Below are 288,358 nucleotides of genomic sequence, written 5' to 3'. Positions count from 1 at the left end.
CTCAGCTACAATAAGGTACCCAAGTCCTGCTGAAACTATCTGTATCACCAACGCCCCTGTAAACTTACTTTATTCAAGGAAGCCTGGTAATCTACTAGTCAGATCTAGACAACAGAAATCTAATCTCCATTTCGTTATGAGTTTATCTATGGTTAGACAATACAAACTCAATTTATATATTTTTCTTTTGAGATCTCAGAAAAGGATTTTGCATGGAAGCACTGATATATTTAATCATAATCATTATCTTTCCCATGGTAACGAAATCTTGATTCGAAATTTTAACTATCACTTTGTAGTTACTCAATTCCACTCAACAGCAACCACAAGGAACTTGATTTCTATCTGCGACAGGTCAACCATTCTGTAGATTTCTAGGATATAGTAGTGTTTGTGTTAATACTTGTACTGTACTCATAAAGCTATACTTGTACTGCACAATGAAAACCACGCTTCATGTTCATCTAGTTTTGCTCCATCTCTCTGGACACACAAGGATATCTCACACGGGTTTCTGTACCAAGCCCTACAGTCATTTGGCAGAGTCTCACTGACAACTGCTATTCTGTGCATCTGTCTGCTTTTTTTTTTTTTTTTAAAGATTTTTATTTTTTCCTTTTTCTCCCCAAAGCCCCAGGTACATAATTGTATATTCTTCGTTGTGGGTTCTTCTAGTTGTGGTATGTGGGACGCTGCCTCAGCGTGGTTTGATGAGCAGTGCCATGTCCGCACCCAGGATTCGAACCAACGAAACACTGGGCCGCCTGCAGCGGAGCGCGCGAACTCAACCGCTCGGCCACGGGGCCAGCCCCTGCATCTGTCTGCTTTTGCTAACATGATTACAAAAGAAAAAAAGAGAATAAAGTACAGGTGCCCAGGATATAGATTGCTTTTCCATGCTCTGCCCCACTGCTTCTTCTCCTCTCTTCTGGAGTTCGACCCACTCACATTCTCAGATTTTGTCACTAGCTCGTGTATTAGTTACATTATATGTAAGCTGCTTACCATAGAGACTCCCAAACACAACATAGAAGACATTTCCCCTCTCCCATAACAGCCTGAGGTGACAGACCATCCTCAGGATTGGTAACTCTGCTCTATGAGATCATCCAGGGATCCACATTCCTTCTATATTCTTGTCCCACTGTCTCCAGGGGTGTTGCCTGTGAAAATCCCAATTTTCAGAGTTGGCTAACCACACCACAGTTGGCAAGAAGGAGAGGGAGAAAGTAGAATATCACATGTCACTTCTATTCACATCCCATTGGCCAGAGATTAAGAAGTGTAGTCCTTACCTGGGCAGCCATGTGTCCAATGAAATTGGTAGTCGGGGGACAGGGGTTCTTTAACCGAAGGAAGAAGAACTGAAGGAGAGAACGGACATGGGGAGACAATTAGCAGTCTGTGCCACATCTAGTTCAGGTTTAGGCTTACAGGATGCCGGGTTCACCCAGCCTGGGCACGAAGACTATAGAATTTCTCACACTGGATCCTCGAGAGGCCTCTGCGATTGATGCAGTGCTAATGCTGCCAACTGGGACCTTTCTAAGTCTCAATCATTAGGTATTCTGGGTGCACAGAACACTTTGACCACATTTTACTGGCTTACTACTGCTGTGTTATAGTGACATCTTTACAAATTTTCTCTTCTTCTAGCTTTTAAAGTTATAGCATACAGAAATATTGTACTTTTATTTATATCCCTGGAGTCTAGCACACTGCCTAGAAAAGAGTAGCTATGCTATAAAAGTATAATAAGTAAATACGTCAAAAAACAAGTCAATGAATTAATCAGTTATTAGGTTCTATACAATTTTCTTATAATTCAAGAGATATGGGTTTAACATACATTATGTATTTTTATATGAAAGTGTCTAAAGATAATTGATGAGAAATACCTTCTTTTTTTACCTTTTGTAAATTATTTTATTGAGGTCATATTGGTTTATAATGCATAATTTCAGGTGTACATTATTATTATATATCCGTTTCTGTGTAGACTGCATCATGCTTACCACCAATAGACTAGTTTTTATCCATCACCATACATATGTGACTTTTTACCCTTTTTGCTCACCCCCCACCACCTCCTTCCCCTCTGGTAACCACTAATCTGTTCTCTTTCTCCATATGTTTGTTTATCTTTCACCTATGAGTGAAATCATGCAGTGTTTGTCTTTCTCTGTCTGGCTTATTTCACTTAACGTAATACCCTCAATGTCCATCCATGTTGTTGCAAATGGGATGGTTTTGTCTTTCTTATGGCTGAGTAGCATTCCACTGTATATGTATGCATATACATATTTCACACCTTCTTTATCCAGTCATCCATAGAAGGGCACTTGGGTTGCTTCCACATCTTGGCTATTGTGAATAATGCTGCAATGAACATAAGGGTGCATAAGTCTCTTTGTATTGTTGATTTCATGTTCTTTGGATAAATTCCCAGTAGTGAGATAGCTGGATCTTATGGTAGAGAAATAGCTTCTTTGCTTTATTGGATGAATCTCAAAATCTTAGTGAAAGAAAAAAAAGAAAAGTAGAAAAACGTGCTGACCTAGGCATTAAGTATGCAACTATTTATTTTCTTATAAAAATGTCGGTTTATTACAAGAGCTAGTCAGTTGAAGATACAAACCCCCCCACACACACACACACGACATCACCACCTGACTTCAAAAATAAACGCAGGGGCTGGCCCAATGGCGCAGCAGTTAAGTTCGCATGTTGCGCTTTAGCAGCCCAAGATTTGCTGGTTCGCACCGCACCACTTGTCAAGCCATGTTGTGGCAGGCATCCCATATATAAAGTGGAGGAAGACGAGCATGGATGTTAACTGAGGGCCAGTCTTCCTCAGCAAAAAGAGGAGGATTGGCAACAGATGTTAGCTCAGAGCTAATCTTCCTCAAATAAATAAATAAATAAATACATCCATCCACAAGTAAGCACTGAGTTATTCTGTGCCTTCATTGGTTTCAACTAAAAAGGACTTGCATTCCCAAAAAAAATCACGTGAATGCAATTGTTCTCAAAATGTCCTGTTTCAACTCATTACATTTCTCACGACAATGCCAGCCATCCACAGTTGCTGAGACTCTTTCACCACCAACAATGGCCGGGTATCAAGTGTAATAGGACCAGACGCAGCAAACAAATTAAAATGTGTGTCTTTGTCGAACGACACTGTTTCGAGGAATGTAAGTGACATGGCAATTAATGTCTGTGAACAGCTGGTTTTAAAGATTAAAGAAAGTGATTATTTTGCCCTGCCAATGGACGGATCCACCTAAATGTGCTGAGATGTTGGCATTTGAAGACACATTTCCGTTACATACTACAGATAAGACATGCTGTTTAGAAAATTTTAACCCTCTCCTACAACAGCAGAGGACCATTTTGAAGTATTTCAAGAGACAACTCAGAATTGCAATATACGAACCAAGAATTGTATATTGCTGTTTATATGGTCAGAGCCGAATCATGGACTTCTTAAAGCAGGGAATGATTTGATTACAAAGAGTGATTCAGATTCTTTCTGGATATGCTGCAGCTTTTATTTCCATAATAGCGGTCTTTAAGGAAGAGAGAAAGAGAGAGAGAGCGAGATTGTCAGAAAGATGTTGAAAGAGAGAGAGAAACATGTTTCCATGTATTTGGAGGACTATTATCAGTTTAACAGGAGTGTTCCCCAAAATGGCTGTGTGATCAGAAAATTTCTAGGCCCTGGGTACAAAGTATGTCCAAAGCCCAAGTATCAACTTCTTTTTAAGCCATAATGTCTTCACTAGCAAATTGGTGTGGCGAGCACTGGTGATCAAACCCATCACAGCAGAGCCTGGACGTCCCTAAGGGATGTGTCCTGTGACCTTCCAGATGGTAAAAACTTTCAAAAAGAGTAGCAGTGACTAGCAACAGACTGTGTTTTGAAGGATACTTTCACAAAGTAACGACACTCTGATCACTCCAAGAGACTTACTCCTTGGGAAATGAGGCCAGTTCACTCAGGTAGCAAGCATTTACTGAGGCCTCCCTTTCATAGCTCAGACACTCACCTCCAAATTATAGGTTCACAATGTCCTTGACTCCCATTCACACTTCAGCAAATCTGTGAGTTGGGAAATTATTTCCACATAGTCTACAAAAAATTTTAAATCTGCCAATGCAAATACTATACTTTACACAACATTTATAGAAGATTTTTTTTTAAGAAGTGATGACACACTCTAAACTTTCCTGAATTTTATTCCTTATTTGAGAAAATATGACAGATATATTGCCCTGGGGTTAATCAAGACCTAATTTCAAACAGCACATCTGACCTTAAACAACTCCCTTTCTTACCAGGACAGCTCTATTTTTAATTTTTTTAAAAAACAAATAACCTTTGCTTCTCCTCTTTATAGAGATATGTTTATCCTAGCATCTCAGGAGCCCAATAATAAGTCCAAAAGCTCTCTTTACCACATGCCCTAGGAGACTTAGGCCCCTTATGGAAATGTTTTCTGTATCCACAATGTTCTCTCAGATTTTTTTAATGTAAACTTGCCAATTCAGCCCCACTCATGACCCCTTGTTGCATAAGAAATAGCTTAAAAAAACAAAAAAAAATGCAAGTAAGCAATAAGCCATGTAAGTGTTATGGCCTATTAAAAAAAAAGGACGTATGTCCCATCTACAATTGCATCAAAAAGAATAAAATACCTAGGAACAAATTTAACCAAGGAGGTGAAAGATCTATATTCTGAAAACTATAAGACATTGATGAAAGAAACTGCAGACAACACAAATAAATGGAAAGATACTCTGTGCTCATAGATTGAAAGAATTAATATTATTAAAATGTCCATACTACCCAAAGCCATCTGCAGATTCAGTGCAATTCCTATCAAAATACCTATGACATATTTCACAGAACTAGAACAAACAATTCTGAAATTTGTATGAAACTACAAAAGACCCCAAATAGCCAAAGCAATCTTGAGAAAGAAGAACAAAGCTGGAGGTATCATACTTCCAGATTTCAAGTTATATATAGTAATCAAAACAGTAAGGTACTGGTACAAAAATAGACACATAAATCAATGGAACAGAACGAAGAGTCCAGGAATAAATCCACACTTATATGGTCAATTAATTTATAACAAAGGAGGCAAGAATATACAGTGGGGAAAAGGAAGTCACTTCAATAAATGATGTTGGGAAAATTGGACAGCTACATGCAAAAGAATGAAACTGGACCACTATCTTATACCATATATAAAAATGAACTCAAAATGGGTTAAAGACTTAAATGTAAGATCTGAAACCATAAAACTCCTAGAAGAAAACATAAGCAAGTAAACTCTTTAACATCGGTTTTAGGGTATTGTTCTGGATCTGTGTCCTCAGGCAACAGCAACAAATGAAAAACTAAACAAATGAGACTCTATCAAACTAAAAAGCTTTCGTACAATGAAGGAAGTCATCAACAAAACAAAAAGACAACCTACTAAATGGAAGAAGCTATGTACAAATGATATATCTGATAAGGGGTTAATATCCAAAATATATAAACAACTCATACAACTCAATACCAAAAACAAAAATCCAATTTAAAAATGGGTAGAAGATCTGAATAGACATTTTTCCAAAGAAGACATACAGATGGCCAACAGACACATGAAGAGATGCTCAACATCACTAATCATCAGAGAAATGCAAATCAAAACCACAATGAAATATCACCTCACATCTATCAGAATGGTTATCATCAAAAAGACAACAAATAACAAGTGTTGGAGAGGATGTGGAGAAAAGGGAACCCTTGTGCAGTGTTGGTGGGAATGTAAATTAGTGCAGTCATTATGGAAAACAGTAGGGAGGTTCCTCAAAAAATTAAAAATAGAACTACCATACAATCCAGCAATCCTACTTCTGGGTATTTACCCAAAGAAAACAAAAACGCTAATTCAAAAAGATACATGCACCCTTATGTTCATTGCAGCATTATTTACAATATCTAAGATATGGAAACAACCTGTGTCCATGAATAGACAAGTGAATAAAGACAATGTGGTAGGGACTGGCCCCATGGCCTAGTGGTTAAGTTTGTGCGTTCTGCTTCAGCAGCCCGGGGTTCCACCGGTTTGGATTCTGGGCATGGACGTGGCACAGCTCATCAAGCCATCCTGAGGCAGTGGCCTACATAGTGGAACTAGAAGGACCTACAACTAGAATATGCAACTATGTACGGGGGGGCTTTGGTAAGAAGAAGAAAAAAAATGATGTGGTATATATATGCAATTACTCAGCCAAAAAAAAAAAGAATGAAATCTTGCCATTTGCAAAAACATGGATGGATTGAGAGGGTATTGTACCAAGTGAAATAATTCAGAGAAAGACAAATACCATATGATTTCACTTATATGTGGAATGTGAAAAACAAAAAACAGAAACAGACTCATAGATACAGAGAACAAACTGGTGGCTGCCAGAGGGGAAGAGGTTAGGAGTTTGGGGAAAAAAAAAAAATGGACATACATGAAGTGGATTAGTTACAAATTGGGTCTTTGAGACAAACTCTTGACCTTGATCATGAGGAAAATGTTTCAATACTTTGAACAAAGTTGGGAACAAGGACCTCTTTATTGTAAGGCTTGCCTGGATAAATGAGTAGAGAGAGAAGATAAGATGGCTCATGTTCCTTAATTTTAATCAAAGGAATTCAGATTTGATCAGGAAGGTAAAATCTTAAGTAGGAGAATAGCAGACTAATAAATTTCTGAGAAAATCTGTCCTATTAAAACTGGAAGAAAATGAATCAGAAAGAAACTGAACTACAATGTTGCGTTAATCATTTGAACACAAAGTGATGAAGGACAGAATGATTTCTGTAGTTGTAGAAAAAAGGAGAAAGAACCCAATCCACAAGACACTGTAAACAGTGAATTGTTAGGACCTGGAGATTGGCCAGATAGGAACTTGAAGCAGGGGCTAGCATCAAAAGAACTCAAAAATCTTGAGCCGAGAGCACACTTCGAATTAGGCACAAAAGGAGGTTGAACCAGATAATCTCTAAGGTCCATTCAAACTCTTACTGTTATGATTCCAAAAAAGATAGATCAGGACCTTCACTTTACAAAAATGTGTAAGTCATCAAACATTGTTCATTATAAATGCGCTTATTGGGCATGAACTATGCACCAGGCATAGCCAAAGCCCTGAAAACACAAAGGTGAACAAGACAGGTCCTTGTCTGATGGAGCCTGTATTCTAAAGGGGGTACACGCAAAAAAGTCACCGAGGGGATTAAACAGAAATTGATCCGATGCAACTTACATTTTAAGAAGGTCACTTTGCTGTCCTGTAGGGAATGAGTTGAAGGGGATCGAAGGCTAAAGAGAGAAGATTCCTTCAAAGGAGGATGAAAGTGATCACATTGGAGATGTAAAGAGGTAGAAGTGAAGATATCTGAAGATAGCGCTCCTGATTAAAACAGATATGTGGGTGAGGATGATAGTGGAATCATGGATAACTGCTATATTTCTGGCTTAAACAATCAGAGGTGTGTGATGCCTTTTACTGTGAAACAGAAAATCTGGGTTGGGAGGGATAGAAATTTAAGGGGAAAACAAGGCTCTTAAGGAAAATCTTCTTATTAAGGTATTAGTGACTGGAAAGGTAAGTAAGAAAAGGTATGTCGAGCGTCAAGTATTAGAGCTGCACCAGTTTCCAGATGTATAGGACTCACCACCAGGGTGGATATGAACACGTAGGGCTTGATCTATTGGCTTTTTGAGCATCCAAGTGCAAGTATTAGGGGTTTGAGTGGGCAGGGAGAGAGTGAAGCTTGCAGATTGAAGCTGAGTAGACTCTTTGATATGCAAGTCAGAAAAACATTACAAAATATTTACCCAGCATCAGGTTGCTTATTAGCACTGTCACACCACATACCGCTGACAGTGAAGAATCTAGGCAGGGATGTTCTTTACCATCTTAGTGCCACAGGCAAGACTCAAAGGCAAACAGAAATGCTGTGAGGAAAAAATAAAATGACTTCTCTGTAATATGTGAGGCTGAATGGGAAAGTCAACATCCTGTCCCGTAATAATTGTTACATAATCCCTTGTGTAATAGAAAATCTTTATTTATAATGTTGGTCTCTGTTATCATCGCATTACTTAGTATCTAAAAGTCACCATCTCTATCTTAACTTAATTAGAAACATCCAGTTGTGAAATATATTGATGGTCCCCAGAAGCAGCTAATAACAGTGCAGGGATTCTTTCTGACATGAAAAATCAGAACTTGGCAGATAAATGGACTTCTCTTGGCTCTCAAATCAATAGGTCAATTGGTTCTGGCTCCAAGTATTCAATATATGTTTAACCTAAAAGTAATAGACTCTTTTGACCCAGTTCTATGAATCTCTCTTTGTTAGTAAGCTATGTCTATAAGTTATTGGGAAAAGACTAAAAAGTAATTGACAGGATAATTCAGTAGTGAAAAGGCAGGAAATCACTTTCATACAGGATCTTAGAGGCATCTCTAGTTTGTTTTTTCTCTAAGTCTTATAGACTCTACCTCTATAATAGCTCAGAGCTTTCCCCTCCTCGCTTGTTTCCCATACCCACTCTCGTTATCTCACCTGCTAATGCAACAGTCTCCAGACTCTCCAATGCTCTTTAATTCATTCATTCAACATACGTTAATTGAGCAGCTATTGATGCAGTGGGCACTCTTCTAGGTACTTGGGAACCAAGGAGACAAAATTCCCTGTCCTTAAGGAGTGTACATTCTACTGGAGAAAACATACAAACAAGAAACACAAGAAATAACTAAATTATACACTATGGTAGCAGGTCATAAGTGCCATGAAAAAACAAAAACAGAAGGTAAAGTAAGGTGAGGAGTTTCGACATGGAATTAATGTGAGGATATGTTGCAGTATTAGATAATCTGGTGGTCTTCATGAGAAGGCAAAATCTGAGCAGGAACTCAGTGGAGGGGGAGGAGCAAGCTCAGCAGGCATCTGAAGAAAGCCTTCCAGGCAGAGCGAACAGCCAGAGCAAAAGCCCAAAGCCAGGAACGCAAGGAGGCCCTGGTTGGCTCCCGTGGGTGAGTGGGGGTTAGAATGGTAGAAGTGAGGTTGAGTTCTTTTCTTTTCCTGCAGGAGCACTCAAATCAGAAATGTAGGAGTTATCAGATTTCCCCTCTCCCACTGTCACTCACTCTATCGATATATCGTGTTGATTTTACCCCACAAATAGCCTTCTAATGTCTTTTCCGACTTATTCTATATTCTCATCATTCCTTATAGAGATTGCTGACATAAATCTTATCTACCTTACAATACACTTGTTTTCAAGCTGTGTTCCTGTGAATTCCAGAAATTCCTCAGAAGTGACTCAGGGATTGGTTACTTCAGGCATTCGAAGGGGACTCACTTATCACTCTGATGATAAAGATACATCAAAGAATGTTTTCCAAAATGTTAACTGGGGTTGTCTCTGGCTAATAGGATTTCAGATGATCTTTACTTTTTTTACAACTTTTTGTATTGCTTACTTTTTCCTTGGAAAAGTATATACTGCATTGATAATAAAAGTATGATAAATTTTATAATAAAAATATTAACAATAAGCTCTTTCAGTTGGGGGAGCCTTACCCTACTTATTTATTGACGTAGAAATACATTACATTGTTGAGTAAAAAGCAACCTATAAAATGATACTGAGTCTCTGTCTTTGTAGAAGAGACTGAAAGATTCACGCCAACTTGTCAGTGACGGTTTTCTCTGCACACTGCCATGGTGGGTAACTTTCCCTTTGTGTTTTTCTATACTGTTACATGTTTTATGCATTGAATATATATTACTTTTACAGTTTTTTAAAAACAGCAATGTTTTTTTCATATGTTCCATACATTTTAGAAAAACTAGCACTGAAAAACTTAGCAGTATCTCATATTTACATTAAAACTAACTCTGTGAATGCTAATCAAGTCTCCTACCCATTCTCACTTCTTGATATGTTCTCCTGCCCTACTGACTTAACCGGCCACATCTAGAAACCCACGAAAAGGAGACGACATTCATGCAATAGTATCTTTTTTGTGCAGCCCTAAGATAAGGGAAAATGACTGAAGAAGTGACATTGGAAAGACTGCACAGGAAAGGCCTGCCATTCTTCTCAACATAGCCTTATACAGACAAGGGCAGGGACTATACTCCTCAACTTGGGAATTCTGATCACACTTTTGTCCAGATTCCCAATGACAATAATATTGTCTATTTGTCTCAGCCATTTAGTACCTGTCCTTTAATTTCTATTTCTCAGACCTAGAAGCCTATTTTTCCTCATATTGAAATAAGCGCAGTATCATTTCATTCTCCTCTCTTTGGAATTGCATTCTCCTGCTCACATTCTAATCATAAAGGGTTAACTTGTGAAGCTTACCTTACACTTCTTCCTAGAAATCCTGACCGGAAAAGCTCTCCTCAGTGAGCCCTCAGCGTCTTTATTTTATATCTAAGCCATCTTCCCAGTCAATGAACCTCCCTAAAAGATTAATGTAGTTTGAACTTTTATAGAGGAATATCATTTGTGCGCTGTCATATTTAGCACAAATGGTGCTTCAGTCACAGCTCAGTAATATTCCAGCATATTATTTCCAAGGCATTTGAGAATTTAAAGAATTATTGAAGGGCACGCTGTACTCATTTGGTAATAAGGCAGAGAGCACTGCTGTCTACATATGATTTCAACAAATGGAATCACCGCTAATTTCATTGCACGTAGCAAAATAGTTGTGATAATAACCCAGGTAAAATATCCCACTGGAGGGAATAGATGAGATAGTGTCTTTTATAAGACCTCCAAGAAGTATTGAAGAGGAAATCCCAGGAGTTGAGGGCAAGATGCTGAGAAATCGACTTCCACAGTGAATACATACCTTTGACACTGTGGTTTTGTCAGCCCCGGGTGTGAGGCCATAGCCCTCACTTGGCCATTATTTGTCCGCAGAAGCTGTCGAGCTGCACAGGCAACATGGAGCATGATGGGGACGTTAGCGCCACAGAAGAGGAAAGGAGTTGATGTCATTTAGGGGGAACTCATAACCGCAGCAGAGCTCAGGTATTTGGCGAGAAAATTCCCTGATTATTACAGCTTTGTAAAGGGCATAGGTGAAACTAGTTTGACCTTTTTTTTTAACATTTGAATTGACAAATGTGTTTTAGAGGAAGGAAAGGTCTTGCTCACTGTCAGCTGTCACCAAATAGTAGTTTAAGGTTTCTGGAGGTACACTAATTCAGAAAGACAGAAACCTACTGTCATGAAAGGTCCTTTTCATGTATATCGCTCCAATTCTATTTCAGATATTGACATTTTCTTAGTTGAATTATCCATTCTAAGCAATGATAATATTTAAGTCTCCAAGTTACGAGAATTCTGAGAGCAGAGAAGGATCTCATCTTCCATTTCTAGACCAAGAAAGCCATAATTTTGCCATTTGGGGAACCAGATTATTCAAAACACATTACAGTTTCTTCTACTTATTAAAAGTTATTCTCTGCTATTAGAATTAACTTAGTGAGACATTTCGAGAATACTGTTATTTGTGTTAGTTTGAAAAAATCCAACCCTTAATTTTGACAAAAACGGCTCCACTCTAGTCTTCTCCCGTCACTTCCCAACAATTTCAAGCCCCTCCACTCCACCGGCTATGTCTTTGCTTATAGTGACCAAAGGAATGTCAACCTGTCAGGAGAATGTTCCTGAAATACTTTGTGGGCAGTATCTACATGTTACTTGTTAAAGGGATGTGAAATTATTTCAGCAATATTTTGGTATCTCCCAACCCTTAGAAAAAAAAATAGTAAAATGTACAGGTAGCATACAACACTCCCTAAAATTTTAGACTAGATGAAAACCATAAAAAGTATACAAATGCCAATAAATGGTTCATCCGAATACAGCTGAAGTGACTGGCTGCCAAAATACTTAAAAGTACAAAAAAGATGGTTTTCACAGATTTCCTTAAAATACGGAGATTGTCTTCTATAGTATGTGATATCTCATATATAATAATAGGATTTGTTTTCAGTTATCTTAGTCCTCCCAGGTATCCTGGGTTGACTTCAACCCACCAACGCGTTCTGTTTCCCTGGCTATGTCATTGTTCATGGGTGGTATCGGCCTTAACAACATCCAGAGCACATGAAATTCAGAATATTGGTTCAGACGTGCTCTCCCTCCCACTAGACATAAATGATGATAGCACCCTGCACTGCGAGTTATTGCAAGTTACCTTGCAACCACTAGGGGGCATCAAACTTGGGATAAAGTTGGCATCTTAGAAGGCAAGGAAAGCAGAGAGAAGGAAAAAACTGGTCCTTAATAACATAATTGAGTTCTAAATCAAGCCTCAAAGCCTGACTTAGTTTTCTGTTTTTCAGTGACATAAACTCATCAACCTCTATTAGTTTTAAGGTAGTTTGAAAGAGGTTTCCAGTTATTTGCAACAACAAAAAAATACTGACACATAGATCCAGAAAAAAATTAATTACATCTATTAAAAATCTAAATCAAGAAGTACTGTGTCAGAGACTAAATAAAGCATTTTAGGCTTGTAATTTTATGCAGTGCTCATCACCAGGACACCAGGCACTGTGACAAATGAGCAAGTGTGAGAAGTTAGAACAAGACACCGTACCATTTCTCAGGTTCTGCGTGCAAAAGACCTCCTTTACTTTTTTATTTTTTTAATTTTTTGTCTCTGAACAAAACTGGAACTGAGGATGAGATACAATTTTCTCCTTCATTCAAGGTCCAGATGGCAGACTGCAAAATCTTAATTTCTGGTCTCTTGGTGGAAATTTGAGGACTGTCTTAAGATTTTAAGTAATTGAGTCAAGTCACTGTAGACACTATATGCCTGGGGATTGCGTTTCTTCAGTTTTTTGGGGTTTTTTTCTTTTTGTCTCTAATAATTGTAACATATCTTAATATTCATAGACTGTCCTCAGAGAAAATCAGCAGGGTACCCCCCAGCGTCTCACAACATGGATTGTTTACAGGCCAAGGATCCCCGAGGATCGAGCTTTGAGCAGCTGGAGCTTCTGCAGACTGTGATGGAGCTCAGAGAGCATTCAAGAGTATTTGGAAATTGTGCCGTGAGGTGGCCTTGATGAGTTCACAGATTGAATTCATCACAGTTTTAGGGAGGGGAGAGGCACAGTGCAGGCAGGACTCTAAGACGGCCCCCAAGATGTCCTGCCTTCTCCCTCCACCCCGTACATCCTCCCATACACACCCTGCATAATCCTCAGTTCCATGAATTTGATGGCTTTTTCTCCTTTGATTAGATTATCTTATATGGCACAGGTGACTTTAAGAAAGGAAGATTATCAAGATGTACATAACCGAGTGGCATGAAACTTTTAAAAGCTGGGAGTTTCCTCTGGTTGGTAGCAGAAGAGGAAATCAGAGATTTGGAGCATGAGAAGGATTCAACTCACCAGTGCTGGCCTGAGGATGGAGGGGGCCACACGGCAAGGAATGCGAGTAGGATCTGGTTGCCGAGAACATGTCCCAGCTGACAACCAGCCATGAGATGGAAATCTTAGTCCTGCAACTGCAAAGAACTGCATTCTGCCAACAACAAGCATGAGCTTAGAAGTCAATTTTTTCCCAGAATCTCTAGACAAGAACTCAGTCCAGCTGACACCTTGATTTTGGCCTTGAGTTCTTCCTGAACAGAGGACCCATACATGCTGTGCCAGACTTCTGACCTACCAAACTGTGGGCTAATAAATGGGTGCTGTTTACAGCCTCTAAATGTGTGGTAATTTGTTACACAGAAATAGATAACAAACACATTTGTCAAATCAAAACAGTAAACTGAGAAAATTATTTTGGCAGGAACCATGAAGAAAGAATGTTAAGGAGGTAGAGCTGAATGGAGGAATCCTACTGAAGAAAAGCTTATTCATGTATAAAGAGCAAGTGGCAAACAGTAACATAGTTCAGACTTACATACCTTTTTTTCTTTTTTTTTTTTTTTGAGGAAGATTAGCCCTGAGCTAACTACTGCCAGTCCTCCTCTTTTTTTGCTGAGGATGCCTGGCCCTGAGCTAACATCCGTGCCGATCTTCCTCTGCTTTATATGTGGGACGCCTACCACAGCATGGCGTGCCAATCGGTGCCATGTCCGCACCTGGGATCCGAACCAGCGAACCCCAGGCCACCGAGAAGCAGAACGTGCGAACTTAACCGCTGCACCACCGGGCGGCCCCAGACTTACATATCTTGATGCGAATTACTTACTGAGTTTTGGATGAGACAGATTGTCAACACAGAAGATATCAGAAAGTCACATAAGAATGGGCATAGTCTTCATAACTTCCAAATCTCAGTCCTTCTGGAACACTGGGAGCAATGTTTGGGAATGAATAACAATAATTTGTAATTACATTTATAACTCAGCTAATTGAGTATGAATTTATTAGCAATGTATAATGTGTGATTATGATAGAGATTTAGTAATGATGGTACAAATATGTAAGAAGAGCCTTATGATTTACTGCAAGAGCCTAGCAGATTCCTAGCTCAACAAACAGTCTAACACATGTGGGTTAAGAAATCTGAGGTGATGGGATAAGCTAATCTTAATGTTCTTTCATTTTCACATTAACCCCTAAACCAATGTTTTTCAGTTTCATTGAGTTATTTTGAATTATTTATACCAACTAGAGACTGACCAATTGAATGACAGACAAATAGACAGAGGTAGATTTGTCATTTACTAAGAGTTGTATCTGGTCTATGTACAACTTTATACATGTGAATCTTGAAGTCCTTATTTTAAAGAACAATGTGAAGCTATCACTCACAGAAGGAGGTTTTTTAATAGACTTTAGTTTTTAAAGCAGTTTTAGGTTCACAACAAAGTTGAGTAGGAGGTACAGAGACGTCCCATATACTCCCTTCCCCCACACATGCATAGTCTCTCCTACTGTCAACATCCCCCATCAGAGTGGTACATTTGGTATACTTGATGAACCTCCATTGACGCATTATTATCACCCAAAATCCATAGTTTACATTAGGGTTCACTCCTAGTGTTGTACACTCTAACATATCTATGTTAGATATTATTACATATTAGACAAACGTAAACAGACTAGTTTCACTGCGCTAAAAATTCTCTCTTCTCTGTTTATTCTTCCCTCCTCCCCCAGTCCCTGGCAATTGTTTTCTCTTTCTCAGAATGTCATATTGTTGGGATCATACAGTATGTAGCCTTATAACATTGGCTTCTTTCACTTACTAATATGCATTTAAGTTTCCGCTATGTCTTTTCATGGCTTGATGGCTCATTTCTATTTAGCACTGAATAAAAGTCCATTGTCTGGATGTACCACAGTTTATTTATCTATTTACCTACTGAAGAATATCTTGGTTGCTTCCAAGTTTTGACAATTATGTATAAAGCTGCTATAAAAATCCATGTTCAGGTTTTTGTGTGAACATAAGTTTTCAATTCCTTTGGGTAAATACCAAGGAGCATATTGTTGGATCATATGATAAGAGTATGTTTAATTTTGTAAGAAATCTTCAAACTGTCTTCCAAAGTGGCTGCACCATTTTGAGTTCTGACCAGTAATGAATGAGAGTTCCTGTTGCTCCACATCCTTGTCAGCATTTAGTGTTGTCAGTGTTCTGGATTTTGGCCATTCTCATAGGTGTGTAATGGTATCTCATTGTTGTGTTAATTTGTATTTCCCTGATGACATATGACGTGAAGCATCTTTTCATAAGCTTATTTGTCATCTGTACATCTTATTTAGTGAGGTGTCTATTAAGGTGTTTGGACAATTTTTTAATTGGGTTGTTTGTTTTCTTATTGTTGAGTCTTAAGAGCTCTTTGTATATTTTGGAAAACAGTCCTTTATCAGATGTGTCTTTTGCAAATATTTTCTACCAGTCTGTGGCTTGTATTTTCATACTCTTGACACTGTCTGTGAAGAGCAGAAATTTTTAATTTTAATGAAGTCCAGCTTACCAATGCTTTCATTTATGGATAATGCTTTTGATGCTGTATCCAAAAAGTCATCGTCAAACCCAAGGTACTCTAGATTTTTCTCCTATGTCATCTTCTAAGAGTTTTATAGTTTTGCATCTTACGTTTAGGCCAATGCTCTACTTTGAGTTAATTTTTGTAAAAGGTGTAAGGTCTGTGTCTAGATTTATTTTTTCATATGTGGATGGATGTCCTGTTGTTTCAGCACCATTTATTGAAACACAAAGTTTTTTATTTCCACGTCAACTTTTGTTAAAAAGTGCCTGCTCCTATGTTAATGTACACTTGTTTCTAACAATAATAATAAATCTCCCTAAAAACTTAGGATGCAGGAATTTCATATAAAAACCCAGCAATAGTGTTGCTTTTACTCATTTCTCTCACAAATGTTCTGTGAGCTGGATTAGTGGTGTGACCTCATTTTACAAATAGAAAAGCTGACAGAGAGAGAGAGGAGAAAAGCTGTCTGGCTCCCCCCACAAAGCCCACAGCAGAGTGAGAATACACATTTACTGTCTAACTGTGGCCTGCTCACAACAGTGCCTAATGCGTGAGGGTCACCCGTTTTTACTCTGTCATTTATAAAGTAATGAAGAAAATGCACGCTGGATTCTCTTGGTCCTGCATTAAGGAAACACCTAAGGATTCCATTTTTCAAATGCGATCTTTCTCTCATATTATAAGACCAATGTGAGGAGAAACCCTGAGTTATCCAATCGCAAGGAGTACAAAAACCACTTCCTATCAAGAAAGGAGGCATCTCATGTTTCAGTCCTTGTACTACAAGAGCAAAACTACAACCCTCAGCCCTTTCCTCTTCTTGGCAGGGATGCTAACAAAAAGCAACGATTCTAAATTATGAGGCTGAACTGGGAGTGAAGGAAAACTTGAGGTGCAACCTGAAAATGTTATGCTCATTTTCTGCAAATGCTTCTTCAGAAAAGCTATAACACAAAATAATTCTTAGGGGGCAGCCTGGTGGCATAGTTGTTAAATTTGCAAGCTCTGCTTCAGCAGCCCAGGATTCACCAGTTTGGATCCTAGGTGCAGACCTATGCACAGCTTATAGAGCCAATGCTGTGGCAGGCATCCCACATATAAAGTAGAGGGGGATGGGCACGGATGTTAGCTCAGGGCCAATCTTCCTTAGCAAAAAGAGAAGAATTGGTGGTGGATGTTAGCTCAGGGCTAATCTTCCTCAAAAAAGAATAAAAATAAAAATAATAATTCTGAGAAGTTGGTAGGTCTTTGGAATAGAACACACACAAATAATCTCAGAAGCAGAAAGAAGATGCTTATATCAAACTCCAGCAGTCCCAACTTAAACACTATCCTTCCTAATTGAATACAATGCTACTGATTTTTACGATTACTTTGTGCATGACTTGGAAAAAAAAAGTTATATGACAAATTCATTGATTCCTCAACAGAATGTTCTAGGACTCATGGGAGTGTGTACAGACCTTTTTTAACTTTGCAGTCTAACCTTCCTGTTGACTTGCTTCATTTGCCCGCTGCTCCAATTGCCCTGAATCAGTGCTGCTGTTGCACAGAAGTTCCCATACAGCCACGTTGTCTTGACACTGTGCTTCCAGACAGCTGTCCATGTGGACAGAGCACATGGTTCAAACTTGCGTTGTTTTACCAGTTGTTTATATGTTGACTCTAACAACTACATTTGAGGAACTATGACTCGGAAAGAGGAACCTTCAAAAAAGGCACTGGTTTATCCATCAATATTTTTAACAGAAAGGTTTTGATTAAAATACAGCTAACTGAATCTCCTGACTTAATTCATTTTGTAAGTGTGGTATCACTTTTCTCTTTGTTCCTGAGGATGACTCAGCTTCTGATATCTCTATCAAAGTTCTCAGTTCTTCTCCTTACTGGTGGCATCCACTCCTATTAAGACTTCAACTTCTTTTCCTCAATCACACATTTTGTCTCTGTACTAACCTATCAGTTTCACATTACGTCGACATCGACCTCCTTAGTTACAGCCTAAGAAGATGAAAGGGGTGCCTGAGAGAGAGAAAGATACCATGTTGCACTGGGGAGGACATGGTCCATGGAGACAGTCTTAGATTTGTCACATATGAGCTGAGGGACTTTAGACAAATTCACTCGCAATAATCCGTATACTGTAGGTTTCGAGGGAGGATTAAACGAGACACTGTGTAAAACACACCGTGCTGTGTGAACACATGTGGAACTGATAAGTGTTCGAGTTCAGACAAGCCGTTTAACTTCTTTGTCTCAGCTTTTTCATCTTTAAAAGGGTAGTGATGATTCGTGGAGTAGCTATAAAAACGGAAGTAGGACAAAGCGTGTAGAGTATGTGAGAAACTGTGAGCAGTCAGTGAGCTTCAACCTTCCCACCCATGATCAATATGGAAATGAACACCTGGTTCGAAGTTTTATGATTCTGTGGCTGTTAAAATGTACACTTTCCATGGATTCTCTGGGTTAGAAAATACTGTGACCTTTGTTTTTCCTGTGAATTGACGCATCACATGTGTGTTGATGATAATTGCAGAAATCTCCGCTCAGTGAATGCTATCCTGTAAATAAGGCTAAAGCCGTCACTACCTCCAGGTTTCTAGATCAGTGTTTTCTCAAGTGTGCCATGAAAAGCATCCATTGCACAGCGTATTTATTTAGTGTTACATGATGAGGCAGTTCAATGGTCAAAGAAGTCTGAAGAATATGGATTAAGCGGGGTTAAACAGATTCTTTTAATCTAGGATATTTTAGGGCTTTTCATGTGCAAATGTCTATCATGAACCTGCAAAAAGGTAATGTACTATAGATCGTTTTCCAAAGTTTGCAAACCTGCCATTGGTATACCACCCTAGAAGACACATATTCTTAACAATACACCCTGGGAAATGCCGCTTGCAGTATGATCACTAGCAGAGCACGTTGCCAATTTAGGACTAGTAGTCTTAATTACCAACACATAAGCCATGTTTGACACTTTGGTGCACCGCCGACCCAAGGCTCTTTAAAACATAGATTCCCAAGCTCTGTTCCAGACCTACAGAGTCAGAATCTCCAAGGGTGAGGCACTGGCATCTGTATTCTTAAAAAGCTCCACCAAATGGAGCTGATACCTTGTCAATGGTGAGAACAACTAGTGTGGAAAGTTTGCATGGATCCTGAGGACACCATCCAATCTGGATTTTGACATATAAATTCCCACTTTACAATAAATAGAGTCATAATCAGTCCTCCCTGAGGCCCTACACACTTACTAGTCCATAGGTGACCAAAAGATACAAGCCCCACCACAACCACAGGAAATTGCCACTGGGATCCCTGTGAGGTCTGCCCCGGGGGCCACAGGCCCAGCATCTAGCGCGATGCCTAGCATTCACTGACATCCAGTGTAAGTTTTTTGAATGAATGGCATCTTTAGACTTAGTAGATTAGTTATAGATAACTCTATACCCATCGTACATATTATGGGAATTCTGACTGCAACTACGTTATAATTAACAAGATAACCTCTAGGCTTCCTTCCCACTTCATCCTTTTGTACCACTAGAAGTAGCATTTGTGGAATCTAGCCAACAAATAGCTCTGATTGGACTTGAGCTTAACAACTCTGCTAAGTGGTCTTTGAAACTTACTAAAATGAGTTACCCGATCGTGTTAGTTTCCTATTGCTATCATAGCAAATTACCACAAACTAAGCTGCTTAAAACAACAAAAATTTCAGCTCTGGAGGGCAGGAGTCTAAAATCAAGGTGTCGAAAGCGTTACATTCCTCCTGGAGACTTCAGGGGAAAATGTATTTCCTTGACTCTTTCAGCTTGTAGAGACTCCCTCATTTCTCTTCTTCTCGTCACTCCAACGTCTTCCTTCCATCATCATATCTCCTACGACTGCCTGTGATTCTCCTGCTTCCCTCTTACAAAGACCCTTGAGATTACCTTGGCCCACCTGGATAATCCAGGATAATCTCCCCATCTCAAAATTCTTAATCACATCTTCAAAGCGCCTTTTACTATGTAAGATGATATAGCCACAAGTTCCAAGAACTAGGACCTAGATGTCTTTGCGACAACCACTATTCAGCCTACCACATCAGTGATTTCTCAATTCATCTAAAATATGTATTGACATATTCACTGTCTAAAATGTACAGGGCATACCTTAGTGATCTTAAGGAATTCATGATCTAATATGGAAAATAAGATAAATTCATAACTGATTTTCAGTTCAAAGATTCACATAAGCAAGCAAAAGAGACAGAACAATATGCTCTCTCAGAGCCAAACATGGGAAATTAAGTAGGACACTAAATTCAGAAAGTGCCAAAACTTAAGGTTGTCATGGCAACATGAACTCAGCAAAACCTGTTCTTCAAAAGTATACACTTAACAGCTTTGCACAGTTATGATCTGCTGAAAGAGCAGCTTTCATTCAATGATCCAGAACACGTTACAACTATGGATTAGCTCTTGTTCCGTGGCTGTTAAGACAAGAAATGGTTTTCTTCACCAAATTCAATTTCACAAATATTCAGATGTGTAAGATGTATAAGACATGAAGCGAAGGTCTGAGGGGATACAAATATGAATAAGACATAATTCCTGAGCCCAAGGAACTTTTCATCCAGGGCTAAGTATGCAAATGATGACAGAGAAAGTTCACAGAGCAGAAAGAGTGCTAATGGAGGTCAAAGAGAGAGGACTGGGGATGCCAAAGGTCTCCTGGATCAGGTGGCGTTTGAAATGGATGGGATATTTTCAAGAAGGTACTAAGGTGGGAACACTCCCAGTGAAAGCTCAGAAGCTGGAAAGAACAGAGTATGTAGGGGAACAGTAACAGTCTGGCATAAATAAGGATTACACGAAATGGTCTTATAGAATCAGGGCCCTGAATGATAGGCAATAATGTAATTATCAGACATCAGTGTTTTCAATAAGGATATTACACAAATTTAAAAGGTCAGTCGTCTCTTTCCTATCTCTACCTTACCTGATTCCCCTGCTATAAAAACTTCCTTCCAGAAAAGACCTTCTCTGATTTTCTCTAACTTCTTGCTGTCCCTGCCGTTCCATGGCCACAGGCTTTGGCACATGTTGTTCCCCTGTACCTGAAACACAAGGCAGAAATGATTGTATCAGTCTTCTAGATAAGGAGGTAGAGAATCAGAGAGAAATTTCCCAGAGGTACACAGGGGTTTAAATATTGTCTGTCTGACGACAAAGCTCAAGAGATTTTCTTACTTTGATTATTGAATGTACAGGATGTATTGCAATTACTTGCTTGATGTCTCTCTCCACAATTAAACTCAAGTTATCTCATGGATAAGGTTCATACCTTACTCACTTTTGTATCCTCAGAATCTAGCTCCATGACAGACACACAGCAGGACCTAAGTAATTTATGTTGAATGAATGAATAAATGAATTTTAGGCAAGCAGTTACTGAAAGCAACTTGTCCCTGTGAAGGTAAAACCTTTTTCCATATGGCAGTGATGTCAATTGTATGCCTTGTTACAGAAAACACTTAGTGGGTTTTATTCATCACCTAGCTATATATAATAATAAAAAACATAGATATGAACTTCGTGGACGCCCCCTTCCATCATCTTAGTTTATCCTTGCACCTTTCCTTTCTGTTCTGCCCAATGCCCAGGAATGTTGAAAAACAAAATCTCCAATCATGCTGGCATCCTTGGAGGGTAAGATAACACCCTTGCATCCTTGCCAATTGGGTTTTAACCTCCCAAGGCCCAGAGACGTCGCCTAAAATCTCAACAGAACTTGCGATATCGCAGGGCACTCCTGACTCCTCACCATCCTGTCTGAACTGGCTTCCAGGAGGCCTTTGGCTTGCTTCTCTCCCTCCTCTTGCAGAAGCTCTTTATCATCTAAGGGCACTGCGAGGACCTTTTCCTTTTTCTAGTTACAATCAGAGAAGATCGTCTGCTCTTTGAAGCAATATATTTCACCCGACCTCAGCAAACCCCTCCATCTGCTTTGACCCTGAGTCTTCATCTTCTGAGCGTCTACACTCTGCCTGGTACTCCTTCTACCAGATCTGTTACATTAAATGTTTCTCAAGAGACACACCAGTTACTCTTCGGGCACGAACCTTCTCTGGTTCTAATTTCCAAAGTTACGCTTTGCTGTCTTAGATTTTAATTTCTACCGTTTGCACAAAATGTCTATTTTCCATCATACAGAATAAATAAGAGTTTCCAAGTATTGAAAAGACTGCCAGCATCTTTTCAAAACCACAAACTAGAAACTGGAGCAGTGTTGAATTCATCTTCTATCCCATATTCAGGATGCTAAATTGGTTGCCAAATTCTGCCAGTCTTCCATACCAAATTTGCCATAACTGTCCCTTCCTTTCTATCTTTCACTCACTATAGGTTTGCTAAGTTTATTATATTTTCCCAACACTCTTTGCCTTTACACTATCCATGTTACTACTGGTGAGGGTATTTTCTGTGTGTTCTGCTCTAAATGGGGCAATTTCAGTCTTTAAACCATAATGGAATCTCATAGGCCTTTTGATCACGTCAAAAGTCTTCACTGTGCACTTCAACAAGATGCTACTAATTACCTGGATTCTTTAGCTTTCTTCCATGTTCCGAAATCTCTCTTGTCAAGTTTGTCTCCTTACGGATCTCATCCCACTCTGCACCTTAAGCTGCTTCTCCTTCTGCTTCTCTATTCAATTAGATCATTTCAGAAATTCTCCCCTTTCTTAGCGCCTTATTAGGTAGATCCCATACTGTTGGGAAATCCTGTCAGTACAACCCTCAAAATAGATGCGGAATCTTCGTATCCACTGCTGCTACCTGGAGGGACACCATCCCCTCTTTCCAAGATTGCAAACTCGCTTCCGGGCCTCCCTGCCTGCCCCATTACACTCTTCTCATATCAACTCTACTGATCCTTTTAAAAATCAAATTAAGTCACTTCCTTCCTTTGCTTAAAATCCTAAAAAGCTCCCCAAGTCACTTGTGGTAAAGGAGAGTCCTCCAGGGCCTCCAAGTTCCCATGAAGTCCCATCTCTTCCCTCTCTTACCTCATGTCAGACTCACTCCCGTTGTTCAATGAACCTCAACCACACACGTGCAGGGCAGGCCACTGTTGGAGGCTTGGCATTTGCTATCCCTTCTATTTGGTGCACTCTTCCCTCTTTTATCCACTCAAGCATTCTTCTAATGTCATCTTATTCATCCCATCAGTAAGGCCTACTCTGACAGCCCCACTTAAAAACGCAACTCATCCCCTTTCCCAGTTTGCTATCCCTCCCTGGCACTGATCACCATCTAAGACACTAACATGGGTTTATTTGCTTATTGTCTGTCTCTACCCACTGAAAATTTAGTACCTTGAGAGCAGGAATTTTTGTCAATTTTGTTCACAAAACAGTGACAAGAATAGTGACAGGCACAATGCAAACTCGTTGAATGAATGAAATCAAAGCATTAATGCACTGCAAGTTTTGTATTTTGCCCTCGTTACTATTAAAACGTCATAGAGACACAGAACATATAAAACACAGCCTCCACAGGGCAGAAGTGTCCATTCAATGGTTTGACCTTTTTATATCTTTTATTCATCAGGAGCAGAGCCACGCTATTTCGATTGTAAAATCACAGACAATGATGTCTTCTGTGCATTCAGGACGTAAAAAGGGCTTGTGAGACAACAGACACACCGTTAGGAGTCCAGATCGCAAAACTAGACACAATTCAAAAGCGGAACAAGACAAGAAGTTATTGTGCAAGAATAATGAGAAGATGGCTGCCTTACACGCAAAGAGAAGTTGTGTCTAGAGGTCTTACTTGCAAATCTTAGGACCTTATAAAGCGTCAGGATCTTTTTCCCCAGTTTATACAATGCCAGAGACATATCCAAAAAAAAAAAGATGCTAGATCCTCAGCTTATATAACCAGTGAGATATAATGTTCAATAAATAATAAAATAACCATAGGGCTTGAAAAATAGTTCTGAATTTGAAATGTTACACTTTGTTGTCTTAGATTTTAATTTCTACCATTTGTATAAAATGTTTATCATCTGTCATATGGAATAAGTAAGAGTCTGAATCCCTTGGCTGAGAAGCCTTATTATAAAACAATTCTTTGCCAGCATTAGCCCCTCCATGTGAAGTGGCAAAGATGATGAGACGAAGCTGCTGCTACCCGGGCTCGTGGGTGAGGGGAGCCGCCATAAGGCGACGACTCAGAAACGCGCTTGGGTAAACAGATGGGTCTTCCGCTGTGCCCTGAAGGCAAACAGACCCGGCTCTGCTGGACCTCGGGAGGGAGTGTCTTCCGGGGTCCTGTTTCTCTCCTTAAGAATACCCTGCTCCTGGGTTACCAGACTTCAAGTCTTCAGTTCTTTGATCTCCGGCACCATGGCGAAATGGGCAGAAAGGAGGGTCCCTGGGGAAAACACGTGCATTTCAGTTCTGCCTAGGTGTCTAGATAAAAGCAGCGCCTGCACCTGCTGGGCCAGGTACACCAGGAGCCTGCACTATAGGGGTGGCCCGGGAGTAAAGACGTTCCAGGGCAAGGGGAGGGATTTCACAAATATCACTGCTATATGGTACCTTCGAAAACTTGAGAAAGCCTGTCTTCTGTGCTTTGCTGCCACGGTTCAAGCGCAGGCTTCACCGAATACTTTAGAAAGAAAAGGAGAGTTTATCAACATGTTCCTATGCTTAATGGACAAGTACTGCCCACTCTGGCTACAATGTAATTGTAGGACTTTATTACCAATTTCAACAGTGGTGTTCTAGTTTCAAAAATGTTATTTGGTCAAAAGTTTACATTTTAAGCACACAAAGGTAAACATACAAAATTGTTTAGTGCAGCATTGTTGTTATAGCAACAAAAAATACGCAGAAAACAATAACTACCAATAAGCGTAATTTAAGAAATTGTGTCACAAACATACAATGGAATAATATATAGCTTGTAAAAATTAAACATGGGAAGATGTCCATGGTAGAGTAAATGTAAAACGTAAGTTACAAAACAGTATCAGTGTTGTATGAACTCGTTTCCTTAAAAATGTAAATGTTTGCTTTTACATACAGACAAACCTAGGAGGATACCAACAAACTGTCTCAAGGGATTATGGGACACCTCATTTTCTATTTCACATATTCCTATAGGATTTAAAGATTTGCAACAAGCATCTATTATTTCTAGGGACAAAAACACATTCAAACGTCTGTGTGTGTGTGTGTAAGTTCTCCAAGCTTCAGGCATAATGCCATCCAAAGCAATAAAATGGTACAGAGTCATAGAAACTGAGGTCATTCACAGGAAAACGATTTCTTTTCTTCTGAATTGAAAGCACCTGCAACTGTCTATTAACTCCAATTAACCACTTGAACAAACATGTGAAAACAAAGCCAATAATGTAAAGATAATATAAATTCAGGTGAAAACTGTTGTCTATATGGAAGTAGCCTTTCTACCCACGCTCTCCCCCTCCCCTTGCTCTCCCCCACCACAAATGCCCCCAGATAAGCTCAGGCCTCGAGACCTGAAAACCAGTTTCTTTCGCTTTCGTGCTTGTTCCTAAGTGATGGTGGGAGCAGGTTGTAAATCACCACAAAGAGCACACTTAATAAGATTTCAAAGTTTATTGTTCCCCGATTTTCTAAGATGACTTATGAGAATGTTCACTGCGACAGAAACACGTAGACGGACGTGCACACGGCATCCCATTTAGACCTGGCTCTCTGCAAGACGAGGTAAGCAAGGAAAACAAATTTAAGATAAATAAAATAAATAAAATCCTCATTATCTCTCTCGTAAAAGACCTGCGAAATCATTTGAAAGCGGTCACTGGCTGCTCTATGTTTAGAAAGGGCCAAATTACAAAGGTAGCCTATTTATTGTTGAAGTGCACTTATAGCCACCTCTCTGTGGATAATTTAAATGAACATTTCTCTGCTGCCATCTCGTGGATTATTTAGGTAATGCAGTCAAAGCTCACGAGCCGGCAAACCTAAAGCCCTGGCCCCAAAATTATGCCAGATAGGAAAAGACTTACTGCTTACCTAAGCTACTTATTTGGCAGAATAAAATGTAACTTCATGTATATGGCATACTACTTCTAACATATTAAACCTCTTCACAAGAACCATGCTTATTTTTAAGATTAAGATCTTTTCATTTTTAAATATTACCTTGATAGAGAAACAAAATACTTTTGCCACAGCTTAGGCAATAATTACTATAAAAGACATTATAAATATCCTATGTTAAGGCAATGATCACTAAAAAAGCAGTTTTTAAAAATGCCCTGTTGGCATTCTCTCTACCACCTAATACTAAAATTTAGAAAAGACAGTTAAAATCCCGTGTCTAAAAGATAATGTGTAAGACATTTCAGCCTAACTCCAGGCCCAGTCCCTCTAAACCCACATGCCATTGGGAAATGACTCCAAGATACACAGGAAGAATTAATTTGCGGTGTTAGACAGTGGGGGTCCTGTGAAAGATTGCCACCACCGCCCCTCCATGGCCTGAGCTCTCTGTCCCAGCGCCCTTCCCCAACGTCTAACACCTGCCATCTCCAAGCAAAGGGACTGAACCCTCTGAACACATGAGCTCACCTGGTGATAGGCAGTGGGCATAGGAGCACCCACAGGAAACGTCACCAGCCTGATTTCTACCAGGTGAACAAGGAGCATGACTCTGTTACCACACAAAATTCGGGCGTCTGCTCCATGCGCATAAACAAGCCAATTACAGCATCAGCCTTTGGGAAAAGACGTCAGCTTTATTTTGCACGATCTATATGCAGAAAGACAGGGGGAGTGTGCCCTCAGATCTGTCTCCCCAATTCAGGATTTGGGGTGAAATTTAAGAGGTTAGGGAGAACAGGTTGGAACACGGAAATGCTAGTGGGACACGTTTTGATTGGTGGACTTCAAGCATTTATGGTGAGGTTTTAAACATTTACGACAGGGTTCTAAACATTTTGATGAGGTGGAGAAGGAATTTTAACACCAGATCTTCCTGAATGAGGGACCCCTTGCTTCTGACAAGAGACCAACTTTCAAGCTCTGGTCTTGTGGGGGTCCTTGGGTTCCGTGGAAAGGAGGATCTTTGGTTCTGTGGTCATTTCAGGTCACGATTTCTTGTTTTGCACATGTTCTGCCTATGTGACTTTGCGGACTTCCTGAAAGGCGCCTACATATTCAAAACTTTCCAATTTTTCTAAATTATATGATTGCAGAAAATATTTACGTTTTATGCCTAGAACTCCTCCTCCGTGTGGTTACCCCATTTTGTCTGTTGAGCCCCATCCTGCTACACTCAGCCCTCACATAACGAATGCAGTTGAGTCCACTCCACAACCTAGGCCTGAACTCCATGGTCAGATAGACTCTTCCCCAATGGGAGAAAGACGGCTATGCTGCCCAAGTGTAAAACTGCCAGAGTCCGTTCCTGTGACCAATGGAACTTGTTTAGGAACGCGCCCAGTCAGAACCAGTGAGATACAATGAGACTCCTGCTGGGAGCTCCAGGAAAGGCCCTCACTCATTCTCATGGAACTTTAACCTGTGGAGGGTGAAGTTGCTGCTGTCTCTTGCTCCTATGAGGGGAGAGTGTGAGAATGGAGCTAGAATAAACAGAGATAAGGTGAAGAAAGGTAGAAACCAGGTGCTGGTGATATGTAAGCTCCCATATCATTTTTCAACAGGGTACCTAAATTATATAAGACAATATCTTAAAAATTTGGAGGAAAAAATGATATGGATCTACAATTCAATACCACACAGTACCGGACATCCTGATCAATGCAATAAGATAAGAAAAAGATAAGAATGGAAGGAAAAAGACAAAAATGATTATTTGCAGATGATTTGATCTTCAAATCAGTCAATTGTTAGAAATAAGAGAGTTGAACAAAGTCCTCAGATAAAAGATCAACTTATGAATAGTGTTATTCTAGACTCACCAATTAGAAAATACAATTGAAAGTAAGATACCATTCAGAGCAGCAACAAAATCAAGTGTGAGGAAAAAATGAAAAGCTGTGTAGATATGCAAAGGACTCCTTTGACACCCTTCTGGAAAATATTACACAGACTCTGAAAACAATGAGACTAACCTGGAGAGTACAATGAAAAGAAATCCACAATGACAGCTATGTGGCTAGAATAAGACATTGGAAGGCGTAAATAAAATGTCTTCAAAAAGAATGTTGGGATGGATTTCATTCAGCAAATCATAAAATTAAGAGGCTGAAAGAACTTAGTGATATGGCAAAGAAGCATGTTTTTTTCTCTCGACAAGAATTTGGAGACTCAACAAACTGTGGAGACTTTGAGAAAAATTTTAGAAACTTGCCAAAAAATCATAAACCCAATAGGAAGTAATCTCCTTCAAGAGGCAAAGCTTGCTGAGGCAGGAGGACTTTTCCTTCTCTTTTGGTCCAATCCTACTGCCTCCATGTTAATATTACAGGTAACACTCACAAAAATTAACTTGAAATGGATTAAAGACTTACATGTAAGATCTGAAACCATAAAACTCGTAGAAGATCACATAGAGAAAAAGCTCCTTGACATTGGTCTTGGTAATGATTTTTTGGATATACAAAAGCAAGAGTAGCAAAAGCAAAAATAAACAAGTAAAACTACATCAAACTAAAAGGCTTCTGCACAGCAAAAGAAACAATCAACAAAATGAAAAGGCAACCTACACAATGGGAGAGAATATTTACAAACCATATATTTGATAAGGGGTTAATATCCAAAGTATATAAGGAACTCATACAACTCAATGACAAAAAACAAACAATCCAAATTAAAAATGGGCAAAGGATATGAATAGATATTTTTCCAAAGTAGATACACAAATGGCCAACAGGTACATGAAAAGATGCTCAACATCACTAATCATCAGGGAAATATAAATCAAACCCACAATGAGATATCACCTCACACCTGTCAAGATGTCTGTTATCAAAAAGACAAGCAATAATAAGTGCTGGCGAGGATATGGAGAAAGGGAACCCTTGTGCACTGTTGGTGGGAATGTAAATTGGTGCAGCCGCTATGGAAAACAGTACGGAGTTTCCTTAAAAATTAAAAATATAACTACCATATGATCCAGCAATGCCACTTCTGGGTAAATATCCAAAGGAAATTATATCATTGTCTCAAAGAGATATCTGCACCTCAATGTTCACTGCAGCATTATTTACAGTAGCCAAAACATGGAAACAATCTAAGGGTCCACTGATGGATAAATGGATAAGAAAATGTGCGGTGTATATATATACAATGGAATGTTAGTCAGCCATTTAAAAAGAAGGAAATCCTGCCATTTGCAACAACATGGATGAACCTTGAAGGTATTAAGTTAAGTGAAATAAGTCAGACATGGAAAGAAAAACAGTGTGATCTCACTTATATGTGGAATCTAGAAAAACCAAACTCATCGAAACAGAGAGTAGATTGATGTTTGCCAGGGTCAGAGGGTAGTGGGGGAAACGGGTGAAGGTGGTACAAGGGCACAAACTTCCGTTATAAGATGAGTAAATCCTGGGGATGTGTGGTACATCATGGTGACTACAGTTAACAATGTTGTATTATATGCTTGAAAGTTGCTGAGAGTAAATTCTAAAAGTTTTCACTATAAAAAATACATATATATGGTAACTATGTGAGGTGATGGATGTGTTAACTAAGCTTATTGTGGTACTCATTTCACTATATATATATATATATATATATGTATACACTATATACATATATATATGTATATATAGGCACACACACATCAAATCACCATGTTGTACACCTTAAACTTACACAATGTTACATGTCAATTACACCTCAATAAAGCTGGAAAATAAAATAAAATAAGTTAGGAAAAATTAATATCACATGTTTTATAATAAGATTATATATTTAGGGGGCCGGCCTCATGGCAGAGTGGTTAAGTTCACGTGCTCTGCTTCGGCGGCCTGGGGTTTCTCCAGTTCGGATCTGGGGCACAGACATGGCACGGCTCATCAGGCCATGCTGAGGTGGCATCTCACATGCCACAATTAGAAGCACCCACAACTAAAAATATGCAACTATGTACCTGGGGCTTTGGGGAGAAAAAGGAAAAATAAAATCTTTTTAAAAAAAAGAACGATTATATATTTACATTTCATAATTATGACTTAAATGCTATTTTTATTTCTAACTTTAGAATCAGCGTTTAAATAAAGCATGGATGGTTATATTTTGTAATTATAGCTAAAAAGCAGAACACAGTGTCATAAACTATGTAAGGAATTAAGACAAAAGTAATGAAATAGGTGACAGAAATTAGAAGAGAAGCAAAGGGCTTAGGAAAAGAGGTGTAGATTACTCTGGAGAGGAAAATGACATCATCTTACCTAGAAGGTATGTATCAGTTATCTATTGCTGCATAAGATATATCCCCCCCCCCCAAAAAAAACTTGGTGATCTAAAAAGACCAATAAACATTTCTTATGATACAGAATTCCTGTGGATCAGGAAGTCGGGAGCAAACTAGTTGAGTGGTTCTGACTCAAGGTTTCTCGTGAGTTTGCTGTCAAGAAGTTGGATTGAAGCTGCAGTCATCTGAAGGTTTGACTGCGGCTGGATGGTCTGCTTCCAAGATCACTCATTCACATGGCTGGCAAATTTGGTGCTGGCTATTGGCAGCAAGTCTCAGTTCTTTGCCACATGGACTTCTGCTTAGGGTTACTGTTACAGGCTCTTAACATCAGCCCTGATATCAGTTCCCCATATTGAACCCAGTGTATATGGGGTTTAAACTAAAACCCACCACCCCCTTTCCTGCTTCTCTAGCTCCACTCATATGTAAATACCTGTTTCTTTAAACTTGGACTCTTTGAGCTTTACAACTAGATGGGAGTTACAAATTGTTAAAAGCCCAGGTGGCCTGGAGTTGGAGGCACACTAAAGTTTAGCTAATCATGTGGCCTTGAGTTTGCCAGGAAAGCCGCTGTCTCAAGAATATCAAGGAGCGGAGGCTTCCCAGACCTCAACTCCTCGACTCCCGGCGCTCGAACCAGCCTCAAACAAGAAGACTAGACAACAGCAAAGGACGCCCACCTGCCATCCTCCTATCTCACCCTCACCAACCCCCCACCCCCCCCACCCCACCTCCCACCCCACCCCGCCTGTGCCTTGCTGCAAGCAGCCTCTCAAGGCCAAATGCAGGCTGGTGGGAAAGCACCGAGCTGCACAAGCTACATGTTCCCCCCTCCCCTACCCAACACCCCAAATAAAAATCCCTACCCATTCCCCATCGGGGAGCTAGCAATTTTTGAGGCATGAGCCCTTGCTTTGCTCCCTATGCCTGGCATAGTAAAAACCTTTCCTCTTCCACTCAAGACTCTGTTCTCGTTATTTGGATTGGTGACGGGTTCAGAGACTGAACTTTCGGTTACACTACCAGCATGTCCTCATGACAGGGCAACTGACTGCCCTCAAAGTAAATGATCCAAGAGAGAGCAAGGCAGAAGCCACAACATCTTTTATGACCTAAGCTTGGAAGTTACATACCACCATTTCTGCAAAGTCCTATTGATTACACAGGTCAACCCTATTCAGTGTAAGAGGGCCCATGAATAGAAGAAGGCAAGGATCACTGGGAGCAAAAAGAAGGCTGGTTCCATAGGGTGTTAATAGATACTTTCTGGCTAAGGTTAATAAAATAAAGAACAGATCTTTAAGTACATTACTTAAAGTTCTAAAAGTTACCAACTCCAAAAGAACACAAAATAATAGCATAACTAACAAACTCAAAGGAAGAGGCAGGAACGAAAGGTGGGAGTCATCTTTCATATTAGGCGATTGACTAATGTAGTCTAAAGTTACATCAAGAAACAGAGAAATAGGAATATTATTTATTCTGGTAGTAGCCATCTTTAGAATTAAAAACAAAACAGTTAAGAAGTGACTACCTCTAGAGAGTGGCACTGAAAATAAACTGGAAGATTTTTTACTTCTTATTTAAAATCATTTTACATAAGTTGATTTGTTTAACTCTGCTTATGTATTATTTTAATAATAATAAGTACAATTTTTATAATTTTTATAAATTTTATAGTAAGTACAATTAAAAAGTACAATTTTATCTTCAGGACATAAATATGTTTTTCTATATTGCATATGCTGAGGTTAATGCAGGAACAATATACTGAAGTCCAAAAGTCTGTTAAAATACCTTCAGTGCCTCATTGCTTAAATAGTCACCTAGTAACACTCACATATGCTTATCACAGCTTTAATGGCTTAAAACAAACCATTGTTCAAACGGTAAACTTGGCTACACTTTTTTATGTTTTAGTTAGTAGAACTCTTAAAGGATTTGTTTCAGACTTAAGAATTTGTTTACCTTCCACAAATTCACACTCTCTTTAGGAATTGTTCTTTTTCATGTTTCGTAAATCATAAAACGTGATTGAAAATAAAAACTTTTTAGTGAAAGATTATATTCCTAAATTTGTGGTGCTGGGGGCTATTGACCATTTCAAGATCTTAGTAAGAAGCTTCCAGAAATAGAAACTAGTTTATTGCAGAAAAACCAATGAAAATATGTCATCCAATAGACATTTTCTTGTCAAACACGTCTTTAACTAAAATCAGCCAGGAGAGGAGATGACTTGGGTGGGAGTAGAGTAGACAGGGGCGTAGAGAGCAGCCTGCTTGCTGTGCCTTGTCCCGGAGAGAAGAGACTAGCGCTGACACGTAGGTGCAACAGCAGAGCAGACGCCAACTCAACACGGACACTTTCTAATAATCAGAGCTGTCTGAAAACCAAAAGGGCAGCCTAGAAGGGCCTAAATTGTTGGATAGTAAACCAGTTGGGTGACAAAGTGGAATTAAGTTACTACCACTCCATTCAACTCTGAGATTTTTATAAATAAGATGTTGCACACTGGGTGGATGTTGCCTCCAAAATTTATGCTGGGAAAGTAGAGACTTGGGAAATATTTTTGATGCAATATTTGACCCAATACGGACAGTGAAAATTACCCAAGCTGCCACGCAGTGTCAGACAAAACAGAAGAAACTGAGTTAGCCCAGCAAGTCTTTTAGGGCCCTAGGGTCCATGTGGCATTAAGTCCCAAATCAGGTTAACCATCTAGAGAATGGTTGCTGCTACTAAGGCTTCTTTATGGATTATAAGCCTGTCACATTTCACTTGTTTCATGAGCATCATCTACAAGCCACACTAAAAATTAATTAGCGAAACAGAATCATCACTGTTATTATAGGACACAGACTAGAATCAGGATTGTAATGTTTGTCATAGAACTATGTGGCTAGGCCAGAAAGACAGGAGGAGTGCCTGATCATAAAAGGATGATTAATCAAAGTTCCCCTAAGCAACTAGTCCATGGAAAGCCCACAGTAAAAGAGGAAGTGCTGCAAGGCATAGCTATAGGAAAGCACAACTCCAAACAACACGATAAAACTGTGGCAACAAGGGTAGAGAGGCCAGTCTGATACATCAATCGGAGACAGAGCAGCAAATTTTCAACACATGAAAATTTTATTGGCTGAGAGCTTCAATTGCAGACATTGACAGGGCCTAAAAATCCCACATGTTATTCCGTAACTAAAAGACACCGAGGTAAACACAAACTGGGGCAGTTGCCAATGATCACCCAGGGCCACACATCTGTGCAACCGCTCTTCACTGCCCTCTGGTAACAGAGCTTGCCTCTCCCCAGCCCCAGAGATGGCATGTGCCTGGGTTAATCACATAGTACTTCTCCCACTCTGGCCATGATGCCATGACGCAGACTCATTGCCTCTTGGATTGCCAGCGAGGATTCTGGAACGGCCTGAACCATGTTTCCTGTTAGCACTGTTGAGTTGATTCCAACTCCTCGCAACCCTGTGGACAGCAGAGCGGAACCCCACTTGGTCTTTTTGTTCCATCCTCTCACCTTCCCGGCACTGTATCAGGCAATGCTCCATTGCTATTCACTGTTTTCATGGCCAATTTTTTGGAATGGGGTGGCTAGGTCCTTCTTCCTAGTCTTTATTGGTCTGGAAGCACCACTGAAACCTGTCTACCAGGGGCAACCTGCTGGTATTTGAAATACTGGTGGCATAGCTTTCACCATCACAGCAACACGCAGCCACCACAGTATGACAACCGACAGACAGGTGGTGAGAAGAGCTTCCTACCACTTGGGAAAAGCCATCCCGTAGTAGCTTGCAGAGGCAAAAACGAAGCCAATGTGTGCACAAGTTCCAAGGGCATCCAAATGTGTAGATCCTGTGGGCTGATTCACGCCTGCCCTTTCTGCACTTTGTTTATATGAACCAATGCCTTCTGTTGGCTTTAATTAAAGTTGGGTTTCTGTCACTTGAAAGTGGCCTAATGTCTATCACATGTGTGATCAGTTTATTGGAGAGAGACAGCTCGTTGGGGGAATAAATACAAAATAATTTTTTTTAGTTGTTGCCTGGAGCTGTACTACATTGAATCTCCTTCTTTCATCGTTTAAAGATACACGCAAATTAAATGCCTTTCAATTTTTATGGGGATCAGCAAACTTTTGCTGTGAAGAACCCGATAGTAAATATTTCAGGCTTTGTGGGTCACATGTTTTCTCTGTTTCATATTCTTGTTTATTTTGCAATCCTTTAAAAAACCATGGGCTAGGGATTTGGTCCGTGGATTATTAAAATAGTTCAGTTTTGAGCTTCAGTCTCTTTTCAGGAGAGGCACGCTGGGCGCTGAGTGTCCCGGCAGCATGTTCCTGCTGAGTGTGCTAGACTGCCAGATGCACGTGTCCTCTGACACTGAGAAAATTCTGTAGCTGGTCACATAGACAAGTAAGTGAATCAAGGTGATTAGCTGGTAGTCCAGCATGGCTACCAGAGCCAGGATTAGGGTGAGGCAAGAAGGTGCTCAGGCACAAAATTTAAGGAGGCTCTCATGCTTAGGGGCCAATCCTGCATTTGCACAAACCTAAGGCTGAGTGCTTCCCTAAATATTGCACTGTGGGTGCCATCCCTTGCCTCCTCCTTCTCCCAGCCCAGCTGACCACCATCTAGCTGCTCACTCTCAAGAGGAGGGGAACTGGCTGGCTTGCTCTTTGCTGTAATGTTTGCTGCTTGCTCAAAAAGCACTGGGCTCTTGTCCTTGGCTTCTTCTCCTGGAACATAATCCACTGCATGTATTCATATTATCTCAGCCCATGAAATCACCCCCATAGGACTTGGGGGCAAGGGAAATGAACACGAATATGCTGAGGCTCATGCTTTTATTGTGCAGTGAGTAATAAAAGCCATTTGTCTCTGACCCAGGAGTCTGATGCCTTCTGCCAGCAGACATGAAATGTATCAGGCTAACTTGTCGGCTTGCGAGGTAAAATCAGACCCTGCACAGTTCTCGTCACTCGTATCTGAAACAAAACTCCTTGCCCATTCCTATTCCTGTGTCCATCGCGATCACGGGCTGGATGGCAACTCCAGGACTTGTAACAGTATTGTCTGTCTTTGCGATACCTTCTCTCTTTCCTTCTTTAAGACTGGAGCTAGGGGCAGGGAGGAAGGATTAGCGAGGTAGAAATCTGTAACTGCCTGCCTGGTGGTGGTGCTGGTGGTGATGGTAGGAAGGGTCCTTCATTTCTACTGATTGGACTTGGTTCTGTCTGATGCTGGTGGATTCCAAACAGGCTTCTTCTTGGGCTAGTGTCACCTTCACCCCAGTTCCTTCAGTTGCTGAGGAGCCCCTCGGGGAGGAGGAACTGAGTCCCTTTCACCCATACGTGGTAAATGCCCTCAAGCTCCTCCTGAGGTGAGTTGTCTCCTCGCTTGACCTAGGTAACTGAACAGTTCCTACCCTTCCTTTAGCCTCCAAGTTCCTTCCCAAGGAGCCCAAAGAACCTCCAAATAACTCTTCCTAGCCTCTGAGAGTGTGGAAACCCAGAACAGGTTGGCAGTTACCACCCTCCTCTATCGAGGCACCATGTCAAGGTCCCTTCAAACTGGGCTACTCTTGTAGGTTTCTCACCTTCCGAAACCTCCCAATAGAAACAGATATTTGTTTCCATGTACACATACTGCCCCAAAGTCTATGCATATATTTCATGCTCTCTTTAGGCTCTGTCTATTCTCCACTCAAGTGACAATACAAGAAGGACCCGTAAGCACTTCTGGTTTCAGATTGATTCCCTTAAAGCTACCCACCCCACTCCCTGGGCCTGGGAGAAATGACCCTCTTTTCTTTCCCCCAGCAGGAGGAGAAGGAGTGGCTGCCTGCTACAAACTCTGTTTCCCCTTAAGGTCTAGGTTTCACTTCCCCTCCTCAAGCCTCTCCTTACACAAACCTGCAGGTGAAGGAAGTGGTTGATAAAATAAATCCAAAACTTGGCAATGTTGAACAGTAGAATATGGGAGAATTTAGTACCCTTTTTTCTCAGCTTCAGGCCTTGCTAGCAATTCCATAATAGGAAAGTTCCTAGCAAAGATTCTGACAGAGGTATTTGTAAGACGCAGGTCTTTTAAAACCACACTAGAAATGATCATAGGCAATAACTTTGCATCATTCTTAGGGTTTCACTCTAAACTGAATCCCACAACAGGAAACTCTGTACTATTTTCATAGGTTTTAATATATATGGTGATAGCACAAATGAAAACCGGTCTTGAATCAAGGGAAAATTTTTTTCAGAGAAATTTGGAATGCATTCAAACATATTAAACAAAAAAGACAGCTTCAAAAATAAATATTTCCTTGCTAGAAGTATAAAACTATTTTCTGACTCAATAGAGTGCTTACAGTTATTTCAATGTTCAGATTACTTTACTGTCTTGTGTACCAATGGTAACACCACCAAAACTATATTCTTATGTAGTTTTAGGGTTGGCATTAAGGGGTCTAGATCTTTAGAGCAGTGGCTCTTAAATTTCAGCATGCATGTATTGGAATCCTCTGGAGCTTGTTAAAACTCTAAGTGCTCCCAGACTCAGCAGCTACTGTTGGGTGGGCTCTGACAATTTCCATTGCTAACAGTGATGTCAGCGCTGCTAGTCTGGGAATCAAACTTGAGGAACCACTGCCTAGGGCATCATTTTCTAGCTCGGAGCAGCTGCTGGGCCCAGTCAAACCTGTCATTTCTTTATATAAATAGTTCTATTGTAACACAGCCACGCTCGTTTGTTTACGTATCGTCTATGTACCAAGAAAGGTACAATTGCAGAGTTGAGTAGTTGCAACCGACTTTATGGCCTGCAAAACATTTTTCGGTCCTTTACAGAATATTTATGATTTGGTCCTTTATAGAAAAAAATTGCTGATCTCTGATCTAGGACATCATCTTCTGGACTACAGCCAACCCTGTCACACAGCCTCCTGGACCGGACAGAGGATGATTACAGAGGATAACCATATAAGGCTGCTGCCATAACCAGGGCTTATTTCACTTAATATAGAATTTAATAAAATTTTATAATAGCCTTGATTTTGTCATTTGTAGCTATATATAAACTTTAAAAATATTTGTTCAGGGGCGGGCTCGGTGGCATAGCAGTTAAGTTCACGTGCTCTGCTTCAGTGGCCCAGGGTTTGCAGGTTTGGATCCTAGGCATGGATCTACAGGCTGCTCGTCAAACCATGCTGTAGCAGTGTCCCACATATAAAATTGAGGAAGATTAGCACAGATGTTAGCTCAGGTCCAACCTCCATCACCAAAAGAAAACCAAACTATTTGTTCAAAGCTTTGCTGGATATTCAGGTCATTACTTTAATTCCTTTAATGAAAAGATTTTTTAAAAACGTCTCCATATACTATTGCAAATATCTGTGTTATCTAGTAACAAAGGAGAATTGGAAGGATAATATAATAGATATTATGGCAGAGTTGCATCTCATACAGAGATGTACACACAAGAAAAAAAATCTCATGGAGTCAAAATTATGCTTGGAAATCTAAGTCACCTTTAAAATACAGTATACAACATTTACAGACCATGTTGGAGGCAGACTCTCAATATGTCCAACACAGCCAATTTTTCCTTCAGTGTTCAAACAGATGGCTCATTCTCTGGGTGAGCACCAGATGAAGTAGTTGGCTTGCATTTGAGGCCATCTTGTATAAAAAAGACTTATCTTTAAACACTAGAATCACACTCCGCACAGTGAGAAGCTCATACCACAAGGCACAAAGAATCTATGACCAACTGAGGGAGCTGTAGATCAATGTCTCGCTTTTAACACTTAGTCTGGGGAATACTAGAGAGAAACGGTAGGCAGAAGGGACTGCATGACTTAAATTCGCAAGCGCTCTCTCTCTCACTCTCTCTCTCTCTCTCTCTCTCTCTCTCGCTGGCCAAACACATATAGTTGGACTCATAAAAATTGAACGTGCCTCTGATGGGACTCCCCTATGTTCATGAAGATACTAATAACAAAATAAAGGTCTTAAAATGGTAGTTCATATCCCACTCCCGGTACCAATTTCATCAATATCCCCCATCTCTGATCCCTGAAGAGTTACAGCCATGACTGAATCGACACTACGGCAAAATACAAGCACTCCTGTTCCTCACAGACAGAGCTGTCTTGGGCTACTTTCCTCTGATGAAGGCAACTTAACAGGCTATCTCTTTACAGCCACATCTTTATTTAGTACAAATAGCAAATACCAAGCCCTTCCCAATGATCACAAAGACTGTTTTAAGCCATATTTATTCTTCATGGTAAGTTCACATGAAATTACGTTTTTAGAAAGATAACATCTGGTTAAAAAAATCTTTGTTTCAAGATTAAGTCCAACTTTACCTTCATTTCAAATGAAATTAAACTGTTGCCTAAAGTGAACCTCACACAAACCCTGGGAAGATGAGAATAACCTTACTCTGCATGTGAGAAAGTGAAGAGTGCATAAGTCACATAGCATTTAGGCTGGAGCTGGACCCTAAACCCAGATCCCTTCTGATTCTGAGAAGTCAAATTAGCAGGTTTCTTGATCAGTAAATCAATAGCTAACTTTGGCATACTCATTATGGGAACATAAAAAAATGTAGAATAGTTACCATATAATTATTTCAATTGTTGAATGCATAAGTCTAAAATAGGATGAGGTAAGACAGTCTGTGCCCCAGGAAGAAGCCTGGGAAATGCAAATTTTACAGTTTTAGCAATGTGTGTTACAGGGCTAGGGAAAACTAAGAATGCCACCTATACCTATCTTGCTGAAATAGGATAACAAAAGTTTAAGAGGTTCTTGTTTCTAGCAAAACTGCCTTTCCTGTAACATATTACTTATCTAACTAAAGCGAAAAGATCAGGTCAACAACCTGAATTTTACCTTTTTCCTGCTTTTGCATAAAAAAGTAAGAAATATAGTTGTAAGGAAACTTAGATTCATTAGAAAAATGGATAGTTTAAAATTTTCAAAATTAAGGTAAGGAATCCAGTATGTTTACTTATAAATCATTATTTGTGTGACTCCGTCTAATAAACTGTAATTGTTTCTTACATTTAGTGCTTATGAGTGAAGACTTTTTAGATTGATCAACCCCTCTTGCATTAGAGCATCCGTGAATGATTACATTAAAGAACCATCTCCCCATTAGTAATTCAGGACTTCATGATTTCCTAGTGATTTCCTTTGAGATTTAATGAAGATGTAACACAAAAAATCTTGTGTCACTGGGCCAGCCCTGTCATGTAGTGGTTAAGTCCAGCGCACTCTGCTTTGGTAGCCCAGGTTTCCAGCTTCAGATCCTGGGCACAGACCTATACCACTTGTCATGCCATGCTGTGCCAGCGACCCACATACAAAGTGAAGGAAGATTGGCGTGGATGTTAGCTCAGGGTGAATCTTCCTCACCAAAAAAATAAAATAAGACTCTTCTGTCATTATTGTTTTAAAATCTGAGCCTACTACTGATTTGTCCCCAGATAAAATGTAAAATATCTGATGTAAATTTACATAATATTAATCAGTAAACTTATAGCATTATTACTTGTATGCACTCAATATATTTATTACTGGTGTTTCTCTACTTGCATTTTGGACAGGATAGTCCTCAACATTTGGGACTTTCCTGAGCACTGGAGGATGTGTAGCATCCCTGGCCTCAGCACACAAAGTGCCAATCATTCATTCCATTACTATGACCATAGCAATATGTGGACACAAACTGTGAACATGTTCCCAGACATTGTGAAAACCCTACCACCCTCCTCATCCGCTTCAAGAACCACAGTGATGGACACGATAGTAGACCTGGACAAAGTTGGCAAAGATAGCCAGTTCCTTTGAACAGGTTTTTAGGAGACTAGATACATTCAGTGTAAGATTTAGATGGGAAATTTTTCTATAAAGCTCATAATTTGACTTGTTGACTTCTTTATTATTGAACTGGGTTTAATTTTAGAGTAATACATCCATATGATATTGACTAGGAATAACGAACATTGTTTATTCTAGTAGGTAATTGTGTTCATTTAAGTTAAAAAAGGGTTCTGAGTGAGAACTCTAAACTCAGGAATTGTACTTTTCTCTCTCCCTACCACGTCCTCCACTCCACCCCCAAGCACCACACAGGACTTGGACCTCTTTTTAATTGAAAGTATAAAATATAATGGAAAATCAAGGTATCTCTATTTATAAATTTCACATATTGTGCAAGATTTTTCTTTAAAGCAATTCAGATTTATTACTATTAATGATTTTATAGAGCAGACTTATATATTAGTTTTAGACTTACTTTTGGAAAATTGTCTATACATATCACAAAGATATTACATTGGAGAGCCCTTGCACAATTGTATATACAAACTACAAACCAGAAAGCCTTAACTGACTAAGATTGCATGAAGGCAACTACTAAAATGCATGTGAATCTGAATTCTAAAAAGTAGGTACAGAATCAATCTGCTTTCATACTTTTTCTTCAATAGCTCATCTGCAAAAAAGTGGGGAGAGGTAAATTTTCATAAAAGCCTTTCAGATCTTCATTTGAAATTGACACCACTCCTTAGAGAGTGCACAAACACAGAATCTTTGTTTTATAAAAGCTTGCATTGAAAATAAACCAAAATATCCATTACAATTGTGTATTTGATAATTAAAAATTCTAATGTACATTATAGATCCCTGCATCTACGTATGCACATAAACTGGCTATATTTTCTTTAATAATGAGATCGCCTCTGTAGAGTAAATGATACAATAAATGTTCAACTATTTTGAATGGTTGCTATTTCTATTTTATGGTCAGTGATACGTCTTCATTGTTTTGAAAATGTAGACAACTGAAATTAAACAGTCAATACCATTCCTCTGCAGTAAGCACTAATAGGTATGTTACATGAACACAAACACTTATAAAAGCATTCTATATATGCCTTTGAAACAGGAAAATAACAGCCATAACTTGCTAAAAAGTCATATAAAACAGCTGCCTTTCTACTGATGACATTTTTCCTTCTAGTTTTAAATTATTTCTAACTTATAGAATTTATAAATATACAGGAAATGGTGACACCCATTAACCAAGACTCACAGACCAACATAATTCCATGTTTACGTAAAATAGAAGCTGTAATTTATAACCCATACCAAATAACAATGCAAGCTTATTACAACTATCAAAGGCTTCTTCATTCTAAAACATTTATGCTTTTTGAATAGTTGCCAGCTCTAAAATTTTTATATCCAGTTTATGTATTCAATTGCTTAAATTTAAGCTTTCTGCCTAGCAGTGCCTTGAGAAATTTTTCAACTGTATGCTTGCCTTTTAAATATCTTTTTACTTTGATCATGGTCTAGATTCTGGGTATCTGGAGAATCCAAACATTCTGGGGTATATGTGTTGTTGAAATATTTTAGAATAGGTAATACTATTTGGGGCTAAAATAAAGGAAAATTTCAAGGCTAAGAAACTCCAAATATATAAAGAATATCTGCCATCAAATATGTTGCACCATGCTAAATGCCATTTAGGGAAGACAGGGTACCCTGACATTCATAACAGGAACCACATCAGATAGAAGCAGAAGGGCAATGTGAGCACACTAAACACCATAAAAGGTGAGTAGCTAATAACATAGCAAAGATCTTCAACTAACAATTAAAGGGTTTGCACATAAGCTGTTGCTCTAAATTTCAATTTGTGCAGCTTCTGAAACCTGCTGGTTGGAGGAAGGAGGCTTTTCTGAACCAAGAAAAAGCTTAAGCTCTCACAAGATCTTTAGATCTTAGAAGTGCAAGAACGAAGTCATGGTTCTCAGCCCTGGCTTCATATTAGCATCACCTCAAAGCTGTTAAAAAACACCCATGGCCTTGCCCCTTGCCCAGAGACTCTGGTTTAAGTGTCCGGAGTGGGGACACAAATGATGCTATTTATTAAAAGCATGCAGGTAATCCTAATGTGCAGACAGGATTCAGACCCACTGCACTGGATGCAAGGATCAAATGAAAGGATCAGAGAAAGCAGATGGTAATTTAGGAGTCTGACAATCTTTCATGGAAATAAACTCATCCATGCTAATATAAAAAATATGAGTGACGAGATTATTAAGACTGAACACATTCTCATTCTGGTTAATTTTAAATAGCCTTAAGATAAAACTAATTCAACTTGCCTTCTTAGTCCACTAGGAATTTAAGAACAGTAATATAAGAAACTTCCTAATGGATCAATCCAGCAAGTCTTCGTCCGGCCTTAGAGAAAGACCCAGAGGAGTCCATCTATCAAAGGCCAGTCCCTCTAACCCCTCCTCTGGATTCCACCTGCTTCTGAACCTCATTCTACATTAAACATTTTCTTTTCTATATCCTCTCGCTTTCTTGGATCCACGAACATTTAAACATTCCAGTCTCTCCTGTCTTAAAACTTGCTTCCCTGGGTCCCTCATCTGCATCCTTGCCCACAATTCTATTCTTCCAGTGGCTCCCAGCTCAAGGTCCAAGTCCATCAGTGCAGCTGCTAAGAATCCTGGGAACCTCCCCTCACAACAAATTACCCAGTTTTTCTGTGATACTGCCTACACCTACTTACCCGAGTCCAAGCCACCATTGCTCCTGTATTGCAAGCATGGTAATAGCCTTATAACCTGGTATCCTCAGATCCACTTTTCTCCTCGCAGGTCCATCTTCACATTGTAATCTAAGTAATCTCACCTTGGGCAAATTACTAAACCCATGCTTCAGTTTTTTCACATGTTCAGTCCACTTTTTTAACAGACCTCATAGGATTGTTGTGAAGATCAAATGAATACTAGATAAAAGCAATTAGCAACTGCAAAGCATAATAAATGGCAGCTATTATTATTGATGTACAAATACATAACAGTAATTCAACTACGGACATTAGGAGAGGAAATAATATAATATTCAGGGACTAAATCAAAGGATCCACAAAGTCTTGCTTCATCTGGCCTCCACCAACATTCCAGTCTCATCTTAGACTCAACACACCAGCCTCATTCTTACTTACGAGCCTTCGCAAAATTGTTTCCTTTGCCTGGAATGTTCTCCTTGTTCCACCTGGCCAACGAACTCCTGCTCATCAATAAAGTTCTGGCTTAAATTTTAATTTCTCCAAGAAGTCTACCCTGACTCATCCACGTGCCCTTCCTCACCGACATCAGGACTCCCAATCCTCCTACACTACTTCCTGGTACATCAGGTTTGTAATGATCTGCTCCATTATCTTTCTTCCCACCAGACTGTGAGCCCCATGAGGATTGTGTCTCTAATTCCACCAATCAGCACCATTACTGGGACGATATAGGTTTTCAAACATTTAGTAACTGACTTTAATGACATACTGAAAAATACCCTTAAATGTTATGCCAGTAGAAGCCTGTGACTCCCTTCAGCAGGAGTTGGTTAATTGCTAGCATTTCTCTATCACGTAGTCTCCTTAAGCTTCACCAACCAGAAACGCTATATCATGAAGAGTAAGGAAAGTACCTTCATTTTTTATTTCTAATGTAACTTTTCTAAATAAAAGTTCTATTCCTGACATAGCTTTTGTGGAAGTGACTAAACATCTGATTGGCCTATTTTGCTATTACAATACTAGGAAATCATATTCATAAGGAAAAAGGCTGATCTGCTTTCCTGGCCCGGATTATAACTAATAGCTCAGTGATCAGGATCTGAATTTAGAATACGTTTTCTTTAACTCATTACCTTATACCAACCGACACTTGCTACTTACTATCCAATCACAGGGTGAGAAAAGATTCCCAGAGATAGTCATCTCTAAGAGTTTTACTACATACTCTTCCATGAAGTCAAATAAAAGACTAGTAGTTCTTATATCAAGCACTGTAAATATCTTCACTCAGAAGTGTCTTTATACCTTGTTTATTGTCCTTAGCTAGTTTTCTACTGAATTTAAACTATGAGACCAGAAATACTTGGTTTTGTTCCCACTAGGTACATCTTGCATTTCCCTAAGTGTCACATGAATCTAATTTTTACATCAACAGACCATATATTGCCTGGAGGAACTTGATACATTAAAAAAAAATAAAATAAAAACTAAATGTATAAAAGCCCATGTAAATATAGTTTGTTTTATAAAGCTCTATTTTTACACATTTTCTTAAAGCAGTATCCTTTTGTCTGAGTTTCGGCATTGAGAAGTAACAATTCCCTTTCCCCTTAAAGTTTATCTCCTAAACTGAGTCCTGACCTCTGGCTCAACTCTTTCAGTCTGCCTTAGAGTTTTCACCTACATTTGCTTTAACTCTATTTTTTCATTCATTGGTAAGGTCGGTATGGCTGATTTTCTATTTCCTCTTTTTCCATCTTCTTTCATTCCCTACTATCATTGTGATTTCATTCTATGCCACTTTCTTATCAGTCTTCTGACTCATTTAAGCTAAAATTTCCCTTTTTCTACCAATCACAAAATTACTCTTCCTCTGAAACTATATTTTCCACTACCCAATTCTCTCCCAGTAGATAAGTGGAATATTTGTTTGCACAGACTACACATTGAGTACTATTTTTAATGTGTCCTAGTAAACTATCCTCCCACCTGAAACATTTAAACATGAGAAAATGGGCACTTACACAACTTAGATTTTCACATTAAACTCATCATAAAATAGGTGAGAAAAGGAATTCAATAAGGGCTGGAAAGAACCTCAGAAACCGGGCTAATCCTGAAGCCACCAGTAACGAGGAGGCTTGGAGTTAGGCTTCAGTTTGGGCTTCACAAGGAAGGGGGCAGTCCAAAGAGGACGCACGAGCTTTGAACGTGATCTCTGCTGAAGAGACAGATGACACAACTAAGGGGTCAAAGGTGCAGCGGACCATTTAAGTGCAGAGTTTAAAGGACAGGGAGTTAGACTGGAAAGGGCCAAAATGGCTGGGGAAGGCTCCACAGACTAGCCAGCTATTCAAGGACAGAATGTGGTCATTTGAGAAGAGAATGCATTCCAGATGAGTACAAGTGTTTAATGCATTTACTGCAGACCCCTTGGTCTGTCAAATTAATTAAAAATAAGAGTGTCAGGTCAATTAGTAGGAAAATAGGACAGGTTACAGAGAATCTTGAAAACGTAAGAATAATTTAGATCTGAACAATAAAAGCTACAAAATGTTTATAGCCAGGAAACAGAAAATACAAATACAGAATAATTATTTCAGCAACTATTTGGTCACTAAGAAGGACCTCTGAGATTTAAATCCCAACCATGACACTTAGTTGTATTTGACTCCTGTTACTTTATTTCCAAGCATCAGTTCCCTGTGTAAAATGAGTAGGAAAACCCCCAGCTCACTGGACCATTATGATGATTAAAGGAGATTACACAAGTCAAGGACGCAGCACAGAGCTCGGAACATAGCAAGAGCTCAAGTCATGTGAAATGTTATCAGGAAGCCAGTGGCAGTGATCCAGATGTGCAGTAATTAAGATCCAGACAACAGAACCAAATACCAAACAATACCAAATAATTACCCCTCAAAAAAGAAATACTACTATAAATGTTGCAGTACCGTAACTTATTCATAAACACCCCCCAAACACTCAGCACACACAGTACTATACTCCCTAGTGTGACAAACACTAAGAAAACAAGAGAAACACTCCCTCCCCTTAAGCATCTTGATCTCAATAAGAAGAAATACACTTATAGAAAGTAACGAACCATAAATGACAGGTCCCAAACAAAAGTAAGAACCATAGCAGTTAAGAGGAAGAAGAAATCATGAGGTGAAAATGATCACAGGAGTATAAGGGATCTGTATAAGCAGCAGTGGGAAATACCATTGTAAAACATGAGTTGTAAATATTTTTATTAAAGAAATGGGCATATTTCTTTAGTATGTTAAAGAACTTCCATAAATCAGGAAAGAAAAATCAAATCCCTCTCCCCACTGCCAAAAAATGAAAAAAGAACAGAGTTCACAGAAAAAATACTCAAATAGCTCTTAAATATATAAAAAGCTCACTCTCATTCATAAGAAAGCCGTATTTTTAGACTGCAAAGGGCTACATATCGGATAACACAGTCGGAGGGGCTGAAGGGAAGCAGGCACTCTCACATGTTGCTGGTGAGAGAGGCAACTGGAATCATCTGTAAGGAGGAACTATCAAAGTTAAAAGCACTCACAGGGGCCGGCCCCGTGGCCGTGGTTGGGTTTGTGTGTTCCGCTGTGGCAGCCTAGGGTTTTGCCGGTTCGGATCCTGGGCACGGACATGGCACCGCTCATCAAGCTATGTTGAGGCGGCGTCCCACATGCCACAACTAGAAGGACCCACAACTAAGAATATACAACTATGTACTGGGGGGCTTTGGGGAGAAAAAGGAAAAAATAAAATCTTTAAAAGCATTCACAGCCTTTGACACAATTCTACATCTAGGAATCTATCCTATAGGTACACTTACATAGCACTATTTGTAAGAGCAAAGAATTACAATAAAAAAAACTGGTTAAATAAATGGTATAACATTAATATGACATAATACTGTGAAGCTGTGAAAGAACAAAGCTGCTTTATACAAGGGTATAGAGTAACTTCTAAGATACACTTTAAGTGAAAAAAGTAAGGTGCAGGGCATTATATTACCACTTGTGTGGGAAAAAAATATGAAAAAGTCGGTAAATTTACAGACTATCCCTGATGGGCACACAAAATTAGTAACAATACCAGTCCCTGGTGAGGGGAACCAGGTGACTAAGGGAGAGTCACTCTTCACTGGATACCTATTTTGAACTTGAAAATTTAAAGTATATACTTCTTACCAATTAAAAAACCTAAATGAGAACAAACAAAGCAAAATGTTCAGTTATGGATACTATGTGATAGGATGACAGGTTACTTGTGTTTCCTTTATGCATTTCTGTAATATACTGAGCTTATTTTTGTAATAAAATATTTAAAGGAGATGAGAAAGGATAAAAGGAAGAAATTCCAGATAGGAAAGAATATGAGCAAAGATCTAGAGGAGAGGATGAACACAGAATATTTAGGTTATAATAGACAAGCCAAAATGAAGCAGACTGTTTTTGTAAAGAGACATCCAACTGGCCTCACACACAGAAAAGTCTGTGATAATGTAGAGAATTATGAAAGACTAGGTTGGGGGCTGAACTCTCAGGGCAATTTTGGTGCTAGACAAAACAGTCCAAACAAATCCATGGGCCTTAATAGACATTCAAGCAGAAAACGGCAAAAATACTGTTAGGATTAATCTAATAGGTTAGAACGCGGCAACTCTAGAAGTAAAAGTAGCCAATTTCTGCCCCACAGACATGTTTGACGTGGCTCAGGTTGTGTTTTAAGGGTCTGGAACAGCCATGAAGCCCAGAAGCTCTGCACTGTTAAAAGCCCACAATACACACGAGGAAAATGTGGTTTCCCTCTGCAGACAGGCCAGGTGCTCTCCATGTGTTCTCGTATGTTGTGGCCTGACTTCTTTCATGTACCTAACTTTTCTGGTCTCCAGAGTTTTCGACTGCTAATAGACCCCTGAGTTAAGTCACGTGACACAAAGCAGGCAGCAGGGTGCGGACGGGAACTGGAAAGGCACAGCTGCGGTACCCAAGATGCAGGCTGTCTTGCGAGAGTGTAGACACTCTTGAGCCAGACGGCCAAGACTTGAGTCCTGGCTTCACCACTTGCCAAGCTCTGAGACCTGGGACTAACAAGTTACTTCATTTCTCTCCATCCCACTTTTTCCCATCTATAAAATGGAGATATAACAGTACCTCATCATTGTTAAGGATTAAAAGAGTAAATATTGGTAAAACACTTAGCAGTGCATGGCACAGAATTAGTTTTTGTTCAATTTATTGCATGCCTACCATGAGCTTGGTGCTAAGAGAAATAAAAATTCACAGACTCCACACTTGATAGGTACAGCAAAGGAAAGGGGAGCTATCAAAGATGACAGTACAATGGAGATTTAGAAGTTATCCACACAAAGGTAACTGAAACCCTGACAACAGATGAACTCTCCAAGGGACATTTAGATAAAAATCAAATAGCTAAAGACTAAGCCTCAAAAAAAGATCTATCTGAACAGATACAGAAAGACGAGTAGTCAGATAAAGTACAATCAAAAAGGTATAGTGTCTCACTTGAGAATCAAGGACAAGAAAATTGCGTCAAAAATCCAGTAACAATTGCATCTGACATGTAAATTTTTAGTTTTCAAATTACTCATGACACTCTCACTGGATTCTAATAATCACGTAGAAGAATTATAATGAAGAAAAGCCTCAGGGATTAAATTATTACCGAAGATTACATAGCTGGTAAGTGATAAAATAGGAAATCAAAATCACTACCATATATATATAATATTCTCTATAACAACTCTATAAGAATCAGGATAAGTTAATCTTAACTTCTTTCAATGGAGCAAGTATTATGGGCCCATCTCACTTTTTTTAAAAATAAAAACCAAAAGACACAATAAATGAAGGAATTTGCTAAATATTTACCAATAAATCAAAAACAAACATGCCCCCCAAAATAATACAACCTAACATTTTTCCTATTTACTCAAGTTAATTAGTATCTTCTATTTATTTTTACTGATTTTTAAAAAGTTCTTTGTTCACTGTCCTAAAAAAATATTTGAGCACTTACTACTCCCCAGGTACAGCTACAGAATCTCTCTCAGTTCTCAAAGAGCTAAGTAGGAGAGAGCCAGTGGTAAATACAATTCGAATCTAATGTGATAAACGCTAGAATGCATATAGGTACAGAGGAAGCTGATCCAAACCTGGGGAAGGGCAGGTGTGGTGCTGGGAAGGAGACCGTGGAGGATGCATGGGAATTAGCTGGGTAACGCACCTGCAGGGAGCTGGGAGAAGGTGCCAGGCAGTGTGGATACAAACAGGCTTAAGAGTGATCAATAATGCTTATCCCACAAAAATGCAATATCTGTTCAATTTTAATGTTACCTTTTATTATTTTACAATATATTTCAAAAAATGCCATTACAGTTGCCTTACTGCTCTGTAAGACCTGGAATAAAAGAACACTTAGCATCAGAACACACAAACAACAAGCTGTCCTACCTACTTTTACTGAACCATTACTACCAAAGGGATGTAGTTTTTTAAATAAGCAGATGTGCGGCAATGCAAAATAAAATACAAACTTGTTAGAACAGTAAACTTTGTTTTAATGGCTATAGAAAGGAGGCGGTTTTGTTTGCGTTTTTCAACACATCTGGTCTGGCAGCAAACTGTATTATGCAGTTAAAGCAAGACATGCCCTGAAAGCTTATAGTTTCAATTGTGCGTGTCACCGGAATCAGAGCCCAGACACCCCTCCCTCCCTCCAGAAGGTCACAATGTTCGTGAACTCAAGATTCTCGTTGGTGAAATATTTTACAATAATTTTCTCCAGTAACACTGGATGCTTTTAATTTTCTCTAAAAGAGAAGCAATGGAAATGCAAGGAAACCCTCCAGGGTCCAATTTTCACTTCCCATTCTCCAAGCAGTAAAACAGCAGCTCTACATGTTGGTGAAAAAGACTTTCAATTTCTTCCTATTAGTTTTTAATCCTATTAGCATTAAAATTTATCTGGATTTAGTTGGATGTCCAAATGGGAAATTTTAGTTGCCAAATATTTCAGAAATTTAATAAAGCATTACACATATGTAATTAGTTCTTATCTATCAAAAAATATATATGTATTTATATTTATACTTATTTATTTACGTTCACTGAAGGTTTTTTCTGGTTGGATAAGAGAAACAAGATTATGTAGACCAATGCTGGCTTTATTTCTTCATAAGCAATAATTTGAGTCTTTTTCATTCAATATGATTGCAGGTTCATAATAAATTTACAAAAGGCAATACAGGGAAATACCTACTTAATAGGCATCTGCCAAGCGATTCACATTTTAAGGTTAGACTCTACCAAATGGCACTATGGCATTATAGGCATTCGATTTTTGGGTTTTTTTCAAGTTTGTCAGTTCTTTACTACTATTATGCTTTTTCTAGCAGGGGATAGTGCGTAATCACCAAGTAAGCCCTAGAGACCCTTTACAGTTGCTCCCAATAGTATGGTGGACCTAACTCTCAAGAGCTGCTATAGATCAAACTGAACAGCAGTCAACTGGAACCACATTTGGTCACATTCAAATAGTCTCCAATAGCACTTTGCTGATACACGTTTCCTTCTTCTCAACTGATTTTGTGCTAATCTTATTAAAATTATAACAAATAAGATTACAAAGTTTGTGTAGAGTGGTATTTTTAGGGGACTGTTACGTTCAAATGAATATATTTTAATTCACGAAATGTCATTAGTAATGTCCCTTCTACAAACATGGTTGGCAAAACAAAAAAGGCACAAAAGGGAAACAATGAGAAATGTTTTTAACTTTCAGTGAAGAGTACCGAAGCAAGTATCTTTCATGAAGAAATGCAGAGAAAAATGTTCAGTAATTCATGCACAACTTGAGCTAAAAAACACTTCTCTTCAGATAGGTCCTGAGGCTTGAGGAGAAAATGAGTTTTCCTAATCACGTGCTTCATGTAAAGTAAAACGTAAAGCTGCACATATATATGTTTGGTGTAACAGTGGACCCATGTATTTTAAAAAGTGAGGCAATTAAACAGAGAAAAACAAAACCAAGATACCTTCAGAAACAAAGCAACTCCACCTGTAGCCTCTGTCTCTTTTACCACTTAGTGGGGTAAAACGTCCAATAATGTGTAAAATGCAGCATACGCAATCATGTAATCTAAAAACTTTTCATGATAACTTATTGCAAATTGCACTTGACAGTTCACCACAACAATGGAAAACTGGCCCCTGTTGGTTCACACAGTCCTTGAGACCCGAACTGAAGTCACCAGTAAAATGATCTGGATAAAAAGTTTGCAGCTGTGCTCAGCCAGCTAGCTCCACCCTCTGGGTGTGAGCCAACCCGGGACACTGCTTTGTCCTGCTCCTTTGTGGGACTCTCATCCTCAGGCAGGTAGTCAGGCAGCTCTGTGTTCTGTTCTACTTCCACGGGCGTATCTTGAAATGGGACCAGCATCTAATACAAAGAACATGTTAAGAGTTATTACAAGATCAACCTAATTGACATAGCTTTATGTCATAAGTTAAAGGTCAACTTTACTCCTCATTCTAATCACCGTATCTATTCTCAGGGGCTATATTCCTTTAAAAGTTTTCCTCTTACAAGAAGGTAGGCCCAATTGCTGAGCACTACAGAAGCACAGAAGGGCAGAACTACACATGGAAACTCAGCAGCCTTTCTCCTGAGGCTCCAGGAATAAATGGGCAACCTGTCTGTTCAAAGATAACAAAAGCAAGTACCTGGCTACTGTGGGCCCCTGGAGGGCCATCGCACCTCCTTTCTATGGGAACACAAATGAGCTAAAGGCATACAGATTCATTTTTCCTATCACAAAACTAGTGGAAAAAGCAGCAAGAGGCAAACATTTTCACTATACTTGTTTGCACAATGGTGGGATTGACCTTTATTTTTTGGATTGGCAAAACTAATTAAGGTCAGAAAGAATTTAAAAACCAATGCAAGGAAACCATATATCCTTTATTTCCATATAAAATCAGCAAGATGTCTCCACTGAGATAAAGAACAGACTTTGAAATCCAAAATATATAGGATATAAGAACAGACCCTGAAATTCACAAAGGATCTCTCTATATTTCTAAATGAGTTAACTGTTAACCAAGAAACATTAAGATAACCTGACCCAACCACATTCCTATATTATTGGCAACTAATGGTCTAGAAATACTGGCAATCTGCTGGCCATAAAGAATAACCAAGAGTCAGAGTTACGTATAGAGAAAACTAAATAAAAACTTTTACCTCTTCTCCACTTTCACTTTTCACCACTTGCTGAGCCTTCATAACCTTGGTTGATGCTATCGCTGATGCCAAAGCCTAGGCCAAGATAAAAAGGAACGATTTTGAACAGATTTGTTTACCCGTAACCTCAAGCATATTCAGCCATTTAAAATACTAACCTCTGCTTTCAAATCTGAACGGATTCGCACCACACATCTTTGAACAGCCATTTGAAAAGTAAAGCTAATAACACCTTTAATCTTTAACAAAGCTTCTTCACACAGATTTCTCCGAGACTAAAAAGGTAAAAGCAAACTGTTATTAAAACTGGCAAAACAGGACAAGGGAATAATTCAACTCATATCACACAGAACTAGTCATCATATTTGCGCACGGCGGCAGAGGGTAAATGTCCCTATTTCAGTTTTACCATCTCAAATTTGAGGGCGTGGAGGGGTGGTGCTTAGTCAAGTTTAATAAGTTTTATAAGGTCAACAGAATAATAAGTCCTGCTAGTTTTTTCCTCAAGCTTCATTACTAATATTTAGTTTTAATAATTTTTGTCAGAAGTTAGCCAATGTTAATTTAAACCTTAAAACCATGAAAAATAATACAGAAAAAATGCTGAAAAGCTGAAATTCCTCTAGTTCAAGGGTAAGCAAACTACAGTCCACCAGCTGTTTTTGTAAATAAAGTTTTACTAGAACACAGCCATGCCCATTTATTTACATACTGAGGATAGTCTCAGGCTATAGCATAGTTCTTCATTGTAACAGGGACCATATGGTCTGCAAAACCTAAAATATTTACTATCTGGCCCTTTGAAAAAAAGGTTTGATGATCCCTGCTCTAGCTTAAAAAGCTCTAGAGATAAATTCTAATAGACTTAAGTTCGAATTATTGAGCATTCAGTATTTGAGTCTTTTTTTTTTTTTTTAAAGATTGGCACTTGAGCTGACATCTGTTGCCAATCATCTTCTTTTTCTTCTTCTCCCCAAAGGCCCCCAGTACATAGTTGTATATCATAGCTGTAGGTCCTTCCAGCTTTGCTATGGGGGATGCCACCTCAGCATGGCTTAACGAGCAGTGCTAGGTCTGCACCCCGGATCTGAACCAGCAAAACCCTGGGCTGCCAAAGCAGAGCGCACAAACTTAACCACTTGGCCACAGGGCTGGCTCGAGTCACTATTCTTTTTTTTTAAAAGAAGCTTTTATTTATTTTATTTTTTTTTTTTGAAGATTATCCCTGAGCTAACATCTGCCACCAAGCCTCCTCTTTTTGCTGAGGAAGACTGGCCCTAAGCTAACGTCCATGCCCATCTTCCTCTATTTATATGTGGGATGCCTGCCACAGCATAGCTTGAAAAGCAGTGCATAGGTCCACAGCCAGGATCCAAACCTGTAAAGCCTGGGCCACCGAAGCAGAACATGCAAACTTACCTGCTGTGCCACCACGCTGGCCCCGAGTCACTATTCTTTAAAGCATTTGATATTTATAAATATCACTCCATCCTTCATTTAGGACACTCAATGGTTATCATTGCATTCTCAAGGGTTATCAATAGTTCTTTTTGGTTCTCATTTTCCTCTGACAACACAATATAACAGACACCCTTCAAAGCTTCTTTGACTCCTAATATTACAATACCCTGGTCTTCTACTTCCACCACTGATTAGTCCATCTCTGTCTCATCTTACCTCCAAGGTCCAGTGCCTAAAATTAAGTGAGTTTTCCTTCTACTTCATCCCTCAGTAGACTATTCTCATCACTTTAGCCATCACTACCATGCAGAAGCATGGATGTAAACCTCCAATATGACTTTCTTATCTTCATTTGTCTATCATACACACCCACTTGGATATCAAGTGGTCATCTCAAACACAAAATCCAAAGAGAAAATGGATTAAAAATAGTCATGTGCTACATAACGATGTTTCAGTCAAAGATGGACCACATATATGACGGCAGTCCCATGAGATTAATACCATACAGCCTAGGTGTGTAGGAGGCTACACCATCTAGGTTTGTGTAAGTACACTCTATGATGTCTGTGCAATGACGAAACTGCCTAATGACGCATTTCTCAGAACACATCCCCATCGTTAAGCAATGCATGACTGTTAACTGCAGTCTCTCCTCATCTCTCCCTCCACCTCCAGCCCACACACCAAAACAGCATCTCTAAATTTTCCTGTTTCTGTACTGAGACCAGGTTCTGATTCAGTACTTCAGAGAGGACAGGAACCTGCAACTGACTCCAAGTCTCTGGAGCACACCCTAAGAAGCACCACCTCAAATTACTCAATTCATTCTTCTCTTCTCTTGAATAAAATGTCTTCAAACTTATTCCCACAGTCCTCAAAATAACTCACATCATTGCTTATCTCCCTACTTAAAACACTTTTTCACTTCTGTATTTCAACACTCCTCAGGCAAGGATCTGGGATTCAGTGGTGTGTGGCAGAGCACAGACCCACAGAGCCCAGGTTCTGGAAAGCCCCTTTAGGCGACTGGCACCAAACTGGTCCATGTTTATCTCTTCCACATATTCAACACCAAGTAAACTTAACAGAAAAGTCTGCATAGCATATACAACATGAAAGTAAGGATATTACTAGTCTAATTTGATTCCTTATTGTAAATGTGAGAAAAGCAACAAATAAACTTACGCAACTTGCCTAGTTTATCACAAGTAAATTCCTACTACATGTGACAGTGAGAAACCAGATTCATGTGGCCAATTCATCTTTATCTTGACACAAATTAAACATAGCAAAAGGCAAAGTTGGGGGGGTGGAAAATTCAATTGCAATATTTGATCTCAGGGATAAGCTATTTCTGGGTAAATATGAGATATTCAACAGAGCAAACAGGACCAAGAATTAGCCACGAAGGATGAATAACCTCTTGACTGGGATACAGGGTCAAGATTAGGTTGAGAGAATCATAAGTAGATGAAATTAGGAATTTGGCAAGGAGGTAGACAAGTCAAGGTTAACTGCCTGGCAATGGGTAGGAGAAAAAAAGAGAAAAAGAGAGAGAGAGAGAGAATTAATGGAGTATCAACAAAAGAACATAGATACCAGTCTCTCTCCAATTTCTAAAGACTCCAGATTAACATGATTTGAAGTTGAGGAAATAAAGCAAAGGGAAAAATGCCTGTGAAAATCCAAAATCAGGAATAACTTTCTGAAAGCCCTCATATAGACCCTGAAATAACATACACTGCTCTCATCACCAGTGAGAGTAAACATGTTTCCATGTGTATCTGTCCAAAGTAGGGGTTAAGAGTACGGTTCTGAAGCTAGACCCACACCGCCTAGGCTGGGAGGCTATTCAAACTTTGTGTGCTTCAGTCTCCGTATCTACAAACTGGAGCTATAAACAGATCTCCTTATAGGGTTATGAGAAATAAATAAGTTAACAGATCAGGAAGGTACCTGTAAGTACTGCAATAAATATTAGCTGATATTATTTATTGGAAATTATCTCTCTTTAGGGAATTTCAGGCCCTTTGCTCATTTTAACTATTAAATTTTATTCTGTTGATTTTTTGAGGCCACTAACCTGATGACTTGTTCCTACTTGTTTTTTTACCTTTTAAGAATATTATATTTGACAAAACAAAAACTTTATTGTCAAACTAGAGATCTTTCCTAAAGCAATTTCTTCCACTGTCTTTATGCTTTAAAAAGTCCTTAAATCAGTTAACTATTCATTTAGATTTCTTTAATTTTATAGTTTAAATTTTTACATTTGACATTATTAGTACATTTTGAATTTTAGTACCTGATAAGACTCCCTTTTCCCCTCTATTACCCTCGCTGCAAAACTGTCAGTTTTCTGGCACCATTTATCGAACAATCTCTCCATTTCCCACTGGTGTCTGATGCCTTCTTTATCATAGGGTAAGTGCTAATATACACTAGGGACTGCTTCAGGACTTTCATTTCTTTCAATTTTTCTGTCAAGATCACATTGTTTTAATTATGGAAATTTAACAGTACATTTTAATATCTGGTAGGACACATCCTTTTATCACTCTTAGGTATATTCTTAGCTGTTAATGTGTCAAGCCTTGGCCCTTACAGCCCCCTCTCCTGGAACATGCACTCTTCCACAGATGCCCATTGGCTCACTCCCTCTAAATCTTTGCAGAAATGCTGGTTTCCCCAGGAGGTTTTTCTGAACCATCCTATTTAAAACTATAACCCCACCATTCATCCCATCCCTCAGAAGTCCCTATTGTTTTTCTATTTTTTTACTTTTCTCCACAGAAGTTACCACCTATAATATATATACTACATAACTTGCCTCATTGTCTGTCTCCTCTAACTATACTACTAGTTTAACGAGAGTGAACATAAGATTTCTAAGAGCCTTTGCTTGTTTTGGTCACTGCTGTATCCCTGGTGCCTAAACCAGTGCCTGGTATACACTAGATGCCAGGCTATGCCACCAAAAAATGTTAACTAACATTATAAATACAGTGCTAGAGTTAACTTGCCAATATTTTATTTGGGATTTTAGTAATCACATTCTTTACAATATACTGGCCTATATTTTTGTGCGTGCCTTGCTGGGTTTTATTATTTCATTTGTGCTAGCTTTAACAATGAACTGTATTACTCTTATTCGTTAAAATCAAACAGACGCTATTGGTAATATTTAATACATCTTAATAGATTTCATTTAATCAATTTACATTTATAGAACTGGCTCTCTGGAAACTTTTGAGGATCTTGTGGCCCCAGTTTCAATAAGATAATTAGTAACTTAATTGTCAATGTCATGGATAATATACATATGAAAAGCTACCCCCCCCCACCCCATTATTTACTGAAACCTAAATCCTGAGGCCTAAACACCCCAACACCACAACTAGAAAAAGCTGTGGATAATCTAATGTAACTACCTGACATACTTAAGGAGATGAGTGATAATCCACCAGTTGCCACCTCTATATATGCAAAGTTATATAACTTATCATTGCTCAAGATAATCTCAGAGAGACTTCCAATTCCAGTCAAGATGGAGTAACAGGGACCAGATTCACCCTCCAGGCTTAAACTGAAAATACAGACACAATAGAATGAATTAAAAAACAATGATTTACAGACACTGGAAGACAAACATCCCTGGGAGAAGGAAAATAAATGAAGTGAGCTCCACAAGTACACCAATATATCGCCTAGAAAGTTCCCAGGCTGCAACTCAGGAAGGGGGAGCCAAGGAAGAATCAGCAGTCTCCCTTAGTTGAGGACACAACACTGAAAATCTAGGCAGGTCGGGCAACTGCAATGCACAGGACAGAGCACAGTCGCGGGCAGAGCTGCACGGAGTGGGCCACACAGAAAGGAACCACGTGCTAGGGGATCTGTAGTGAGTTCCCCTCAGGTTTTCAGCTGAGTGATGATCAGTGCACACATATGAGGAAACAACATGAGGCTGGGTATGAACTGGACTGGAAAGTTCGTTCTATTAGGAACAATTTCGTGGGCTCACAAAGGGCCAGGAATACTTCGTGTCCCCATGAGCCAGAGTGGAAAAAACTTTGATATACATGGGGCATGGACAGAGAACCCAGAAGAGCACTGCCTCAGTAATGTAGCAAACCTGTCCCCAGGTTAAAGGGTACTATGATCCTGCCTAACCAAGCCTAAAAGCAAGCCTCAAAAACATTCAACTGCTTGCAAGTAACTTAACTGTGATCCAGAACAAAGCTTAAGAATATTTAAAGGCTTTGCATACAAATACATGCTGTACCCAACAATATAAAATTCGCAATGTTTGGCATCCAATCAAAAATTACCAGCATGCAAAGAAGAAAATACAACCTATGATTAGAAAAATCAATCTACAGAAGCACACTCAGAAATAACACAGATGACTGAATTAGTAGACAAGGATATTAAACAGTTATTCTAACTATATTCTATATGGTCAAGCAGATAGAGAAACGCGTACACGTGTTAAGGCAATATAAAAAAGATTCAAATCAAACTTCTAGAGATACAATAAAATAATCTCTATGGTGAAAAATACACCAGATGAGAATAAGTGTAAATCAAACACTCACAGAAGAAAACTTTAGCCAATACAGCCAAAGAAACTAACCAAAATGAAACAGAGAGAAAAAAAGATTGAAAAAAATTAACAGAATATCAGTGAGCTGTGGGACAACTTCACGTGGTTGAACATATATGTAATAGGAATCCCTGAAAGACTGATGGGAAAGGGGGACAGAAAAAAATATTTGAAGAAATAACGAAAAAACCGTCCAAATTTGCTGCAAACTATAAACCCAGAGAAGCAAGAAACTGAAAAATCATTAAGAAAATTACACCATGGCACATCATAAGAAAGTGATCAAAAGCAGTGATAAAAGAGAAACTCTTAAAAGTAGGCAGAAGGGGAAAAATAAGATACATACAAAAGAACAAAAATAAGAATGATAGAATTCTGAATAGAAACAATGTAAGGGAGAAGAGGGGAACAATACCTTCAAGTATGGTAAGAAAAAAAATCTGTCACCTAGACTTCCACAATGCTCAAAAATAGCTTTCAAAAAGAAAATAAGGATTTTTCCAGACATGCAAAAACTAAAAGAGTTAGAGACTTCAATATCTGACTTTCAAAAATGGATAAAACAGGAAGATCAGCAAGGAAAAAGAAAACGAATGACACTATAAACCAACTATCCTAACAGACACTTCTAGAACACTTCAACCAACAGTACACATTTCAAGTGCACATGGAACATTCTAAGGATAGAATATATGTCAGCCATGAAACAAGTCTCAATAAATTTAAAAGGATTGAAATCATACAACACTGTCTAATCACATGAAATAAAATTAGAAATCAGTAACAGGATAAAATTTGGAAAATACAGAAATAAATGTAAATTAACACACCTAAATAACCAATAGGTCAAAGAAGAAATCATGAGGGCAATTAGAAAATACTTTGAAATGACTGAAATGAAAACTATACGATTATTATAGTATAATAATTAATTATACTACATTAACATTAAAGAAAATCTCAAATCAATAACTTAACTTTCCAGCCTAAGAAACAAGAAAAAGAAGATCAAACTAAACCCACAGCAAGAAGAAGGAAGGAAGGAATAAAGATTAGACGCAGGGGGAAAAGAGAAATAGAGAACAGGGGGAAAAAATACAAAAATTGATGAAATCAAAAATGGGTTATTTGAAAAGATCAACAAAACTGATAAACCTTTAGCTAGAAAAAGAGAGAAAGAAGATTCAAATTACAAAAATCAGGAATAAAAGAGGGGACATTATGACTGACCTTTCAGAAACTGAAGGATTATAAGCAAATGCCATAAACAACTGCATGCAACACATTGAGATAACCTCAAAGAAATAGAAAAATTCCTAGAAAGACATAAACTACCGAAACTGGCTCAAGAAAGAAAGAAAATATGAATAGACCTGTAACAAGTAGAGACTGAATTCATAATCAGAAAACTTGCCACAAAGAAAAGCCCAAAACCAAATGGCTTCACCAGTGAATTCTACCAAATGTTTAAAGAAGCATTAACACCAATCCTTCACAAACTCATCCAGACACTTCCCAACTTATATTATAAAGCCAGTATTACGCTGATACCAAAAGCAGAAAGGAAAAAGAACTACAAACGTACATCCTGTATGAATATAGATGCAAAATGCCTCAACAAAATACCAGCAAACTGAATCCAGCAGCATATTAAAAAGATTATACACCAAGACCAATTGGGATTTATCCTAAGAATGAAAGGCTGGTTCAATATATGAAACTCAATCAACATGATATATGATATTATTAGAATTCAACTCAATAAAAAGACAAATAATAAGCAATTATAAAATGTACAAAGAATGAATAGACATTTCTCCAAAGAAAGAATCTGTGATAAAGATGTATACAATAAACTCTGAATCGACCACTAAAAAATGGCCAATAAGCACATGAAAAGATACTTAACATCTTTAGTCATTAGAGATACAAATCAAAACCACAATAAGATACCAGTTCACACCCACTAGCATAGCTATGAAAAACAAACAAACAAATAGAAAGTAACAAATGTTGACAAGGATGTGGAGCAACTGGATTCCCCTCATACGCTGCTGATGGGACTGTAAAATGGTGCAGGCAGCGTGGAAAACAGTGGCAGTTACTAAAAAGCTAAACAAAGAGTGAGTATACCATATGACCCAGCAATTCTACCCCTAGGAATATACCCAGAAGAACTGAGAAACGTCCACACAAAAACTCGCACACAAATGTTCATAGCAGAATTATTCATAATAGCCAAAAATTAGAAACAAATGTCCATCAAGTGATAAATGGCTAAATAAAATATGGTATTATCCATAACATGGAACATTATAAAAAGGAATAATGTACTCATACATGCTAAAACATGGATGAACTTGAAAACCATTACACTAAGTGAAAGCTAGACATAAAAGGGCACATATTATATGATTTCATTTATATGAAATGTCCAGAACAGGCAAATCCATAGAGAGAGCAAGTAGATTAGTGGTTGCCAGGGGCAAGGGGGACTAACTGCTAATGGGCACAATTAATGGAGTGCTAGTGATTCCTTTTGGGGTGATGAAAAATTCTGGAATTAGATAATGGTGATGGTCGCACAACCCTGTGAATGTACTAAAACCACTGAGTTGTACACTTTAAAACAGTGAATTCTATAGTATGTGAGCTCTATTTCAATTAAAACAACCTAGAAGAATTCATCCCCAACAGATCTGTACTACAAGAAATAGAAGTCCTTTAGACAGAAGGAAAATGATAGCAAATGAAAACCTAGATTAACACAAAGGAATAAATACCCCCAGAAATGGTAAATACGTGGGTAGACAGAAAAGACTTTTCCTTATTTTTATTTTTTAATTAAGATATAATTGACATATAACATTGTTAGCAGTTTTAGGTGTACAACAATGATTTGATATTCATATATATTGTGAAATGATTATCACAATAAATTTAGTTAACAACCATCACCACAGTTACAAATCATATTTTCTTGTGATGAGAACTTTGAAGATCTACTCTCTTAGCAACTTTCAAATACACAATACAGTATTGTTAACTATAGTCACCATGCTGTATATTACATCCCCAGGATTTATATTACAGCTAAAATTCTGTACCTTTTGACCACTTTCACCCATTACACCCACCCAGTACCGCCTGCCTCTGGCAACCACCAATCTGTTCTCTGTGTCTACAAGTTTCTTTGTTCATTTTTAAGATTCTACATATACGTGAAATCCTACAGTATTTGTCCTTCTCTGTCTGACTTATTTCACTTAGCATAATGCCCTCAAGGTCCATCAATGTCACAAATGGTAGGATTTCCTTCTTTTTTATAGTTGAATAATATTCCTCTGTGTGTGTGTGTGTGTGTGTGTGTGTGTGTGTATTTTCTTTATCCATTCATCCACAGACGGACATTTAGGTTGTTTCCATGTCTTGACTACTGTAAATAATGCTGCAATGAACATGGAGTACAGATATCTTTTTGAGATAGTGGTTTTGTTTCCTTCAGATATTATTTTTATATATATATTTTTATATGTATAAAAATATATACTATACATACAATTGTTTTTAATGCCTTTAAAAGAGACTGACTTTTTAAAACCATAGAGACAGAAAGTAGAATAGTGGTTGCTGGGGAAGGAAGAACAGGGAATTACTGCTTAATGAGTAAAGAGTTTCCATTTTACAAGATGAAAAGTTATGGAAATATATGGTGGTGATGGTTACACAACATTATGAATGTATTTAACACCAGTGAACTGTATACTTAAAAGTGGTTAAGATGGTAAATTTTATGCCACGTGTGTTTTAACACAATAGAGACTATTTCAAGTAATAACAATGTATTTTGGAGTTTACAATATACGCAGAAGTAAAATATATAACAATAGCACAAAGGCAGAGGTAAAAGAAATGGAAGTATACTGTTAAAAGTGTCTTATACTATGCCTGGAGTGATATAATATTAATTGAAGCTAGACTGTGATAAGTTAAAGATATATAAAACAAACCCTAAATCAAACGAAAGAAAGAAGAAAGAGAATTGTAGCTAATTAGCCAACAGAGGAGATAAAATGGAATCACAACAAACATTTACTTAGTCCAAAAGGCAGAAAAAGAGGAAAAGGGAACAAAGAACAGATGGGACAAACAAAAAGCAATTAGCAAGATGGTGCTTTAAACTTAAACACCATCAATATCATATTATAGGTAAATGACCCCAACATTCCAGTTAAAAGGCATAAATTTTCAGACCGGATAAAAAACCAAGGTCCAACTATATGGTGCCTGTAAGAAATCACTTGAAATATGGACACAATTAGAAGATACACACTACTGAAAAGAAAGCTAATATCAAAAAGAAGGAGTAGTTAATATCAAAAAGAAAGCAGAATGAGTTCAGAAGAAACTACATTAAAGTTCCACAAATTCTCAAAGATTTTGTACAACTGGTATTATTTCTTCCTTAAATGTTTGGCAGAATTCACCAGTGAAGCCATCTGGACCAGACGTTTTCTTTATGAGAAAGTTTTTAACTACAAATTCAATTTCTTTAATAGATATAGAGATATTCACGTTATCTCTTTCTTCTTGAGTAAGCTTTGGCAATCTGTGTCTTTCAAGAAATGTTCCTGTTTCAGTTACACCTTAACAAACTTACTGGCATAAAATTATTTAAAATATTCACTTATTATCCTTTCTATTGTCTGTAGGATCTGTAGTGACATTCTCTCTCATTTCTGATATTGATCATTTGTGACTTCTCTCTTTCACTTTTGATCAGCTTGGTTAAAAATTTATTAATTTTATTGTTCATGTCAAAGATCAGCTTTGATTTCATTGATTTTTCCCTTTTTTTCATTTCACTGATTTCTGCTTTTTTGTTTCCTCTCTTCTGCTTACTTCGGAAGCTCTCCTATCTCTAGTTTCTTAAAGTAGAAGCTTAAGTCATTGAGACCTTTTCTCTTTCAAATGTAAACATTCTAGGCAATTGGTGCTAATGAATTTCCCTCTAAACACTGCCGTAGCTGCTTGTCACGCATTTTGCTATTACATTTTCATTTTTATTCAATTCAAAATACTTTCTAATTTCTCTTTTGATTTCTTCACTGACCCATGGATTATTTTAGAAATGTGTTACTTAGTTTCCAAAATATTTTGGGAATTATCCAGATATCTTTCTGTTACTGATTTCTAATTTGCTTTTCATTGTGCTCAGAGAACAAGCTCTGCATGGTTTTAATTCTTCCAAATTTATTAAGACTTGTTTTTATGGCCTACAATACCTATCTTGGAAAAGGTTCCATTTGCACATGAAAAGAACAAATATTGGGGCTGGCCCCGTGGCCCAGTGGTTAAGTTCGCATGCTCCACTGCAGATGGCCCAGAGTTTTGTTGGTTTGAATCCTGGGCGCCGATATGGCACTGCTCATCAAACCAGGCTGAGGCGGTTTCCCACATGCCACAACTAGAAGGACCCACAACAAAGAATATACAACTATGTACCGGGGGGCTTTGGGGAGAAAAAGGAAAAAAAAATAAAATCTTTCAAAAAAAAAAAATATTATCTTGTTGTTGGGTGGGATATTCTATAAACACCAATTAGGTTGGTTGTTAGTGTTAGTCTTCTATACCCTTACTGATGTCTATTGAGAGTAGTGTTCTATAAGTTGAGAGCAATGTTGAAATCTCCAGCTGTAATTGTGGATTTATCTCTCTCTCCTTGCATTTCTGTAAGTGTTTGCTTCATAGATTTTTGAAGTTCTATTATTAGGACATAAATATTGAAAATTGTTACATCCTCTGATTAACCGACCCCTTTAGCACAAAATGATCCTCTTTATGAGTATAAAATACTTTAGTTTGAGTTGTGGTTTTATGACACATACATGTTTTGTAAAAGATGTGTAAAAAACGTAACTTCTAAGTTATAAAATAATGATATTGGGACTTATTCTTAAAGACTGTTAGCAGGTGAAGAAACTGAAGAAACTATTTAGTTAATGTGATTTCTCTTCCCCATCTTATGAACTATGTGTTTATAAATGTCTTACCGTATCATCAAGACCATCTATATGCAAAACCACTGTTTTGGCACGTTTGTTAGTAGTTCCCAGAAAAAACTGAGCTTTCCTTCGACGTGAATTCATTTCATTGAAACTCTCACCATCTGCCATATTGGAAGACTGAAGAATGTCATAGATTTCAGAGGCCAGTAGTTTCGTTTCTCCTGGAGTTGTAGTCCTTGAAAAGAAGCACATGTAGATTAATAAATTAGTCTTGCCAATTCTACTGATTCTGTAATGTTTTTTTTTCTTTTTTTGTTTTTTGAGGAAGATTAGCCCTGAGCTAACATGTGCTGCCAATCCTCCTTTTTTTTGCTGAGGAAGACTGGCTCTGAGCTAACATCTGTGCCCATCTTCCTCTACTTTATATGTGGAACACCTGCCACAGCATGGCCTGACAAGCAGTATGTAGGTCTGCAGCCAGGATCCAAACTGGCCAACCCCAGGCCACCAAAGCGGAATGTGCGAACTTAATTGCTGCACCGCCACCGGGAGGCCCCTGATTCTGTAATTTTACTCAAGTTTGTGGAGCATTGTTTTCTTCATTCTGATGCCTTTTCAATTTGAAAGAAATACCAGTGAATCCTAGGATAATCAAAAATGTAGAAAAAGCATATAGTCTATAATAAAGTCTTTTAATTTCATTTTAAACCCATGGTTCATTGAGATTCAAAACTCATCACTACAGCAACAAAAAGCACATTAATCAAAATCATTAAACAGGAAATCAACTAAAAAGATTAGGATATAACATGCTCTTGGATTAACACTAGCATTCAACTCTAAATTTGAAAGTACTCTGACCTTCAAGAAAACATAACATATAAAAATCCAAAAGAAGAAAACAAATTAGGAGAGGATCATTCATATCAGAGTCATTTCAAGAAAGAGATTTCTTAAATTCAAACTGATTGTTTCTTAACTTACATTTTTTACACATCTTTTACTAAGCATGTATGTGTCATAAAACTACAACTCAAACTAAAGTTTTCATTCTTAAACTTTTAAATCCTACTGCATCCCCTCACATAAACATCTAGTGCCATGCTGTACAAAAGAACTTTCTGCATTGATAGAAATGTTTTACAGCTGCACTGTCCACTCACCACGAGGCCACTGAGCACTTAAAATGTGGGAAGTGCAACTAAAAAACATGAATTTTATTTACTTTTAATTAAATTTAAATAGCTACATCTGGCAAGTGGCTACGATACTGGACAGCACAGATTTAATAGTTCGTATTAATTAGTTAAATTGAGTAACAATAAGTACACATAACTGTAAGAAAATAATTCTCACTTCACCTATAAATGGGCTCAATTAAATCCAAACCCTTTAACATACATTCACGGCCTTTAAAATCTGTCCCCATTCAGCTTTACCAACATCAGCTCATTTTGTCTTTTTATATATACCTTTTATAAATGCCATTCCCTCAGCCAGGACAGCTTCACCTGGACTGTGTCCTTTCAAACTCTTATTCCTCCCTTGAAGGCTGAACTTCAAAGTCCTATACTTGAACTTATACTACTGATCTTAACTTTCTTTCAGAAGTAAACAAATGCTTCTAGAATAGGGATGCATTCTCTTTGTATCTTCCACAGAGCCCAACAAAATTTTTTGCAGTCTGTTTGTTTATTGAATGAATAAGAATACTTCAATTTCTGATATTCAGACTTACACCTTCCAGCTATACAGAGCTTCAGTTCCAGGGGTGCTAATCTGGCAGGTCTCTGGGCCACTGTTGACCAGAGATGAATTACTCTGAATGATTTTGGCTCTGTATTGCAGGAAGCTATCGAAAAGACTGTTTTTTTTAGGAGATGTGTCAGCACTTTTCTGATAGCTATTTTACAGTTTATTGAAAAGGTCACCGCAGTTCTGAGATATTTTAAATACTAGCCAACCACAAGCTGTAAACAGTATGAGGGTACACTAGTCAGAGGCACACACGAATTTAAGGGAAAAAAACAATGTCTTTGTTACCCCTTTCCACCATCAATAATGTTTTTAGGTGTTTACATCAAATAAAAAAAGAACCATCATAACACATAACAGAAGATTTAACTTATGGCCTTCTCATAAAATTTTTTAAAACACACATTATTTCAAAAATTTTTTATGTGCTTCCTGATGAACCAATAATGACAAAAAATATTAAGACGGTAACATCAAATTATTATCTTCCTGTCCTGCAGAGTAAGAATTGTAACAGTAGTTCTTAACCAAATAGGTCTATTAAACTCTTTGAGAATCTGATGTAAAGTTAGACACCATTTCACAGGAAAAATGCAAATAAAAAAATTTTCCAAATCAATTTCAGTGAGTTTATGTCCCCACCCAAACCATCCATCTTATATCAACCTCAAGGAACACAAATCATTTAAATTTTTTTAAAAACTGATCTAGAAATGTAGAGAGTAGAACTGCAAAGTAGCAATTCTATCCAATGCTTGAAAAAATCCAACAAAACGGAAACTGCTGGCAGGGTGTAATTGGTACCATTTGAAAAAAATTAAGTGATAAAAAGCCACAAAAATATCCACATTCCTTGACTAATTCTTCCAATGTAACTTAAGAAAATAATCCATGAAATAAAAATAATCTGAAATATAAAAATAGCCTACTATGCAGTCAGGCAAACAAGTCTGAGAATAGTACTGTCCAATGTAACTTTCTGGGATGGTGGAAATGCAGTCACTAGCCACATGACTAGTGAACACTGGAATATGGCTAGTGTGACTAAGGAATTGATTTTTAAATTTAAATTTAATTAATTTAAATTGCCACATGTGCCTAATGACTACCATATTGGACTGAAGTTTTAGAAAAAAGGGAAGGTTGTTCGGCTATCAGCTTCCTTAAGCTAGCCTTTGTTTTCCTTGTTAATTATTGCTCCTATGCTTCTGACACACCACTTCTCCAGCACCCTTTTTGACTGAGGCAAAAGAAATCTCTACACCTATCTGAGTGACTATTTTCTCAATTCTCCCAAGGATAGTATAGAGCTAGAACAATTCTAGATTCATAGGTGAGAAGATAATCTGTTCATCTAATGGATTCCTTAGGGCTTTACAGTTTAATTCTCTCATCAATCTGTTCTGGTGGTTTCCATACTAGCAGCATTAGAGTGAGGGGAGAAACAGCCATTTATTCACAAGAACAATTTGCAAAGGTGATTCATGGGCATTTATGATTGCCTGTATAGCTACAGAAGCAACTTACACTAACTTTCAATTAGAAAGTCGAGGATTTACAACAAAACTATACTTTATAGAATCACAAAGGCTATGTCTACCTAGATAAACAAAGCACTTACAGATGACAGATTAGCAAAAATGGTTATATGAAATAAATACTCCCACCATCACCATTTTTAACTTCCTTATTTCGTAGTTCCAAAGTTTCATCATTTACATACAGTAGTAAATTCCTTTCTGGAAGATATTCAGTTTCTATCTACTTAAAACCAAGATTTTAAAAGAATAACATAATTAAATCAAGGTGACGGTCTCACTGTTATGTTCTTCTGGTGCACCTCATAGGACTAATTTTATTGATACCCTTCCTATGAAACAGTTGAAGGAATACCTCTATTTATAGAACCAGATCTCTCTAAAAACTAAGCAAAATGTTGTCTTAGGTGAAATGAAATTTACAAAAGCATATATGCAAAAATGAATTACAAACTAAGTTACTTCTTGATCTGGGCACCATATAAAGTATCACAAATATCTATGAGTATTGCTTTTCAACAAATCAATCATAAATAATTATTTTCTTATCTTGAAAAAGTGCTTTTAAAACCAAAAAGAAAAACCAAGAGCATCTACAGTTTTAGAAGCTTAGTCTTTTTTTCCCTAAATAAACCAAAATTACTGTTCAAATACTATGATTCAAAACATTCACGTAGAAAAACTTTAGAGTTATACAGTGCATTTGGCCATAAATGTAAGAGAGACTGTATAATTAAACAAGTATTAATTGCTCTAATCTTCTTCAGCAAGAGAAAATTAAAAGAGCTGAGTAATGTCCTGGATTTAGTTTGGTCTTTAAAATCTGATATCTAGAAAAAAAGACTATCTTGAAAAGCTCTTTCATCTAAGTAATTGGAATTTTGCTCTTACTAACTTACTATACCATAATGAAGTATATTGATTCCTCACCACTTTTTCTAATTAGTTACCTATATTGGAAAGGTTCTAAATGTTATTCATAAAACACAACTTAAAGGTGAGCTCTGATCTTTATTATATATCAAAAATAATTTTCATTCTGAATATAAGCATATTTCCTTATTGGTCATAAACACCAATTCACTCTAATTCTAGATGCTGCTAATCAGATTTTATATTGCCCATAAAGGCCAGGTAAGATTTCCATACACTTCATGAAAGCAATAAATATACCATTTTACTTTTAAAGACTTGCTATTGTCCTTCGTAAAACTTCACAACTTTTCCTTTAGGAGTTGGTTTCAAATTTTTTTCTGTGTTGTTTACTAAAAAGAGTGTTCTTGTAACTTCTATGCAACCCAGAAAATCGTCCCTCATCTTTCAATGCAAAAACAATCCTAACTTTAAAAGAGTTCTAAGAAGGGAGTCAATAGCTCTGTTTTGGTAACAGGCAAGTCCAAGGTTGGGAAACTATGATCCTTGGGCCAAAGCCCATTCATTTACACATTATCTATGGCGGCTTTGACCCACAAGGGCACAGTTGAGTAGTTGCAACAGAGACTGCATGTTCAGCAAAACCTAAAATATTTTCTATCTGGCTTTTTACAGAAAAAAATTTGCTGATTTCTGTTCTAAATAATTTTTTTTAAAAACACTGAAGAAAAACTACAAAGGATGTGGAATAACATTAGCCATTAAGAACGATGTTTCAGGAAAATGGTTATATGGAAGAGTGCTCCTGATATATTGAGTAAACTACTACTACTGTGTTTACCTTTTCTAACATAGGCTGACAGCAAATTTCTCAAAAGCAACATAAAAATCAAGGCAAAATGGAGCAGCATTTTCAACAATCTCAAGAAAACAGGTGAGTCACAGATCCTGTCCAGATGTCCCTCAAGTATCAAGGTTATAGAAAAAGAGTTTCAAACATGAAAGAACTCAAAGAATGTGTGAGCCTTTCTTGATTAATCTACTAGCAAATGAGCTTTAACCAACCAAGAGATGACTGGAAAAACTTTACAGAAGGACTGATGATGAGCATTTTATATATTTAACTGTAGATCTAAGTTGAAAACAAAGGTCGGAAAGAGAAGAAGATATAAATGTTCTGACAAAGTAGAAATAATGCAACTTAGGGGTCAGACCAGTGGTGCAGCGGTTAAGTTCATGTGTTCTGCTTCAGCAGCCTGGGGGTTCACCGGTTCAGATCCCAGGTGTGGACCTACAGACCGCTTATCAAGTCATGTTGTGGCAGGGATCCCACATATAAAGTAGGGGAAGATGGGCACGGACATTAGCTCAGAGCCAATCTTTCTCAGCAAAAAGAGGGGGATTGGTGGCAGATGTTAGCTCAGGGCTAATCTTCCTCAAAAAAAGGGAAATAATGCAACTCAAAAAGAGAAAGGAGAAGGGAGAAGAAAAAAAGGAAAGTAGAAAAAGCTCAATGACTATTAAACACATAATAGGTCAGAGTCAAAAGATACCATCAAAAACTAACAAACAAGATAGTGAAGTTTAAGTAAGAAAATAGGCAACTTAGAACATTTTTTAAAAGTATAGATACAAAGGCAACCTCTGTAACAATAAGATAAATCTTTCTAAGTATCAGAAAAACTTTTAAAATAAAAGAAAACATCATGTTGAGAAAGAAACACATCTACTATAACATGATACACATGGTAACTATAACAAAAAGGAGTTACGATGAAATACATCAGTCACCTCAATAAATATAAATGGACTTCGCTCACCAATTAAAAGAAAAAGATTTTTAATTTGGCTCACAAAACAAGACACAGCTAAAACCAAGTGATTCAGAAATAAAGGAATGGGTAAACACAGACCAGGCAAATAAAAATAATGAGAACACTGAGTACTGATATCAAACAGAGTAGAATTCCAGCCCCAAATCAAGCATTAAACATGACAAAGGGCACTTTTTTAATCCTAAAAGACATATTTCATGATGAATATATAAGCTATGAATATATATATACCAAATAAAGACCTGTACAGAGAGAGAAGATAAAGCAATTATTAAAATATTAAAATTTTGGGAATCTAGGTGTAGCGTATCTAGGTATAGTTGTACTGTTTTTATAACTTTTCTGTAAGTCTGCTATCACTTCAGTCTAAAATTTTAAAATATATATGTATAAACACATATTTAAATGAAAAGATAAATGGCCTTACAAGTTTTTTTGTATTTTCTAATTTTTCAGGAATAAACCACATACTCTATACTTGTAACAAGATTTTAAAAAATAAAAGAACACAGTAAAAAGGCATAAAGAAATGAAGCACATACTTTTCATCCAAGATTTTAGCAAGAAGAATAGACTACCATTTATTATGGCACTGTTTCAAAATCTAGAATTTTAGGAAGTTCTCCAGATGAAATGAGATATTTTAAAGTTGAGATGCCACATTTTATTAAAGTGGCTTTTATTTATAGTATACTTCATGTTAGATATTCACAAGTGCTTTTATAAAATGCATCTTATATCAGAAGCACTACTCCCGAAATACCAATTAACAAATGTCTTAAACTGGATTTAGATGTTCTCTAAGCTGGTATTTTGAAAATTCTCTTCACAAAGGGACCCAGGACTATACATAAAATGCAAAAGGGTTCTAACCTCTAATGACAAGTTTTTATTTAAGGAAGAGATTAAAATTAGAACATAATACCAGATTCGTTCTGAGTGACAAAGAACTAAAAATTCTCTTAACAACTAAAGAATTAAAAGTAACAGTGAATTTGAAGTCAATCTAATTGTCAGTCAGTAAACACCGATTTGACCTCAACGAAAGTAAAACCTACTGTTGAATAACAGCAAAATCTCAGCAAAATTCTGTAACACAACATAATACGGTGATTAAAATTCTGTAACAAAACATAATATGGTGATTAAAGGCTGAAAATTTTAGTATACAGAATTTTCCCAGTTTTATAAAATATTCTTCTCTGCTTCCCACATGAAGAATAATCTCCACTCTCCCTACCTACTTCTGCTTTTTGGTTTCCTCTTAGATCACCGCCAGGTGAACAGTTTCTCTTCAGTCAATAAAGTAGCATCCCTCCACAACAGATTTTCTTTGTTCTCTGGGCCTTTCTGGAGTATGGAAGGATCCTTCTGATACTTCCTTTGTGGCATAGTTCCATAGAATCATAGCTACTTCTCCCCTAACTCAGAACTCCTAAATAGAGAGAGAGTGATTGGAATTCCATTCTGACTGATTGGCTGTCACGGGGAAGCAATATCAAAGAAAATAATTAGGGTATATAACATAGATATCTTGTGCTATGGCTTACCAAGGTGACCTATATAAGAATGGGATGCCAATTAGTTCACAGACTAGTTAAGTTAGAATAGTGATAAATCAGTCATCTGAATCTGGTAACACAAACGTCAAAATGCAAAATAACGCCTAAAGAACAACGTTTACAGTGGCAAATCAGTTATGCATACATAAAACTCACCCTGCTCCATATGAGTGGGGGCACTAGGGCCTGGCCATTTGTGCCCAATGCAAGATTCATCTACAAGCTAATCCTTGCTTGGGAGCTCCCCAGTGAGTTGGCTGTCAGATTTGCATTGCAATCTGAGACTCTCCTGGCCCCATTCAGTTTCTTCTCCACTTTCCTTCCACAGTTGTCAGATTTGCATTATAGTCTAAAGACTGCAGTCCAATCCTGCTTCATCCTCCTTTATCTTTACAACCCTTACCCCACAATAAACCTCTTCCACTTCTAACTCCATCTCAGAGTCTCCTTCCCAGATGATATACCAAGATAATGACCTGAAGTGACACACCACTTCTCTTTCAAGGATACAAGCAGTCTCCCTACTATTTTATAGACATATCTCTCATTTACATATACACACACTCACAAATGCATATGTACCATAACCTTAGCCAACCAAGCTAAGAAATTGTTTCATAGGTTAAATCTATGGTACCTCTAAAACGTGCTCTAAATCTTTAAAATTCAAATCTGAAGTATATTTTAATTTATCAACATTAATTTTTCATCTAATTTCTTACATTTTAACATTTTTACCACATATTTTCAACTTCAATAACTAGACCTGTTAAAGGAATACACAATCTTAAGTTCATTACATGACTAAAACAGCCCAACAGAAGCATCTATATTATGCTTAAAGCTTCCACTATTTCCAGCAAAACTAACAGGCCAGTAAAAATAGTAAACCATATGGCATTAAACCATACTAGGAACAAGAATAATGCAACCTAATATTTTATACAACACCTTAGAATTTACAAACATTTCTACATCTATTATCCCACTGGATCCTCAAGTACTTTGCAGTGTTACTACAGGCTTATAGATAAGGATATTGAGGGTCAAAAGATTACCAGTCTGAAGTCAGAACTACAGTCCAAATTTGTACTAATAGAATTCACGTCAAACTATAGGCAACGATTAACACAACTGAGAGCAGTCAATATTTCTGTTATTTATTCCTAACTGATCAACTGAATAAAAACAAGAAAAAAACTTCAATCTCTATGCTGTCATTATCAAAGATCAAGGTACCAAAGAACTATCCTATTGAAGCCAGGTACCTGAGGGTTACTGTAAATTCTCACTAAGAACATGATTATCCTTAGACCTTGTTCCCAACACAGACACAGATGAAAAGAAGTTAATCTTGTTAACTTGCTGTTTTCTTGTTTAACCAGAGGGGTGACTCAAGCATCACAAGGATTTACGAGCTTATTTTGCAGAAGAAAAAGAATGCCTTTAATGAAGTTACAATCACCAGATAAGCAGACCCCAGCTGCTGCTGATGCCCAGAAGTCTGACTGCCCAAGAGCTTATCAGGAGTGAAAGAAACACAGATTTCCCCTTTCGTTTCTCCAAAACTTCTCCTCCTAGCCCCTTAGCTCTATAGAACTCCCTGCTTTCTTGTTTTGTTAAGGAGGATTTGAAAGAACCTATTTGAATAAACCTTTCTCTACCTCCAAGCACCAGTGTCTCAGTGATTGGCTTACTGGGAAAAGCACACTTGAGATCAAGAGTTTCATATCACTATCAGGTAGGTAACCCCATAAGAACAAATATTTAAGAAATCTCTAAAAAACAAGATTAATAATAATAAAATAAAATTTATCCAGAAACCAAGAACACTAAGAAAAGAACCCCACTGCCCTGGATGTCAGTTTAGACGATTCTCCACTGATACAATGTAACTTGCAGTGTTTGGGAATTACAGAAGAACTTTTGTGATCACTCAAGCCAAAAAATCTGCAAGATAAATTTTAAAAATCAAATAAATTGAATGGCTAGTTATTATAATTTTAAAGGCAGCCACATCTCATATAAGATCAAGATACAAAGTAAACTAAGATAAAGCCTCAGAAAGCACAGCTTTTTTGCTTCCAGACACAGTGGAAATATCAACACACTTAATCTTCAATTTCTGGCCTTCTACAAGGAAACCAGCAAGGCCTGAGAAAGGAGCAAAACCAGATTATCTCCAGAAGCAACACAGCTGAAGGACTACAGATAAGCAACTTGGCCTCTCTGTATTTTCCTCACCCATAAAACTGTTAACTGTCAAATCTACCTCGAAAAGTTGTAAATAACAAAATGCAACAATGAATATGAAAATCTTAGTAAGAAAAAGGTTTAATTAAAAACCACCCATTTGCTAGAATTCAAATTAAATGGCCGTAGTCTCTGAGCGACCTCTCAATGATGCTCAGGAAAATCTCACCAAAAGCCCTTTTTGGCCATCATTCTGATGAAGGTTCTTCTGAGTAAGACTAGGATGAAGTAACAAAACAACTGTGTACTACAGTGCTGCATATTCTCAAACACGACTAGTCCCCTGTGCTGCTCTGCTGGCACATCAATTTCTATACACTCTACAAAACTTAGCCTATGAGACAGGATTTTCTCTTTTTAAAAAAATTATTCGTAAGTACAATGTGTATCAACATTCTAAAGAAATTTGAACATTTTCATAAGGTATTACTAATATCAATGTTTAAGAATAATCAGAACATTGACCATCAGAACATTTTCAGATACATAACCCACAGAAGTATGCCTTTATGTTAGAATAAAAATTTTAGTAAAATTACATATTAACAATCAGTATAATGTTTAACCAAGATCATTTTTCTACTGCATTAAGAGACATTATCTATTGTACTTACTTCTGTATAACATTTTGCAAGCTTAACATCATACCCAGCTCTCCTTTCATCTTTTCTCTGTTAGCACGGCATTCTGCCAAGTATCGAAGAGCCTACAGCAGGAACAGTAATAGGTTAATTCACATGTCCAGACCATTCAAAATTAAACCCACTACTAACTTACTGCAAGAGAAAAAAGAGAGACAAACAGGTTTTTGTTTTTAGAATCAACTGGTTTTCAAGTGTTTAGAAGCTCTTCTTTAAATGTGATAATCAGAGCAGTCCCCAAGGAGAGAAGAGATCCTTTGAGCTGAAGTAGCTGAATCTGCTCTTTGAAATGAAGGTTCCTAACTTATCTGCAAGGTTAAAATCAGATTGTTCTGGTTTTATTTTTATCTTGACAAGGATACAGGGAACTATATTCCATTTATTAATTTCAGGAAGTAGTCCCAATAGCCATCATTTCCCTAGATGCTTTTTACATATTAATTAAAATAAACTGCTGAGGGGTACAAAACACACAATCACCTTGTGGAATGAACTGCTTTAGTTTTACGATTCACCTCTAAAATGTCTTTTTCTACTGAAAAGCAAAAGATGAACTCACTCTCACAAATTTCTATTATGTGAGTTTAATTTTTCTAGGGTGCTTTCCTCTTAAGATTTAAAGTACATTTTTGCAAGTATTTCCTTCACCTGCCGATTCTTTAGGGTTTTCATCTAGCTGTTCTACAGACCTCCTAACCTCTCATTATTCACTGAAGGCTTGGGTACCTGGTTTTCAGGAGAATACCTCTGTGAAATACACCATCCGAAACTCTGCCATCTCAGTCCACTGACTTACACATTTTCTACTGGTCCTCTACACTACATTTTCAAAGCGCCTGGTCATTACCAAAAATCTATGAAATCGCAAATTCAACCACCTCTCTCTGACTACAATCTCCTATCCCTTCTGCAATAAAAGCGTACCTTTCATCCTACCTTGATTTTCACTTCAGCCCAGAAAGTATCAACTACCATGGAAACTGCCCTCCCTCCATAAAAAACTAACAAACAGGACAACATATATTAAACAATCTGGACAAGAGGAAGCAAAAGATTGTAATCCCTCAGAGAAGAGAAATGATGAGATGGGGCTGACAAGTGCCCCATCTTACTGCTCTGGAGGCAGTTTCCAGACTGCAGCACAGGCAGAGGGAGCCCGAATGGAGCCCAGGGGTCTTGCAGTCAGGGAGGCAGAGATCAGAGTTGGGGAGGTTGGGGCAGTACAGTATAAAAAAAAATAAATGTTTGGGTTTTGTCCAGAACCTGGCACAGAGTTCCTAACACCCTTGGAATTTTCTGAGTGATCAGAGTGTCTGTTATTGTTCATAAGGAGGTCCTTTTGATCACACCTGAGTTTATGTGAAAGAAGCAAGTGAGGCTGGGGCCCCTAAACAGCCCAGGTATGGGGCTGGTCACTAGAAACATCAAGTGATTAGAGGGTGGGAACTATCAGCCCCATCCACTGACCTGGGGGGCAGAGGGGGCTGGAGATTGAGCTGTATAAAAATTCTTGAATTACAAGATCCAGAGTTTCTGAACTGGTAAATACATCCACTTGCCTGGAGGGTGGGACGCTCCAACTCCACAAAGTTCCTGCACTCAGGACCCTTCCAGACCTATGTACCTGTTCACTTGTATCCTTTATAATAAACTGGTAAATGTAAGTAAAGCGGCTTCCCGAGTTCTGTGAGCCATTCTAGCAAATCATCAAACCTGAGATGATACCATGGAATACAGGCTGCTCTGAATTCACTCTACAAAGTCTAAAAGTCAGTCTTGAAGGAATCAAACTGATCCCAAGTAACTTAAATGCCACCCAGAACAAAGTTTAAGAATATTTATAGGGATACCAAAAAACCCAAAACCATCACATTGTAATGTCTGCCATGTGATTACAAATTATCAGTCATGAGAAGCAGGAAATTATGACCCATAACCAAGAGGAAAAAATCAATAGAACCAACCAAGATATGAGAGATATGGAATTAGAAAATAAGGCTTTAAAACAGCTATTATGAATATGCTCCATATGCTCAAGGATGAGTAGGAAAACATGAGCATGGTGAGGAAAGACATGGAAGATCTAACGAAAAGACCCAAATGCAACTTCTAGAGGACAAAAACATAATACCTGAAATGAAAAGCGCACTGCATGGATTAATAGCAGAACAGACACTACAGAAAAAGAGATCAGGGAACTTGAAAATGTAGCAATAGAAACTACCCAAGGGGCCGGCCCAGTAGCTCAGTGGTTAAGTTTACAAGTTCCGTTTTCGCGGCCTGGGGTTTGCTGGTTCAGATCCCAGATGTGGACCTACGCACAGCTTGTCAAGTCATGCTGTGGCAGGCATCCCACACATAAAGTAGAGGAAGATGGGCACAGATGTTAGCTCAGGGCCAGTCTTCCTCAGCAAGAAAAAGAGGAGGACTGGCAACAGATGTTAGCTCAGGGCTAATCTTCCTCAAAAAAAAAAAAAAAAAAAGAAAAATACCCAAAACGAAGCACAGAAAGGGAGGAATAAAGACTTAAAAGAAACAAAAGGAGCAGTGCAACAGTGACCTGTGGGACAACATGAAGTATCCAACATACACGTAACTGGAAACCCAGGAGAGTAGTGAGAGGGAGGTGACAGAAAAAACTTGAAAAAACAATAGATGACAGTTTACCAAAATTGATGAAAACTATAAACCCACAGATCCAAGAAACTCAACAAATCCCAAGCAAAACAAGAACAAAAACAGAACACAAAGAAAACCATCCATATCAAGGACATCATAATCATTTACTCAAACCAAGGGAGAGAGTCACAAAAGAAGCCAGAAAGAGGGATTATTTGGAGAGGAAGAAATACAAGAAATAGAGCAGTCTTCTTATTAGAAATCATATGAGCCAGGCAAAGGAACAACATCTTTTAAAGTACTGGAAAAAAGGCCACTAGCAAACCTGCATTACAAAATATGTTAAAGTTCTTCAGGCAGGAAAAAAAGGAACCAGTAGAGATGTGAATCTATATTAAGGAATGAAGAACACCAGAAATGGTAAATATGTGGATAAATAAAAAATACATTTGATCTTCAAATTTTTTAATCTCTTTAAAAGATAAATGTTTAAAGCAAAAAAAATACGGTAGATTTTTTAACATATGTGAAAGTAAAATGTATGACAACAAGTAGGACGAGAGGAGGAAATGGAAATATATTGTTGTGTGATTCTTACACTCTACGTGAAGTGTATGATTTATCCAAATGTAGACTGTGATAATTTAAAGATGCATATTGTAAACCTAAAGCAAATTGTTAAAAAATTAAAATAAAAACAAGAGTACAGCTAATAAGCCAACAGTGAAAATAAAATGAAATTAAAAACACCACACCTGTTCTTCAACCTCACTGGGAACTTTCACCCACTGATCCCTCTTTCTCCTTAGCTCTGTGCCTCCATGACTTGACTTCCCTTCCTATTCGGCCTAGCGTCTACAGTCTGTCATTTCAACCACCCTCTTGCCAAAATCCTAAACTCCCTTCAATAGTTGTTCTGTCCAACTTACCTGGCCAAGAATCAACCCTGAGCAAATCCAACTATTTCACTCCCAGGGCCTATAACAGGCCTGAAGCGGGGTGAGAAAGGAGTTTCCTAAGCCGTAAGCATCCTGTCAATTCAGTGTTACTACGCTAATCAGCCCCTCAACGCTGTGAACAATCTCACCGTTCTCCTCAGTTAGCAACCTTTCCCATTTTCTCTAACTATGAGAGCCTTCTCCTCAAACCGCTCCCACTCAAGCAGCTCCTTGCCTTCTGAATTTAAACAGGTTCAAGTTACTCTACTTAAAAACCAAAACAAAACAAACTTCCTTCAATCCCAAGTCCCTACCTAAAGACCAACACCCTCTCTCTTCTCATCCTTATGGCAATTCTTAGTGAAACAGAACCAAAAGTAGGGTCCATGCAAATTTTCCCATTTGTTACTACTGTTCACTCATATCAGTGTCTGTTTTGCCTATTAAGCTTCACTCTATGAAGATAAAATAGGAAATTTGTATTATGAAGTTTGATTTTCAAAAAGGAAAAGCCTATATTACTTTTCTGTATGAATTTGTGAAATTAGCCTAAACGGGAATTTATCATAGGTCCCTAAGTAAAGGACAATGAGTTTAAAATTTTCCATTATATTAATTTTCTTTTAAACTTTCTGTTATGAAAATTTCAGAAGACACAAAAGTAGAGAAAATGTGTGGTGACCTCCATGTACCCATCATTCAGCTTCAACAATTATCAACCACTTGACAACCTTGTTTCATCTATCTCCCCCACTGGTAACCACACTGGAGTAGTTTACAGCACATCTCAGGAAACATATAATTTCCTTTGTAAATACATCAGTACAGCTCTAAGAAATTAATGTGTTTTTTAAAATTAACTTAATGTTAATACTATTAATACTCTACAATAATCGTCTTTTAATATCATCTACTATCTGATCCATATTCATTTCAAGCTATCTGAAAATATGTTTATGGTTGATTTGGTCAAATCAGGATCCAGGTCAGGTCCACATATTTATTACACCTGGCTGATCTGACCCTTAAGTCTCTTTTTTAATCTCTAATGGTTACTGCTATCCCTCTCCTTCACCCCAACTATTTAACCCCAATAAACGGTCTTCCTTTTTAATGCAATATATTGTTCATAGAACCGGACTGTTTGTTCTCCAGAAATTACCACATTCTAGATTTGCCCGATTGTCTTGTATTGTTCTTCAACATGTTTCTCTAGCCCCCATATTTCTCGGAACATGGTAGTTCCTTTTGCATTATTAGCTATGTTCTTGTATATTTTTCTCTTTTCCTCTCCTTTTCTTAATATTAAAACAAGTGCCATGTCCATCTACTGATGAAGGGATAAACAAAATGTGGCATATCCACACAGCAAAATATTATTCAGCCATAAACAGGAATGGAGTACTGATCCATGTTACAATGTGGATGATCCTTGAAAACATTATGCTCAGTGAAAGAAATCAGTCATAAATACCACATATTATATGATTCTGTTTATACAAAAAATAGGCATTTTTGTCACAATAGGCAAATAGAAAGAGAAAGTAGTGGCTGCTTAGGGAAAGGGGTGGAGGATTGGAGAGCAATGGGTGAAGACTACAGTTTCTGACGTGATGAAAATGTTCTAAAATTGATTGTGGTGATGGTTGCACAACTCTATGAATATACAATATACTAAAAACCACTGAATTGTACATTTTAAATAGGTGAATTGTACGTGATTTACATCTTAATACAGCTGTTACATATGATATAATCCTTAAGATTTCTTGTTAAGTGAAAAAAGTAAGTTGCAGAACATTCCATGCATGTAGTATGCTACCATTCGTGTCAAAGAATAAAAACGATATAGTATGCTACCATTTATGTAAAAGGACTATGCACATAGATAAATGTTTTCACATATAGAAATGGAGACTTACTATTATTTGCTCTGGAGTGACTTTTAATTTTTTTTACCACGTCATCTAACACTTTTTCAAATTCTCCTAATGCAAAATTATGAGACTGAAATTGAAATTACTAAAGGCAACTTACGAGCAAAGCTGAGTGGACAACAGGGGGGTTGGGATGGTCCATAAATAAAATAAGGCCAGGCAGACATCCTTGATCCTGGACAATGGCTCTTCTATTTAACGGATCTGCTGCGAGATCCCGGAGCTGGTTAACTACCGAGAGAGCATCAGGTTCTTCATTCATGGTGGAGGAGGAAGAATTCATCTTCTATGCCATACACATGAACAAAATCTCCTTAAATTCTGTAGAAATGGTTTGCAAAATTAGTTCTAGGCTGCTGAGATACATTATGACATTTATTAAACAACCAGGATTACACCACCTTTGGAAAGAAACAGATGAACCCAAATCACACAAGAACTTAAGAATTGGCAATTCCACAGTTTAAGTAAAATGAACATAAGAAGCTGACTAAAAAAAAAATCAAGTTATTTATGTGTGCACAATGTTTAAAGAACATATGTCATCTTCAATATTCCAATAAATTTCTTTTTAGCAATACATATTTTAACACTAAAGTCACAATAAACAAGATCTTTACAGTTCAAGCTTGTAACCTTCGCTACACTTCTCACACTGTAACACTGCCAGTGCTTTTCTCCTCTAGAACATTTCTGGAGCCTAAGACAAGTGCTTCAGGGAAAAGCGGCTTGCTGACAGCTTTTTTTCTTATTCATCTAGGAACAAAACCCAGCATACTGGGTCTCCAAGAGATAAAATCTCCCAAGAAAAGGGAGGGAGTCAAAGAAGGCTGTGAACAAATAAACCTCACGCCAGTGGAGCTTAACATGATCACAGTGAATCTGAACTGACTCTAAGCACACCTGTCCATCTCTGAGCGGGCCATATTCAGAACGAGGAAACAGAATTTGAGGTAATTCATTTCACAGATAAGCAGTCACAGAGAAGTCAAATAACTTGCCAAAGGTGACAAAAGCTAGTTAGTAGAGAACTGGGCTAAAATCTTACTATCTCCTAAACTGGTCAGCAGCCTTTCCACTTCACGTACAGTCCTTTTAAATTCAGCACAGCCTTTTCCCACAACAGTAAACCAGACAGTCTAGAAAACGTAACACACTAAACATACAAAAGCCAAAGAAACAAAACATCAAGGAATAATCTTCATATGAGCAGAAAGTTCAAAATAATAACTTTAATTAATCAAGTTACACAATACGTTCCTTATTTGGAAGACTATAAAGGTATAAATACTTCCCACAAATTAGCAAGTTTCATGCTAACTTCAACAGTAATGCCAACTAAGGGAGGGTGGATGGGGACAAAATTATAAATCCAGAAAGGGTCTTAAAGTTATTTTGGGGGAAAAGGTAATAAACAAGAACTGGCCTTACCATGTATTGAAATACACAGTTATAAAGAGTAAAGCAGTAATACTGGTGGTTGGGCGGCGGGGGTGGCTAGAGAGAGATAGATAAAGATACTACTGGGGCCGGCCCAGTGGTGCAGTCGTGAAGTTCCCATGTTTCCCTTCAGCAGCCCAGGGTTCACCAGTTTGGATCCTGGGTGCTGACCTACACACCGCTTGTCAAGCCATGCTGTGGCAGGCATCCCACATATAAAGTAGAGGAAGATGGGCATGGATGTTAGCTCAGGGCCAGTATTCCTCGGCAAAAAGAGGAGGATTGGCAGGAGATGTTAGCTCAGGGCTAATCTTCCTCAAAAAAAAAAAAGATACTACTCCCAGGAAAACTATTTACACATTCAATACTGTAAGAAAGCAGGTTCCACCATGTGGTAAGTGTGATTTTAGGCAATCACTTAAACTCTTTGTCTCAGTTTCTTCATCCATAAAATGGGGTTAATTACAGCAGCTAGCAAATGGTATTCTGTCCAAATGAAATGACAATACACATAAAAGACTTAGACTAGTTCTGGCACATAACACATGTTCAATAAATGATAGGTATACATTATACAGAGTCAAAAATCAAGGAAAAATAGTTAAGATTATTCAATAAATGGTACTGAATAACTTCTAAGCAATTTTAAAACCACTGCTAAGGATCTTTAACTTATCCTACATGCCCAAAAAAAATCATATTCCAGATAAAATATATCAAATTAACAGTTAAACTTTTTAAGTCTGCAAGCAAATGCAAAATAAAGGACTAAGAAAACAGGGTTTTATAAGGATAGTATTTGGCAGGAAATTTTCTCAAAATGAAAATATTATAGTTACTATGGCAACAAAAAAAAAGTAATAGACTGAATACACAGAGATAAGACTAAAAGGTTTGAGGGCCTGTTGCCTCTTAGGTGCCTCTATTATCAACACCCTGAATATCCCTGTTTACAAACCAGCTTACCATGAACTTTCCGTGCTGTCATCAGCACAAATCCTATCCAGAATGGAACCTGCAGAACAAATTACTGGCTCAAAGGACCAAGTCGAGTCATAGTTAAGAACCAGATACTCTGGGTGGTGGCTTTTTGCATACAACATGGGCCTTAGAACTGGAGCGCTCCATTGTCATCGAAGGAGTCCTCAGAGAACTATTCAGTGAGAATGACTCCGAAAAAGTTATGGCCTTCCTGTTCCTTCGAGATGAACAAAAGTCAAAACAGTTAAAACTTCTAATCTTCAAAGCCCACTGATGAGAGGACTCAAATCAGGATCTGCCTGGGAAAAGGCTGGGAATACCACAAGGCATCAAAGATCCTACCATAACAAGCAGAGGCAGCAGCTGCAGTCAAGCGTTGCAATTCCTATGACACTTAAATAAGGCAAGAAAAGTGGACAGAAACTGTGATCTGCCCCCTAAATCAGGTGAGTTTTTATATAAAACTTCAGGAGAGAACAGCTCAGTGTTAAGAGTTCATTTTCCTTATTTTAATATTCTTGACATCTGAGAATTGCCTAAATCCTGTGAAATGACTGGACTGCAGAGTTCACACAACAGATTTTATAAGATAGGTATGAAACAGTTGAGAAAATGGGAACATGTAAGTAAAAGTTAGAATTTTAACCCCAATTCATGTATTAGATACATTTAAGTGTTTTTGTGTTAATTCTATCAATTTCTCACACACAAGTTGTTTGATAAAAATGTTAGCCTTCATAGGAAAAAGGTTTTGTTTTGTTGGGGGTTTTTTTGAGGAAGTCCAGCCCTGTGCTAACATCCACTGCCAATCCTCCTCTTTTTGCTGAGGAAGATTGGCCCTGAGCTAACATCTGTGCCCATCTTCTTCTGCTTTATATGTGGGACGCCTGCCACAGCACAGCTTGATAAGCAGCGCACACGTCTGCGCCTGGGATCTGAACCAGTGAACCCCAAACCACCAAAGCAGAGGGGGCAAACTTAAGCACTATGCTACTGGGCGGGCCTCAGAAAAAGGTTTTTAAATGATGTATTTTGGTATTCATTCTATCCTACCCTCTCTTATTACCAAATTTGGCAGACCTCAAAATAATTTTTAAATAACTTTTTAAATTCACTGATCTGTGAAGTTTTATAGCAACAAAGAACCATAATGTAAGTTAAAAAAAAGAAAGAAAAACCCTCTCTTCTCTTCCCTTCTTCTACAATGAGTACTGCATTAGGTCAAAAGAAAATAAGCTTACTTTCTAGCTGCATTTTTCATATAAAATACTAACGCCAAGGTGTGGACCTGGATAGCCTATTTCCAAATAAGCTGGGATTATTTTTAAAATGCAGATTCCAGCCCCAACTCCAGACTTAAAAAGGAATTCTTGGCAGTAGAGGCCAAGACTTATCTTTAATAAGTACACCAGGAGATTCCTGGTGCAAATAAGAGCCATTAAAACTTTATGTTGGTCTATAAATGCATGTCCTTTTAACATGGCTATGAACATCTGAATGAAACCCTCAACATTAAAACTCTACAAGATACTATCTTTAATTACTGAACAACATGAGGGTATCTGAATTTGGGACTAGGGTTCAGTTTTACTACCAGATAACCAAATTAATAAATTGGAAAAACCATTAGCAGTAGTAAATCTACCCGCTCCTTCCAAAGAAGTTGACTGGAAGCTCTTGACCAATGGAACAAAACTGTGGGGGAAAATTATGGTGGGGAATTTGTGCAAACTGTGTGAGAGTAAACAGAAAGTTCTTGAAATTTAATTGTCAGCAGTAGTTTCTAACATCTCTTTTGTCTCAGCCTTTTTAAGATGAGCACATGTCTTACAAGTTAGTTTTGAATTACTATTTAAATATTCATGCCTATTTTAAGATTTTTGGCTACAAAGCTAAAATTGCCAATACAGATATATTTAATTAAAGAATAAAAATCACAGCCTAACTAGCAAATAAGGAAAATGTGAAAAAAACACTTTCTCCTTGTCTTTATAGTTCCAGTCTCATTAGAACACAAATGGATATACTGCATATCTTTTATTTTCTCTTTTTGTTTAGCTCAATGTGGACAAATCATTATAAGACACAGAATCCTCGCCAATTTTTAACGAGCACTCTGATCACCTAAGAGATCTTGTTAAAATTCAGAGTGATTCAGTAGGTGGAGCGAGACCTGAGATTCTGCATTTCCAACAAGCTGCCAAGTGAGAGCTGTACTGCTGGTCAGGGAACCACACTTTGAGAAGCTAGGGAACAGATGTGAAACATCTGTAATTAGGGAGATGTCTAAAAGATTTTCTTTTCTTTCAGCCAAGATTTACCATTCAACTCAAAGAATTATTTAGCTCTCATATACTAATTGCTGCGGAGGGTACACACACAACCTAAATCCATACTCAGTTAAGCTAGTTTCTAAAAAATAACATAAGAAGTGAGATCGAATATGGCTTTTCCCTTACCAGTAACTAACTGTAACTCTTTGAGAGGCTGGATTACCTCCTTCGAGCCTCAGTTTCCTCATATAGCAATCCTGAGTGGTTGTCCGAATCAAAGAAAATAAGAACTTCAGATGATATAATAGAGCACCAGCAATTACCAAACAAGAACACTTGATCCTATGGGGACTTCTCTTCTGCCAGGTGATGGGGTATGTTCTGCACGTCCCTAACACAGCAGTACATTACCACGAAAGCTGCTGCTAACAGCATGAATGCCCCCCAAGAGCAGTTTCTTAAATACAGAGATGTAAAGTGGTCTCTCTTGAACGAAGTCAAACAGAATCGTGACCTCCTGCTCGTAACAGACATGCAGGTGCACAAAACTAATAGAAGGTGACCAAAGAACAACCTGGAGAGATGAAGTGACATGACACCCATTAATGCTGCTAGGGAAACCAGACTGCGGGGAAAGGAGAGGAAGTGAACAAATCTAACATTTTCACAGCAGACATGGGAGCAGGACGCTTTAAAGCGTCTGGCGGGACGCACTGCCGGGTCCTCACAAGGAAGCAGGCCGAGCGCCCCCGCCCAGGCCGATTCGCCGACTTGGTGCAGGGGCCGCTTTCCGCGGCCTTCCGGGCTCCACCGCTTTGTCTGCCGCCCCTGGACCCTACATACCGCTCCAGAGCTTTAGGAGTCCAGAGCCGGCCGCACCATCAGGGCCACACCAACGGATGAGGTGGAGGGACCAAGGAGACACGAAACGGGTCCCTCTGTTCCCAGCAGCGACCTCGGCGACAGCAAACGACCGGACTAACTCTACAAGCCAAAGAGCGAGGGCGCTGGCGGGGAAACCCTCTCTTCCACGACCCCACCACCTCCGTCGGTTCTGCCCTCTCATTGGCTGATATCATCCCAACGCGAGGATAAGATATCCAATCCGAAAAGGCTTTCTTAGACTAAAGCGTTCATTGGTGACCTAGGGAAATGCCCCAAGTATTGAACAGAAGAGCCCAATGAGAACCCAGAAACACTGAATTGGCCCAAACGACCCTCCGTCCACTACACTCTAAACAAGGAAACTTGATTCCAGCTGCGGCGCCGTCGTACTTTCCCGACTACAAGTCCCAGGGTTCTGGCGCTGGAGGAGCTTGTCTGCTTCTGCCTTCAGAAATTGGAGTTAAACGTTTTTTTCTCTAGCAACTCTTTCATAATATTTTCGTAATATTTCATTGCCTTCTGTGAGTCTTAATTAATAATCTTTAAAAGTTTTTTTTTCAGTTTTTACTAAAAAGAATGTTAGTAGTCTATTAGGCTTTTCTTGGATTTGGTTCACTTCTGCCTTCCTAGCAGCACGAAGGCTGCAAAATACAATTTTTTCTTTGTTTTAAATAGTCCCCCTTTGGGGGGACGATTTTTTCGGAAAGGGATTTCTGATCAGAGAATTTTCTCAAATTCATCGTGAAGTATTTTTAATTATAGTTTATCAGAGTAAGGATTTATATACTTGTTTAGTCGATGGCAGTCACTAAAGGTTTTGTTTTATTTAGGTATAGATTTTGTTTTTAAAAAATATTTCTTTCAATGTAAATGTAATCTAAATCCCAAAGGCCAGTCTGAGAATAATGCATCCATTGCACTCAATAACCTCACAGAATAGATTCTGGATTCTCTTTTGTAGTCTGATTCTGCCACATAGCTCATATATTAAAGTCAGAAGGAATTTAAGAGGCTTCTAATGGAGAAAGAGTGTGAGTGAGAATAAATATCCTAGACTGTATTCTATGGTAATATCTCCAATACTTTGATTCATCTGTAAGTGAATCTAAAAACTACATGGTTACTTCTCAAATTTCTTTGCTTTCCTTTATTCTTGGTTATCCTTCTCTTCTAATAAACTCAAGAAGTAAACAGCAAAGTAAAGTTACGTAGAACACTTCTCTTTCCCATCTTTTGACCTATAACAAAAACAAGTCTGGCATAGGTTTTGTTTCCTAAAGTCACGAGAGAGAGAGGTAGTAAGTGAATACTATGTCTAAAATAAAAAGAAAAAAAGAGATGATGTATAGTGTCCGGTGGCAGAAACACCAGCCTCATTTGTAACAATCAACCAAACCAATCGAATGCTGGAAGTGAAAAACAAAAGGAAAAAAGGAAATCATACACGTAGAAAGCTGGAAAAAAGTACACATAAGAAGTCTAGGGGCCAGCCTGGTGGGTAGTAGTTAAGTTCGAGTGCTCAGTTCAGTGGCCCGGGTTTGCAGGTTCGGTTCCCTGGGCACAGACCCAGCACCACTGTCAAGCCACACTGTAGTGGCATCCCGCATAAAATAGAGGAAGATTGGTACAGATGTTAGCTCAGGACCAACCTTCCTCAAGCAAAAAGAGGAAGCTTGGCAACAGATGTTAGCTCAGGACCAATCTTCTTCACAAAAAAAGAAGTCCAGAGGGCGCAGTCAGGGTAAACATAACCCATTTGATTAAGTAAATGAAATTTCATTCAGTATTGTTATTAAAAACAACTCAATAACCCAGGAAAGTAAACTTGCTAATCTTGCTAAGTTAATTTGTATATTAGGAAGGGAAAAGACATTCAGGATTTTCCCAACTAGTAATTGATGACATAGGTTTTTGGCACTCTCCAAAACGTATGTTTAATAAAGTCTTTACTTTTTGGAAATTCACAATCTAAAATTAAATATAATCACGGTTCTGACATTAAAGTATTGAGAAGACTAATTCTTCCTAGCAAAATGCCCTTACAGAGAGTACATGACTGGCATTAAAAACAGGGGATGTAATCACAAAAAATAATTACCAGCTTCATAAGCACCTATGGATTACTATGGATTACAAGCCACAGGGAAGTCTTTTAAGATTTTAAGAATTTATATTCCCATATTAAAAATGTATGAACTTGACACCAGTCAAGTTATAAGACCAGCCATTATGAGTCATTGCTTCTTCTTAGCCTCAACTGTCTTGCCACATTACACAGCTGGAATGTCAGGTTTCTCAGTGGCTGTGTTGCTTAAGACACATGAATCAGATAATGGCAGTTTCAATCATCCAATTAGTTAGCAAGCATTTCTGGAACACATACAATGTGCCAGAGATAGTCTTAGCAATGGATTCAAAGATAAGAAAAAAACATAATTACTGCCCTCAAGGAGCTCATGGTCTAGTGTGGTGGTGGCCAAAACTTTTTGATCAAGTACCCCTTTCAGCTTAAAAAAATTTTTTTTTTGAGGAAATTAGCCCTGAGCTAACATCTGCTGCCAATCCTCATCTTTTTGCTGAGGAAGACTGGCCCTGAGCTAACATCCGTGCCCAACCTCCTCTACTTTACATGTGGGACACCTTCCACAGCATGGCTTGCCAAGCGGTGCCATGTCTGCGCCCGGGATCTGAACTGGCGAACCCCGGGCTGCCAAAGCGGAACGTGCGCACTTAACCACTGTGCCACCGGGCCGGCCCCTCAAAAAGTTTTTGAGCACATAGTTCTGATATATGAATGTGTATTTATTATTCATAAATTCTCTACATATACTATCAAACTAATCTGTAGAGTTAAAAGTATGTCAAATAGAAAATTTTAAAGGATGAGAAATAATTATAAATAGAAGCACTGACTATCCATATAAATGAAAATAAAATTGTATCCATATGTTACATCATTTACCAAAAGATTAAATTCCAGATGGATTAAAAACTCAAGTGTATGGGCTGGCCCAGTGGCATAGCAGTTAAGTTCACAGGTTCTGCTTCAGTGGCCTGGGGTTCACCAGTTCAGATCCCAGGCGTGGACATATGCACCATTTATCAAGCCATGCTGTGGCAGGCATCCCACGTATTAAAAAAAAAAAAATAGAGGACGATGGGCACAGATGTTAGCTCAGGGCGAATCCTCCTCAGCAAAAAGAGGAGGATTTATGGTGGATGTTAGCTCAGGCCTAATCTTCCTCAAAAACAAAACAAAACAACTCAAGCATAAAACTAAAATGTCAAAGATGTTTTAAGAATATCTTGAAGACCACAAATAACAACATAGACATAGGGGAGAACTTAAACAAAACTGGAAACCCAGAAGTTAAAAAAGAAAGAAATTGGCATATTTGACTTGTTTTAAAAAGGAATTTTTTTGTGTGGCAAAAAGATACATAAGCAATGTCAATAGGCAATAGGTTTGGGGGTGAATTTGCAATTCAGTGTGCAGATAGATAAAATCTATTACAAACTGTCAAGAAGGGAATAAACAACCCTACAGGAATTGGTAAAGAATATAAATTGGTATTCGATCAAGAGAAAATCTGTGTGGCCAATAGACATGAAAAGACAGTTCAACTCACTTACAATAAGGGAATGCAAATTAACAATGAGAATAATCACTTGCCAATCAGAGTGGCAAAAATCAAAATGACACAAAGTTGCTGCTGGCAGGGATAATGGGTAGGAAGAGGGCTCTCAGATATTGCTGTGGAAATGTAAATTATTACAACCTTTTAGAAAGCAATCCAGCAAAATCTAGTATAAAAAATAATATATCTTTTGACCCAGCAGTCCCGTTCTCAAGAATCTAAACCATAAAAATAAAAAGCGCCAGGATATAAAGACGTAAGAACAAAGATATTTATTGCAGCATTGTTCATATTGACCAAAAAAATCCAAAACAACACCAACAAAAAACCCCCACATCAAATGAATGGATATCAATAGTGGAATGTTTTAGTAAACGGTGGTATATCTAGAGGCCATGGACTATTAGGAAAAATATATTAGGAAGCCATTATGAAAAGGAAATTAGACTTATAGGAAGAGACATTGAGGAATTTCCATCATGTTAAGTGATAAAAGTAAAATGCTTAAAAGTATATATATTGTGTTCTGATTTTTGAAAACAATAACAAATCATATCCTACACATTTATGTAAGTATCTTTATGTATTATTGTATGAGCATGGAAAGTATATAGAAAGAGACAATAGAGATTTTCAGCGTATATCACCTGAATAGGTAGGATAGGATCTGGGAGACTAGAAGCCCACTACACAAAGGTTAAAAACAAATTAACTTTACTGGGAGCATGTAAACACAGTTTTATATGTAATGTGATAAATTTGCATTAAGTAAAATCATACATGTAAATGTTATAAAATCTATTCAACAAAAATCTGCGTGTTCGTTTATAAAGCAAGAAGAGTATTTAGCAGTTCCAGGGAACTGCTTTTGCAAGTATGACAGTGACAAACTTGGGGTCATGAAACAGTTCCATCTGAGGAGGATATATGATGAGAGAGAAGACAGAGAGACTGGTGGGGTAACCAGTGAGCCCTACTTAGTGACTCACTGTCCGCAGGATCTCACGCAAAAGAGCCACATGGTGCCATGTAGGTCAGACAGATCTCAGTTTGACCACTTGCTGGCTGTATCATTTTGTACTAGTCACTTTGCTACCGAGGACCTCAGTTCCCTCTAAAAAAATAGAGATCATGGCACCTGCCTTCCAAGGCTGCTGTGGGAATTAAGTAAAATATTGTAAGTGAGAGCACCTAGCCTAGTGTCTTGAAGATGTTCTATAAATGTACATAGTCCGACTTCTCTCCATATAAAAATGTGCTAACCGGAAAAAATCTGATAAAAACTAATTTAGAAGGATAAAATTCGTGAGTGCTTGTTGATACCGGGGTCAGGGGAAAGAAACATCACTGGTCACCTTTAGAGAATTTGAAGGAACCAACTCATTTTTCTGAAAACTGGTAAATAGAGAATCAAACAAAGCATTAAACTTGCCTTTTTTATATGTACTACACTTCAGGGTAACAAAATAGTTGATGTGGAAAAATTATTCTGAAAACTGGTAAATATTAAGAAACAAGCATTCAACCTGCTTTTCTTTACAAACGTACCTCAAGGAATCAATTAGCTAATAAATGAGAGGGAATGATAGAACATCACCATTTTGCAAACCCTTAATCAGATGATGGATCTAGGCAATGATCATCAATAGCCATTAATGTTACAAAGAAGAGAAAAACATGAAGATCATGTAGCCTTGCTGGAAGTGCACACCACCACCTATGAAGTGTTCTTGCCAAAAATTGAACCTGAATCAGATCAAGCCTTTATATCTAACTACCAGTTTACAGAAGATAAAATGAGACAAAGAAATTTGTTAAATGTCACCACAGGAATGCAATCAGTAAACAAAACAAACAAAACAAACAAAAAAAAAGGATTTGGGTGGGGGGGCTGTGTAGGTTAAAATAGATTTCAAAGACATATCCACCGAATGTAATGTGTGGCTCTATTTTTTTTTGAAGAAGAAGATTAGCCCTGAGCTAACTGCTGCCAATCCTCCTCTTTTTGCTGAGGAAGCTTGGTCCTGAGCTAACATCTCTGCCCATCTCCCTCTACTTTATACATGGGACACCTACCACAACATTGCTTGCCAAGTGGTGCCATGTCTGCACCCGGGATCGGAACCAGCAAACTCCGGGCTGCCAAAGTGGAAGGTGCACACTTAGCTGCTGCGCCACCACGCTGGCCCCTGTGTGGCTCTTTTTAAGACTGTGATTCAAAGATACCAACTATAAAAAAATAAAAAACAAATGAGACAACCAGGTAAATTTGAACACTGAATTGATGATATTAAGAAACAATTATTAATGTTTTAGGCCTGATAATGGTATTATAGTTATGTTTTTTAAAAGTCCCCTTATCTTTTAGTGATACACATTGAAATATTTATGGTTGAAATGACTTGCCTGAGGTCAGCTTCAAAAGAAACAAAGAGTTTGCTTGTATGAGGTCGCAGGCTTCATTCCCCAGCATCTCCACCAAAAAAAAAAAAAAAAAAGAATAAGAAAGAAGCCAGGTAAGAGTATGGAAGAAACCGGTAGCTATGAGTTGCTGATTATTGAAGCTGTATGATGGATACATGAGGATTCACAATGATTTACTATGCTTTTTACTTTTGTGGATGTTTGACATTTTCCATAATTACAACTTTGAAAACAAAATGTAATTTAAAAACGTAAAAAAAAGCTCTGCAGGTTAGGGTCTATCCCATGAGCTGGTCTGTAGAAAGAAATGTCACAATCTTTTGACCTATTTAGATATACATCTTTTTGGATATACATACATCAGATCACTTTGTACACTGATCTGAGAAGAATAAGATAGTCTCAAGGCTCAGAACAACCAAATATACCCAATAGTGTATGATTAAATCAAAATAGTTTAATAATTCTTCACTGAGCACCACAGTAAGACATTCATTTGTGCTGATTTACACGACTGAAGCAGATTTAAACATTGTTATACTCTCCCCAAAATATCTGCCTTCAATAGTGATCAGAGCCTTAAAGTCAATGGACATGAACTATTAGGCATTTACCTGCATCTTTGAACTTTCACCTCATGTGAGATGCTATTGGTCTTGCAGTTAGTTTGACCAGCTGTCCTGTAGCTGAACCTCTCCCAGACACATCCAGGCTCACCTTGCCTTAAAGTACCCCTCACATGGGCACTTCACTGTCCTACTCAGTGGCCTTTTACCAGCTCAGTTTTCCTGGATTCTAACTTAGGACCTCTTGAGGCCCATTTCAGTGTGTTATATTTTCTACAGACAAGCAATTAGAGCCGGGGAAAAGGCAGAACTAGAGAGAAAGGGTCTCAATTTCCAAGGAAAATACTGTATAACACTTGCAAATTATTCAACCTATCTCACCAAATGGGATTGTCAGTAAATCTGAGAAACAGGCTGCTGGAGACCTTTGGACATTTGCCTGTCTTCTACTTTACTAACCACTGGATCACAACCATACGAGGTGACTGTATGTCCTTCATGGATATTATTTATTGGGACCTTATGATAAGCCAGGCATTGCTCTTAGTATTTTACAAATCTTACACAATCGGGCTTCAGGGCTACTCTTTGAGGTGGCTATTTTCCCGACTGTGCAGGTCAGGACAGTGAGACCCAGGGAGGCAGACTGGCTTGCCCAAGGCCACACAGCTGGTTAAGTGGCAGAGGCATATTTTGAATACGTGTCTGTCTGATTTGGAAGCCCACATTCTTTCTGTGATAGAATTCAGCCCCACCATCTACCAACATGAACAAATGAGAATCTGAGTTAAACCTCTACAAAGAAGCTGGCCCACAAACAGCCTTGGTCACTTTCTATTGCCTAATATACACTTAATAATAGATAAATCTCTTTGCCTAAACAATGGCATTATAATCCTTTAATTTCCCGTTAGGAATCTGGAAGCAAAGAAAGGTCAAGGGACTTTTTCAAGGCTGCACAGTGAGTAAGAGAGACCTCTGATTCTTTCTCCTCTATTCAATAAATACTGAAACTAGCAGATGAAGTTTCAGTTATTCTGGATTCTGCCAAGAAAGCTGAGCCATTAGTTTGGGTAAAGAACTCCAAGATCAGATACACTAAAAAGAAAAGAAAAGAAGTTTGTTTTCTTGTAAAATCCCCAAATGGATTGCCCTGTAACCTTCTATATTAGTTTCTAAATTTAGCTATGCAGAACAATCACCCAAGATTCTGGGAAGAGGCCTGGGCACATGCATTCTTAAACAAGCTCCAACGTGAAATTTAAGAACCATTTATCTTACGGAGGAGATGGAAATTGTATGTTACCTATTGCTTCCGAACAAATTACTCGAAAACATAGCAGCTTAATACAATCATCCTTTATTATCCTGTAATTTCTGTGAATAAGGAATCCCTGTGTAGCTTAGCTGGCTGTCTCTGGCTCACCGTCTCACAAAGCTACAATCAAGCTGTCAGTGGGCCGCAGTCATCTCAAGGCTCCAGTGGGAGTCGAATTTTTTCCAAGTTCACGCACATGGCTGTTAGCAGGATTCAGTTTCTCATAGGCTGATGGACAGAGGGCCTCAGTTCCTTGCTAGCTGTTGGCCAGAGGTCTTGCTCATTTTCTTGCGATGTGGGCCCCTCCATAGAGCAGCTCACAATATGGCAGCTGGCTTATCTCAGAGTGAAGGAGAGACTACGAGAGAGTAAGCAAGATGGAAGCCACAATCCTTTTGTAACCCAATCTTGCAAATGGCATCCCATCGCTCTTGCCATACAGTATTCCATTCATTAGAAGGAAGTCACTAGGTCCAACCCACCCTCAAGGAGAGAGGATTACACAAGGGCGGGAACAGCAGGAGGTAGGGATCATTGGAGGACCATCTTAGAGGCTGCCTATCTCAGAGCTGTAAACAATTAAAAAATAAGGTGGTAATATATTTCCTAGTTCTGTCTGCTAAGAGAGGCTAGATTCAATGACACCCCAGTAGCAACAAGTACACCCTGTACCTAGATCTTGGTTTCTAAATACATTCCAGGACTCCTTAGAGAAATGTCTAACTCTGGTGCTGGGGCAGGAGAAATACAGAGTCAGCCTGGAGTCTCGTGAGTTCAAGAAAAAAGGAGATGATCCACAAATAAAGGGACACAGGAGCCAATCTAAAAGAGCTCCCAACGGCCAAAGCTGGAAGAATTTGAGCAACAAGACAAAAATCATAATATAAACTGTAAAACAAAGTATAAAATAAATATACATGAGTCTTTACAAATAAGTGATTGAATATAAATAAATAAATGGGAGGGAAGAACAAATCTTCCTTACAGAAGAATTCCAAATAATTTACGTAGATATTCCACTCCAGGAGTAGAAGCTTAATCTCCTACTCCCCTTGAGTGTAGGCAGGATTTAGAGACTTGCTTCCAAAGAAGAGACTAGGAAAGAGGGGGGAAAATGCAACTTTACAGTGGAGAAACTGGCAAACACTACTATGGTCAGGTGATTGTAGGGGAGCAAAATTTGCTACCCCAAAATGTGTCTCTTTCGCTTGACTATTTTTAAGAACAAAACACAAAGGAAGAAACTTTGAGCTTCCCCCAAATGCCTGAAAGAATTTAAGACAGAAGGCCTGTTCCAGGAAGGAATTTTCACCATAGATAACCATAGTATAATATGAACTAGGTATGGTAGACAGGGAAGAAGCTAGCAAGGCCCATTTGATCAAAGTCCTCTCCATGTCCCATTGTCTTTGCAAGGCATGGTAAACATTTGTTTACCAAACATTTGCTTTTTCATCTCCACGTGAATTGCCTGGCTCCCCCTTCTAAAGTCCCAAACCACTACCCCCAATATCTTCTTTTGTCTTTAGCTGAAGACAGTATTTAAGGTGGTGGCTTCAGCCATTTTGGCGAGTTCCTCAGTTTTCCTGGGTGTCTCCCATTTATACATGTTATGAAACTTTGTTTGATTTTCTCCTGTTATTCTGTCTCACGTCATGTTAACTCTTAGACCAATCAGAAGAAACTAGAAGGGTAGAGGAATAGTTCTTCCTCCCTACATGATCAAGGTTAGCATCAGCAGTAATAAGTCATACTGATATCACATATCCCTGGATATGATGTGATGATGTATTTTTCCCAACTTATAATCCCAGTCTAATCAGAAAACCATCAATTCAAATTGAGGGACATTTTACAAAATACCTGACCAGACTCCTCAAAACTGTCATGGTCATGTCAAGGTTATGAAAAACAAGGAAAGACTGAGAAACTCCCACAGACCAGAGGAATCTAAGGAAATATGGTGATAAATGCAATGTGGCATCTTGGATTAGATCCTGGAACAGAAAAAGGATACTAGTAAAACCTGAATGAAATCTAGAGTTTAGTAAATAGTAATATATTATTTACTAAATAGTAAATGTTGGCTTCTTAGTTTTATAAATGTATCATGGTAATGTAAGATATTGGAATGAGGGGAAACTGGGTAAAGTGTACACAGGCATTTCCTGCACTATCTCTGTGACTTTTCTGTAAATCTAAAATTATTCTAAAGTAAAGTTTATTAAAAACAAAAAGTGAAGCCCCCTGCTTATAGTAATTTTAAAAGCATGATGACTGGAAGATGTTCTCCTAGATTAGCTTCTGGCTCAGCACATTTCAAACCCTCTTTCTCCTCCACCAGCCACATACTTCTAGTGCCAGGCACCCTGGGGCACATCCATAGGCCCTTTAGATGAGATGGAGTAAAGCATGGCTTGAGTTTTCCTGGAAGCCATTCCAACACCAGGAAAGCCAGCAATAATTTATCTTGGAAGTGGCTCAAGTTCAACTTAACTCTCTTTCCCTCACCCAGATACCAAAAATGCCCAGGGCCACTCTAGGGCACCTAGCATGAAGAAGTTGGAATGAAAACTTCCCTGAGGGGTGCAGGAAGACATATTTTTTCTTTCTTCTTTTTTTTTTTTTTGGTGAGGAAGATTTGCTCCATGCTAACATCTGTTGCCAATCTTCCTCTTTGCTTGAGGAAGATTGTCACTGAGCTAACATCTGTGCCAGTTTTCCTCTATTTTGTATGTGGGAGCTGCCACAGCATGGCTTGATGAGTGATGTGTGGGTCCCTGCCCAGGATCCAAACCCCAACCCAGGGTCGCAGAAGCAGAGTGCTTGAACTTAACCACTGTGCCACAAGACAGGCCCCCCTCATCATTTATTTTTAAAGAGTAGAAAACAGTATAAGACCAGGTGAACTCAGTGCTAGGGCCCCTCCTTGGGTCTTGGGAAGGGCTAGTGCAAGTCCTGGGGCCTGAACACAAGCTTTATTAGCTTTGCAGTAAATTCACCCTGGAAAGATCTCAGAAGAAGAAACAAGCAAACTTTGCCAGAAATGCCGTCATCCTTTGTCTCCACCCTTCAGCTCAGAAGCCGGGGCTCTTTCATCAAGCCTCAGCCCAAGACTCCCTCCTCCTGGACGTGTTCCCTGAGCTCCCTGGCCAGCTTAGGCAGGTCTCCCAGGCTCCCTCCATACCTCCATTATAATATTTGTTTATATAGTTTGTGTTTCCATCTCCCTCTTAACTTGCAGGCTCACTGAGGGCGTGGTTCAAAGCTTGTTACTAATCCTCGTACTGTCATAGTGGGCTCCCCAAAACTCCTTGTTGAGTAAATGAATTAACGCCTTTACTGAAGGAGGAGAGCCCTCGCCAGAAACTTGGGGGCAAGAGATAAGCACAACAGAGCTCGGGTGCGTGCCCAGTGACCTCTGGGATCAATTACAATGGGAGGGTAAGAGAGACAGCCAATCAGCGACAGCCTCTTGAAAGGCCACACAGAAATACTGACATGTTTTTCACCCTACGTATGAATCTTTTATCAGGCCTACAGACATATGCCGAATATACTGTTAGCTATAACTGTAATGATCATATTTTCATGACAATTATTTGAAACCCAGAGGGTCCCAGAATAGTCAACTATTAAAAAGCACGTGTCCCAATGAGTCAGAATAAACGGCTGCTGGAACTGAAGACAGTAAAGTAAAATCCTCATTCACCAGGCACTTCGTACAACCCGCACCCTCATTCCTCTTAAACACAAACACGGATATGAGGTCCGCTTAGACAGATCCGCCGAGCGAAGGCAAGTCCCTACAGCGTGGGATGAAAGGGCTCAACCTGTGTTAGGTTAACAGGGCTTAAGACTCATAGCTTCTTTCAAGGTAAAACACACTTGCGGCTACATTCAGAATTTGGGTATTCCTATAACCCTAGAGCATGAGGTTGACAAACAAACTACTTCCCGGGTTAGACAAGTGAGGACACAAAGCCAGGTCCAAGGGAAAGCGCACGGCCCACGCCGAGCTCCGCGCGTGCGCACACTGGCTGCTGGAGGCGGCTGCGGGCGCGTCAAGCGGTCGCCTCGCCTTCCGCTCCCGGCTCTCAGTGCCCGCCTCCGGGCCGGAGGAAGAAGCTGATTGGTCAGTCTGGCCCCGGCTCGGGGCGGAGATTCGATGATTGGCGGCAACACCCTGGAACAGCCAAGCTGGAAGCCCGAGTAGCTGAAGAAGGCACCTGGCTGCCGCGCGGCCGAGGTAAGTGGGGCTAAGGAGTCGGGAAAGCGGTTGGCGGGAAGTCGAGGAGGCGCCGTCGGGCCAACGGCGGCGGGAAGCCCTGGTAACAGTCAGGGCAGGAGCGGAAGGAGCCCAGTCCGGGCTGGCGGCGAGGTCGGCGGGCTCCGTGGGCTGGGTGGGTGTCTGCTCCCGGCTGAAGGGAGGCGGAGACGTTCTCGAGCGGCCGGCGTGGCCCAGGATCTGCTGGGGCTGCAGCTGGGCGGAGCGGAGGCGAGTCGGGCGGCTCGCCGTGAAGGCGGCCACTCTCCCACCCACCCACCCACCCATTTGCCCCCATCTCCCCCTCCCCCGCCCGTCGCCCCATCCTCCGGAGCTGCAGTTCGCGCGCCGGCCGCTAGGCGGCGGTCTCGGGCAGGCCGGGACTAGGCGGGCGGGCCCCGCGGGCGCGCCTCCAGGCGGGCCTCGGGGATTCCGGGAGGAGGAGCACAATGACTGGTCGGCTGGGTGGTTTAACCAGCCTCACTTGCCTTGTGTTGCCATTTCACTTTCCGCCTCCCAGAACTTTCCTTTGTACCTTCCTGACCATGACCGAGATTTGTAGTAAACCCCAAAGAAAAGATTGACCTTTGGACTTAAAACACATTTTCTTGTGGAACTCTTCCAACCATACAGAAGTGTTGAGGATAATATAAAGAACTGGATGCACCCCCTCACCCAGTTTCAACAATACATGGCAGGCTTGCTCCTCTTCCCCGGGTTAGTTTTATTATTTTATTTTATTTTACTTTGCTGAGGAAGAGTGGCCCTGAGCTAACATCTGTTGCCAATCCTCCTCTTTTTGCTTGAGGAAGTGTTGCTGAGCTAACATCTGTGCCAGTTTTCCTCTATTTTGTATGTGGGATGCTGCCACAGCAGGGCTTAATGAGTGGTGTGCAGGTCCCTGCCTTGGATCCGAACTGTGCTCAGCTTTTCAAAATCACTGAAAACAAGGGTACCAAATAATTTAGTCTTGGCAGTAGTGTTACTGCTTTTGAGCAGTAATAATAGTATTGATGTTTTATTTATGGAGTTCTTAGTGTGTTTGAAGCATTGTAAAATTGTTTCCACCTGTTAGTTCATTTAATTGTTTCAACAGCCATGTGAAGCAGGTATTATCCCATTTTATAGATGAAGGAAGAAGACGCTTAGACAGGTTAAGCAATTTGCCTCAGGTCACACTGCTGTAGGGGGAGTGTGCGCTGGGATTTAGGGTGCTAATCCTGGTTACTGCATGGTTCTTGCTCTTTTAACCATAATTGGATGTCCTAAGAATTGTGGAGTAAATGTAAATGCTGTGGAAAATTATTTCTATTGATCTACAAATCCATAATGGAAAAAAAGCCTGGGAATTTACATGAGTGCCATAGCAAGATAGGTATTTTTGTTTCTTTGAAGCAGTAAAAGGTTAGTACAATTGAATTTAAAGTTATGAGCAGAATATATGTACAATTTGATAAATGCAAGCGTAAAAGTTTTTTTTTATAGTATATAGCCAATTAAAGGGGAAAGAAAAAGGGAAAAAATGTACATCAATGAATAGTGTCTACTTCCTTTGGCACTTAGTATGTTGGCTATTTATACTGAATACTTTCATCTGTATCCTTCATCTTAATCCTACACTCCTTCTAAGACGGAATCTTCATTCAAGTAGAGGAAGAAGGAACTAGGAGGAGGCGGCTGGGCCTGTTCAGAGGATGGCAGAGCCACGCTTAGTCATTTACGTATGGCCTCTGGCTGCTGTCTTGGTACAGGGGCAGGGTTGAGCAAGTTGTGACAGAGACCGTATGACCCACAAACCTAAAATATTTATTATGTATTTGGCCCTTTACAGAAAAATTGCTAACTCCTGTTCTTGGCCTTTCTAATGAATGTGCCTGTACACAATTTCTACAAAAATGAGGTTATAGACAGTATTTTGTAATCTGGATTGTGTATTGACCAGCTTTCTTTTTCAGACTTAAAACTATCTTTTTAATGTCTGTTTAGCCTTTTAAGCTATGCATGAGATACCATTGTGTATTTAAGCCATCCTCTTGTTAGACATTTCAGTTTCTTTTCCAATTTTTTAAACTATTATTCAAAATACTTAAGAGGATAGCTTTTTCTGTTCAGATTTTTTTTAAAGATTTTATTTTTCCTTTTTCTCCCCAAATCCCTCCAGTATATAGTTGTATATTTTATTTAGTTGTGGGTCCTTCTAGTTGTGGCATGTGGGATGACCCCTCAACAGTGGCCTGCTGAGCGGTGCTATGTCCGCGCACAGGATCCGAACCGGCGAAACCCTGGGCCGCCGATGCGAAGCGTGCGAACTTAACCACTCCATCATGGGTCGGCCCCTCTATTCAGATTTTTGTCAGTGTCAGAGTATTTCTTTAGGACACATTTCTAGAAATGGGGTTGCTATTATGTACGTATGGCCAGGTTGCCCACGAGAAAAATTGCACTTTGCCTGTGCCTTTACCACTATTGGGTTGTCCTCCTTTTCATCTTTGCCAATTTGATGGAGAAAAAGAGATAACAGTTTTAATTAACATTGATTTGACCACTAGTGAGATCATTAAACATTTTTTCATGTTTATTGTCCCTTTATGTTTCCATTTATGAAATGCCTACTCATGTCCTTTTCCTGTTTTTCCATTGGGCTGCTGATCGTTTCCTTCTTGTTTGGAAGCAATTTATATTCATTAGGGATAATAATCATTTATTATATGTAAGTTGCAAATCGATTTCTAAATTACTTATCTCTTTTCTCTTAAAAGCTGCAGAATGACTAATAAAAGGAACTCTGTGTTTCAGCTCAGAGAGGACTCAGGGCTGCAGTTTTAGAGACCAGCACATGCCCCCTCTGAAACAGTTCTTTCGTTAATGATTGTTGCCAGCCAGTCAATCTGCATGCAATTATTACCAAATACATTGTACTGTATAAATATCTGATATCACTTCACAATTATACAACTGGATTTGGCTAGTGTTAGTTGGTTGTGGATTAAAACGTAAAAAGTCAGTTTAAATAGGAAAGTTAAATTGTTTCCATGACTGAAAAAAGCATTCATCATAATGCATTCTTTAATACATAAATATGTTAATATATAAAACAGTATAACTAAGATTTTTTTTCTTTAACAAATTTTGTTAGTGACTTTTGAAATGGAATTCTTGTATACTGATAAGTGATTTGATGTAGTTTGTGTACTGGCAATAGAGTAGGCTAGTTTCCTAGAGAGATGACTTTAGGTAGAACAGGAGTCAACTTTGTATTTATTTCAGTCAAGGTTCTCTCTCTTTATCCCAGTCTGTTTGGGCTCAGATAGGGAGTGCAACCTATAGTTAAGGTTTTTAAATTGTATTGAGGGCCAGCCTCATGGCTGAATGGTTAAGTTCGTGCACTCCGCCTGGGCGGCCCAGGGTTTCACTTGTTCAGATCCTGGGCTTAGACCTACACGTTGCTCATGAAGCCATGCTGAGGTGGCGTCCCACATAGCACAACCAGAAGGACCGACAACTAGAATATACAACTGTGTACTGGGGGGCTTTAAAAAGGAGGAGAAGAAGAAGAAGAAAAGGTTGGCAACAGATCTCAGCTCAGGTGCCAGTCTTTAAAAAAGAAAAATAAGTGTATTGAGAAAAATATCCTGGAATATCAAGCTTTGATTGTGTAGATATTATTGCTTGGGATTTGGGTAAATTGATTTAATTTTTTTTAAAGTTAATTGACTTAAACTAACAGATTAAGAGCATCCAGATATGACAAAAATCCTAAATCCCAAAATAAATCATAAATCATGTGTGAAGTTGAGAAATACTATTTTCCTCCAAGTTTATTTATTATTAATGTTTATTATTTGCTTATATCATCCAAAGAGTGAATAATTTTTATATCTGTACTTTTTAATTTCACTTAGTTTAAAAATGTTACTGGTCTTTAAAAATTACGTAAGTGGTATATCTTTTTGGAAAAAACCATACTCACAATACAGAACTGCATAAGTATAAAGAAGAAAAAGTGGAGGATTCTGTCACCAAGCCTCAGACACAGCCAAGTCAAGCTTTGGTATCTTTTCAAATTTTTTTCTTGTATGTATGTACATAAAATATTTTGCCACTATTTCTTTCTTTTTTTCTTTGTTTTTGTTTCGGTGAGGAAGATTGGCCCTGAGCTAACATCTCTTGCCAATCCTCTTCTTTCTGCTTGAGGAAGATTGTCACTGAGCTAACATCTGTGCCAGTCTTCCTCTGTTTTGTATGTGGGATGCTGCCACAGTGTGGCTTGGTGAGCAGCTTGTAGGTCTGCACCTGGGATCCAAAGCTGCGAACCCCAGGCCACCAAAGCAGAGTGCATGAACTTAACCACTATGCCACTGGGCCAGCCCTTATTTCACCAGTATTCTATGCTTTGTTTTATTTTTTAAAAAATGGAATCACATATATATGTTAGCTTGCAACTTTTTTCATTTAGCTTTTTATCATGGAATCCTTTCATGTATAGTTCTATCTTTTTTGTGTTAATGGCCATAAACTTAGAATGGGTAGGTATGTTGAATTTATTTTAGCTGTTTCCCTTTGATGGACGTTTAGTTTGCCTCTAGATTTTCTCTTACAACTAATGCTTCAGGCAGTACCCTGACCAGCTTTTAAAAACTAAACATCATTTACAAAGGTATAATTTACTGATTTTTGCTGGTAAGGCAATTTTTTATATGCGTAATATGCAAGGGACAGTAATTATTAGATAACTTACCCAAATCATTTTAATAGTGAATTTTTATCACTTTGCTGGGCCCAAGGAAAGCACTTTTAGTCTGTAAGAAATATTATTGACTTCCAAGTATTGTGTGTGTTTGTTTCTACTGATGTCCAAGATCACTTAAGATATTTGAACAGTCTTTTCAAAAGATTGTTTTAAAATTGATGCTGGAGTACTTAATTCATTTGCATGGGAATGCTTAAAATAAAAATACTTTAAGAAGAAAATACTTATGTCATTCACTGTAAGGTTGTACATCTTTCAGAGATCCTTACATGAAGATGGCAGATCTTTGGTTCAAATGGAAATATTAGACTACCTCTAACCTCTTTTATTTTACAGAGGGAAAGTTGACCTCTAAAAATGTGACAGAAAATGCCCTTCAGAAGTTTTGTTTTCATATCTAAAGCCTATCAACTTGACAGAATTTTCATTGAGTTTTAATTAGATTATGTTCTTAGACTTCTTATCTAAGCAGTTTTTTTGTTGAGAGACGTAGTATAGGTCATGGGATTTATTCATTTGTGGACTGAGAAAAATGACAGTTATATGTAAGATTCAGTGCTAGGCACTGGGAATGTAGGAGTATATTTAATTTTGCATGAACCATATAGAATAATTCTAAATTACTGCCAATAATTTATACCTGTATGTTGAATACTGTATCCTGGTTTTGTAGTGTGATAAAGTGTCTGACCTAAAATCTCCATCAGACTGATGTGAAGTGTTACGGTGGTCACTACACTTGAATTTCAAGTTTAATTTCCAGAAAGTAGAGTGAGGTGTTGACTTAGGGTTGACAACTTTTCATTGTCACAAGTAAGGACAGTTTTTTAAAAATCAAGTAACATCCATCTACTGTCCTCCTGTCCTCAAAGAAAAGGCATTTTTACACCAAAAATAAGAAGGACGTGATCTCAAAATAGAGGACAGTGACTTTAAATTGACTAAGTTTTTGGTTTTTCCTTCATGGTCCTTATTTTTCTTTTGTATCATTGTTTCACACCAGAATGTAGATTGTCATTTGGGATGCACTGATACAATTTACCTAATATCTTAGTATTCTGAAAACAAAAAAACCTCATAATTTAGCCAGCTGAATAACTAAGAATGTTCTATTAATCTTCTGAGACTCCCCCACAGCCCCTATAAAATGGTCATACTGCTCTCTGGTGCTGTGAAGAAAATTAAATTACCTTTTCCTTGAATAGTTCCCAAAGACCTTATAAAAGTAAGCACTACTGTATTGTTGTAGCTTTTAAAGTTTTTGACGTTTTAAATTTAGTGACACTGGTTTTTTTTGTTATTTTTTTATGTGTGTGAGGAAGATTGGTCCTGAGCTAACATGTGTTGTCAGTCTTCCTCTTTTTGCTTGAGGAAGGTTGTCACTGAGCTAACATCTATGCCAATCTTCCTCTGTTTTATGTGGGATGATGCTACAGTGTGGCTTGACGAGCGGTACTAGGTCTGAACCTGGGATCTGGGCCACTGAAGCAGAGTGCACAAACTTAACTACTACACCACAAGGATGGCCCCACGTTTTGTTATTACTGCTAACAGCGTTGTTGTGAAACTGCTAATAACTTTAAAACTAATTATAACTATCTCAAAAACATACATCACTTTAGTTGAAAGCAGTATTATTTTGCGTTATCTTTGATTTGATTGTCTAAGTCAAATTTAATCAGTCTAAGTATACACTATTATGTATTTTCATAGTATTTGTGGAGGGAAAAGAAAATCTGTTGTCAAAGTTCATCTATTTCTCATTTAGTCTTGCTTTGCTCTTCTCCTGGCCTGCCAATCACTCTTCCCCACAAAAAGTAATTTACTATTTCTTACAGTCTATGCTGCAGTAGCCTATAAGCCTATACCATTATCATAAAATTTCTAGAAGTTAAATTATAAATAGTCATACAGTACCTAGAAAACAAAATGCAGACTGATTCTTAGCCATCTTTTCTTTAAACCTTTTTTATTTTGAAGTATAACACACGTGAAGTGTAACAGAAAAATGCACAGACATAAATGTACAATGTAATAGATTATTACAAAGTAAACATCAATGTAATGACCACCAAAGTTAAAAAATAGAAAATTGTTTGCACTGCAGAAAACTCCTTCATGCTCCCTTCCAGCTATTACCCACCCCCATCCAAAGGTGCCCACCATTGTAACCTCTTCCACTATAGCTTTCTTTTGCCTTTTGTGCTTTTCTTAATGCCTATAGGATTCGTAGTGATGTCCCTTTTTCGTTTCTGATACTGGTAATATGTGCCCTCTCTCTCCTTGATAAATATCATTAGAGGTCAATCCTTTCTGTTAGTCTTTTCAAAGAACCAACTCTTGGCCTGGTCATACATCTCGGCCTTGGTAGTTGTCAGATGCTGTCAAATAGATGATTTCTATATTTTGTCTGACTAGTTTATTTGTCCTCAGCAGGAGGAGGATTTGCCTGAAATTACCTAGTTCACCTATAAATGGAAGCAAAATTCCTCTTAGAAATCTGTTTAGAATTGAGATAGTGTAGAAGAGGCGCTGGCTTGAGGCTTAGGTGCCTGTCATTTAATATTCAAATGTGAATCGAGCAACTGTTATATCCCATACACTGTGCTAAGTGCTGGGATCACTGTGATGAATCAGATGGAGTTTTGCTGGGGGGAGGGGGGCAGTTTAGGTACATTGTTTTAATGTGCTATGTAGGGGATACATACAGGGTGGTCCTGATCCTGGTTGATTAGGAAAGACCTCTTGGAGGAGGAGAGCTAAGCTGAAAGAAAGGTTTAGGAGGAGGTAGCTTGGTATAGGGCTACAGTAGGTAGGTGGAATACTAGATAAAAGAAAAGTCCAGAGAGTGTGTTGAATTTCTAGAATTATCTGTATGATTGATTCAAAGAGTAGAGTGTGAAAGAAACGAAGGATAGGAAAGAACAGAGACTAGATGATAAAGGACCTACTTCGATATTGAGAGTGAACAGAAAGGGGACCAAAACTGGGGGGCAAATAGTCTGGTTAATAGATTTTTTGTAATAGTACAGGCTTAGAATAGCAGTAAGCGTAATGGAAAAGGAATCTGATACATTTAGGAGGAAAAATAGAACTTGATTGACCATAGACGATGAAGGAGAAAGGAGGAATGGTTGACAGCGTGGGTGCCGTTTTCTGAGGTAGGGAACACACGAGCAGCAGATTAAGGAGGAGCGTTAAGGAGTTTGAGATTTCTGAGGTTTAAATGCAAAGGGTGGAAACCAGAAGATGACTTGTGATTGAAGTTAGTAGGGGAGAGGAGAGAGAATTCATCTAATACAGGGTAGAGCTCATGTGAGACCTGTGAGGCGAGGGGCTGTCATCCTGAGCACTTCGTTGGAAGTGGGGACAGGAGAGAATGGGGGACAGAACAGATGCAGATGTAGATAAGCATGTGGGGTGCCAGGACGTGGACGGATTCCTGTTAGATGACTTCTGTATTCTTTGAAGCGGTATGCTTGGTCGTCTGCTGAGAAATGACGGAGGGAGGATTGGCGAGATTTGGCTAGGATGGAGAATGCCTGAATGCTGCTCTGGAGAACGGAGGAGGGAAAGGAGTAAGAAAATAAGCTTTTCCTAGGATACTAGGCAGCATGAGGGCCCAGTTGAGATTGGAGGTAGTACATTTGTAGCAGGATCAAACTGTGAGGTTTAGTAATTTTTGTACAACCCAGTTGTAGGAAATGTAGGCTTCTGGGTTCATCAAGTTCTGGCTTATAGAGTAAACATGACAGAAGAACAAGGGTTGAAAATACTGACAAAGCAGTGGGCTTTTTGGGCTGCGTGGGGTAGAAGGAAGTGAAGGTGGGAAGGGATGGATTAGGTTGACAAAACTTGCAGGGGAGGAGAGCCCGAAGGTCTCCACGTGGTCCGAGGGTGGGTCAGAGGAGGATCTGAGTGAAAGCTCGAAGGTAAGACAATTTGTTTTTTTAACTTCTAGATTTTGTTTTTAAATGAAAAGTAAAACATTCTTTGTAGCCTTGGCTGAAGTACAAACCATACGGAGAAACGTTTACTGCTACCCACTCCCGCCAGTTTTAATAGCTTGATGTATCTTTCTATACATAGAAAGGTTGAGAATTTTTGTTTTTGTATTACAAATGAAATGAAATGATGCTTAATATATTACTCTTCCTGTGTCGTGTTTATGCCATTATCTAGACTGTGGCTCACTTACAGTAGATGCATATTTTATGAGTATACTGTACTACAATTAACAGTTGTTTTATTGATGAACGTTAAAGTTGGTCCTAGTTTTGTGAGTAAAGCACTGCAGAAAATATCTGTATACATGTGTCTTTATGTTTAAAACTTTTATTTCTGAGAGAAATTCCTGAAACTTGCATAACTTGGTCAAAGGTTATGTGTTTTTAAAACTTTTATTTGAAGCATAACTTACATTAAGAAAGGTATGAAGTGTATATCTTGATAAGTTTTCAGAGAATAAACACACCCAAGTATCTTTCTATGTCAAAAAATAGGACGTTGCCAGCACCCTCAGAAATCCCTCCCAGGCCTAACAGTCACTACCCCTGTCTCCAGAGATTAAAAAAACTTAAAGAAAACTAAAACCCTAATCGATGATTAGCTTACTTTTAGTTTTGCCCATTTTAGATCTTTATATAAATGGACTTGTACAGCACTCTGTTGTATGTATCATCTCTGTGAAGATTAAAATCACCCAGTACTGGCAAGAATATAAGATATATTTATTGATTTGCTAGGGCTAATGAGGCCGAAGTGCAGAATTCCATTTAGGGAAGGACTTAGAGTAGAGAAGACTCAGCTGAAGTTATAGCGGAGCGATAGGGAGGGACTTAAGTCAGCCCTAATGAGTTTTTTCTTACTCTGTATGAGTTAGCTCATTCACTGTTAGGGTTCCATCTCCTTTTTCTAAGCCAGTGCTCCGTAATCTTTATCGCTAGCCCAGACTTGCAAAACATCACTTTTTGGCAAAAATAATTAAAAAAACATTCTTTTTAACTATCCATTTGAAAAACAAGCAAGAGACACTTGACAAAAGAAGATATCAAAATGCCCCCAAAACATATGAAGAACCCACTAGAATTGCTAAAATTAGAAAGAGCAACAACACCAAGCACTGGTAGAGATTGTAGAACGGCAGAAGCTCTCTTCTTTCCGTGCTCCTGGGACTGTAGCTGCTACAAAGTGTTAGTTTCTATAAAGATGTAGCTGTATTTCTATCTCTGTATATCTTATGATCTAGCAGTTTTACTCCTGGGTGTATACTCAACAGAAGTGACTTCTTATGTGTATGTGCTAGGTGCATAGAATTGTTTTAGTAACTTTATTTGTAGTAGGTAAAAAATGGAAACAACACAAATGTTCACGAACAATAAATTGTGGTATGGTAATACAATGAAATACTACGTAGCAATGAGAAGAGAACTATCATTCACAAACAATGTGACAATCTCACAGACAATGTTGAGTGAAAGAAGTTAGACACAAAAGAGTACATACAGTGGGCAAAACTAATATATGCTTGTAAAAGTGAGAAGAGTGGTTAGATAGGTGAGGCATGGATACCCACTGGGTAGAGGCCCAAGGGAGCTTTTGGGCTTCTGGAAATGTTTTATAGCTTGATCTATAAAACATTTCCACACAGGTTTATATATATAAAAAATTCAGCAAGCTGGACACTTAAAACTTGTGTGCTTTCTGTGTAAATTATATCCCAATTTTTTAAAAAGTGACAGGTTTTCAAATCCTAAATAAAACTATCCTTTTTCTCTGATCAGTTTTGTTGTTGTTGTTGTTGAGGAAGATTGACACTGAGCGAATACCTGTTGCCACTTCTCCTCTTTTTGCTTGAGGAAGATTGGCCCTGAGTTAACTTCTGTGCCAATCTTCCTTTATTTTATATGTGGGCTGCTGCCACAGCATGGCTTTGATGAGTGGTGTAGGTCTTCCTGCGCCTGGGATCTGAACCCGTGAACCCCAGGCCACCGAAGCAGAGCATGCTGAACTAACTGCTACACCACGGGGCTGGCTCCTCTGATCAGGTTTTTTGTCAGTCATTTCCAGCTTTGACTTTATTTTTGGCCCTTTACTTTTTCTACTCCCGTTAATTCTCAGAGTATTATTCATTCTTACAAGCAATGATAAATGTTGTTGATATTAAAATATATCTGTCTCACCAAAGTTCTAGTCATGACCATTTCATAGTTATCAATAAATATATTCTTGCCATTGCTTAGGACTCTCTTACATACTTTCATCTCTCATTGGGGCCTGGCTCTTTTCAATTCATATTTCACCCATTGTCTCACATATTTGTGGCACCTTTATTTTTTCCCCCATTCTCTGTAATTGTTCATAAAGTTCTCAAAATGTAGACCACAAACTCTTTATTCCTGGTCTATGATGGGATGAGCTTACATCAGAATGTAAATCAAATATAATTGCTAAGTACACTGTTTTGTTCAGCTGGGTTTTCTTCTTCTTTTTTGTGGGGAAGATTGGCCCTGAGCTGACATCTGTTGCCCGTCTTCTTTTTTTTTGCTTGAGGAAGATTGTCACTGAGCTAACATCTGTGCCAATCCTCCACTTTATATGGGATGCCGCCACAGCATGGCTTGACGAGCAGTGCTAGGTCCGTCCCAGGGATCTGAACCTGCAAACCCTGGGCCCCTGAAGCAGAGTGTGAACTTAACCACTATGCCACCGGGACAGCCCCTCAGCTATTTCTTTAAAGCAAACTTGACTGCCTTGATGAGGAAGCAGCAGATGGATTTAGTCTCGTGCAAGCTCCTTGCCTCATTGGAGACCAGCACTTTGAGTAAACTGGTTTACAGCATAAGAGGTAACAATTTAATTCTGTCAGATATGCAGTATACTGATGGGGAGCGCGCACGGGGCAGGGGTTACAGTGCCAGTGAGTGCGAAAGGACTTTTGTCGTTATTTTGACTTTCTAGCATCTGAATTCCTGTTCCATATTCCTGGTATTCCTTTATGACTCTTGGTGCGAGGCAAAACCTGCTGTAACCATAGCCAGGCAGCTTCTGCCAAGTAAATGCCGCCGTGAGCTGGTGAAACAGCAGAGTGGGAAGGGTAGACTGTTCTGTCAGCGGCGGCAGTGGCAGTTCCAGGGGTGTCTTCCCAGGACCAGGCCTGCTGCACTTTTGGCTGCCTTTCCTGGCTGGGTAGCCTGTAAGTCAGCTCCTCCTGAAGTGATCATCTACTAGGTAGCTTTGCATAAATATATTTTCTACTAAATTTGCTGCAGTCGGTTTTCGTTGCTTCCAGCTCTAAGAACCCTGACTGGAAAAAAAAATACGTAAAAAAATAAATCGTACTATTTATTCCAAACTGATCACAAGCAAAATTTGTTTTCTCTTAAGTAAATTTACACACAAAGTTTTAACATGTTTTTGACTAGACTTACTTTGTGAGACATGTAGCAAATAGTAAAGATTCTAAAGAATAATTATTTCGTTTTAGTAATTGCATTTTAACATTTTAGTGTGCTTTATGGACCATGTGCTGCTATGTGTGCCTGAAGTACTTGAGATGCAAATTTGGAGAGACCTTGCCATCTAAATGCTGGGCTGGATTAAGTGCCTAATTAGGATGGTTTTTCAACAGGTTGGAGGAAGCATGCAGTCGGTGAGTACTCAGAATTCATTTTTAAGATACAGACATTTAGATATTTTAAGAATTTTTTCTGAGAAAGTGAAATAAATGTGTATATGAACAATATTTTGAATTCATTTTGTTTATGTACTGTTTAATTTGCCTACTGTGTAAATCATAAAAGTGAATCTTTACTTAGCTCCTAAGTAGGGGAGTAAGTTTCTGGGTTACATTGAAAACTTACCTATATTCATGTGACTGTTAAAAGCAATGCATTTGTTATTAGCGAGGAAAAGGCTTAAATATATATAGAAATCATTGCCTAAAATATGTCTGACTAACCCTTGACAGCTCTGAATGTTGTAGAACTGTTAATATTGAATGCTCTTACAATGTGGTTTATCACACAACTGTTTAAAGTAAAAGGTAAGTCGTGTTTCCTAAGATATAACAACTATAGATATGAAGAAAAAAATTAGTATAATATGGTTATTCTGTGCCAAAGATGTTAGTTCTGAACTTGACATTTTTAAAAGTATTGTCTATTGATCCAACAATAGATGTGCCAAACATATTTTATGGAATATTTGTTTTTCATTTTGAAATTCAATTTTTTGTTATTGGTGACATGAAATTAAGTTTTATTTATTAAAGATATGAGCAGATTATATAATTTGAATATGGGTATACTTCTAAATGCACTATTTTTACTTTGTGTTTTTATTTTGTGTCTTTTCACATCTTGTTAAGGGAAAGTTGAATGAATCCCCTCCTGTGCCCCAAAGTCACATCTGTTTTCTTTGGAGACAAAAAGCAAACAACCAAATAAAATTACCTTTTTTATAGCTGCATAAGTTTAAGAATGTTAGCTTGAGGATCAGCAATAGGAAAATGGTTTGTAAAGTGAATATTTTCATCTTTTCAGTTACATCTTCCTATGTTTTAGACTTGACAATGCAGCAACACCGCCTTTGATTCGTTATTTACCACCATTTGGCTACAGGGTAGATTAACATTTTAGTACTGACAGCAGAAGAATTTCTTTTGCTTTCAGAAAGACGGGAAGCTTTTGTTATTTATGATTCTTAAAAAGTGAAGCTTTACAATTCATGATTCTTATTTATTTGCAATTTTAGTAAGAAGTGTAGTTTAGTGGAAGATTGTGGGTCCTGGATTCAAACAGACCCGGGTCTGAAATTGATCTCTGCTAGTTACTTTCTTCATCTACCAATTGCAGATAAGAAGAACTGCTCCTGCACAGTGAGCCTGTGGATTCAGTGACAGTGTCTGTGAAACACCCAGCACAGTGGCTTACACATGGTGTAGGTCCGTTCAGTACTGCTGAGTTTCCCATGGTTCTGCTCTGTCATCCCCCCGCCCCACTCAGGCGAATGTGACTGGTGCTGATTGAGGCCAAAGCGCAGAATTTTGTTTCAGGAACAGATAACACACTTTATTTAGCTTGTTCTTTTGTTTCGCTTTGTTCATTTTGAGCTGTAAAACGGGTGCCTTTCATCAAAGAATGGACCGGGTAAGAGAGCATTAACTTACTTCCAATATTGTAATCACAACTGAGGGCCCATCCTACTAGTAGCAAATGAACAGGATCACTTTTTATGTGTTGAGGGGGGGAACATAATCATAAAATTTAATCAGTTAACTGAAAGTATATATGAAAACAAGTTTTCTTCTAATGTAAAGCAATTTGATCCTTTGGTTATTTTCTATCTTAGTTTATCTGCTTTAAAAGAAAAAGTACACTTTTTGAGATCAGGGTTTTGTTTTTGCCATTAGGACAACTGGTGATGATGAGCTCTTCGTGTTTTACTATACGCATCAGCATCACCATAATACTTATCACTGACTGGCTTACTATGCCCGGTTCTTTTTCATATATTATATACATTCACTAGAACAGCACTTTTTTACAGGTGAGGATCTGAGGTTCGGAGTGTTTAACTGACTTGACCAGAGTTACCTGGCTAATAAGTGGCAGAGCTGTAAGATGAACCACATTCTGATGCTAAAATCCTTCCTCTTTTTAGTGTACTTTGCTACCTGTTGTAGGAGGAGGGAAAGAAGACTTAATATTTATTTAGGGCTTCTTCTCTATAAATACCTTAACTATTTAATGCTCATAGGCTCATGAAGTAGATATTGTCCCCATCTTATAGATCGGGACACAGAAGCCTAGAAAGATCAATGATTTGGCGAGCTTTATACAGGCAATAAATGATGGAACCTACTTTTAAAGCCAGGCCTGTATGCTGCCGTGACTTCTTTGTTTTGTCTTCGCTGCCTTCTGTTTTGCCTCAGCATTTGTTTGATTTGAAACCGTATATTCACATCTGCCCAAACTTTCTCCTCAGTCTATTATTATATTTGTATCTTAAGCAAAAGTGTTTTTAAGCTAGACAAAATGAGAGTAATGTGAAGCTAATGTGATTCTGATTAATCTCAGTCTTTTATGTTGAAAAAAGTTATACCAAGTATCTAATTTGTATTCGTGAGGTATTTCCAGTACTAGTTATGAATTTTACCCTTGTTTTCCTTTTGTGCTTTGGAGGAAGAATGTGAATGTGGCTAGGAGTTTAGAGTAAGGAAGAAGAGAATTGAGGGAAGCGGTATCTTCAATGGGGGGTTTTAAAATTGAGTTTCATCTTCCTATCTCTACCCTTTCTCACCAGCCATACTTCTTATTTGACCCTGGCTCCCTTGGAATTAAGAATTTACACTTCGTTGGGTCCTAGACTCCCTGAAAATTTTGTTAATGGTATGGACCTTCTTCCCAGAAAATGTTATATAGGCACACAATTTTGCATGTAATTTCAGGGATATGTGAACCCCAGAATAAGAACCCTTGCATTAATATTACATAGTTTATCTTGAGAAAAATGTATTTGTTTAGAATTAAATTTATGCTTTTTCCTCCTAAATAGTGCCTCTCAAATAAGACTATAGACTAAGCCAGTCTGTAACAAATGAATTACCACATAAAGCTTGAGTGTAGTCATCATGATGAGACAGATGACAGCTTTAGATTCCAGCCTCACACTTCAACACTTCTACAATAGCTTTTCACAATGTTAAAAAAGAACAAACTGCTTTCCTGTTGTCATCCTCCTCCTCGCTGTCATCACTTTCAAACACTGTTGCTAAATGTTATGGACTGTCATTACTAGACACAGACGTGCAAACACACTTACACACACCACATACACACACACGGTTTTATTGTTAGATTATGTATCAGTAGTTCTTATAAATAAAGCAAAGCAGAGTTTTTCTATTTAATAATAATTATTATTTCTTAATGGAATTGAATTCTTATTTCTTAATGAAATCTAATTGTCTAGTAATGACAGTTTCTCCCTACCCCTCTCTTTTACATCTGAAAAAGTGTTAATGACAGTTTATCTTCAGAGGAAGTCTTCCCTTCTCCAAACAAGTGTGCAGACAAGACACAGTTCAGCCACCAGTTGGGATAGGAGATGCTCTGGGGCCACACAGCCTCCTAATGCACAGACGGTGACTTTTCAATACCATCTGTTCATTATTTCTTCACAGCCATTTACAATTTCTCCCCCTCCATGAGGGCTGAATAGAAAAAATAAAGTCACACCTAGTTTTAGAGTTTCTGGAAGTTAGCTGCTCTTTCCCCTCGCTTTTTTCTCCAGTGCAGTAAAGGTTATGGCTCTTCTTCCTACATATCCCAGTCATTAGCTTCTGTAGACCCCTGCTTCGTGTTTCTTAGTGCTGAGTGCTATGCCATCCGCAAGTAACAGAAGAACAACATTATGTTAGTCTACTGTGTATACTTGAAGAAATAATCTCGTAAAGCAATCTGTTCTTTTATTTCCTTTAACTTTGTATAAGAAGCCTAAATACTCTGCTTATTCCTTATAAGTAAAAGCTGAATCTTTGGCTACCTTCTCTTGTAGAAGCACCTGGTATTCTTTCCTTCTGATATTAAACACATGGGAAGATAGTAGTTGAAATTTAGCCCTGAAAGCATGCATCGTGAGGAATGCTAAAAGCTGACAGAAACGTTAGTTCCTGACCTTGGCAAATCTTTTCTAAATTTTTCTTTGTGAGCTTTTTGTCCTCTTCATCTCCAGTTAAGATCTTTGCTTCCTGAAGGGATGGCAGGCTCACTTTAGACTATGTAATTGTCAATTGTGATGCATAAATAGCGTTCCACTCCTCCTACATCATAGGAGAACTTTAACTTGTGACTAAATAGGAAACTCAAGAAGAGAAATGACTGAATGGTGTAGTTACTATTGCCCTATAGATTTATTTTTAAAAGATTAAGACCTATTAACATGTATAAGGTAAAGAGTTTGCTTAAAGACTGTCTGTTTTAGAATTATTTGCCATGTGATTTGTCTTGGCCTCTTGTGTTGGATTTGTGAGCTGTGATGCTTCCCATTTTCCTCTGGTCAGAGGTTTTCTTCCTCTTAGTCTTCGTGTGTTACTAACACTGTTCACATGATAACCTCTGTGTGATCATTGCTGTGAGTGACTTGCATTCCTGAGCCACAGGTAATTCTTTCTAAGCTTCACAGTAACTTTGCCTCCTATATTCTTTGTTTAATATTCATCTTTGAATATTGATGTCTTCTTATCTTTCCACTGACCAATTTTCCAATCTGTACCATCCTTTTTATTTATATTTCCAAAGCGAGAGTTACAGTTTTTGTTGATTGTAGTAGCCAGTGTAGGTTATAGTGCTTCCTGGAACTCTCCCAGGTAACAGTCATTAAAACCGAACATGTTGATGATGAGCATTGTATAAAAACTGAGGCAGGTGTCAGAAGTATTATGTATGCCCCCATGATTCTCCCTTTGACTCATACTGTTATCCCTAGATTGTATTTGGTTGTTAAAATCTAAGAAGTCAGATTGCTTCTATGCTCATTTTTACAGGTTGTGCATGCTTTAAGATAGCCTAAAGGTCTAGATTGGGTTATGTGTTGGAGCCACCACTGTTAACAATAACATTTATTTCTTGGTCATACTGTTTAAATTAGAATGGCCATGGAGTGACTTTATAAAGGGGTCACTGTCCGTTGCTCAGAATACATGCCAGCTGATTTGGTACTATTTATGTAGTTTTAGGATATAATTGAATGTTAAAGTTTAATGAGTTCAGTATAATAGTCATATCATTCTCATTCTTTTGTAAAATTGCTTTTAATAGCATACCACCTCTCTTTACCTCTTCTGTCCAGGCTTTCAAGTGTAGCACTCAAAACAGATGGATAGTTTTTCTCTTTAAGGAAAGATCATATACTTGGGGAGAAATTCCAAGGTATAATATGTAATTATTTAACATTCTACATGTGTGTTTTTTGTTTGCTTCTTGCTTTGGGGTTTGTTTTTGCTTTCAGCATAGCATGATGTCCTGTGTCTATTATGGTTTCATCTGAGAAATTCTCATTAGGGCCACCGCCAGCCCATTTAGCACCTTTGTGTAAATTAGGAAAAGGTGTCTTTCCCTGGGGCGGAGACCTCATGAGAGGATGTAGTACAGCTGCATTTTGGCCCCCACTCACCTTTGGCCAGACAGTCTTGTGTAGCAACCGAATGTGTGGTACAAATTCAGATTCAGAACTTTGTACTGATTTGGATTTGTTTTGAAAAGTCCATTATAACAAAAGTAGCTCATAGTTTAAAAAAATTATGTGTATATAAAATTCTAAAACTAAAATATGGCAGAGAAGATAAAATAGTGTTTCCTTTGCAGAATAGTTTGGAAATCTAATGAAAATAAAGTTTTTACTCCTAATACAGTATTATTTTACAATTATTAGTTATTCTTCTATATTTTTATGTAATGCCTTCCATTAAACATTGCACTAATAATAACCAGCTATTTATGTTCTTTAATTTTTAATGGAGAAATATTAGGTCCTTTCCCATAACATTTAGAGCATTCTGATCCCTTAGTTAATGTATTAGCATGTCATGCAATTGATTGACCAATGCTTTGTATTAACAGTTTTATACGTCTTGTAATTAAACTTTTGACTTTTCCTACTTCCTCAGGTACTTTGGTCTGGGAAGCCATATGGTTCATCTCGCAGTATCGTAAGGAAAATTGGTACTAATTTATCCTTGATCCAGTGTCCAAGAGTTCAGTTTCAGGTACTATATTTTGTATTTTTCAAAATTTTCTGTTAATATGTACATTAGAAATATAAATAGGTAGAACAGCTTTAAAAGTATTTTTTGAACCATTTCCTCCTGTTGATGCCATTATCAATAAAATGAAAGAGGATAAAAACCACAGTAACGTCTTTCTAATTTTAGTTTCTCTGTAAAGTGATTATTCAACTCCTTAAGACGTTTATCCTTCTTAAAGATAAATATGCAAAGATTTAGAAGCATATAATAAGCCAAGCAGTTTTAATTCCCAGGTGACCTCAAACCTAGGCCTTATATTACTTCAGGAGGCTTCAGGTACCACCACTGTTTTCTTTAGTTACGACACCTTCCTCTTTGTTCAGCCAGTCTGTTCTCCCCTAGTTTATTTTTAGATGTTTCTGTGGATGCCGTGTAAGTTGCTTTCTCCATCCTTGTTTTAAAGCTTAGCATTAATTGTAGGAGACCATTGCCTTGGCAATGACAGCGTCAAGACAAAGAGGTAATTGTGGTTCTCTGAGTGAGTGATAATCAAACCCTGAATTAGGAATGCTTTTGAACATTCAGGTCTTAGCATTCTCTTCTAGCACCAAATCAGGAGCAGTTCTACTCTTCACTTGGAGATAAATTGCTATTTTCTTGATTTGGGCTTTTGCTCCTTATTGTTGTTATAGTATTACATGTGCATCACATTGTTTTGTTCTTTTTTTTAATATAAAGTTTTATTGGAACACATTTTTATTTATTTCTTTTTGAGGAAGGTTAGCCCTGAGCTAACTACTGCCAATCCTCCTCTTTTTGCTGAGGAAGACTGGCCCTGAGCTAACATCCATGCTCATCCTCCTCTACTTTATATGTGGGATGCCCGCCACAGCATGGCTTTTGCCAAGCAGTGCCATGTCCGCACCCGGGATCCGAACCTGCGAACCCTGGGCTGCTGAGAAACGGAACGTGTGAACTTAACTGCTGCGTCACCAGGCTGGTCCCTGTTTTGTTCTTGTTTTTCAGTAGTTCTCTACAGCAGTAACACAACAAAATCTCTCAGTTCAACATTTAAGAATATAAAACTCAGCAGATATCTATACCAATTTTAAATAATAGATTAGCATGTGAAATGTGGAAGATGTATTTAACTCATAATTCAAATGCTCAAAAGTGCCCCTGTAAGCTTATTTGATATTATGTCTTACTCATAAATCACTCATCCTGGTAGATAAAGGTAAAAATCTGTTCCTGGGGCTGGCCCCATGGCTGAGTGGTTAAAGTTCTGTTTGCTCTGCTTCAGCAGGCTGGGTTAACAGGTTTGGATACTGGTGCAGACCTACTCCACTCGTCAGCCATGCTGTGGAGGCATACCACATAGGACATAGAAGAAGATTGGCATGGATGTTAGCTCAGGGCTAATCTTCCTCAAGCAAAAAAAAAAAGAGGAAGATTGGCAGTGGATGTTAGCTCAGGGCAAATCTTCCACACTGAAAAAAAAAGAAAGAAGTTTGTTCCTAAGTAAGTGGTAGAAATTAATGTTTGCTCAGGTTGACTAACAAGGTTGTTCATTGTTGTGCTCATAATCCTGCTTGCAGATTGACTGGGAAAACCTTTGTGCATCAATCTAGAAACCAACAGATTAGAGTTTTGTTTTTGTCTATTTATCTAGCTACCTAACCTGGTTGCAGGAGAAGTTGCTTCAGCATTTGTGTTCATGCAGCTAGAGACATGTAAAAGGCCATGGAGATAATCTAGCATTTTCTGGTAGCAACCCAAATCTGCCTTGACAGTCAATGGGCCAAAGTACTAGAGCCAAGTACATTTCCTTGGAAGGATTCTCTTTCTCAGTTTTATCACTCATTTAAAAGGGTATGAGTGGAATAAGATATTAGATTTACTACAGGAACTGCATTCGAAAAGATACAGATTAACATAAGGAGAGGAGTAAGGTAAGAGAAATATTGGTGACCTACTTGAGAATGTAGTGGAAGACAGAAGACATTTGTTTATAGTGAGATTTTTACTTCCAGGCAGTTTTGTAGCATACTGAGTCTTTTCAGATTCAATATCAATATTAAAATCAGTATGTTGTCTCCTACTTAGATATTTTAAATCTGCTACTATTCCTCTGTATCTTCTATTTTTTACTACATCTATCAGAAATATAAAAAATGTAGTCTTCAAAAAATATAAAGGATGGAGTTTATTTAGGGTAATAAAATTGAAAGTGCATTTTTGCTATTTTTATATCTCATTTGGGGATTTGATTGATACGCAGTGTATTTGGACTGACTAGGAGTCCAACGTGGGTAAATACTTGTATAGAAAGTCTGGAACCACAGGTGAACCCAGGGAGGGTCAACACCATTATAGGCCCATGTTCAGGAGACAAAAATTGAAATGGCTTAACCTTGAGAATAGGGCATTTATGGGTCAATTCAGAAGCAGGAGTTAGGTAGTCAAAACCAGTCCCTCCGTTGTCCTGGGTGATTTGTGTCCTTGGAGGACCCACCTGAAACTTAGCCTCATATTTTCTTTATTTCCTTTACTCCTGTTGACTCTCACTTCCATTCCTTTTCCAGCACCCACACTTCTGGCAACACCTCAACTCTGTCACCCTCAAAACAGCTTCACCTCTGAAATCTTAAGCCTTATATGTTCCTTCCAGATCACACTATCTTTCACTCTCATCAGCTGACCCATATATCTATGGACAAGTAAGACTCTTACATAAATGATAGGTGAAACGGGCATGTTACTTTACATTGGGAGGGTTAGACAAGATAACCCGTGTGAAGCCATGAGCCCCGAGTGTGATAACTGGTACATAATTAGTGCACAATAAACATGTGCTAATGGTGGTGATTTTGTTGTTATTGCCACCTTACAGTTGAATAGCACATTAGCTTACTTGGTTCTCTAATTCAACTCCTTGACTTTACAAATTGAATTTCTGTATATTTCTGACCTTATAAGGTCACAAGTCAGAACAGAGAGCAACTCATTTATTTACACCTTCATCCAGTTAATGGCACAATGACTGTTGGGCTGGGAATAAAATGAGGTAATAAATGTAAGCAAGCATATAGCAGCACTCAGTGTTTCTTTGCTGTGTGCTTTGAAGAAGACCTGCCTATACCCTTGCAGGCTTCATTGGCTTTCCCTGAACTTCAATTCGTGAGTGCTAGAAATGAGTTAGCTGTTTTACACTCAAAAACAGGATCCGTAGACCCTTCACATTTACTTTAATTAAGAAAAATAAACTTCCCCTGGCCCTTTTACACCTTTCAGGTGTGTACATTTCAAGCTTGAGTCACAACTACACACTTCCGGCCATAAGCATTTTGTATATTTGGATATTGTAGCCCCTTTGGAGGTGGAACCCAGTTTAAGACAAAGTGGGAGAATAGGTCCTCCTTTTTTTCCTAGTTTTTTCTCTAGATTCATGAAACCAAAAGAAAATTCAGATCATGGAGGAACTTGCAAAAGCAGTGAGCTCTGGGAGATTGGGAGGAATGGGGTGCAGAGGTTTTGATTTGCAGTGGTTCTCAACACTGGTTGAATATTTAAATCACCAGGAGAGGGGCCAGCCCCGTGGCCAAGTGGTTAAGTTCATGTGCTCCGCTTTGGCAGCCCAGGGTTTCCCTGGTTTGGGTCCTGGGCGTGGACATGGCACCGCTCTTCAGGCCATGCTGAGGCGGCGTCCCACATGCCACAACTAGAAGGACCCACAACTAAAAAATACACAACTACGTACTTGGGGCTTTGGGGAGAAAAAAGAAAAATAAAATCTTTAAGTAAATCACCAGGAGCTTTAAAAAATAAAATATCCATGCTCAGGCCCCATCCTCCAAGGTAGTTTTATATGCCCACCTTCCTTGCACAAACACTCAGGGAGCTTTTAAAGAATATAGGTCCCATTCAAGGCTTACTAAATCTGAATTTCATACATTTGGTTTTTAAAACCTCTTCAGGAGCTTTTTATGCAGCCAAGATCGAAGGCTTCAGGCACAGATTGTGTTTTAGTATTTTGCTAAAGAAAGTTTTCTTTAAAGCAGTATCATAGTTATCTATTGGCAATTATGAAAGTAATCATTAAAGCACTTTTGGGATGCATTTTTATAAATTTTAAATTGTATAAGTTAAAGAAAAACAGAATGTAAGTGAAGCTTATTGGGGTAGTAAACAGTACACTTAAAAAAACTTAAGGCAAAAGAAAAGAAAAAGCTACCGTGAGTACTGCAGATAAGGGTGAGTGGGACTTGGCAGTGTGGTGTGGTAGTTTGAATCCCAGCCCTGTAACTGACAGGCCCCTGCGTAATTTAACCTGGAGTACCTTTTCCCCCGTGGTAACAATGCCCCACGCTGTTTTCTCGGATTGCTAGGAGTGGTTGTTGGAATTGGTGGTTGGAGGGAATGTTCTGTAACCCAACAAGTAATGAATGAGGCTTTCACTAAAGTTCACACACCGTGACTAAATTTGGAAGTAAAACAGCCACCTTCACAGCCCATCTTTATTTAGCAAATATATTTGAAATCCATACATTGTGCACACCCAGCTGCGCAGTGCACATAGCAGTGAACCAGACGTGCTCAGTACTCTTACTAGGATATGATTCCATTTGTTCTAAATGCCTTGAAGGAAAAAGTAGTATAGCAGCGGGGAGGATAACAGTGGTGGTCCGGGAAGGCTTCTTTGGGTGAATGCAGTTAAGGGTTAGAAAGAGCCAGGCCTGCAAAGAACCCGGGAGAGGGATGGAGGTGGGGGGAGTGTTGTGGCAGGGAGAACAGTATGTGTGGAAAATGTAAGGCAAGAGAGCAGTTATTGTTTAGGGAACTGAGAGAAGGCCAGTCAGCCAGGAGGAAGTGAGATAGGAAACTTAGTGTAGGATAGTGGTCACTGAGGTCTGAGCCATCTGAAGGTAAGTACCTGGATTAATATTAAAAATCATTGTTAAACTTAACACTTTTCCAGTTACTGTTTGATAATGTGGAATATGCTAGCACGTGATCTTATGCTGTACGGGATGTCCATTTCCTGGTATTTTTAGCTGTAAAATGGCTGTTAAGGATAACTGAATTCAGATATGAGTATTATGTTTTATAAATTTGGTACCATGGCATAGTCATTTGAAGCCTAACTGTGTAAATAACAAATGTTTGTGACATTTTATTTATTCTCAGTAATTGGCCTCTTTAAGACTTGTTTCTGGGGCCAGCCCAGTGGTGCAGTGATTGAGTATGCACGCTCTGCTTCGGCGGCCTGGGGTTTACAAGTTCAGATCCTGGGTGTGGACCTATGCACCACTTGTCAGGCCATGCTATGGCAGGCGTCCCACATATAAAGTGGAGGAAGATGGGCACGGATGTTAGCTCAGGGCCAGTCTTCCTCAGCAAAAAGAGGAGGATTGGTGGCAGATGTTAGCTCAGGGCTAATCTTCCTCAAAAAAAAAAAATTTATAAAAAAGTAAGTATATAAAAAGGAAAATTAAAAAAAAAGACTTGTTTGTCCATGTGGATACTGTTACTTACTTCTAGGTTATTTTGAGAGATGCACATTTCCCTCCCTCTTGTCTCTCTTGTCCCTTTCCTTCTCCCTTTTCCCTCCTAACCCTCTCTCCCCTCCCCCATTCTAGGTGCATCATGAATAGAAAGCATTAATAAATGCTCAATTTTTAAAAAGTGACCACTATACTCCAAAACATTAGTGACTGAGTCTCAGCTAGGATATTTAATTGAGTTTTCATCCTTCAGACTAGTGTTCTCCACACAGGTATACCTCTTGGCTTCTTGGTGTGACTCTATGTCACTATATTAAAATACAGAATTTCTCCTTTCAGTTTTTCTTACTATGGTAGAAATTGGTAGAAAAAGAGGAATAATTGAATTTATAAGCAAAACTAGAGATGATTGGGGCTGGCCCCGTGGCCGAGTGGTTAAGTTTGCACACTCCACTGCAGGTGGCCCAGTGTTTCGTTGGTTTGGATCCTGGGCACGGACATGGCACTGCTCATCAAGCCATGCTGAGGCAACGTCCCACATGCCACAACTAGAAGGACCCACAACAAAGAATATGCAACTATGTACCAGGGGGCTTTGGGGAGAGAAAGAAAAAAATAAAATCTTTAAAAAATTAAAAATTAAAAATTAAAAAAAAAACTAGAGATGATTATTCTACTGTGTTGCTCTTAAGAGTACGTATTTTGCATTTGGCTATAAACAAATAGTGGTAAAATACACTGGGTCTATTTACTGTTACACCCTTTTTGACAAGAAACTGAGAGAATCCTAGTTCCTAGAACCAGTGTGTTTATTTTATGAAAAGTCACTTGAGGACAAAGTTAGTTCTTCTAATATTTATTTCATTCTAAGTATTTCAACTTTTGTACAAGCTTTGTATTTTTCTTTTATGCATTTTTATTAAGGGAATCAATTTCCTTACTATAGTTTTACATTATCAGAATATTTTAAATTATCTAAAGTTACTTTAGTAAAATTCTTGAAATATATTGAATTTTGAATAGATTGTATCAAATGTTGAATTGAACTTCTTAAAATAGTAAAAATACAATGCTGCTATTGAAGTTTTGCTCTGAATGAAATGTTTTTCATACTTTCTGAAAGGAATTTCAGTAAGCACTGATTTTAAATTTAAATTTTATAATGCCCTTGATTTTGGGGGAAAAAAACCCTTCTATTCCCTTCACTGTTTTTTGTTTTTGTTTTTTCCTACTAACAATAGCTGTGGTAGGACAGGACGTTGCTGGAACCTTCAGTAAGTTGGCCTTTTCTCTTTCAAACTTGCCATCAGTCAGTCATCCATGCATGTCAGTAGTGGCGTCTACATTGTACTTCCAAAAATTCCATACCGTCAGTCTCCTGCCTGCACTGGCTTCACCATAACTGGAACTTGACTCCGTGAATTGTGCTTCTCATTCGTGCTTAGGCTACTCAGTGCTTATTTCAGCAACAAATGAAAAGCCCTTTTAAAAAAAGATTAGTATTACTATTTTTTCAGTTTTATTTTGTCTTTTGAATGAATTTGGTTTCCCCAGGGACTTTGTTAGCCTTCTTTTTTAGTGGCACAAATCACTGTTACCATGTAGGTAGGTGACTTAAATATTAACACTACTTTTTTTTGTGGAGCAGGATGTCAGTTAGGAATGATACAGATATTATCAATTCTGAAACTGGTTCTTGATAGTACCATTAGCATTTTCACCTGTTTGAGCACATGTTATAGACATGGTGTTTTTTCAGTGATTAAATATAGTCAGTGCTTAGTAAGACTGCAAACTAAGTCCATGGAATAATTTGTTTTGTTGTTTTTTAAGTTTGTGCAAAAAGCAACATCTCATTTTTATTATGTGAAATATTTCAGATGTAAAATTGAGAAATATTGTTTCATCTTTAATTATGTTATACAATACTCTGAAAAGCTGCCACAAAATAGATCAACTTTTATATTTTTGAGAATTTCTTCTTAGAAAAGTATCGTTTTGCTTCCTTTTATAAACAAATATCTGGGAGGAAAACAGCAGTTTTTGAAACTTTTATGGGAAAGTAAGGTCTTGAGGTCAAAACTAGATTTTATTTGTCTTAACTGTACCTAACTTCTTACCAACTAGTAACTGTATTGGAACAAAATTGTATTTTCTAAACAAAGAGTTATAATCGGATTGATCTTTATGAGCTAGCACCTTAGGAAAGCACCATTCAGGTTTTGATTTTATCATCTCTCACTTGTACAAAACAGTTCATTAAATACTATATCTTCTGGGAGCTTCCACAAGGCTTGAGGACCTTCTTGTTCAAGCATCTCCACATAAGCCTAGAATCTCCCCATTATTATAGTGTTAGAGGAACGTTAATAGACCATTCTGTTTTCAATAACGGATGGAACAGAACATTACTAGATTCCTCAGTCTCTTGAGATCAGATGTGATGCCCAGTTCAGTTATGTTATTTCAGTTGTATAAAATACCCATTTACTGAATATCTGTGTGTTTATTGACTTTTTTGGGTAAATTTCTGAAATACATAAGGGAGTACAAAAATCTTCTTTTTGATTTTTCTTTGATCATATCCCTCAACAGTGTACTTGCTAAAGCTTATACTTTTTTCTTCTGACCACAATTATTCCACATACTTTAAAACATTGGTATTTTGAAATCCTTTTCCTCTTAATTCCATTATTAGTTTGTTTTTGTTTTTGGCCAGGATTAGGTTTTTAAATTTCTACTCTTTTAATACCACTTGTTTTCTCTCTTGCCTGTAAGCCTATCCTCCCCAAAAGCCAAAATTTAAGGCGTTTTAAATATTTGATGTTCTTATTATGTTATTGTTAAAATGTCAGTTTTCTGGGGCCTGCCGGTGGCGCAGCGGTTAAGTGCACACGTTCCGCTTTGGTGACCTGGGGTTCGCCAGTTCAGATCCTGGATGCGGACATGGCACCACTTGGCAAGCCATGCTGTGGCAGGCGTCCCACATATAAAAGTAGAGGAAGATGGGCACGGATGTTAGCTCAGGGCCAGTCTTCCTCAGCAAAAAAGAGGAGGATTGGCAGCAGATGTTAGCTCAGCGTTAATCTTCCTCAAAAAAAAAAAAGTCAGTTTTCTGATCCTTCTTTATTAAGTTGATAATGTTAGGTAATTATGATATCAGAATGGGTACACATACCAGTAGCCAGTATGTTTAGTTAACATTTTATTCATAATATTAAAGATATTTTAAATTTTTAACTATATTAGTATTATGAGTTTGCATGGTATATTTTACATTTGAGGGGGAAGCATTATTTAAGCGTAGCTTCCAAAAGCTTGATCTGGCACTGATAGTGGCAAGAAGGTTCCAACAAAGCCTGGGTTACAGTAGAACCTTTCTGATAAGTAAGTAAATCTCTTTGGCCTTTTAAACTTTTTGCTTCAATTAGATAGTCTACATTTTCTTTTTTATTTAAACCTCCAACTTTTAGGAAGTAGTATATTAATCTGATAACTTTAGTTTTAAATTATTATTCATTGGCCACCTGGCTTGTGAGGCATTATACTTAGAACAAGACTTTAGTTTAAGTTTCCATTTTTTTCAAGGTAAATTTCAGAACTTGGATGCTTTTTCTCTGTTGTATTTATTTCAGAATATTCTGTTGTTTCATCTGTGTGTTCAAGGTTAGCTAGAGAATTCTGTTCTACTGCTATTTATATTTTTTGCTCTTTAATATAGTTAATACTTTTATTTAAAAATCAAGAGATTTAAGGATTTTTTAAAAATGTGTTTTCAACATTATAACAACATATCTGTATAATATCCATTTAAAAATATTACAGATTTAGCATAAATTGGTCACTAGCTTGTTCTTGTACTTTTTTTTTTCCCACTAAATCTCATCGTAAAAAATTGGTTACTAATGCTTAAATTCTAAAATTTTCTTAATACTTTAGGATGGGCAGAGTTTTTTTTTTTAGACCAATCTCATTTGACCTGTAAAATAAAAGTTGAGTCCAGTTAAATTATAATTCAGAGATTGTTATACACTATTAGGTAACAGTATGACATAACTAATGGTCTCTTTTGAGGGGACTTTCGATGGAAATGTTAGAAACTGCCCATGTGTTTGTAAAAACAGAGTTGATGATTTTCCTTTAGGTGGTTAAAAAGTTTTCTTCTAACAGTTTGATGCCAGATGAAGAACTTTCTGTGTTTGTAACTTATAGCTTACCAGCCCTCCAACAGAATGGAGCCCCAGCTACCCAGGAGAGGGTGCAGTGGCATCTTTTGCTGATGTTGGATGGGTAGCCAAAGAAGAAGGAGAGTGTTCGACAAGACAAAGGTTGGTCTGGAAGTTATCAGAGTGAGAAGCAGTATTAAAATAAGATGATACATTTGTAATATTTCCTTTTAATAGTCTAATTTGAATCTCTAGTAACCCAGTTATTTTTCTTGGGTAATCTTCGTTGCTGTTCATTTTTAAAACTCAGCTAGTTATTTATAAAGTTCCTAGAGACATGTAACTGTGTCCTAAGTCCTTATGAATTACAGAATTCCCTGCTCTTTATAAGTTTACATTCTAATGTGAGGGACCAGAAAGAACTATCATAAATATGCCTAGGTAAGTAAAGTAATTATCATGGTCTTACTGGGGCAGAGGAATCAGTGTGGGTCATATTAGGGAATTTGTGTAATCATCAGAGAATGTTTCCTTAAAATTGTGACTCCAGATGAATTTTCGTTCAAAGGAAACAATGTGTAAAAATTAGAGAGGTACTTCCATTTATTTGAAAGAAAATGAATAAATTGTTGACCAAACTTCAATCTAAAAATAGGAAATCAATCTAAATAGGAAATCAGTAATATTGATACGGTAAAGTCTACTTAGTAAATTCAGAAGGCCACTGTGGGGTAAGAGAGGTGTAGCAAGGCTTCTCAGAGGAGAGGATGCTAGAGCTGACGTGATGAGGGCCAGTAGAAGCCAATCAAACAGGAAGGCTGTATTCCAGGAGAAGTGAACAATGTGGCAAGTTTAGGGAACTCCAAACGGCTCAGTGAGCCTAGAGCGTAGCGGAGAAGGGTAAGCTATAGAAGATGAACATGGAAAGTAGGTCGAGGGTTAAAGTTCATACATGTTAGGCTAAGACATGTAAACTTTTTCATGAAAGCAGTGTGGAGCCATGAAAGAAATTTAAGCACATGGTCATATTATCAAATTTGTATTTTAGTAAAATTTCCCTGTACACAGTATGAAGAATAGAAGGGGGCCAGGCCAGGAAATAGGCCAAATAAGAGATGATTAGAATTTGACTAACTTAAAAAACCAACAAAAGACAGAGAGAAGAGGGACTCAAGAGATACTAAGAAGAATTGAAAAGACTTAGACACTTTTTAGATACTGAGGTTAAGAAAGGAAGAGTCTAGGATACCTCCCAGGTTTCTGGCTGAGATAATTATGGGAATGATGGAACAATAATAGGAATATAGGAAAACAGATTTTTTTTCTTTTGGTGGGTGGGAATACGAGGAGATAGTCCAGTCTGGAAGATGTTGTGTTTGAATTTCCTGTGGGACCCTGACATTGCTCTAGAAATGGTTTATATAGTTAGATATTGATAAAGAATGCTTGCCCTCAAACATATAGATAGAATGGCTGATAATCAGATTGCTCAAGGAGCATATGTAAGACATAAAGAGCGTTTGTATCCTGGATAAAGGCATTTGGGAGAGAATCAGGGAAAAAAAGAGAGAGAGAAAGAGGAACCCCCGCCCACACCCCGCTAAAGGAGCAGCTCTAGAGGCAGAAGGAGAAGCAGCAGAGGGTGTTGTCATGGAAACAAAGGAAGCAGAGTTTCATGGAAGGGGGAGTAAACTAGTCATCACTGTCAAATACTTAGAGGCTAGGTAAATCAAAAAACTAGCAAGTTTCAATTTTGTGTTGCAGTTGAAAGATTGTCGTTGACTATTAGCAGAAGTAATTTCATTTAAGTGGTATTAGCTGGATAAAATAAGAATCAAGTAATCCAAGAGTAAAGAAGGAATTTGATTTGAATGACAAGTAGAAGTGAGGACATAGTAATAGATGTACACAGACCAGATTAGCAGGTAAAGAGTCTTTCTTTTTTTTTTTGAGTCTTTCTTTTTTAAGATGTTTTATTTTTTTAATTAAACATTTCTTTTCCAAATAGACCATCAGTTTGTCTGATTAGTTTTTTAGAAAATTATTGAGGTCATATTGGCTTATAACGGTGTGTAAATTTCAAGTGTGCATTATGCTATAGCAGTTTCTGTATAGACTGCAATGTGTTCACTACCAATAGTCTGGTTTTTCGTCACCGTATATTTGTGCGTGCCCCTTTATCCCTTTTGCCCTCCCCCAACCACCTTCCCCTCTGGTAACCACTAATCTGTTCTCTTTATCCATATGTTTGTTTGGATAAATACCCAGTAGTGGGATAGCTGGATCATATGGTGTTTGTATTTTTAATTTTTTGAGAAATCTCCATACTGTTTTCCATAGTGGCTACACCAGTTTGCATTCCCACCAGCAGTGTGTGAGGGTTTCCTTTTCTTTACTTCCTCTCCAACATGAGTTATTTCTTGTCTTGTTAATTATGGCCATTCTGATGGGTGTAAGGTGAAATCTCATTGTAGTTTTGATGTGCATTTCTCTAATAATTTGTGATGTTGGCTGTCTTTTCATGTGCCTGTTGTCCATCTGCATATGTTCTTTGGAAAAATGTCTGTTCATATCATCTGCCCATTTTTTTGATCAGATTGGTTTTTTGAGTTGTGTGAGTTCTTTATATATTTTGGAAATTAACACCTTTTCAGATGTATGATTTGCAAATATTTTCTCCCAGTTGGTGAGTTGTCTTTTTGTTTTGTTTCTGGTTTCCTTTGCTTTGCAGAAGGTTTTTAGTCTGATGAAGTCCCATTTGTTTACTTTTTCCTTTGTTTCCCTTGCCCAAGTGTACGTGGTATTCAAAAAGATCCTTCTAAGACCGATGTACTGCCTGTATTTTCTTCTAGGAGTTTTATGGTTTCTCATCTTTCATTCAAATTTTTAATCCATTTTGAGTTAATTTTTGTGAATGGTGAAAGATAATGGTCTACTTTCATTCTTTTGCGTATGGCTGTCCAATTTTCCCAGCACCATTTATTAAAGAGACTTTCTTTTCTCCATTGTATGTTCTTAGCTCCTTTGTCAAAGACTAGCTGTCCTGTCCTTAGGTGTGTGGTTTTATTTCAGGGCTTTTGATTCTGTTCCATTGATCTGTTTGTCTGTTTTTGTTCCAGTACCATGCTGTTTTGATCACTATAGCTTTGTAGTATGTTTTGAAGTCAGGGATTATGATGCCTCTAGCTTTGTTCTTTTTTCTCAGGATTGCTTTGGCTATTCTGGGTTTTTTATTGCCCCATATGAATTTTAGGATTCTTTGTTCTATTTCTGTGAAGAATGTCATTGGGATTCTGATTGGGTTTGCACTGAACCTGTAGATTGCTTTAGGTAGTATGGACATTTTAACTAAATTTATTCTTCCAATTCTTGAGCACAGAATATCTTTACATTTCTTTATGTCTTCTTCCATTTCTTTCAATAATGTCTTATAGTTTTCAGTGAATAGGTCTTTCACCTCCTTGGTTAAATTTATTCTTAGGTATTTTATTCTTTTTGTTGCAATTGTAAATGGGACTATATTCTAGCTTTTCTTTCTGCCAGTTGGTTATTAGTGTATGGGAATACAACTGATTTTTGTCTGGTGATTTTGTACCCTGCAACTTTGCTGTAGTTGTTGATTATTTCTGATAGTTTTCTGGTGGATTCTTTAGAGTTTTCTATGTATAGAATCATGTCATCTGCAAAAAGTGAGAGTTTTACTTCTTCCTTTCCAGTTTGGATCCCTTTTATTTCTTTTTCTTGCCTAATTGCTCTGGCCAAAACTTCCAGTACTATATTGAATAAGAGGGGTGAGAGCAGGCACCCTTGTCTTGTTCCTCTTCTCAGAGGGATGGCTTTCAGTTTTTCCCCATTGAGTATGATGTTGGCTGTGGGTTTTTCATATATGGCCTTTATTATGTTGAGGTACTTTCCTTCTATACTCATTTTATTGAGAGTTTTTTTTATCATAAATGGATGTTGAATCTTGTCAAATGTTTTCTCCTCATCTGTTGAGGTGATCATGTAGTTTTTATTCCACGTTTTGTTAATGTGGTGTATCATGTTGATTGATTTGCAGATGTTGAACCATCCCTGCATCCCTGGAATAAATCCCACTTGATCATGGTGTATGGCCCTTTTAATGTATTGTTGTTTTCAATTTGCTAATATTTTGTTGAGGATTCTTCCATCTATGTTCATCAGTGATAGTGGCCTGTAATTTTCCTTTTTTGTGTTGTCCTTGTCTGGCTTTGGTCTCAGGGGAACGAGTTAGGCAACATCCTTTCTTCTTCACTATTTTAGAATAGTTTGAGAAGCATAGATATTAAATCTTGTTTGAATGTTTGGTAGAATTCACCAGAGAAGCCAGATGGTCCTGGACTTTTGTTTTTTGGGTTTTCGATTACTGTTTTCTCTTTACTTGTGATTGGTCTATTCAGATTCTCTGTTTCTTCTTGATTCAATTTTGGGAGGTTGAATGAGTCTAAGAATCTATCCATTTCTTCTAGGTTATCCAATTTCTTGGCACATGGCTTCTCATGGTATTCTCTTGAAACCCTTTGTATTCCTGTGGTATCTGTTTTAATTTCCCCTCTTTTATTTCTAATTTTATTTATTTGAGTCTTCTTTCTTTTTTTTCTTAATGAGTCTGGCTAAGGGTTTGTCACTTTTGTTTGTCCTGTCAAAGAACCAGCTCTTAGTTTCATTGATCCTTTCTACTGTTTTTTTAGTCTCTATTTCATTTATTTCTGCTCTGATTTCTCTTATTTCCCTCCTCCTGACTTTGGGCTTTGTTTGTTCTTCTTTTTCTAGTCCTTTAGGTGTAGTTTAGGATTACTTATTTGAGATATCTCTTGTTTGTTGAGGTAGGCCTGTATTGCTATAAATTTCCCTCTTAGTACTGCTTTTGCTGCATCCCATAAGAGTTGGTATGTTGTATTTTCATTTTCATCTGGCTCCAGGTATTTTTTGATTTCTTCATTGATCCAGTGGCTGTTCAGTAGCATGTTGTTTAGTCTCCACATAGTTGTGACTTTCTCAGGGTTCTTTTTGTAGTTGATTTCTAGTTTTGTAGCATTGTGGTCAGAAAAGATGCTTGATTTAAGTCTTCTTAAATTTATTGAGGCTTGCCTTGTTTCCCAGCATATGCCCTATCTTTGTGAATGTTCCATGTGCACTTGAGAAGAATCTATATTGTGCTGTTTTTGGGTGGAATGTTCTATATATATCTATTAAGTCCACCTGATCCAGTGTTTCATGTAAGGCTACTGTTTCCTTGTTGTCTCTGTCTGGATGATCTGTCCATTGAGGTAAGTGGGGTGCTGAGGTTCTATCCATTGAGGTTCTTGTGTTGCTGTCAATTTCTCTCTTTAGGTCTTTTAGTAGTTGCTTTATGCACTTTGGTGCTTCTGTGTTATGTGCATATATATTAATAAGTGTTGTGTCTTCTTGGTGGAATGTCACTTTTATCATTACACAATACTCATCTTTGTCTCTCATTATCTTTTTGGTCTTGAAGTCTGCTTTGTCTGATACAAGTAGGGCTACACTCGCTTTCTTTTGCGTGTCATTTACTTGATGTATCATCTTCCATCCCTTCACTCTGTGCATATGTTTGTCTTTAGAGCTGAGATTTGTTTCCTGGAGGCAGGATATTATTGGGTCTTGTTTTTTAATCCATCCAGCCACTCTATGTCTTTTGATTGGTGAATTCACTCCATTTACATTTAGAGTGATTATTGATATGTGGGTGCTTAATACTGCATTTTATCTCTTGTTTTCTGGTTGTTCTGTATTCCCATTGTTTCTTTTCCCTTATATTTCTGACTACCATTTCAGTTTGGTGGTTTTCTGTGATGGTTTTCTCAGTTATTTTTAATTTATGATTTGTGATTCTGCTCTGATTTTTTGTTTAGTGGTTACCATGAGGTTTGTATAAAAGATCTCATAGATGAGATAGTTCATTTTCTGATAGCCTCTTGTCTCCATTAGCCTAAGCAGGTTCCATCCCTTTCCTCTTTCTCTTCTGTGTTTTTGTTGTCATAAATTATTCTTTTTTGTATTGTGAGTTTGTGACTAAGCTGAATTGTTTAAAGTTATTTTTGAGGCTTTCTTTCCCTTTATCTTTTATGTTATAATTGTTTGCTAACCTATTGTGATAGAGAGCTGCAATTTTCTGATTTTGTCCATCTGTTTATCTCTTTGCTCAAGGCTTTGTAAACCTTTTGCCTTTTTGTCTCAGGTAGGAGGGCTCCCTTTCATTTCTTGTAAGGCAGGACTAATGGCGATGAACTCCCTCACTTTTTGTTTATCTGGGAGTGCTTTTATTTCTCCATCATATCTGAAGGATAATTTTGCTGGATAGAGTATTCTTGGCTGATACTTTTTGTCTTTCAGTATTTTGAATATTTCATTCCATTCTCTCCTAGCCTGTAAGTTTCTGCTGAGAAATCCCTTGAAAGCCTGATGGTGGTTCCTTTGTAGGTTATTTTCCTCTCTTGCTGCCCTTAATATTTTTTCTTTGTCATTGACCTTTGACAGTTTTACTACTCTATGCCTTGGAGAAGTTCTTTTTGCATTGATGCAATTAGGAGTTCTACTGGCTTCATGTGTTTGTATGTTCGGTTTCTTCCCCAGCTTCGAGTTCTCAGCTATTATTTCTTTGAACAAGCTCTCTGCTCTTTTCTCCCTCTAGGATATCTATTCTTTATGTTCGTTTTCCTAATTTAGTCTGATATCTCTTAAAGAATTTCTTCATTTTTAAAAAATCTTTGTTCTGTCCCCTCCTCCACCTGAAGCATTTCTATTTTCAAGGTCACTAATTCTCTACTTTTACTCCATAATGTCTACTCTATTTTTTATGCTTCCTACATTATTTTTTTATCTCATTGATTGTGCTCTTCATATTCAGAATTTCTGTTTGGTGTTTTTTTAGAGCTTCAATCTCTTTGGTGAAGTATTCCTTCTATTCATTAATTTTATTCCTGTGCTCATTGAACCGTCTTTCTGAGTTTTCTTGTAACTTGTTGAATTTTTTTATGACAGCTATTTTGAATTCTCTGTCAGTTAGATTGTAGTCTTCTGTGACTTCAGGTTTGGTTTCTGGAGAGCTTTCATTTTCCTTCTGTTCTGCAGTGTTCAGTGTTCTAAGTTCTTAGTGGTGTTTGATGAATTGATCCTCTGCCGGCACATTTGTAGTAGTAATTACCTTTTCTTATTTGAGTACCGCTTTGTTTATTTTGGTTCTGGCCACGTGGGTCTTGTGTTCCTCTATTGGCTCTCTGTGGCCTTGGATGCGGCTGTCCTGTGCACCACCTTTGTTGCTGTTCCTGGGTTGTTTTGGTGTGCTGGTTGCACTGCTACCAAGGGTGCTGTGTTCACAAGTGTCACTGTCACTGGTGGGGACCAGGGCACCCAGGGACTTGTATACAGCTCCCACTGCCAGTGGAGCTGGTGTTGGGGTTGCCACCCCTGGGGGCTGGGTCAGCAGTTCAGCTATGGTTCTTATTGCCTCTGGTCGCAGATTCCCCCGTCACCGTTGTGGTGTGCACGGGGGCTATTTTTTCTGTTCCTGCCTTGTCTGCTCATAGCTGTGTCAGTTGGCTGCTCTGTGTTTTCATGGGCTAGACTCCAGCCAGTCAGTGGGGTGCCTTTGCATGGGCTGAGCGGCCACCACTTGCAGGGAACGTTGTGCAGATGGAACCACCACAGCATGGTGGGCACTCCTGAAGGCCAGGCTACCACCACTCTGCAAGCATTCACACAGTGGCTGGGTTGGCCCTGCCTCCACTTGCAGTTGCACTGGCTGCTGTGTGAGTATCCGCATCCTGGATCGCTGCTTCCAGGGACAAGGAAGGGGCCACTCCCCTAGATCCACTGCTTCCAGGGGTCCAGTCCATCTGCCTTCTGATGTATGGATGGATGCTGCATGGATCTCTCCGACGTCCTGTTGTGCTGTGAATCTTCTGTTGGTTAATGGATGTGTATTTAGTTGTAACTTAGAGGGGAGAGACAACTCACTGTGCCATGGTGTTGATGTCATTCTTCTAATTAAACTTTTTATTTTGAGATTATTGTAAATTATTCACATGTAGTTTTAAGAAAGAATACAGAAACATTCCCTGTACCTTTTACGCAGTTTTCTCCAATGGTAACATCCTGCAAAACTATGGTACTTGATCACAACCAGGATATTGACACTGATACAGTCAAGAGGGAGAACATTTCCATACCATAAGGATCCCTTATGCTGCCTTTTTATGGCCACACTCACTTCCTTTCCATCTCCAACCCCTCCTCAATCAATGGTAACCACTTATCTGTTCTCCATTTTCACAATTTAGTCATTTCAAGAATGTTATATAAATTGAATCATACAATAAGCAACCTTTTGGGACTGGCTTTTTTCACTAAGTATCATTTTCTGGGGATTTGTTCAGGTTGTTATGTATATCAGTAACTCATTCCTTTTTAGTACTGGGTAGTATTCCTTGGTGTGGATGGACCACAGTTTGTTTAACCATCCACCAGTTGATGGGCATCTGGATTGATTTCAGTTTTTAGCTATTATGAATAAAGTTGCTACAAACATTTATGTACAGGATTTTGAACAAACGTAAGTTTTCATTTCTCGGAAATAAATGCCCATGAGTGCAGTTCTTGGATCATTTGTGTCATAAGGTAGTTGCATGTTTAGTTTTTAAGAAGTTGGCAAACTATTTTCCAGAGTGGCTGTACCATTTTACATTCCCACCAGCAATGTATGGCTAATCCAGCTTCTCTGCATCCTCACCAATGTTTGGTGGTGTTATTCTTTCTTTTTCCTTTTTTGCCATCCTAATAGGTGTGTATGATAACTCATTGTGGTTTCAATGTATGTTCCCTTAATGGCTAATGATGTTAAACATCTTTTCATGTGCTTATTTGCCATCTTTATATCCTTTTGGGCAAAATGTCTCTTTGTGTCTTTACCCATTTTCTAATTGGGTTTTTTCCTGAGAATTTTTAATATATTCTAGACAGGGGTCCTTGTCAGATATGTGGTTTGTAAACATTTTCTCCTACATAAAGTAAGACAAGTAAAAACTTGTCTTTTCTTCTATTTAATAAGGTCTTTCATGGGGTAAAAGTTTTTAATTCCGATAAAATCCAATTTATTGATTTTTCCTTTCATGAATCGTGCTTTTGGTGTCAGTATAAGAACTCAGTGCCTAGTGTTACATCCTGTGGATTTTCTTGTGTGTTTTTTTAAGTTTATAGTTTAATATTTTACATTTAAGTCTGTGATTCTTTGTCTGGTTTTGGTGTCAGGGTAATACCAGCGGAACATGGGAACTTAACTGCTGCACCACCAGGCTAGCCTCTGAAAATTCTTGATTTCCCCAATGTTGAAGGATATGTTTGCTGGGTATAAGGTTATGAGTTTATAGTTCTTTTCTTTTAGCACTTGAGAAACGTGCCAGTTTCTTCAAGCCTCCGTGAGGTGAGACATCCTCTGTTATTCCTATATTTTTTCCACTCTAGGTAAGGTGTTCTTTCTCTCTAGCTGCTTTATAAATTTCTTCTTTGTCTTTAGTTTTCAGAAGTCTGAGTAAGATGTTTCTTGGTATAGATTTTGTTGGGTTTATTATGTTTTTGGTTCACTCAGTTTCTTGAATCTTTAGGTTTATGTCTTTTGTCGTTATTTCTGTAAATATTTTCTTTAAGTAAGTTTTCTGCCATTATTTCTTTGAGTGCTTTTTGAGCTTTGCCCCCGTTCTCCTGTCCTTCTGGGGCCCTGATGACACAAATATTAGGTCTTCTGTTATGGTCATGCACATACCTGAGACTCTGTTCATTTTTTTCCTGGTCTGTTTGCTTTTTGTTTTTCAGATTTGATAATTTCTTTTGTTCTGTCTCCAAATTCACTGATTCTTTCCTCTGTCTTCTCCATTCTGCTTTTGATCCTATCTGCTGTGTTATTTCAGTTATTTTACTTTTCAGCTGTGAAATTTTCATTTGGTTCTCCTTTATATCTTGTTTCTTTGCTGAGACTCTGTTTTTTCATTTGTTTCAAGAGTGCTGGTAATTGCTCATTGAGGCCTTTTTGTCATAGCTGCCTTAAACTCTGTCAGATAATTAAACATCTCTGTCATCTCAGCTGGCATCTGTTGATTGTCTTTTTTCATTCAATTTGTGTTCTTTCTGACTCCCGGTTTGAGGAGTGATTTTTTTTTTTTTTTAAAGATTTTATTTTTCCTTTTTCTTCCCAAAGCCCCCCAGTACATAGTTATATATTCTTCGTTGTGGGTCCTTCTAGCTGTGGCATGTGGGACGCTGCCCCAGTGTGGTTTGATGAGCAGTGCCATGTCCGCGCCCAGGATTCGAACCAACGAAACACTGGGCCGCCTGCAGCGGAACGCGCGAACTTAACCACTCGGCCACGGGGTCAGCCCCTTGAGGAGTGATTTTTGATTGAAACCTAGATATTTTGGGTATATGGAACTCTGGATCTTATTTAAACCTCTCCTTTTAGCTGCCTTCACTGACAGCTCTCTGGTGGGGAAGAGCAGGTGCCACCGTGTACTGCTGTGTGGGAGCAGAAGTCCAGTTTCCCACTTGGCTTTCATCCACCCCTGAGGGTGGTGCTCCTTATTACTGCTGGGTGGGCTGGGAGCTCCTCCCTGAGGGGCAGCCTGTGACACCATCCCAGTGGCTAGGGGAGGGGTGCCACATTACTGCTGGATGCGGTGTAATTCCAGGCTCCCACGCTGTCTCCACATTTCCACAGGGAAATGGCGTGTCTTGTGAAGTCTCTGCCTCCTCTAACACTGTCCTGCAGGGTTTGAGGCACTTCACTGCAGCCTAGCAAGGATGGAAGTTGGCCTTTGCTGCATGGTGGAGGTGGGGCCACAGTATCTGCTGTGGTGTTTGGCTGGAGTAGAGCAGTTATTTTACATAAGTTCTGTATCTTGGGAGGCTTCCCCCTTTCTTGGTCCTTTAGCTGAGAAAGCAGGCTTTTGTTGGGGCTTTTTTTTTCCTGCATCCATTGGCATTTCTGGGTTACCTGTTACTCCAGCCCCTGGTCTGGGATATATGAGGCGAAAGGAAAACCAGGGAACTCACTCTTGTGTCTTTTTTTCTTTAGCTCCCAAGATCCCAGCCAGTCTGCCTTCTCTGTACCTTTCAAAGTCTTGTTATATTTGTTTTCTGTAAAATGTCAAGGGTTTTTAGTTGTAGTCAGGAGGAAAAATAGGGATAAGTGCATCTGTTCCATCTTCCTGGAAAGAGAAAGGCTTTTAACATACATGTCGTGTTTGCACTGGGTATAGCATTATGGGGTAGCTATTATGGTGATTGTGATTATAGAGGAATTGAGTTGGCGTAATGGATCTGGATAATGGATTTTGTCAATGATGTTGAAAATAATTGGCTAAAGGGTCTTTGAAAAGGTGCCTGGAAGTACTCTAGGTAAAGATAATCTGAACTTGAACGAACTGAGAAGGAAACAGAGGAGACCCAGTTGGATTTGAGTGGTGCTCTAGAGGGGGAAGTTGACAGACAGGTAGTGAAGTGCCCCCAGAATTCCAAAGTTAGTGACAGGTTAGTGACATGGCTCACGTGATTAGAAAAATTGGGCAGACTTTCTCTTTTGCAATGTGTTGCTGTATTGCTCACATCGATTGTGACAAATTGTAGATGTACGTAAAACTAGGTGTCTGGGAAGGGCATTCTCAGAGTTACTTCCTGTGGCTGATATCCTGATAAACAGGCTGACGCATCTGTCTGACCATCTCCGCATGGAAGGGAGCTTTGAGGAAGCACTCTTTTATCAGTCTCACATAACAAAGCGTATTGTAGCTTGATGAGGGAGCAAATTTGCCATCTGTTTTAAACAGTAAGACACAATAGGATCATGGACTTTTACTTTGTCTTGACAATTATTGAATACTAGTACTCTTACCAGGCAAGTTGAGTCTTTCTTCCTCTGTCACTTTGATATTAATTGCATTTATATGGGAATTTTTTATAACTTAAATTTATAACAACTTGTAACTATAACAAATCTTAAAAACATAATATGAAAAGAGTACATTCAAGGCTTACATATTGCCGTTTGAGTGTTTCTCTGCCTCTCACATTTGTATTTGTATGAAAGCCAGAGCTATTCAAGATATTTGTTTCTTATTTCTCCCTTGAAATTTATGTTGATGACACTTCTGTAACAATTAGTTACAATGTCACAGTATTATATCTCTGGGAACATAGCATACATATGAGTCCTTCATAATTGGTTATTGTACAAATGATTTTTTTTCAAATGCACTGAACTTCGGTTTTTTCATCTCTAAATTGGAAGTATTAATACCTACCTTGAGAGGAGAATTTTAAAAGGTAACATGGGAAAACTTAACACAGTTGAATGCACACAGTAAGGCCTCATTTTTTTTCCTCTTTTCTATACGCATTTTCATTTCCCTTTGAATTAACAGAATGGCCTCAGAATTGGAAAGAAATTTTCATTTTTATAAGAAGCATTGAGATTCTTTGAAGGAATCAGTATAACTGATAATCTTAAGATCATTAATTTGTTCTCTTTCATAGTAGTAGCCTAAGGAGAATGTGTAGTCTTTGGATATATACACAGCATAGCATGTACACTGTGTGATGAAATTAATGACACTAACCTCTAGTGGCTTCTGGTAGACATGATGAACATTGTCATCAAGTCTTCGATTGATTTTGGAGTAGAAGAACATTATTTAAGGAATATTGAAATATTTCAAGTTTAACTCCAGTTTCTTCATTCTGTATTAATTTATTAATTTCTTTTTTTTTTTTTTTTTTTTGAGGAAGACTAGCCCTGAGCTAACTACTGCCAGTCCTCCTCTTTTTGCTGAGGAAGCCTGGCCCTGAACTAACATCCATGCCCATCTTCCTCTACTTTATATGTGGGACACCTACCACAGCATGGCGTGCCAAGTGGTGCCATGTCCGCACCCGGGATCTGAACTGGTGAATCCCGGGCCGTGGAGAAGCGGAATGTGTGAACTTAACCGCTGCGCCACTGGGCCGGCCCCTATATTAATTTCTAATTGTGTCTAATTCTTAATTGTGAGTGCCACATAAATATCAAACTGAGTATTTACTAAGTAAAAATTTATAGGTTTACAGGATTTGAACGTATTTCAGGTAGCCCTTTTTCTTACACCAGAGTGTTTGTAATCTAATGACTTGGATGAACGTATTTACAAAAATCCATAATATAAGGATAGTGAATAAAGTGAGACCGAAGACTTTGACCAAAGATATCCGGCTTAATTTTTCAAATTTGCGTATTAAGTATAAAGTGGAATGTGTTGTTTCTTAAGGAGTGTCGGGGAAGAACCCCAACCTTGTAGAGGATGACGATGAGTAATAAGACTCCGAAGGAAGTGACTCAGCAGGCAAGCAGGCTGGCTCACCACAGCTCCATGGGTGCTAGCCAGTGTAGACCAGGAGACTTGGTAGATCAGAGCAAGACGGTTTCCTCCTCCCAGCACTGCAAACAGTAGGTGTTACTCAGGCCCACTTTAATCTCAATTATTTGACACCAGACATTAACTGATAATGTACATCAACAAAAAACTGCATTGAAGGGAGAAATGTCATTTCTGTTAAATAGCACTTTTAGGAAGATCCAGCCTTTACTATACAAAGCAAGAGGCTTGTGTTGAACAGCTCCCAGAAGGGCTAATGCAGTGAATCCCGCTAGTCGTCTGCTCCCTCGCATCACAGCAGTCCTGTCTGCTCCCCGGAAATGCTTTCATGCGTTACTTACCTCTGTCAAAATAATTTCTCCAGTCAGTTTGTCTCTATCCAACTACTTGCTCCCTTGGAAAACTTAATGTTTTCTACCCAACTTCATGTTTTCAGGGAACTAAACTGACAATAGAGTGTATTTTTATTCCTTTCTAGGCTATTCTCTGAAAACGTGGGGAGGGTCAATAAAAATCATCTTGGGAATACCACCTTTCATACACACTGAGCTGATACTTAATCTCAGATTTTGAGTTTTCATTTAGTGTGAGATAAAGGTGCATTATCATTTTTCACTAAGTGAAATAAGGGTCCATTATTATAATGCCCCAGAGGTACATTATATTTAATTTAGAATTTTCTTTGAAATAGTCAGTGGAGCTTAAAAAGCCTTTCCTATTTATGTAAGTTGTGCTCCGACAGCGGCTGCCCTTGATCCTAACCCTGAAAAGGTACGAGAGCTGGACAGTTAGGGTGCAGTGCCCCCTGAAACGAGCCTGTGCCTTCTGCTGTTAGGCACTGTGGAGGCAAAATCAAACGAACAACAAAGGTAGAAATCTCACCAGCAGAAGTCAGTGTGCGGAAAATGGTTTTAAGAAACACTTTGGGTGCTCACTTCGGCAGCACATGTACTAAAAATTGGAACGATACAGAGAAGATTTGCACAAAGATGACACACAAATGCATGAAGCTTTCCATATTTTTATAAAGTATACTCAGGAATTGATAAACAATAAGGTACACCCAAAATCACACAATGTTATAAACCATTGTAAGCCCAATAAAATTATTTGGAAAAAACAAAAGGAGAAACACTTTGGCTGTTTGTCTTCTGCTTTTGGGACATCCATACTTGATGCCTGGTTTTTTTGTTATATTCGTTTTTGTTTCTTGAAATTTCTCTGAATTATACACACAAATTCTAGACAAGCATTTCTCTAGTTTGGATTAATTCTGCCTCTATATTCTAGCTCTTAACAGCTGTCTATTCTGAAGGAGGGCGAACGTTGGTTCTGAGAATGAATTATTTGTTGACTGGCTTATAAAACAGATGTCTGTGAGAAAAGGCTATGTGTTTGTACTTTTAAAGCAAGGGGCATGTCTGAGAATTTTCACAAAACTTTACATACACAGGGAAGAGTATTACAGAGCAACTCTTCTGGCTTTTGTTTTTGGTTCTCGAGCTCCTTTAAATGTTGAATCTCTCTGTGTCTTTGAGAGAAGACATAATCATTTCAGGATGACTTTCCTTTTACACTGTCTAAAAACCCACCTTTAAATTGAAATCTCCACATTTCCTATTAAAACTTTGTTTGATCCCATAACCATCAACAGTATTTCATATAGGGAAATGCAGAATCTATATAATCAAAGTTATGAAAATAGCATAGATGTAAAATACAGATAATCTGACTGTTACTTAAATTATTTTGCTAAGACCCTAAACTTTTTTCTCTTACCAGGCCTACTGGTATTCAAGATTAATGAGTGCTTTGTCCTTAATTTTCAGTAGATGGAAAGAAAAGGATGAAATTTGCCTGTAGGAGTTAACGAGGAGATGTGAAAGCTTAATTCTGTTTTTTAACATTGTAGTTGCTGTTCAGTATTCATTAATTTTCTCTTACCATTTATTTTGCCTAGAATATCTTTTAAAGAAGTAAACTGTTCAAACATGTCTTGTAGTTGATATCTTACTCCAAATTGACATATTATGTTGTTTCAATTCTGGATATTGAAGAGTAAATATTCATGGGATTTGAAGATTGGTTTACACTTGAATGATAACATTTTAAAACAAACTTTAATCCTTTAATACTTTTGGATCCTGTAATGTCTAGGATTTTAAATGGGCATATACTCTATGAAAGTGACCATTAGTTCTTGAATAAACAGTATTATAACATCATTTTCTGTTTAGCAGCACAAAAGATTCTGATATCCAAAATTTAACTTTATTTGCTGTTATAATATAGACTTCATGAAACCTCTGGACTCATAGGAAAACAAACTATCATCCTCACTTCCATCCCCAGATAGGAGTATCTCTATTCCTTTAGGTATGTTTTGATAAAGAAAGCAAAATTCAACTTCCATGGAGAATGGAAGATGGTGGGGGTAGAGATGAGTCTTTATCCGCTGGTTCTCTGTTCCTCTCCTCTGTACTCAGTTCCACTTCCTCCCAGTTGGCACCCTCCAGATGCCCCTCAGCCCGCTGCCCGTGTGGTGGCTTCCATCCTCCATCCCCAGAACACTCTGCTTCTGAGCCTTCTCTTCCTCTGAGTTCACTCACTGCTGCTCTCCCTTCTTCTGCACTGTTGTTTTGAACACATGCGATAGTTTAATTCGACATTTATTTCAGATTTCTGTATTTTACCCAGATCTGTTCTTAAGATTCAAATGCCATCCCTATTGCTGTCCCAACCTACCAGCAGTTCTCCTAGTTTTTTCAAAAAATCGCTATTGTGTTTAGTTTAGTTAAAAACATAAAAAATTACCAAGAACATAGGAAGCATATTAAATTAAATAAGAATATTTGACGTTATATTGATATTAAATATAATTACTCTATAAATATCTCCCCTCAAAAAACTTCATTCAAAAGATTGACTAATTTCTATCTACTTGTAACTTAATGTATTTACTGTATAGAGCTGTTTAACAATTTTCGACCTATCCTGTGAAAGGTAGGTAGAAATCAGAATTTAGCCTGTTGCATCAGCAAAGAGCCATAGTGACTTTTTTTTCAAAATTTTAATGTCTTATTAAAATTAATTTCTTTATTGCAGGTTGATTAGAACACATGCATCTAATCCCTAACTTATATAACAATCTTTCTCTCTTTCTTTTTTTGGTGAGGAAGATTGGCTCTGAGCTAACATATGTTGCCAATCTTCCTCTTTTTTGTTTGAGGAAGATTGTCACTGAGCTAATATCTGTACCACTCTTTCTCTATTTTGTATGTGGGAGCTGCCACAGCGTGGCTTGATGAGCAGTGTGTGGGTCCACACCTGGGATCCGAACCTGTGAACACTGGGCTGCTGAAGCAGAGCACACAAACTTAACCACTATGCCACCGGGCCAGTGCCTAACGTAATCTTTCAAAGAACATTATTAATATATTTAATCAGAGCACTGGTACTATTCCATGTAGAAGTTTTTACTTTTGTTTAATCGTCATGTACTTTTTTAGAAATGTTATCACCTGTTTCTTCCCAGTGTGGGGCTAAGAAAGTGAATGGTAATTGATGCTTTGCAAGCCAAACATATTTCCCTATCCCTCAAATATTCCAAATTAAATAAAATTGATAAAGTTAGTATTATTAAAGTTGGTTGCTAGGTAAGCTAGGGCTAGGTAAGAACTAGGACATTTGTTCTCTAAATATTTTTGTTTAATAATGTTACAGGTAAAAAACAATGTGCAAGCATCTTCTCTGTATGGTAGTTCAATTAACAGGGCATGAAGAAAATTAGATATGAAGAAAAACACCTGAACTCAGTGTGTACTACCAAAAGCTAAAGGTCCAAGAACTCCCCATTCAAAACACAAGATAGAGTGGAGAATTATCACAGCTCTCAAGCAGAGATAAAATACCAATATCCAGGAAAGGAGTACTAAAATAGAATTTAACGTTGGTGAATGTTATAACAGCTACGATTAAGTTTGACTATATGTGACAGAGAAGCCCAAAATAATGGTGACTTCAACAGGCTGGAGGTTTATTTTTCTCTCAGAGTAGCTTCCAGTGTCCTCAGGGACCCAGCCAGTCTTTCTCCCGTCCTTAGCGATGGCTTCCGTGTCAGGGTCAGCCACTGCCCCCTGTGGCTCTCACTCCACTCACCCCCTTGCTCTGCGCTCTTGGAGCCGAGAGGACTTGCTTTCTCGGGGAGTCGTCTTCCTTTAAGAAGCCTTCCTAGGTGACTCACCAACATTCTGCCTACATCTGGTCAGCCTACATCTTAGTCACATGACCACACGGAACCGAGGGAAACTGGAATATGTTAACTTGATTGTGGTGATTATTTCAAAATGTATACGCATATCAAATCATCATGTTGTACACATACAATTATATATATACAATATTTGTCAATTATACCTCAATAAAGCTGGAAGAAAAAAATGGTAAAGGGCTTAGAGGCCGGGAAAACCTAATTATAGAAAATAGGAGGAAATAGATACGTATATAAATTGACCTTGAAAAGAAATCTGAATTTTTTCCTCAACCCCAAAAAACTTCCATTTGGAGGTACAGAACAATGCACATTAAAAATCTTTTTTTTTTCTACACCCAAGTGAAAATGAGACTGCCTATGTAGTGACTGCATGGGTTCAATTATGATTCTGTTCTCCTTTTCAGTTTCTGATGCTGTATTTGGCCCATATAGTTACGATGTGTCTTGCAATTTGATGTATTCTATCTTACATGGAAAACACTGACGTTGAAATGCAGAAGCCAAGACCCTGGGAAGGGCTAATGCAGTACTCATTTGATTTTGTTGTCAAATATAACTAGTAGTAGTTTACCATTTTTAGGAGTATTAAAAAGTTTCTTCAAACCTTAGTTCAAACCAAAACAAAACATGAATTAGTAAAAAAAATTGTTGGAGTCTGTGCTGCCTCCTGAGACTGTTGGTTGGTGCAGATTCTGTAGAGATTAAAATTAAGAAGAGGGATGGCAACAAGAAACCCAGGCTGGGATGCCTCTACATCAGGTTGAAAAGTGCTCTTTTGAAACTCCTTGTCTGGAAACATGTAGGCGGGGATTTGTGTAAGGACGGCCTGAAAAGTGGTTCTCAGCGGTGATGTCCAGATACGTGTGATGAGTGTTCATGCCCCTTACAAAGCCTGCGACAGCCAACCCTCTGTCTTCCTCGCAGGTCAGAGGTCAGGTCAAGGCAGCCCCTTCAGGATGACCTTCCTTTCCCTGAGAAGCCCCCGAGCAGGTGCTTTTCCTTACCAAATGCAGCTCCAGAAGAGCCTCAGCTGAAAACGACGACACTGGCGAACGAGGAAGCGCTGCAGAAGATCTGTGCTCTTGAAAATGAACTTGCTGCTCTCAGAGCTCAGATTGCCAAAATCGTGACCCTACAGGAACAGCAAAATCTCACCGCAGGTCAGTAAGTCCTACATTTGTTTTAACCAGCAAACTGGAAATTAGGAGAATGCCGTTAATTTTTAAGATTTATTAGCAAATAATAGCCATTGGGGTTGTTAGAAAACCAGGGCTAAGTCCTCTTTGCATAGTCCAGTACAGGACCCAGTCAGGTTAAAGTGGGTTTTGTTTTGAACAATCTTGATGCTATCAGAGGGGGTGACAACTGAGTATATTTGGAAAACCCTGGAATTTGTACAGTTGAATTACTACTCATGTGACTGCTATGGGAAATTTAGTTGTCTGTGATAATGGCACCATTCATAGCAGACATGAGGTAATCTCAAAACAGCCCTGACAGGATTGAGTGCTGTTTACTTACCTGTGTGTCCTGAGGCAAGAACTTGGCCTTTCCACCTCCCTTTCCTGCTCTAAAATAGGGATAATAGTACTTATGTTATGGAGTTATTGTGGCAGTAACTGGAAATTATGTAAAGCCCCTTAGCACATAGTAGCCACTTAATAGTCATTTCTCCTCTTCTTGCCCAGAGTAGAAAGTGAGTCAGGTCCTCTTGCTCCTGGTCTAATACTGTCGCTTTTATTTGTCTGGCATTGTCACTTTGGAGTAGAAACCATCACCTTGAAATCCTAGTCCATTAACCCGTTGGCAAGTAGTGGTTGTTTTTCCTAGTGTTGTTCCCAAGTCCTGGCTAGACTCAGTGATAACCCACTCTGTCTGAAGAATAAGGACATGACTCTGCCTCTGAGCTACTTTGTGCTCCTGGAGTTTAATGTGATCCAACATGGAAAGCCCTTCCACCCTGGGTACAGCCAGATGGACAGAGGGCAAATGCACCCGGACACCGCGTGCTCGAGTAATCCGTGGTACTTAATGAAATTTGCATGTAACTTTTTAAAAACCAAAAGTCCTCCCCTGTTCTTAACTTTAAATCGTATTTCTCTTTTGCTTTACCTCCCTCTTCTGGCAGACTAGGAAAACTGCTGTATATAATGGGATAATTTGGGGATTTATGTTAGATGTTCTATTTATAGTCATAAATGCCATTAGTAAAACTTCTGCATTGAGTTCCCCGAATCAATATAGTTCACTCAATGAACAACTCTCTAACCTCCAATTATTCAGAAAGATGAATTTTTAGGTTCTTATTTTATAACCTCTTTAATTCTTACCTTAGTTACTTCTTGTTTTGGAAATTAAGTATAACATTTTTTTCTTCCAGAAATTTGTTCAATAATAAACCTAAAACTATTCTTTTGAACACATCCACGTCAATACAGGCTTTTAATGCTTAAGAAGTCTCATATGTAAATAAATTTAAAATGAAGCACAAATTTATCAAATATTTTTTCAAAAAGTTACTATAGTACTAAATTGTCAAACTGTGTATATATTGAAGATAGATTTATTTAAGCAGAACTGGCTGCTTTGTATTTCATCTAAAAGTAGTTACAAACTGTGCCACAGTCAGACCCGAACATTTGATATCACAAAAACACCCCTGTTAAGTTAAATGGAACCTTTCCATCTGGAGAGTTTGGGATTAAATGATAGAGTGACTGAGATTCAGGCATTTAGAGTCTAACCAAGTAACTGAAACCTCTTTTCCATTTACATAACTGAGATTTTTTTTTAAGGATATTGTTTTCAGGTATACAGGTAAGTCCTTAATACAGTTTTGCTTTTAAACATACTTTGCTATTACCATGAAGATTAAATTGATTTTTCCTTATTTCTGTAGGTGATTTAGATTCTGCCACATCTGTGACCACAGCACCACCCTCTGTCCCACCACCTCCCCCTCCGCCACCTCCCCCGCCCCTCCCCCCACCAGGGCTCCACCAAAGTGTGTCTGCTATTGAGCTGATTAGAGAGCGAAGAGAGAAGAAAGCCTGTGCTGGAAAGACAGTGGTTAAGAACAGTCCAAAGAAACCTGATATGCCAAATATGCTAGAGATCCTTAAAGATATGAACAGTGTAAAGCTTCGGTCGGTAAAAAGGTGAGATACATCTGCTTTCTTTCTCACTTCCCTCATCTTTTTATGTCTTGTAAAACAAAGTACCAGGCCTCTTGAGAACTTTGTTTTATAACATGACTACCATGAATAGTTGTCAGTTTTTAGTTTAAAAAAGATGGGCCCCTGTGGCTCCTACACACAGTTAATAAGAGAATGGCAAAATAAACATTTCCAGGTCACTCTTTAGTGTTTCCGCATTGCATTTACGGTCCTTTCATGTGATGTCGGTTGTTGTCCAGTCATTCATTCAGTAAAGCCGTGTCGCCTACCTACTGTGGTAGTCACCCGACCTGCAGAGGAGAATGGACCCGTAGTCGCCCTCAAGGAGAGCATGATCCTCTGCTCTTGAGATGAACTCAGAGGCTATTCATTGGGCCCCTTTGTGCTCTTTTGTTGAGCCTTAAACCTAGAGTTTCCATCTCACTGCCCTCAGTGTTTGCCAGTGTCTTTATGTAGCATCTGGGATGCCAGAGAAGTGCTCCCAGGGAGGGAGAGGCAGACAAAGCATGTCCCTGAGGGATGGCAGCATACTGAGGTGTCTCCTCGTTTCTCTTCACTTCTCTAAGGCCAGAACAAGATATAAAGCCCAAACCAGTAGATGCTGCTGACCCAGCTGCCCTCATAGCAGAGGCTCTGAAGAAGAAATTTGCTTATCGCTATCGGAGCGATAGCCAAGGTGAAGTTGAAAAAGGAATTCCGAAGTCTGAGTCAGAGGCCACCTCAGAAAGAGTATTGGTGAGTATTAGGTCAGACTCCTTTCCAGCCACAATGCGGGAGTTCACTCCATTGCTGAGCACCTGCGTTTTGCGAGACATTCAGCTGTGTCCTCTGCAATAGTCAGAAGGATGTACTACAGGATTGAGTCCCTACCTACAGGTCGACTACTTACAGAAGAGCCTGAAGAAGGATGCAGAAGTTCACCCTGGTTTCCTGCTTAGCACCTCCAATGTCAGATTTTCCATGCTGTTTTATTTATATTTAAGCATACTGAAATGAAATTCATTATAATGAAATTTATATCCTGGGACAATATATATTCAGAATACAGAAATTCAAAGTAAAGAAAGATAATTTTCTCTGAGGGCACCCTGTGAAAGTCTTCCCAGGGCAGGTGAGATGACCTGGGCCTCGTGGGGTATGGCAGTGTCGTAGGTGGAGACAGCACATTTCATGGAGGCTCGCAGAGGAACTTATGCATCCCCTTTATTCAGGTTACTGTCATAAGGATATGTGCTTGTCTGTTCCGGAGTGGCAGATATCTTAGAAATTCTAGCCTCTTTGAAACTCTTCAGACACTGAAAAACAAACTTTTGAGTTTCCTTCTATTACTCAAATAAGTAAAATTGGACTAAAGTAGGGTCTTGCTAAGATGATTGTACTTTTTTCTTCTAGGAAGTAATTTGGTTACCCCTTTGCCTTTCATTCTGTTGATATGTCATGTTTGTAACAAGCTGTCAATTCATAAGGGTTTTAATATTATCCAGCTGCTTGGTTTTTCATGCAGCACATACCCAGCCTTTTGGTCCATGACTGGGAGGGGGCGTATCATTACTGTTATATGAACCAATGTCTTTATACTTTTTGTTTCTCTTCTAGTTTGGGCCACACATGTTGAAGTCTACAGGAAAAATGAAGGCTTTAATTGAAAATGTTTCAACTTCCTAACAGACAATGAGCTGAGAAAGACTATCCTGGTTCAGCTGTTGGTTTGTTAGGGCTCTTTGGCTGGTAGAAATCAACACTATTTAGTAAATACCTGAATTTAGTATTCAGTGCTGCCTTTAAAATTGAATTAGAGGATTAAGCAATAACAGAAGCACTCAAAGTTGTGTTTGCTTTTATGAGAAGGTCGGTTCTTAAGTATTCCGTGGCATGTGGATATTCTGACAGAACATGTTTTTAATGTGTTGCCAGGATGTTAGGTTTCCAGGCTTGAAAAAATTACATAGACTTCAGAACAAAGAAAGGACATTTGTAGATGTGAGTTTTTAATTCTGAACACTAATTTATCTGTACAAGTGTTTTATATGCATACATTTGGATATAGAACAGTCTGTGTAAATGTAGTGATGACAGCACTGAGGGTACTGTCATCATCCTTCGTCCTCAGTGATCACTTACTATTCAACGATGGGACAGCTGGGACAACGCAAGTGGTTGGAGTGAAATATTTGAGATTAGAATCTTCTTGCCTTGAACAAAACTTCTATCTTAGATTCTCTCTCACATTTTCTTGGAGATGGGGTTTGAGTAGGAAGCGGATAATGTTCACTGCTGAAATCCCATGCTCCCCTTTAAAGGGCCACCCGGACCGGGAGAGCAGCCTCACCTCAGTGCCATCCAGTGCTGAGGAAGGAAGTATAGTTTTCAGATAGTGAGGAATCAAATTATTGAATTAAATCACTTTTTAAAGTAAAAGCCACAATGTCCCATCTTCTTTTTCTTTCATTTTAATAAATGGCATCATAAAGATGACTTGTTGCTAAGTCAGTACTTCTGGAAATGTCAGCATAATGGAGTTTTAAAATTTTTAATATTGGTCAAAGTAGTAGCTTTATAATGAAAAATTGAATAGGCAAAACGATTTCCAATAAGTTGTTTATCATTGGTCAGAATGCTGTTCTGTTGAATTATATTATGCAGCATAAACCTTAGGTGTTATTAGAAAGTGGACAACGGCCTTTCTCATCTAGGGCTTCTAAGGAATTGCTGTAAGTGATCATTTTTAAATGTTTGATAAATCTTCATGATTTTCTATATTTCTGTTAAACTCAGCTAGAGGTAATGCCAGAATCTCCTACCACAAGTAAATATTTGGATTATTTAAATCTAGTGAAAAAAATAGTTGTTTCTTCCTGGGGGGATTAGGAGATGGGGAAAGTAGATAGACACTCACTTTTAAGTTATTGGAAATGTGTGCAATGTTCTCAATGTTAGCAAGTATTAGTTGAGGTAATTTACATGGTTTGGTTATTCAGCTTAAATTTGAACGGTGGCTTATTTTACACATGTTGATGTACACTGTTTCTAAGTGTTTTGTATGGTTTAAAAATTCTGCCTTTAAAAGAAATTCAGAAAATCCACCTCACATGCATATTTTGACCTAAGAAATTTATATTTGTATCAGTATTAAATTTTGGCCAATGCTCCAATATAAGGAAGTTACTGTTTTGGAATAAAGCAAACTTTTATTTTCCTTGGACCATAATGCCTATATGTATGTTTTCTTTTTTTTTTTTTTTTTTACAATAGACAAGATTCCTTTGTGTTGCACATGTAGCTTCTTAAGAATAATTTGCTTTCTGCATTTTCTAAGTGGAAATATAGTCCTTAAAATAAACTGTACTGCTCGTATTCACCTTTCTCTTACAGGGATTTCAGCATTAAAAGAGAAGGGCGCTCACTGGGGGTGAGTTTCCTCAGGGTTCCAAGCCTATAATCCACCTCTGGGATGATGAAACCTGTTTTCCCATCTTCCTCACACCCATCTCCTTCAGTTCCTGGTTCTCCCACCCAACACAGTACCTGAAGTGAAAGATTTTGACAGTAAACTCTACGTTTTATAGCTGACGCTCAGAAAGGACGTAAGGGGTGTATGTTCTCTCTGCTGTGGTTCTGACTAGTCCCGGGGGCTCACTGTCCTAACACACAGAGGATGAGTCGGGAGCCCTGGACCTGGAGCTGGGTACTATCCCTGTATGTGATCCTGGCCAAGTCACATCTGTTTTTAAAATGGGACTAATGCTCGGCTCAAAAAATTGTTGAGGATTAGATGAAATAATGATTTTACACATATTCTATGAACAGTAGAGTGTAAGTAAGTTGTTACTTACATCATTTTACATGAGGTCACTGTAGTTTCCAGTAGACGGATTTCTCCTAGGATTCATGGTCTCTGGCATCTGGAGAAGGTGTCACCCAGTGCACCTACTTGCACAGGCTTGGGGGGGAGCGGTAGGACCTACAGTCTTTAGTTCTGCTCCACTCCCCAGTCACAGGCCCGTCGGTGGAAGAATCCCATCCTCTTGCTCTGTTAGGAATACCTGAGTCTGTGTCTCAGCGGTGACGAAGACGACAGGAAGTAACAACTGACAGGAAGTAATAACTACCAGAAAGAAATACCTTGGAGAAACTATCCTTCTGATAACTTCTCCAAAAGTAGAAATTCTCTCTGTGGGTTAGAATCTGGCAAATAGAAGTTTAAACTTTCAGGAGTTAACCCAATAAAGTCAGCTCTGAGACTGCCAGGCAGAATGAGACACTTGGCTTTATGACATTATCATTTTTATGCTTGTTATTGTCACAGTATTTCTCATCAGCCTTCAGCCATTCGAAATTCCTCTTTCCCCGTCTCATCCTAGAGATTCCACATTCTTCCGAGCTACCCCAGTGAACCTATTTCTTAAAATTCTTATTTTTCCTTGTAAACCTTGTAAGCTGGCTAGTCCCTCATTGGTACTTGTGTGGTTACTTAAGAACAGATAGGATAATAAAACCTACGTAACCAAGTAAGGATTCGGGAATCTTTTATCTTTCCCTCTGAGACTGTTGTCCTTAGTCCACTTCATATGGGCTAGAAACCTTAATGTTCCTACAGCTGGAGCCTCTCAAACTCTTCTCTCGTCGATTCTCCAGCCTCTTCTAAAGGTCACAGAGAGCTCCTTCCATAAGGTTAGTGTGGAACATGAGTGTAATTTAGACATTCTCAGAAAGGCAAATGATAACCCAAAGAGTGCCTTCCATTCCACACCAAACAGCTATGGCTATTATAGAGCAGTCCCTCATAATTGCTTTCTAACCTAGCTGGGAAAGCCTTAATTTGGGGATAAAGGCCAAACTCTTCATAACAGGATTTTTACCGGAGATAAAATTGCCTTCTCTTTATGTTGCCTAATGGCCATCGGTCTTCATTGGCCAGTCATGCTTTTCATCAAAGGGTGAAAAAGAATGAGAACCAGAGCATGGTTGGGAAGTCACTCTGTAATACTGGCGTAGCAACAAGGGTAGAGAAGAAGTACATAAGACGCTGACCCTGGGAGTCAGGTCACCCAGATTCTCCTTAACCCAACCCTAAGGCAAACTGCCCAGCACCTGAACCTCTGCCTTCCTTCTACAAGGGGGGACACCTGGTAATGCAGATTGGTCTGTGACCAAGGGGACAGCCTCGATAAGCTGGTCCAATCAATCAGATTCTCCCTCAGGAATTTGAATGGGAAACCTTGAGAGAGAGGCAGTTGGTACCCAGAGCTCAAATAAGGATGTCATGAGATACAATTGTATCCATGAGCAGTTAATACAAAACAGATTATGAGGAAATGAATTAGGCCATTGATTCAACATTTAACTGTGTGTCAATATATTATTTTTCTTTTAAGCGATGGACATTTTACAGGTTAGGAAGCCACTCAAAAGATGAGATAACTTGCCCAAGGACCCACAGCTAATATGTGACAAAAGACCCAAACCCAGGTCTGTCTAGCCGTAAAGCTTCTTTTAAAAACTCTACTACATTATACGGCCTTTCTAAGCAGACACTGCAAGGTAGAGACAGGAAGAGCAGCAGGAGTGTGGGAGAAGCAGATTCAGCAAGGTTCTGCTTTCTGCGGCCCTCACAGGGTTTGTCTCCATTGTCATGAACATGAACCCTCAGGATAAAGCCCCAGTTAACCCAAGGTAAACTGAGTGAGTCTCTGTTCCCTATGATGGAAAAAGCTGACCCCTATCTTGTGATGATTCTTAGATGGAAATTCAAAAGTTCTGTTTTCTGCCAATGTCCAGTAAGAACTTTAAACACACTCCTTTATGATACTTCCCTCAAAAAGTTTAGGTATAACGTTTAGAAATTTCAGCTAAGATAAAGGAACGTGGGATATTATGCAGTCTCCTGATTCTTTATAGGACATGGCTCAGCAGTAAACACCTCAGACTTATGCTCAAACACTCTCTCATAAAACGCCGAGCTTAAAGATAAATGTCGTAAGACAAGATGGAATTTCTTAACAAAGACTATTGACAGGGCCCGTGGAAAGTGGCAACAGACCAATAAGTCACTGCTTCAGTTTTAAATTACATCCAAAAAGAAATCTAATATTAAAAATGGGGATGTTTCTCTTTCCCCCGCCCCATTCTACCAGACTTCAACATAGGCTTCAGGGTGACTTAGAAAGTGTAGGTGTAAAAGTAAAAAAAGTTATTGTGATTGATAAAAGTTAGTATTTTTCTAAAAGTATCATAGTGAGCACATCTAAGGTTATTTTAGAATCAAATTTGAAAGCCAAGTGGATGTTAACAATAATGAAATTCCATAATTACTAGAAATGGTGTCATTTTTATCATTAACCAAACCAAACCATTCATTCTCCTAGACACCCCCCCACCGACACTTTGCATTCATTTTGTACTACACAAAACCTGCCATGTTAGATAACACTTTTCACACATCATTTTGTCACCCGAACATTTTGAGAACAGAGACCACGTTTTGCAATTTTTAATACCCTTTTATTACAGCCAGTGCTGTGCTCTGCACACAACAGGAACTCAGATATTGCTTACCACATGACTTCACCATAGACAGACTAGTTTCAATATAATTTCTCTTAATGATAAACTGATAACTAAAAAGGAAACACATTCATACCAAATTAGTTTGTTTGACAAACATTTATTGATGGCCCAATTTACGCTAGCTTTATGCTGAGCAGAGGAGACAAGATGGAGGAAACTGTGGTGTGCCATGCCCATCAGCTCACCCCCAGTAGTCGGCCTTCCACCTGCAGACCGTGGAGCCTCAGGGACCTTCCAAATGACACAGGTTGTCTCCAGATCCTTAGCAAGCAAGGAATGGCTCAGACTAAGTCTTACACATATCTGTCTGTACAACTATACGTTTCAAATGTATGCTGATGCTATGGTGATTAATATGCACATTTATTTAAAAACATTACCAAATGCATATTAACTATAGGTCATTGCAGACTTTTTCCCAAGCAAGAGGGGAATGCCCTCCTGATTGGGAGGGGATTTAAAGAAAATATTTATACATTAAAAAAAGTATACATGAAAACATTGTAAACCTGCGATGTGAAAGTTTTAAAGTTTTAAGAAAATTGAAAGCTTTAAGAGCCAAGAAAGCATTTTGGAAAAAGAGACCATTATAGGAATCTTCAAAGAATTACTAGCACCTCTAACCTGTACCTTGGGTACAAATATATTTTCCCAGCTTTGCAAAGGACATAAAATATTTACTTCTTTTATACAAAGAAGATCATTATAAACCATCACATTTACAGAGTACAAATATTGATGAGGAACCAGATTATTTGTTGTTAAGCTAAGGCTTGCCAAAATGTTCTCTCCAAGGACCTTAACCCCCAGAGCAGAGACGTCCCCCGCTACCGAAGTGCTGGGCGTAGAGCCCCCAAGGGCTGCCACATGCTCAACAATTCTTTGAAGTCTCCTGCTTTATCTTAAAATTTCTTGGGAATTTTGTGTTCTGTTCCATAATATTGAATTATTTATTTTAAATGTGATCTTCTAAATTACTGAACTGTTTGCTCAAATTTTTCTAGAAAATCAATGTTCAAGGAATATAGGTCATATTTAAGAAGCAGGGCTATAGACGGTCATTCCCACATATACATGACAAAACACAACTTTTCAATGGGTTTATTATATGTGTAGGTAGGAAATGGGAGCAACGCTCAAGTGTCTCCCCTTGAGAATGTGTAAATAAAAAGATAATCCTTTGCGTCTCAAACAATAGGAAACATGTAATGGATCAGAGCAGAAGTAAGCGATCATACACAGGCAGATGGAGCCCAGGCAGGCTCAGCTGAGACAAGGCTGAAGGTACTGACATATCTACTGGATGTGCCAATCAGCAGCTGATGTGGAGAAGAAACTACTGGCAGAGTCCAGGGGAAGAGAGAACCCTGGTCCACAAACATGAGTATCAGCAGGTATATCCCCATGGGGAGATGGATGCATGAGGCAACTTGCTTCCCTTGCTCAGAATCCATGCTCACCAAGTAACCGGCTGATCATAATTTGGCTTCCCAAGAAGATTTGCCTAAAGGGAAAGAATGATTGATAGTTATATTTCTCATTGTAAATTAAATGTTAACACTTAAAAACATCAGTTACTGTGAGCTTGGTTAATAAGAGTGCTATGAGAGAGTTCCACTCTCCATGTGCTGACATACCAGGTCTGTGAGCTTGTAAGGATCCTCATCAGACTCTGGATGCATCAGGTTTGCCAAGGTGATGCCACCTCATATAAGTGGCCAGTTTACCTTCCCTAGGTGACACTCTGCTCTGCTACCATGAGACGTCTATACCTACACTGCCCAACATGGCAGCCACTAGCCACATGTGGATACTGGGCACTTGAAATGTGGCTAGTCGAAATTGAGATGTTCTCTAAGTGTAAAATACACACTGGATTTCAAAGACTTTGTACCAAAAAAAGAACATGAAACATCTCAATAGTTTTTTACAATGACTACATATTGAAATCATAAAATATTTTGGAGATATTGGAATAAATGTTATTAAAATTAGTTCCATCTGTTTCTTTTTCCTTTTTTTAATGTGGCTACTAGAAAACTGAAAATCACTTACATGGCTCGCATTCTATTTCTATGGGACATCACTCCTCCATGCAAATAATGACAGTATGTTCAGAAGTCTGCACTATATCCCTTCTAATGAATTGGACTTGAGAAGATAGAGGAAGAAGCCCAGTGGTACCTTTCTTACGTTGGTATCAGTCAAGTAGAATTAAGTGGCCATTTCTTACTACTTTAAAGAGGCCAATAAAGTAGTATTTTAATACTTGCGAGAGGGGCTGATGTCTTAGGCAGTTCCCAGCTGTGGGAACAAAATGCTGTGGAGTCCAGAGGCCTGGGCTCAGGGCTGACCTCTTCGGGTCTTAGTCAGGATTCTGAGCAAACGACCTGACTGGGGCCTCGGCTTGCCCACTTGTGAGGTGCAGAGAGTAGTACAGAACCCCAGGGGATCGTGCCTGCATGCAGCTCTGCCTGAATAAATATCTGATGAGTGAATGCTAGAGCCAAGACGCTAACACTGATTTCCTAGTAATTTAGCATCGTGATTTCCAGGGGATTGAGTTATAAGGTAGATATCAAAGATAAAAATATGAAAAGATAGGTTTTTATTCATCAAAAGTTAACAGCAACAGGCACATATTAAAATGAGTATGGCAAAGCCTTTTACAAATGGCTTTACACTCAAGCTTTCTCCCAAGAAAATGGCTGTTGCAACAAACTGTAAACATAATTAATAAACAGTCTTTTACAGTAACAAGGGAAATACAATTGAACTAAAAAAGCACCGGTTTCTCTTAAAACTAGATTACAGTTGTGCTTACTATACATAAAACAATTTAAAACAAATTACAAAAGTGGAATGTTTTAAGTTTAAAATTAGTCCTTAGATTTTGTCCTAGAAAACATCTGTTCACATCAAAAGGCCCATCAAAGGGTGACGTTTCATCAAAGGGAGGGACAAGAAAACAATGCACTTTTTTTCAAATCAAAACAAGAAGTTTGGTCACTTAGCTTTGTGCATAGTTTAAGGCAACTGGAGCAATCTGTTACAGCTTCCCTACCTCCCTCCCCCAAATGTGGCTGCTCACTGTGTCACATTCTAAAGTAATAAATAAAAGCTTACATTTCAAATCCTTTCCCACATGGATAAATATAACACATGCACAGTCACACATGCACAAACATGCACGCAAACACACATCCATACATCCACACACAACATACCTCTCACCCACTGCAGCGAAAGGGACTTTAGTACCCTTGCTCTGAAGGACACACTTCCCCATCCCACTTTATTTCAGATTGGCAAATACCCTGAGCTGATTATGGTGTTTTAAACATTCCACCTTTTTCTTGCATGTGCAGGTCAAGTGTACAGTAGTGAAAACAACATGCAATGTCTTCACTGCAGAATCATAACACAGCTAGGACATTGGTGTTCTTCCCCTCCCGCCCCAAATTAAAAACCAATAGTTAAAAAAATTGCATTGCCAAACAGCACTGGAGGGAAAGCTTGGCGGAACTCTATGATAAATGCTCAGTTTCCAGTGCACAAAATAAAACTATAGCAAATGGGAGGCTTTGGTGGCATCCAAAGAAGAAAAAAGGCAAACCAGGGGGAAAGAGCTGCAGTTAAAGTTTGATCTTTAAAATTCCTAGTGGTTCCTTCACAATCATGCTCCAAGGCAAATTGAGAACCAGTATTTCAGAGTTGATTTGTAAACATCGAGTCTTGCCAGAGGCAGCAGAGGCTGGGCACTTCACATTTCCATTTTCTCAGAGAGAACTTAGTGGAAGGTAAGATACACAATGTTGCATCAGACTGGTTAAATTCCAAGAGATTTCTGCTGAAAGGTTCAGTTCAAGTTTCATGGTTCGAAGAATAAATGCTTTGAAAAACACGTGGCACACCGAAAACTTCTTGTGTTACTCCTTTCAGATTCGCTTCTGCTGGGCTTTGCATATTCAAGGTTTCACACGAAAGCCAAATGCATATTGCTATATGTTCAGGTCTTATGTTTAAAAAGTGAGTTCAAATGATCCAACAGACGAAATTTGGAAATAAATAATGCTGGCATCATTCACTTGGAAACCTTGGCAGTCAAGAGTAAGTTCTCTCACCTCAAGACCCCATTTCACATTTCTAAAAACCTCCAGGAGGCACAGTCTGTCCCAGTGATTCCGGGAGTTATGACAACCGATTTTCCTGAGGTAATAACTGTGAGTTCAACCCCTCGAACGCAGCCTCAGTGTCCTCACTGCCGGACTGCTCTCTCTGCAGTCCCTTCCAGCTGGCTTTATTCAGCCCCACATGTCCGAGCATTGTCTGCGACAGCCTTGTGTTGGAAAACCTGGCCCATTCTGTGAACAAAGGCTCCACTAGGTAAGTCATAAAACCTGGAGAAAACAAGAGAAAAAAAGCGTTAACGTACATTCTGAAACTTGATCTTTGAAACACCTACACCTCAAGTCCTATTCCAATATTACCTAACTCTTATTTTTCAAAAGACTCTAACATGCGTGCGTGTGTGTACATTTACCTATCTTCTCTGAAGAATCGATTTCTTAAGTCAGTCAATGGAAATTTAGGTAAAGGTGAACTGACAGACACTAAATTCCTTCTGACAGCTCCTCTCAGCCGCACAACCACATCCTTTCCTTTAAGCAAACTCAGTGGCTTTATCAGCTCTCTGAGGAGAGCAGGCCGTACGCTTTGAGGGATGGTTCCAGCGGGACGGCTGGAGACTGAGAGGGGGTCTCCTCCAGGACTGTGGGCTACGAGGCCGGGACTGAAGTGGAGCTGGAGGCCCTTCACCGCATTATCCCCTTAGGGAGGGTTATCTTCAAACCTGGTCAGGACTCAGGTTGACCATCTTATTTAACTCAGAATTTATAAAGCCAAGACTCAGGACAAAAATTATGAGTCTAAAAAGAACAGAGGAGATTAGTTTAAACAATTATTAGAGTGAAGTGTCCCCAGGTCCTACTATAAACAACTCACATAACTGACCTTCCTTAATTCAGTCAGAAAAAGAAAAGGAGTAATTTCAGGATTGTCCGCCTCTTTACGAGACACAGCACTCAAGGGCACATTCTATCTGATTTTATATTACACAGTATCTTATACAAGTGAAAAGAAGCTCCTAGGAAATACCTTATCAATTAAATCACATATATGAGGAGAAACAAATAACATTATCCTCCTAAACTTTTGATCTGTTAAGGACAGAGGAAATGTACTTTCAGATTTTAATCATTGCTTGTGTAACAGTTTTTAAAGGTTCCATTTAGCCAACAAAAAAACTCACTGAAATTAAACCAGTTAGCACCCACTTCTTTTAATTAGAAAAGTAATGTATGGTCTGACAGCTGAATATTTTTTTGAGCAATTTTTTTTTTATTGCAATAACGTTGGCTTATAACATTATATAATTTTGGGTGTACATCATTATGCTTTGATTTCTGTGGTGATCACATCATGATCACCATCCCAAGACTTTACAATCCATCACCACACATGTGCCTAATCACTCCTTTCACCCTCCTCCCTCACCCCAGTTTTTTGTTTTTGTTTTTCTGGCAAGGAAGATTTGCCCTGAGCTAACATCCATTGCCAATCCTCCTCTTTTTTCACTTGAGGAAGATTAGCCCTGAGCTAACATCTATGCCAATCTTCCTCCTTTTGTATGTGGGATGCCTCCACAGCACGGCTGACGAGTAGAGTAGGTCTGTGCTCAGGATCCAAACAGTGAACCCGAGCTGCTGAAGCACAGCTCGTGGAACTTTAGCCTCTGGGACACAGGGCCGGCCTGGTTAAATTTTTTTAAGTGTACAAATTATAGTATCTGAAATAGTTTGGTAGTCCCCTCTTATCTGCAGTTTCACTTACCATTGTTTCAGTTACTCACAGTCAATCACGGTCCAAAAATATTAAGTGGAAAATTCCAGAAATAAATAATAAGTTTTAAATTGCTCACTGTTCTGAACAGCACGATGAAATCTCTTGCTGTCCTGCTCCATCTTGCCTGGGATGTGAGTCATCCCTTTGTCAAGCACATCCACACTGTGTATGCTATCCAACCCACAGTCACTTAGTAGTCACCTCTGTTAGCAGACAGACTGTCATGATATTGCAGTGCTTGTGTTCAAGTAACGCTTATTTTAACCCAGCCATCAACACTGTCATGGCCTGATGATCCAGGATCACCCAAAGCAGCCGATCCTCCTCCTGATGTATTGTCAGAAGGCCACCAGTAGCCTAACGCTGCATCCTAAGGCCTGCATCATTCCCCTCACTGCATCTCATCACAGGGGCACTGCATCCTCTCACATCGTCACAAGGAGAAAGGTGAGTACGGTAAGTAAGATATTTTGAGGGCCTGCCCCGTGGCCGAGTGGTTAAGTTTGTGTGCTCCGCTTCGGCGGCCCAGGGTTTTACTGGTTCAGATCCGAGGCACAGACATGGCACCGATCATCAGGTCACGCTGAGGCGGCGTCCCACATGCCACAACTAGAAGGAACCACAACTAAAATATACAACTATGTACTGGGGGTATTTGGGGAGAAAAAGCAGGGAAAGAAAAAAAAAGATATTTTGAGAGAGAGAGACCACATTCACCTAACTTTTATTACAGTATGTTGTTATACTTGTTCTATTTTATTATTAGTTACTGTTGTTAATCCCTTACTGTGCCTAGTTTATAAATTAAACGTTACCATAGGTATGTATGTATAGGAAAAAAACCTGTATGTAAAGGGTTTGGTACTATCCATGGTTTCAGGCATCCACTGGGGGTCTTGGAACGTATCCCACATGGATAAGGGGGGTCACTACTGTAGTTGTGATATCAAAAATAAGGCTTGCTTTCATTTCTTCCATTCCCTCCACACATATTAACTGAAAACCTACTATATGCCAGGCACGCTTCCCGGGTGGCCAGGGCTTGAGCAGTGAGTAAGACAGACAAGATCTGCCCTCAAGGAGCCATGTCCTGGTGAGGAGAATGAACTAACAAACATAGAAAATGTCATGACTGCAGTCAAAGAACACGGCAGCTTTCTGGCAGCCATCCTCACGCCCGTGTGTCAGGCTGCGCCAGCCACCCACAGCCCTGTGTTTCCTAGGTGCATGGTTAAGTCATGAGCAGCTGGAGTTCTGTACCCAAATGCAGAACCTTATTCCAGGTTTTACATGATTCATCTTATTTGATTCTTCCCATTGTTCCAACTGGTTGAGAGCTTTTGGATCCTGCCTCTAACATCCAACGAATCAGCTATCGCTTTTGGCTCTATGTTAACCTATATTTCTTTTAGGTCTTAAGTACCTGATAAAACTGAATGGACCAGGCCCATGAACACAGCCATAGAGCACCCGCTCGGAGGGCAGGACTCAGCTGCTCCACCTCTGGTGAACCCGCTCAACTGTCTCAGCCCTGTGCCTCTATCTCAGCTCCACGGACCCCACAGGACGCCTGTCCAATGCCTTGTCTTAGCCAGAACATGCTATTTTCTTGTTCAATGAAATTAGTATTCCTCTCAAAGGAGGAAATTATGTTAATTAAACATGTCTTCTACTTACTGACCCTATGCTGGCTCCAGGTAATCACTGCTTAGTGAATTATTTATTCTGATAGTCACGTGATTTATCCTAGAAATAGGATCTTTCCAAGCCCCATGTTACCTGGGATGTGATGTCAGAAGGAGGCACCCCTGTTACCGTATAAACTGGGCAGCGTCTGAAGAGGAGGACAAGGAGCGGTCCTTGTCCCCTCGGGAAGTGCTGAGGAGTCAGGAGAGGTCAGCTACTATCATCATTTACCTTATCCCTGGCCTCTGATAACCCAACTGTCCAACACTGACAAAATCTCCAGACTGAGATGAAGAGTTTAAGGCACTGAGTTTCTTTTCCCTTGTAAAAACTGCAGTTTTTTAAAACCTCATTTGCAGGCTCTCTCATTCATCTCGGGGGTAACTGACTCAGGCAAAGAGACATTTAAAGGAGCCGGAGTGAGTTTACTACCGCTCACCTGTCTTCAATTCCCTTTTGCCCGTATTTCACCTATTCTTTAGCATATGATTATGCTATCTGAGAATCAGGGCAGCGCAGATCTATTTCGGTCTTACTGTCCACCAGTATGCTAGCCGCCTCTGCAGCCCTCACTGGTGTGAGCCCCTCGGAGACCCGGCGCCCCCCACACCTGTCCTATGGCCTGTGCCACGCTCCTCTGGGCCCGACTCTCCATCTTCTCTACTTGTCCCTCTGCAATCACGTCAATTACTACCCACTGTCTTCCACATGAGGATCCTTTGCAATTACAACGTAAGAATCATATTTCTGAATTTCTGACCCTACGGCACAATCATCTTTTCAGAGTATTATGCCACAGTATTGTGCTATCTTCTGAATTTCTAGAACTATCTTTCTGAAGTCTGTGTACACATTTCACTATGTTCAGCCTACTCCTCGAGGGCCCTATTCAACACCAGCTACCAAAATTACATTCATCCCTCATACCTTGCTGAGTTACCCCTCCACAATCCCCCTACTTAACACCCAAACCCCCACACACCCCCGGCTAGCCAAGCTCTCCTATGCTTGTCCACAACAAGCTGCACATCCTTCAGTCACAGCACACTTCATTACACTTTCTATTACAGTTACGGCTCACTCAGCAAACACTTCTCAAGTGCTTCCTGCTTCTAGTGCAGTGCTGGGCCTCAGGGATACACCGCCAAAGCCAAGGCAAGGACCTGGTGGCCGTGAGACACATATCTAGTGCTCTGGAAGCCTGGAGGAAGTGGAAGGTGGCTTCTGGAGGAGGTGACAATTGAGGCTGATCTTCTAGAAAAAGGAGTCTATTAGGCAGATGAGAAGGGCTGGCAAGGCGCAGAGAGTGAGGGGGCATCGTGGATCTGGGGGCCACTGAAGAGTCCCGAGTTGCTGTAGGTAAATGAGGGGGTTGTCGTTGGGCAGAAGACTGAAGAGACACATTCGAGGCTTGACTACAAGAGGCCTGTGCAAGATGTCAGAGATTTAATCAATAGGCAGTGATAAAAGAGAAAAGTGAGCGGTGGGAGAAACTGGCCTTCAATTATGACCATGCTCAGTGATCACCTTTTTCATTTTAAAACAGCAGTCCCAAAGTTATGCAAAAGAAGCTTCCAGGTGGGCAAACAATGTATTCTTTCAGTGTTCGAATAGAAACAAAGTATTGCTACCTACTCTGCAAAATTATGTTTTACGACCTAAAACCAAATGAGAGTAAATTACAAGAGCCAGAAAAAGGAAAAACAAGGGTAAAATTTCTTAAATTATTTAAAAAATAGAGATGAGCATGACTTTAATATTTGTATTTTAAATGTATATCTCTTCTGGACAAAATTAATATCAGCAGCATTTTTCTAACCAGTCATATCTAAGTAGTTTAGTTACCAATCTGGATGTTGGCAATAGATTCAGTCTGACGATCACAAAGTGGACTGACACCCAAATGATACTTTTTTTCTATATCTCCTAGAAATTAAAGAAAAGAGAGAGAATTATTAATGTGGAACTTCCCTGTTGGTTAAGATACATAATTAAAGCCTTCATCTTACCTGTAAATTCCTTAGGAAAAACGTTAACATAGTTAACCCTCACGAGAGGATGGCTTCTAAATTTGTTCTTTTTTAAATTTAAGTTATTCACACACAGAAAAGGTTCCCAAGCTGATAGCCTATTTAAAATGGAGGAGGTGGAAAACTTTCACCGGGTGATTCCCCAAGACTATAATTCTGTCAGCATTTTAATTTAAATCTTAGATTTCTAAAAGGAAAGCGCCTGTAATGAAGATCCTTCGTTCCTGGCTTTAAATCACACCAGATTTCCTACATGCTAATAGAGCCCTGTCCTCTACACACGACAAGCTCAGAGCAAGGTCGGGGAAATCTTTCTGTAAAGCAGAATTTCCAACCTGATCCATGTCTATTCAGCAATGCCTTTATATATCTGGTCATTTTTTCAAAACAGATGCTCAATTTGTCCATTATTGATTATAACATCTACTGTGAATTGTCACTAAAAATATCAGACATCTGCTAGACTCTCATGAATGCCTAAGTTATTTTATTCATATGATGCTAAAAAATGGACTGAAGAGTTTAATTCTCACTCAATACTGTAACTTGCCTTGATGGAAGAATTCCTCTGTTACTTTTTCACTCCACTGCTTGCTTAATTCCCAGGTCCGGCATGGGTTACAAATATCAGCACATTTCAAAGCCATCTAGCAAGCGAAATATTAAAATTGTTTTAAGAAAAGAAGTAAAATTTCAATTGTGCTAAGTTTTAAATATACTCTAATAGTGGAAAAAGAACACCTTAAAAACAGAAAAAGAAAATACTGCACCAGAAAATCCACTGCCTTTTACATTAATTTTATGATGCTATTGGGGCTACCCATCATTTTTGCAGAAATGCTGAGAGACTGCTAACCTAGTCCTACAGGCCTGATAACACCCAAGAGCCAACATAAGGACCGGAGTAACTCTAAAGCTACAAATAAATCATCGAACTCTCTCATTTTTTAGATGTGAGAACTTATTAAAATAAAATGCTGTTTGTCGATTGGTACCCTAATCTGACAAAAATTGTTCATGTTAGAAATCTGGAGTATGAAAAATACAAAAATGATGGTGCTTTCCCAGGGAGCAGATTCGCCTGCTGGAAAATGTTTTACTACTGGAAGGAAACGCCACAGCTTTTCCTCAAGATTTAACCACTCTGGAAACTACACTAGAATATTTCATTTTGATTCTAATAATCCCCTAATTCACTCTAGAGACAGAATCTTGCCAAACTCAACTTTTACCTGTAAAACCAAATGCCTGTGTCTGGGGTCTTCTAGGCGTAAGTCGCCTCTATCCAAATGGGACCTAAACAACGACAGATACTCATTTTGGCGACTGATGTCTGTGGCTAGTATCAAAGCACCTATCTCAGTCTCCATTTGTTGCCTGGAATTAGAGAAACATAAAGAGAAAACACAAGACTTTCAATTAAATAGTTCTTGGTTTTTTTTTTTTCTTAAACTTAATACTCAGAAAGCTTTATAGAGCCCTAAGATATTTCACTTGCCATTCAACTTTTAACCTATCACAAAAAAATAAACTTTAAAGGGGCCAGCCCGGTGGCACACTGGTTAAGTACACGCACTCCACTTCAGTGGCCTGGGGTTCGCTGGTTCAGATCCTCAGCGTGGACCTACACACCACTCATCAAACCATGCTGAGGCGGCATCGCACATAGAAAATAGAGGAAGGCCTGGCAACAGATGTTAGCTGAGGGCCAATCTTCCTCACCAAAATTAAATTAAAGAATGCATCAGAAAAACTATTAAAATAATCAAAACTAAAACCACAAGAGTTTGTAGGAAAATACTACCAATATGCAAACATTCCAAAAAGAGTGTCCTTATTTTGCCAGCCAATATGGAATTATTGGCCTAAAAGAAATCTGCATTACGATTAGTATGTTGCTTGAGAAAATTCTTTGCTAGGTTATGCTGGGGCTAAACAACTGTCGTTTCTCTTTTTGGTGCCTGAGACGTGAAACGCAGAAGGAAGTTCAAATGGAGGAAGAGTGGCCCATTCAACAAGTGGCTCCTGTCGGCATTCTAAGATGCCTGATGGAATCCCACCAAATGATTTTAAAAAGTTTACATTCAACTATACTTTTAGGGTCAAATTCAAGAATCGGTCAATTATCTGTATGAATACCTAAATTTTCGAGAAGGGAAAAGGTAACATGTTAATACAAATATGCAAATAACAAATACATTATATCACTTCAAAAACTGTCTCAAGTAAAATCAAAAGAGAAAAAAGCTTAAAAAAAAACCAATTCCTGCCCTTTTTTTCAGTGGGCCGTAGCAAACATCATCTTTGTATAATGATCAGTAAAGAGCTGTCAACAGATTAAAAGGCTCACAATATTGAACATTAAATAAAACAAACCCTAAATAAAGAAAACAGAAAAAGAACAGTATTACATAGTGTTTCTTATTTTCAGTTTTTATTTTTATTCAATCCGAGAACTCAACAGGGTTAGTCACCAAATGCAAAACATGATAAAAAGGGACTAATGAAGCCAACATTTTAATCTGTCTTAATCCAGAAAAAGAAAGCATATATATATATAAACACTGTATGGTTTAAGCAATTTTTATATTTGTACTACAGCAAGAAACAATTTTACTTACCAGAAGTACTGTCAAAACTCCAAATGGTATCCATGAATAAAGATTTAAAAAAATAAAAATAAAGTCCAGCTTTTTTCTTATGGTCATTACACAAAACACTTAAGTTTTTTATAAAGTGGCTTTAACTTATGAAAGGGAAAGAAAGAACAATGATAGTAACTTAAATTTTAATACCCAAACGTATTTTTATGCCTCACCTTTTTTCTAGAATGAGACAATTCACACTCACTCACATGGTTTTCTTAAGTGCATCTTCTCGCAGTGAGGCATTATTAAAAGCTTTAGTTTGTGAGTCGATGACGAGATTTTAACAACCAACATCATATTGGGCTCATCGACATTAATGCTTTTTATTAGGCTTTCAAATGGCCTGCTTAACATTACCTTTTCTAAAAAATTAGTACTTTCTGTTCTTTCCATTCATTATTTCATCCTATAGCTCTAGAACTGACTCTAGGATTATGCTATTAAGGATATAAAGCATTCTTTTTACTTCTTACAGTTTTGAAAACTTCCTGGAACAGATTTTAAAAAATATATTTATTATACAAAATGTTTACTTTCTATCCAATTTACCTTTACACCTCGAACTTAAGGTTTTATTCAAATGAGTATAAAATGGAAATATGTAACACTATTTATATAATAAGCAGCACACTCTGACTGAGCCATTGTGTATTTAGAGTGAATTTTATAGTACTCAAATCCGTGGAATGATCTTTCATAAAAATTCACTAAAAAATACCACCGACTGTATCGTAGAATAGGTTTAAATTACTAAAATTGATATACATTTGTAAAATAAGATAATTTACCCATTAAATTGAACAAAAATGGAAAAGTTTGGAACACCTGAATGTAACAATTTTTACAACTTTATAAAATTGTTTCACTAAGTTAATTTCCATAGTTCATAATAAATTAGTCTTAATCCAACCTACCTGCTCTCTAAGGGCATGTGTGAGAATAAACCCGATTCTCTCAATAATCCCACTGCAGATCTCCAGTGGTGATTTTCCAGTACTGAGGTATTCTACAAAAAAGGGCATATCTGAATTATTTAATGGTAAGGCTCTTTCTGAACATAAAGAATTACCTATAAGCAATACTACTCTGGTTAAAATTCTAACATTCATTGAGAATTGGTTTACTACTTTCACTTCTTTAAAACATGAAACATTTTCTAGAATGCAAGAATATTAAGTTTTGATGATAAAATTGCACTAACCTTGTATAAAGTTGCCAAGTAATGGTTAGTTTTAATAAGGAAAGGTTGATTAACACCTGGATGATCCAGATCGTGAGTGGCAGCTGCAATTAAGCTCAGCAAGACATCCCAAGGAGTCACAGAACTGGCAAGCTAAAGTGTGACGAAAGAACAATGGCAGACAGATTTGAAATAAACTCTGTACCATTACAATAGTTTTGAATTAGCTTCAAATGGTCATGTCGACAGTCTCCTCCCGCTTTGTGTTTTTCAGGTGACTATTCATCAAGGCCACCGAACACCCCTAGGTGCTGGCCTCATCAAGACCCTGGGGGCAGACAGGACATGACAGAGTCCCTGCCCACGTGGAGTTTACAGAGCTCATCTTTATACTGTTTCATTTTGAACAAGCTTAATTAAAATGGCACCTAAAGCATAAACCATCTTTTTGAGAAATAATGGCTTTAAAACAACAAACGCAGGTTTGCATGTTTTTATTACTGTGCCACTACCACAGAAGACCTATGAGGTTTTTTTCCACAAATTTTATTGTGGTGAGAACACTTAACATGAGATCTGCCCTCTTAGCAGATTTTTAAGTGTACAATACAGAAGACCTATGACTGAGGTTGTTTATTTATCAACAAACTGGTTATTGGATTTCAATTAAGAATCTACCATGCAAGGTTCTCTCTGCGGTCCTAGTGTTTAAGGAAGCTGCGTACTCATGGAGCAGTTACGTCCAGGCTGTAATAAAACCCGCCCCCGTGAACAGATACATTCAGGACAGCAAACACAATGTATTCATGTCAGAAAAAGTAATCTGGCACACTAGCAATTTTAATTTTACTCTTAATAATTATTACTAATCTGACTTGCAATAAACAAGTTTATTACCTGACTGAAATTTTCAATGATAAAAAATGACCACATTGAGTCTATCACCTGCTTTTCAAGAATCACCTCTCATTTTCAGGCCACCTTCTACTCAACTGTTAAGGCCCAACTCCACTGAGTCCCTTGTGTCCTGCCCCCTGCAACCCCCGCCTTGTTCTCTGCCTCCAGCCCCTTCCCCAGCAAACAACTGATTCATGTTCCTACAGCGCTTCTCACGTCCTGCCATAGTAACACTAGGCAGGGCATACTTTTATTTAGGTTTACATTAGGGCAATAAAATGCTCTCTAAACTTGTATGATCTTGTGCCCTTACAGTAAAAAATTTTGAGCATACACCACCAACATAGGTATACTTACCTATCGACTAGGATACTGAACAAATATTGCATGTGATAAAACAAACATGAAAACTGAAAAATTTTAAAATATAAGATAAAAAATAAATTTAGATTCAAATTCTAATATTTTCTTTCTATGCCAGGATGGATCTTTTTCCATCCCCTCTGTCAAGCTCATCTCAGTCTGAGAAAAATCACTGGGGGCTTGAATCCCCTGGAAAACTGTCAAACTGTAAGCTGTTTGAAGGTAGAGAATGCGTATTATTTATTTTTGTATTACCTATAATTGGAATGGGGAGAAGATGGTGAAGAAAATTACTTCCTCTTTAGGATGTGCGAAAGCATTTAAACAATAAAGATTTTTAAAGTACTTCTTCCTAATCAAGATAAACAGAAGGCATACCATACGGAGCATCGTGCATAGAAAGCGACCTGCCTCCCTGACATCTAGACCTGTGGGTGTGGCTGCGGGAATGTGATGAATAAGGAACTCACACGCAACATGCAAAAGTGTTATATTCCTATGACAGCTAAAACACAGTGCAAGTAGCAGAAAACTAGACATGGACCCTCCTAGGAGAATACAATAATCCTGAAATAGACTTATTAAAAAAATTAATGACATCAAATAATCTCAGGTAGATTAAACAGTTGACCACTAAAAACAGAAACATGGGAAGAAGCAACTGATATTTAAAAGTTCTGTGAAGGGAAAGTAAAGTCTAAGTTTGAAAACAAATCACACATGAAAATCTGACTATAAAAATGTAACATTTCTGTTTGTAAAAAAAAATCTTTCATCAGAAAGGAAACTTTATGAGCACTGGAACAAAGACAAGGAAGTCAATGACATTAGTACAACTTTTTAAAGTGGATTTAAAAAAAAAACAAATGTTACTTCCATTCCTGTGATTATGTCTGGTAATACCTGACAGTAAAGAACAGTTGTGTGAAGAAGAAATTGCAAATCATTTAATGTCTATGAAAGTCAGATCTCACTTCTATCTGCAAAGCTATCAGCAGGGTCCTTTTTCAGTAAGAAAGAAAACTAGTAAGTGGTTGAGTTTTCCTGTGTTCAGTGAAAAACTTCACTGTTTTGATTGTTGCTATTAAGTGCTATTAGGTTCAACTGGAATAAAATTATAATCTGTATTAGTTCAGCTTTGAGGGCATAAAAAATAAATATTCTATTAAACTTAGAGCTGATGCACATACAGAGAGTAAGAACTTTTCCCTAAATCTCCAATAATTTCTTGGGCTTCAAATGTTTCTTTTTTTCACTTAGAGAAGAGTCTAGGAATTAGCTCTTACATATAAATCATAAGATAGAAAACCTGGAAGCAAATTTCTTACTAAATACTGTATTTAGGCCTTTCTATTTACTATTCCCGCTGTACCTGGACTTTTCTATGGCTGACTCCTTCTCGAATATTTCCTTTCGGTTTATGTCGTTTCTGCCCACTCCATCTCAAGTTGTAAACTCTTGCCGTCCAACCAGTCACTCTCCAGCACATTGCTCTATTGAGGTTTCTTCAGAGCAGTAATTACTACAGTTATGTCAAAATTCTATTTGTTTAGTGACTGCCTCCCCACTGGGATGTAAGCTTCTTGAAGGCCAGGGCCTTTCTGGTCTGGCGCACCACCAGATTCCTACCACCAGGACCATGTATTACATTAATGAATGAAAACACTGCAAAATGTGATGCCATGTGAAGGCCCAGGAAGTAAAGAAATACAATCTTAAGGCTTTCTTTAGAATTCACTTTTAGAACGCCGAGTGACACTATTTTAAATGTTAACTATGATAAGGGACAAGGGAGTTGTTGCATTTTAGGGCTTAGTGATTTTATCTGCATCCTTAATTGAAGCTTTAACTAAGAGTTCCCTGAGTACGCAAATGATGAAAAGTGCTTATCAGAGCCGCAAAGGCAAAAAGTATTTAAGAATCATCAGAGCTACCTGTACAAAAAGTGTTTAAAATTAGTATTACCAGGGCTGCATGGGTAAGACAGTGTTTGTGTTCACTTTTACACACACCCCTCCTGGCCCTGTGCATCCTGTCCCTTGCCTGGCATCACCCGACTTCCTTGCCCCTGGCTTCTTGTTGAGTGTGGCCAGTGGGAGACAGGAGGGGAGGAGGCTTCAAGGGCGTGTGGACTAGGCTAACCTCCTCTGTGTCCCAGAGAACACGCACTTACCTCCAGCATTCCATTTACCTGTGTATGGTGATTACTTATCAATTTCTCCCACAAGACTCTTGGACAGAGGCTTCAGGCTTGGCCCAGAGTTTTTGAAAAGTTTAATTAAAAAAATCAGGGCACTTGCGCGCCTGGCCCCGTGGCCGAGTGGTTAAGTTCGCGCGCTATGCCGCAGGCGGCCCAGTGTTTCGTTGGTTCGAACCCTGGGCGCGGACATGGCACTGCTCATCAAACCACACTGAGGCAGCGTCCCACATGCCACAACTAGAAGGACCCACAACGAAGAATATACAACTATGTACTTGGGGGCTTTTGGGAGAAAAAGGAAAAAACTAAAATCTTTAAAAAAAAAATCAGGGCACTTGGGAATATACATTTGTTAAAACTGTACACAAAAAATATGTATGCATTTTGTTATAGCATGTAAGTGATACCAGAACAAAGCTGATTTTTTTTAAAAGTCACAATATATATATTTTTAAAAATTGGGACAATTTTCACATATTCCACAATCTCAGAAGACTGGCAACGACATGGCTATATTTTCAAGTTGGCATCAACTGGCACAAACTGATTTAGTCAGCGTGCTTTCCCTCCTAACAACTAGCTGGAACTGAGATCCCAGGAGAAAAGAATTTAGAAGCAGGGCTAAGGGTAGGCAGGTGTAATTTTAGAACTTCCAGGGGTAAGAAACGTCCCCGGGCAAACATGGCTCTCATTCACATCTGCAGCTGATAATTTCCAAATCTGTATCTCCAACTCTGATTTCTCGCCTATACTTCAGACTCTTTTACCCAAGTCTCTACTAGACACCCCATTTGGACACTGCACGAACACATTTAACTCCACATATCCAAAATGGAACTCATCATCGCCACCAAGCCTACTCGGAAACTTACTCTTTTTTCTACATTTCTGCTCTCACCAAAGACTTCTACCTTCTCCTCAACTACCTAAACCAGTCTTTATCGACTCCTCTCCCTACTTCATTCCCTCAAATGCATTCCAACACCATATCCTCATCATTCTAATTCCCAAGAGATCTTACAAACCATCCACGTTTTGCCTGTCCCAGAGCTCCCTGCCTAGCTTCGGCCGCCAGGTTCTGTGATGGAGCACTGAAACAGCTCCTGACGGGTATTCCTGTTTCTGGGCTTGTCTGATCTATGTTACACTTCAACCAGGACAGTTTTCTACGGTCTCCTGCTCCCCTCCCGTAGCTCCGTATTCATTCACTGAACCAGATTAATGCTGTCCCTGCCCTCGTGGAGCTCCCATGGAGCTCAGTGTAAGTGCCAAGTGTCTGAACACAGGCTTCCTGGTCCCGTGTGATCTGGCCCTCGCTTAGCCTTCTCCAGCCTCTCTCCCAACAGTCACCCCATTTCTCAGTTGCTGCACTTATAGCCACATTTGGAAATCTGATCCAGCTCGCTCTCATTCTTGTGAAGGAAGCTTCTGATTTTGAGTCAAACCACTAACTTATGGAAAAGTATTTGAAAGTAAATGAAAGGAGTTTTCCTAGGATTTTCCCCCACTGTAGATGTCAGCATCTTACCTTAGGTTCTTTTAGGTAACAGTGCATGGCCTGAGTTACATCCGCAGCGTGGACTGCATTGTGGTAGGGGTTCTGACTGTGGTAATCTTCCTGAATCATGACTGCGTCAAAGACAAAACACCCCAAGTTTAGTTGCAGATGGGAGGCAGGTACAAGCACAAGAATTATGATGATTAAAGTTCTCCACTTACACTTTTCATGCGGCTATCAGTTAGTTGTGCAGATTCAGAGAGATGAGAGTCACCTCATATCTCACACGTGTTCCCAAAGAATTCATACCATTTCCACTCCTAACTTGTTTGAAACGTTTTTAACTAGAAGGAATTCGTGTCAAAATTATAAAATATTTCCTTTTTTTTCTTTTCTCTTTTGAAATGTGAATCTATCATTGTGCCAAATTCCTCTGACCCTTTTTAGTTTAAAAAGAGTTTCTCAGTTTAATAAAAACACTACAATTCATTCAACAAGTATTTATTGTGACAGGTACTGCTCTAGGAACTAGAAATTCTTCCGTGAACCAAAATCTTTATGGAGCTCAAACAGTATAGCTATCAGGGTAGATGGAAATGATCCTGTGTGTGCATGATGCGAGAGCTGAGCTGCACATCTGGAATTAGTTTTTCAGTAGTAGGGATGATCTTCTATTAATCCTGCCTTCTTTGCTCAGTGTCTGCTATGCTATCATGAAAAGCGTAGACCAGGAGTAGGGGTAGAGCTGTCCCCTTGCCATCAAACCTGCACTCTGGCCCCCACAGGACAGAACTCTAATCTAGCAAAGCAAGGCCACTCTGAGGTGGAGAAATATGACTCACTGGTGACTGGGAAAGAGCATCAGAATTCTGTACTTACTTTGATCCCATCCTTTAAAATAGCCTGTTAAATACTCAATATCTATTTTTGTATGTGTTTTATAATTTACATAATATATTAGTACAGAATTACAGGCATACAATTTATAAATAAGTATGCATTAAAGGTTTCTCAAAAGTCCTAGGTAATAAATTTATCATAGTTTGGTATTTAAGAGGAAAGAAAATAAATATTACCGTCTTCCTTAAAAAATGGTAAGCATTCTCATGCTACTAATTTTTTTCTACCATATTTCTTTATTTGGTGAAACGCTAATTTTTTTCCTAGCAGAGCAGTATTAAATAAATATCATCCTGCACATTTAAACATATTCAAAACAATCTTTAAAGTTTACTGTCAAGAGATTTCCAGGATCAGAAAAAGAGGAGACCTAAGTGCAAGGTACCTGATCTTTTAAAGTTTAGCCTTCAAAAATTTAGAAAAAGACAGACGTTGTGTCATCCGTGTCAGGAAGTTGTGGCTGATGTAAGAGACGGCAAAACTGTCCCAATCTTCACCCTCCCCCGATCCAAGGCCTCAGCCTTCGCAGCTTCCCTGCCGCACGCTGCAGTTGTTCATCTGCATCGGACCTGCTTTGGCCACCAGGACGCAGAGGAAGTGAGGGCAGGCCAGTGCTGAGCCCGGGATGCCAGGGCTCTGGGCACGCCAGCTCTCTTGTGGAAACTGGCCACTGCTCTTGGAACAAACTCAGCTTGTTGTAAAATAAATAAATATTTCATTTTTTTGTTTTTAATGTGAATCTATTATGGTGCCAAACTCCTCTGCCTCCTTTTAATTTAACAGGAGACCACGCAGAGCCGAGCCAGGTCAGGCCCAGTGTCCCAGCCAAGGTCTACAAAGTGACTGTGGGCTCACCTGTTGCCAATGGCAGGTGCAGAAACGAGCTCAGCCAGCCCAGAGGCAGCCCTCACCTGCCCCACAGACTCAGGAGCTAAATGAGTGTGTGTCGTTTTAAGCTACGAAACTTGGGGTGGTTTGTTTAGAGCAATAGTTAACTGATATAACTGATACAAAATTTAAACAAGTTCTTATATAAATCTTATTACTGTTAAATGGGTTAGAATCACTTACCTAAAAATCTACGAAGTTTCATCATATCTAGATGGAAGTACTCAATTAATCCATGAAGACTAAATAAATGAAAGGTTAAACTTACTAGACTATTTCCTAAAAAGAAAGAAGAGGAGATATTAGTAGGAGATACAAGCTAACATGACTGCGCTGTGCTTCCGAATACGGGATGTGAGCGTAAAACATGGAGAGTACTAATTCCCACTTTTTGTCTATCTAAAATTCACATCTTATTTTACCAGTCACAGACTCTAAATATCACATCTTTTTTCCCGTTCCAAGGAAAAATGATTTTTTGTTTCAGTTTTCTAAAATCAAAGAATTGGAAGATAAACATTGCAAATAGATTCATTTTCTTAAAAGACACCAAAATAGTTAGAATTGATACAAAACTTTGAAAATCGTAGCACATTGAATAAGTTAACTCAACTTCCCAAAGCACCTAAAACACGGCTGTACGTACCTCCTCCTAACCATCCCCTCTAGTGCCCAGCTCTGACTGACAGGGTGTCCCAGAGCAAACCGCCTTGGCCGCAACCTTGCTAGGTGGAGGTTGTGTTTATTCTTAAACATACATGGCTGGGAGGAGGGACTAATGACCTCCTCAAGATCCAGACTCTGACCTCAACCACTTGCCTCTCCCATACTCACAGCAGAAAATCTGAGAGTTGCTGGAAGAAACGGCGGGGGGAGGGGAGCACGAATCACAAAACGAGGCAGACCTCTATCACTAGAAATTCACGGTCAACACTACCCAGCAATCTTACGTTTTTCTAGTGAAATGGTTCTTCCACTTTATTTTCAAGGCTTCTCTCCTCTTCTCAAACTTTCGACATATTCACTTCCCATTCACCTACTCATTCACAACAGCCTCATACTTCACAAGAAAAAATACAAGCCCTCAAACTTCCTGTCTTTCAAAAGCCAATCCCTCCCCCCTGTACACCTCCTCGGGGCCCGTCCTTGGTGTCAGACACATCTACCAGTGTGCCCCGCTCCAAAGCAAAATATCCTTCCCTCTCTGTATTGTCCCAGGAAGCAGCAGCTCTCAGACCTGCTCCAGAGTCTCTCATCTTTGAAACAACAAAGAACCTTCGGCTCTCTTGGCCCCTCCAGTTACCACCCTATCTCTTCCCCTACATAGCTATGTTTTCTGAAAGTGGCTGCATGCAATGGGGTTATCTTCATCCTCAACTTCCACTCCCTTGTCACTGACACCTGGAGTCACACCAAGTATAGAAATTAAATTTGGAGAAACTACGACTTTTATAATGTTTAGTTTTCCCTTCCAAGGTACAATTCTCCATTTTTTATTTATTAATTTATTCCTCAAAGTTTTGTAGATTCCCTCTACAGGACACATATGCTATGTTATTTTAACAATTAAATAGACTTTATGTTTTAAAGGGATATGAGCCCATAGATTACTGCCAGCATTCAAACGATAACATAAACATGATTCTAGTATTCTCTAAAGAAATCTATGATTCTTATAAATATTTATGAAGGATTATAAAGGACTACTGGGCTAAACTCATTATCCAAAACTGCCTAAACAATTGTCAACAGAAGCCCATGGCTGAGGAAAAAAATAAATTAATTGGAACAATATTTGTATGAGCAACATTGGAAAGGAGGTGGCAGGCCAAAAGAGATTCTTTTTAAAAACTACCTGACAAATCATCTTCAAATGGGAAGAAAAAAACATTTCAAATCTTTTATTTTTAAGAAATTAAATGTTAAAATGCATTCAAATCCTGATAACACTACTGGTACAGACATGAGCCCATGTGGTCTGGACCATTTGTGAAGAAGTGAGCTATATTTCTGTTATTACTGGTGTAAAACCAACTTTTCTTCCAGTATATACATAGATATTTCAGAACCCATATTCAAATAAACAATCTGGTTAAAAAATGGGCAGAGGATCTGAACAGACATTTTTCCAAAGAAGACATACAGATGGCCAACAAGTACATGAAAAGATGCTCAATATCACTGATCATCAGGAAAATGCAAATCAAAACCAAATGAGATATCACCTCACAACTGTTAGGATGTCTATTATCAAAAATACAAGGGATAACAAGTCTTGGTGAGGATGTGGGGAAAAGGGAGCCCTTGTGCACTGTAGATGGGAATGTAAATTGGTGCAGCTACTAAGGAAACCAGTATGGAGATTGCTCAAAATATTAAAAATAGATCTACCATATGACCAGCAATTCCACTTCTGGGTGTTTATCCAAAGGAAATGAAAACACTAACTTAAAAAGATATCTACACTGCCATGTTCAGTGCAGTACTATTTACAATAGTCAAGACATGGAAGCAACCTGAGTGTCTATCAATGAGTGATGGATAAAGAAAATATGGTGTGTACACACACAAACACACACACACACAGAGGAATATTATTCAGCCACAAAACAGAACAAAATCTTGCCATTTGTGACAACATGGATGGACCTTGAAGGCATTACGCTAAGTGAAATGAGTCAGGCAAAGAGAGACAAAAGTCATATGATCTCACGTATATGTGAAATCTAAAAAGGAATGAGCTCATAGATACAGAGAAACAGATTGGTAGCTGCTAAAGGTAGGGGCTGGGCGTGAGTAAAATGGGTGAAGGGGGTCAAAAGGTACCAATTTCCACTTATAAAATAAGGAAGTCACGGGGATGTAATGTACAGCATGGTGACTACAGTTAGTCATACTATATTACATATTTGAACGTTGCTGAGAGAGTAGATCTTAAAAGTTCTCATCTCTTCAGAAGAAAAATGTTTTCATCAGAAAAAAATATTTTGTAACTATCTGTGGTGACAGATGCTAACTAGACTTACTGTAGTGATCATTTTGCAAGACAGACAAATATTGAATCATTATATTATACACCTGAAACTAATATAATGTTGCATGTAAATTATACCTCAATTTTAAAAAAAAGAATGCATATTTAGGTAATGATAGAGTTCTCCCCAAATCATTTTCCCAAACCTAATGGACAAATCACCAATTTCCAGGGTCTAGAATGAATTTTTAAAAAGCTGCAATCTAATGGTAAAATACCCTCTTCTGAAACTCAGGCAAACTGCAGTGACACACACATGTAATGTCCTCCACCAAGAACTTTAAAGGAATCTGACAAGAACCAGTCCATCAAAGTGTCCTACTCATATCAAACCGAAAGCCCTCACGCAACAGTTTTCCTCATTTTTAGTTCAAGAGATACCAACGGACCCCTTTAATACCGGCGAGTAAGACCACAATTAAACAATTCAAAGCAAGTGAGGCTTAGCTGCTGCACCAAACAGGGAACAGGCACAGAAGAACTTACATTATATGGAAACGGAGATAAACACTTTCTTGGAAAAGAAAATTGTACTTACAGAAAAGCTACCCTCACAAAAATCTATCAGAGGATGGCACTGCCAAAGGTGTAGCGGCCCTTGATAGTTTTTAGAATGTGATTCTAGATAGGAGCTGGCAGGATTCGGCTACCACCCAACACAGGCCTGGCAACGAGGGTCCTCACGCACCAGGTGGCTTTCAGGGGAGACAAGCCATATCTTGCCATCTCACATTACCTAACTCTCATTCCTGTAAAAGGAACATCAAATATAACCTAGCAGACAATAACTACTCTCCCCCTTGCAGCGGACAAGCTAGGGACAATCCATCCTGGCGGGAATCACTGAGTTTCGCCTCCTCCTCCTCCCTGCCCTCCTCTCCTCAATAACATTTGGGAAATTTCCAGAGTAAGAAATACAGAAAGCACTGGATCATGGAACAAAAAGGGAAAACTATACAGTTACGTACCGTGTACATATATCATCCAGAATTCATTTCGGTCTAAGCAGTTTTGAAAGGAAAGCAGTTCTAATTACATAATGCAAGTTAAAGGTATTTTTTCCTGCCTGTTTCCCAATAATATCTCTTCATGTACAGAATTCCTGCAACTTGTGGGCAGCTGTAGTTAACTGAATATACATATCTCCACCATTCATAAAATCACAGGTGCGGAGTTAACCGGGAGTGGTTTCTTCTAACCCCTAACCATCAATCGTAAGAGGAAACCATTCAGCCGTCTTCTCTACAAATCCCATGCAAGGAGTGAAGTCATTAAGGGAGGTAAAATGCTGAACTAACCAACGTGGACCAGTGGCTATTACCTCTGCCTGCCCTCCACACTGTCGACCCACTCCACTTTTATCACCAAGCTTCCTGACGAGCAGAATATGTACTTTCTAAAAGTAAAATTTAGAGAACAATCAACTATTTCAGTGAGTGACAAGTGTCCCAGTAGACTAAGAATAGGCTAGGAGCTGTTAGTTTATACAAGGATAAACCTTAAAGGTGTTAACGGGGGCAGTGTTTTATCTCTATATATCTTGAGATAACAAAGTAATACTCATGTTGAGTTAAGAGAAGGGAGTTTCCCGGATCTAGAAGAGGCTGACCCACCTGACATTTTGCTACCCACATTTTCAGAAAGGGGAAGGCTGAAAGGAAGGACAAGTGTGTAAAGGACAGCAGAGCCCTCCTGGACAGGCCAGAGTGGGCAGGAGAGCAACAGAACACTTAGTCGCCAAAGGACAAAGGAGCGGCAGATGAGAAATAGAAAAGAGAAAAAACAAAAAGTCAGGGAAATTGAGGGAGGCTTTGCTGATTAAGGCAAACTTCCCTGCCTATAATTTTGCCTAAGATTAGTCCAATTTATTCTCTGTCAACAGCGTGTAGACAAAGAGAAAGTATATACAAAGGTATTTTCACTATGCATGGCCACCCAGCTGAGAGGAATAATGCGGTGATACTAAAAGCTAGACCCACATTGATTCTCAAGATGAATAAAGTTATTTGCTCGTTCATTTTCTATATTTGACTTCCTTACAAAAGGATTTCATTCCAAAGTAAAATGAGAAAAACAAATGATTTCAAAGTATAGCAGTGAACCACATATTTCATCATTCAGAACAGAACCGACTTCTTTTCAGTGTATTTTCCTCTCTGCTTCATTTATTAAAAAGATATTTAGAGAAAAGAGGCAAAGTGTATGCAGTCAAACTACATGTACCACCAATTTTTTATACCAAAAATTTTATCCTAAATAAAAATGATTCCCAAAGGGAATCCTGTTCCTGTTCCCAAAGAGAATAAAAAACCATGAACCCTCCCCCACAAATAAAACAAAACTCAGGAGGGGGTAAACAGATCAGAGTCACTTGTTCTTTGCAAACCGCTCATACTCTGTAGATTCTGATCTGCCTCCTAAAGAAGCCGCACACCCTCCCCACCCATCACCAAGCAGCAGCGCCAGGGGGAACCATCGCTGCTGATCGTAACAGGCCACATCTCTCAAGTGTGCACAGAAAGAAAAGCCTGAGAACAACACTAGAAGCAAAGCTCTGTCTCAAAAAGTCATTAATCCACCAGGTATCGGCGGCTATCAAAACCGGAATACAGTGTCAGAAGATGTCATTGGAAATGGCCACAATCCAAAAGAAACCAAAAAGACAAATCAAGAACACGAGATAATAATGTTCGCTTTGAATTACTGATAAGAGCAACATTAACAAGGGATGGCCAAGTGATGATGAGGATGATGATTACTTTTGATTACTGCTAACAGTTATAATCAAAAAATAAAATTATGAGATTGATTCTCTAGGCTTATGCATCAGTTACCATAGACGGGACAAAATGATGCTCCCTTTGCCAGCAGAGGGCTCTTAACCTAAGTAAACGAAAGCAACAGCCCACCAGCGGCTGTCCCACTGCCTTAATCCAGAGAACCACTGCAGTAATCTAGAGAATACATTAACTTGAGTAAGTCAAATTCTTCACTTACCATTTGTTAGTCTATCAAATAGAAAGATATCAAAATTCCAATTTCCAACTTTTCCCAGCATACACTGAAATGAAAACCAAACATTCCTACTGTAATTTAATTTCAGTAACATTCTCTGTCTTTTGTAGATAATCCATAGAGAAGTTAATGAAAATGGAAAGTGACTGATTTACTTTAAGAAATGCTAAGTATCATTCTCCTTTTAATCATGACCTCTCCAACTGGCTCCAAAAAAATATCCAAAGGGATAAACCCCATTTGAAAAGCCAAGTATCATTTTGTTTTTCAATTAATGAATAAACAGGTAAGTTTAGTGTTTCTTTCAATTTGCTCCTATACTTTCAAGGACTTTCAAGAATTCTAATATAATTTAACATCACAGAAGTGTGATTCATACATTGCATGGATTAGAAACTAGATTTTAAAAATCTAGTAAAAGTAAGTTACAATAGCTGAGTACTTACTATAACTCTAGGTACTGTTAAAAGTGCTTTACTCTCTCTTACTATTCACACCAACACCATCAAGCAGCCATTGTTTTCAATCCCCTTTTATAGACAGTGAAACAGGCAAAAAATAACTCACTCACTCAGCAAGAAAGTAACAGATCTGGAGTCTTAAATCCCGTTGGTCTGATTGTGGAACCTACAAACATGGCATCTATACTATACTATGCTTAAATTATTTGTTATTCTTTTAAAAAACACTCCCAACTTATGGGTATTTATTTATATTCTTTAAATACTCTTATAGAACAATTAACAGCATTTGCTACATTAGTTTTTAGGTGGATGTGTATTTTAGCCAAGCAAATAAATTCCATAATGAGCCAATAAACCAAATAGATTATTTTACCCCATATATTAGCAATGTGAAAATTTTGTGGACTTTATTTTCAAGAAAAGCTTTTATTTTGTATCCAAACGCTTACTGTTGTATACATTTATGAAAAAAATCAACATGAGCAACACAAAGATATTACTAGTAGAGATTATAATAGTAGCACCAATCATACACAGATCAATATTCTCATTCTAAAAAACAGAACTTGTGAACTTTTAAAGAAAGCATGAATACTTTCCACTGATTTCTTTTACTAAACAGGAAGGCAAACCTTTTCACTTTAATGTAATCGTAAAGAAGATACCCCAGCCCTATCTACACAAACTTAGGAAATCTGGCCTATAAATTTAAGTCAAAGAATAATTTAAAAAATATTAGGAACCTAAGGTTATTAAAAAAAATCCTTATTTGGTCAAAAACAAGCTCATCTCACATCACCTTTATTAAGACATTTTTTAAAAACAATATCAAGAAAATAATGCCCACAATCACCAGGTTTAATTAAAAAAAGTCTAAGTCCCCAAAACATTTCATTGATCCAAGAGACTCTGAAAGATCATTTGACTGAAAGCCCCGAGACCTAACCTCCGGTGTTGGGTTTACTTCTAACCAGCTGGGTGAGTGCAAACAAGTTCCCTTATGCTCTTCAGGCCATCATTTATCTATAAATATAGAAATTAGACCACATAATCCATAATATTTTCCCCAGAGTTAAGATTTTGTGTGATCTTACAGTTTAATGTTCATTGATCTACTTGTTACTTAATGCTATAATGAATGAAAACATTTTCATTATTTTAGTTACTTCTGAAATTTCCCTTGCTTTGCAATAGCTAATCATAAAATGAACAGCTGCTGTAAAGGAAAGACCTGAAAATTGGGTTCAACTGACTTTCACATACAAAAACAGGCTCTATAAATCAGTACCACATAGGGAAAAAAGGCTTCATTAAACTTATCATAAAATTAATGTTTTCTTGAAAAAGCTATACACACCTTGGCTTGTCCATTATAGTCATCATCTAAAATGTTTAGAGAATTTGAAACAGCAGTACCACGAAAAAAGCGTGAAGATCTAAGATACCGCTGGAAACTTAGTAACCTTCTGATATTCCTTGCAGACACAGAAACTTCAATTTCAGATTGAGCTGAAATAAAAGGGGGAAAAGGTGAGTACAGCAAGACAAAACTGTTCATGTACCATCTTTGTAATACCCCTTCTAGCTATATACAAGTATTTTTTTAAAAACTAATCATTATATGACAGTTCTAGAAGAGGTACTTTATTTGAATTTTCAGTTAAAGAATTAAGAATGAAGGGATAAATGGCCAGTTTTGACAGCATTTAGAAAGCTGATGAGGAGTGTTGCTGGAGTAATAATCAGTTTTTATTAACTTTCAAGAATTATCACCTCTCGCTCTATTGCCTCAACACACTACACAAACGTTACGGAGCAGAAAGACAAAATCTAGTTTAAAACTACAGTTCATATTGAGAAGACACGTCCCAAGTTCCATATGAGACTTTAACAATTACAGAACTAATATATCTCAAATCCTAATGAGGTATCATTTCAAATATTTCCTTAAGAAAGCTTTATTAGATGAAATGGAGAACAAAGTTTATATCCTTTAAGAGTGCAAAGGATAGGGATAAAAATTCTAGGAGATGAAAAACTAGAAACGATGTGGTTCCACATCAGAGACTGATATGTTCTCTTTCAATAAGTCTAACACAGCCATTTTCTCCCTCTAATGCTAGAATTAACCAAAGTTTCTTTGAACACCAGATGGAATAATAGACTTGGGTTAAAAGCTGTGTCATAGGGAACATATGTTATCTTTAAATTCTAGAATCAAACTAAATTCAGTGAAATGTTCACAATACAAAACACATGAAAATGAAGACTAAGGATCAACAAATCATCATCTCTCATTTTAACTTCCATTAACTGAAAATCACCAGGTGAAACAGCAGGTCATCAAACACATTCTCTCCTGTGTGTCCAGTCTCTAGCTCCTCTATGAACCTTTATTACCCTGTTTTCTTATTTATAAAATAACGGCAATAATACCTAATTCAAAGGGTGCCGGATTAAATGAGATAATGTATACATGAGTCAGACATATAGTGGGTATTAAATAAATTGTTGCAATGTAGATGATGATAAAACTGATGTTGATACCACTGCTTGGAGGTATGCTTCTAGGTAACCATCCTAAGTTCCAAATCGGTTCATGTTGCTCCAAATGAAAGTATCAATTGCCTCCTCATCATCTTAAAAATGAACTCCATCTCCTTTAACTGGAAGAAAAGGTTTCACATTCCAGTTTCTGGCTCTCTCCGGACTTGACTCGGGTGTCACCTTCTGGGAAGCTCACCTGAATACACCTAGATGCACACTCTCCATCTAGCAAAGATGGGCGAAACCTCCTCTGGGTCCTCAAAGCATCCTGTGTAGACATCTATCAGACTACTTCTGATATTGTATTATAACTATTGCTTATTTATCTGTCTTCTTCAACAAACGATGACCTCCACACAGACACGAACTAGTTTTTTCATCTCTGTATTCCAATGCTTAATAATAGCACCAGGTAGGTATGTGTAAAATATATTGAATAACTGTTGAATAAATGCATGTTATTTTTGAAATATGTGACGAGTTTTGAGGTTCCTATACACTCACATAAGCCAGAAATAAAATAATGCACGCTGTTACATGGTTTACTTCCCTCATTTATCATTCCAGTGAGTCTAAAATAGGAAGTATCTAGAACAATTGTGGAGTTAAATTTCTGATCTCCATCAATGTAACTTACATTAAAAGGACTAGAACCAAAATGGTAAAACTATTAATATCAAGTGATTATCAAGCTCTCCCCCCCGAAATGATCATCTTTTTCTTAGTTTTTGTGTACCCTTCCTGAGTTTCTTGATCAAATATATGGAAACATCATCATATATGATTTTTCAACTTCTTTTACATAAATGCTAGCATATTTATACAATCTGTTCTGCATCTTGTTTACTAATTTATCTGGGAGCTCTTTCCCTATCAGTACATAGAGACCTTCCTCATTCTTTTATAAGGTTGTAAAGTATTCCATCATACAGATGAGCTATAATCTGTGTAACTAGTTTTCTACTGAAGGACATTGCTACAATTTTAGTTTGCCAAAAATCTGTTCATTTTGTTAAATCTGCTTATATTTCTACTACTTGATTTGTCAGCTTTAGAGCTCATCCTTTTTTTTGTCACCAGCATGACATGAGGAAATCACTCTATATCCCATCTTCTTTCCCTTTCCCTCTCCTAATGTTAGTTATCAGAGCTCTTCTTTCACTCTAGTCCCCACTTTCATTTTCAATTCTAGAGGTTCAGCTCTAGAATTAAATACATTCAATATTGCAAGTCCTTTTACTGTGGTTTCCCTAGTTATCTCCTGTTTGCTTAGATTCATCCTTTAATAGTTTCCTCAAGAAGGGCTCATGAAAACAATATATCTCACACACAATATATTCACTAGTGTTCAAAACTTTTTTTGGTGGTCTATGTGTTTGAAGGACAGCTTGACTAAATATAAAATTCTGGTTCTCATTTTCCTTCCGTGAGTTTATTTGAAGAGTATCGATACATTGTCTTCCAGCAATGAGATTTGCAAAATCTGTGGCAAACCTGTTACTCCCAACATCAAAATGACTTTGTCTTTTGGCATGGCCACCCGCAGAATCTCTTTTTATCTTTAAAGTCCCATGACTTTGCTAGCCTATATCCCAATATTAAGTACTGTGGGTCTTTTCCCCTGGTAAATGGCGTGCTCTTTCAATATGCAAATTAAACTCTTCTGTTATTTCTGAAAGGTTTTCTTTAATTATATCTCTAAATATTTATTCTGTTCCACTATTTTAGCTTTATTATTCAGAGAAACTCTAAACTGTTATGTTGAAATACCTTTACCTGTCTCTACATCTCATTCCCGCTCCAATTCTTTTTAACTACTTGTTTTGTTTTGTTTGCCTCTCTCATTTCTATCCACTATGTCCATTACACTGTTTAGTGCTTATTCATTCTACCTTGTGCTCCTACCAAATGCCCTCATTTCTGGGATATATTTGAACTTTTGGCTCTACTATTTCCTGATTCTGAATGTACGTGTTTCAGCTACCTTGGTTGTCTCGTCTTATTTATTATCTGTTCCCTGAGTTCTTGAATTTGGACTTCATGGTGAAGCTATTGATTGATTTAGTTTTTTAAGTGTGTAGTAGAAGACGTGGTCACAATTTTCATCAGCTCTATGGCAACGTTTTTCTGTGAAGACCTCTTCAATTATTGTTAAGTTCTCCTGCTCTCTTCCAACTGTTTTGCTTAATTCGATTACCTGATGTGCCAGTTTCTTTTTTTAAAGAGTCACTACTGAATGGGCTGAATTTTCCTGGACTAATCCTTTACATCAAGTTCTTAATAGGGATGGAGGTGAGGTCTTAGGAGGGGGCAGAGGAGCCCTCTGAGCTTCACCACTCACATGGCTCTCTCCTTCTCTGCCAAAGAGACACACTACTTACAAGCATGCCTCTGCTATTTCTCTAAACTGGGCCAGGAGGACTGCACCTACTTCTGCTCAACCCAGACCACAGACCAGATGTGGCAGGGAAAATTTTTAACTCTGTACTTCAGGGTGAGCCTCCTTTAAAAAAAAAAGTTTACTAAGACCTCTTTTGTAGCCAAATATATGGTCTATTCTGGAGAATGTTCCCTGTGCATTTGAGAAGAATGTGTGTGCTGCTGTTGGGCGGTGTGTTTCATATACAACTGACTGGTCTAATTGGATTACAGAGTTGTTCAAGTCCTCTATCTCCTTATTGATCTTCTGTCTGGTTGTTCTATTCATTAGTGAAAATCGGTATTAAAGTCTGCATTATTGTAGAATTGTCTGCTTCTCCCTTCAATTTTGTGCTTCACATATTTTGGGATTCTGTGGGTAAGTGCATATATGTTTATAATTTACATCTTTTAGGGAGTGAAACTTTCATCAACATACAATGTCCGTCTTTGTCTCCTGTAACTTTTTTTTGACTTACAATCTACTTTGCCTGACAATAATATAGCCACACCAGCTCTCTTTTGGTTACTATTGGCCTGGAAACATCCTTTTACTTTCAGCCTTTTTGTCCTTAAATCTAAAGGACTAAAGTGAGTCCTTTCCACAAAGCATATAGATGGACCATTTTTTTTTTAAACTCAATCTGCCAATCTCTGCCTTTAAATAGAAGAATTTAATCTATTTACATTTAATGTGATTACTGATAAAGAAGAATTTATTTCTGCCATTTTGCTATTTATTTTGTGTATGTTTTATGTTAATTCCTCTATTACTGCCCCCTTTTTTTGCATTTATTTATTTTTTGGTAGTGTACCATTTTGATTCCCTCTTCTTTCCTTTTCTGTATATTTTTGTTATTTTCTTAGTGGTTACCTTGGGGATTACAATTAACATCTTAAACTTACAAAACCTAGTTTGAATAATACCAACTTAGTGTCAATAGTGTACAAACACTGTTCCTATAACCTCCATCTCCTCCCTTTTATAATTATTGTCACAGATTGCATCTTTATATTGTGTGCCCATTAACAGACTTATAAAATAGTTACAAACCAGAAATACAATACTAGCTTTTAAATTTACCTATGTAGTTACCTTTACCAGTGTTCTTTATTTCTGCTATGGCTTCAAGTTACTCTCCAGTGTCATTTCCTCCTAAAGGACTCCTTTTAGCATTTCTTATAACGCAGGTCTACTGGTAATGAACTTGCTCAGCTTCTGTCTGTCTGGAAATGTATTAATCTCTTCTTCATTCTTGAAGCATAGTTTTTGCGGATATACAATTCTTGGTTGAGAGGCTTCCCTGCCCTTTTCAGGATTCTACATTCATCATCCCACACCCTTTTGGCCTCCAAGGTTAATAATGAGAAATCAGCTGTTAATATTACTGAGCATTCCTTGTTTGTGACAAGTTGTTTCTCTCTTGCTGCTTTGAAAATTCTCTCTTATCTTTGGGTTTCAACAATTTGATTATAATGTGTCTCAGCGTGGATCTCTTTGAATTTATCTTGCTTGGAGTTCACCGAGCTTCTTGGGTATGTACATTTATATCTTCATTGGATTTGGGAAGTTTTCTACCATTATTTCTTCAAATATTTTTTCTGCCCCTTTCTCGCTTCTTTCTCCTGCTGGGACTCCTATGATTCATATACTGGTATACAATGATGATCCTCCATTGGTTTCTGGGGGCTCTGTTCCTTTTTCTTTTTGTTTTTCAGTCTGGATATTTCAATGGTCTTATCTTCAAGTTCACTAATCCTTTCTTCTATCTGCCCAAATCTGTTGAATCTCTCTAGTGAATTTTTCATTTCAATTATTGTACTTTTCAGCTCCAGAATTTGTTTGGTCGCTTTACATAATTTCTATCTACCAAGATTCTGATTTTGTTCACATAATGTTTTCTTGATTTCCTCTGGTTCTTTTTCCATGCTTTGCTTTTAGCTCAGTGAGTATTTAAGACAGTTGATTTAACATCTTTGACTAGCAATGCCAATGTCCAGGCTTCCTCAGGGAGAGCTTCTGTGAAATTCTTTTTTTTATGTATGGGCCATACTTTCTGGTTTCTTTGTATGTTTTATAGTTTTCTAATTAAGAACTGGACATTCTGAGTATTATACTGGGGTAAGTGAAAATCTAAGCTCTCACTACTCCAGGACTATTTATTCTTGCTTGTTGTGGGATGGAGCCAACTGTTTTGTGACTTTTCCAAACTATTTTTGCCTTTGTATATCTATTTGCCTTTGTTTATTCCTTGCTGTTTGTGATCATGACATTTTTATTCCATTATCTCTGCAGTCAGCCATGATCCAACACAAATTTCCTTAAAATCCAAAGAGGGGGGTGTGGGAGATACTAATTCTTTAAATCTTCTGATAGATGCTGTTGGGTGAAGCCTCTGGAGCTGAAAGGGCTCAAACCAAGGCAAATGTCTGTGCCTATGCTCAGGGATCTGCCAGACTTAAACAGTCAACTCCAAATTTTTGGAGGACAAAGTCCCCATTGCCCATCCTGGCTTCCAAGCCACACCAGGAACAGGGGCCACTATATTCACAGGCCTAGGGGCCGAGGAATGGGGGATGATCACTGGTTCACGCACACTGCCCAACTGCCAAAGAACAGCAGCCTCTCCCTTCATCAAGCACTCCCCTGGTTATTCTAAGTGTCCAGTCATGATTCAGAGTTCTGAAATAGTTGATTCTGGTCTTTTTTTTGGTCCAGTTTAGTGGTTGTTTTGGTGGAGAGACCAACTCCTTGAGCTTCCTACTCTGTCATTTTGAGTAACATCTGTCCCTTTCCTTTAAGTTTGTTTTTCCTGGTCCTTTCTGGGAGTAGCTGTCTTAAACATTCTCTTCTGGTCAACCTAGGTTTGAGAATGGGGAGGGCTTATCTGTCCAGAAACAACCATTGTTAACAGCCTAGCATGAAATATTTTTCTATGAATTATCTTCTATATGCACACATATAGTTTTTCTTTTACCCAAGACAGTTCAGACTTTTACTTAAAAATTCATGAACATCTTTTCAAGTCAATAAATACACTTACATATGCCATCATTTTTACTAGCAATGTATTGTTCTAAAATATGAAATTATAATAATTTACTTAATCTTTTTGCTGTTAGGCTGTTTCTAACTTTTATTTTTCTTACAAACAAGTCTGTAACAAACATTCTTGTAACTAAATCTCTGCACACATCCTAAGTGATTCCCTTAAATTCTCAGAAGTATAACAGGCGCATAGGAATACATTTCAAAGGCTTCTAAAACACATTGCCAAACTGGAGAATAAGTTTTCTAAAAGAAAATTAGAGAGATTTCCAAAACTGCCCTAGAATAGCTTCCAAAATATGATCTAAGAAAAGGGAACAGTAAATATAAATCAAGAATGAAACATGATGAGATCATTTGATGGAAATTTTTAGTTTCTTCAGGTTTGCTTCCCCCATCCTCCACCCCCCACACAGACATACACACTGATGTCTTGTAATGATTAGAAAAAAATTCTTATATTAAAAAAAGCAAGTAGAGGCCACTACAGAGAAGAAAGGATATCAGGTTGAGTAAGTAGTATCATTTAGGAAACTATATAAGAGGATACATGGGGAAGTGGGACCAGGAAAGAGTGACTATGAGAACTCAATTAGTACTTTCATTCAGACAACTACTAAAAAGCTCACCCTCTGACCATATTACATAAAATCTGACCCTATTACCAATATTCTCATGAGCTCATTCTGTAACATGAGACACGCTATTATTTATTTCACAGCATAATACATGACAGATTAAAACTGTCCTTATTAAAAGCACAGCTCCTGCCAGGCCAGGACTGTTTAAGTCGCAGGCTGGTTCTAGTTTACATGGTTACCTACATTCCAATCCAGCTTAGAAAGTCAACAGGGCTCAGTGAATTAATCAAGTTACTATTAAAGAGCTGTTGGCTCTGCTGTTTCTCTTCTAAAATATCACATTACCTCACTGTGTGACCATAAACAAACTAATCAGCCTCCACCAAAACTAAATGAGCGTTGTTACCTAATGATCATGGGAATGACTTCCAGTCATCCATTCTCAGCTTCTCAGAGCCAAAAAATGAAGTGTGGGATAGCAGGCAAATTTAAAAGCAAGGCTTTTCTCTTACTTTTCCCTCATATTAGAAAAGCAGACAGGAAATAGAGGCAATAGTTTAAGGAAACAAAAGGCCTGGAGAAGCAACACATCTTGAGCTGTCCTACTCTCCTCTCCCACAGACTCTTCTCCATCATCCAAATGGCACAGCAAAAGGTGTCACTTGATATTTACTTATTAGACAAGAGGTTTTTAACAAAAAAAGCCCTTGGATCTTGAGACTTGACCACTACTTGCTTTAATGGGCCACAAGAGGGAGCCCTGCAGTCACCATATCTGCCACCTTAAAACCAGAAAAATCATTTGGATGCATATAATCATGAATTACACTTAGAGATTGTTTAAATTTTTTTTTAATTCGGTGCTATTAAGGTTTTAACTCTAGTCTAGGGCAAGATCATGTTGAACGATAACTGAATAAAAAATCTGAAGACATTCTATAGTCTAACCTCCTTTTTCCTTAATTTTCCTCAAAAAGAACAGGAGCTGTATCTGAAAGCTTATTGTTGATACTGAATCATTACATTTATCTACAGTCTTCTTGGAAGAATTTTTACATTTAGCATGTGTGGATAAATAGGGAAAAAATAGCTAGGTGCTTATTAGAGCAATGGTCTTCATTAGGGCAGATGTGCCGACACAGAGAGGCAGGAGAGCACAGTGGGTAAAGACATGGGCTTTGCAGTTACACACCTGAGTGTGAATCCCAGCTCGGCCACTTTTACTACTTTTGTGACATTAGGAAAATTATTTAATGTCTATGATCCTCAGTTTTCTCACTGTAAAATAGGCCTCACAGGACTGTTACAAAAATTAAATGAGGTAATATATGCAGCAATATGTCTTTCTGGGCAAAGGATAAACACTTAACATTAATGGCTATAGTGACTATTGTAGAGACCAAATTTTTTTTTAATTAAGGTATAATTGACATATAACATTATATTAGTTTCCGGTTCAAATATTTTTAAACACATGACTTCACACTATTGATTTTAACAAAACCAGATTTATTCTTCATGACAGCATAGCGTCATCCTGAAGACCACTGCATACTCTTACATACTGTAGAAATAAGCACACACATTTGAAGGATTTCAAAATATGCATAAAATCTCATTATTTTAAAATATATAGACAGTCCAAGCCTTGTTACAAATCAAAGAAATAAATGAGCCTCTCAGATCAATGTTAACAAGAGAATAAACTGTATTCCCTTAAGCAATTCTTACAACTTAAGTTTGCAGAATTCAATGTTCACTTTGACAGGATTTGATAAAATAGTCAATATAAAACCCCTTTAAAGATTACTCTTATTATAGTTATGGATTAGACATTTTCTACCCTTCGGAGATGGGTCTGTGATATGTGGATCCCTCTTCTGCTTAAACTCAGGACTTGTACATAGCTCATTATTCATTACATTCTTAATTCCCTTATTGGTGAGCTGAGAAAGAAAGAAGGAAAAGAAAGTCACAAGGCCTTAATGTGTAACACACAAAATGAAGCCTAAAGCTAAATCTCAATTTCCCCAATTTTCCAAAGCACAAGTAGAATTAAACTACCATTAAATTATATTAAGATTAAGGTCCAATCCAGATCAGTTCCCTAATTTATGCCATGAAGTTAGAGAAGATATCTAGGAGATAGAATACTTCATTCTTTCAATTTGGGACAAAGAAGAAACAAAAATCAGTAGTTTTCAAATGCACGTATTTCACAATCATCTGGAAAGTAGATACATTTTTTAAAATACACAGACGTGGGGCAGCGTTCTCCGTTTCCTAATTCGATTCACCACAGCAGTGCTCACCCGTACAAGTACTGCCTGGGAAGGGGACTGTAATAGGAAGGAGGTGGGAACGTTCATGATGAAAGAGGACATGAGATTATTGTTTCCTGTGATGTCTCCATGAACTATTACAGAAATTTTGTTTTTAAAACAACCAAACATGATTTCAAGACAAATGAATTACTGGGAACAAACTGAAGTTTAATACAAACTCTAGACAAAATACGACCCCAGTCTACAATACCACAAGTCTAAGTAGAGGCTGGCATGCTCACATTTGAACAAGAGAGTAAAGCACAAATGAGGCACAGCCACCGTAGCAGGTCAAACAAATAATAGCTGAAAAAATATTCCTGTACATAGGAAAGTAACAACCAGGCAGTACAGAACAAAAGATAATAAAAAAACACTTCAACAAAGAAAAAGTCATGGCTAAGGGAAATGTCAAGCAGCAACTTTTATGCTTAACGTGAAGAAGCAGTAAAAGCTTCCAAATATAACAGGATCTACCTGTGTGTGGGAGTTACTATATATTAGAGACTGAGATCATCTAAGACAACAAAATCAGTACGACACAAGCTTTTAAGCTCACAATATACACAGAAACAGATATTCTTCCTGATCATATAACTAAGTATGAAACAAGTACCCAAGTCTAGCACAGCCCTGTTAGGAAGACAGAAAACCACCCCAAATCAAACACACATGAGGATCTAAGGGAAAATTTAGGAACAGTTCTGTATGTTTTCATAGTGGGTCATTACATCAAAGACAACATGAGACATTTGATTCAACAGAAAGGCAGCAACCAGGCCAAATTTGGTTAACTTAAAATACAGATTATTTTTAGAGAACTACAAATGGGACCCTATAAAATTTAATTGGTAGAAGATATACAGTTTTAGTCAATTTGAAGTGACAAGAATATATTCAGTCTCTATCATGAGCCAGAGGCTACCAGAGACCAGGAATAAAAAGATGAATAAGACTAAAAGCCTTAAGTTCAGAACTGTTAGGCTACCATGTAAATATCCTGAAAGGTTCCCTTGCTGCCCTAGTATGGGGTGGAGTAAAGTGCTAAAATGAATAAAAAGCTCGAGATAATGGGCAAAACACATTTATACGGAACGAAACATTACCATGTGCCAGGAGTAAGAGAAAATGGAAAAAACTGCATTTGTGTGGACTGTAAAGAAACTTGTATTACATCTTGTCCAAAGCTGGCAAAGATCATGCCTTCCAGTCTGGATGACGTCAGTAAGATTTGGTGAATTCCATGAAAAGAAGTAACTGTCAAGCTGGCGGTTTCCATTACGTAGTATTTAATAATTATGCGAGAATCTTTCAAAAGAACACATCAGATTTTTTAAGTGCACAGTGGAGTAGAATTATAATAAATCTTTTATGTTTAAAGATATTAGCATTTATTATTATGTAAGCTAACAATAATGTATAACTAAAAGAGTGATTTATTAGATTTAGGGACATAAATTTAGAGCAAACAGATGAATTCTGACAAAAAGTCAAGATGGAATTCATTTTATCAAGTCCAATTAATTTAAGATTCAAAATATTATATTTCAAGACATCAGGTATATGGCCTATTGAAGAGAGAAAACTATTTGGGGTTCTTAATCCAGACTACTGGAAGTAAGCCAAATTACTCAAAAGGGGGAAATTGACAGGAGGGAGTCTCCTGGCTATCTCTACAGACTTGAGTGAAAGCAGAAACGTGAGGAAGACTGGTGAGGAGAAGCTGTCACATTAAGGAATGATGCTGAGGAACAAAGAAGCCCACATTAGGAAGACACAAGCTCTGCGGCACCTTTCAGTTTAAACCACTCTACTGTCAGCCTAACATCTCTGTCAGTCTCTTGCTCTCTCTAATCAATCAACTTCTCTCTCCCTCTTCTTTCCCCTCACTATCTTTCCCTCCCAATTTGCTAGTGCTCATTGTTATTCTCAAACTTAGAATTTTCACAACATGATATCAAGAGACTAAACAGATTAAAACTAGTTGAATGAAAGACATCAAGAATCAGTTTATTAAATGCTGGAAGACCAGAAATCTGTACCTGAGTGGGAGTGATTCCCAGACAGGGCAGATCTGAGGGTTAGGGATCTCCTAAAAATGGGATGAAATCTGAAGCATCTCAGTAGGTCTTGAAGAAGTGCTAATGCCAACGTTTTCAGTTTAAGTATTTGTCAGAAACCAATCATCTACCTGTATAAAAACCGGACCATTAAATCTGACCAGCTTAAAAAAAAAAAGGTATATAAAATGATCACAGACTTAGAAGACTAGCTATCCTATCCGCTGGTGACCCTGTAGCCCTCAAAGCCATCACAGGATTCCACGCACAGTTAGCGGGGACAGACACAGGGGAGAAGAGGTTAAATAAGCAGCATCAATCTTAGTTTTTTGCTGCCTAAATCATTAACATTTAACATACTGTGAATACTTACGGATTAGTTGTAACACTTTTTCAACTGCATGACCAGAAACTGAGCTTTCTGTTCAATAAGCAGTCACACACCTTCTCTCAGGTTGAATAAAAATTTGTGACTAAGGTGAGCATCTGAAAATTTTAGCAGCATCTTTAACGAGCTATGCTCTTCCAAATTTCTTAATAAACACAAGCCATTCATGTCATTCCTACTGATATGTATGTTCTATTTAAATTGCAAAATGGACACTTCCCAGAGAAGAAAATAAGACTTTGAAACAATACTCCAAGGAATGTTTCTGCTCATCCCAAAATAACATCAACAATGAGCTCCTAGGTGAAAAACCCCTTTCTCAAACTCATAAACTATCTAAATATGAACGACATTTTTATCTTTTGCGCTATAACATAAAGGTAGTTAATAAGAACACAAACAAAGGTAAAAGAATGGTTCAGAAAATCTCTTTAGTGAGAGATGATATCTGGGAAAAGTTTTTGATTTATTGTCCCATAGAACCAAGATAACACCTGATAAATTCACTGAGAAGTTAGCATGACCGTTCCACTAAAAAGATCAGAGGAAAAAATAAGCTAGTTAAGAATGAAAGTTCTGTATGACATATCCATTTTAGGAAAGATTTAACTTAAAAATTACAGTAGAACTTACTGATTAAAGCAGAATCATTACAGCAAAGTTCCCAGATTAACCCTGGCTATAGATTTATACCAGATCTTTACTTATACCAGATCTACACTTCTTGGCAAAGAGGATTCATGATCACCACACCCCGCCCACCCGCCCCCCCGCCATAAGCATGAATGCAAGTACGTTTCAAACCATCTTCCGAAAGTTTGAACTCTCTCAGTTCTTTATAAACAACCACAGAACTCGTCTAATACCAGTTAATAAACAAATATGTAAATATGATTTTTAATAGTGCATAATTTAATTACCATACTTTAAAAACTTTTTGTTTGGATGTCATTTCAAAACACAAATATAAAACACAAAAAGTTGCAAAACTAAAAAAAGCACAAGGAATACCCTTTATCACATACCCTTTACTCAGATTTGCCAGTTACCATTTCACTCTATTTGCTTTATCATTTGCACTGAGTGTGTGTTTATCTGACTCTTTTTCTGAACATTTGAGGGTAGGTGATAAACATTCTGGTCTTTTACCCCTAAATATTTCAGTGAATAACACTACAATTTAATACATTTTCCTATTATAAAAACGCCAAAGTGAACATCTTCACACCTACATTAACATTTATATACGATTATTGCCTGTGTATACATTCCTAGTGTGAAATCAAAGAGAAAAGAATATTTAGGACTCGATGCCCCGCTGAGGAGCTGCCCTCATGAAAATCTGTAACAACGTAAGCTTTATCACCAGCACCTTAGCTGATCATTTGTTTAACTTGCTAAGTTTGATAGGAATTTGTTTAGTAATGAGGTGTCATATTGTTTCTGCATTTAATATACTTCTGTGTTCTTCTTTTTCTTCTTTTGCCTCTTTAAACCCTTTAGAAAGACTCCAAGTCAGAACTTGCTGCGTTATAAGGTCTATGACAAATCCTGTTGTGAAGATAAATTTATAAGCCTTAAGAGAATAAGGATTTATGACAAAAGACAATTCAAACGACAAAAACTTAAGGCAGAAAAAATTGTGATATCTAAACGATAAAATTACTGTTGAGGGCCTACTTGTTAAGGTGGGAGCCTAGAATTGTTCCCTAACTGGCCAGCCATCTTAAGGAGAATGCATGCTGATACTGTAAACCCAAACACTGTTTATAATAAACCATATATATAAAAAATCTTGGGGCCGGCCCAGTGGCGCAGTGGTTAAGTTCGCATATTCTGCTTCTCAGTGGCCGGGGGTTCGCCAGTTCGAATCCTGGGTGCGGACATGGCACTGCTTGGCACGCCATGCTGTGGTAGGTGTCCCACTTGTAAAGTAGAGGAAGATGGGCACAGATGTTAGCTCAGGGCCAGGCTTCCTCAGCAAAAAGAGGAGGACAGGCAGCAGTTAGCTCAGGGCTAATCTTCCTCAAGAAAAAAATCTTAAAAGAAGAGCTAAGTCTTGTAGTGTAGATCTCTAATTTCCAGGTAAATTTAGTAAAGACAATTATGATAAATATGGAGAAAATCATAATGCAGAAATTAGTTAAAACTGGGCTGGCCCCGTGGCCGAGTGGTTAGGTCTGTGCGCTCCGCTGCAGGCGGCCCGGTGTTTCGTTGGTTCGAATCCTGGGCACGGACATGGCACTGCTCATCAAACCACGCTGAGGCAGCGTCCCACATGCTACAACTAGAAGGACCCACAACGAAGAATATACAACTATGTACTGGGGGACTTTGGGGAGAAAAAAGGAAAAAATAAAATCTTTTAAAAAAAAAAAAAAAAAAAAAGAAATTAGTTAAAACTATTCCAGTACCTAAATAAACAGCAGCAGCACCTCACAGATAGAACACATAGAAGAAACACTAAATTCTAGATACATAATAGTTATGATAACTAGGCTAATAGTATTTTTGTGTGTGTTACTTTGGTGAGGAAGATTGGCCCTGAGCTAACATCTGTGCCAGTCCTCCTCCATTTTGTATGTGAGTTGCCACCATAGCATGACCTGATGAGTGGTGTAGGTCCACACCCAGAATTTGCTTTGGTGGCCTGTGACCCCGGGTCGCCAAAGCAGAGCATGTCAAACTTACCACTACACCACTGGCTGGCCCCAAGTATACTATATGTTTTTAACCTGTTGATATGCATTTCCTCCTGTATTTTAAGCTTTCCCTCTCTTTAAGAAAGACTTGACCTTGGTTACAAAGTAGAGGATAGGCTGCAGGATAGAAACACTGAAAGTAAGGACAGTGGTTTAAGAGAATACCAGAGTAATCCCAGACAGTGGTGATAAAGGTCTGAATAAAGCAAGACAGGAGATAAGGAGGACAGAGAGGAGAGTAATATGACAGTTATTTTCAGTTGCAAAATACATGGGATTTATCACAGAAAACACAGTGGATTTAAGCAATGAAAGAGCAGAAAGAGACAAGAATATTACAACAGGTAAAGTAATAGTAAGTTTAAGGTAAAAACCAAAGAAATGCACAGAAGAGGTGAGTTGAGGAGCTGTGGACCGAGAAAATTCTAGCTTCAATGAATTTAATACACCTATCCAGAACTGTATAATCAGAACATCTAGAAACTATTTTAACTTCAGCAGGCAAGGTTTTGCGTCGTTGTGAAAAATAAAATCTTACTTTTAATTATATACAAGGGAGAGTGCATGTTACTAAAGTCTTAAACGCTGAGTCCCTCTGAAGGTTGGAACCCATTCTGCAGAGCCGCCGAGGGGCAGCTGCCTTTGCCAGTCTGGAGAAGAGAAGGCCTGAAGATGGCTCACGGGAGGTTTAGTCACAGCAGCAGCACATGCTCACTCCCTGATTAGATCACATTTCACAAAACATACTAGATTAAAATGTTTTATTTTAAGAATTCTGAGCTGTGTGATCAACAGAACCCACTATTCCAGTAAGGAAGAATGATTCATTTTTTCTCTAATAAAAGAACCCTCCAAATTCTATCAACATTTTGGGTTAGAGAGACTCTCATTTTGTAGTAACTACAGGATCAGTTCTAGGGTGACAGTCAATTTCCAACTACAAGCTAGAGTCTTAGACATTCGCCATCTTTTGTAACCAATCAGCAGGATGCGGTCGAGAGGAGACTGCTGCTCTGCAAGCTGAGCCGCCTCCCGTACGCTAAGATACCATGCTACCAAGGTTCCACATCGGCAGATCAGGCTAGACGCATAGATCCCCAAACCCAATTTAACATCCTCAAGCCTGGCAGTGCTTCACTATTTTCAACCATTCTGTGTCATTAGGTTTCATTTTTTACCCAATCTGAGCATATTTCTCTGTTAGAAGGAATGTTTCATCCATTTATCTTTATCACCATCATCAGTATCTTTGGTCTCACTTCTCTCATTTTGTTCTTCAGATTTTACATTATTTGCTCCTGGTTTTGTAATGATTTACAAGGTATCCATCCTATTTTAATTCCATCAGAGATTACCTCCAAAAATTTGATCATGTCCAACTTTTCTCTTTCACCAAAAAGTCCCATTATGTTCCCTATTTAAGACTTCCAACATCTCATAACAATTATATTTTTAAAATATTTTATTTCACTAAATTCAGTGAAAGACAAGGGGTATACTAGAGACTCCCAATACAATTGCACTTTTTGTTATAATGTCAATATTTAAACTTAAACCCTTTTACTTATATCCTTACTCATCACCAATTTTTGTATAATGCAATATTTACAGATAATTTTATTTAAACTTTTCAATGAGTAATACATTCACATGAATCAAAAATTCAAAAAGATGTACAACAAAAAGTTTCTTTCTCTCTCATGTTCTCAAGCTACCCAGTTTCACTTGTGGAAACAACCAATGTTACCAATTTCTAATGTTTAGCTACAGAAAAAATTACATATTGAATCATCCTTGCTTCCTTCCGTGAAACAAACCCACTAAGTCTGGAGTAGTATTCTTTTATGCTGTTGGAATTCTTTTTGCTAAAATTTTTTCAAAGATTTTTTTTTTAGAGACATTTACAGAGAGAGTATTATACTTGTTTCTTAAAAATTATATTTGCTTTATAAAAATAACTTTGAATGATTCCTTTTTCTGTAACCTAAAAGAATTTAAAGAGCTTTGAAACTAATTATTAGTCTTTTAAAGATCCTGAACAATCTGCCTGTAAAACCTCTGAACCTCATGCTTTTAGAGGGTAACACGTGGATTTTCACAACTCCTTTACACTCTTGAAATCACTGATGGTTCCAAAGAGCTTCAGTTGATGTGAGTTATAGTTATTGATATTTTACCATGATAGAAATTAAAACAACATTTTTAATACTTATTTATCATTTCATTTAAAAATGACATAATAAGACTTCTGGTTTCTGGATCTACATGTAAGGAGCTTAGAAGTCGCCACTCTGTCCTAACAAGTAACAAGTCCTTGTTTTACTTGTCGAACAGACTGAAAAACGAACAACTAACTCTTCTTGGATCTATAAGAGAGGTGAGGACACAGTGCAAACCTCCGCCCTCAAGACTGGAAAGATCAACAGGCGACGAGGAGGAAGAACAACTTACTGGAGCAGAACCTCACGAACGGAAACCTCCTGGGGAACCAGTGTCAGGGTAGGGAAAACTCAACTAGTTGAATTTCTGGAGGCTCAGTGTGGACAACTCCGAGAGTTAAAAACTCCAGGGAAACCCAGTCATGGGGGAGCACAACAATTGTGTGAGATTTACCTCCAGGAGCTTGACCAGGTTCCCACAGCAAATGTCTGCCAAAACTCACACAAGAAGACATAGACAATCTGAATAGGCCTACAGCTATTAAAGAAATGGAATCAATAATTAACAACCTTCCAAAACAGAAAACACCAGGCCTAGATGGGTTCAGTGGTGAATTCTACCAAACATGTAAGGAAGAAATTATACCAATTCTCTACAATCTCTTTCAGAGCATAGAAGCAGAGGGAATATTTCCTAACTGACTCTGAAGCCAAAATTACTCTAATACCAAAACAAGACACAGATATTATAAGAAAAGAAAATTACAAACCATTATCTGTCATGCACATAGATGCAAAAATCCTCAACAAAATATTAACATATCAAATCCAAAAAAGTATAAAAAGAGTTATACACTACAACCAAGTGGAATTTATCACAGGCATGCAAGGCAGCTCAATATTCAAAAATCAATTAATCTAATCAATCTCATCAGACTAAAAAAGAAAAATCACACCATCATATTAATAGATGCAGAAAAAGCATTTGACAAAATCCAACACCCTTTCATGATAAAAACTCTCAGTAAATTAGGAATACAGTCATGTGTCGCTTAACAACAGGGATATGCTGTGGAAAACACGTTAGGCAATTTTGTTGTTGCACGAACATCATACAGTGCACTTACACAAACCTAGATGGTATAGCCTACTACACCCTAGGCTCTTGTGGGACCACCATCATATACACAGTCTGTCATTGACCGAAACATCATTATGCAGCATATAAATGTATAGAGAACTTTCTCAATTTGATAAAGAATATTTACAAAAACCTTACAGCTAACATACTTAATGCTGAGAAACCTGAAACTTCCCCACTAAGAGTAGGTACAGGGCAAGGACGTCCCCTCTCACCGCTCCTGTTCAACATCATACTGAAAGCCCTAGCTAATCCAGTAAGACACAGATTAGGAAGGAAGAAACAAAACTTTCTTTGTTCACAGATGACATGATTGTCTATGCAGAAAATCTGAAATAAACAAAAAACCTCCTGGAACTAATTAACAATTATAGCAAGGTTGCAGGATACAGGTTAATATAGAAAAGTCCACTGCTTAGGGAAGTCCTATACACCAGCAATGAACAAATGGAATTTGAAATTAAAAACGCAATACTATTTACAAGTAGCACTCTCCAAAAAGAAATACTTACATATAAAGCTAACAAAATATGTACAAGATCTATATGAAGAAAACTACAAAACCTGGATGAAAAAAATCAAAAAAGAACTAAATAAATGGAGATATTCCACGATAGTGGATAGGAAGATTCAACATTGTTGTCAGTTCTTCCAAACTTAACATACAGTTTCAACGCAATCCCAATCAAAATCCTAGTAAGTTACCTTGTGGATATTGACAAGCTGATTCTAAAGTTTATATGGAGAGGCAAAAGACCCAGAATAGGCAACTCAGTATTGAAGGAGAAAAACAAAGGTGGAGGAAGACCGGCCCTGTGGCTGAGCGGTTAAGTTTGCCTGCTCCGCTTCAGCAGCTGAGGCTTTTGCTGGTTTGGATCCTGGGTGTGAACGTAGTGCCGCTCATCAAGCCGTGCTGAGGCAGCATCCCACATAGCAGAACCAGAAGGACCCACAACTAGAATATATACAACTATGTACTGAGGGGCTTTGGGGAGAAGAAGAAGAAGAAAAAAAAAAGGCAGAGGGCTGACACTACTGACTTCCAGACTGACTATAATGTTACAGTAGTCAAGGTAGTGTGATATTGGTGAAAGAACAGAGAGGCAGCTCAATAGAACAAAAGAGAGAGCCCAGAAACAAAGCCACATAAATATACCCAACCAATCTTTGACAAAGGAGCAAAGGCAATACAAGGGAGCAAAGATAGTGTCTTCAACAAATGATGTTGGAACAACTGGACATCCACATGCAAAAAAATGAATCTACACACAGACCTTACACTCTTCACAAAAATTAACTCGAAATGGATCATAGACCTAAATATAAAATACAAAACTATAAACCTCCTAGAAGATAAAACAGGAGAAAATCTAGCTGACTTTGGGTATGGAGATACCATTTTAGAAACAACAAAGACAAGGTCTATGAAAGAAATAATTCATAAAATGGACTTTATTAAAATTAAAAACTTCTGCTCTGCTAAAGACAAGGTCAAGAGAAAGATAAACCACAGTACGGAAGAAGATACTTGCAAAGACATCTGACAAAGGACTGTTATCCAAAATACAGGAAGAACTCTTAAAATTCAACAATAAGAAAACAACTTGATTAAAAAATGTTAAAAACCTTAACAGCCACCTTACCAAAGAAGATATACAGACAGCAAATAAGCATATGAAAAGATGCTCCACAGGGAACTGAAAAATTAATTAATAATTAATTAATTATTGCTACACACTTACTAGAATGGCTAAATCCAAACACTGATAACACCAAATACTGATGAAGATATGATGCAACAGGAACTCTCATTCACTGCTGGCAGGTGTGCAAAATGGTACAGCCACTTCAGAAGACAGTTTGGCAGTTTCTTACAAAACTAAACCTACTTTACCATATGATCCTGCAATAGGGCTCCTTGGAATTTACCCCAAAAAGCTGAAAACTTATGTCCACACACAAACCTGCACGCAGATGTCTGTAGCAGCTTTATTCTTAAGTGCCAAAACTTGGAAGCAACCAAGACGTCCTTCGGTAGGTGAATGAATGAATAAACTGTGGCACATCCAGACAATGGAATATTATTCAGTGCTAAAAAGAAATGACCTATGAAGTCATGAAAGACAAGGAGTAACCTAAAATGCACATTACTCAGTAAAAGAAGCCAATCTGAAAAGGCTACATACTGTATAATTCCAACTACATGACATTCTGGAAAAGGCAAAGCTATAGAAGAAAGAAAAAGATCAGGAGTTGCCCGGGGTTGGGGGAAGGAGGGGCAAATAGGTGGAGCATAGAGGACTTTTAGTGCAGTGAAAATATTCTGTGTGATACTATAATGATGGAGACACGTCATGACACATTTGTCCAAACCCACAGAACGTACAACATGAAGAGTGAACCCTAATGTAAACTATGGACTTGGGTGATTACGACGTGTCAATCTAGGTTCAGCCATTAGAACAAATGTACCACACTGGTTAGTGACGTTGATAATAGAGGAGGCTATGCATGTGTGGGGCAGAGGGATGTGGGAGACCTTCCTCTTCATTTTGTTCTGAACCTAAAACTGCTCTAAAAAAAGTAAAAAAAAAAATAACATAACAAACCCATAACATGTCAACATAAATAACATTTTTATTTAAAAAAAACCTCTGTTTTCCTAAACAAAAAATAAAATTAATCCAGAGAATGTCACTGTTTTACATTTTTTACAAATCTCTTTAATGTCTGGAGATATCACACATCATGTAGCCTCTGAAAAACTCCTCTACACCTTTGAGAAAGAATGAGAGTGAAAAGGGCAAATACTGTCTCAGTATTATTACGGAAATAGTTTTAACCTCACGGAGCCCGGAAAGGGTTTTGAGGATCCCAGACCACACTTTGAGTATTGCTGGTTTAGTTTACCTATCTTTTCTTTTCTGCATTCAGTTTTGACAAGTTATAATTTTCAAGAAAATTATCTGGATCATACACGTATTCAAATATATTTTTAGAGTCAAGCAAAGTAGTCTTTTTTATTCTTTAATTTCCTTTATATTTGTTAGCTTTCCCCTTATTTTTTATTCTGAAAATTCATCTTAACTCAATTTACTCCACTGATTAAGTTAGCCACCAGTTTACCTATTTTATTATAATCAGCTTCTATTTAGTTTATTTTTATTTTAGTTCTCTAATTAATTTCTGCTTTTTATATTTACTAATTGATTTCTTCACCTTTTCTTAGGTGTACTTTGTTATGCTTTTTCTAACTTCTTGAGTTTTGACTACTTAATTCACTTATTTCATTCTTTCTCATTTATTAATATATTTTTAATGCTATGAATTTTCCTGTAAGCACTGCTTTAACTGAATTTCACAGGTTTTTAATATAGTCTTTAATTACCTTTTTTTTTTTTTTTTACAGTCCACAAAATCAGTTTCCATTTCCTCTTCTGAAGAAATATTTCAGAACTTTAAAAATTTCCAGGTGGTCAGGTCTTTTTGTTTTCTAGCTCTGCTAGTAAATTCTAGCTTTAGTGCTCCTACTTCCCCCACTAGCTGTCTCTCTTTCTTTCCTTTTCCTCGCAGCAAAAGTCTCTAATGGAGTTGTCTGTACTTGCTAAATCTAATTCCTCTCTTCTGTTCTCTCTTAACTTCATTCTAATCACCAAGTTTCCCCTACCACCACCTCCATATTGCTAAATCAATTCTCATTCCTCATCTTATTTGACTTATCAGCATAGTTTGGCAAACTTAAAACACGAAAATTTGATTTTTTCATGTATGATATGATTAAGGGGTCAAATTAAACCTGATATACCCTGACTGAATTACTAACCCTCAGAATCACAAGCATAAAAAAGGGTTGTCGTTTTATGCCAGTAAGTTTTGGGGTCAGTTGTTACTATTGAAAGGGGTAACTCTCCAAAGAGGCCCCAAGCATCGCTGCATATACTTGCTGGGTGTGTCAAGAACACCAAGCCCTGATCAACCTCGACCTGGGCCATTTCTCAGGAGTGTGTTTGCAGCTAGCAACCTTGAATGATAAGTAACAGAACAAAGAGTAGTCTTACCACAAAAGGGGTAAATTCTCCAAGCTCACTCTTCCTCAGATGTGTGCACTGTATCTACATAAATCCCTCTGTGTTGTCTCTGTGGAACACTGGGTGAGTGGGGGGCTGTAGCACTGGAAGAACTGACACATTATGATGTTTACGTTGCTTGCTGTGCTATGAATAATAAAGTGAAATACTGTCTCTGACCCATGAGCCTTGTGTCTTCTCTCAGCAGCCACAAAGCAGTAACAGGTTAACTTACAAGGTAAAAATCTCAGACCCTTCACAATTCTTGACAGGTACAGAGCAATAGATAACTGGAACATATTCCATATGTCTCTTTTGTATTTCCTATCTTTTGCCTCATTGTGTTTCATTCTAAATATTTTCTTCTGACCTATATTCCAATTCACTAATTCTTTCTTCATTTTGGTCTTATTTCCTGTTAAAATCATCTCCAATGAGTACTTATTTAACGTATGGTATTTTTTCAGTCTTATAATTTCCATTTGGTTCTTTTTTACCATTTCCAGTTCTCTACTGAAATCCTCAATCCTGTCTCTTTTTTTCTGTCAACATAACTACATTTAGTTATTTTAAAGACCATGGACAATAATTCCATTATTAGAATTTCCTGTGGATATTTCTATTGTCTGTAGTTTCCTCCTCATTTTTTGTAACACTGTCTTGTTCCTTATGCCATTTTTAATTCAGTGCATGATACTGCATATAAAAAATTTAGATGCGGGGCCGGCTACGTGGCCAAGTGGTTAAGTTCGCACACTCTGCTGCGGCAGCCCAGGGTTCGGATCTTGGGCGCGGACATGGCACTGCTTGTCAGGCCATGCTGAGGCAGCGTCCCACATCCCACAACTAGAAGGACCTGCAGCTAAGATATACAACTATGTACAGGGGAGGTTTGGGGAGATAAAGCAGGAAAAAAAAAAAAAAAAAAAAGATTGGCAACAGTTGTTAGCCCAGCTGCCAAGCCTTAAAAAAAAAAAAAAAAAATTTAGACGCAACTTGAGACAGAGTAATGTCACCTTCCCCCAAAGAGAATTAAGATTTACTTCTAGCAGGTAGCTAGAGGTACTAAAGTCACACATCACCTTATTCTAATCATTGAGTATTTCAAAGCTGGGATTTATTTCTAAAGTATAGCACTTTGAGGTTCCAAATTAAGCACCGAGAGTTTACCAGGACCAATCCTCCAACCTTGGTGATCTACAAACACCTATTTTTGTTTTTCTAGCCTATTAAAAAAAATTTTATTGTATAAGTTTAAGGTAAACAGCTTTATGATTCAACATCTATATATACTACAGGGTGATCACCATACATCACCACACAGTTGATCCCCTCACCCATTCTGCCCATCCCCCAATCCCCTTCCCCTCTGATAACCACTAATTTGTTCTCTGTATCTATGAGTTTTTATTTGTTCATTTTTTTTAGATTCCACATGGGAGTGAAATCATGATATTAGACTTTATCCATCACTTATTTCACTTAGCATAATACCCTTAAAGTCTATCCATGTTGTCACAAATGGCAAGATTTCATTCTTTTTTATGGCTCAGTAGTGTTCCATTGTATACATACATACATACACGCACACACAGAGCACATCTTCTTTATTCATTCATCCATCTGTGGACACTTAGGTTGTTTCCATATCTTGGCTATTGTAAATAACACAGCAAGGAATGGTGTGCGTATATCTTTTCAAATTAGTGTTTTCATGTTCTTTGGATAAATACCCAGAAGCAGAATTGCTGGATCATATGGTAGGTCTACTTTTAATTCTTGAGGGTCCTCCATACTGTTTTCCATAGTGGCTGTACCAATTTACATTCCCACCAACAGCGCAAAGGGTTCCCTTTTCTCCATATCTTCACCAATACTTATTTCTTGCCTTTTTGATAATAGCCATTCTGACAGGTGTGAAGTGATATCTCACTGTGGTTTTGATTAGCATTTCCCTGATGATTAGTGATGCTGAGCATCTTTTCATATACCTGTTGGTCATGAAAAATGCCTATTCAGGTCCTCTGCCCATTTTTCAATCAGATTGTTTGAGGAGTTTTTTGAGAAAGATTGGCTTTGACTTCAAATCTGCCACCAAATCTCCTCTTTTTTGCTGAGGAAGATTGTCCCTGAACTATTACCTGTGCCCATCTTCCTCTATTTTATATGCGGGACACCTGCCACAAAGTGGCTTAAGTGGTGCACAGGTCTGCACCTGGGATCTGAACTGGCAAACCCTGGCCTGCCAAAGCAGAGCATGTGAACTTAACTGCTATGTCACCAGGCCAGCCCCCAGACTGTTTCTTTTTTTGATATTGAGTTGTATGAGTTCTTTATATATTTTGGATATTAACCCCTTATCGAATACATCATTTGCAAATATCTTCTCCCAATCAGCAGGTTCTTTTTGTTTTGCTGATGGTTTCCTTCATTGTGCAAAAAACCTTTCAGTTTGACGTAGTCCCATCTGGTACTAAAGTTACAGACCACCTTAATCTAATCATTCATTGAGATATTTCAAAATTGGGGTTTCTTTCTAAACTACAGCGCTTTGGACTTCCAACTTAAGCATAGAGGATTTACTAGGAGCAATCCCCCAACCTTGGTGAGCTATAAACACCTGTTTTTGTTTTTCTAGCCTTAAGTGTCCATTAGAATCTCTGTTCAGCTTCTGATCCACCTTTCCCAGAATCAGCAGATGCTACTAAGGGGAACAGTAACCTGAAATGCCAGGCTCCCCTCTCTGCCTTAATAGCATTCTGATATACTCAAACATATATTTTTTATATTTTTTCCAGTTTTTCTAATTTTTTAAAATTAGAGTGTTAATCTAAATACTTTATCCAACATTACCAAAAGTAGAACTCCTCCAAAACAGATTTAATGTGTTTAATATTTAAGGGTTTTAGAAGTTCTATTTTTTTCCCTTTTCTCCATTATGGGTTAGACCCATACAATATTGTTTTCAAAATATGCATACTATGGAATATCTTTAAATGTAACGTGTATTTTCAAATAAATCAAAAAGATACACCTTGTTAATTATAAAATACCTTTATAAAATGTCATTTGCACAAAAATATTTTATCTGGAGTAGTGAAGACAAAACATTTGGAATACAACAACTTTTAGAAAAATATATGTATTTTTAAAAAAGAAAAAAATGTACCAAAGTAATTTCACATTTAAATTAGAAAGGAGAAGAAAAACTATATCAGATTTCATATTCTAAGACTTCACAATTCTAATTGCCTCTAAACATTTACTAACATTATCTAGGAATAAAGTGTTATTTATCATGATCCAGTGTTTCTAAAACATTCCAAACATAATATGGTTTATTCTTGTATTCTTTTTCCCTTGGAAAAGTATGTACTTTTATGAAGATATGAAGTTTACTGAAAGTCTATGAGAGATATTGTATCTGCCAAGACTTACCATGAAAAATACGAAAATCAATATACGGATGAGAACCTCTTCTTTCTGATTCAAATCCTGCTCGACTCCTTACGCGTACATCTCCTGTACAGAATCAAGAACAAGACATAAGTTTAGAAGGCTGCCATTTGGGAAGAAGCTCCTATATGCAACAAAAGTCTCTGTGGTATCACATTCGTAAGTAATGGCCCATTAATGATATAAATGGAATAAGTAGTTAGGAGCTAACGTATCTGAAGAGGTTTACAAATTTTCAGTACTGAATTGTAAGGCTAGACGAGGAGTTTTTTTTTTTTTAATTTACCCCTACAATAATAATAATTATTATTAAAATCTATATTTTAAAGTTAGCTTTCTGAAAGATGATTCAAGTGTATGACAATCCAACCTAATATCTTATTTATTAAGTGTCTACTGTGTGCCTAGCACTATACTACAAGCTATAGGGATAGGAAAAAATAGAAAATACATTATTTATTCTCAAGTAGTTCATTATTTTTTAAAATGTAACAGAAAAGTTAAATGTTCGAAGTTTGCCTTCAATGTTTAATTCTATCAATCTTCTCTTTTCTCACTGACAGTGGGTATGCTCAAGGCCTTTAGTTGGGTCTTAGACTTTGGTCTTGATACGTTCAGTACTGTTCCTACATGTATCCATCTGACTTTCAGATCTACTTCTCCATACAACAACACAACCACTGCAACCATGTACCAGATACTCTTTTTGTGTTTCATAGGCATTATTTTATTTAATTCTCTAATCAACTCTAAGAGATAGGAATCTTAACCTCCCATTTTACAGACGGAGAAACTGAGCTTTTGAGAAGTTAAGTAGCATGCCTAAACCAGAAAGTTAGTACAAAGGGTGAGTGAGGATTTGAAACCAGCTCTGTGGGCTCCAAAGACAGCACCTTTCCCACTATACAGTCATGCATCACTTAACAACGGGGATACGCTCTGAGAAATGTGTTGTTAGGCGATTTCATCATTGTGCAAACATCATAGAGTGCACTTACACAAACCCAGATGGTACAGCCTACTACACACCTAGGCTATATGGTATTAATCTTACAGAACCACTGTCATATATGTGATCCATCATTGACTGAAATGTCATTATGCAGCACACGACTGTACTCCCACAGCCTCCAAGATCACAACCTTTAACTCTACAGTGCCTATCCCTGTGCTCATGCAACTTGGCTTGCCTAGAAGGCTTTCCTGCTTACTCTTTGCTTCCCTAAGTAAGGCCATCATTTCCTTCAAGGATCCAGTTATCTACCATGAGTCCATCCCACAATGCTAAGTTACTTCTCTCATGTGCTAATTTCCCCACTCAGCAACAAACGTTTCCTGAGCACCCACTACATGTGAGGTCTTAGAAATACAGCAATGAGCCAAATACATAAAGTCCTCGTCTTCATGAAGCTTATCCTTTCATAGAGTGAGACAAATAATAAAACAAATAATAATTTCATTCTATGGAGGATGGTAATAAGTAATATGGAGAAAACTAACGCAAGGTAAGAGGAACAGGGAGGGAGGAGTGATTCATTAGTGTGGTCAAAGAAGGCCTCACTGAAAAGGAGGCATCTTAGCAGGGACCAGAAGGAAGCGAGACAGTGAGCCATATGGCTCTCTAGAGGAAGAGGCTTCCAAGCATAAGGAAGAACAAGTATAAACACCCTGAGATGGGAGCATGATTGGCATGCTCAAGGTCAAGCAAAGAGACCAGCATGGCTGGAGTAAGGTGAGTGAGAGGAACTGGTGGGAGGTGAGGTCAGAAACGTGGTAGGTCAGATCATGTTGAAGCTTTGTGGACCATTATAGTAGCTTTGGCTGTTACTCTAACATAGAAAACCACTGGAGGATTCTGAACAGAGGACTGAGATTGATTTAACTTATATCTGAAAAGGTTCACTCTGAAAGCGTAAACTAGAATCAAGTAGAGGCACAAAGGTACATGCAGAGAGACCATTAAGGAGTAAGTGCAATAAACAAGACAAACACTATGGCCTGGGGGGAGAGGGATAAGGGGAGATGTTGTCAAGAGGTACAAAATTGCAATTATGCAAGTTAAGTTCTGGTGATCTAATGTACAACAATGTGACTACAGTTAATAAAAAAAAACCCACTATGGCTTAGATGGAGATGGTAACAGCACTGGGGTAGTGAGATTCTGGATATAAATGGAAGGTATCCACCGAAAGGATTTGCTGATGAAGTAGACATAAAGTGTATAAGAAATAAGAGTCAAGAATGACTCCAAAATTTTTGACGTGACAACCAGAAGAATGGAGTTACATTTTCTGATGGCAAAAGACTGCAAAATAAACAGAACTGGGGAACACAAATCTTTTAATAGACATGTTAAATGTGAAGTACCCATTATACACCCATTTGAAGATGTTCTACAGAGTTTAAAAAAAAAAAAAAGAGTCTAAAGCTCTGCTTTAAGGAGAGCAGAATCCTGAACATGTTTGCAGAGAGAGATGGAGACAGTAAAGAGGAAAAGGCTGAACATTTGTGGAGGAAATATATGTACTAGAGTAGAATGGAACTGAGGCAAGTAAGACACACAAGTTAACTAAAGAGGGAAAAAGGGAAGAAGAGGAAAAACAGGACATGGGACAAGACTCAGGCTTAAGAGTATGAAAAGCAATTAGTGAGAGAGGCAAAAACAAAAAACAAACAAACAAAAAACCCCAGAAGTAGTGAAGAATAAAGATGGCTCAATATCATAGAAGTTAAGGGAGGAATTCTGCGCATGAGGACAGTAGTCATGGAAAATTCCACTAAGAACAGATGAGTGAAAGTGCCTATTGGAATATTAAAAGTACATTTTTCATAGTATGAATTAAAGTACAAGGGATCAAGGAGTGTGTGGATGAAGAGATAAATCTGGCAAACAGAGGGAGAGAGAAAGAAAATTATACCTATATACACATCTAAATTCATTTTACCTTGTGGACTTGAGTAATACACTAAAAATTTAAGAACCGAGACCAGAAGTAGATAAACAGTCTATCCCGCCAGCCCACTGAGAACAAAATACATCCAGTGACAGGACTCTCTGATGAGATATTTCATGGCCTCATCTTTGTCCACGTCAGCTTGGACATCTCTTTAGTATTTAGCGACTTTACAAATCTAAGACTCTTTTTATGAAGAATACCCAGCATGCAATTTAAAATTGTGTACCTATTACAGAGTCCCAGTTATTAAGCCAGAGATTTCTCAATTACCTGTAACTCTAAAATGCTATTTTTTTCACATCACATTCAATATTGGTTTCTAGACTCTAAACTTCAAAGTAATAGATTATTTCTGCTGCAAACCCCAATGAAAAGCTACATAATGAAAGATATCTCAATATCAAATAACAGAAGATAGTAACAAAATTAACTGATATTGGTACAAAACAAATAAGGCTTACCTAGCATACGAATGTACAATGCAGTCTGATCAGAACTGTCATAGGAAATAGCTCCACGCCTCTAGAAAAAAAATACACACATTTTTAATGCATGACAATTAAATGTGATATAAAATTCAAGTCAACAAACGTGCTTATTATTTATTATTTGTGAAACACTGTGCAAGAGAAGTTAGATATACAAAATGAAAGTAGATATGGCATCTGCTCTTGAAATCTCTAGTTGTGAGAAAGACAATTATAATACTATAGTCAAGCACTACCATAAAAGTGAATACAGAGTGAGAACACACAGAAGGTGGAAATTTAATCGGCCGGACTAAGTTAGACAAGCCCACGTGGGCAGACATCTTCTGCAGAGGTAAACAGAAGAACAGATATGCCCCAACTACTTTACTATCCCCTTCACTTAAACATGAATGAATAAGAAGAGAAGAATCATCAGATATTTGAAGAAACCCACTAGCTGGAAATAAATGGAACAAAATGAAAAACCAAACGACCCAGAGGCCAGCAAGAAATAAGAAAATTTTTTAAAAAAATGTAATCAGTGTACTCAAAGAAAATGAGAAGACATTAAATCCATAAAACAAAAAACAGGGTGCCACTGAAAGAGAGCAGATTTTAAAATACATTTTTGAAGGGCCAGCCCCAGGTATAGTGGTTAAATTCAACACACCCTGCTTCGGTGGCCCAGGTTCACGAGTTTGGATCCCAGGCACAGAACTACACCACTCATCAGCAGTGCTGTGGTGGTGACCCACATACAAAATAGAGGAAGACTGGAACAGGTGTTAGCTCAGGGCTAGTCTTCCTCACCAAAAAATACAACAAAAAACTAGGTAACGAACATAATCTAATTTATAACTATAACATACCAAATTTATTTTAAGGCAGTCATTTTAGACATTTATAAAGGCACTGATTTAGCTATTAAAATGGTAGGGTTTGTATTAGCTAATCATGAAAACCTGGCAAAAAGAGTAGAACTCAATTTTAAACATATATTAAATTAAGTAGGGATGTGCAAAATATTCAATATTCTATTTATGAATATTCTATTCATTACTAATTTAAGTAAGTCTGGCCCATAAATACTTAACTTAAATGCAATACTAAACTACAAGACTCAACTCATGAAATAAATCCAAATGAGACCAAAAACATTTTTTAAAGAGTGAACTTTAAAATATATATCTGGAACCCATCAACAAATACATACTGAGTGATAATTTGTTCATCTATCTCCTCACAGACCAAGATTAAAATTATTATTATTAAATTCTCTCAATAAACAATCTAGGGAGAATAGTCTGAAGTAACTCATTTTGGGAAAATACACTATAAACTATGAACTGTAATGATAAACACTTGATTTTTTGATTTCCATGTTAGAATTACGTTATTTTAAAAAATAATTATCTGTGGTTTATATGCCAACACCGCAGCATAGACTTAGCATGGACATCTCTTAACATATTTTTAAAAGATTATCATTTAAAAAGCCATATATTAGTAAAATTCTATTTTTAATAGAAATAATAAAACAAATTAAATCAAAACCTTGCATCACGCTGTCAGTCATAAAACACTGAGCTATGTTCCACATTCCCACCTCACCTCACCAGTGAATGGAAATAACTGAGAAGCTTCCACTCGTGACTTTTCTAATTTAGCCATCCTGGAAACAGCTTGTAAAGCAAACTAGCATAGGTCAAAACATGGGCGAGGCTGGGCTGACCAGAAACTGACAGCCGCAGCACAAACAAGTTGAACTGTAAGGTTCCAAAGGACCCAGTGCCACACTCACAGGAGTTGTGAGTGCCCTGGTAAGACAGTCACTCACCCTGAATCAGGGTGAATCATTCTTCCACAAAAGCTTTCACTTACAAGGCAAATGACAAAAGGCGTCAAAGTTGTTCCCGATATCACACAAATAATACATAACTTTTAGACACAGACATGTCATAAAACTGAGCAAAGATATTTTAAGTGCTGTTGTTTAAGTTTTCCTCTAAAATGATCCATTGTGCAAAAGCATGTGTATTTCCCTTACATGGTAAAAGTAATAAGATATTAACTAATAGTCGCTGAGCTCCTACTCTATGCCAGGAAATGCTCCAGGTGCTTTCACACAAAGTCGCACTTAATCCGCACAAGACCTCTAACAAGGTAGGTTTTACTGGCCCCATTTTGTGAATCAGTAAACTGATGGTCCAAGGGCTTAAACACAGTAGCACTAAATAAATTTTTTGGTAACATTACCGAAAAATAGTAACATACTACAAAAGATGAAGCCCAAAGTTCTGAAAGCAGTTTTCTCTGATGCAGCAAAATGAGCTTTTTCAGAGTATATTCATCTTACGTATGCTGGGAAAGTATGCTTGCGTGTGCGTGCCTATTCACATACTGCATTGAGCCACTGACAGTAGTATCCTTCCCATCCTTCCTCCCTAGGAAAACAATATAATTTTTTTTTAAATCACCAGCTTAAAATATTAGCATTCTTCTTGTTTAAAAACAATTTAAATTTTTTGGTGGAAAAAAATCTCTGAAAACAACCAAAATTCAACTACTCCATTATTAATGTTAACTTGACCTTCATTCAATAACTTGGCAAGCTAATCCTTTAAAAACAGTAAGTTAATAGCTGTCAGTGCAACAAAATTAATTCTTAACTTATAAAACATAAAAGTTTTTAAAATTTGAGTACATTGTTTTTCTTTAAGAAAATTCTTCAATCATATTCACTAAGAAACAGGACCACCTCAAGTAAGAGACAATTATGCTTAAATGCAAAAAAAAATAATCAGGGATTAATATCTTGCTTGAAAAAGAAATTTAACTTTATAAAAGCTTTGTGTTGCTTAGCAAATAGTGATGACCTTATAAATTTTAAATTAATACTCTTCCATTTCTTAATACAGGAACAAAAAAGCTGCATGGTGGATGAAACATATAATCATTTTTATACAAGTATAGAATAATAATTTCAAATAGTATAATCTTAAATATTTCCTACTTTAGCTTAAGACTCTCGTCCAGATGGCAAATGGCTAACGTTTACCAAGCATTTCACAACCTGATGTTTAGAATTCAACTTCGAAAACAACAGCTATATAATAATCGTACATTTTTCCGTATCTTATAAGTAAGGCATACATTTTAGCAGCAGCAAGACCTTAAAAGAGAACATGATAGAAAATGGTATTTAGTTTTTAAAAAGTTTATAGTTGTTTAGACTTCCTCAATAATTATACTTTAAATATATAGTGAATTCTTTATCTCCAAAAGAGAACGCTTAAAACATGTATACTAAAGTCTAAATTATTTAATAATTTTATAACTTAAAAGTGAAATTCTTTAATCATAAAAACTTTCTGAAGGGAATGATACTGAGGAAAGCTACTTTGATACCAGGGAATGATACCATAAAAAGCCCCTAAGGAGGAACAAGGTGGGAGAAGAAGAAAAATTATATGCAGTAATTTTTAGCTTTTCGGCTGACCGGTAAAACTCATACCTTTTAATCAGAGAAATAAAAACTGAAGCAAAAGAAGAAGAAATTCAACTAGCAATTTCATTCTACCAAATACAAAGACTAATGACTCATGTCACAATCCTAAAAATAAAGATGGCCTACCTTAGAGGCGAGCCACTTGATAAGAACCAAGGCTAGGCACCAGATCAATGTAATTCCCATTGGATCAATCGAAAGCCCGCTGCATAATCTCCCTCCTCTCCCTGCGAGCAATGAGCATGGAAGACTTGCTAGGCGTTTGAAAACAACCAGCTGTCCCGAGGCAGAAGAGAGGGGACACTGACTGCCTTGAACCTCAAGCAGCTGCCTTCAAACAACAATCACCTGACTGCTCTGAGAATGCGCTGCCAGCCAGCCTTCTTACCCAGCGCGGGCTTTCTGCCACAGCCAGGGTTGGGTAGAACAGCGTAAACAATGTGGGAAGAGGAAAGGAAAAATACCTTAGTGAGGGCTACCCTGACAGTCTTCCAAACCGTATATGAAGGAGGTCTCAGGCTAGCCCCAAACACTTCTACAATCTTAATGCTAACAGAGTGCTTTGAAACAACTTTCAAAAAATATTTGGCAGTACTAACAATTTCTTTAACATAGACCAGCTTTACAGGTGTAAAGTCTTGGTGTTCAAAAATATTAATGCATTTTATCCTATCTTTTCAACTTTTAACAGTGAATTTCTTCAACTTTTTATTTCCATTAGAGAGTCAGGGTAACTTTATGAACGTTAGAGGCTTTCATAAATATTGTCTGTGCCATTTAAAATTATAATTCACTCATTTTGGATTTATTGACAAAGGCCAGTCTAAAGCACATTTTCAAGCAATTAAAAGCATATTATTTCCAAGCCCTAACTGCAATCTAGCTTATATTACAATATTTTTGGTACATGTCTCATTCTTCTCTTGGCTCTCTAATAGCAAAGCGGGCCTAGGTTCATCCATCTTCGTCATCTCTCACAGCAGCCAGCAGGCTGCAGGGAGTATTAAACCCTTTCATGAAACTTGTATTCAAGTATTCAGCAAATATTTATGAAGCTGCTACTTTGTACCAGGCCCAGGGCTAGATGCCAGGGGCATAATCACTGCATAAAACCAGACATGGCTCCTGCCCTTGTGAAGCTTACCGTTTAGTCAGAGTCTACACAAAACAAAGTCTGCAAATAAATACAAAATTGCGACTGTAAGAAGTACAATGAAGCTGAGATAGGACCTGCCAACAAAGCCTAGTTCTGACCTCATTAAGAGGTGAAGGACTTCTTCCCAGAGTCCCTGAAATGTCCTGGAACTGAAATGAAGGGGCAAGAACACAAAGAGGACAGGAAAAACGATCTGCAAGTAGGGTAAGTAGAAGCAATGGGAAGACCAGGGGAGGCTAGAAGGCAGAAATGGGAGAGCCAGAGCGGAGGGCCTGTGAAGGTATTTCATCTTCATCCTAAAAGCTAATGCCAACCTGAAGAAGTTTAACTTTAGCTGTGACAGCACTGTGTCATGCACTGCAGCTCATGAGTGGACAAAGTCATCTGCATGTCAACGGTACACAAATGATGGTTCTAAAATATTTGAAAACAGACCAAATAGTTCAAATACTAATGCTATTTTCATTGTCCAATCTTCAGTACAAAGAGCTTATTTAAAAGAAAAGTTAATTCTAGACCTGTCAAAATAAAGCATAAATTAAATTCACAGGTCTAAATCAAAATTTTCCCAAACTGAAGCCATTCATAACACATGGCCATAAATTTCTCTCTACACTTTCTACATTATATACATCCCTTCTTACGACTAAACTAACAAACTGTAATGCTAATCTTCACACAAATAGAGATAACTTTTTAATTTCGTCATGAAACCACGTGTGACACGAGGTCGTCAGCGTCTTCGATTACTCTCTGCATTCCAGAAAGGTTCCAGTAACCAAACTCAAAGGATGCCCGGGATTAGGACAGAGCAGCAGAATGTATATTAGCCCAGTTCTCAGGGGAAATGCTGGTGGTCATCAGTAAGGGGCTGTGTGGCCTGGACTAGTGGCTAAAATGAGGTCATTATCTGCTGCTCTGGCCTGGCTTGCACACTCCAAATCAGCCCATTACCACAATTCTTAGCCCAGGAATACTTCACAGTTCCCTTCCAATCAGCTGCTTAAAAGCCAAGTTTCGAGAAGCAAATACCAATGATCTTATTTTTGGTACTTAAATATTTTTATAAATGTCTTTTAGGTTAATGGTGAGCTCAAGAATCTGCACTTTCTTTTAGCCTAAAAGAGAAGAATTGAACAGTAGAAGATGGGGAAAAAAATCAGAATTGAGACAGACAGAAAAAAAGACAGTAAGAAAGGCAGTCCCCAAAGTTCTCTCATTTAAATGAATTTCTGTTAAGATTATTTCCACCATCTCAAAACTCCCCTGCGTTTGGAGTCAAGACACTGGGTTTATTTCCCAGCCTTACTGCCAACAGCTGAGTGCTGCCAGACAAGTCACCACCTCTCTGGGCCTTATTTTCCTCCCCTTCACAGGAGTTAAATAACATCTATAAAAGAATACCTAGCTTGTTCATAGTAGGCTCTCAATAAATTTTATTTACGAATCAGAATATTTAAGACTTAAGAATGATAATGATCTAACCACCCTGGTGCTGCTTCAACTTCGAGCTTCACCGAAATTGCAACGGCCCATGAAGGGAACCTGCGCTGCACCTGCCCAGTGCCCCGAGAGACCTCTTCTGAGCCCGGAGGGCTGTGGTCGTGGCTGTCATTTCTAACACGAGTGAACAGGTTGGCTCCCTAAAATGGTTCCCCCAGCATCCTCTTCTTAAATTTCAACTGTATGTCTGGCACTGAAATAGAGACAATCAAGACACAGCCCTCCCAGATGAGAAAATTTCCTATTTGAATATAAATAGCTATTGAGTTTAGGTCTAAAATCATAGATCCTTCCTTGCTAATAACAGATTTACATCACTCAAATCTTACAAAAATCTCAGGGAATATATTTTTCTTAAAACAGTATACAATTTTCTTAATGGCATGAACTTAATGGCTTTATAACTTTTTCTTATTTTGAGATATGAAATATTTACTACTAATTTATCTTGATAAGTTACAAGGCCTCTCTTAATAATAAAGAATTTCAGGGGCCAGCCCCATGGTGCAGTGCTTGAGTTTGGCACGCTCCACTTCAGTGGCTCGAGTTTGTGGGTTTGGATCCCAGGCGCAGACCTACATCGCTCGTCAGCCATGCTGAGGAGGCAACCCACATATAAAGTGCAGGAAGACTGGCACAGATGTTAGATCAGGGCTAATCTTCCTCAAGTAAAAAAAAAAAAAAAAAAAGAGGAAGGCTGGAAACAGATGTTAGCTCAGGGCTGATATTTCTCAGCAAAAACAAAAATTCAGTAAGGTTAAAAAAAAATCCAACAGCTGTGATCAAATTAATATGAACACTTCTTTATAATATATATTTATTTCTTAGAAAATTCTCCTAAAAATCAGTCTTTCCAGATCAAATCATGTAATTTATTATTCCACAAAGAAATAGTTGCCTCTTGTACACTCATGTATTTTTTCACATTAACATTTCCTACCTGTCTCCAAGCCTTAGTAAAACATGGCAGGGTAACAAAAAAAATCACTTGATTATACGAGAAAAATTAATGCATGGGATACAACTACACTTTAAAAAAAATAACTTGATACAATAAAAAGAAAGTATAAAACTTCTTACCTTTCTGGGGCTTATAAAACTAATATCTTAATTAAAGTATTAAAGGCAGATCTCACTATTTTAGGAGTGTGATCAATAGAAAGAAAAGATATGACTTTGATCACTGTGTCTCAGAGCAGCAATCCAAGTGCAAATTTTATCCCTAGGGCTCTCTGCCACCCACAGGACACCTGTCAATCTTGGCAATAGCCTTTAGCTATCCATATAGAGACTCAGCATGTCCCTCTCTTGACCAAATTAGACTAACCTCATCTGCATTGACATCAGTGTCTATAATTTTGGAATCTCGTTGACAGAAATAGCCTATCCCAGAGTTCTTTACACAAATTTAGTGTCTGTAGAAAAGTATAACCAAATTTGTAATAGAAAAATGTGAATACTGCAGTCAAAACCCCCCAAATGTGCTTTTATCATTTTGAATTCTAGTCAATTTTATTAACAAATAATAAATTAGGGTGTGCTTTTTCTTTCTTTTCCTAAAATATACATATCAGGACTTACTATTTTTCAAATGGTATGAATTTCAAGAGCTATGAACCTGACAAAACAAGGAAGTTTTGATAACTAACAAAAATTATTTTAAAACTGTGGTAACATGACATTTTACCAGTTAATTAAGACCTTTGTGCCACACTGGCAGAGCTCTGAAGTAAGTTTTCTGTTATATAGTATGTCCGTACATGACGGCAACAGACTTGTGACTAGTCACGGTATGAAGGAGGCAATAAAAACACCATGACATTCTACAAACACTCAAGTATTCTGGTCCACAAAACTACATTTTATGATATTAAAAGAACTTACAGATTTGCTTATCGAACCATTGTTCATAGTATTTTAAAAATTATGGAAAAGTAGAAAGGGTCACAATTTTCAGAAGGAAAAAAACCCCAGTGGTATAGATTCCACAAGCGTAGAATTTGGACTTAGAAAAGGGCATACAATGTGGATAATGTAAGTGTAAGGCTATACTCGTTTATTAGACCAGGAGAATGTCACCGACACAGGACACCTTAACGCTGGCAAGGCTGCGCACAATGTCTCTGGTGGCACCCTTAGGAACAAGACAGCAACGTGAGCCCCACACTACAGGCAGGTAGACCCTGGCTGACTGAACCAAACTACCCAGATACCCAGAGATTAATACTTGATATTAAACTAGTGGAAGATTTTTAGAGGTAACTAACAGAACGCTGCATTTGACCTTGTCTCGTTCCACAGTTTATTTATTGGGGTGCAGATCAGACAAATGCATATCAAATCTGCATATAAAACACAAACAGGAAAACAGCATGCTTAATAACAAAATAACTTAAATAAAGAATAAAGCCCACAGTTTTATATAAAATAAACGGCATGTGTGTAGAACAATGAAAATGGGTTTACAAAGTTTCCTTTAAAAAAAAGAGAAAAGGCCAGAATGTTTAAACTCTAAGTTAATAAGAGACAATAAGAAAAAGCAATTTTAGGAGGCACTGATAATATCCAGATAAGAATCCTTCACTATTCTTAATACAGGCCACATTTATAAGACCAAGCTCAGTTTTGAATATTACACTGGAAGATGCATACATACATGACATTTTTAAATGCAGATAAGGATAATATATAAAGAACAGTTTTACAAACTGAGATACTTCAAGCAAAGAAATAAAAAGAAGGACAGAATGTGTTAAACTGCTGTAAGATAAAATAACCAAAGGGGTTCGGCTCTATTCTGTGAAATGACAGAAGGTGGAAGTAGGACCAATGGGCAGAAGTTTATGAAAAATAGAATTTGACTCAATATTACTGTCTAAGAACTTTCTACAATTAGAGCCATGTAAATTGAAAGGAACTGCCTCAAATTCGCCTCTGTCAAGGAGGTCGTGGGGCTGGCTAGAACAACCGACCTTCGAGGTCTCTGCCAATTCTAAGATTCCACAATACTATAATTGACTCAATTTCATAATCAAAGGCTTTTGAAGAAAGCTACTGTTATTAAAGGCTTCTCAACGGGAAATGCATCCACCACCACACCCCACACTCCTAGCCATCCTGCCTTCCTCAAGGCTATTAGAACTGGTGGTTACTGGCATTTATCTTAAAAGATACTTTTTTAATGAGAACTATTTGTAGGTCGGGAAAAAAAACTTTACTTCTAAAAATAACATTATGAACAAACCACTACTTGTGAGTAAACATATATCAAAATATTTATAACATAGATACCAAAGAAGAAAAATACTAATCTCTCCAGAGATTGGACAAATCTAAAAAGAAAACTTCAAAATAAGGATGGTAACTGTCAATAATTGCTCCCCTCTCCAAATCAATCAGAGTAGAAGCACCAAGAATTTCTGAAGTGTACTTGAGGCACAATGAAGTGAACAGCACTATTTCACATCCACATATAGTATTGCAAAGGAGAGAGAAAAGACAGAAAGAGATTTTGAGATTTCCACCGTGTTAGGCATGAGGGATATAATACAACTGAGCCACAGCCCTCGCCCTCACATAGCTCAGACTGTCGTGGTGGCTACAGTCAATCACAATCACATGAAATTACAATACAAACAAATGTTAAGATGCTCTGAGTACCAAGTATGACACCTAGCCCAGGAATGGGTAGTATCAGGAAGACCACTGGAAAAACGGACATGTAATTCGTCTCTTAAATGATGCATAAGAGTTTGTCACACAAAAGGTAGAGAAGAGAGTTCCAGGCAAAAAAGCAGTGTGTGCAAATAGCAGAGGGAAGCAAAATCAAGGCCAACTAAAAATATAAACAAGGTTCAATAAATGACAGGGTAACTAGTACTGGACTAGTCCTCCCACCATGAATAACTAGACAGCAAGGCTTTTTATACCAAACATATGAGACATTGTTTTCAAATGTCAGACAATAAGTAGCACAGGACTTTGACTCCTGAGAGAAGAGAAAACAAAAAACAAGGCGAGCCCTATAGTTGCCCAGGTTTCTTCTTGAAGGCAATTACCAAACCCAGAAGCAGAGCACAGCAGTCTCACAAAGCTAAGGACACAGACTGGAGTTCAGGGAGGCTGAGGCACTTGGAATTTGCAGGGCTGAGTATCAGAGAAAGAGCTGTAAACATAACAGCTCCAAAAGTCCAAAAGTGGGTGCCCTTGAGTCTCTAGCTGACACTAAGCCAGGCATACGTAGGATGAGATTCCATGAAGCTGGGAAAAGAACAATTACCAGGGAAAGAACAACCACAGTGGAGTTGGGAGACATCTGAGTCAGAAGCAACCACAGCAAAGAGCTCTCACAGAACACCTGAGACATTCCATCGAGACCCCAGAAATGCCATACTTTAGGAAAAGGGCAAAAGTAGCCCATCTATGCAGAAAGTTCTACCGGACAGCACTGTCTGGACCCACACTAAGAAAGCTTATAATGAGCTTAAAAGAATCAGGCTGATCTATAACTAAATTGCCTGCCAGATCAAAACTCAACACTCTTTTCAGTATGACAAATCAAAAACTACAAATTAGGAGAATAAACAAGAAAATGTGACCCCAAACCAGGTGGCAAAAATGGAAAATAAAAACAAACCCAGAAGTGATCAGACAATGGAATCAGTAGATAAGGACTTTTAAATGTTATTGTAAAGATTTAGAGGAAACTATGCATACTATGAAAAAAAGAAATTGAAACATTTTTTAAAAAGTGGATCACTTATAGCTGAAAAATACAATATGTAAAATGAAAATGTCACAGTTGGGCTTAACAGCAAACTAAACATTGTAGAAGAAGAAATCAAGAGAAACTGCCTAAAACATTTTCCAAATTTGATGCTAACTATCAATAGATATGTCAAAGAAGCTCAATGAACCCCCAAAGAGGAGAAACACAAAGAAAACCACACCAAAATACATCACAATAAAACTGCCAAAAACCATCTAATACCAATATCAGACACAGACATTACAAGTAAAGGAAACCATAGACCAAATCCCTCATACACAGACATAATTTTTTAAAGAAAATATTAGTAAATCAACTCCAAAAAATCTAAAAAGGAAAAACATCATGACTAAGTAGAGATTATCCTAAGAATCCAAAATTGGTTTAATGTTCAAAAAAATAAATGTAATTCAACATATTAATAGACTAAGAGGAAAAAATCATATAATCATTTCAATTAATATGAAAAAGCATTTAACATAATTCAATACCCATTTGTGATAAAAAACAGTCTTACTAAACTAGGAATAGAAGGAACCTTCTTAGCTGATAAAAGACATCTATGAAAAATCTACAGTGGTTATCATACTTAATAAAAAACTCAATGCTTTTGCCCTAAGTTCATGAACAAGACAAGGATATCCGGTTTACCATTTCAACATGGTATTTAAAATCAGAGCCAATGCATAAAGGCAAGAAAAAGAAGCATAAGGCATACAAATTAGAAAGGAAAAAGAAAAACTGTCTTTATCTGCAGATAATATGATTGTCTATGTAGAAAATCCTAAAGACTTTACAAAAGAACTAATAGAACCAATAAAATTTAGCAAGGTCACAGAACAAAAAGCCAATGTACAAAAATCAACTGTATTTCTATATACCAGTAAAAAAATGATTGGAAAATAAAATTTAAAAACACTATTTTCAGTAGGATCCACAAACATGAAATACTTAGGGACAAATCTTATCAAATATGTGCAAGATCTGTACAATGTATAATAATACATTTTTGAGACAAATTAAAGACCTAAATAAATGGAGAAATTCCACGTTGTTATGGGATTGAATTATGTTCCACAAAAGATATATCAAGGGGCTGGCCCAGTGGCGCAGCAGTTAAGTTCACATGTTCTGCTTCAGCTGCCCAAGGTTTGCCAGTTCAGATCCTGGGTGAGGACATGGCACCGCTTGCCAAGCCATGCTGTGGTAGGCGTCCCACATATAAAGTAGAGGAAGATGGGCATGGATGTTAGCTCAGGGCCAGTCTTCCTCAGCAAAAAAAGAGGATTGGCAGCAGATGTTAGCTCAGAGCTAATCTTCCTAAAAAAAAAAAAAAAAAAGATGTCGAAGTCCTAACCCCCAACACCTGTGAATGTGACCTTATTTGGAAATAGGTTCTTGGTACATGTAATCAAGTTAAGGTGAGGGCCTACCGGGTTAGAATGGGCTCTAAATCCACTATAACTTGTGTTCTTATAAGAAAAGGGAAAGTTAGACACAGACACACAACCACACAGGGAAGAAGGCCCTGTGAAGATGGAGGCAGAGAGCAGAGTGATGCAGCTACAACCCAAGGATGTCCAGCAACCACCAGAAGCTAGAACAGACAAGGAAGGATTCCTCTCCTAGAGCCTTTAGAGAACACAGCCCTTCCAGAGAACATGAACCTTAATTTCTGACTTCTGGCCTCAGAACTGTGAGAGAACAAATTTCTGTTGCTTTAAGCCACCCAGTTTGTGACGGTTTGTTTTGGCAGCCCTGGAAATTTAATGCACATGTTTATGGATTGGAAGGCTTAATGTTGTTGTCAATTTTCCCCAAATTAATCTACAAATTCAATGCAATCCCAATTAAAATTACAGCATATTTTGTAGAAATTGACAGGTTAATCCTAGAATTTATATGGAAACATGAAAGACCTAGAATACACAAAATTTTGAGGGGGAGGGGAAACAACAAGATTGGAGGACTTAGACTGCCTGATTCTAAGCCTTACCATGAAGCCCCAGTACTCCAGACAGCGGCATTTACGCCACGGCAGACAGAGATCCACAGAATTGAAGAGAGAGCTCAGAAACAGACCCACGCTTACATAGTCAATTAATGTCTGACGAAGGCGCCGAAGTAATTCAAGGGAAAGTGCAGTCTTTTCAACAATGGTACTGGAAAAACTATGTAAACATTAAAAAAATGAACTTCAACATGCAATTGCACCTCTACAAAAAATTAACATAGATCATAAACCTGAACATAAAGGCCAAAATAATAAAATTTCTAAGTATGAGAATATATTCATTATCTTGGGTTAAGATTTCTAGATACAAAAACACTTATCATAAAAGAAAAAATATGTTAATTGGACTTGATTACAATTAAAAACTTCTGCTCTTTGAAAGACAGCGTTAAGTTACGAAAAAGCAAATCACAGATTCTAAGAAAATATTTGCAATACATAAATCTGACAAAGGACTTGTATCCAGAATATATTATACATATATTAAAAATTCATAAATTGAGAAAAAGACCAAAAAATTCAAATAGAAATATAGGCTAGGGGCCAGTCCAGTGGTGCAGCAGTTGCGTTTGCGAACTCCACTTCGGCAGCCTGGCGTTTGCCTGTTCAGGTCCCAGGCACAGATCCACACCCCACTTATCAAGCCATGGTATGGCAGGCATCCCACATATAAAATAGAGGAGGATGGGCATAGATGTTAGCTCAGGGCCAGTCTTCCTCAGCAAAAAGAGGAGGATTGGCAGCAGATATTAGCTCAAGGTTAATCTTCCTCACATACACACACAAAAATACACTAAATATTTGAACAGACAAGTCATAATAGAAGACATACAAATAGCTAATACACACATGAAAAGATGCTCAACACATTTAATCATCAGAGAAATGAAAATTAAAGCCACAAAAAGATACTGCTACATACCCATGAGAATGGCTAAAATTAAAAAGAGTGACAATATCTAGTGTTGACAAGGATGAAGAATAATTAGAACTAACTCTTTACAAAAGAAACACGTCCAAAAAATGACCTAAACATGAATACTTGTAGCAGCTTTATAACAGTCAAGCTGGTAACAACACAAGTATCCATCAATTTGTAAATGGGTAAATGAACTGTGGTATATCCATACAATGGAATACTACTCATCAATAAAATGAAACAAACTACTGATACATGCAAAGAAATGGATAAATCTCAGAAAACACTGCTAAGTGAAAAAAATCAGGAAAAACAGTATTTTCTGTATGATTCTATTTACATGAGGTTCTAGAATGGGCAAAACTAATCAATAGCGGTTGTCTGGGCCAGGGGCTAGGGGCAACTGACTACAAAAGGACCCAAGGGAACTTTTTGGGATGACTGAAGAGTACAGTATCTTGATCGGGGTATTAGTTGCATGGCTGTACACCTCTTAAAACTTATCAAACTGTATATAAATTACGCCTCAGTAAAGCTGAATTTCAAAAACAGGAGCAAAATCTATCCCCTCCCACCCACAAAGGAAATTTAATACAGTTAGAGTGTAAAGCGAAGTTGGGAGTGGCGAGGGAGTTGAGACTAGAGAAGTAATAACGACTTTGTCAACAATACTAAGGAGTCTGAATTCGATACAAGGGACAAAAGGAAACCACTAAGAGGTTTTATTTACGAGAGTGATGCATAAATTATGTTTTGGAAAAAATACTTTGGGTCCCAGTGTGTGAAACGGATTAACACAGTGGAAGACTTCAGTCTTCAAGAGATCTGTAAGAAGGCTACTGTCTCAATCCAGAACAAGATGATGGCCTAGGTTAGGGTAGTGGTCATGAAAAGAGAGAAAACTGATGGGATTCAAGAGACTGACTTGCTCTCATGTTTCAGGAGAGCGTTAAGTGCCCCAGGGACAACTGAGTGCAAGTGTTGACTCAGGGGCTGGGCTCGTGAGCCTCAAGGGCTTGAAGGAGAGGTGGGCTGGAGAGAGGGATTTCAGGGTAACCCTCTACTAATCAAAACCATACGGTGAGTAAGACTACCCAAGGAGATAAGAGAAGACGGTTAAAACCAAAATCTTGAGGCTCACAACAGGAGAGGACCGGGAGGAAGGGCAAAAGGTCAAAATTCACAAATGGTCCCTATTCACACTCACTAGCACGCCCCCGATGCTACCTGTTTTCTCTCTCACACATATATACATATAACATTCCTTTCCCTCTTAAACCTCAGTAACTGTTAAAGTCAGTAAGAAACAGCTTTGAATACAATAAAAAAAAAGCAATTGACAAGAAGGCCACTGCTCAACAAATCTCAAACTGAACTTCCTTTTAGGGCTTCAACTTTCTTCCAGACTTAGGCTAGAGAAAGAACTTTTGGTTCAGCTCCTCCCCCTAGTCCAGGCTCATGTAGTTCCCTTTTAAGATGAAAGCAAGATAACAGCAAATAATATTAAAAACTCTTCCTCCAGTTCTGTAACAGATACTGATTTGAAAGAGGAAGCCAAGAATAAATTGCAGCTAACCAAGATAAAACCCATTTCCTATTACTATTATTATTATTTACTAGGTGATATAGATGAATCTGTTTAGTAGAGTCTCTGAGATCACATCCAACAGCAGACTAGGGTAGAGAATGGACCCTACCACTGAAAACAAATGAAGATGCTGGAAGATAAAGTACCTACTGAAATGAACCTGTGAGGTGGTAAGAAAATACAGAATACTCAGGCAAAAACTAAGTAAAGGCAGGAAGGCATAAAGATAAGCAGAGTTCTGGAACTGGCTCTCACTGCAAGGTCAAAGCAAAGTGGATGAACCTGAGCTCCGGGTTTTCCACAACCTCACGGGGATACAGAACAACCAAAGACCAAAGCGCAGGCTGGCCACAGTGCAGAGCACCTCCCAGTAACTAACACTAATGTGATACAATGAGCAATAATAACTACATTCTATGCTTATTTAAAAAAATAGCTTGAATCAACTAGTGCAATTTGACAACCATTAGCTAGGAGAATACGATACAAATTTATGCAGGCTGGCAAAAAGATTGTCATCTTTTAGATTTGTTACCATTTTGATGAAGTTAACTGCAAAGGCAATTAAGACTAATTAATGCTACCTTAAGGAGCTCTAACTAGAACAATGTATAAAAAGCAGTTTAGTAAGGTTCAGAAAAAAACTATTTTCTCTTAACACCATTTGTTTACATTTAATAAAATGAAGAGAACACGAAAGCTTCTGTACTTAGCATATATAATTATAATGCTAATTATAATGCTTTGTTTAAAATAGAATAGACAAAGAATTAAAAAGGCAAAAATAACTCTTAATTTGCATTGAAGTACATGGTACTTCTTGTTCAAAAGAAATGCATTTATAATCAACACTACAAAAAAATGTGAAACAATTTATATTATCCAACGTCAACAAAAGTAAAGAAATATTTTCTTCATAGAGACAAAAAGTAGAATAGAGGTTACCAGAAGCTGGAGAAAGAAGGGACTAGCAGCTAGTTATTGTTTAATGGGTACACAGTTTCTATGTCACATGATGAAAGAGTTCAGGAAACGGACAGTGATGATGGTTGCACAACATTGTGAATGTACTTAATGCCACTGAATTGTGTATTTAAAAATGGTTACAATAGTAAATTTTATGTTAGGTGTATTTTAGCACAATAAAAAAAAATACTGTTATTTAATTTTCCTTAAAGTTTAGAATTCTTCTAAGTCTGAAATTCATGCAAATACCCTCTTAAAAGTGACTAAGCACTGGGGAGCATAGGCTTTGGGTCAAGTGATCATAGATTCAAATCTGAGGTCTACTCTTCCTAACCCGATAAAAGTTACATTCTAGAAGCCTCAGTTTCCTCCACCTGGAAAATGGGAAAGTACTTGGACACAAAGTTATAGTAAGAATTAAAACAGACAGTTATGGTATGCATCAAGATAATCAAGAAATGTCACCAAGGTGAATTCTTTTTTTTTTTTTTTTTAAAGATTTTATTTTTTCCTTTTTCTCCCCAAAGCCCCCCAGTACATAGTTGTATATTCTTCGTTGTGGGTCCTTCTAGTTGTGGCATGTGAGACGCTGCCTCAGCGTGGTCTGATGAGCAGTGCCATGTCCGCGCCCAGGATTCGAACCAACGAAACACTGGGCCGCCTGCAGCGGAGCGCGCGAACTTAACCACTCGGCCACGGGGCCAGCCCCACCAAGGTGAATTCTTATCCAATTCTCGGACATAGCCCAAAAGAAGAGTCATTAGCTAAATTTACAAACTTTTAAAAGTCACATAACACCTTTTAACCAGTGCTTGGATAATATATTCAGGCATATCAGAGACAATTCAAATTCTTTCTACAGGCTGTCCTCTCTACAGACATTAATCAGCCTTGCTCCTATTTAAATTGCCAGCTTCTCTAAATTACAATACAAGATAGTCATGGAATTAAAAACAAACAGAACAAACCTCTAACTTATTCATTAAGTAAAAGTTCGACCATAATGCTCCTCTTTTCAAACGTTTGTCAGCCGTTACCCAGTGGTAACAGTCCGTTCCTGTCATCTGCATCAGTAACAGGCGTGTGTTGAACAGTGTTAAACCAGTCAAACGTTCGCCCAAGTGGTTCAGAGTCTAAATCACAATTTTACTCTTTAAGGAAATCACATATGGCTGGCATACGCAGCATTTAAGCTCAAGTGTCAAATAGTCTGCGCACCCCCACATGATGAGTTATTCTTCTGACATCCTGTATCGTATGTATGCATGTGTGTGCATATCTATTTTTAAATTATTATTATCTGTATATTATAATATTTTGACATCTTAAAAAACCTTTCTGACTGGGGGAAAACTGCACCCTCCAGGACAAGCCAATTCTTAGAGATAGTAGAGGGACCAGCCAGGAGCATGTCCAAGACAGAGCCAGACCTCAAACTCTTGTATCTCAAGAGGCCTTAACCATCCCAGGGCCAGGTACCAGGCAACTAGGGATCACTCCTATAGCCCACAGCCCGCCAAAATTATTCAGATTAGCCAATCCTAAACAGTTCACTCTGCCCTGCCTTACCTTTCCCTGGGAAACCCCAACAAAGGTCATGGCCTCATGCTGTCTCCTCACTCCTGTCTTCTGCTTCCTGACCACCCACCCTAGTGTTTTCTCATGTAACTCTGTGTGGTGTGCCATGCTTCCTGTCTCTAGGACCTGTGAGTGTAACAAACTTTGTTTTTTCCTGAGTCTTTCCTGTGTCTTCTCTTGTGGCCACACCTGACTATCTCATAAAAGAATATAAAACAGATCCACAGATAGAGAAAATACAAAATAATCTAACACTGTGAGTTGAGTAGTTATGTTTAAATGAACTTTATTTAATTAACCACACAGTATCTACTTATATTTGAAAAACACTAGTATATATATGTATGAGGTTTTTTTTTTTGTGTGTGTGTGTGTATGTATGAGGAAGATTGGCCCTGAGCTAACATCTGTTACCAAGCTTCCTCTTTTTGCTTGAGGAAGATGGTCCCTGAGCTAACATCTGTGCCAGTCTTCCTCTATTTTACATGGGGATGCTACCACAGCATCGCTTGACAAGTGGTGCTAGGTCCCTGTCCAGGATCTGAACCTGCAAATCCTGGGCCACAAAAGCAGAACATGCGAACTTAACCACTACGCCACCAGGCTGGCCAGAGATTTATTTTTTTAAGTTTACTATTTCAAATACATGTAGATTCATGATCCCTTGTCAAAATTCTCCAGGGATTTGCCATTATCAATGGGGAACCACTGGCCAGAAGATGATATGGCAAGGTGGTGTGTATGCACACCCCTGTCTCTTTCCCCCTCTTCCCCATTCCTGACACACACACTTTTGGAAGAGATATAAATACCGGGTATTTATCTAAAAAACATGAAATCAGCAATACAAAGAGATCTATGCACCCTCATGTTCAATGCAGCATTATTCACAATAGCCAAGACGTGGAAGCAACCCAAGTGCCTATCAACTGATGAATGGATAAAGAAGATATGGTATATGTGTAGACATATATATATATATACGTGTGTGTGTGTGCATGTATACACGTACACAATGGAATACTACTCAGTGAAAAAAAAACAAGACAAAATTGTCCCATTTGCAACAACACTGGTGGACCCTGAGGGTATTATGTTAAGCGAAATAAGCCAGACAGAGAAAGACAAACATTGTATTATTTCATTCATATGAAGATAAACAAACACATGGATAAAGAGAACAGATTAGTAGTTACCAGAGGGTAAGGGGGTAGGGGATGGGAGAGAGAGGTAAAGGGGCACATATATATGGTGACAGATAAACACTAGACTACTGGTGGCGAGCACAATGCATTCTATACAGAAATTGATATATAATAATGTATACCTGAAACTGCACATTATAAACCAATACTACCTCAATAAAATAATTAAAAAAAGAAAAACTGATAGGATTTCTTAAAAACCCTATATGATCAAAGTTAAAAGGGGGACACACCAAAAAGCACAAAATACTTAACCCTCTCATCAAATTGCATACACAGCACCTTATCATACACCCTATACCTACCACACAGCGTGATATTTTTTACTACCAAGAAGATAAAGAAAACCACTTAATATTTGTCTTTTATGGTACAAATTTAACCCTATTATTTCATTTTCACCCTACATGTACCCGAATTCTAACCAAATATTTTACTCACAATTTCCTGAACACAGCCTGCCATAACCACTGCCAGACTCGCACTCAACTCATTTGCTCAACCTCGAATGCACTTCCTTCCACTCGGGAAAGTCATGTCAGTTTTAACACCTGCCACATGTGGTTGTATAAAGAGAAAAATGAAATCCAGTCATTTTAGCCATCAGAATGGTTTATTTCAAGATTTACTGGGGAAGCTTAAAAAAACGACTAAACTAAAATAGGTAATTTGATGCAACTGAAAGTTTTAATTCATTCTGTGAATAATTAAAAACCAGTTAGAGAAAACACAGGCAATTCACCACTGATGAATAAGATATATTTAAAGAGTTTCTGTCTAGAATTATTATACTTGACACCTCATATGAATCCTTCTTACACTACTGTTTGAGTGTAAACTGATATAAGCTTTAAGGAGGGTAACTGGGCAATGTTTATCAAAGGACTTAAAACTACACCTAACATTTTACTAGCCAGACCACTTCCAGGAATTAAGGCAATTATCATAAGGGCCTGATTATTTGATTATAAAAAATGTAACACCTACAATCCTTGAAAGTGAATGCTGTAAAATATAAATGTTCAAACTGTTTTCAAACTGACTACAATTTAACTCTTGGATAGTTTTAACTATTTAAAATGTGTAGTAAATACAATGCACATATCCCATATGTAAATACACAAAGACAGAAAGTAGACTACTAGTTAGTTGCAGGGGCTGGGGAAGTGGGGAGTGAGGAGTCACTGCTAATGGAAGAGTTTCTTTGTTTTTCTGAGGAAGATTAGCCCTGAGCTAACATCCACAGCCAATCCTCTTCTTTTTGCTGAGGAAGACTGGCCCTGAGCTAACGTCTGTGCCCATCTTCCACTATTTTATATGTGAGACGCCTGCCACAGCATGGCTTGATAAGCAGTGGGCAGATCCGCACCCGGGATCCGAACCTGCAAACTCCAGGCTGCCGAAGCGGAACGTGCGAACTTAACCACTGTCCCACCAGGCCAGCCCCTAGTGTTTCTTTTTTAGTGTTCTGAAGTTAGACAGTAGTTCTGAAAAGTGTTCTGAAATTAGATAGTAGTAAAGATGTGCAATACTGCACAACCTTGTGAATAAATTAAAAATCACATTGTACAGGGGCTGGCCCCGTGGCCAAATGGTTAAGTTCGCGCGCTCCACTGCAGGTGGCCCAGTGTTTCGTTGGTTCGAATCCTGGGCACGGACATGGCACTGCTCATCACACCACGCTGAGGTGGCGTCCCACATGCCACAACTAGAAGGACCCACAACGAAGAATATACAACTATGTACCGGGGGGCTTTGGGGACAAAAAGGGGAAAAAATAAAATCTTAAAAAAAAAAAGGAAATCCTTAAAATAAAAAATCACATTGTACATTTTAAACGGGTAAATTTCACGGTATGTGAATGATTTCTCAAAAAAATGCACATATTCAAACATTTAAAAATTTTAACTCTTTGAGGACTCCTACCAAAATATTCATTTATGCTGCCATATTCATTTATGCTGTGTTTTACACAAATTTTAAATGAGGCCTATCTCTGGCATCTGTGTGCATATGAATGCTTACACATGTGTTATTGATTAGCAAAGTCTGGGCTCTGAACTGACCTTCTCTTTCTTCACTTGGGCCTGCGCATGATTCCTCACATAACCCTGGGCTCTGGGGGGGCAACCCAGCTCCAGAAACAAAGGAAAGGCAAACTCACATGCATCTGCTCAGCACATATTTTCATTACAACAAAGCAGTTCCATACCAACAGATGAACGTAGAAGAATGCACTGGGAAAGTATATTATAATTTTAATGCTTAGTCTAACTTTCCTGTACTTTTCTAACTTTTATATTTGTGACAAGGTGGACAGCATTTTAGACATTAGTACTGACCATACACTGAAATAAACATTTCTGGCTATTTTTCCTTCAAATTTCTGGATCACTAATTTAAAAGTATTCTGAAACTGCAGGGGAAATTTTAAAGACTGACAACATTTTTTTAACAGCTTTCTTGAGATACAGTTTGCAAACCACACAATTCACCCAGTTAAAAACACAATGGTTTTTAGTACATTCACAGATATGTGCAACATCACCAGTTAATTCTATAATATCTTCACCCTTACTTCATATGCTCTTTTATAATATCCATGGGAAACCCCACATCCATAAGCAGTTATTCCCACTTCTCCCTCCCTCAAGCCCCAGGCAACCACATGTGTTTTGTGCCCTTATGGAAATACATTTTCTGGATATTTCACATAAATGGAATCATACAGAACATGACCTTTCGTGTCTGGCTTATTTTAATTAGTGTGTTTTGAGGGTCATCCAAGTTGTAGCATGTATCAGAAATTCACTCCTTTTTACTGTTGAATAATATTCCATTATGGATATAACACTTTTTGTTGATCTATTCATCAGCTGATGGACATTTAGGTTGTTTCTACTTTTGGGCTATTTGAATAATGCTGCCATAAACATTCATATACAAGTTTTTGTGTGGCTTTATGTTTTCATTTCTTTTAGGTATATACCTAGAAGTGAAATTGCTGGGTCAATTGGAAGCTTTATGTTTAACATTTTGAGAAACTGCCATCTGTTTTGCAAAGTGGGGACACCATTTCACATTCCAAATAGCAGTGTGTGAGGGTTCTGACTACTCCACATCCTTGCCAACACATCTTATTATCTGAATCTTTTATTCTAGCCATCTCTAACTGTGGTTTTCATTTGCATTTCCCCAATGGAAAAGATGTTGGACTATCTTTTCATGTGCTTACTGGCCATTTGCGTATCTTCTTTGGAGAAATGCCGATTCAGATCCTTGGTTGATGTTTAAATTGGGTTAAATTTGTCTTTTTTATTTTTTTTATTTTTATTTTTTTTCTATTAAAACCGACATCAGCAATTTAATTCCAGCAAAACATCATCCATCACCCTGATGTTTCAATTTGAACTCCAGTGATTTTGTACGTTTGTTTGTTTTAGATTTGTAGCTTTGTTTGGGTTTTAAAGTAATTTAAGAGCTATAGGTATAGAAAATTTGTACCTAGTTTTATATTTGCTCATTTTTTTTTTTTTATTAATGTTATGATAGATTACAACCTTGTGAGATTTCAGTTGTACATTTTTGTTAGTCATGTTGTGGGTACACCACTTCCCCCTCCGTACCCTCCCCCCACCCCCCCTTTTCCCTGGTAACCACCGATCAGATCTCCTTCTCAATATACTAATTTCCACCTATGAGTGGAGTCATATAGAGTTTGTCTTTCTCTGACTGACTTATTTCGCTTAACATAATGCCCTCGAGGTCCATCCACATTGTTGTGAATGGGCCAATTTCGTCTTTTTTTATGGCTGAGTAGTATTCCATTGTGTATATATACCACATCTTCTTTATCCAATCATCAGCTTCTGGGCATGTAGGCTGGTTCCACGTCTTGGCTATTGTAAATAATGCTGCGATGAACATAGGGGTGCAACGGACTCTTGAGATATCTGATATCAGGTTCTTAGGATAGATACCCAGTAATGGGATGGCTGGGTCATAGGGTATTTCTATTTTTAACTTTTTGAGAAATCTCCATACTGTTTTCCATAGTGGCTGTACCAGTTTGCATTCCCACCAACAGTGTATGAGGGTTCCTCTTTCTCCACAACCTCTCCAACATTTGTCGTTCTTGGTTTTGGATGTTTTTGCCAATCTAACGGGGGTAAGGTGATATCTTAGTGTAGTTTTGATTTGCATTTCCCTGATGATTAGCGATGATGAACATCTTTTCATGTGTCTATTGGCCATATTCATATCTTCTTTTGAGAAATGTCTGTTCATGTCCTCTGCCCATTTTTTGATCGGGTTGTTTGTTTTTTTGTTGTTAAGCAGTGTGAGTTCTTTGTATATTATGGAGATTAACCCTTTGTCGGATAAGTGGCTTGTAAATATTTTTTCCCAATTAGTGAGCTGTTTTTTTGTTTCAATCCTGTTTTCCCTTGCCTTGAAGAAGCTCTTTAGTCTGATGAAGTCCCATTTGTTTATTCTTTCTATTGTTTCCCTCAACTGAGGAGTTACAGTGTCCGAAAAGATTCTTTTGAAACTGATGTCAAAGAGTGTACTGCCTATATTCTCTTCCAAAAGACTTATTGTCTCAGGCCTAATCTTTAGGTCTTTGATCCATTTTGAGTTTATTTTGGTGTGTGGTGAAAAAGAATGGTCAATTTTCAATCTTTTGCATGTGGCTGTCCAGTTTTCCCAGCACCATTTGTTGAAGAGACTTTCTTTTCTCCATTGTAGGCCCTCTGCTCCTTTGTCGAAGATTAGCTGTCCATAGATGTGTGGTTTTATCTCTGGGCTTTCAATTCTGTTCCATTGATCTGTGGACCTGTTTTTATACCAGTACCATGCTGTTTTGATCACTGTAGCTTTGTAGTATGTTTTGAAATCGGGGATTGTGATTCCGCCGGCTTTGTTTTTCTTGCTCAGGATTGCTTTAGCAATTCGCGGTCTTTTGTTGCCCCATATGAATTTTAGGATTGTTTGTTCAATATCTGTGAAGAATGTTCTTGGGATTCTGATTGGGATAGCATTGAATCTGTATATTGCTTTAGGTAGTATGGACATTTTAACTATGTTTATTCTTCCAATCCATGTGCAAGGAATGTTTTTCCATCTCTTTATGTCATCGCCTATTTCTTTCAAGAAAGTCTTGTAGTTTTCATTGTATAGATCCTTCACTTCCTTGGTTAAGTTTATCCCAAGGTATTTTATTCTTTTCGTTGCGATTGTGAATGGGATAGAGTTCTTGAGTTCTTTTTCTGTTAGTTTATTGTTAGTGTATAGAAATGCTACTGATTTATGCACGTTAATTTTATACCCTGCTACTTTGCTGTAGTTGTTGATTATTTCTAATAGTTTTTCTGTGGATTCTTTGGGGTTTTCTATGTATAAGATCATGTCGTCTGCAAACAACGAGAGTTTTACTTCTTCGTTACCTATTTGGATTCCTTTTATTTCTTTTTCCTGCCGAATTGCTCTGGCCAGCACCTCCAGAACTATGTTGAATAGGAGTGGTGAAAGTGGGCACCCTTGTCTTGTTCCTGTCCTCAGAGGGATGGCTTTCAGCTTTTGTCCATTGAGTATGATGTTGGCTGTGGGTCTATCATATATGGCCTTTATTATGTTGAGGTACTTTCCTTCTATACCCATTTTACTGAGGGTTTTTATCATAAATGGGTGTTGGATCTTGTCGAATGCTTTCTCTGCATCTATTGAGATGATCATGTGGTTTTTGGTTTTCATTTTGTTGATGTAGTTTATCACGTTGATTGACTTGCGGATGTTGAACCATCCCTGTGTCCCTGGTATAAATCCCACTTGATCATGGTGTATAATCTTTTTGATGTATTGCTGTAATCGGTTTGCCAAAATTTTGTTGAGGATTTTTGCATCTATGTTCATCAGTGATATCGGCCTGTAGTTCTCCTTCTTTGTGTTGTCCTTGTCAGGTTTGGGGATCAGAGTGATGTTGGCTTCATAGAATGTGTTAGGGAGTTCTCCATCTTTCTCAATTTTCTGGAACAGTTTGAGGAGAATAGGTATTAAGTCTTCTTTGAATGTTTGGTAGAATTCTCCAGAGAAGCCGTCTGGTCCTGGACTCTTGTTTTTGGGGAGGTTTTTGATTACCGTTTCTATTTCCTTACTTGTGATTGGTCTATTCAGATTCTCCATTTCTTCCTGATTCAGTTTGGGGAGATTGTAGGAGTCTAGGAATTTGTCCATTTCTTCCAGGTTGTTCAATTTGTTGGCATATAGTTTTTCATAGTATTCTCTTATGATCTCTTGTATTTCATTGGTATCTGTTGTGATTTCTCCTCTGTCATTCCTGATTTTATTAATTTGCGATTTCTCTCTTCTTTTCTTGGTGAGTCTGGCTAGGGGTTTGTCAATTTTGTTAATTCTTTCGAAGAACCAACTCTTTGTTTCATTGATCCTTTCTATTGTCTTTTTTGTTTCAATATCGTTTATTTCTGCTCTTATTTTTATTATTTCCCTCCTTCTACTGACTCTGGGCCTTGTTTGTTCTTCTTTTTCTAGTTCTGTTAGGTGTCGTTTGAGGTTGCTTACGTGAGCTTTTTCTTGTTTAGTGAGGTGAGCCTGTATTGCGATGAATTTCCCTCTTAGGACTGCTTTTGCTGCATCCCAAATGATTTGGTATGTCGTGTTCTCATTTTCATTTGTCTCCAGATAATATTTGATTTCTTCTTTAATTTCTTCAATGATCCATTGTTTGTTGAGAAGCGTGTTGTTTAGTCTCCACATTTTTGCACCTTTCTCTGCTTTTTTCTTGTAGTTGATTTCTAGTTTAATAGCGTTATGATCAGAAAAGATGCTTGATATTATTTCAACTCTCTTGTATTTATTGATGTTTGCTTTGGTTCCCAAAATATGGTCAATCCTTGAGAATGTTCCATGTGCACTTGAGAAGAATGTGTAACCTGCTGTTTTTGGATGAAGTGTTCTATATATATCTATTAAGTCCATCTGGTCTAATTTTTCATTTAATTCTATTATTTCCTTGTTGATTTTCTGTCTGGATGTTCTGTCCATTGGTGTTAATGGTGTGTTGAGGTCCCCTACTATTATTGTATTGTTGTTGATGTCTTCTTTTAGTTCTATTAAGAGTTGCTTTACAAATTTTGGTGCTCCTGTGTTGGGTGCGTATATATTTATAAGTGTTATGTCTTCTTGGTGGAGAGTCCCTTTTATCATTATATACTGACCCTCTTTGTCTTTCTTTATCTGTTTTGCTTTGAAATCTACCTTGTCTGATATTAGTATAGCGACACCTGCTTTCTTTTGTTCATTATTAGCTTGGAGTATTGTTCTCCATCCCTTCACTCTGAGTCTGTGTTTGTCTTTGGGGCTGAGGTGTGTTTCCTGGAGGCAGCATATTGTTGGATCTTGTTCTTTGATCCATCCTGCCACTCTGTGTCTTTTGATTGGGGAGTTCAATCCGTTTACATTTAGAGTGATTATTGAGACGTGGGGGCCTACCACTACCATTTTGTGTCTTGTTTTCCGGTTTTCTTCAGTTTCCTTTGTTTCTCGTCCCATGGTTTAATCTGTTCTGATGTAGAGCTGCTACTCTCTGTTGTTGTCCTTCTACTTATCTCCTCTGCTCTTGGTTTTGTAGCCCCTTTCCTTTTTTGGATTTTTCAGGAATGAGGGTTTTCCTGAGGATTTCCTGAAGAGGAGGTTTTGTGGCAATGAACTCCCTTAATTTTTGTTTATCTGGGAAAGTTTTTATTTCTCCATCGTATTTGAAGGATATTTTCGCTGGGTAGAGAATTCTCGGCTGTAGGTTTTTGTCCTTCAGATTTTTGAATATATCATTCCACTCTCTTCTAGCCTGTAAAGTTTCTGCTGAGAAATCTGCTGATAGCCTGATGGGGGTTCCTTTGTAGGTTAGTTTCTTTTGCCTGGCTGTCCTTAATATTTTCTCCTTGTCGTTGACTTTTGCTAGCTTCACTACTATATGCCGTGGAGTTGGTCTTCTTGCATTGATAAAGTTTGGAGATCTATTGGCTTCTGTCACCTGAAGATCCATCTCCCTCACCAGATTTGGGAAGTTCTCAGCCATTATTTCTTTGAATAGGTTTTCTGCCCCTTTCTCCTTCTCTTCTCCCTCTGGTATACCTATAATCCTTACGTTGCATCTCCTAATTGTGTCTGATAATTCTCGGAGAGTTTCTTCATTTCTTTTAAGTCTTGCTTCTCTCTCCTCCTCTGCCTGCAACAATTCTATATTGCCATCTTCCAAATTGCTAATTCTTTCCTCCATATTATCGGCCCTACTGTTCAGAGCATCTAGATTTTTCTTAATCTCCTCTATTGTGTTCTTCGTTTCCAATATTTCTGTTTGGTTCTTCTTTATCGTATCAAACTCTTTTGTGACATAGCTCCTGAACTCGTTGAGTTGTCGGTCAGAATTCTCTCTTAACTCAGTGAGTATTTTAATGATGGCTGTTTTGAAGTCATCATCATTTAGGTTATATATCTCATTTTCTTTGGGATTGTTTTCTGTGTATTTGTTACTTTCTTTCTGTTCTGGAGATTTAATGTATTTTTTCATATTGCTTGATGATGTTGATTTGTGCCTCCGCATGGAGATAGAGTTTAGTTGCTCCTTTCACTTGTTTCAGCTGCTGCGGTGGGGGGAGCAGCTGTTTATACTTCACCAACCAGGAACCCTGTCCGTAGTTGCTAACTGGGCCTGGGCCCCTCTTCGTAGCCACAGTGGCCCTTTGGATTCCCTCCTCTGCCGTGGGGGCCGTCACGGGGGGCTTCAGGCTGCAGGTGCCTACTGTTGTTGCCCACCTAGATGCGCTCTCTCCTTGGGGTCTGCAACGGTGTTATGGGCTTTTCCAGCGGCCAGGGGTGGGATCACTTATATTTGTCGCTCCGTTGCTGTCGGCACCCACCAAATCTCACTTGTCCTCTATGGGTCGCAGGAGAGCTATTGGCATCTTCTACAATCTGTGGTTAGTACACCTAGCTATGCTGCTTTTGCCCTGGGGTCTTCCAGCCTTGTGGCTGGCGGCTGGGTGCCTTCTACTGGTGCTGTGCAGAGGCTTTCCCTAAGGCTTCTGTGAGCCTGTAGGGTTTCCCCCTAGGCTACTAAGCTGGGTCTCTGGAACTCTCTCCAGCCCCAGTCCTCTCCGAGATCTCCGGCAATCCCTAGCCTCACCGGGTGGGCAACGGCAGCTGGGGGTCGCCCCGCCCTCTGGGCTTCTCTCCGGGCCTCTGCCGGGAGCCCTGAATGCTCAGCGTGGCCCCTCTGCTACCGGCAGACAGAGAGTTTTGTCTGCTGCCTGGCGGAGCTCCGGCGCTTCCCCTCCGGGTCGCCGAACCGGCCTTTGAAAGTTCCCCCGCCCCGGTCCTCTCCGAGATCTCCGGCAATCCCTAGTCCCACGGGGCGGGCAACGGCAGCTGGGGGTCGCCCCGCCCTCTGGGCTTCTGTCCGGGCCTCTGCCGGGAGCCCTGAATGCTGGGCGTGGCCCCTCTGCTAATGGCAGACAGAGAGTTTTGTCTGCTGCCTGGCGGAGCTCCGGCGCTTCCCCTCCGGGTCGCCGAACCGGCCTTTGAAAGTTCCCCCGCCCCGGTCCTCTTCGAGATCTCTGGCAATCCCTAGCCCCACGGGGCGGGCAACGGCAGCTGGGGGTCGCCCCGCCCTCTGGGCTTCGGGCCTCTGCCGGGAGCCCTGAAGGCTGGGCGTGGCCCCTCTGCTAATGGCAGACAGAGAGTTTTGTCTGCTGCCTGGCGGAGCTCCGGCGCTTCCCCTCCAGGTCGCTGAACCGGCCTTTGAAAGTTCTCCCGCCCCGGTCCTCTCCGAGATCTCCGGCAATCCCTAGTCCCACGGGGCGGGCAACGGCAGCTGGGAGACCTCCGTGCCCTCCGTGTCTCTCTCTGGGACCCTCCGGGCGCCCCGAGCACCAGGCTGGGTCTCCCCGCCAATGGCGGGGAGAGACTCTCCCCGCGGGCTCAGGTGTGCAGCTCCAAAGTTTCCCTCTGCGTTTAGGAGTAATTGCGGGGGGTTTAGGTAGGGTTCTGGTCACCTGTTTCCACCGTCGCTCCTCTGTTGTGTTCTCGCTCCTGCCCTAGATGTGTGTGGATCCTCTGGGGGCGTCCGTTGGAAGAAAGCCGCTTGCGGGTACTAGGCTGCCCGTCGGGGTCGGAGAGTTTTCACCTATTTCCACATCCTCCCGGAGGAAAGTCCGTCCGCCTTCCGATGTATAGTCGCGTGGGTGTCTCAGACGTCCTGAGATGCTGTCTGGATATCCTTTGTCAAGCGATAAGTGTCCAAATAATTGTAGACTCGAAGGGCGAGAGACAAAGAGGACTACTCACGGCGCCATCTTGGATCCCGCCTACCACCTATCTTTGTCTTTTTTATTATTGAGTTACATGGGGCTCCTTGTATATTCTAGATATGTCCCTTATTAGATACATGATTTGCAATTATTTTCTCCCCTTATATGGGTCATCTTCTCACTTTCTTGATAGTGTCTTTTGAAGCACGAAAGTTTTTAATTTTGATGAAGTCCAATGTATCTATTTTTTTTCTGTTGCCCATATTTTTGATGTCATATGAAAGAATCCTTTGCCAAATCCAAGGTCATAAAGATTTACCCTTTTTCTTCTTCTAAGAGTTTTACAGTTTCAGGTCCTACAATTAGGTCTTTGATCCATTTTAAGTTATAAGCATCGACTTCACCCTTTTGCATGTGGCTACCCAGTTGTTCTAGCACAATTTATTGAAAAGGCTCTTCTTTCCCCATCGAATGGTCTTGACACTCTTTTCAAAAATCAGTTGACCAGAGACACATGGGTTTATTTCTCGACTCTTGATTCTATTCCATTGATCTGTATGTCTATAAGATAAACACTATAAGCATAAGTGCTGGTATCATACTGTCTTGATTACTGTTGCTTTGTAGCAAGTTTTGAAATCAGGAAGTAGAAGTCCTCCTATTTTCTTCTCTTTTAAGATGATTTTTTGCTATTCAGGGTCCTTTGCAACTCCATATAAATGTTCAAATCAGCTTGTCAATGTCTACAGAGAAGTAAGCTGAGATTCTAAAAGGCACTGCTGAATATGTAGATCAATTTGAGGAGCACTGCCATCTTATCAATATTAGGTCTTTCAATCCATGAATATAGCATATTTTTCCCTTTATTTGGATCCCTTTCAACGTTTTGTAGTTTTCAGAGAATAGATTTTGCACTTCTTTTGTTAAATTTATTCCTAAGTATTTTATTATTTTTAATATTATTGTAAACGGAATAATTTTCAGGTTGTTCATTTCAAGTATATAGAAACATAATTGATTTTTGTAGATTGGTCTTGTCTCTTGCAACTTTGCCAAACCCATTTATTAGTTCTAACAATTCTTTAGTAGATCCCTTAGTATTTTGTATATAGGCCATGTCATCTATGAATAGAGGTTTACTTCTTCCTTTCTGCTCTAGATGCCTTTTCTTTCTCTTGCCTAATCGATGTGGCTAGAACCTCTAGTACAATGTTGGAATAGAAGTAGCATGGACATCCCTATCTTGTTCCAGACCTCACAAGGAAAGCATCCAGTCTTTCACCATCAAGTATGATGTTAGCTGTCAGTTTTTCATAGATACCCTTTATTGTGTTGAGGATCTATTCCTAGTTTTCTGGGTGCTTTTGTAATAAAGGGGTGTTGGATTGTGTCAAATGCCTTTTTTTTTTTTCCACATCTACCAATATGGTCATGTGGCTTTTGTTTAATATTCTATTGACATGGTATATTACATTGATTGATTTAGGGATGTTAAGCCAACCTTGCATTCCTGAGATAATCCCACTTGGTCATGGTATATAATTCTTTTTATATGTTGCTGGATTTGGTTTGTTAGTATTTCATTAAGCATTAAGAAATACTAACATATCTGTGTCCATATTCATGAGAGATATCGGTCTGTAGAAAACTCGTGATGTCTTTGTGAGGTTTTGGTATCAAGGTAATACTGGCCTCACAGAATAAGTTGAGAAGAATACTGTTAACATTTGCAATTTTTTGGATGAATGACAAATTTTACCACACAACAAAAAATAAATATTGAAGCTGATAATACAATGGGAAGTGCCTTCCACAACCCCTGTGCAGTGGACACCGTTGGTTGTATAATCAATATCTACCCCTCCTTCTCTCCTTCCTAAAATAAGCAAAATTTTGTTCAGTGCCTAGGCAGCCATGTGCTTTAGGGGAATGTGGCTACAGCCTCAGAGCTGAAGTGTGGGCCCTGACTGGTCCAAACCAATCATAATGGTTTCATCTCTCTTGCCAGAAAACTGGTTTAGAAATGGTCACATGAAACAATCAGGTGTGATGGGGAAGTCTGCTGGGGAAACCTCGTGGAATGGGTTTCTTTGCACTTAAAAAATACAAGGGGGGAGAGACAGACCCTCTCTTCATGTTGTCACTTCTGGATACATGGAAATATTAAAGCCACTTTGTAACTGTGATGGAAGCTGGAATGAGGACAACTCCAACATACTGAAGATAGCGAAAGAGAAGAAAAGACTGTGGGTCAGTGATGATGATACTGAGCTGCTGAATTAATCAAATCTGAAGCCACTCAATCTTGAGTCTTCCAGGCAAGTCTTTTGCTTGAGGAAACTGGAATAAGTTTTTTCTTACCTGCAACTAAAAACATTCTAGCTGTATAACCAGTGGTATGCTGGAGCCTGCTCACACTGGCTCAAGACAGCCAATTTTGTACAATTCTTCCCAACAACTTATTCAGTGACATTGCATCAATAACTTCAAATCAACAATGGGAAAGTAAGTACACTACAGAAACTGGCAAACACCACAAATCAGGGCTATTTTTCCTTCAGAGATCCAGTTGCTATAAGCATTTACCAGCACACCACTGGATACAACTCTATTTCAAATTTTTCTGTTCATCAAACAAACCTTTGTATTCTCAAAATAAAGTTATAAATTAGTAATGTAAAAATTTGACCAATAATGTACTGCATATATTTGGGTTTCTAATAAGACTTTTTCTTAGAAAAAGTCCCCAGTATCTGAAATACTGCTATAAAGTATTTCATAATATGAAAAATTACTGACAATATATTGTAAACTAAAAAAATGATTATAAAACATTATGTACAGTACGAGACAGAAAGCAAGAGAGAATATATTTAGATGGATAGATATTAGGATTGTTGAGCTGGACACCAATATGCTCACATTGTTATCTCTGGGTGGTAGGGTTACAGATGATTCTTATATTTTTGCCTGATAATTTTTCCCTTAAATTTTCCATCAAGAGAATGTATTACCTTAGTAATAAATAAAAATACAATTCATGCTTTTAAAAGGAAGAAATTTAATATTTTTTTCATGAGCACAATTAGACACTATTTTTTCTTCCATTTGTGCCTACAAAGAGCCTATACAATCCTTTGCAGGTAGGAAGGTAGCTCCGGTTTTTAAATTGGGTGAGTCTGTGCTAGTATCTATAGTACAAAGTTATAACCCTGTACTCCACCTCAAGAAGATGTAGTAGGCATGAACTGAATTATAATATGCATTATAAGAAGAGTGCTGAATTCGTCCCACATAATCACTTTGAAAACAAAATCTGAGCCAAGAGCTCTCCTATTTTGAAAAGTGCATGTGATCTGCTTTACGAAACTGCATTAACTCTATTCCTAAAGATAGTGAAGTATCGGAGCATGGACCATGAATCAGAAGATTTGGCTTCTGGGTCTAGATGTAAACTTCATTAGCCACATGACCTCCGGCAAGCAGCAATCTCACTGAACCTAACCTTCTCAATTTTTAAACAGGGCTAATACCCACCCATTTCTCTTCACAGGATGAGATAAAGTAGATGAAAGAACTATCAAGTGAAAGATGGTATTATACATCACCAATTCATTACATACACATCTGAAGTCTTGTAACAATTGTACTTTGTTCCACTTTGGTACAAAAGACAGCCTTATGACCAGCAATGTATGATGCCAGTTTCCCTGGTAACAAGTTAACTTCCTCACTGCTTTAAAGATCTTTGTATTAAAAAAAAAAATCTCTTTTCTCTGCTGCTTTACCCTTTTTAACTTGCTTGGAAAAATACAAGGATGATATCAGCAGAATACTATTAGGACAACATGACACTGGATGGGGAGAGAAAGTTATAGATTATTTTCAGTAAGGAATATTGTTGCAAAAGTCCTATACAAAATAGCAGCAAGTAGAATTATTAAAAGAATGTCTTAACCAAGTAAGAATCATCCTAGGTCTACGTAAGTTAATATTAGAATCTTTACTAAGATAATTTACCAAATTATTAGATCAAAGGTGAAAAACTTTAAAGCATCTCAACAGATGCCCAAAAACGCATTGGAACAAAATAAACAACCATTCCAAAATAAATATTCCTAATGGGGTGAAGATAAAAAGGCAAATTTATTATTTGCAAATGATTACAAAATAAACAAGAAAAACTATTAGAAACAATAAGAAAATTCAGTATGGAGCTGACTACAAAATTAACATACAAAATCAACCGTTTGCCTACATACAATCAGGTAGAAAACAATGAGAGAAAGGATTCCATTTATAATTGCAACCAAATAAACGTAAAGCTGGGTATTAACAACAAAAATGATAAATGGCTTCATGAAGAAAATTTTGATCCCTACTGAGGGATCTCAAAGAAGACTGGAATGGAAGATTCAATATTAGGATGAGAGCAGCTTTATCAGTGAGGCTCCCAGCAGGAAACTGATGGTACACTCAAAGGAGAAACTTAGGAGAAATTCATGAAAAAGCTGTCTACTAACGTCTGGGCAGGGTGAAGCTCCCAGGGGTTAGCAATAGCAGGAAGCCGTTACCATAAGACCCCAGTGAGCACTCTCACTATGGAAGAAGAACCACTTGGCACAAGGTGTGGCCTTAAGGTAGATACACACAGTCCTATAGGGTGAGGGGCTGGAAAATATACCCTAACCTCTCTTTCCTCCCACCCTCCATGTCCTACTAGACCTCCCATTGGCCAAATCCAACAAGAAACCAGAGGGCGAGAGCCCCGATGATGCATTCCACAGAGGTCAGCCTCTTGAGGCATAGAGCAAGTTGGACAGAGAGGAGAATACATCTGAAGGGGCAAAAAGAATATCCAGCACAGCAGCCAGTCTCTTTCGACTGTTTTATTCTATGCCAGGCACTGCTCCAACCACTTTGTTTGAATTAATTCTAATAATGCCTATTTGTTTAAACTACAATTTCAAACAATTCCAGTAAAAAGGCCAATGAGATATTTTATAGGGAGTGAGAAGGAAGAGGGGAGTTTTTGACTAATGATAAGTTCTTCTGGAATAATATATATGCAAGATCAGGTAGAGAAAAAAGAGAGGAGAAGAGTTCTATTAAATATTAAAATATTATTAAGCTACAAAAATTTAAAGTTTAATTCTGGCACATGAATAGACTGATGAAACAACAGAGTCCAGAAATAGACCAAATAGATGTAAGAATTTCACATATGGTAGAGGTGGCATTTCAAATAAATGCAGAAAGGATTTTTTTTTAAAGGTTGGCACCTCAACTAACATTTGTTGCCAATGTTCTTTTTTTTTCCTTTTCCTTCTTCTCCCCAAAGCCCCCCAGTACACAGTTGTATATTCTAGTTGCAGGTCCTTCTGGCTCTGCCATGTGGGACACCACCTCAGCACGGCTTGATGAGCAGTGCTAGGTCTGCGCCCAGGATCCGAACCAGTGAAACCCTGGGCTGCCGAAGTGCAGCACACAGACTTAACCACTCAGCCATGGGGCTGGCCCCAGGATATATTATTTAATAAACGATTTAGGGGAAGTGAGATAGTAAGTAAAGAAAAAAGCTGGATCTCTGCCTTATTCCTTACACCACAATAAATTCCAGATGGAGCAAAGATCAAAACATGATGAACAAACTGTAGAAATAAAATTACCAAAAGAATAATGTAAAAGACTAGAAGAATACAAGAAAGAATGTATTTATTATCCTGAACATAGGAGATAATATTCTAAGTATGACACAGAACCAGAAGCCTTAAAAGGGAAAAAGTGATACATTTCACTAAATAAAATATAAAACTACTACACACAAAAAATTACCATAAAAGTCAAAAGAGATTATATAAAACATTAGCAATATTGTTATAAGACCATCTTTTCTAATATTGAAATATTACTCTTGTAATACAATAAGATATTTTATGTATTTTTACAAATATAAATGCCATTAAAATAAAAATATGCATAGTATTACTTACAATTACAGAGAAGCAAAACAAACCTAATGAGACAGTTTTTATTTTAACCTATCACATTAGCAAGGATTAAAAAGATCGATAATACCTCAGCAACGTGCGGGTGCGGAGATGATATAAGAAAGAAACAACAGGTATCCTGTGTTATTCAAACCTTCTCTATCCAACTCAGGAACCAGACAGGCTAAATTTTCAAATGAACCCCTCAGTATCCAGACTGTCCCTACTCTGGCCATCCAAATCTCAAGAACTAAACAGATTTGGATAAAACCACATCTCTCACTATTCAAACTCACTGTACAAACTCTCACTGTGCTAATTCAAGAAAACATCTGGACAACAAGGAATACACTGTGAAAGTGTATAGAGAGTTCTGTAGTGAGAATGTAAATTGATGTAACCCTTTTAGAGACGTCAAAATGGTAAATGCACATAGCTTTTAACCCAAGTTCTTTCCTTCTAGAAACGTATACCATGGAAATACTCATATGAGAATGTAAAGATAAATGCACAGGATATTCACTGCAGCACTGTTTACGAGAGCCACAAAAAAACAGCCTAAATATCTTGACTGGCAGGGATCTGACTAAATTACAGTACATCCATACAATGGAATTCATGAGTTCCTAGTTTTCCAAAAATGACTGATACTGGGAAAAGAGCACTTAGTGAATTCTCTTAAACTAAGGGCCAAAATGGTATTGTAAACACTGGATAATTGACTTTCAAGATTTTGACTTAAAAAATAAAAATATAAAAACAGGCTTAAGTTATCTTCATTTTAACAAGATTTAAGTTATAACTTCAACTATATACAAATTCTTAGAATAAAAAAAGAATCAACTGTGGACTTTATTTTTTAGTGTAATCTTTTCAACAAAATTGTATGATAAATCAATATAACACGTCCTTCATGTTCTTCTCTTTGGGGACAATCAATCACAACGATCTTCTTTTCAAAAATATTGAATGGATTCATCCATTTTCCTAAGTGCCTCTCATTAATCATTTGCATCAAAAGTCACTGTAATCAAATCAGGCTCCCTTAAAAGCATCTAGTATGTCATCATCCTTGATAATTTTCTCTTCTTCAACTGTCAGTCTGTCAAGAGCTTTCAGTTCTTTACCCATGAACTTCATAAAAACCTGCATGCTTTGCGAGATGCAATTTTCGTTTGCAACTGATTTTGTTGTATTTGACCAATAAAAATGCTAACAAAGGATCAGTAGCAATATTTGAGTGGGAACTAATTTTAAAAATGGTGTTTTATGACTAAAACTTTTTTCTTCCAATGACCGCTCTAGTAACACAGATACTAAGCAATCATTAAAAGAGAAAGATATATCTACTATACTGATTCGAAGACAATTAAGATGTATGTACTTACAGAACAATATGTATAACACGATTCTATTTGCTTAAAAAAGATTTTCATATGTATACATATAATATATATCAAGAGATTGATATGTGAACAAATTTTCAGGAAAAGCACTCAAACTATAAACATTGCTCGTCTCTGGGGAATTGGTAAGGAGCTGTTTCCTTTAACTGTATTTTATATCCTTCTGAATTATTTAACTTTACCACAAGCAGGTATTACTCTTACGAAGATGATGATGTAACTAAGTTTTAAATTAAGCACATAATAACGATAGATAATCCATTACTCCAGCTTCCAGGAATTTAGACTGAGCCCTAACTTACAGAAGTCATTAAATTTAGAAATCTCAAACGCTAACTAATTAAAAACCTTTTCAAAGACATTCTCATGCAACACTCAATTACCCTAATAATTTTTTTCCAAATGTAATTACTTTAGACAAAACTTTTATGCCATTATCCTTTAGAGATAAATAAGAACACTAGGTTTTAATGTAATGAAGTAAATTATTTAATGTAATAATGAATCAAAAAATTCACTGATTATGTTTCAGATTCCACATTGCAACTAACCTTCACAAAACTACCACTTCTTGAGTTTTGGGATCATATCAAAGAAAAATATCCACAATTGCATGGAAAAACTACTAGATTACACCTCCCTTTTCTAACTACATCTGAGCGGGGCCAGATTTTCTTCATACACTTCAGCTAAAGCAACATATTGCAACAAGTTCAATGTAGAGGCCTACATGAGAACCCAGCTGTCTTCTATTAAGCCAGACACTAATGAGATTTGAAAAGTGTAAATCAATGCCACTCTCCTAACTTTTTTGCTTTGGAAAATAAACCTTTTTTTCATTAAAAAAAAAAGTTATGTTAACATATAATTGGCATTATTGTTATTTTGAAATGAATAGTATTTGAACTTTTTCTGTTTTATTTTCTAATATAAAAAATATCAGGGGCTGGCCCCGTGGCCGAGTGGTTAAGTTCGCGCGCTCCGCTGCAGGCGGCCCAGTGTTTCGTTAGTTCGAATCCTGGGCGCGGACATGGCACTGCTCATCAGACCACGCTGAGGCAGTATCCCACATGCCACAACTAGAAGAACCTACAACGAAGAATACACAACTATGTACTGGGGGGCTTTGGGGAGAAAAAGGAAAAAATAAAATCTTTAAAAAAAAAAAAAATCAATACATAAAACTTACATAAACAAAAGCTTTTTGGAGTCTTCAGTTACTTTTCAGAGTGGAAAGGAGTCCTGAAAGCAAAAATTTTGAGATCCTATAGACCAAAAGGCAAACAGCTGTGAACAATGCTTATAACTAGGATGAATAAACTATAACATGGTGGGGATGAGGGGAAATGAAATGTTACAGATATGAAATTTGTTTTTAGATAAAATTCAATGCCTTTTTAAAAAGGTAAGAAATGAGAAAACATGCATTTAAAGTTTTTGTATTAACCTACATGTTTACATTTCCCGTGTCTTCATTTCTTCCTGTGTATTTGAGTTACCACCTGGTGTCATCTCCTGACAACCTTAAGAACTAGTTTTAGTATTTCTTGTAAGACAGGTGGGCTTGCTACAAATTCTCTCAGTCTTTACATAAGAAGGTACTTATTTCACCTTCATTTTTGGGTATTTTTGCTAAATATAGAGTTATTCATAGACAGTTTTCTCTTTCAGCACTTTGGATATGTCATCCCACTGCCTTCTGGCCTCCACTGTTTCTGATGAGAAGGCAGCCATTAATCACACTGATGCTTCCCTGTATGTAAAGTTATTTTTCTCCTGCTGCTTTGAAGATTTTCTCTGTCTTTCAACAGATTGCTCATGCTGTGCCTAGGCATGGGTCTCTTTGTATTTATCTCACTGAGTTCACTGAGCTTCTCGATGTGTAGTTTAAAGTTCTTCACCAAATTTAGAAAGTTTTCCCAAAAGCTATTAACTGCATCTTTCTTTTGGGACTCCCATCACACATATATTGTATGCATCATGTTTTCCACAGATCCCTGAAGCTCTCTCCATTTTTCTTCAATCATTTTTCTCTGTTTTTCAGACTGAACCATATCTATTGGCTTGTCTTTAAAGCCACTGATTCTTTTCATTGGCATCTCAAAACTGCTATTGAACCCCTCTAGTGAATTATTCATTTCAGGTACTATATTCCTCAAGTCTAGAATTTCCACTTGATTTTTTTTAACTTTTTACTTTGGAATAAAGGTACATTCATTTACAGAAAAGTTGCAAAGATAGTACAGAGTTCCTGTATATGCTTCACCCAGTTTCTCCTAATGTTAATATCTTACATAGTCATGGTACACTTGTCAAATGTAAGAAATTAACATTGGAACAAAACTATAAAATATAGACTTTATTCAGATTTCACCACTTTCCCACTAATGTCCTTTTTCTGTTTCAGGATCCAGTGCAGGATATCACACTGCATTTAGTCATCATGTGCCCTCGGTCTCCTCTGATCTATAGTAATTTCTCAGTTTTTGCTGTTCTTGTAGAAGGATCCCGAGTTGCACTTTGTCTGTTGTTTTCTCATGATCATACAGGTTAAAAGTGTCAGGAAAGAACACAACAGAGGAGAAGTACCCACTTAGGACACTGTCTCAAAGGGTGGTTCTTTTTTTCTTTTTTTTTTCTGTTTGTTCTCATTTTTAATAATTTCTATACCTTTACTGAGAATATCCATTTATTGATTTATTGTTGTTATACTTTCCTTTAATTATTTAAACATGGTTCCCTTTAGTTCTTTTAACCTATTTATTATAGTTGATTTGATGTCTTTACTAAATCGAACATTTGGGGACATTCATATAATTTTTTTGGACTGCTTTTCTTCCCGAACACGAGTCACACTTTCCTGTTTCCTTACATGGCTCGTAATTTTCTTGTTGTTAAACCAAGGGATTTTAGACAATACATTGTAGCAACTCTAGATTCTGATTCTTTTCCTCCTTAAGGCGTTGTTGCTGTTTTGTTGACTTCTTTTGTTTTTGTTTAGTATCACGCCTGGACCGAATATGTGAAATCTGTCTCCCCGTGGTATGCAATCACTGATATCTTTGATCAGTTCTGTTTTTTAAAAATATATTCTTGTTTTTATTTTTATTTTTATTTTTATTTTTTTACAATAAAAATCTTTATTTAGGTTTGGTCAGTACAGGTAAGATATACTGGAGTCACAGAGCAATAGGCATTAACAGGATACAACAGTTCATAAAAACTGAGTAACTATGCACACAAATTTCTTAAACATTCAGTCACCTAAAGAGAAAATGCACAGATGTATGGTGGAAAAAACTGTATCTAACACTGAAACTACTAGAGGACTCCATCAACAAGTCCAACTTTTAGTGATAAAACTACTGTACTGGGCAAACTTGGCAGTCATACACCCACATCTACTCTAACAAGTCTGAATGGTGCGCGAGTCTAAGAGAACAGCACGAGTAGGATGCCCGTACACAGCACAGGCTCTAGGAGAGACACAGATTTATACAGACATCATCGTGTTATACTTTAAGGAAGGATTTCCATTTACAACTTCACATTAACTCATATAAAAATAACTTGACCCTACACAAAATGTCCTTTTAGCAACATTCAAAGTAATTAACTATTACAATTTCCAAAGTGGCAGAGGTATTGAAGCAAGGAAAAAAAAAAAAACAGAAAAAACACACACACCCACAAAAAAGGCAAATTGTGACAAAAGTATGCGTTAATTTTCTGGACAGTATCCTCTCCCAAATTAAATGACACTGTATAAAAATTTGCTGGAAAAAATATTACAAAACTGAACCCTGTACATTTACACTTGAGTCCAAGCCATTCTGCACGTGGCGGGAACCCGCAGTTCGGTTACCTTTCCCACTCACCGGCTTCTCCTCGTGAGGGTCGTGGTTGGAGTCTGTGTCATTGGAGTGCTGTGTGAGAGAGTTTTCACTGCCTGTGGGAGAGTCTACACTTTCATAACCCGCACTGAGTTGGTTTACGTAACTACTACCTCCTCTGCCAGTTCTCTCCTCCGAGGTGTTGGAGGCCTTATTACCATTCCCTGGAGAAGAAGGAAAGTCATCTTCGGTTGTGTCCCCCTCCCTGTGAAATCCAGACCCAGACGTCCTCTGCCGGGAGGAACTGCCATTACTTGGTCCATTGGCCAGACGACTGCAGTCTTTACCCGCGGCCTCTGCCTGTCCTACGGGCTCAGAAGATGTAGTCCTGCTGGTACTTGGGGCTGGGGCTTGAGACTACTGCTGTTGGTACTGAGCCAACTGCTGGCGTGTCTCCCTCAGTTGCTGCTGAAGAACTAGAATGGTACTCTGCATACCCTCTACTTCTTCGTCAAGCTGGATGATGAAGTCATTCAGTTCATCCTGACTGCTTTTAAGCTCCTCACTATATTTCTTCTGTAAAGCCAACTCTGCTTCAAGTTGTGCAATACGGCCCTGGGACAGTTGCCTTCCAAGCTCTTGATTCTCCTGGATAAGCATTCGACACTTCGCCATTAACTTTTTGCCTGTTTGGCAAATAAACCCTTTAAATGCAAAATTCACCTCATTGGAGTTTTGACCCAGAAGTTCAACAACAAGCACGAAGTCCACAGTCTTATTGGCAAAACTGCTATACAGTGTCTCTAAGTCACTATGCTCAAGGGTAAGAGCGATGCATATTCCATGTTTACATTTTACTGGAATTTTACATGTTCAACTCATGATTTTAAATCTCTAGGTTTTCATTCCTCCAAACTGTCTGAAGACACAGTGTGCCACAGACTTAAGACTTGTGTTTCTCCCTCTATTTTCTTCAAACAGAAACATTTCTCAAGTGTCTACATGTTCTAGAAGGGGAATTTTTCGGAGGTGGCCACTTCTTCGGAATAGTCCGACGCCACCAGGCCTCTGAAGCAAGGGGAGGGGGAAGAGAAAAAAGCTGAAACACAAGGTTCATCTGGTAAGTTTTACATTAACCATTACAAGCTGGATAGTAAAAGAATGTGGCTTTTTTGGCTCAAAAAGTCTGAGTCTTGGTGTGGAAACGAGTACTTGGCTGTCCCACCACAGCTTTCCCGTAGTGGGACTGTCAGGGAAGTCTTGACTGGGGAGTATGATTTGTTTACCTATCAGGCGTAAACTTCCAGGCACTCAGTTCATTTTGGGCTTGTTCCAGTTTGTCTTTAGTCTCTTCCAGTTCACCTTTCATTTTTAGGAAAAACAAGTTGATCGCTGGGTCTACCATTGTTGATCTCAGTTGGGCAATGCTAGGCTGCTGGACTTGCATGAGGTACTGAATCTGAGTAGTACACTCTTGCATCTCTTGTTCCTTGGTTGCTAGTCGCATTACAAGGATGTTTTCCCTGCGTGCAGACTCTTGCTGTTGTTGCTTTAGTTTTTCTTCAGACTCCCTTAAGCCAGTTACATCATTAGAGTTAAGATCTGTGTACTTGCCCTCCAAAGCTTGCACATATGCTTCATACTGTTTCCATCTTAGAATTAACTCATCTCGTGCCATAACTTTGAAGTCTGTTTCACTCAGTCGAACCTTTTTGGGAAGAGGCTCCTCGTTGGTCATCTTGAATCCGCCGAGTCGCCCCCCAGATGCGGCCGCGCCGCCGGGCCCCGCCGCGGGGAGGAAAGGCCTCTTGTTTTTATTTTTAAAGCTGGCTTGCTAGGGTTGCCCCTTTGCATAACTTAGTGGTCAACTTGTGATTAGAAAGAGGATATGCTCAAACACCTCGAAACAGTAAGGGCTCCCACCTCTGCCAATGGATCTGTGTAGAAGGAGGGGAGCTCACTCGAAGTTCGGTCTGTTGTCAGGTTTGTCCCAGGTTATCTTCCCATAGGGCCCTTTCAAGTCTCCTAGGTACATGCATGCAACTTCAGGGTCCGTCAAAAGTATGCGAAGACCGTGGGCCTTCTCAGGTCTTTCCTGTGCTTACGTGCAGCCTCATCCAGTAACATATTTGCCCCAAACAGTACTGCACGCCTCGGCTATTTGAGTTGAGCCCTGGCCCTCCCTTGCACCTCTGAAAATTCACATCCACAGACAATGTTTCCGGGCATCACATACCACTCCAAAGAGCTGAGCCCCCTTCAAGCTGAGGTTTTTATGGCCTGCTTCTGGCTGGCAGAACCTCCATGCCAACCGAGCTGGGACAGAGTGGAGTGGGATGTGAGAAGCCCCAAGCTAGAAAGCCACTGATTCCCATTTTTCTTACTCCAAGTTCAACAGCATAACAGTTATCAAAGTTTTAATAACAACTGGCTGTTGGTCAATCTCCAGAGTACCAAAATGGTTGCTTAAAAAAAGTAATGTAGACGGGGGCCAGCCCTGTGGTGTAGTGGTTAAGTTCGGCACACTCTGCTTTGGCAGCCCAGGTTCATGGGCTCGGATCCCATGCGTGGATCTATGCTACTCATCAGCCATGCTGTGGTGGTGACCCACATATAAAGTAGAGGAAAATTAGCTCAGGATGAATCTTTCTCAACAACAAAAAAGTATTGTAGAAACAAAAATTCTACTCAAAAGTTCATACTGTCTGGACCAGTAGCCCAGTTCTATAAAAACCATCCTAAGAAAATACCAAGAAATACCGAGAAAGCTGTGTATGGCACGTGCCTACAATGTTATATCTCCCTTACAGCCTCTCTCACAGCTAGATCTAGCCATGTGACTGAGTTCTCACCAACACAACGTGAGTGGAAGAAATGCCACAACTTCCTGCTCACCTCCTCAATGGCAAATTGTCCTGAACTTCCTCTCTTTCTCCTTCCCACAGGCTGAAGTATTACAACTCAACAGACGACCGTAAGTGGATCCCTGCACTACTTTACAGGATGGAATCACATCACCAGCCTGTTCCTATGTCCAGGCTATTGCAAGATGACAAAATAAAATGTTATTTTATTACTAAGTAACATTATTTTAAAAAGTAATACATTCCAAAAAGCTACAAAATTAAATGTACCCATTCATCACAGCTATCTTAAAATATGTATGTAAACATGGCAAACAGACAAAAATAATGTTATGGTGTTGGGATTATGAATAATTATTCCTTTCCAAACTTTCAATAATATTGTTTAAATTACTTTGATAATTTTAAAAGTTGAAATTGTAGAATTAAATGTTTTGAAACCATTTTTCAGTCTGTTTTTTAAGAATCTTAAAACAGTGAAAAACGGTTTTAAAACAGATTTAAGGAACTTTAATGCTATCCACCATCACACTGGTATAAAACATGAATCCCCTGGCCAATGTTCAAATCCAAGGTGCTTGGTCTGCAAACCAGCCATCATGTTCTTTCTTTAAAAAATGAAATCTAGTCATGTTCCTCAAGGGCACTAACTATCAGCCTTAACCAACCAAGACTGGCTCCATATAACTAAATAAATTTTCTCTATGTTTACAAAAAACTTTTTTGCTTCATCTTTTATATTTGTATTTTTTAGAGAAAACAAAGTCTCAATGTGAGGAGATTTACTGGCACCTGACCAACAAGAAGCTTTACGCCTTCCACACCCAGCAGCTTCCCTCCACCTAAAAATCTGTCTGAAGGAGGATGAGGCTGGCCCAACTATGAAAAGCACAGCTTTTAAGGTTAAAGCTCCAGCCCTAAAAAACAAGAAAATAAAACAGCCCAGCCCAAAGAAAGCAAGAGAGAGCTGCTAAAAACTCTGCTGTCCTCTCATATTTGAAACTATACAACCTCTCTAAAAATGCAGCTAATTTATACAGTTCCTTGATATTTCCAAGCCTCCCAATAATTCAACTTAAGGTCTGAACAGGGGAAATGTACAGAACCCCTTAAAATACAACTACATATTTGTCTAATTATAAAAAAAAGAGAGAGAGAGAGGTGGCCCTGACTTCCTATAACAAGATGTACCATAAAATATCATCATTTCTAGAACCATGCTGTCCAATGAGAATCCCTAGCCACTTGCGGTTACAGAGTACTTGAGAAGGTGCTGGTCAGAACTGAGATGTGCTCTCCACAAATATATAAAATATATCATCAACATCTTTTTAATATTGGTCATATATTAAATAATATTTTGAATATAGTGGGTTAAATATATTAAAACTAATTTCACCTGTTTCATTTTACTGTTTAAAATGTGGCTACAAGAGGGGCTGGCCCCGTGGCCGAGTGGTTAAGTTCGCGTGCTCCGCTGTAGTCGGCCCAGTGTTTCATTGGTTTGAATCCTGGGCGCGGACATGGCACTGCTCATCAAGCCACGCTGAGGTGGCATCCCATATGCCACAACTAGAAGGTCCCACAATGAAGAATATACAACTATGTACTGGGGGGTTTGGGGAGAAAAAGGAAAAAAATAAAATCTTTTAAAAAAAATGGGGCTACAAGAAAATTCTAAATTACACGTGTGACTAGCATTATATTTCTATTGGATACCACCAGTCCAGTCTCTAACAAGCAAAATTTTATAACCATCTTCTTCTGGTTTAGTACTCTCTAGTGCCATTACTTTCATGCTGAAAACAAAGAAGGTGTGTTGATCTAGGGTTATGGCCCACAGGGAACTGACGATAAGGACTGCCTGTAGTCATCTGGTTACTCAACAACAGTGATCTAACCTATTACAAACCAAGGCTCCAGGAGAAATCCAGAGACCTTTGTAGAGTCCTTAAGGGTTGGAAACCTGTCCCTCGTTCTGACCATGCCATTTACCAGCTTTATACGAGGGGATATGAATACTAATACCACTTCAAGAGGCTTTCCAGAAACACTGTAGTCACCAAAGAACTAACAGTGGCCATCTTGAGATGGCATAAGACACTTTAAAACAGAAATGACTGGATGGCATGGCAGGGTGTGAGGTGGCACTGTGGGAAGGGGAAGGAGGACGGAGTGTGACTAGAGCAGAAAGCTGTACTCAGTAGGACTAGGTCACTGACAGGAGACTTCACAAAGATTTGATGCACTTTTTACATTTGCTGAATATCTACTTTGTGTGAAGCACTGGGCTGAACAGAGCTGAATAAACAGTGTCCGCTCTTAAGGAGCCCATGGTCTACTTAAGCTGAAGTCAGGACAGATCAGTGCACAAGATCAACTGATCTAAGAGTGAATCCTGGGCTGTAACCATAAGGACTGACATCAGTGTTGGTTAATAAAGTTAAATCAGTAGACAAAGTGGCTAGTGGACTCAGGAGGCATGGAAGGTTACTGTTAAATGGGAATTCAGGTATTTTAGAGGTACGATGAATGGACTCAAAGAACCCTTTGCACAGTTATGTTTCTGCATGGCCGGTGTGTGTGTGTGTGTGTGTGTGTGTGAAAGAATTCATAGCAATCAAGAGATTCTCTGAGACAGAGGTCTCCAAACTTGTAATGCATTTATCTACTTAGGGATTATATACATATACTTTTATGTACTCTATGCAACATAAATAAAATTAGGATCTAAAACAATAAGATATAGGGTTCTAAAATTTCATTTTCATATATTCAATGGCTCTTCTTGCATAGCCCACCTGCTCTAAGGTGTCCTAACATTTAAAAAAAAAAAAAGGAGGGGGGCCAGCTCCGTGGCCAAGTGGTTAAGTTCGTGCGCTCCGCTGCGGCGGCCCAGGGCTCGGATCCTGGGCGTGGACATGGCATCGCTCGTCAGGCCACGTTGAGGTGGCGTCCCACATCCCACAACTAGAAGGACCTGCAACTAAGATATACAACTGTGTACAGGGGAAGTTTGGGGAGATAAAGCAGGAAAAAAAAAAGATTGGCAACAGTTGTTAGCCCAGGTGCCAATCTTAAAAAAAAAAAAAAAAAAGGAAATTAAGAAACACCCCTGATGGGGAAATAAAGGGAAAACCTTGACAAAGTTATTAAAACCACACCTCAAATGGAAATGAGTGGAGGCCAACCACAAAAATCTGTGAAGTCACTTCCAGAAAGTTTTTCTCTGAAAATGAATTTGGGGTATTTTCACTGTGAAACAAAGAAAAAATGAAAATGTTCTACGCATTTCAGGTTATCTATATCTTGCTTTTATCTTCAAATTGTCTTCTATGTTAATATTATAAGCCATTAAAAATGCTTTTAAATCTAAGATATAAATTCTCTTTAAAAATTTAAAAGTTTTAGAAAAGCTATCTGAGATGGGTCCTAGTTTCCACTTTTCTTACCATGAAATTTGAAGCATTATCACAAAATTAAAAATATTTGCTTGAGGGGGAGAGACTGCATGCGACCTGCTTCAGCGGTGGGAGTGCTGTGGCAGCATATTCAGAAGTCTCAAGTCGCTCATTTTCAATACACTTTTCCAAGCATAAAAATTTTTTCCTCCAATTCTACATTCTCAGTTCTAGGAAACTATTTATCCTGTCATCCTCTTTTTACCATATATTAAAAATAAAAAGAGGTCATTTGCAATAATTTGTTATTGACAATTAGTCCACACAACTTATTCAAATGAAAAAGATCTTTATCAAATTAATGCCTACTAATATGAAAACAAACAGTTTACATGTGAAAAAATTTAAAATATCAAAAACTTCTATTAATAATAAACTTACTCCCAGGATTAAAACATTAAAGAGACTTAAGACTTATTAAAGATTTAGCATTATAGGTAGAACATCATTTTATTCAAAATGGCAAAAAAATGGAAGTTTGCCACAAATATGACGAAATGTCAATTATCAATATAAAACAATTCCAAAATTGATTTAAAATATACTAAGTTGCTAACACAAAACTAGGCAATGGATAGAGACAAGTCACAGAAGACAGATAGTAGGTAACTAATAATAAACATATATTTCAAGTTTAGTATCAACAATAATTCAAGAAATAGAAACTAAAAATACTGGCGAGGTACAAAAGGTACTCTCCTCATGGAAATATAAATTGCTATCATCTTTCTGGGGAGGACTTTGACAATACACTTTGATCTGGTAATTACATTAGGAAATGATTTCAAAATTTAGAGAAAGATTTATGTATGAAACTGACATCACAATATTTTATTTCTGCACAGAAAAATATTGGACAAAAATGTTCTAAAATGTTAACAGTGGTTATCTCTGGGCGGTAGGACTACAGATGGTGTTTACTTTCTTCTTTATATTTTTTGTATATTCCATGTATTTTATAACAAGTACATACTAATTTTAATCTAAAAAAAACAAGTTACTTTTAGAATTCTTTTTAACAAGTATCACCCAGTTCTTCTTATAGAAACAAATAATACATGCTTGCTATTTCTATTCCAAATGGACAGGGCTCCTATTCTAATTCTGGATTTCTACGTCCCACTCACCAAAAACATCAGCCCCCACACCAGCACAGCAGAGAGGAGCTCTAGTCAGAGAGAGATCTGAGCTCAAATCCTAGAAACACCATTTACAGCAGTGTTACTTTGGGCAACTTGTCTAAACCTCAGTACATTCTTAAACAAGATTACATAAATTCAGAGATTAAGATAGCTTCAATGCCACAGAGGGCAGCTCAGAAAGACGAGGATGGAATTTTAGGGAGAGGGAGTAGGTGGCACTATAAAACGAAACTATAAGAATACAATTTGGGATTCATCCCAGAGTTATGGTGACATATGATCTGATATGATAAGCACAAGATAAAAGAGTAAGTTTCTCTTCATTCTTCTGTACTAAGCACTGCCCGTGTGTTGTACACCAGGGACACAGCAGTGAACAGGTTAAACAAGATGCCGCTCCTGACCACACGCTCTACGGTGGCAGGGGTGGGGAGTAAGGCAGCGGTGGAAGCCAGGGAGAGACAGATAAATAACCTGAGTTAGTGGTATGTGCCATAAACGCAAGAGAACAAGGTAAATAAGATAGATAGGGGAAGGGGGGCTATTTTAAATAGAGTGGTCAAGGAAGGTTCCTCTACAAAGAGTGGGCTGAGACTTGAAGGATAAGGAGCCACGGGAAGATATTGAGTCTAAGGGAAGAGTAAGTGCAATGTCAAAGATGGGAACAAACCTGGCATGTTCGCAGACAGCAAGACTACTGTGAAGGAGATGAGGTTGAAAAGTTAGCAGGGATCAGATTATATGGGGCCGTATCATGAAAAGAAGTCTGGATTTTATTCCCACTGTGACAAGAACCCATTGATGTTTTCAGCAGGGTGGCATGATCTGCATTTTAAAAATTACTTCCACTAGTCTGTGGAGGGAGCGTTCTACTGACAGAATGCTACTGCAAAAGGCCAAACGTGCCTTGAACTAGGTAGGAGCGACAGCACTGGTGGTGGTCGAATCTAGCAAAATTCCCACACAGGCTGATCTCAGCTCTATCTTTCAAACCAAGCACAAAGGTGTCTCTCTGTAAAAACTTCCCCGGTTCTCCCAACTCCAATGCACCATCACTGAACTTCAGACATTATCCTAATGAGAACATGTATCAAAGTGTACTGCAATTACGTATTTACATAGCTGTCTTTCCTACTGGACCAAGTACCAAGAAGGAAGGGAGGAAACATGTCTTATTTATCTTTGACACACATAGTAGAGTGCCTGGCACAAAAACAACTGCTCAGTAAATGTCTACTGATTGAAAGATTAAACAAATACATTTAAAACAATCAAAGCCATTTGTATTCGTTTCCTAGGGCTGCTGTAATAAAGTATCACAAACTGGGTAGCTTAAAACAACAGAAACTTATTCTCTCTCAGTTCCAGAGGCTCAGAAGCCCAAAATCAAGGTGTTGGCAGGGTCACACTCCCTCTGACAGCTTTCGGGGAGAACCCTTCCTTGACTCTTAGTTTCTGGTGCATCCCAGCCATCCTTGGCATTCCTGGCTTGTAGCTGCATCACTCCAATCTCTGCTCCATCTTCACATGGCCTTCTTCCCTGTGTGCGTCTGTGTCTCTGCATGTCCTCTCCTCTTCTTATAAAAACAGCAGTCATCGGATTTAGGCCTGCCCTAATCCCATATGACCTCATTTTGATTATATCTGCAAAGATCCTTAATTCAAATAAGGTCACATTCTGAAGTTCTGAGTGGACATGAATTTTTGGTGGACAATGTTCAACCCACTACACCATTCGACATCATAATGGATTGCCTTAAAAAATGGTAATCTTCTCATTCCAAAAATGTTCAAGCAAAACCTGAGTAGCCAAAACTGGGATGTTCAACAAGAGATTTATGTATTGCCTTTGTATGCCCTTAAACCTCTTTGGTTTCAGTTTACTCATCTGTATGTGGAGGGGACTAACTTCTAGTCTCACCTGACATTAATGTTCTATGATTCTGAGTCATAAGTTTTCTTGAGAACTTTTTACAATTTATAAATATATTATGCTAATATAGAGAGCTTCAAATATTTGAATAAATTAAATTGCAACAGAAAGCTTACCTTTTCAGCTCTGAAATAGGCAATATTTTTTGTAAACTATCCACCAGCACATTCACTTCGATTATCTTGATTTTTCCATTAAAAATGTAGTGTATTCCTCCATACATCAAGCCACTATACTTATATTTCAATAAACCACTTTGAATACTTACCATGTGCCAATGAGTAACCCACTTCCGACCTGCCTACTTGGACCTATTATCAGCCAACTAGACCTCAGTTTCTTCATAATTTTAAAATTCTACTTAAATGATATTCTACCTAATTTTAAGATAAGCTATTTTTTTAATCAGGAAGATTTCAAAAAGTAGCTTTATTGATTCTCTGCTTACAAAAATGATATATTTTTGTTTAAAAAAATCACAAAAGTACGAAGAAAGTAAAAATTACCAGAAACCCCACCACCCAAAGATAGCCACCGCGAACATTTTGCTGAGCAACCTTCCAGACATATGTATTCACACAATGGTATATGCAATATCCTCCATGTTTTCATTCAAAAATATGGATGTTATGTAGAAAGTTATATTAATAGGCTAATATACATGCCATTTTGCAAGTAGTTTTTTCCCCGAGTTGTTATGCATACTTTTCCAAGACAAATATGGATAAACAGCATCATTTTATTGGATATATTTTATGCTGAATTAAAATACCATAATTCAACCAATCCTCCAACGACGAGCACTGAAATAACCTACATATCCGTCATTACTAATGTCGCAAACTGTTACCAAAAAAACCTGTGTACACATACCTTAGCAAATTTTTGCAACTGCCCCTTTGGACAAATTCCAGGACTACAGAAAGGGAAGTATTCACATTTAAAATTTTGATTTGTATAGTAAATACCTAATGTCCTCCCAAAAAGTTTAACCAAATGATGCTCCCAACTCCTATATAAGAATATCCACTTTCTCACACTCTGCTAACATTGGATTTTGTCCATCTTTGCCAATATGAAAGTATTTTTCCCTCCTCCAAAAAAACTTTTTTTGTTTTTGCATTTTCTTTATTACTAGTGAAGCTGAACATGTTTTCCTACATTTGCATTTCTTCCTGGAACTGCTTGAGTCTTCTGCCAATTTCCTACTGAGTAGTCTTATTTCTTCTTATAGATCTTGTTTGTATTGCCCTATTAAAAGTAAAGAATCCTTCAGGAACAAGGCAAGGATGTCCCCTCTCATGATTCCCTTTAAACATCATACTGGAAGTCCTAGCTAATGCAATAAGACAAGAAAAGGAAACAAAAAGTATATAGATTGGAAAGGAAGATATAAAACTGTCTTTGTTCACAGATGACATGATTGTCTTTGGAGAAATTCCAAAGAATCAACAAAAAAACTCCTGGAACTAATAAACGATTACAGTAGTGCCTTCTTATCTGTGAGGTGTACATTCCAAGACCCTGAGTGGATGCCTGAAGCCACAGATAGTACCAAACCCTATATATACTGTTTTTTCCTACACATACATACCTATGATAAAGTTTAATCTATAAATTAGGCACAGTAAGAGATTAACAACAGTAACTAATAATAAAATAGAACAATTTTAAGAATATACTGTAATAAAAGTTAGGTGAATGTGGTCTCTCTCTCTCAAAATATCTTAACTGTGCTGTACTCACCCTTCTTCTTGTGATGATGTGAGATGATACAATGCCTATGTGATGACATTAAGGCAGGTGAGTGACACAGGCATTGTGATGTAGTGTTAGGGTACTACTAACCTTCCGACAATACATCAGAAGGAGGATCATCAAGCCATGATGATGCCAATGGCTGGATGTCAGGAGCGGATGATGTCGACGGTGCGGGATCCAACAAAGGGATGATTCACACCCTTGGGGGCTTGGGGGAAAGCAGCAGGAAGGCATGAGACTTCATCATGCTACTCAGAATGGCACGCAATTTAACACTTAGGGAATTTTTATTTCTGGAATTTTCCATTAAATATTTTCAGACCACGGTTGACTGTGGGTAACTAAAACCAGAGAGAGCAAAACCACAGATATGGGGGGACTACTGTATAGCAAGATTTCAGCATACACGGTTAATATACAAAAGTGAATCATTTTCCTATATACCAGCAACAAATAAGCAGAATTGAAAATTAAAAATACCATTTACAGCAGTTGGCCCGGTGGCCCAGTGGTTAAATTTGCACATTAGGCCCAGGGTTCTTCGGTTTGGATGCCGGGTGCAGACCTACTCACTGCTTGTCAAGGTGTCCCACATATAAAGTAGAGGAAGATGGGCACGGATGTGAGCTCAGGGCCAGTCTTCCTCAGCAAAAAGAGGAGGATTGGCGGCAGATGTTAGCTCAAGGCTAATCTTCCTCAAAAAAAAAAAAAACCAAAAAACCATTTACATTAGCACCCCAAAAATGAAACACTTAGGTATAAATCTAACAAAATATGTACAAGATCTATATGAGGAAAACTACAAAACTCAGATGAACAAAATCAAAGAAGAACTAAATAAATGGAAAGATATTCCATGTACATGGATATTCAGAAGACTGAATATTGTCAAAATGCCAGTTCTTCCCAACTTCATCTACAGATTCAATGAAATCTCAATTAAAATCCCAGCAAGTTATCTTGTGGATATCAACAAGCTGATTCTCAAGTTTATTTGGAGAGACAAAAGACCCAGAATAGTCAACTCAATATTGAAGGAGAAGAATAAAGTCAGAGGATTGACACTACCCAACTTGCAGACTTAACTCTAAAAGCTACAGTAATCAAGACATTATGATATTGGTGAAAAACAGACAGATCAACAGAACAGAATAAAGCGCCCAGAAATAGACCCAGAGAAATAGAGCCAACTGATATTCGACAACAGAACAAAGGCAATACAATGGAGCAAAGATAGTGTCTTCAAGAATGGTGCTGGTGGGGATGGCCCGGTGGCGGAATGGTTAAGTTCACATGTTCTGCTTCTCGGTGGCCTAGGGTTCTCCGGTTTGGAGCCCGGGTATCGACATGGCACCGCTTGGCAAAAGCCATGCTGTGGTAGGTGTCCCACATATAAAATAGAGGAAGATGGGCATGGAAGTTAGCTCAAAGCCAGTCTTCTTCAGCAAAAGGAGGAGGATTGGCAGTAGTTAGCTCAGGGCTAATCTTCCCCAAAAAAAAAAAAAAAAGAATGGTGCTGGAACAACTGGACATCTACATGCAAAAATGAAAACAGACACAGACCTTATAGCCTTCACAAAAAATTAACTCAAATGTATCATAGATGTAAATGTAAAATATAAAACTCCTAGAAGAAACACAGGAAAAAACCTAGATGACCTTCAGTATGGTGATGACTTTTTAGATATAACACCAAAGGCATGATCCACGAAAAAAAAATTGAGAAGATGGACTTCATTAAAATTTAAAAGTTCTGCTCTGCAAAAGACAATGTCAAGAGAATGAGAAAACAAGCCACAGACTGGGAGAAAATATTTGCAAAATACATACCTGATAAAGGACTGGCATCCAAAATATACAAAGAACGCTTAAAACTCAACAATAAGAAAACAAATAACTCAATTAAAAAATGGCCCAAAGACCTTAACAGACACCTCACCAAAGAAGAGATACAGATGGCAAATACGCATATGAAAAGATGCTCCACATCATAAGTCATCAGGGAAATGCAAATTAAAAGAACAACATGATAGTGCTACACACCTATTAGAATGGTTATAATCCAGAACACTAACACCAAATGTTGGCGAGGATGTGGAGCAACAGGAATTCTCAGTCATTGCTGGTGGGAATGCACAATGGTATAGGCACTTTGAAAGACAATTTGGTGGTTTCTCACAAAACTAAACATACTTTTTCCATATGATCCCACAGTCTTACTCCTTTGGTATTTACCCAAAGAAGTTGAAAACTTATGTCCACACAAAAACCTGTACACAGATGTTTGTAGCAGCTTTATTCAGAAGTGCCAAAACCTGGAAGCAACCAAGATGTCCTTCAGTAGGTGAATGGATCAATGGTGGTACAGCCTAGTTTGGTAATATTCTAGTGTAGTACACTAGAATATTATTCAGTGATAAAAAGAAATGAGCTATCCAGTCATATAAAGACATGGAAGGACCTTAAATGCATATTACTAACTGAAAGAAACTAATCTGAAAAGGCTACATACTGTACAATTCCAACTAAACGACATTCTGGAGAAGGCAAAAGTACACACAGTGAAAAGATCAGAAGTTACTAGGGGTTGCAGGGGAGGGATAATTAGGTGGGACATAGAGGATTTGGGGGACAGTAAAAGTATTCTGTATGATACTATAAGGATGGATACGTCATTACACATTTGTCCAAACCCACAGAATGTACAACATGAAGAGTGAACCCTAATGTAAACTATGGACTTTGGGTGATCATGATGCGTCAATGTAGCTTCAGCAATTGTAACAAATGTACCACTCTCGTGGGGGATCCAGATAACTGGGGAGGCTCTGCATGTCCAGGGCAGGAGATACCTGGGAAATCTCTGGACATTTCTCTTAACTTTACTAACCTAAAAGTACAAAAAAAAAGTCTTAAAAAAAAGTTTACTTTTTAGAGTTACTTCATTGTTTTTCTTAAACTATGTGTTCACCATGAGGAATTCAAGCAAAAAGTAAAACGAATAAAGCAAAAAATTCCACTACCCACCATTTCATACACAGTAAACACATAAAAGGCTAGAGAGTGAGCTCTCTGTATAACAGGAATATTATCTTTTTTATTCCCCAAAGTGAAAAGGCTTTATTCATAAGTTAATTTTTAAAGTATAGGTGAAATATGTCTTTCTTCATAAAAGGTTACTCCTGTTAAGTTGCACATCAATCACATTTCAACAAATCAAATAGTATCTTCCCAACTGGCACATTACACTTTCAATAATGGTTTTGCTTTATCTCTGATTATATTTTAAGCAGAAGTAACCCAATTATTTTAGAATTCAGTGTTTGTACTCTTTTTCAAATAATCATTGGTCTATAAACAGATACTGAAAGGTATTAAAGAAGACCTGCTACTCAAAGGAATAATGTTTAATAAAGAAAGGAAGTGGGGGGGCCGGCCCAGTGGCACAGTGGTTAAGTTTGCACATTCCGCTTCTTGGTGGCCCGGGGTTCCCCGGTTAGGATCCCAGGTGCCAACATGGCACCACTTGGCAAAAGCCATGCTGTGGCAGGTGTCCCAAGTATAAAGTAGAGGAAGATGGGCATGGCTGTTAGCTCAGGGCCAGTCTTCCTCAGCAAAAGGAGGAGGATTGGCGGCAGATGTTAGCTCAGGGCTAATCTTCCTCAAAAAAAAAAGAAAAGAAAAGAAAAGAAAGGAAGCGGGGCTGGCCCCATGGCTGACTGGTTGAGTTCTCGCACTCCACTTTGGCAGCCCAGGGTTTTGCCAGTTCAGTTCCTGGGCACCGACCCAGCACTGCTCATCAAGCCATGCTGAGGTGGCATTCCACATAGCAGAATTAGAAGGACCTACAACTAGACTATACAACTACGTACTGGGGGGACTTTGGGGGGAAGAAGAAAAACAATGAGATTAGCAACAGATGTTAGCTCAGGGCCAATTTTTTAAAAAAAAGAAAGAAGGAAAGAAACTACTTAAGGAAATCCTATGGATCAAGAGATCCTACAGATCTATCCTTTTACCAGAGAGCAGGCGATATAGCGGGAACAGCAACAGATTTGGTGGGAAGAACTAAGTTTAAAGCTCTAACTTCTCCACTTCCTAACTGTGTGAGCTTGGAGAAATCACTTCATCTTTCTGAGTCTTAACCATCAGATCTTTAAAATGTTGAGGATGAATTAAATTATTTATAAGGTCCCTTTCAAGCACTAATATTTTGATTCCATTCCCAAAGGAGGTCTAGAGTGACTAAGGATGGAGATACAGGATTAGAACAATCAAAAACCGGGGAAAAATTGATGTATAAGGTATTATTTCTTTATATCTACGGAGAACAGTAAAATACAGCAACAAGGCAATAGCTAGGTGGAACAGAGTAAACCAGGGATCTACAAACTGGGTCGTGCTTACGTCCCTGTGGAAGTACCTGAGCATAGAGAGTTTCAAGGGAATTGATTCTAGGTTCTCAGCTTCCACATGCACAATTTTCTAGAACCATTCTGCTGACAGAGCACATCAGTTTTCATTTACTTCCTCTCCCCTTTCATCTCTCCCTCTCTGCCATTTCATAAAAGAACATTAACTCTCAACACTTCCTAAAACTTCCTGTGGAGCTGGGGTCCAACAACATCTGAGGAGCCAAAAGGAGAGGTCAAAATATTAATGGTGAGAAAGTTAACTACTCTATAGATTGGGTATGCAACTTTTTGTCAAGTCAACAGGTCATCTACTCCTACGTCTATGAAAATGAAAAGAGAACCAAATCCAGCTGCTACCCGACAAAGCACTAAAAATAATTTTCGTTACCAATCACTTTGTTTTTTTATGCATACAACTCAGAAGAATGAGTGATATTGCTAAAATAAAGTACCTTTTATCATCATTTACTAAATTAATGAATATATTTCTCAATACTTTCATCATGAAAGTTAAAAAGGAAGAAAATCAACGTAGAACCACATCTTTCCTAATAATATTTATAAATGGATTGACAAAACAATTGAAAAAATCAGCCCCATCCCATCCCACTAAAAATGCATTTCCAATAAAATTTTACTTTTTTATTTAATACTTATTAAATTTTATAATTGATATATGTTGTTTTGATTGTCTGCTGGCTATTACTGTATTGATAACTCAGTCCAACATAAATTTGACACCGAGGCTTATTGACATAGGAAATTTTAAGATGTTTTTAATTATAATTGTTTTTGCACAGAACTCAGAAGAACAGGACAGCACTGCTAAAATCAAGCACTTTTTATTCTCATCTACTAAATTCATGAATGAATTTACTTAATTTTGTTATAGAAAAGTATAATAGCATGATTGATAAATGCTTTCAAATATAAAATAAATTAGGATAATAATATGTAGAGACAGTAAAATGGAAACCAGTTCAAAGAGAAAAATAAGGAACGTAAAAATTCTGAATGTTACAATTAACAGCTTGTTCATGTATTTTTTAAAATAGATGATGGGGGATATCAAATTCTTAAAATTTCCCTGGATATACTTAAAATCGTGATTTAAGCAATACACCAACAATTAGGTCATTTACAAATACTGAAACATAGAGGAAAAATTCTAGATATGTGAGAAGGTACATAGTTCGTTCTTTATTTTCCAAGTTCTTTGAAGGGATATATGTGCAAAAACATTTGAAAACCCTCGTAGTAAAGTTCAGAATATGTCTTTAGTGCTAACCGTCCTCCTAAGATACTGCCTTTGGACATCCCCACCTGGACGCTTCCCAGACACTTGAACTCAACACATGTAAAGTAAATTTATTTACTCCACCCCCCCCCCCCACACACACACATACACGCACAAAAGAAGGAAAAAAAGAAAAAGAAAAGAAAACCTGCCTCCTCTTCCTATCTGTATTTTTGTTACTGGCTTCATTATCTGGTCTCCCAAACCATAAAGGGGGGAAGTTTTTTTATCCTCCAATCAAATCAGTTCATAGGCGATAACTCCGAACTTTATCGCTATTCCTTCCACTGCTGCCACTGTTCAGGATCTCTTCACCAGCTGCCATAAAACAGCTCTTCCTCAAAACAGTAACTATACTTACATTTACTTCCCAACATCTCCCATGGAGAGTGAAAGTACTTTATAACCATCAGAGCTACACAAAAATACCTGTCGTGCATATAACTGAGTTACCCAAAGAATGAGAGAATCGTGAAGGTGGAAGGAACCGAAGAGTCGCTTCCCTTGACAATATCCTTATCCAAATACCTCTGAAGCTGCTGTCTCAACCACCACTCACTGGGAATTTATAACCTCGTGAGGCAGCCTACTCTCTGCGAATCTCTGTCAGAGATCTGAATCAAATACTACTCGTTTGACTTTTTCTAGGATTACTGTGGTTAAAAAGGAGATTCACGATAAAAGAAGGACATAGCTAAAATTACATAAAATTCTAAACAAAAAAGTAAAAATCATTTATAATTTCACCACCTAGAGACAGCTTCAGTTGGCATTTTGGATAGATTTAGCTTTTTCTTCTTTTTCTTTTCTTTTTTTTAGACAAACATGCGTAGTATGTAGATATGTATATATTTTGCGATTTATTTTTAAACAAAATTGAGATAATCTGTAGATACCCTGTTTCAGTTTTTTTCTGCTTAATTATGTAGTAAGCAATTCCCCATGCAACTAAATATTCTTCAAATTCTTCAAAGTATTTTAGTGGGTACATAATATAGAAATGATAAGAAACACTAAGATTTATTTAGCCATTTGTAAACTATTTATGTTATTATATATCCTTTAAATTCTTCAAAGCATATTAGTGGTTACATAATATAAAAATGATAAATACTATATATTCCATACTAAGAAATACAATTTATTTAAACATTTGTAAATTACTTGTAATTTCCAATTTTTCACAGTGATGAATATCTTTGAAGATTAATCTTTATCTACGTTTCTAGTTATTTGCTCACAATAGATTCCCAAAAGTAAATTATCACACAAAAGTACTAATTTTCTAAGTATCACTTTTTTGATTCAATAGCCAAATTACTTTTCAGAAAACTTATAATTTATAATCCTACTAGCACTGCATAAGTATAATCTTTAAACTATATTTACTTTTAAAAAATTTGTCAATCTGAAAGCAAAAATCACTATCATTCTTTTAGTACGCATTTCTTTGATTGCTAGTGTGGTTAAACACAAGATCTCTTTTTCTATTTCCCTACTGTTTCTACCTTCTGGTTCTTATCCTACCCTCTGAGGTAACAAACACCCTTTCCCCATGTGGTAGAAGGAAGTAGAAAAGAAGGCATGGGCTTTAGGGTCAGAATGACCCAGAGTTTAATCCATTTCCACTACCTAGTTGTGTTACTTTGTAAAAGTGACAACTTTAAGCTTGTATCTTCTTGTGTTCATCAGAGACTGCCCTCACAAAGCAGGAACAGGGTATAGCAATCAAGAACATACAAGCAATCAAAATCTAAATAAATCCTCTTCTCTTTCCTCTCATTCACAAAATAGTCCTTCAAATATGGGAAGACAGCAATGCCCTATCATCTCTCACCAACCACTCCCTCACCTCGATTCCCATCCCTCCTGACCCAAATCCTGAGTCTTCTATTCTTCAGACTAAATGTCTCCAATTTCTTCAGTCACATATTAAACAACGTGGTTGCAAATCACCTCACTACCCTGGTCACTCTCTTCAGAGTATGATTTAACTTAGTCATGTCCTCCCAGAATGTGCCATCCAGAACATACTCTAGATAAGACTTGAAAAGACCAGAGTGAAGCTTATTACTTCAAATAATCACCTCAAATCATCAAATTATTTTCCTTATCAGGATCCAAGAGCCAACAAAATCTATAATCCATAAACCTAAAATTCTAACTATGTTACACTCACCTCACCGAGGAGGCAGGCGAGTTCAAGAGTGAGGGTGTGGGACACGACAGGCACTTCTCCAAGTTCTTGTGATGCTCCAGGCAAATGACTTAATATGTCTCTAAGCTCAGTTTACTCCTTGATAAATATCACTTATAGAGTTTTTATAAAGATTAAAAACATCCATTACAGTATCTGACATGTAGGAGGTACTCAATGAATGAAAACAAATAATTAACAATTGTTACTGAACCAAGACGACTTCATCTTTATTAAGCAACATTTGCCAAGTATTTTACATGGTCCTGACCTAGAGTTTGGTCTATTCAAAACTCCAAGCAATAGAGTAGGCTTGGCTGAAACTGTGTAACCCAATTAACAATTTATTTTCTTTCCCAAATTCTGCCCTGCCTTCATCCTCTCCTCCTCCCTCTAGCCAGCACCTTGAGAAAAATGAAGAACCATCCCTACCACCAGGTGGAGGCATAGAGCAGTAACCCAAAATTCCTACTCAAAAAACTGTCAACAGGAGATGCTTCTAACGTCAACTACAAAATCAGTGGCACATGTCCCTTAGGAGGGGCAGTGTAAATGTGCAGCACTATCATTTATTTGTGAATAACCTTTTGAAAGGCATATTTGGCAACAATATAAAAATCAACAAAGTCTGTTACCATTAGGCAAAAATAGACCATGTAAATGTAGAAGGGAATAAACCCTCAATTTTCTCTCTCAATTGAAATTAATCATAAAAATGAGCAATTTGTAGCCAGCATAAAAAAGTTGTGATTTGTTTTTAAATGAGAAGATTAAAAATTAATTTTGAAGTTTTCTGGAGTGGCCAAAGGGAATCTAAGAATGTCCAGATCTGAAAAGATCTTTAGTCAAGAGATTTCTCACAAAATTAGAAATAGATTTTATAAAACACAAATCTGATACACACATGGTCTTTAGTACAGAAAGAAAAATAAATTCCTTAAGAGGATGTGCACGCAATAGAGTTCTTTATCACCTATATTTCCTAGGTGTCTTTAATCTAACTAAATGACTATTAATGATCCTAGACAAAAATTTGAATTAAGCTAAACTTTGTCCACATCCCCTTTTCTCAGCTCTTCCTTTCCAAAACTTGTCTCTATATCCATCCCAAGAAAAGAAGTCAATTCTCTAAAACTGTTCTCATCCTTGAAAGAAAGGGAGAAAGGGAGAAAGAGAAAAAGAGAGAAAGAGAGAAATGGTAACTGAACTGAAATTTACACTAAAATATTAGCAGAAGTCTTATCAAATTGCCTGAAAGAGAACGGATGCAGCCTCTCCCTCTTTCCACCCAAAGTGAGCACCCTAATCTTCCTAACTCCTGTAAAGGGTTTAGTATTTCACCTCTTACAGAATATTTGTGTTTTAAAAAGAATTCTTGAGTAGACAGTATGTACAACTGATGGAAATCTAGGCATAGGAACACAGCAGCAACATCTGGGTATAGGTCTAAAACCTCTCAAATCACATCCCATAGACTAAATGTGTTCCTGACGACAACTTATAAATCAGCAATGTGAACCCCTCCTCCTCAATCAGAACTACACTCCAAATACACTATAAATTTACACTAGTATGTCTGAGCATATATTTGAAGTATAGCATAAATACATATTAGTTCAGAAGTAAAAACCAAAACACTGTAGTAATAAATTTAAATCAAAATATGAAGCATTTCTGAAAATAGAGAAATGAAACCAAGGTCCCAACAAAACAAGCATTTTGTGAGTGGGCAAAGAGGAAGGTCTCAGGAACAGAACCACTCCCTGGGGGTATCCCACTGCATTCATACTATCCCCTGTAGTGGCTTCTGTAGGCAGATTTATGAAGAAGCATACTATGCTAACAGTAATTTGGAACAACGCACATTTACTGAATAGATGAGAGCTCTTATAAATGAGTACGGGATATGCAAATGAAATTTTACAAGAGAGGAAATGCAAATGCACAAAAAATACTTTACAAAGCGTTCACTCTTGCTTACTGCAAGTTAAAACAAACCCAGGGTATCACAGTGTATCTGCTAAAGTAGTAAAATGTTTGTAAAAAATGTTTATTAATCATATATTGTTATAATCTAATAACATGATTGGAGATGAAAGAGAGATGATCGTTCACGTTAGTACTATAAAAGGACAGACTTCTCAGAAAGCAAAAAAATGTTCTTACCTCTTGACCTAATCTAGTGATTCCATTCTAAAGACTTTATCAAACATGCATGAAGGTATCAAATGAAGTTTTGCATACAACAGCAAAAACCTGAAAATAACACTAATGTTCAACATTCAGAGAATCTGTCACTGATAGATCAACATGAGATCACTACAAATGATCGTTAAGTGAGACTATACATCTGCTCTGACAGTACAGTAGCCACTAGGCCTATGTAGCTATTTAAATCAAACTGAATTTAAAGTTCAGTTCCTCAAACTAGCCACATTTCAAGTGCTCATCTAGCTACATACAGCAGTGACTATCATATTGGATACTGCAGAGGACATTCCCATCACCATAAAAAGTCCTATTGGATAGTGCTGGTCTATACAGCTGCCTAAGCCATCCTCTCTCCTCCTCCTCCTACATGCACTCATTTATCCAGAAATGTCTACTCAACCCTCAGGCCTTGGCCTAAGCCACAACTACTATGAGAGGCTTCCCCTGATTTACCCAGGAAATTTAGGTATACCTTCCTGTTGTCTCATTAGAGCTTGATAATTCCAATACAAAAATTACATCACATATAATCATACTATTTTCCCTACCAGTGACTTTTATCCAAGGGGCTTTGAACTCTGTGGGCACATATAGGATCTTGACGATTTACCATATACTAAGAACATTGCTAAAGACAAGAGAGAGGTATACTATGACTACAGGTGAAAAATGTTTATGTATAAGGAAGGTAATGAATCAAAGAAAAACCTGGTTAGGTTGGCAGGCTCACAAGTGATTTTTTTTTTTAATTACTAATTCTTTACATTTTCTCAGCACCTAACACAAGGAGCCTCATTCACAGAAAATGTTCAGTAAATATTTGTGGAATAGTTTCTATACTTTAAAAAAAAAAGACACCAAGAGTGAACCCTAATGTAAACTATGGACTCTGGGTGATAATGATGCGTCAATGGAGGTTTCAGCAATTGGAACAAATGAACTGCTGTGATGGGGGGTGTTGATAATTGGGGGAGGCTATGCATGCACGGGGTCAGGAGGTATATGGGAAATCTCTGTACCTTCCACTCAGTTGAGCCATGAACTTAAAACTGCTCTAAAGACATAAGGTCTATTAAAAAAAAAAAAGACACAGATGCTAAATTAGAAATCAAATTTAGCTTATTATGGTATTAAAAGCATATGTTTACAAGTTAGATCCCAAGATTTTTTTCAATAATACATATCATAGGTTTATGATAAATTTTTTAAATTAAACCTCAAATTTCTAACCCAAATAAAATTTGTTTCCAGTGCACTGAAAATCCCATTGAAATAACCTGAGTGCAGTGCTTTGGCGTGCCATCAATACGCTAACTCATCTTCCACAGTCTCTGTGTACCTTCCTATGCAAAGCACTGTAGGCACAGGAGAGAACAAGACAGTTTCTGCTCTGACAACATTTTTTTCCAAATCAGAACTTTATTCTCCAAGATAAATCTTTAAACTCAGCTATCAACAATAGATAACCCAAAATGGCAAAACCAAGCTTCTTTTATTACCCTAATTTTTTAAATAATCCAAAATTGGTGTTAACTATTTAAGAAAGTAGTACACGACCTGGTTTAAAACAAAAAGTTAACGTCTCATTTAGCTGGCATCCTTGGGAGAGTTGGTTCCACATAAATGAATTTTCCAGATAACTCATACTTGTCCATTTAAGCACCAACACTTAAAGTGTTTGCCATGGAGATCTTCTTAAAAAACAAAAATTTAAGAAACCAGTACAAATCTTTCAACTTTTACAAACAGACTCTATTAAACATTATTTTGACTAATAATTACTTTGTTGTACAACACTCGAGTCCCTAAACTCTATGTCCCTAGGGTGCCTTTTTGAAAGTTGTTGGCTTGAAGAGTTTTTCTTCTGATCCCTGGCTTTTGGTGTGTCGCGGTCAACTTCTGCTGCTATCAGTGTGAACCTGACTTAGGTTACTTCCCATCCCCCCCTTCAAATTTGCTGCGACTTGGAAAACGAGTTTGCCGAATTTTGCTTAAAACACACAGGCTTTGAGAGGATCTCCAAATCTATTTTGGTTGCTCAGTCTTCTGCTTATTTCCCAAATCCGTTAAAGTCTGCAGTTCCAAGTTTCAAACCAAGTTTTGGATAAATGAGTTACTGCTATACCCTGATGAAAGTCCTGACAGTTTTCATTGTTTAAAGTTAATGTTCAGAGGGAACTTCATTACCTATTCTCTTATTCAACAAACATTTATTATATACCTACTATGAGCTGGACTCCAATATAATAGTGAAAATAAAGAACTGAAGAGTTGCTAGTTTTGAACATATTTTAAAACAGAAAAACTCTAATAAAAATAACTGTTCTACACTGTGCCTAAAAAAAAGAAAAACAGAGTTTTTTAGAGTCTTTTAAATGAAACTACGAAACCACCTAAACTTTTTATAATTTCTGTAGCTTTAGACTTACGAACTAAAGATGCAAGGATAAAGAAAGCTTTTGCTTTAACCAAATTATTTTACTGAGCGCTGAATAAGATTCCAAGATTTTCTACCTCTTTTTCTACTACTACAAATTCCCAACTAGCCCTAAAGAAATCATTGTCAACATATGCTTTAGTATTAAATGATACCCACTTCAGCATTGTGGTAAGTTTACCATCATTTTAATGTTGAGCAATGTTGACTACAAACAGTGTTAATTCAGGAAATTTCCATCCAAATATTCAGAAGTTCCTATATACCTCACTTTGGGGTAAAGAAATTTTTGGCAAGTCCTAAGAGTTAGTAAAATATGGTGTGACTATGATATTTGCTTTATCGGCCACCATCATATTTTTAAAATTCCCTTACCCATTTAAACCTAAGGCTAGAAAATGAGTCAAGAAGGAGTGGGGCTTAAAATTGGTCTCTGTGGATTAATTAAGACATCAGGTAACACCCCTGGCATCAGCCCTACTTGTTTCAACGCCCTGGGGATCTCCCTTCTCATTCATTTTCTCCTCAGGGAGCACAAGTAACTTTATTAGTATTCTATAATTTTATAAATGATTAGTGATTGCCCTTCTTATTTAGACTGAACGTGGAAATGGGTATTCGTCACATGCCTGCTGATCTAAGAAAGTAAAACAATACTTCCAAGTGAAAAAAGTTACTACCATTAAAAATCTTTTTCAGCAGTGCATTAATATCTCTTCATCATTAATTATGGAACCTGAAAATGCTTTTAGCAGTACTATAAAGGCAGATCATGGACCTTTCAAAATAACAATGCACCATTATTTAAAATGTTACTTAACATTATAGTAATTTTTACAAGTTGGCTTTGACCTCATTAGTATACCACCTTGTCCTGCGAAAGAAGTCTGATTTTAAATAAAAACAATTCAGAGAGAAACCCAAATACAGGCTCTTGTTTTAAACAATTTTGGCAAAGAAGCAAATGACAAATATTTACTGGACACACTTATTAATAAGCAAAATCTCTACTAGGTGCCATCCACACTACCTGTAAAAAAAACAAAAAAAAATACAGACCGGGCTCAAGATATTTACAATATAATTGCAGAGAGAAAATATACTCCCATAAAAGACAGTAATCCTAACCAATAAGAAAAATAAATGTATTTGAATTAAAAAGTGATCGCGAACATGTAACAGTCAGGCAGCAGAAATGGAGGGCACTCAGTTTAAATGTAAACAAAATTCTTTTTGCCTCCCTATTTTAAATCTGGCAATCAAAATCAGCCAGAACTAGGGAGTTGGGCCAACAGCATCACCATAGCAAGAAACGAAATTCTCAGGAGCAACTGGTATTGGACCATTCAAAACAGTCTTCCTGTGAGCACTCATCAGTAGTTTCTCTCCTAAAATCTCTTTACCAAATTAAAAACAAAACTGATTCCTGGCTATCAACTTTGCAGAAACCGAAGCTTCATGGAAGTGCACTCGATACCTGTCTCTGATACCACTTAGGGTCCAAGCACAAAAGCGAAGGAGACGGGAGAACAGCAATGGGGAACCGGCCTTTTGTTCAGAGGATCGCGGGACCGTCCGAGCACTGCGGGGCGCGCGGGAGCCGGGGGCGGCGAGGCGCGAACCCGGCACAGGTGGGGCAGAGGAGAAGCGGGGCACAGGTGTGCCCAGGGCCACAACTCAGGGAGAGAGGCCCAACTTCCAGACCGAGACGTCGAGAAAGGGAGGAAGACAAAGTCATTCCCGAGGCTCAAACTGCTGAGCCCGGAGGGGGCGGGCCCGGGGAGCGTCTGAAGGGCTCCCCGTGCCCGGCCGGTGGGGGTCTGAGGAGGCCGGAGACTGAGGGTGTACAGCCCCGAGGATAAAGAAAAGGCTCTGGAATCCAGGGCCAGCATAGACACCCCCGAACAATAGGCAGTGCTAGGTCTGGGGGGAACGGCGAGGACTGGGGATGTCGCGGAGATGAAGCCGGATGGGAAGAGGGAAACAAAAGAGAGAAGCCCCCAAGTGCGGGCCCCTGGTGGCGGCGATTACCTGCGAGAGCTGCCGGGGATTGGGGCAGCCGAAGAGCGCGGAGCTGGAGCTGAAGCTGATGGCTCCTCGGCGGCTGAGGACGTGCTGGGGGACCGGCCTGTCCAGGGGCAGCACCGGCAGCTGGTAACATACTTCCATTGAATACGCCCGCCCTGCCCCCGCGCGGCGCCCGCCCTGCCGCGGCCGCCGGCCCCTGCGCTGGGAAGGGGCCGCGGCTCGGGGGCGCCGGGCCGAGGCGGGGGCAGGGCGAGCGGGCGCCGACCCCGGGCCGGGAAGCCGCGCTCACGCTTCCCCTACCCCCACCCTCCGCCCGGGACGCCGGCGAGAAGGCGCTGCGGCGGCAGCGGCGACAGTTACGAGAACCGGCGCGCGCCCGGCTCCGGGGTGCAAACGGGGGCAGCACAGGCAAAGTCGGAGGGGGAACCCCGCCGCCCCAGGGCTCTTCGGCCGGGAGGACTGGGTCCGGGGACGGGCGAGCAGGAGCGGAGCAAGGACAGAGCCAAGCGGTGCAAGAAAACACGGCTGGAGCCAGCGGCGAGACCCAGGGCGCGCGGGGCTCGGGACCAGCCACCAGCTCGGGCCGCCGCCGCCGTGCTGCCCCTCCCCTTCCCCGGAGCCTGACTTCACTCCGCCGCCGGCGCGAGCCCGGCGTAATTCACACTTTGCAGCCGCGGACCCTGCGCCAACCACGGCCGCCGCCACCGTGACGTCACGACGCCGCGCCGCAGGCCCCGCGCCGCCGCAACGCCCAGTGAGACGGGTGAGCGGCGGAGGGCTGAGCCGTCGTTCCCGTGTGCCGTACGCTGGGGCTCTGTCGCTTTCCCCCGCCACACCGCCCTCCTTCCCACCAAGCACATCTCGCAAACTCCTCCAGCTCTCTCCCCTATCTTCCCTCCGCCCAGGGCGCGTGCGCACGACGCCCCACCGTCTGGGGACATTCCCCTTATCGCTAAATTCTTGCGCTCAGGCGCGCTGAGGGGGTGGGATGGGCTCAGTCTGCGCGCGACGCGTGGTTCCGGCCAGCCGACCCCAGAAACCCAAAGCACGCGGCGCTCGCGGCACTCGGCCCTGCCGCGGGGTCACCGCCGTGTTTCCCTCCTTGAATTCCCATTCTTGGGCTTCGCTCGGGACCGTTGCGGCAGTGACGTCAGAGGGCCGCGCGGGCACCGTCCTCCCTGCTACGTCACTGCCAGTCCCTTGGGGCCGGGCTCGGGCGCTCCCCCGGCAGGTGCGAGCCCTGGGGCTGTCCCGGGCCGAGGGGCGAAGCCGGGAGCCGAGAATGCGGGAGTGAGGAGGGGTGAGGGGGTGGAGGGAAAACACCGAGACTGAGAGAAAAGAAGGGAGAGTATGCACTGGAAAAAATGAGAAAGGATGATATTAAGAAGACAAAGGAAAAGAGGAGACCGCATGCCCTTTTACCAGAAGTTTTGGTTTGTTGCCTTTGATTTTCAGAAAGCAGGAGAAAGTAAAGAGCTCGGGACCCGGTTTGTAAGCTGGATATGTAATTTGCAGGTTCACTTTGTCACATCTCTCCTCGAACTGTCAAAGCTTTTCGGTTGCAACCCTTTGTTTCAAATGCTTTCCAGTCTCTGGGACGTCAGCGTGAACAAGCCTCCCCTGCTGGCAAAATTGTTGACATGGCTCTTCTCTCAGGGCACCATCCTTTCACTTATTTGCTATGACTAGCCACTGGCAAGGTGGCAGGTCTTTGACAGTAGTGCATAGCCATTACTGATGACATCAGGTATCAAATGCTCCTGATCCCATAAATCAAGGAAAGTCTGCAGGACCTTTCATCATCTTTCTGTGGCATCTATTTCTATTGTATCGCTTAAAACGTTCTACCTCCCCTCTGGGTATTTTCCTGCTTGTCTGCTCTCTACTATCAAAAGAAATACATCTTCCACTGTGGTTTCATGGATTTTGTCTTCGCTAGGTGGTAAGCTCTCTTTTAGTGCAACAACTGACCCAACTCATCTTTGAAACCCTAGTTACTCTGACAACATCTAGTAGATGTAGTGAGCATCAACTGTATGCTTGTGATTAAGCCGAGCACTTTCTCCTATTTACCTCTGACAGAACCCCATGAGGTAATAGTAGTATCTAAATTGAAACTAGGCTCAGGGAAACATAACTTGCCCTAGATCTTACACAGATAAGTGGCAAACTAACTTCAAATAATGTTTGAATCTGTACATCTAACCACCCAGAAGGTGATATCGGTGTGATGTTAGACAGTATATGCCAAATAACTATCACATTTAATGACATCTAAGAGACTCAGTTCACTTAAATCCTTTAATAACACTCAGGGCACTAACTAAACAATGCATCTTCCTTCAGCAAAGAGGGGAGATAACATTTTCTATGCACCCACTGTGAGTCATGGTAGGTCTTCTACATAGAATGTATAACCCTACACAGTAGCCACATCAGTAAAAATTTCATCCTAGTTCTACAGATGAGGAATTAGGTTCCAAGACCAAAAGTCATTTGTGCCACCCAACTCTGTTCTGTGTGAGCTCAGAACCATGCATTTCCACCACACCATGTGGTATCTCAAGACCAGAACTTCAACGGTTTTCAGTGTTCTTTACTAAATTGGGGAGTGTGTTAGAGTTTTCCAGAAGAACAGAACCAATAGGAGAGAAGGTGAGAGACAGGAGAGAGGGAGGGGAAGGAGAAGAGACATTTGCGGCACATGTGCCTCCTCCAAAATGCAGAGAAGCTGGAGGAGCTGTGGGCCCTACTGCTGCCCCTTACAAATGAGGTGAGTCAGTAGATCATATGCAAAATCTTAGTGATGCCTGAGACTCTGCATGGACCTTCCAAGTGTAATGGCTGATGCTTCACTTCCACTTCTTAAATCTTTTGCAGATTTCTATTGTGGCCAACCAAAACCAAAACCATAAGAGGAAGAGCATTCTGGGAAATGTAGTTCCAGGTTAGCTAAGTTGATAGCACAAAACCACCCCAGTCCAACTTTCGTCAATGTCCATACAAACTTTTTTTCATCCTATTTCATTTTCAAATAAAGACCATAGCAAAATCATGCTTCTACTCATATGATGCAATTCTCTCTCATAAAACCCAAAACAGCTCCCTCCCTCCCCAAAAGAGGATTGAGTCTTTGAGTGATGTTCTTGAAGAGTCACAGTATACCTTCAATATCCTGTAGCTTAAATACTAAGTTATAAGGTTATCCACTATTAACACATCTTAGGGGAATGGGAGAGGGATAAAGGAAAATCATTGGTTGATATATACACAAATATATTCATAAAAATGAGGAAAAAAACGCTCATAACTATTAGAATCCTTGTATCTGCAACTGGCAACATGATCATAATTACTGTTCATAACTAATTTCTCTTCCATTACCCATTCCATATCCCCTTTGCCTTCAGCAAGCATCTCAGCTGATAATGATACCTTGTCTTGTGGGGCAGCCCAAACCTTCATTCCTGAAGGATCTGGGCCATTAGAGGTTGCACTTCTATTGAGTTGTAGTTTTCCATTGATTCATATGACAGAGCATGGAAGTACTAAGTACTAAGAGGCACCTCCAAAGAATCTCCTGCATTCCAGGCATATTCCTCCCTTCTTCCATTGTGTAGCAGCAACTCAAAATCTGCTTAATAGTCAGGATCCATCACCCCAGGCAGTTGAGTAACCCCCTTCTTTGCATGGTGGTTAAATAGCATGAGGATCCCAAAATGGCCAAGCGGCAATCACAACTTCTAGTTTAATTGGACTCTTGCTGTGTACCCTGGTGGAAGCACTCTTCTTTGGGAACTAAGACCTCTGGACCAGGAGATCCCAAAGTTGCAGGATTGGGAGCAAAATTTTGCATGATTCACTAGGGGTAAACATGAGAAGATCCACTCCCAGCCCTGTCCATTGATCCCTGGACCACAGATATATATTTAGATTTAGAACAATGCCAAAACCTGGAGAATATTATCCTAGACACGTAAGATGTTGCCACACAGATGGAGCGATTACTGAGTTTTCAAAAGGCCATTCTAATGCTGAAAACCTGCTACATGAAAGAAGCCAGATAGAAAAGCCTATATATTGTATGATTCCATTTATATAAAATATCCAGAATGGGCAAACCATAGAGACCTAAAGCCAATTAGTGGCTGCCAGGGGTTGGGGAGAGAGAGGAATGGGGAGTGACTGCTTAATGGATGTGGAGTTTCCTCTTGGAGTGACGAACAAGTTCTGAAACTAGATAGTGGTGATGGTTGCACAACATTGTGAATGTACTTAATGCCACTGAATTGTACACTTTTAAATGGTTAAGATAGTAAATTTTTGTCACAACAAAAAGAAAAAGGCCATTTGATCATCCTATCAGGCCAACTACTTCAGGGTAATAGGCAACATAATAAGACCAGTGAATACTATAAGTATAAATTCATTGCTGCCTTTATTTGCTGTAAATTGAATTTCTTGGTTAAAACTAATGCTGTGTGGAATAGCATGATGGTGACTAAAACATTTTGTAAGTACATGGTGGTTTTGACAGAAGCATTGCAAGCAGGGAAGGAAATTCATTTCCAGAATAAGTATCTATTCAGTGAGATGAAAGGGCTGCCCCCTTCCATAAAAAGAAGTGGCCCAGTGCAATGTACCTGATGGCTGGTGGATACCTCCAGGAAATGGAAGCTTAGCCTTAGACTCTGCTGTTGGCAAGTTGGACACTTAGTAATAGCTGTGGCTAAATTGGCCTTGTTAAGTGAAAATCCATGCTGCTGAGCCCACCTCTAACCTCTATCCTGCCACCATGGCCACTTTATTCATGAGTTTATTGGGCAGGGACAAGGGTAGATGGGGAAAAAGCTGACTGACACAGAATATATCCACTCATCCCCCTGATTATGATGATCATCTTCTAGTGAGATTCCTCTTTGGAATCACAGGAGACACAAATATCTTCACACTCTCTGACCATTCAATCTATCCACATATACCCTTTCCCCAGACCTCCTTCTCACCAATTTTCTAATCACATTCCTTCCAAGTTCCAGACCGTCCAGCCAAATGGTCAGACACTGCCCATGAATCAGTATGATCCATACATCTGGCAATCTCTCTTCAGACAAAATGAACAACCATGTACCCTGCTCCAACATGAAGTATTTCCCTTCACCACCTTCAGGACCATCCCAAAGAGTGGCCATAGTGCTGTCGGTACCCATTTTCTGCACCATAGAACACAGAAATATCTGTAAGTCTGTCCCGAATATTTTTCTTCTGTCACTCAACAGGACATAGGGGGCTCCGCATGATGCCTTAGATGAAAGTTGAGAGAGAGGAGGCAGTGTAGTGGAAATAGCAGTGATGGGCATCTGGGCCACTTGTTCAAACAATTGCTTATGCCTTGAAAGACCCGCTGGAGCCTGACCTCATGTATACCATTTCCATTTAATAATGGAGTGCTGCTAGACATAACCGACTTTATGGTTTGGTGTATCAGAATACATTTAGTATCTTATGGGCTGCTCAGGTCACAAGGTAATTTGATAGTTTATGATCAAGCATTCAGTTTCTACTAGGACCCAGTAGTAAGTCAGAAGAATTTCTCAAAAGGGAAATAATAGTTATATAGAGAAGATGACACAGATTTGCTCCCAAATCCTGAAATCCTGCGAAGATGCAATTATAGAGGGTTACCAAAGGCTTCATATAGTATCCCTAACCTATCACAGATACTTCAACACCGTATCTGCTGGGTCATATGGCCCAAGTGACAGGGAAGCTTGTATGGCAGTATGGGTTCCTTACATAGACTTCTCTTGTTCCAAGCCCCACCCAGCCTTTAATTTTTTTATTGTGATAAAATATACATAATATAAAATTTACCATTTTAACCATTTTTAAGTGTAGAAATCAGTGGCATTAACTACATTCACATTGTGCAACCATCATTCCAACCCATCTCCAGAATTTTCATCATCCCAAAATCAAACTCTGCACCCATTAAATAACTCACCACTTCCTCCTCCCCTCGGCCCCTAGTGATCACTATTTTGCTTTCCATCTCTATGAATGTGACTACTCTAGATCCTTATGTAAGTGGAATCATACAGTGGGAATTACATCCCATTGTGTCTTCCTTGTTTCATTTAGCATAGTGTCTGCAAGGTTCATCTACACTGTAGCACGTAACAGAATTTTATCCTTTTTAAGACTGAATAATTTTACAATATTATACATATATATTATTATCTATATATATATATAATCTATGTCTCTCTCTCTCTCTCTTTCTCTCTCTCTCTATATATGTATATATATATGTATATATATATATATAGTTTATCGATGTGTCAACGGACATTTGGGCTGCTGTCACCTTTTGGCTACTATGGGTGATGCTACTATGAAGATAGGTATATAAATATCTGTGCGAGTCCCTGCTTTTGATTCTTTTAGATATATATCCAGAAGTGGAATTGCTGGATCGTATGGTAATTCTATATTTAATTTTGGGGTGAACTGCCATACTGTTTTCTATATCAGCTGCACCTTTTTACATTCCCACCAGGAATGCAGAAGGGTTCCAATTCTTCCACATCCTCACCAACACTTGTGTTCTGTTTTTTGGTAATAGCCAGCCTAATGGATGTGAAGGGGTACCTCATTGTGGTTTGATTCACATTTCCCTAATGATTAGTAATGTTGAGTATCTTTTCATGTACTTCTTGCCATTTGTCTATCTTCTTTGGAGAAGAGTTTATTCAAGTCCTTTGCCCATTTTTGAATTGGGTTGTTTGGTTAATTCTGGATATTAATCCCTTATTAGATATGCAATTTGCAAATATTTTCTTCCATTCTTTGGGTGATTTATTTCATTCTCTTGATAGTGAATTTGATGCCCAAAAGTTGTGAATTTTGATGAAGTCTAATTTATCTATTTTTTCTTTTGTTGTCTGTGCTTTTAGTATCATATCCAAGAAATCATCACCAAATCCAGTCATGAAACTTTCCCCGTTTTCTTCTAAGAGTTTTATAATTTACATTTAGATCTTTGATTCATTTTAAGTTTATTTTTGTATATGGTATAGGGGAAGAGTCCAACTACATTCTTTTGCATGTGGATATCTAGTTTTCCCAGCACCATTTGTTGAAAAGACTGTCCTTTCCCCCATTGAATGGTCTTGGCACCCTTGTCAAAAATCATTTAATCTTGTATATGAGGTTTATTTCTGGGCTGTCTACTCTATTCCATTGGTCTATATACTTTATGCCAGCACATGCTATTTGGATTACTGTAGTTTGTACAAGTTTTGGAATCAGGAAGTGTGAGTCCTCCAGCATGTTCTTCTTTTCTGAGATTGTCTTGGCTGTTCGGCGTCCCCTGAAATCTCATATGGATTTTAGGATAGATTTTTCTATTTCTGCAAGAAATGTCATTGGGATTTTGATAAAGATTATGCTGAATCATTAGACCACTTTGGTAGTGCTAATATCTTAACAATGCTAAATCTTTCAATAATGAATATGGAGGGCTTTCCATTTATTTATACCTTCTTCAATTTCTTTCAGCAATGTTTTATAGTTTTCTGTGTACAAGTCTTTCACCTCCTTGGTTAAGTGAATTCCCAAGTATTTTATTCTTTTTTATGCTATTGTAAATAAAATTATTTTCTCAATTTATTTTTTGACTTGTTCATTGTTAGTTATAGAAAAGCAACTGATTTTTGTGAGTTGATTCTGAATGCACAATTTTGCTACATTCATTTATTAGTTTTAACAGGTTTTTTTGTGTGGAATGTTTGGGTTACTACACAAGATCACATCATCTATAAACAGATAATTTTACTTCATCCCTTCCAATTTGGATGCCTTTTATTTCTCTTTCTTACCTAATTGCTTTGGCTAGAATGTCTATAACCATGTTGAATAGAAGTGACAAAGTGGGCATCCTTATCTTGTTCCTGATCTTAGAGGGAAAGCATTCAGTCTTTCACCATTGAGTATGATGTTTGCTATGGGTTTTTCATATATGGCCTCTATTATGTCCAGCTAGTTGCCTCCTATTCCTAGTTTGTTAAGTTGGTTTTTTTAATCATGAAAGGATGTCAAATACTATCAAATCTTTTTTCTGTATCATTTGAGATGAACATGTGTTTTTTCCTTTATTCTGCTAATGTGATATATTACATTGATTGATTTTCAGGTGTTGAACAATCTTTGCATTCCAGGAATAATCCTATTTAGTCATAGAGTATAATCTTAATATGCTGCTGAATTCAGTTTGTTATTATTTTGTTGAGGATTTTTGCATCAGTATTCATGAGGGATATTGCTCTATAGTTTTCTGTTCTTGTGTTGTCTTTGTCTGGCTTTGGTATGAGAGTAATGCTGGCCATATAGAATGAGTTAGGAAGTGTTTCCTTCTCTTCAATTTTATGGAAGAGTTTGAGAAGGACTGATGTTAGTTCTGCTTTAAATGCTTGGTATAATTCCCTAGTGAAGCCATCTGGTCTAGGACTTTTCTTAATCTCCTTACTTGTTATAGGTCTATAGATTTTCTGTTTCTTCATGATTCAGTCTTGGTAGGTTTTCTACTTCTAGAAATTTCTCCATTTCATCTAGGTTATCCAATTTGTTGTTCATAGTACTCTCTTATGATCCTTTTCATTTTTGTAGAATCTGTAGTAATGTCTGCATTTCCATTACTCATTTTTATAATTTGTCTTCTCTTTTTTTTAGTCATTCTAGCTAATGATTCTTTAATTTTCTTTTTAAAGTAGCAAATTTTGCTTTAATTGATTTTCTCTATTGTTTTTCTATTCTCTATTTTATTTATCTCTGCTCTCATCTTTATTATTTCCTTCTTTCACCTAGCTTTGGATACAGTTTATTGTTCTTCTTTTTTTTTTTTTTTGAGGAAGATTAGCCCTGAGCTAACTACTGCCAGTCCTCCTCTTTTTGCTGAGGAAGCCTGGCTCTGAGCTAACATCCGTGCCCATCTTCCTCTAGTTTATACGTGGGAGGCCTACCACAGCATGGCTGCCAAGCGGTGCCATGTCCGCACCCGGGATCCGAACCAGTGAACCCTGGGCCACCGAGAAGCAGAACATGCGAACTTAACTGCTGCGCCACCGGGCCGGCCCCCAGTTTATTGTTCTTTTTCTAGCTCCTTAAGGTGTAAAGTTAGGTTGTTGATTTGAGATCTTTCTTCATTTTGAATGAGTTTATATCTATAAATTTCACTCTTAGTACTGCTTTTGCTGCATCCCATAAGTTTTGGTATGTTGTATTTTTGTTTTCATTTGTCTCAAGATATTTTCTAATATCTTGTGTTATTTCTTCTTTGACCATTTAAGGATATATCATTTAATTTTCACATATTTTTGAATTTTCCCGTTTTCCTTCTGCTGTTGATTTCTAATTTCATTTCACTGGGATTAGAGAAGTTTCTTTGTATAATATCAATCTTTTTACTTTTATTAAGACTTGTTTTGTGGCCTGGCATCTGGTCTCTCCTTGAGAAAATTTCATGTGCACTTGAAAAATTGTACGTTGTACTGTTGTTGGATGGAGTGTTCTGTATGTTATGTGTGTCTGTTATGTCTAATTCATCTATATTGTTGTTCAAACCATCTAATTTCCTTATTAACCTTCTGTCTGGTTTTCCTATCCATTATTGAAAGTGAGGTATTGAAGTCTCCTGATATTATTGTAGGGCTATCTATTTCTCCCTTCAATTCTGTCAATGTTTACTTCATATATTTTGGATCTTTGATGTTTGGTGCATATATGTTTATAATTATTATATCATTTTGGCAAATTGACTCTTTAATCATGATATTATGTCCTCCTCTTTCTCTAACAACTGTTTCTGTCTTAAAGTATATTTTTTGTAATGTTAATATAGCCACCCCAGCTCTCTTTTATTATTTTCACAGAATATCTTCTCCTATCCTTTTACTTTCAACCTGTATGTGTGTCCTTGGATCTAAAGTGAGTCTTTTGTTGATACCATATAGTTGGATCATGTTTTTTTTAATCCATTCTGCCAATCTATGCTTTTTGTTTGAGAAGTTTAATCCATTTACTCTTTTTTTCAAAGATTGGCACCTGAGCTAACAACTGTTGCCAATCTTTTTTTTTTCTCCCCAAAGCCCCCCAGTACACAGTTGTATATTTTAGTTGTGGGTCCTTCTAGTTGTGGCATGTGGGATGCCGCCTCAACATGGCCCAACGAGTGGTGCCATGTCCATGCCCAGGATCTGAACCCTGGGCCACTGGAAGCGGAGAGCACGAACATAACCACTTGGCCACGGGGCCGGCCCCAATCCATTTACATTTACAGTAATTACTGATAGGAAAGAACATACTTTGTCATTTTGTTATTTGTTCCAAATGTCTTATAGCTTGTTTTAGTCCCTCATTTCCTCTATTACTGCCTTCCTTTGTGTTTAATTGATTTTTTTGTAGTGACGTATTTGGATTCCCTTCTCATTAGATATTTTCTTTGTGGTTACAATGGGGATTACATATGTCATCCTAAAATTGTAACAATCTATTTTGAATTGATACCAACTTAACTACAGTCACATACAAAAACTCTACTCTTTTACAGCTCCCCTACTTTATATTATTGCTGTCACAAATTGCATTTTTATATATTGTGTACTCATTAACATAAATTAATAATTACTTTTTAGGCATTAGTCTTTCAAATTTGTAGAAAATGAAAAGTGGACTTACAACCCAAAATTATTATAATACTGCTTTTATATTTGCCTATGTATAATTACATTTACTGGAGATCTTTCTGTCTTCATACGGCTTTGAATTATAGTGTAGCATCCTTTCATTTCTTTTTTTTTTTTTCTACTTTATCTCCCCAAACCCCCCTGTACACAGTTGTATATCTTAGTTGCAGTTCCTTCTAGTTGTGGGATGTGGGACGCTGCCTCAACGTGGCCTGACGAGCGGTGCCATGTCCATGCCCAGGATCCAAACCCTGGGCC

The 288,358-nt window shown here is 38.3% G+C and overlaps 4 protein-coding genes and 1 pseudogene across 17 annotated transcripts; 2 read left to right on the top strand and 3 right to left on the bottom strand.

Annotated features, from left to right (window-relative positions):
- Positions 1–49,465: 49,465 nt before the first annotated feature.
- Positions 49,466–97,246, bottom strand: ARMC1 (armadillo repeat containing 1). 4 transcript variants are annotated; one of them, XM_070631583.1, is made up of 10 exons: positions 97,129–97,246; positions 94,138–94,299; positions 92,040–92,106; positions 91,710–91,862; positions 80,517–80,737; positions 74,896–74,987; positions 64,511–64,700; positions 52,549–52,665; positions 52,391–52,465; positions 49,466–51,586 (listed from the first exon to the last, which is right to left on the bottom strand). In XM_070631583.1, exons 5-10 carry the CDS (start codon positions 80,697–80,699, stop codon positions 51,395–51,397), a joined length of 849 nt encoding a protein of 282 aa, XP_070487684.1. In that variant the 5' UTR covers positions 80,700–80,737; positions 91,710–91,862; positions 92,040–92,106; positions 94,138–94,299; positions 97,129–97,246; the 3' UTR covers positions 49,466–51,394. The 4 variants fall into 4 exon arrangements, with proteins under 4 accessions (XP_070487684.1, XP_070487683.1, XP_008520720.1 ...); XM_070631582.1 differs by lacking the exons at positions 94,138–94,299; positions 97,129–97,246 and adding an exon at positions 92,672–93,042; XM_008522498.2 differs by lacking the exons at positions 91,710–91,862; positions 92,040–92,106; positions 94,138–94,299; positions 97,129–97,246 and adding an exon at positions 85,954–86,263.
- Positions 97,247–97,268: 22 nt separating this feature from the next.
- MTFR1 (mitochondrial fission regulator 1) lies at positions 97,269–150,465 on the top strand. 4 transcript variants are annotated; one of them, XM_070631579.1, is made up of 9 exons: positions 98,130–98,190; positions 109,515–109,805; positions 110,467–110,609; positions 116,628–116,726; positions 126,422–126,537; positions 145,012–145,247; positions 146,987–147,245; positions 147,830–147,998; positions 148,860–150,465. In XM_070631579.1, exons 3-9 carry the CDS (start codon positions 110,544–110,546, stop codon positions 148,926–148,928), a joined length of 1,014 nt encoding a protein of 337 aa, XP_070487680.1. In that variant the 5' UTR covers positions 98,130–98,190; positions 109,515–109,805; positions 110,467–110,543; the 3' UTR covers positions 148,929–150,465. The 4 variants fall into 4 exon arrangements, with proteins under 4 accessions (XP_070487678.1, XP_070487680.1, XP_070487679.1 ...); XM_070631577.1 differs by lacking the exon at positions 109,515–109,805 and having other exon boundaries at positions 97,269–98,190; XM_070631578.1 differs by lacking the exon at positions 109,515–109,805 and having other exon boundaries at positions 98,188–98,344.
- On the top strand, positions 140,742–140,838 carry LOC139085369 (U6 spliceosomal RNA; annotated as a pseudogene).
- Positions 150,466–153,742: 3,277 nt separating the features above from the next.
- On the bottom strand, positions 153,743–278,049 carry PDE7A (phosphodiesterase 7A). 8 transcript variants are annotated; one of them, XR_011543379.1, is made up of 15 exons: positions 277,624–278,018; positions 277,362–277,513; positions 210,848–210,908; positions 207,412–207,495; positions 181,895–182,046; positions 180,056–180,119; positions 174,208–174,303; positions 172,267–172,367; positions 167,300–167,431; positions 167,013–167,104; positions 164,683–164,827; positions 164,001–164,097; positions 163,266–163,346; positions 157,955–158,230; positions 153,743–155,334 (listed from the first exon to the last, which is right to left on the bottom strand). XR_011543379.1 is itself a non-coding variant. In XM_070631575.1 (14 exons), exons 2-14 carry the CDS (start codon positions 277,497–277,499, stop codon positions 158,022–158,024), a joined length of 1,452 nt encoding a protein of 483 aa, XP_070487676.1. In that variant the 5' UTR covers positions 277,500–277,513; positions 277,665–278,049; the 3' UTR covers positions 156,422–158,021. The 8 variants fall into 8 exon arrangements, 5 of the variants coding, with proteins under 5 accessions (XP_070487676.1, XP_070487675.1, XP_008520715.1 ...); XR_545263.2 differs by lacking the exon at positions 277,624–278,018 and having other exon boundaries at positions 157,058–158,230; positions 277,362–277,499; XR_011543380.1 differs by lacking the exons at positions 277,362–277,513; positions 277,624–278,018 and adding an exon at positions 214,491–214,723 and having other exon boundaries at positions 157,058–158,230.
- On the bottom strand, positions 250,877–253,436 carry LOC103552476 (pre-mRNA-splicing regulator WTAP-like). Its single transcript, XM_070631585.1, is given in 2 exon segments — positions 250,877–252,307; positions 252,900–253,436. Coding segments are annotated over 2 exon segments (1,191 nt in total). The 5' UTR covers positions 253,351–253,436; the 3' UTR covers positions 250,877–251,567.
- Positions 278,050–288,358: the final 10,309 nt, after the last annotated feature.

The sequence above is a fragment of the Equus przewalskii genome, chromosome 8 (assembly GCF_037783145.1).
Source record: "Equus przewalskii isolate Varuska chromosome 8, EquPr2, whole genome shotgun sequence".
In the NCBI taxonomy this organism is placed as follows: domain Eukaryota; kingdom Metazoa; phylum Chordata; class Mammalia; order Perissodactyla; family Equidae; genus Equus; species Equus przewalskii.
The sequence above is the reverse complement of the archived record's forward strand: the minus strand, read 5'-3'. Positions and strand labels throughout refer to the sequence as shown.

What these genes read in the sequence shown, in the direction of transcription:
- MTFR1 (XM_070631577.1), top strand. Translation starts at nt 110,544, where the DNA reads ATGCTGGGCTGGATTAAGTGCCTAATTAGGATGGTTTTTCAACAGGTT. An exon ending in ACAGCAAAATCTCACCGCAG is followed by an intron (nt 145,248 to 146,986) that starts GTCAGTAAGTCC and finishes TTATTTCTGTAG; the next exon opens with GTGATTTAGATTCTGCCACA. An exon ending in CCACCTCAGAAAGAGTATTG is followed by an intron (nt 147,999 to 148,859) that starts GTGAGTATTAGG and finishes TTTCTCTTCTAG; the next exon opens with TTTGGGCCACACATGTTGAA.
- ARMC1 (XM_070631583.1), bottom strand. Translation starts at nt 80,699, where the DNA reads ATGAATTCTTCCTCCTCCACCATGAATGAAGAACCTGATGCTCTCTCG. An exon ending in TAGATGGTCTTGATGATACG is followed by an intron (nt 52,666 to 64,510) that starts GTAAGACATTTA and finishes TTACCTTTTTAG; the next exon opens with TCTCGGAGAAATCTGTGTGA. An exon ending in GTTCAGATTTGAAAGCAGAG is followed by an intron (nt 52,466 to 52,548) that starts GTTAGTATTTTA and finishes ATCTTGGCCTAG; the next exon opens with GCTTTGGCATCAGCGATAGC.
- PDE7A (XM_070631575.1), bottom strand. Translation starts at nt 277,499, where the DNA reads ATGGAAGTATGTTACCAGCTGCCGGTGCTGCCCCTGGACAGGCCGGTC. An exon ending in GTTACCTAAAAGAACCTAAG is followed by an intron (nt 167,432 to 172,266) that starts GTAAGATGCTGA and finishes GTCACACTTTAG; the next exon opens with CTTGCCAGTTCTGTGACTCC. An exon ending in CACATGCCCTTAGAGAGCAG is followed by an intron (nt 164,828 to 167,012) that starts GTAGGTTGGATT and finishes CTCTAATTCCAG; the next exon opens with GCAACAAATGGAGACTGAGA.